The sequence below is a fragment of the Odocoileus virginianus genome, chromosome 27, assembly GCF_023699985.2.
Source record: "Odocoileus virginianus isolate 20LAN1187 ecotype Illinois chromosome 27, Ovbor_1.2, whole genome shotgun sequence".
Lineage (NCBI taxonomy): Eukaryota > Metazoa > Chordata > Mammalia > Artiodactyla > Cervidae > Odocoileus > Odocoileus virginianus.
Window position 1 is genome coordinate 42532637 of NC_069700.1, and position 242528 is coordinate 42775164.

General features: G+C 52.9%; 19 protein-coding genes and 2 long non-coding RNA genes across 42 annotated transcripts; 12 read left to right on the plus strand and 9 right to left on the minus strand.

Moving 5' to 3' along the window:
• Window positions 1–7327: 7327 nt before the first annotated feature.
• NOTCH4 (notch receptor 4) lies at window positions 7328–32282 on the plus strand. 2 transcript variants are annotated; one of them, XM_020909443.2, is made up of 30 exons: window positions 7328–7505; window positions 8293–8374; window positions 8557–8849; window positions 11073–11420; window positions 11518–11640; window positions 11755–11991; window positions 12117–12272; window positions 12967–13161; window positions 14626–14739; window positions 16529–16642; window positions 16731–16853; window positions 17687–17846; window positions 18462–18607; window positions 19002–19154; window positions 19361–19478; window positions 19709–19796; window positions 20129–20282; window positions 21900–22084; window positions 24321–24573; window positions 24820–24932; window positions 26069–26592; window positions 27170–27553; window positions 27652–27827; window positions 28365–28584; window positions 28765–28837; window positions 28941–29079; window positions 29580–29875; window positions 30099–30246; window positions 30763–30860; window positions 31009–32282. In XM_020909443.2, the coding sequence occupies exons 1-30, from the start codon at window positions 7439–7441 to the stop codon at window positions 31696–31698; spliced, it is 5970 nt and encodes a 1989-aa protein (XP_020765102.2). In that variant the 5' UTR covers window positions 7328–7438; the 3' UTR covers window positions 31699–32282. The 2 variants fall into 2 exon arrangements, with proteins under 2 accessions (XP_020765102.2, XP_020765103.2); XM_020909444.2 differs by lacking the exon at window positions 31009–32282 and having other exon boundaries at window positions 30099–30305; window positions 30763–30850.
• A 1101-nt stretch (window positions 32283–33383) lies between these two features.
• On the plus strand, window positions 33384–41495 carry PBX2 (PBX homeobox 2). 4 transcript variants are annotated; one of them, XM_070456739.1, is made up of 12 exons: window positions 33384–33790; window positions 33998–34106; window positions 34313–34512; window positions 36538–36584; window positions 37525–37598; window positions 37839–38086; window positions 38187–38377; window positions 38566–38701; window positions 38811–38964; window positions 39354–39442; window positions 39564–39650; window positions 39788–41495. In XM_070456739.1, the coding sequence occupies exons 1-12, from the start codon at window positions 33749–33751 to the stop codon at window positions 39878–39880; spliced, it is 1470 nt and encodes a 489-aa protein (XP_070312840.1). In that variant the 5' UTR covers window positions 33384–33748; the 3' UTR covers window positions 39881–41495. The 4 variants fall into 4 exon arrangements, with proteins under 4 accessions (XP_070312840.1, XP_020765104.2, XP_070312841.1 ...); XM_020909445.2 differs by lacking the exons at window positions 33384–33790; window positions 33998–34106; window positions 34313–34512 and adding an exon at window positions 34897–35083; XM_070456740.1 differs by lacking the exons at window positions 33384–33790; window positions 33998–34106; window positions 34313–34512 and adding an exon at window positions 34897–35083 and having other exon boundaries at window positions 36541–36584.
• Window positions 41496–41583: 88 nt separating this feature from the next.
• On the plus strand, window positions 41584–45140 carry AGER (advanced glycosylation end-product specific receptor). Of its 5 annotated transcripts, none has more exons than XM_020909446.2 (11): window positions 41584–42053; window positions 42228–42334; window positions 42467–42659; window positions 42840–42904; window positions 43224–43311; window positions 43407–43640; window positions 43732–43862; window positions 44080–44221; window positions 44473–44499; window positions 44623–44752; window positions 44875–45140. In XM_020909446.2, exons 1-11 carry the CDS (start codon window positions 42002–42004, stop codon window positions 44972–44974), a joined length of 1269 nt encoding a protein of 422 aa, XP_020765105.2. In that variant the 5' UTR covers window positions 41584–42001; the 3' UTR covers window positions 44975–45140. The 5 variants fall into 5 exon arrangements, with proteins under 5 accessions (XP_020765105.2, XP_020765106.2, XP_020765108.2 ...); XM_020909447.2 differs by having other exon boundaries at window positions 43407–43622; XM_020909449.2 differs by having other exon boundaries at window positions 43407–43601.
• A 117-nt stretch (window positions 45141–45257) lies between these two features.
• On the minus strand, window positions 45258–47978 carry RNF5 (ring finger protein 5). Of its 3 annotated transcripts, none has more exons than XM_020909452.2 (6): window positions 47712–47978; window positions 46506–46524; window positions 46299–46411; window positions 46142–46196; window positions 45948–46065; window positions 45258–45854 (listed from the first exon to the last, which is right to left on the minus strand). In XM_020909452.2, exons 1-6 carry the CDS (start codon window positions 47855–47857, stop codon window positions 45757–45759), a joined length of 549 nt encoding a protein of 182 aa, XP_020765111.1. In that variant the 5' UTR covers window positions 47858–47978; the 3' UTR covers window positions 45258–45756. The 3 variants fall into 3 exon arrangements, with proteins under 3 accessions (XP_020765111.1, XP_020765112.1, XP_070312848.1); XM_020909453.2 differs by lacking the exon at window positions 47712–47978 and adding an exon at window positions 47432–47619; XM_070456747.1 differs by lacking the exons at window positions 46506–46524; window positions 47712–47978 and adding an exon at window positions 47432–47517.
• A 478-nt stretch (window positions 47979–48456) lies between these two features.
• Window positions 48457–57524, plus strand: AGPAT1 (1-acylglycerol-3-phosphate O-acyltransferase 1). 3 transcript variants are annotated; one of them, XM_070456746.1, is made up of 7 exons: window positions 48457–48544; window positions 54310–54518; window positions 54750–54883; window positions 55180–55355; window positions 55505–55600; window positions 55730–55802; window positions 56285–57524. In XM_070456746.1, the coding sequence occupies exons 2-7, from the start codon at window positions 54319–54321 to the stop codon at window positions 56467–56469; spliced, it is 864 nt and encodes a 287-aa protein (XP_070312847.1). In that variant the 5' UTR covers window positions 48457–48544; window positions 54310–54318; the 3' UTR covers window positions 56470–57524. The 3 variants fall into 3 exon arrangements, with proteins under 3 accessions (XP_070312847.1, XP_070312846.1, XP_070312845.1); XM_070456745.1 differs by lacking the exon at window positions 48457–48544 and adding an exon at window positions 50051–50320 and having other exon boundaries at window positions 54273–54518; XM_070456744.1 differs by lacking the exon at window positions 48457–48544 and adding an exon at window positions 50051–50320.
• Window positions 57456–60310, minus strand: EGFL8 (EGF like domain multiple 8). The gene is made up of 9 exons (XM_070456743.1): window positions 60124–60310; window positions 59486–59612; window positions 59180–59302; window positions 58956–59068; window positions 58760–58855; window positions 58507–58677; window positions 58347–58426; window positions 58111–58264; window positions 57456–57822 (listed from the first exon to the last, which is right to left on the minus strand). The coding sequence occupies exons 2-9, from the start codon at window positions 59584–59586 to the stop codon at window positions 57779–57781; spliced, it is 882 nt and encodes a 293-aa protein (XP_070312844.1). The 5' UTR covers window positions 59587–59612; window positions 60124–60310; the 3' UTR covers window positions 57456–57778.
• Window positions 58851–65029, plus strand: LOC139031472 (uncharacterized). The gene is made up of 2 exons (XR_011483972.1): window positions 58851–58966; window positions 64357–65029. It is a non-coding gene; the product is annotated as an uncharacterized lncRNA (long non-coding RNA).
• Window positions 61137–70039, minus strand: PPT2 (palmitoyl-protein thioesterase 2). 2 transcript variants are annotated; one of them, XM_070456742.1, is made up of 9 exons: window positions 69889–70039; window positions 67890–68086; window positions 67487–67640; window positions 66944–67039; window positions 66747–66854; window positions 65902–65985; window positions 65698–65782; window positions 62121–62175; window positions 61137–61952 (listed from the first exon to the last, which is right to left on the minus strand). In XM_070456742.1, the coding sequence occupies exons 1-9, from the start codon at window positions 70037–70039 to the stop codon at window positions 61809–61811; spliced, it is 1074 nt and encodes a 357-aa protein (XP_070312843.1). In that variant the 3' UTR covers window positions 61137–61808. The 2 variants fall into 2 exon arrangements, with proteins under 2 accessions (XP_070312843.1, XP_020765097.2); XM_020909438.2 differs by lacking the exon at window positions 69889–70039 and adding an exon at window positions 69028–69427.
• PRRT1 (proline rich transmembrane protein 1) lies at window positions 70032–74200 on the plus strand. The gene is made up of 5 exons (XM_020909440.2): window positions 70032–70120; window positions 70822–70964; window positions 71865–72400; window positions 72749–72934; window positions 73110–74200. Exons 2-5 carry the CDS (start codon window positions 70946–70948, stop codon window positions 73284–73286), a joined length of 918 nt encoding a protein of 305 aa, XP_020765099.1. The 5' UTR covers window positions 70032–70120; window positions 70822–70945; the 3' UTR covers window positions 73287–74200.
• Window positions 74201–86474: 12274 nt separating this feature from the next.
• LOC139031473 (uncharacterized) lies at window positions 86475–86824 on the plus strand. Its single transcript, XR_011483973.1, has 2 exons — window positions 86475–86664; window positions 86780–86824. It is a non-coding gene; the product is annotated as an uncharacterized lncRNA (long non-coding RNA).
• Window positions 86825–87102: 278 nt separating this feature from the next.
• FKBPL (FKBP prolyl isomerase like) lies at window positions 87103–88474 on the plus strand. The gene is made up of 2 exons (XM_020909436.2): window positions 87103–87628; window positions 87836–88474. The coding sequence occupies exons 1-2, from the start codon at window positions 87266–87268 to the stop codon at window positions 88301–88303; spliced, it is 831 nt and encodes a 276-aa protein (XP_020765095.1). The 5' UTR covers window positions 87103–87265; the 3' UTR covers window positions 88304–88474.
• Window positions 88475–88812: 338 nt separating this feature from the next.
• ATF6B (activating transcription factor 6 beta) lies at window positions 88813–98689 on the plus strand. 3 transcript variants are annotated; one of them, XM_020909433.2, is made up of 18 exons: window positions 88813–88938; window positions 89311–89390; window positions 89534–89612; window positions 89852–89958; window positions 90487–90622; window positions 93427–93512; window positions 93653–93788; window positions 93875–94006; window positions 94165–94298; window positions 94934–95119; window positions 95210–95301; window positions 95745–95924; window positions 96302–96409; window positions 96590–96671; window positions 96843–96913; window positions 97116–97227; window positions 97367–97451; window positions 97987–98689. In XM_020909433.2, exons 1-18 carry the CDS (start codon window positions 88857–88859, stop codon window positions 98235–98237), a joined length of 2139 nt encoding a protein of 712 aa, XP_020765092.1. In that variant the 5' UTR covers window positions 88813–88856; the 3' UTR covers window positions 98238–98689. The 3 variants fall into 3 exon arrangements, with proteins under 3 accessions (XP_020765092.1, XP_020765093.1, XP_070312850.1); XM_020909434.2 differs by having other exon boundaries at window positions 89867–89958; XM_070456749.1 differs by lacking the exons at window positions 88813–88938; window positions 89311–89390; window positions 89534–89612; window positions 89852–89958; window positions 90487–90622 and adding an exon at window positions 91980–93123.
• Window positions 98690–104436: 5747 nt separating this feature from the next.
• On the plus strand, window positions 104437–160684 carry TNXB (tenascin XB). The gene is given in 45 exon segments (XM_070456750.1): window positions 104437–104618; window positions 112794–113204; window positions 113584–115422; window positions 115925–116040; window positions 120963–121119; window positions 121312–121575; window positions 122353–123090; window positions 124190–124558; window positions 125673–125966; window positions 127954–128244; window positions 128624–128929; window positions 130464–130823; window positions 131182–131556; window positions 135240–135545; window positions 136560–136859; window positions 138124–138411; window positions 138680–138988; window positions 139529–139849; window positions 139975–140319; window positions 140680–141030; window positions 141413–141787; window positions 143758–144054; window positions 145597–145929; window positions 146290–146640; window positions 147023–147370; window positions 149203–149532; window positions 151310–151633; window positions 152016–152363; window positions 152977–153264; window positions 153618–153896; window positions 155136–155423; window positions 156446–156769; window positions 157087–157163; window positions 157165–157423; window positions 157683–157805; window positions 157917–158054; window positions 158268–158387; window positions 158493–158636; window positions 158727–158857; window positions 158981–159113; window positions 159207–159358; window positions 159451–159547; window positions 159639–159800; window positions 159884–160047; window positions 160393–160684. Coding segments are annotated over 44 exon segments (13416 nt in total). The 5' UTR covers window positions 104437–104618; window positions 112794–112804; the 3' UTR covers window positions 160495–160684.
• Window positions 160199–163821, minus strand: CYP21A2 (cytochrome P450 family 21 subfamily A member 2). The gene is given in 11 exon segments (XM_070456752.1): window positions 160199–160999; window positions 161100–161203; window positions 161284–161462; window positions 161999–162199; window positions 162365–162451; window positions 162554–162655; window positions 162768–162863; window positions 163075–163229; window positions 163337–163426; window positions 163524–163661; window positions 163664–163821. Coding segments are annotated over 11 exon segments (1488 nt in total). The 5' UTR covers window positions 163725–163821; the 3' UTR covers window positions 160199–160724.
• A 3303-nt stretch (window positions 163822–167124) lies between these two features.
• C4A (complement C4A (Chido/Rodgers blood group)) lies at window positions 167125–181518 on the minus strand. Of its 2 annotated transcripts, XM_070456751.1 has the most exons (41): window positions 181397–181517; window positions 181072–181270; window positions 180679–180880; window positions 180417–180487; window positions 180245–180333; window positions 179954–180036; window positions 179683–179779; window positions 179438–179543; window positions 179192–179324; window positions 178391–178506; window positions 178105–178281; window positions 177797–177979; window positions 177486–177671; window positions 177161–177319; window positions 176776–176902; window positions 176526–176600; window positions 175834–176031; window positions 175628–175739; window positions 175466–175536; window positions 175061–175200; window positions 174740–174949; window positions 174449–174500; window positions 174259–174348; window positions 173903–174112; window positions 173651–173726; window positions 173334–173490; window positions 173120–173233; window positions 172857–173028; window positions 172411–172643; window positions 172169–172336; window positions 171745–171804; window positions 170790–170883; window positions 170526–170712; window positions 170298–170388; window positions 170083–170157; window positions 168596–168698; window positions 168391–168480; window positions 168212–168310; window positions 167953–168036; window positions 167538–167670; window positions 167125–167397 (listed from the first exon to the last, which is right to left on the minus strand). In XM_070456751.1, the coding sequence occupies exons 1-41, from the start codon at window positions 181459–181461 to the stop codon at window positions 167256–167258; spliced, it is 5229 nt and encodes a 1742-aa protein (XP_070312852.1). In that variant the 5' UTR covers window positions 181462–181517; the 3' UTR covers window positions 167125–167255. The 2 variants fall into 2 exon arrangements, 1 of the variants encoding a protein (XP_070312852.1); XR_011483974.1 differs by lacking the exons at window positions 167125–167397; window positions 167538–167670; window positions 167953–168036; ... (1 more) ...; window positions 168391–168480; window positions 168596–168698 and having other exon boundaries at window positions 170079–170157; window positions 170240–170388; window positions 181397–181518.
• Window positions 181519–182353: 835 nt separating this feature from the next.
• Window positions 182354–190934, minus strand: STK19 (serine/threonine kinase 19). 2 transcript variants are annotated; one of them, XM_020897280.2, is made up of 7 exons: window positions 190714–190934; window positions 190423–190559; window positions 185097–185192; window positions 184672–184811; window positions 183243–183340; window positions 182984–183131; window positions 182354–182788 (listed from the first exon to the last, which is right to left on the minus strand). In XM_020897280.2, exons 1-7 carry the CDS (start codon window positions 190811–190813, stop codon window positions 182743–182745), a joined length of 765 nt encoding a protein of 254 aa, XP_020752939.1. In that variant the 5' UTR covers window positions 190814–190934; the 3' UTR covers window positions 182354–182742. The 2 variants fall into 2 exon arrangements, with proteins under 2 accessions (XP_020752939.1, XP_070312860.1); XM_070456759.1 differs by lacking the exon at window positions 185097–185192 and having other exon boundaries at window positions 190714–190899.
• A 147-nt stretch (window positions 190935–191081) lies between these two features.
• On the plus strand, window positions 191082–193398 carry DXO (decapping exoribonuclease). Of its 3 annotated transcripts, none has more exons than XM_020897277.2 (7): window positions 191082–191330; window positions 191522–191922; window positions 192085–192320; window positions 192410–192629; window positions 192751–192886; window positions 193016–193110; window positions 193174–193398. In XM_020897277.2, exons 2-7 carry the CDS (start codon window positions 191567–191569, stop codon window positions 193241–193243), a joined length of 1113 nt encoding a protein of 370 aa, XP_020752936.2. In that variant the 5' UTR covers window positions 191082–191330; window positions 191522–191566; the 3' UTR covers window positions 193244–193398. The 3 variants fall into 3 exon arrangements, with proteins under 3 accessions (XP_020752936.2, XP_020752934.2, XP_020752935.2); XM_020897275.2 differs by having other exon boundaries at window positions 191083–191330; window positions 193193–193398; XM_020897276.2 differs by having other exon boundaries at window positions 191083–191330; window positions 191561–191922; window positions 193193–193398.
• Window positions 193399–193461: 63 nt separating this feature from the next.
• Window positions 193462–203616, minus strand: SKIC2 (SKI2 subunit of superkiller complex). The gene is made up of 28 exons (XM_070456760.1): window positions 203477–203616; window positions 203296–203399; window positions 202464–202573; window positions 202247–202364; window positions 202040–202154; window positions 201862–201936; window positions 201519–201572; window positions 201226–201416; window positions 200930–201058; window positions 200591–200736; window positions 200066–200212; window positions 199834–199918; window positions 199537–199643; window positions 199055–199201; window positions 198883–198979; window positions 198486–198698; window positions 198298–198408; window positions 196705–196935; window positions 196205–196342; window positions 195930–196067; window positions 195695–195784; window positions 195224–195371; window positions 195016–195142; window positions 194676–194886; window positions 194413–194523; window positions 194120–194338; window positions 193800–193940; window positions 193462–193704 (listed from the first exon to the last, which is right to left on the minus strand). Exons 1-28 carry the CDS (start codon window positions 203496–203498, stop codon window positions 193504–193506), a joined length of 3726 nt encoding a protein of 1241 aa, XP_070312861.1. The 5' UTR covers window positions 203499–203616; the 3' UTR covers window positions 193462–193503.
• Window positions 203617–203680: 64 nt separating this feature from the next.
• Window positions 203681–209464, plus strand: NELFE (negative elongation factor complex member E). Its single transcript, XM_020897279.2, has 11 exons — window positions 203681–203779; window positions 204217–204299; window positions 205641–205710; window positions 205803–205948; window positions 206426–206500; window positions 206622–206659; window positions 206849–207168; window positions 207293–207437; window positions 207588–207642; window positions 207894–207996; window positions 209294–209464. Exons 2-11 carry the CDS (start codon window positions 204225–204227, stop codon window positions 209389–209391), a joined length of 1125 nt encoding a protein of 374 aa, XP_020752938.1. The 5' UTR covers window positions 203681–203779; window positions 204217–204224; the 3' UTR covers window positions 209392–209464.
• Window positions 209465–209608: 144 nt separating this feature from the next.
• On the minus strand, window positions 209609–215631 carry CFB (complement factor B). Its single transcript, XM_020897274.2, has 18 exons — window positions 215452–215631; window positions 215122–215355; window positions 214503–214688; window positions 214184–214357; window positions 213866–213967; window positions 213624–213760; window positions 213205–213343; window positions 212750–212881; window positions 212376–212477; window positions 212146–212283; window positions 211587–211684; window positions 211331–211448; window positions 210971–211124; window positions 210790–210866; window positions 210473–210582; window positions 210246–210378; window positions 210121–210170; window positions 209609–209809 (listed from the first exon to the last, which is right to left on the minus strand). The coding sequence occupies exons 1-18, from the start codon at window positions 215513–215515 to the stop codon at window positions 209663–209665; spliced, it is 2295 nt and encodes a 764-aa protein (XP_020752933.1). The 5' UTR covers window positions 215516–215631; the 3' UTR covers window positions 209609–209662.
• Window positions 215632–216043: 412 nt separating this feature from the next.
• Window positions 216044–227759, minus strand: C2 (complement C2). Of its 3 annotated transcripts, XM_020897271.2 has the most exons (18): window positions 227475–227749; window positions 227105–227314; window positions 226338–226523; window positions 224433–224606; window positions 224254–224352; window positions 223942–224075; window positions 222736–222874; window positions 221990–222130; window positions 221103–221192; window positions 218259–218399; window positions 218040–218134; window positions 217837–217948; window positions 217554–217719; window positions 217366–217442; window positions 217140–217231; window positions 216834–216960; window positions 216626–216675; window positions 216044–216488 (listed from the first exon to the last, which is right to left on the minus strand). In XM_020897271.2, exons 1-18 carry the CDS (start codon window positions 227518–227520, stop codon window positions 216318–216320), a joined length of 2250 nt encoding a protein of 749 aa, XP_020752930.1. In that variant the 5' UTR covers window positions 227521–227749; the 3' UTR covers window positions 216044–216317. The 3 variants fall into 3 exon arrangements, with proteins under 3 accessions (XP_020752930.1, XP_020752929.1, XP_070312857.1); XM_020897270.2 differs by having other exon boundaries at window positions 217366–217719; window positions 227475–227759; XM_070456756.1 differs by lacking the exon at window positions 216626–216675 and having other exon boundaries at window positions 216351–216488; window positions 227475–227754.
• Window positions 227760–242528: the final 14769 nt, after the last annotated feature.

The window sequence follows — 242528 nt, forward strand, 5'->3', positions numbered from 1 at the left end:
TGATGCCATTCAACCATCTCATCCTCTGTCATCCACTTCTCCTCCTGCCGTCAATCTTTCCCAACATCAGGGTCTTTTCAAATGAGTCAATTCTTCACATCAGGTGGCCAAAATATTGGAGTTTCAGCTTCAACACCAGTCCTTCCAATGAACACTCAGGACTGATCTCCTTTAGGATGGACTGGTTGGATCTCCTTGATGTCCAAGTGACTTTCAAAAGTCTTCTCCAACACCACAGTTCAAAAGCATCAATTCTTCGATGTTCAGCTTTCTGTATAGTCCAACTCTCACATCCATACACAACTACTGGAAAAACCATAGCCTTGACTAGTCAGACGTTTGTTGGCAAACTAATGTCTCTGCTTTTTAATATGCTGTCTAGGTTTGTCATAACTTTCCTTCCAAGTAGTAAGCATCTTTTAATTTCTTAGCTAAGCCAAGAAATTACATGTTTAGTTTTATTTAAAAAAAAGAACTCTGCCAAGCTATTTTCACAAATAATTTTTAGTATAAATAAAACATTGCATGAAACCTACTTATTCTAAAAAACTATTTATTGTTTATCTGAAGTTCAAATTTAATTGAGCACCCTGTGTTGCTATTTGCTAAGTCAACATCCCTACTCCCAGGTGATGTCAATGGTCCTAGTTTGAAAACTACATTTTCAGTAGTTGGGCTCTAATCTGGTTCTTTTTCATAATTATGAAAAATTTTGAACATAAAATAGGTAAAAACAATATAATGAACTCTTCATACCCATATTCTAGAATTTTCAACTTTGTCTCTTTTACCTCATCCATCCCTTTATTTTCCCTCAACTATTTTGAAGCAAATCCTGGTCATTTTGTCATTTTACCCCCACAAATTTCAGTGTGTTATTCTAAAAAATAGTAACATTTTCTGAAATAAATTCAATCACAGAATCACAGTATTAACAATACTCCTGTGTTCATTGAAAAAAACTGCCTTTTCCCCATTGCACTTTCTTGCCTAAAGAAAGCATAGATTTATTGATCACCAAAGTGTGGGTTTATATCCTGACTCTCTATCCCCTTCCATTGACCTATGTATCTGTTTTGTGCCAGTACCTTCATGTTTACACTTGATCTTGGCCAAAAGTCCGAAAAGCTCCAAATCATTGCAGATGGTGACAGCAGCCATGAAATTAAAAGACACTTGCTCCTTGGAAGAAAAGCTATGACCAACCTAAACAACATATTAAAGCATTAATGCATAGATTTACTTTGTTGACAAAGGTCTGTCTAGTCAAAGCTATGGTTTTTCCAATAATCATATATGGATGTGAAAGTTGGACCGTAAAGAAATCTGAGCCCCAAAGAATTGATATTTTTGAACTGTGGTATTGGAGAAGACTCTTGAGAGTCCCTTGGACTGCAAGGATATCAAACCAGTCAATCCTAAAGGAAATTAGTCCTCAATATTCACTGGAAGGACTGATGCTGAAGCTGAAGCTCCAGCACTTTGGCCACCTGATGCAAAGAACTGACTCCTTGGAAAAGACCCTGACGCTGGGTAAGATTGAAGGCAGGAGGAGAAGGGGATGACAGAGGATGAGATGGTTGGATGGCATCACCAACTCAATGGACATGAGTTTGAGCAAGCTGTGGGATTTGGTGATGGACAGGGAAGCCTGGCATGCTGCAGTCCATGGGGTCACAAAGAGTCAGACATGATTGAGTGACTGAACTGAACCAACCATTATGTTTCGATTACTGTAGTTTTGTAGTATAGTTTGAAATCAGGAAGTGTGAGACCTCCAGCTTGTTCTTCCTTCTCAAGATTGTTTTAAATGTTCAAGACCCTTTATGTTTCCACACAAATTTCATAGTTACTTGATCTAGTTCTGAGAAAAATGCCATTGGTATTTTGATAGGGATTGCATTGAATCTGTGGGTTGCCTTGAGTCGTATGATCATTTTAACAGATAATTCTTTAGAGATGCACATGTAGAGGATGAACTTGTGGACACAGTGAGGGAAAGAAAGGATGGGATGTGTTGAGAGAGTAGCATTGAAATATGTACACTGCCATGTGTAAAATAGATAGCTAGCGGGAAGCTGCTGCATAACACAGGGAGTCAGCTCTGTGTTCTGTGATGACTTAGAGAGGTGGGATGGGGAAGGAGGGGTGGGAGGGAGGATCAGGAAGAAGGGTATATATGTATATTTATGGCTGACTCATGTTGTTGTACAGCAGAAACGAACACAACATTGTAAAGCAATTACATTCCATTTTTTTTATTTTAAAAGAGACAAAAAAAAGAAAACAAAACAAAAATGCAATATTAATCCTTCTAATCCATGAGCACAATGTATCTTTCCAGTTGTTTGTGTTACCTTCAACTTCTTTCATCAACCTTATGGTTTTCCACGTACAGGTCTTTGACCTCCTTAGGAAGGTTTATTCCCCTGTTGGGAGCTGAGACAGAGACAGAGGAGTGGTTAGGTAGCTTGTTAGGTTCAACCTGGGACCGAAGCCAGGCCCTCAGCAGTGAAAGTTCAGAGTTCTAACCACTGGACCACCATGGAATTCCCTGCCCATTTTTAAACTTTCATTATTGAGTCATAAGAGTTTCTTTACATATTCCAGATACAAGTCCTTTATCTGAATTGTTGCTCGGTCTCTAAGTTGTGTCTGACTCTTTGTGACCCCATGGACTGAACCACACCAGGCTCCTCTGTCCTCCATTATCTCCCAGAGTTTGCTTAAATTCATATCCATTGAGTCAGTGATGCTATCTGATATATGATGTTAAATATTTGCTCCCATTCTGTTGCTTGTCTTTTCACTTTCTCAAGGTGCCATTTGGAAAACAAAAGTATTTAATTTTGATGAAGATCAATATGTTAGTATTTTATTTTGTTGCATGTACATTTGGTGTCACATGTAAAAACATCATTGTCTAACCCAAGATCTTAGGCACAGATAAGCAAGAAGTGGGTTGTACACCTTCCTGACATTGTCCTTAAACTTAGCTTCTGCCCACCACACTATAGGTTCCCCTTCTACCTAACCACTCTTTCTCTGACTCTGTTACCATTTCCTCTTCTTTCTCTCAAGTTCCAGCTTAATGCTCCAGGCTACTTTCCACAAAAAGTGTGAGGTCAAGAAGATGGCAAAAATGGAGAGTTTAGCTCTTTCCACTCAGGTCTTCTCCAGTTTGCATGAGAAGCTTGGTGTCTTCTTATTTTCCTTTCCTCTCTCGTGATCAAAATCTACTCCCCAGTCCAAGTCAGCAACCCAGACAGTGCAAAAGCAGGAACTTTTCATACTAGATTTCTTCTGCTTGAGGTCTCTACACCCACAGCTGTCTCCTCAACCAAGAAAAGTGACGGGAAAACGAAAATGATATGCATAGAACAACGGAACAGAATCAAGAACAGGCAACTCATGAAAGAAGAGCCATGAACAGCCATTAAACAGATGAAAATAATGTTAACCCTACCACAAAATGCAACTTGAAACAACAATAAAGGACTTCCTTGACAGCACAGTGGTTAGGACTCAGCACTTTCACTGCCATGGCCCAAGTTCAATCCCTGGTCGGGGAACTAAGATTCTGCAAGCTCTGTGACATGGCCAAAACAAACAAACAATTTGTTTTCCTTTTTTTTATTGACTTATAATTGATGTACAATATTATATAAATTGTCTTCCCTGGTGGCTCCAAAGGTAAAGAATCTGCCTGCGACGCAGGAGACCCAGGTTCAGGGTCTACAATATAGTGATTCACAATTTTTAAATATTATATTCTATTTAGAGCTATTATAAAATACTAGCTCTATTTCCTGTGTTGTACAATATATCCTTATAGCTTATTTTATACATAATAGTTTGTACAATGAGATATTATTTGATCTATCAAGGTGGCATGGATTCTGACTCCCAGGGTTGGTGAAAGTAAGGACATATGCAGACATTACTGCCAAGAGTATGAAGTCCTAGGATTTCCCTGGTAGCCTAGTGGTTAGGACTGCTGTGGCCTGGGTGGGTTCAATCCCTGATTGGGGAACTGAGATCCCACAAGCCATGTGGGGTACCCCCCCAAAAAAATAAAGACAGTATAAAGTCCTGTACTGCTTTCTGAAGAATGACCCTTAAATACGAAAAACTTTAAAAATAAGTCTACTTACATATGAGTAGATATATATATAAGTGGAATATAAGCAATCTAGAACTTACTAACATTGTTTTGTTTCACTGAAGCTTTTTATGGCTATTCTCTATTTACAATCAGACAGAGAAAGATCCCCTTTAAAATCTAAGTTCAAAATGGGAAAAGATTTTTTAAATATACAAAAGAAATAATAGTACTGGTGGTGCACATCTATCATGTACATAGTCATGAAAGGCTAGTTTTAGAAAGATGTAACTAGTGCTGGACACTATTTAACTTCAGTGAGTGTTTAAAATACGTCATATTGAAAAAGGAAGGGGACTTACAACTAAGTATATGTCCTAATTCTTCTCAAAGCCAAAATATATTTTTAAAAGTCTATCCTTTGACCCTTCGACTCAGTAGTTCCTCTTCTAAGAATTTAGCCTAAGGAAATATTTAGGCAACCTTTCAAAGACATGTGTTCAGGAACGTGTATTGCAGCATGGTTTCTCGTAGTCTTAAGACTGAGAGCCACATAAATGCCCTACAATAGGAAACTGGTTTCAGTGAACCAGGGCTCCCAAACAGTGAAACACTAGGCAACCGTTAAGAATGATGCTGGCTCATGTGTCCCCTGGTGTGATGCACTCACTGAGGACACACCATCACTTCTGCGGGATTCCTAGTCAAAAATGCATAAACTGAAGAAATACTAGACAGACCAAAAGTTAGGAACAGTCTGCAAAATAACTGATCTATATTCTTCAAAAGTATCAATATAATAAAAGACAAAGTCTAAGGAACTATATTGTTAATGTTAGTTTTGTTGCATCACTCGGTTGTGTCCCACTCTGCGACCCCATGGACTATAGCCCACCAGGCTCCTCTGTCCATGGGATTTCCCAGGCAAGAATACTGGAGTGGGTTGCCATTTCCTTCTCCAGGGGATCTTCCCAACCCAGTGAATTTACATACAAAACAGAAATAGGTCCACAGACATAGAAAACATATTTATAGTTTCCAAAGGGGAGAGCGGGGAGGGATTAATTAGGAGTTTGGGATTAACACATACACACAACTAAATAAAAATAGATAACCAACAAGGACCTATTGTGTAGTATAAAGAACTATGCTCCTACTTTGTAATAATCTATAAGGGAATAATAATCTATAAGGGAACAGAATATATATATATATATATACCTGAATCTTTGGCCTGAAACTTTGGCCACCTAATGCGAAGAACTGACTCACTGGAAAAGATCCTGATGCTGGGAAAGATTGAAGGCAGGAGGAGAAGGGGATGACAGAGGATGAGATGGTTGGATTGCATCACTGACTCGATGGACATGAGTTTGAATAAGCTCTGGGAGTTGAAGGACAGGGAAGCCTGGCATGCTGCAGTCATGCTGGTAGCAAAAAGTTGGACAGACTGAGTGACTGAACTGAACAGAAGCCTTAATCACTTTGCTACACATGAAATTGATACAACATTGTAAATCAACTATATTTAATAAAAAGAAAGAGAAACTGTATCCTTTTATCCTATTAAAACAAAGGAGACTGAAAAGACAAGACAAATAAATGCAGTACTTGATCTTAGATTAGATCCTGGACTAAGAAAAAATAAACTTTATAAAGGACATTATGGGGCAACTGGCAAATTTTGCACATGGACTATAGATTAGATAATAGTAGTATATCAATTTAAGTTTCCTGCTTTTGATAGCTGTACCGTGGTTTTGTAAAAGAAGGTTCTTGCTCTTAAGAAAGTCACACCAATGTGTTTATGCGGAAAGGGATATATTATTCACAGTGAAAGTGTTAGTTGCTCAGTCATATCTGACTCTGTGACCCCATGGACTCTAGCCCGTCAGGCTCCTCTGTCCATGGAATTCTCCAGGCAAGAATACTGGAGTGGGTTGTCATTCCCTTCTCCAGGGAATCTTCCCAAGATAGGGATCAAACTCAGGTCACCTGCATTGCAGGACGACCCTTTAATAAGTCTGATCCACCAGGAAAGCCCATATTATGTGTGACTTACTCTCAAATGCTTCAGAAAAAAACACTAACATGTATTTAGAGAAATAACAATAAGTGTGGTCAAATTATATCAATTGGTGAGTCTGAGTGAAGAATATCTTGGGATAATTTGTGGTATTTTTGCCTCTCTTCTGTGAGTTTTAAATTACTTCAAAATAAAGAGTTTAAAAAAATAGAAACTTAAAAAAAAGAGAGAGAGAGAATGATGCTGGCAAAGTACACTCATTGGCAAGGAAAGGTACTCAGGGTGTGCCAGTCTGGGCCGTGGGGCCTTAACGCTGGAGCTATGCACAGCTACTGATGACACCTCTGGTCACCCTGGACTCTCAGTTCCCTGAGCTACTAGAGGAACTGGGTGTGTGGCTGAACCCAAAGCCATCCTGGGTTGACTCAAGAAAGCTGGCTGAGTCAGGGCCCTAAATTCTCCTTTGTGATTTTATTTATTCCAATTTTTAATTCAATGACCGGCATTCCTTGCATCCCAGGGACATCTGGGTGGAGGGAGGGAGACGTGGAGGTAGAAGAATTCACCCAAATGCAGTGCTTGCTATGGATAATCCAGACTGCAAAATTTAGCAGAGCCAATGTTCATTTATCATCGATGATGATCTTACATGTTCCCCTCCAAAAGAAGCCCAAGATGTCCCCCCAAACCCGCCCAGCATCTTACCCATCCCACAGAAGGAGAAAACGAAGTTCCCAGCAAGGACCGAGGTCCTGTGGGTTCTGTCTGCCAAGAATTAGTGGTTTCAGTTTATGGAGAGGTGTGGATTCTCCGAGAAGCATCTGTACTGACTGCCTGAAACAATATCCTCTCCTCAGAAGGGGAAAGAAGATCGCTTATCACCCCACACCTCTGTTTCCAGGTCCTGACCTTCCCCCAGGGCACGGGGCAGTCACTGTGAAGTTCCCATCGATAGAGAGGGAAGAGTCCACACTAACAACAGAAGGGCTACGGCTGCTTCAGGGGCCCCCGCCCACCCAGCTCCCCCTTCTCTCACTTGCCCTCCGGCCACACTGTCCTTCTTCCTCACCACCTCCCCAGGGGTGGTCAGGGAAAGAAAGCCCCTCCCTCATCCCCCTCAATGTTCCTCCACTCCCCCCCCTCACCATCACTAGGGTGTCCAGGACATTGTGTGACTCAGGAAACAGCTCAGACGTAAGGTTCGCAGCAGGCCGAGGAGGAGGAAGAAGGGGCCGTGGGAGCAGAGGAGGTGTTGTTGCCTCAGCGAGGGGCTCTGAGGGTCCTGCTGGAGGGGGCAGGGGGGATCTGGAATGCAGCCCCCTTCCCCGCTGCTGCCGCTGCTGCTGCTGCTGTGTCAGCCAATCGTCAAGACCAGAGGTGAGGCTCGGGGGTGGCGAGAGGCCAGGCGACGTACCCTCCTTAGGAGGAGGTCCAGTGGGTGGGGGACAGAGGGCCAAGGTCCTCGCTTTGAGGCAACACTGGATGGAGAAGATTCTTGCCCCCAAAATGGGACAGTCGGCAGGGAGACCCAACTCTGCTCCTGCAGCTACACAGACCAAGGCTGTGGGCCTCGTGCCAGGAGTGGTGACCGCAGGGGGATGGGTGAGAGGGTGCCCACCCCCAGGGAGAACCAAGTAGGCCCTGGAACTAGGGGACACCACGCTCTTGCAGTCACGTTTAGGAAGAAGAGAGGAAACAGGGTGACCACCTGCTAGGGGGAGAGATGAAAGGGAACAGGAGATGGAGACATGGGAAAGTCAAGGGCTTACCAAGCCCCTTTCCCGGTCCAGCTATCCCCACCCCTGGTGGCTCAATGCTGGGCCCTTCCGGGAGGAAATCCCTTTAGTGTTTCAGCCATTCACCTCCCAGGAGTCCCCTCAGCCCCCCCCCTCCTGATCCCTGTTGTCTTGCTTCCGAGGGATGGGGCCTGAAGCTGGACTTGGGAGGCCAGAGAATAAACAGGAAAGGAAGGGTGGGGATTAGTAACCGAGAGACCTGGGATCTGGGGGGCTGGGGTGTGAGTGCCACGCGGGGACTGGAACAGGGATGTAAAGGCGATGGTTGTGTGAAGCACCCTCGTGGGCTGCTGCAGGCTGGTCCCTCCCAAGCATCCAGAGGAGCGTGATGCTCCATGCTCCCATCTCACCCTCATCTTCATCCCTAGGGCTGCAGTGCGGGAGTTTCCCAGAACCCTGTGCCAACGGAGGCACCTGCCTGAGCCTATCCCAGGGGCAAGGGACCTGCAAGTGAGTGCACCTCGTGGGAGTGGGAGACGAGGAAGGGGAACAAGGGAAGGGATGGGGAGAATGGGAAGATAGGAGAAAGGAAGGAGGCGAAGCAGATGAAGAGAAACAAATGAAGGCAAAGGAGGGAGGGAAGCAGCAGCAGAGGGTCAGGATGTAAACTCTCCTCTCTCCACCCCTCCCAGGTGTGCCCCTGGCTTCCTGGGTGAGACATGCCAGTTTCCTGACCCCTGCCAGGATGCCCAGCCCTGCCAGAACGGAGGCAGCTGCCACGCCTTTCTTCCCACCCTTCCCAGCTCCCCCAGCACCACCTCTCCCATGGCCCCCAGCTTCTACTGCACCTGCCCCTCTGGCTTCACTGGCGATAGGTGCCAGGCCCAGATCAAGGACCCCTGTTTCTCCTTCTGTTCCAAAATGGGCCGCTGCCACCTCCAGGCCTCGGGCCGCCCACAATGCTCCTGCATGCCGGGATGGACGGGTAAGTGCTGATGGGAGAGGGAGGAACAGACAGGCAGGGGCTGTGGCTGGGCTGCGGGATAGAGAGAGGGAACTGGGGCCCAAGAGACTGTGAGCCTTTGGAGGATGGAGGCCGTGAGAATCAACCAGCCAATTCTTGGTGATCCGTTTACCCAAAACTGACATTCACCAGCAGGACTGTAATGACTGCTAAAACATTGAGCTATTTCCAAGCCAGCTGGTAAAGAGCTACTGCTATAGCCCCCTTAGCACAGCACTCTAACCACTTTCCCAGCCCCCTCAACCTCCCCTGACCCAGTAGCTAGATGGTTAATGCCTAGCACATCAGGGGACCTCCAGGACTCTGCATTCTTTTTTTTTAATTAATTTATTTATTTTAATTGGAGAATAATTACTTTACAATATCATGATGGTTTTTGCCATACATCAGTGTGAACCAGCCAGAGGTATACATGTGGCCCGCCCCCCATCCTGAGCCCTCCCCCAACCTCCCTCCCCACCCCGTCCCTCTGGGTTGTCCCAGAGTATGGGCTTTGGGTGTCCTGCTTCATGCGTTGAACTTGCACTGGTCATCTATATTACATACGGTAATGTAGTGCTTCAGTGCTATTCTCTTAAGTCATCCCACCCTCATCTCCCGCTGAGTCCAGAAGTCTGTTCTTTACTTCTGTCTCCTTTGCTTCCCTGCACGTTAGTACTGTCTTTCTGAGACTCTGCGTTCTGAGCACCTGAGTGGCTCCTTTTCTGAGTGGTGGAGCCCACACTATCATTGGGGAAGACTGCAGTGGTGGGAGGTGTGATGGGGATGGGAGGATCTGACCCAGAGAGAGGAATGGGTGCCCATCCTAGGAGGAGGTCTGCAGTCCTGGGGCACAAGGGCAGGGCGTATGGTGGGCAGGTGTGCTACCCTGTCAGAGGTGCCAGGACAGAGCTGCGAGGACCTGGAGAGAAAGGCTCCATGGCACCTAAGCAGGATGGAGAGGACTGGACCAGGAAGCAAAGCCCACGTGGCCAGGAAGTGCTTGGATGCGGATGCCTCCAGGAGGGGTGGACTAGAGGCAAGTCTTCTCAGACTTGAGTAGGCACAGCAGTCATCTTTGACTGATTGGTGGGTGGATGGATAGATGGATGGATGGATGGATGGATGGATGGATGGATGGATTGTGTGTGCTCAGTCATGTCTGACTTCTTTGCGACCCTGGAAGGCCTTAAAAATGCTAGTGCCCCCATCCCAGAAAGCCTGCTCTAGTGGGTCTGGAGCAGACCCAGGGAATGGAGATTCTTAAACTAACCAGGAGATTCTGAGGAAACTGGGCCTGCAACTGGGTGTTAAGAGACCAGCATATATGACAACATGAAGGATGGGCAGTGGCGGCTTGCCAGGCCTTGTGCTTCAGAGAAGGGGCTCTGGGAAGCTCCCTCCACAGGCCCATCACCAGCTCTGCCACTGACTAGACATGACCTTGCATACAATATTTAAGCTGTCTGGATCCTCAGTTGTCAGCCAAAGTCCACACTTCATAAGGCTGTTGTGGAGAAGAAAGGGGGCGATACTCAGAAAGTGCTTACTTAGTTCAATACCAGCAGCCACTACCACCATTCCTACTAGTGCACGTGGCTGTGGAATCTCTTTACCATGATCCATTACAACCACTTAAAGATCAGGGAATCGGAATGAGAGAGGCGAGATGACTGCCCAAGGGCACACAGCTGGCTGGCTAATCTTCAGGGGATCCATGCTTTCTACTTCCCCACCACATGCTCATTCACGTCCAACTCTCATTCATGTCCATGACTACTCATTCATGTCCAACTCTGCGACCCCATGGACTGTAGCCCACCAGGCTCCTCTGTCCACGGGATTTCCCAGGCAAGAGTACTGGAGGGAGTTGCCATTTCCTTCTTCATGGGATCTTCTCCACCCAGGTCACCACTAAAGGGACACTGAGTCCCAAATTTTCCCAAGCAGGTTTGATTTGCAATACTCCCACCAACAGCTACATGTTCAGTTTTCAGTAGGAAAAAAAGGTGGTCACTCCAGAGACAACCCTCCCAAAAATGATAAAACTGAGGATGATGCGCCAGGACAGGGAGAGGATGGGAAGGGAAGGAAATATGGAGATCAGACATAGAGATAACCCACAGTGAGAGCGGGTCATTCTGGAGGAGCTGGAATGTGTGCAGTGTTGGAAATGGCCCCCTCACCCTCCGTCCTCTACCTCAGGTGAGCAGTGCCAGCTTCGAGACTTCTGCTCAGCCAACCCCTGTGTCAATGGAGGGATGTGTCTGGCCACCTACCCCCAGATCCAGTGCCGCTGCCCACCCGGCTTCGAGGGCCACGCCTGCGAACACGACGTCAACGAGTGTTACCTGGACCCAGGACCCTGCCCCAAGGGCACCACCTGCCATAACACCTTGGGGTCTTTCCAGTGTCTCTGCCCCGCTGGGCAGGAGGGTCCACGCTGCGGACTCCGGCCGGGACCCTGCGCCCCCGGGGGCTGTCTCAACGGGGGCACCTGTCAACTGGTTCCAGGGAGAGACTCCACCTTCCACCTGTGCCTGTGTTCCCCAGGTGTGTCCTCACAGGGGTCTTCCCAAGGCCCCTCTCTGGGCATGGAGGTGGTGTCCCGTGGGCCCCCTTCTCTCAGCTCATTGCACAACCCTGTCAGGCTTCACAGGCCCAAGCTGTGAGGTGAATCCAGATGACTGTGTCAGGCACCAGTGTCAGAACGGGGGCACCTGCCAGGATGGGCTGGACACCTACACCTGCCTCTGCCCAGAGGCCTGGACAGGTGAGTCATCTAAGCCAGGTTGCTGGCACCGGTAGCCCAGATGGTCATCCCCCATTCTCCAATCCTCACAGGGCCTCCAGCTGCAGCACCTGTCCCCTTCTCACTCCCCTACAGGCTGGGATTGCTCTGAAGATGTGGATGAATGTGAGGTTCAGGGTCCCCCTCGCTGCAGAAATGGGGGCACCTGCCAGAACTCACCTGGCGACTTCCACTGTGTGTGTGTGAGCGGCTGGGGAGGAGCCGGCTGTGAGGAGAACCTGGACGACTGTGTGGCCGCCACCTGTGCCCCCGGATCCACCTGCATTGACCGCGTGGGCTCCTTCTCCTGCCTCTGCCCGCCTGGGCGCACAGGTGTGACACAGAGGGTTCAGGGATCCGGGAGGTGGGAGGTGGAGATGCTAGGTGACCCAAGCACCAGGAGAGCGCCTGGGAGCTTCAAGCAGCCTCTGAGCGCCTCGCCCCACCCCGCCCTCCAGGCCTCCTGTGCCACATGGAGGACATGTGTCTGAGTCAGCCATGCCACGAGGAAGCCCAGTGCAGCACCAACCCCCTGAGCGGCTCCACACTCTGCGTGTGTCAGCCGGGCTACACAGGGCCCACCTGCCACCAGGACCTGGACGAGTGTCAGATGGGTGAGGCACCCCCCTCATCAGACCCTCTCTAAGCCCCCACACAGCCTCTGCACTGAAGAGGGAAATAGGCAAACTAGTCTTTTGTTGTTTTTGTTGTTGTTTGCAAACTGTTTTTCAAACTAAAAATCCTCTTGGGAATTCCCTGGTGGTCTGATGGTTAGGATGCACGATTTCACTGCCAAGGGCTCGGGTTCAATCCCTGGTCAGGGAACTAAGATCCCACAGGCTGCACAGTGGCCAAATAAATAAATGAACATCTCTTTTTTCCTGAATGTGTCCTTATTTGACATCTCTTTTTTACCCAGTCTTTTCACCAATACTGAACCCTCCAGACCCCATTTAGTCATTCTCCAGTTTTTTTTCAGATTCTTTTTTTTTAATGTGGGCCATTTTTGTAGTCTTTATTGAATTTGTTACAATATTGCTTTTGCTTTATATTTTGGTTTTTTGGTGCCAGGCATGTGGGATCTTAGCTTCCTGACCAGGGAGTGAACCCACAACCCCTTGCCTGGGAGGTGAAGTCTTAAGCACCGGGCCACAGGGAAGTCCCACTCCTCCACTGTAGGGTCACAACCCCTTTCTCCACTTTGATCTCATTTGCCACAGACAGGCCCCCCACACCTTCCCCGCTACTCAGGCCTCCTTGTCCTTCCACCCTGAGCCCAGTGGACTCCCAGGTCTTCTCTCCTCCCAGCTCAGCAAGGCCCCAGTCCCTGTGAACATGGTGGCTCCTGCCTCAACACACCCGGCTCCTTCGAGTGCCTCTGTCCGCCGGGCTACACGGGCTCCCGCTGCGAGGCCGATCACAACGAGTGCCTGTCGCAGCCCTGCCACCGGGGCGGCACCTGCCTGGACCTGCTCGCCACCTTCCAGTGCCTCTGCCCACCAGGTACCAGCTGAACGGGGCCTTGGGGGGAGGAGCCAGGGGACTGGTGCTGAAGCCACTGGATGTGACCCCTCCAGAGCATAGTTAGCCTGAGGCCCGTTGGGGTCAGATAGCAAAGAAGGCTTCTCCTTGTCTCCTCACCCCCCAGATGTAAACTCTAAGAAACCAGTGCCCACCCCCCCAGGAAAAGAGCTTCCACAGATGGTAGTGAGCTTGCACACTGCTCAACTCTGTGTTCATTTCATGGTCACCGTGGCATGCACAACCTGATCCACTGTATGCAGAGGCCCATCAAGGGAGAGAAAAGCAGCAGTTAATAAACTTTTCATGCTGCAGCCTCTGCTTACATCAACCCAGAATGTTCCACCTACTTAGGGAAACTCACCCCTGTAGAGACCAAGAGCAAACTTTTAAATTCCAAAGGGTCTGTGTGCTTGAATCTGGCTCAGTGGGAAAGGAATACTGCAAAGCAGCACCTACTTGTAAGTTAGAGTTAAGGGGAGAAACATCTCCCAGGAAGACGGTGATGGAACCAAAAGCAGGGAGCTGAATGAAACTAGAAAAACAATAGCTTACTTCTGCCTGAGCATCTTGTGGGCATTACATAATCTTTACAGTATCCCTCTGAGGTCAGCATTGCTACTATGCCCTTCTATAAATGAAGAAACTGAAGCATGCAGGGGTTAAGTGACTTGTTCAAGGTTGCCCAGCTAGTAAATGGTAGAGTCAGGATTCAAACCCGGAGCTGTGACAGTTTCGCCCACTACACCACACAGCCTTCCTAAGCTGAGAAGTGTCCAAGGAAAAGTGCTGAGAACACTATCCAGTAATCCAAGGGACAAAGTTGTAGATACTAAGGAGCTTCAGAGGCAGGTTCCCCAGGCAAAAAGAGGGAGGCAGCTGAGGTCCAGAGGCTGATCTGCGTCAGTTCAGGGTGAGAGAGCGGAGACCAGGAGGAGCCTGGAGAAACAGGACAAGCATGGGAATGACACAGATTCCCAAACGCCCTTCAAATCCCCACCTTGGGGATCCCTGGTCTCCCTGGCATGGAGGCCTGCCCAGGTAGCATGGAAGGAGTGGATTACCTCCAAGCAGATGCTCATTTGTCACACTGGTGCCTAAAGAACCTCCAGGCTGCTCAGCCGTCCTGGGTGAGCCCTGCCTTCTGTCCACTGAGGAATGGCCCCAAAAGGCACTTCCCTGGAGCCCTCCCAGAGATCCCAGCAGGTGCCCTGCTCCCTGAGCTTTCACGCTTGAAGGAGGCAGAGCCACTGTCCAGCAGAGCAGCAGGGCCTCGGTTCACCTCTCCAACCTACGTGCAGCGGCCCCCTAGGAGGGGCCCCTAGGGAGGGCTGCTATGGAGGAGCACCTGGCAGATCAAGGACAGGGCTGGCTCTGGAACCCGGCCTTTGGGGCAGAAAGAGGGAGGCAGCTGAAGCAAGGCTGACCTCACCTGCATGTCCTCAGGCTTAGAAGGGCGGCTCTGTGAGGTGGAGATAGACGAGTGCGCCTCGGCCCCCTGCTTGAACCAGGCTGACTGCCACGACCTGCTCAATGGCTTCCAGTGCATCTGCCAGCCGGGTGAGTGCAGATTCCGCTCCACGGTTCAGGCCTGGCAGTCGCCGGTGGCCTCTCGAAGATCTCTCAGGCCTGGCCGAGGAGTGCCCCATCTCCAACTCCCCTGCTCTCCAAACTGTCTTCTCTTACATCCTCCAAATCTTCCCCTGCTCACTCGCCCATCCTCATCTCTGTCCTGCCAAGTCACCCAAATGACCCTCCCCTCCAGCCCTCCTTCAGAGCCCTACCCTCCCCCTGCCTGCTCGGGGTCCCTGCTGGTCTTGGTGCTGATAGCCATGGATGCAGGCAGACCTTCTTTCTCCAGTTTCACGGGACATCCCTCTGTTCCCAGCTATGATAATAACGGGTGTTTATTGAATATTTACTCCAAGCCAGGCACTTGGTTATGTACTTTCAGGCATTATCTCATTTAATCCTTTCAGTAGTACCATGATGTAGGTTATATAGTCATTCTCCTTTTGTTGCTGCTGCTACTGCTAAGCTGCTTCAGTCGTGTCTGACTCTGTGCCACCCCATAGACGGCAGCCCACCAGGCTCCCCCGTCCCTGGGAGTCTCCAGGCAAGAACACTGGAGTAGGTTGCATTTCCTTCTCCAATGCATGAAAATGAAAAGTGAAAGTGAAGTCGCTCAGTCGTGTCTGACTCCTAGCAGCCCTGTGGCCTTCAGCCCACCAGGCTCCTCCGTCCATGGGATTTTCCAGGCAAGAGTACCAGAGTGGGTTGCCACATTTCCCTTTCACAGGGGAAGAAAAGTGAAAAGTGAAAGTGAAGGTCGCTCTGTCATTCCAACCCTTTGTGACCCCATGGACTATGGAATTCTCCAGGCCAGAATACTGGAGTGGGTAGCCTTTCCCTTCTCCAGGTGATCTTCCCAACCCAGGGATCGAACCCAGGTCTCCCACACTGCAGGCAGATTCTTTACCAGCTGAGCCACAAAGGTAGCCCACAGAGGAAGAACAGAGAGCCTAGAGAGGTTGGGTAGCTTACCCAAAGTCACATGGCTGACAGTGGCTGAGTGTCACTTTTATGCATCACCCTCCTGTCATCTCCACCTGCTCCAAGTGTCTTTTCTGGAAGTTCCTCAGGTTCACTTTTCCTAGCAAGGGGAAAGGCCAGGACTTGTGTTTATTCTTTTGATAAAGTGTATTTCCAGCATTAGTACACATGTCCAGTTATGCCTTACTTATACGAAGGTTAAAGTTACCGAGTTATGCTCTGTTATGTCCCGAAATTCAAATCACTATTAGAGAAGCCCCCATATTGGTGCCTTTGTCACATAATGACACATTTATACAAAACCTCAAAACCCAAACCCTTTGAAACAAGATTCTCTCCCTTACAATTTGTAACCATGTTACAAATGTTACAAATGTAACAAATGTTACAAATTCTATATTTGTAAAGAGGAAGCTAGGTTTCTCCAGTGACTCAGTGGTAAAGAATTCACCTGCAATGCAGGAGATGTGGAGACACGGATTCCCATCCCTAGATTGGGAAGATCCCCTGGATGAGGGAATGGCTATCCACTCCAATAATCTTGCCCAAAACTCCTATGGACAGAGGAGCCCAGCAGGCTGTAATCCATGGGTTCACAAAGAAGTCAGACTGGACTAAGCAACTAAACAAAGAGAAGGCTAAATACCAGTGTTAACTCTTAATTTCTTGTTTGAATCCATGGAATCATGCCTTTGAATCTTAAACATTTGTAGCAAATTCCCTCAAAAGTCTAGAGAAAGTAAAAAAGAAAAAAAGACCTTGGTCATCTCTCCCCACTCACTCCCCACCCCACCAGGTTTCACTGGCCCCCGGTGTGAGGAGGACATCAACGAATGCCAAAGCTCTCCCTGTGCCAATGGTGGGGAGTGCCAGGACCAGCCTGGATCCTTCCATTGCAAGTGTCCCCCAGGTAAACTGGGGCTCAAAAACACTGAGGGTGACAGTGGGGACAGGGGCAGACTTCCATGAAGGGCCCTGATTCCCCTGTTGTGCCATAGGCTTTGAAGGCCCGCGCTGTCAGGAGGAGGTGGACGAGTGTCTGAGTGGCCCATGCCCCACTGGAGCCAGCTGCCTTGACCTCCCAGGAGCTTTCCTTTGCATCTGCCCCTCTGGCTTCACAGGTCAGCAGGGGAGAGGTTGGAAAGAACTGGAGGGATATTTGAGCACAACTGGGAGTCATTGATGAGTGTCTGAGGATTGGGATGTGAGAACAGAATGAGAATGGAATCCCTGGAAGTTGTGCAGTGCAAAACCTACACAACCATACAGGAGCTGAGGGTGTTACTGTAGGACTCACATCTGGCTCAACATGAATGATATGACTGGAGATCGGGAGCAGAGGAGGAGATTCAAAGGCAAACCATTCATTTGCTTATTTAGCAAACATTTATTAAGTGCCTACTATGCCAGACACAAGACACAAAGTTGAGTTTGCTATCCTTGAGTGGCTTTAAATCTACTGCAGAAAGACCAGAAGGTCTCTTGTTAATTATGGCCCAGAGACGTGCTCTGAGAGAGGAATGGATAGGATCCTGTAGGAACACAAAGAATTGGCCAACCCAGACTAGAGATGAGAAAGGATGGCTGAACAGAGTTGTAAAGACTCAGTAGGAGTTTGTCGAGACAGAATGCCAGGCAGTGTGTTTTAGCCACAGATAACAGCATGTGCAAAGGCAATGGGCGGGGGGGAGGGGAGAAAAACACCCCACTTAAGGAAATGTAGGACATCCAGAACTTGGGGTACCAGGGGCAAAGGTGAGAAATGCAGCACTTCTAGAAAGGTCATGTCATGCAGGACCCCACGATCATTCTGAAGAAGTTGGTATCCTGAGGCATCAGGGAGCCCCTGGAGGACAGGGTACTGGGGAGTGAGCAAGTCATGCATAAGAAGTGGCCTCCAACCTCATCAAGGACAAAGACGGACTTTGTTTTCTGACTCATCTCCCCACTGTAGGCCAGCTCTGTGAAATTCCCCTGTGTGCCCCCAACCTGTGCCAGCCCAAACACAAGTGTCAGGATCAGGAGGAGAGTGCCCAGTGCCTCTGCCCCGATGGAAACCCAGGCTGTGTCCCCACAGAGGACAACTGCACCTGCCACCATGGGCACTGCCAGAGGTAACATCTTCAGGGCCCTCCCCATTTACAGTCTCCTCTGGGTCCTCCTCAGCTAGAGCAGGAGAGGACAGCCAGTGAGGTGCAAGTCTGTAGGAAATGATCAACAGGGAATAGGAAGGAGAGGACAAAGTTCTGAGATCACAACCAGTGGGAGGGCTTGACTGGTGAGTGTTATCCAATGAGGAGAGAGTTCATAAATAAAGAGGGAAACAAGAATTGGGAGGATCAAGGCAGAAAGAAGTGTATTAAATCCCAGGACCCATTCATCTCATCATTCATTCGGTAAATATTTATTGAGTGTCTGTTACATGTGGATACTTTTCCAGGCACTGGGAAAACAATACAAAACAAGAGACCAAGTATTCATATCTAACCTCATGGAGATTTTGTTTTAATGTGGAGAAACAGACAATAAACAAGTTATAGAAGGAATAAATAAATAGATAGATAAATCTAGTTGGAGAAAATTAGTGGGCTTTGTCAGGCAAAAGGGGGGCAATGCTGAGAGCAAAGCCCCTGAGAAAAGGGCCAGAGTCTCAGGACCAGAGAGAGGTCATAGGGGTCTGACCAATGGGGAAGAGAGAAGAGAACCCCCACCTTTCTTTCTATGACCAGATCTTCATGTGTGTGTGATGGGGGTTGGACAGGACCGGAGTGTGATACAGATCTGGGGGGCTGTGTCTCCACCCCCTGTGCCCATGGAGGGACCTGCCACCCCCAGCCCTTTGGCTACAACTGCACCTGCCCCACAGGTTACACAGGTAAGGTGCTCCCTAAACTGTGTATACCCTGGGCTGACCACCATCTAAATCAAGGGCAAGGCCAGTGGAGACATGTGTTAAAAGGGCTGTGGGTCTCAGTCACCAGCAAGAAGAACAGGGACTTCCCTGATGGTCCAGTAGTTAAGACTCTGCGCTTCCACTGCAGGGGGCATGGGTTTGATCCCTGGTCCTGGAACTAAGATTCCACATGCATGCTGCAGGTGCAGCCAAAAAAAACAAAAAGGAATTGGGCATGGGCTACAGTGCAGGAGGTGGCGAGAAAAGAAAAAAGGTTGGGTGGGGGAGAACAGTGGGGCTGGGGGTGAGGAAGGGAAGGAAAGGGAAGAAGAGAAAAGGAAGATTCGCTTTCTCAGACCCCACTCACTTCCCTCAGGGCCCACCTGCAGTGAGGAGGTGACAGCCTGTCACTCGGGGCCCTGTCTCAATGGTGGTTCCTGTAGCCCCAGCCCCGGGGGCTACTCCTGCGCCTGCCCCCTGAGCCACACTGGGCTCCGCTGCCAGACCAGCATCGACCACTGTGCCTCTGGTGAGTTCCCACCACGTCCTGGGGCTAGGCCACAGAAGGATGCAGAAGGGGGCCAGGGTACGCTGGTAAAAAATTAACTGGACACAGGGAGCCATTGTTTGGGTGGGGAAGTTGGCAGGGTAGGGGGGCGGTGCCCTGTGTGTGACTGAGGTCACAGGCCAGGTTACAGGCAAGGAACCCAACCCCTCACAGCCTCCTCTCTCCAGCACCGTGCCTCAATGGGGGCACCTGTGTGAACAGGCTGGGCACCTCCTCCTGCCTCTGCGCCCCAGGCTTCCAGGGCCCACGCTGCGAGGGAAGGGCCCATCCCAGCTGCGCAGACAGGTGAGCAGGGCACACAGACCCCTGGGAGAAGGGAGGGATCCCCTGCCAGCCTGCCGCTCCGTCTCCTCCGGGGCTCCACACTGCCTCTCCCCCCATGCCCTGCAGCCTTCCACTCTGCCTTCCCTCCAGCTTTCCCACTTCCCCAGCGGTTGCCTCCTCGCACATCACACACTCCCACCCCTTATTTCCCTGACCCTCCTCCTCCTATGCCCTCTCTCCTTCTTATCCAGCCCCTGTAGGAACAAGGCAACGTGCCAAGACAGCCCGCAGGGCCCCCGCTGCCTCTGTCCCCCCGGCTACACAGGAGGCAGCTGTCAGGTGAGGGGCTGGGAGTCAGGAGTGCAGAGAAAGGAGGGGGCAGGAGAGCTCCAGTGAGAGGGCCTTGGGCATTGACAGGGGGCAGCAGGGAAGCTTAGGAGAGATGAAAGGAGGTTTGGGAGCCTAGGACTAGAGCTCGAGACCTGTATGGTTCACTGAAAAGATTTTTGATCCCAGCAACTCTTCTGGGATGCACGTATCCAAGGAAACCAGGGAGGGTGACCTGGTCCCAGACCATTCAGGAGAGAGTTTTCAGGGGAAGGGATTTTGAGGAGCTGGCAGAGGACCATCTCTGGGCTCCTTCCTGCCTCACGCTCCCTCCTAACCTTCAGACGCTGATGGACTTATGCGCCCAGAAGCCCTGCCCACAAAATTCCCACTGCCTCCAGGCTGGGCCCTCCTTCCAGTGCCTATGCCTCCAGGGATGGACTGGGCCTCTCTGCAACCTGCCACTGTCCTCCTGCCAGAAGACTGCTCTGAGCCAAGGTACCAACCCAAGACCAGCTAGGGAGCAGAGGAAGAGCAAAAGCATCTCCTCCTCTAACCCACCCCTAAAGACATCCACACACAACAGTTGGCCAACCAATCGACTAAAAGTCAAAGCAACACACACCAACCAGTTATTGAAGTTGCAGCTCAACACCGAGGACAGCCTAACACAACTCAACTCCAAGAACCACGTTCAACACAACTCAAGCAACACTACGCAGCCCAGACAATCAGATTCCAGTTTAACACAAGCACCAGGGACATAACCCAGTGATCCAGGGTGGAACAACTCAACACTGTCATTACCATCATAACTCAGAGTGAACCACACTTAACCGACCACACGCAACACACTTCACCATGACCCCCTCACTTGGATGTTATGATAACTCCCTGGTAAAAGAATACCTTCTTTGCTCAAATAAGTTTTTTTTTAATTATTTATTTTATCTTTGGTTGCGCTGGGTCTTTGTTGCTGCTCACGAGCTTTCTCTAGTTGCAGAGAGCAGGGACTACTCTCTAATTGTGTTGCATGGGGCTTCCCATTGCGGTGGCTTCTCTTGTTGTGAAGCACGGACTCCAGGCGTACAGGCCTCTGTAGTTGCCGTATGTGGGCTCAGTAGTTATGGCCCGAGGGCCTAGCTATTCCTAGGCATGTGGGATCTTCCCAGACCAGGGATGGAACCCGTGTCCTCTGCGTTGGCAGAAGGATTCTTATCCATTGTACCACCAGGGAAGTCCTCAAATAAGTTTTGATATGAGAACTCAGGGGAGAGACCATTGTGGAGACGGTTGATGGGAATCACAGTGAGCAAACATCGGAGAATGGCAAAACCCAAGGATTGGAGTTAGACTGTTAAGCCAAGTGCCTCCACCTGAAGTTTCTCTTGAGTCCTTTCTTGCTTGAGACTTGTTTAAGGCCAAGAATACAGTTGCTTATAATGCTCTGATAAATCAAAGAGGAAGTATTTCTCTCCATTCTGACAAAATATGCAGGAGAAGGAACTTAATTTTTTTTTAATTGGAGTATAGTTGATTTACAACGTTGTATTAGTTTCAAGTGTACAGCAAAGTGAATCTAAAAAAGAAAGAGTCTTTTTTAGCTTCTTTTCTCATATAGACCATTATGGAGTGCTGAGTAGAGTTCTCTATGCTACACAGTAGGTCTTTATTAGTTTCTATTTTATATATAGAAGTGTATATATGTCAATCCCAATCTCCCAATTTATCCCTCTCCCCCTCCTTAACCCTGGTAATCTTTTAGTTTATCTAGTAGTAATCTCGTAGTTTATCTTCTACATCTGTAAATCTATTTCTGTTTGGGAGATAAGTTCATTTGTATCATTTTTTTTTTAATTTCACATATAGGCAACATCATAAGGTATTCGTCTTTCTCTGTCTGACTTACTCACTTAGCGCGACAATCTCTAAGCCCATCCATGTTGGGAACTTGTTTAATCTCTTCAGCTTCAGGAGCCTACTGATTCCTCAGGCTCCAGGTGGCCTCCCCCCACCCTAGAGGTTTTAGTGGCCCCTCCAGGGACCTCTCTGCTCAGTGTCTGGGGCCCCTGCGCATCCTCCCAACCCACTTAGCTTTATTGTCTCTCTTGCCAGGCACAGAAGTCTCTTCCCTGTGCCAGAATGGAGGCATCTGCATTGACAGCGGCCCCTCCCATTTCTGCCACTGTCCCCCTGGATTCCAAGGCAGTACATGCCAGGACCAGGTGAACACCTGTGAGTCCAGGCCCTGCCAGCATGGGGCCACCTGCGTGGCCCAACCCAATGGTTATCTCTGCCAGGTGAGAAGGTCTAGAAGAGGCGGGGGGCGGGGAGACAAAGTTGGGCTGGTTATGGAAAACAGCAGTCACAGGGCAGAAAGGACAGGGAGAAAGCATTTTCATTTACCCCTTACGTCCAACCAACCACCAAGTCAAGCTGTTTTGCCTCCTAAATATTTCTTAGCTCTGTCCTTGCCCCTTCACCCTCAACCCACTGCCTTAGTCCAGGCCTTTGTCGCATTCCACCTGAACACCTGCATCAGCCCCCTAACAATTAATATCATCACTGCCTCCAGACTTGTTCTCCTAATGGTTCACCCTCTATTCCACCACTAGGGTGCTCTGTTGGAAACATTAAGCTGGTCTGTCACTCTCCTACTTAAAACGTTTCAGTGGGGACGTCCCTCCCAGTGGCTCAGCCAATAAAGAATCTGCCTGCAGTGCAAGAGGCGAAGGTTTGATGCCCTGGTTGGGAAAATCCCCTGGAGATGGGGACGGCAACCCACTCCAGTATTCTTGCCTGGAGAATTCCATGGACAGAGGAGACTGGCGGGCTACAGTCCATAGGGTCACAAAGAGTCAGACACAACTGAGCAACTAACACGTTCACTTTCACTTTCACCAGTGGTTAAGACATGTTTCCAATGCAGGGAGCACGGGTTCGATCCCTGGTTGGGGAACTAAGATGCCACATGTCATGCAGCATGGCCAAAAAACACAAAAACCCTTCAGTGACTGCCCACCTCTTTCACAATGACATCCCAAGCCAGCGTGACCCAGCCCTGCCTCCCTTTCAGGCCTCATCTCTCTTCACCCTCCCCCCTGCTCAACCCTGATCCAGCAACACAAAACTGCAGCTGGCTTCTCCACCCAGACTGGCCACTGGATGGTGCCCAGGAGGCACCTGCCTCAGGGAAATGTCCCTGACTTCTCTCCAGACAGAGTTAGGGCCTCTCCTTGGTGGTTCAGGTCACTGAGCAGGACAGGAAGGCACAGTTGGGTTTCAATTCCAAGCAACCTGATCCGTGTACTCACACGGAATAGAAGGCACGATCCCATAACTACCCTCTTTCTTTACATTCTCAATTTTAAACTTTTTATTACAGGCATTTTCAAACATACACGAAAGCAGTGTAACTGATGAGAAGTGAACCCTGTGCACCCATTACTCAGTTCTATTTCCTCTTTCAAGAAACTCCTTCCTCCAGAAGTTTTCAAATCTGCCACCTCCCTCGTCTGCTTTTTCCAGCCCTCTGGCCATTCCTCAGACGCTCTCTGAATCGTTTTTTCTCCATCTTTCTGATACTTCCTGGCACTCCATTCTTGCATACTCTCCTTCCTCCTGCAAGAACTCAGCACGTGGTACAGACCTCACAATGACCCTTTTCTCACCAGCAGGATATGAAACAATCAGAAAATGGTTAAGGTCATAAGTTACTGAGTCATAGACATGTGCTGAATCCCAGCTCTGCCACCTACCAGCTGTGTGGCTTGTGCAAGTCACTTATCTTTCACAGAATCAGTTTCCTTTTCTGCGAAGTGAGAATCAAATGAGATGACCCATAGAGAGGGTAGTCAGGAGAGTTCTAGAGGTTATGTGTATAAATCACACAATCAGTGCTAGCTGTCTCTTCTCTGGTTGACTGAGAATTTCATGGAAGCAGGGAAGCAATTCTAATTTTCTTTGTATTCCTAGAGCCTGAAAAGATGCCTGGGCACAAAGTAGGCAATTCAACAAATGCTTGAAAGTGAAAGTGTTAGTCACTCGATTGTGTCTGACTCTGCAATCTCAAGGTCTGTCCATGAATTCTCCAGGCCAGAATACAGGAGTGGGTTGCCATTCTCTTCTCCAGGGAATCTTCCCGACCCAGGGATTGAACTCCTGTCTCCTGCATTGCAGGCAAATTCTTTACCATCTGAGCTAATAAATGCTTATAAATTAATAAAGCATGAGAGAACCCAGTGGGTGTGTGGTTGGAAGAGGAAGGTTTTTATCAAAAATGGAATTATATCTAGTGGTAATAAATTATAGAGATAGGGACTTGGAAGGGGACAAGGTCCATATTACTGAACAATAGTGTCTCATGCAGAGTTGAGGTGAAAGGGTTAGGCTACACGTGGCAGTGATGGAGGGTGAGCTGAGTGATGCCTTGAGTTGGAAGGTTGGGTGCTAGGCAGACTATCTTGTGCTGGGTCCCCTGGAGTGCCAGGAGGGGCTCCCTTGCTGGTTCCCTGTCTGACCTTCTTTACCTACCAGTGTGCACCCGGCTACAGTGGACAGAACTGCTCAAAGGAACTGGACGCGTGTCAATCCCAGCCCTGTCACAACCAGGGGACCTGCACCCCCAAACCCGGAGGTTTCCACTGTGCCTGCCCGCCGGGCTTTGTGGGGCTGCGCTGTGAGGGGGACGTGGACGAGTGTCTGGACCGGCCCTGTCACCCCACAGGCACTGCAGCCTGCCACTCTCTGGCCAATGCCTTCTACTGCCAGTGTCTGCCTGGACACACAGGTGAGGCCTGAGATAGGGGCGTGCGCATCTCTAGCCATAGCTGAATTGACCATGGAAACCCAGACAAGCCCCACCCACGAGGCAGCCTAGTCATCTGGCCCATTCCCTTGCCTCTAGACCCCGCCCTAGAGAATATGCACCACCATCCCTGTGCCTGTGCAGCTAGTGCTGGGCCGACTGCCCAGGAATGAGCTGGGAAGGAGGCAGCGACTGAAGTGGTCATGTTTAATCCCACCCCCACCGCAGGCCAGTGGTGTGAAGTGGAGCTAGACCCCTGCCAGAGCCAGCCCTGTGCCCACGGGGGGTCATGTGAGGCCACAGCAGGGCCACCCCCAGGATTCACCTGCCACTGCCCCCAGGTGAGTGACCACAGGCTGCTTCCTCTGTTGCCCCCAAAGCTAACACAAGAGAAACCCTGAGCCAGGAAACCAGGGGAGTGCCCAAGAGGGAATTATCAGAAAAAGCCATCTCAGGTCCACAGGGGGACATGGCCCTCGGAAGCAGTGGTGGGGAAAGGCAGAATCAGGTGGAAGCTTCAATGGAAATTTCAGCAGTCATAGACATTGCCTGTGGGAAGGTCCGCAAGGCTGGCTGGGTGACCGTGAATAAGTTTTTAACTCAGTGTGTGTATTTGTTTATAGACCTCAGGTGCATGAAACTGGGTTCATCTTTTTTTATGTATATATTTATTTTTGGCTGCCCTGGGTCTTCATTGCTGTGCACCGGCTTTCCCTAGTTGCAGACAGCAGGGGCTTCTCAATGTGGTGGCTTCTATTGTTGCCGAGCACAGGCTCTAGGCACATAGGCTTCAGTAGTTGAGGCTTACAGGCTTCAGGGAGCAGTCTTGGTAGTTGTGGCACACAGGCTTAGTTTCCCCCATGGCATGTGGGATCTTCCCAGACCAGGGATCGAACCTGTGTCCCCTGCATTGGCAGGAAGATTGTTAACCACTGGACCCCAGGGAAAGTGAAAGTGAAAGTCATTCAGTCGTGTCTGACTCTTTGCAACCCCATAGACAATACATACAGTCCATGGAATTCTCCAGGCCAGAATACTGGAGTGGGTAGCCTTTCCCTTTTCCAGGAAATCTTCCCAACCCAGGGATCAAATCCAGGTCTCCCTCATTGTGGGCAGATTCTTTACCAGCTGAGGCACAAGGGAAGCCCAAGAATACAGGAGTGGGTAGCCTAGCCCTTTTCCAGCAGATTTTCCTGACTCAGGAATCGAACCGGGGTCTGCAGCATTGCAGGCGGATTCTTTACCAACTGAGCTATGAGAGAAGCCCTAGGTTAATTTTAAACACTAGTTCATGGTACAGTAAAAGACAAATTAACATTAGTTTATGCATAGCCTTCCTTTTTTCTTTAGCAGACAACACCAGTGAACTTAATCCAAAAATTACATTTTCCCCTTTACTAGTGTTACAAATTAACACTTTTTTCCCTTTATAACTGTTTTCCCCTTTATTATTGTTACAAATTACATTTTTCCACAGGGATTTGAAGGCCCCACCTGCAGCCACAGAGCCCCCTCCTGCGGTCTCCATCACTGCCACCATGGTGGCCTGTGTCTGCCCTCCCCCAAGCCTGGACTCCCACCCCGCTGTGCCTGCCTCAATGGTTATGAGGGTCCTGATTGCCTGACCCCACCAGCTCCTTCAGGTTGTGGCCCGCCTTCTCCATGCCTACACAATGGCAGCTGCTCAGAGACCCCCGGGCTGGGGGCCCCAGGCTTTCGCTGTTCCTGCCCTGCCAGCTCTCCAGGGCCCCGGTGTCAGAGGCCCGGAGTCAAGGGATGCGAGGGCAGAAGTGGAGATGGGGCCTGTGATGCTGGCTGCAGTGGCCCAGGAGGAAACTGGGATGGGGGGGACTGCTCCCTGGGGGTCCCAGACCCCTGGAAGGGATGCCCCTCCCATTCCCGGTGCTGGCTTCTCTTCCGGGATGGGCAGTGCCACCCACAGTGTGACTCTGAAGAGTGTTTGTTTGATGGCTACGACTGTGAGACTCCTCCAGCCTGCACGTGAGCCTGAAACTGATCTGGGATGATGGGTGGGGGATGGGGGGGAGGCAGGATGAAGGCAGAAGGAAGGACACAGAAAAGTCTGAGTTACAGTGTGACCACAGCCTCATGCTCTGGGGAGCTTCCACTCTAATAACCATTGCTAAATAGGGATAGAAGACACTAGACTCCAACCCAAGCGAATGAGGCAACATGAATATTTAATGTGGGGACCAAGAAAGAGGGCACTGCCTGTCTGGGCTACCCTCTGAGTGTCATGGGAACCCTGGCCTCAAGCCAGGCAACTCCTGTTGCCATGGAGTATCTCCCCTAGCAACCAACATCCCTGAGGGAAAAGGGCTCCCTTTTAGGGAGCCAGGAGTTGGGGAGGGTAGAGACAGGGCAGTGTTAGGAAACAAAGGTCAGTAGACATTAGGGTGTCTGGACTAGCTACCGTCCAGGGAGTAAACCCACTACTCCAGAACTGCCCCCACTAAGCAAACAGAGCCCTAGAGGCTGTAGAGTATCAGGAATCCTTTCTGGGATGAGGGAGTCAGGTTTCTTTAGGGTCCTGAGCCCCCATCTCCTCACCCCACAGTCCAGCCTATGACCAGTACTGCCGCGATCACTTCCACAATGGACACTGCGAGAAGGGCTGCAACACAGCAGAATGCGGCTGGGACGGGGGTGACTGCAGGCCGGAAGATGGGAATTCAGAGTGGGGGCCCTCCCTGGCCTTGTTGGTGGTGCTGAGCCCCTCAACCCTGGACCAGCAGCTGCTCGCCCTGGCGCGGGTGCTGTCCCTGACTCTGAGGGTAGGGCTTTGGGTGAGGAAGGACAGCGAAGGCAGGGACATGGTATACCCCTATCCCGGAGCCCAAGCGGAAGAGGAGCTAGGAGGAACCCCAGACCCCTCTCAGCAGGAGAGAGCAGCCCCCCAAACACAGCCTACAGGCAAGGAGACAGACTCCCTGAGCACTGGGTAAGAACGCTAGGGGGAATGGGCGGGGGAGGAAAGACCTTAGTTCTTTAACTGGCAGAGGGGAGCCAGGGACCAACCCAGGGGTCTCTTCCCCACAGGTTTGTGGTGGTGATGGGTGTGGACTTGTCCCGCTGTGGCCCCGAGCACCCTGCATCCCGCTGCCCCTGGGACCCTGGGCTCCTACTCCGCTTCCTTGCTGCGATGGCTGCAGTGGGGGCCCTGGAACCCCTACTGCCAGGACCCCTGCTGGCTGCCCACCCTCGTGCAGGCACTGGTAGGTGATCCCGTCATTTCCCCAATTTTGCTCCCAGGCCAGCTTCCAATGCCAGCAACCAGCAATGAAGTCAAATGAAACAGAAGCACTGAGACCCCAGATGTTGTTTATGGAGACTTACCCTTGTTAACCTTCTTCTCTAAGTAGATCTCCTCACAACCCATTTGCTCTTCAATCTCCATCTCCTTGAGTCTTTTATCCTAAACTCTATCACAGACCATCCACAAACGTTGGGTTCTGGCCTATTCTCTCTAATAAGCCAAGAGTTATCCAATCATCCGCAAATCAAACAGTTCATAGCATTATGAAAGAATAACAACTCTTATATGCCACTTACTATGTGCCAGGCCTTGCTCTAAGCATTTTACAGTATTATTTAAACCTCCCAACAAACCCTATGAGGCAAGTACTATTATTATTCCTATTTTACAGTTGAGGAAACTGAGGCAAAAGTAGGCATCTGCACTTGCTCAAAGGTCTCACCAGAGTACCCCACCTCACCAGGCGTGGTCTTTTTTTCTGTGTCTCTTCCACCAGAGCCCTCCGCCAACCAGCTTCCCTGGCCTGTACTGTGCTCCCCAGTGGTCGGGGTCCTTCTCCTGGCCCTCGGGGCTCTTCTCGTCCTCCAGCTCATCCGTCGCAAGCGCCGAGAGCATGGGGCTCTCTGGCTGCCCCCCGGGTTCACTCGCAGGCCCCGGACTCAGCCAGTTTCCCGCCGTCGTCGACCCCCCCTGGGCGAAGACAGCATCGGCCTCAAGTGAGAGTGAGAAATAACTGGGGCTCAGGGAGGGGACTCTTTTCCGTGGAGATACTGGTGATCAAAAGCAATAAGAGATGCTATTGCAGAAGCTGAAGACACAGGATGGGGAGAGAAGTGGGAAGGCTGCTGGAAATCTCAGGGGCCCTGAAGGTGCTCTCCCCACCCTCCCCCTTCCAGGGCACTGAAAGCAGAGGCAGAAATGGATGAGGATGGTGTTGTGATGTGCTCAGTCCCCAAGGAAGGAGAGGAGGTAGGCCAGGTGAAAGCCCTGGGCCAGGAATGGTCCTAAAGTGAAGGAGGGGTTGAAGGGACAAGTCACCCTGCCTTCACTGACCCTTGTTCTGATCCCCAAGGCTGAAGAAATGGCCTCACCCCCCAAGTGCCAGCTCTGGTCTCTGAGCAGTGACTGCCAAGAGCTCCCCCAGGCAGCCATGCTGACTCCTCCCCAGGATTCTGAGATGGATGTCCCTGACGTGGACACACAGGGACCTGGTATGTGAGTCAACCTAGACCAAGAAAATGAAAAGTCCCTTTGACCCCTTTCAGAATCACAAAGTCCTTTGATATCTGAACTGGATTAACTAATACTAGAGTAAGTGCTTCAGAACAGTCCAAGTGTGGTCCCAGGACAGAAACAGCAGCATCACCACGGAAATTGTTAGAAATATTAATTCTCAGGCTCCACTCCAGAGCTTCTGACTCAAATTCAAAATACCAGGGAATCTGTGTTTTAACAAGCCCTGTAGGTGAGTCTGAACCAAGACTCAAGTTTGAGAATCACTGCTCTAAAATGTTAAAGTATTAAGGCCCGACACTTCCTTTTACAGAGAAGGAAACTGACGCCCAGAGCAAAACAGAAAGTCATTGAGACAAGCCACACAAAATCAAGACCCCAAGCTGGGCTTCTTGACACTTCATGCTGTGATTCTCCCCGAGCCTCCATGTTCTCCCACTTCCCCAGTTGTCCCCCATTTCTCACGTCTCATCCACAGATGGGGTGACACCCCTGATGTCAGCAGTCTGCTGTGGGGGCGTGGAGTCCAGGACCTACCAGGAGACATGGCTGGGAAGTCCTGAGCCCTGGGAACCTCTGCTGGAGGGAGGAGCCTGTCCCCAGGTTCACACTGTGGGCACCGGGGAGACCCCCCTGCACCTGGCTGCTCGATTCTCCCGGCCAACCGCTGCCCGCCGCCTCCTAGAGGCTGGAGCCAACCCCAACCAGCCAGACCGGGCAGGGCGCACCCCGCTTCACACGGCTGTGGCTGCTGACGCTAGGGAGGTTTGCCAGGTCAGTGCACACTGGGGTTGCTTCAGGACTCGCAAACTTGCAAGTGAGGCTGGGCAAAAGCCTTCTCCAGGGTTTGGCAAAGAGGAAGGTGATGATTGGGGACTGATAAGAGAAACAAGAACAGAAGAGTGAATATGGATTGGGAGGTGGGTTAGCAGTGCTAGGGGCCTTAGCTAGCAGTCCAGATATACCAGCGGTCACTGGTCCTCTCTGGCCCCTCCAGCTCTTACTCCGCAGCAGACAGACTGCAGTGGATGCGCGGACAGAGGATGGAACCACAGCCCTGATGCTGGCCGCCAGGCTGGCTGTTGAAGACCTGGTTGAGGAACTGATTGCAGCCCAAGCAGATGTGGGGGCCAGAGACAAATGGGGTATGGATCTGGAGAAGCTGATGTTGTGCTATAGAGAAGCTGAGCAAATGGGGTATGAGGTAAGATCTAAAAAATACGGGGGACAGCAGAGGAACCAGCCGCAAGCTGGGGCATTCCCTCCCACCCTGCTTGCTGTCAAGGTGGTAAATCTACAGGAGGCAGCACATGAGTCCGCCCTCAGCATCCTCAAACACACACACACATGCTGTCCTTGCCCACCAGGAACCAGAATGGAGGAAGAGTATCTGTGAAAATGGAGAGGGGGTCTCGTGGGAGGGATGCGGTCTGCCGGTCCCATAGACCCCAGAACAATGCCCCATTGTCCCTCCCGCGCGCCGGTGACGTCACCAGGGGCAACGCTTCCTGCAGGTCGACGGTCACCCGGGCAACGCTTCCGCCTCGGAGGGACCCGGCGGGCGGAACAGCCCTTCCCCCAAGACCAGAACCCGTGGGAAACAGGAACCCAGGCGTCTGGCCCCCAGCCTCGCGGTAACTACCTCTCACGTGCTCCCCTAGGAAAAACAGCGCTGCACTGGGCCGCCGCCGTGAACAACGCCCGGGCCGCCCGCTCCCTTCTCCAGGCCGGAGCCGATAAAGACGCACAGGATGGCAGGGTTAGATGGGGGCCCTAACAATAAACTGGGAGCGGGAGAGGTGAACAGCGAAAACCCTGAAGAGGCGGGGCAGCGGTCAAGTAGGAGAGCCAGTCCTACGGGCGTGGCCTTCCCTGACCTCGCCCTTGGCTGTTTTCCTCCCGCGCAGGAGCAGACGCCGCTGTTCCTGGCGGCCCGAGAAGGGGCGATGGAGGTAGCTCAGCTGCTGCTGGGGCTGGGAGCCGCCCGAGGGCTACGGGACCAGGCCGGGCTAACACCAGGAGACGTCGCCCGCCAGCGAAATCACTGGGATCTGCTGACGCTGTTGGAAGGGGCGGGGCCATCGGAGGCGCGTCACAAACCCACGCCCGGCCGCGCGGCAGGCGCCTTCCCGCGAGCGAGGACCGCGTCCGGAAGCGTGCCGCCGCGTGGGGGCGGGGCTGCGCCGCGCTGCCGGACACTGTCAGCGGGAGCCCGTCCGCAAGCCCGGACTTTGTCCGTAGACTTGGCCACGCACGGGGGCGGGGCCTACTCGTACTGCCGAAGCCTATCGAAAGGAACAGGAGAAGGTCCGCCCCTCCGCGGCCGTAGGTTCTCGGCAGGCATGCGCGGGCCTCGGCCCAACCCTGCAATAGTGCGAGGAAGATCCGGGGTCACGGCCGGGAGCGGGGGCGTGGCCGCAGCTGTTGACTGGCCCTGCGATTGGGTGGCCCTTGGAGCCTGCGGCCCCGCCTCCAACACACCAGTCCCGCCTCCTTGCCTAACACCGTCCCCTGAGCGGGGATCCCCTCAAGTTGCCTGGGGTCCCCCAGCCCACCAAGTGATACCCTTAAATGCAGGAGGCGAGGGTCAAAAATAAAAGGCCACACTTCAGGGAGGGATTCTAAAAGTGGGTACTCATTAAATAAGAAGTCTGGAAGGCCTCTAGATTTTAAGATCCTTGTGCCTCGAAAGTGAGGGATCAAGAGTGTAGTGTCCCTCACAAAACGATGTACATCACATCGTCTTCCACGTGGGGAAACTGCAGCCCCGGAAAGAGGGTTCAGGGTGCAGGGATGAAGCACCCTGATGAGATGGCCAGCCTGTCTCAGAAAAGAAGGATGAGGGGTTACAGGAAGTACCCTTGAACCAAGAACTGCAGACTGACAGAATGTGAGATGTTCTTTTCTGTATATTGTTCCCAAAGGGAGCCTCTATCGCCTGAAATCCCCAATACCCGCAAACGGCTGACAGATATTTATTGAGTGCCTACGGTGTGCCAGGCACTGTGTAGGCATTAAAGACAGGGCCAAGGGTTACTCCAACTGATGATTCCTTGCTTTCTCCCCCACCACACCACTCCCCCAAACAAACTACTGCAGGGATGAAGTGCCACTCTTCTAGCCACCACTATCTCTAAGAACCCCAAATCTGTCACCCTATAATAAAAATGATTTGAAGTGTTACAGTCTTTTGGAAGGGTTGGGGAAGGGAAAAAATATGAAATTGACTGCCTCATGTTTTCAGAATTTTGTGCCCTAGGTTCAACATGTGGATGGAAGCTTTGAGTATAGTTTTAAGAGCAAAAATAAGACAGGGTCCTATGTTAGTTTAAGGAATCATCTAAAGTCTCTAGTAATCCAGTGAGAAACCACACACACTAAACCATGCATACCCTTCATCGCTCTTTGAAGGGCATTTTGTTATAGCCATTTAGATCTGATTCCTGAGGCCTCAAATAGAGGGAGATGGAGAGAGCATCAAACTTTTAACTACCATTCAGCAATATGGTTATGCCTCTTTCATGGTGATGGACCTGAAACACGCAGGCATGAAGCATTTTGAAAACAATAACTACCATTTATTGAGCATTCACTACAGGACAAATGCTTTATCACATTTGATCCTCATATCAATGGTATAAATGGTAAAACACACACACACACACACACACACACACGAAACTCCTTTTTACTCTGAGAATCTGAGGCAGAGAGATTGTATTTGCCCAAGATTGCAAGGCATTAAGCGGCAGAACCTGATCTCATCATTGTATTTCATGCTCTAAGTCACTCAGCTAACGTGACAGGTTGCCATTAAGAGGTCCCAAATGTCTCTGTCCTGTTTCCCACTTTGGTGCCAGCCAGTCTGAGCAGCATTGATCAAAGCTCAAGTCAGGTTGCGGTCCTCTCCCTTTCCCATTTCATGATGAGAGGAAAGCTTTCCCTTTGTGTCTTACATTTCATGCATATTTTGTGCCCTGAATAGACTGTAAGCACCTATGGGGCAATGGTAACTACTCAACCCGTATTTGTTAAACACAGTGCTAGGGATATATGTATGTTTGAGGGCCTGACATCCTTGAATCTGTCTTCCTACTGGAAACATGCCCCTCCCCATCCCAATAAGTCAGGGAAGCTGGGAAGAAGGTCGTGGGTCCTTCTTAGAGAAGGCACCTGGGGCCGGGGGGGGGGGGTTGGGGGGGGATTCTGAAGAGTGAAACCACTTCCTTTGTAGCTAGTTCCTGTGTTGACAGAACTGAAGGGGAGGAGGGGGTGGAGGGAACACAGCTGGGGTTTAGGGGGCTACTGAGGCTCTGGAGATGAAAAAGCCAAAAATCCTTTCCCATTCTGAACCCCCACCACTACTGCAGCTGGAGAAGCTTTTCCCAGTCTCTCTGCTCCCCTGGGGCGAGAGAGGTCAAGCCAGCAGTTTGGGTGGGAAAAGAGAACTGGAGGAAGTTGACAGGGATGGGCGGGGCCCGTGGGGGGGGCTGACCAGGAACCCAGCTTCCTGCTCAGTACCCAGGCATCCAGCCCCCGGCTCGCCCCCACCCCTTTCCGCCCCTACTCCCCTCAGGAACTCAGGGTTCCGGCCCTCCTCCCAAATCCCAGCTACCCCCTCCCCCATTGGTTTCTCCCCTCCAGGGTATGGAGGCTGAGAGACCCCAGGAAGAAGAGGATGGTGAGCAGGTGAGCTCGGCACCGGGTTGGGGAGGCTGACACTGGGAGAGAGAGAGGTGAGAGGACCTGGGGCAGAGACTGAGTAACGGTGGACTCAGGGAACTTGGACGGGTTTGGGCACACTGAGGCAGGAACAGAGACACAGAGAGGAAATGGGCTGCTGGCCTAGCCCTCTGCCCACCCCACCCCCACTTGACTGGAACGGATGTCTCTCAGTATCAGAGCCCCCATCAGGATGAGCATGGCTGGCCCCCCGCGAGCTCCAGCACTCGACCTTGGAGGTCTGCCCCTCCGTCCCCTCCTCCTCCAGGGATTCGCCATACAGGTACCCCCAACCCCTCTCTGGGGAGCTCCCTGACCTGGTACCCACTTCTTTCCTGATCCTATTACCAAGGCCCATTCCATCAGGGGCTCTCTCCCCACCTCCTCCAACTCCCCATCACACCCTGGTAGCCCTGACACCCCCAACACACACACACCCACCACTCCTGCCAACCTTTCTGGGTCTGAGCCCTCGCCTCCTCTCCACAGCCCTGGGGCCCCGCTCGGCCTCCCTGCTCTCCCTGCAGACCGAGCTCCTTCTGGACCTGGTGGCGGAGGCCCAGTCCCGCCGCCTAGAGGAGCAGAGAGCCACCTTCCATCCTCCCAAGAACCCCCCAAGCCTAGGTCGAGCCCTGCCCCGGCCTCTTGAGGACAGAGAACAGCTCTACAGCACTATCCTCAGTCACCAGGTGAGACAACCCGCCCCCCTCCCCCCAGAAGGCAAGACCCAGGCTTCTTGGTTCTGGCCCCTTTTCTCTCTTGGGTCCTACCCCTCCTTCTCCCCAGGCATCTGCCCCCTCACCAGGTCCTACTCTCCCTATCCCCCATCACTGGTGTCCTCTATGCCCCTCACACCAGCCCTGGCTCCTTTCAAGGCCTGCTCCTCTTAAAACCTCACCATCAACTTCCTCTTACTCCACTCCTCCAGTGCCAGCGGATGGAAGCCCAGCGGTCAGAGCCTCCCCTACCCCCAGGGGGGCAGGAGCTCCTGGAGTTGCTGCTGAGAGTTCAGGGTGGGGGTCGAATGGAGGAGCAAAGGTCCCGGCCCCCCGCACACACCTGCTGAGACTTGAGCCCCCACCAGCCCCTCTGCATTCCTGGGGCTCAAAAGCTGGGCAGCCCCACTGCATGCCCTCACCCCTGCCAGGGAGGGGCACCAGAGACTGGAAGACCCAGCAGAAATCTCAATATTCATCACCCTCATCCACCTAACCTGGGAAGTGGAGCGGGTGAAAGTCTGAAAGCCTGAAAATAGCCAAGGTAGGATGGATAATAACTCCCTCCATAATCAAGTGTGTTATGAGACTATGAGAGGATCCCAGCCTCAGTGGGACACCTCACCCTCTCTTCTGATCTCAGGGAGTGCCTGAGAGTCTCCATCCTGAGCTGTGGGGACACCCCTAGTAGTCAAGCTACCAGGTGGGATCTCGGGGCTCTGTCCTCCATCTCCCCAAAGAACAGCAAATCTCCCAAGGTTTTGACCTGAGAATTCCACCCTCCTTCCCAATAAGGAGAAAGGAAGAGAGGGCACAGCAAAGACATAAAGACCATTCTCACATCTCCATCACCGGCACCCCCTAGCCCCGGGACTGAGGGGCCTACAGGCTGTGAAAGGACATTTAGCCCTGCCCACCCTCCCTCCCCGCTGCTGTTCTGAACTGTCTGATGTTTGGTTATATGAATAAATGTGATTCCCCTCTGGACTGAAGACTGGTGTCTGGGGTGGCCGGGTGGAGGGTAGGAAGGTGAGGCCGGAGGCTGCCCGCTCTCCCCAGTCTGGCCAGAGGCCAGCTCCCCTCCCTGGCTGGTTAATTACTGGCTCATTAAGCAGCGGCTGGAGACCTCCCTAATTATCCCCCCCAGCCCCCCTCTCCAGGTTTTAATTAAGTAGAACAGGGAGGGGAGTCATTAGGATAAGAAATATGAACTAAGCTGTCTTTGAACCCAGGCATTCCAGCCGCCAGGGTCCTCATCAGCTTGATCCCAGATTCAGAACCCGGGTGGAAGGACCCCCAGCCTCCAACACACCCCCGGTTCAAGGCCACAGAAGTCCAGACCCTGGGCCCTTCCCTCATTTTCCCCACGGGCTAGTCTCCTCCCTCGTCCCCTCCTCCACTCGGTCTCAGTTCCTCTGTTTCTGTGCGTCTCTCTCCGCCCCCAGCTCCTCCCTGTTCCTCCTCCCTTCTCCCCTCCTCTTCCTCCCCGGCTCCCCTCCCCCAGCCTCCCTCCCTCGCTCCCCCCCTCCTCCCTCCTCCCTCCTCCCTCTCTCTCTCTCTCACACACACCCCCGCTTGGGCCTCCTCTCTCTCTCCGGCTCCATTTTCTCCGCCGCCGGGGGCCGGGGTCTCCTGTGGGGGGCCCATACGGTACCCCAGGTCTCCCTTCAGGGCCGGGGTGAACCCCCGGGAGAGCCGGGAGCCGGGGAGACGGGCGGGGGTTGGGGCGGAGGGAGCAGCGGCCCCAGCGAGTTTGGGGGGGGAGTAACCAGGCGGGGGGGAGGGGCGGAGCAGGGAGGGGGCCTCAGGGCCCCCCCCCCAACTATGGACGAGCGGCTGCTGGGGCCGCCCCCTCCAGGCGGGGGCCGGGGGGGCCTTGGATTGGTGGCTGGGGAACCTGGGGGCCCTGGCGAACCTCCCGGTGGCGGAGACCCCGGTGGGGGTAGCGGGGGGGTCCCGGGAGGCCGAGGGAAGCAAGACATCGGGGACATTCTGCAGCAGATAATGACCATCACCGACCAGAGCCTGGACGAGGCCCAGGCCAAGTGAGTGCCCCCAACCCGGGACCCCACACAGACCCAGCAGAAGCCCGGTTCACAAGCTCTGAACCTTCTGGGAGCCCCCAACTCAGGACCCTCCCCAGGATACTACAGCTCTCTTCTTACTCCTGGGAGCCCCAAGATAAGTGATCCCTCTCAGACCTCCCTTCACCCCCAGTCCCTGAAACCTTCGCAAAGGGGAACCCTAAGTGGTCTCACCTCCCCACCTCTCCCTAACCACCCCACACTCCCCTGGAACATCCTTCCATCTCCAGAGACCCCTTCTGACTCCCAGACTAAAAACCTGCTGTGCTGTCTGCTCCCCTAACTCTCCAGCCCACCCTCTTCCTAGGGCTCTCCAGACCCCTCCCCAGGGCTCCGACCATTTCTCTCCACCCAGGGCCCAGCCTCCCAGGTCCTCAGGCACCCTTTGCCCCTGCTCAGTTGATACTATGAGCCCTGCTCAGTCCCAGGACCCTTCACACATCTCTATACTGAACTCCCCACTTCAGCTCAGCACCCCTCACCCCCTCGGGCACCTGAAGCTCTGATCTCCTCCTCCTTCTCCTCGGCCTCTGCCTGTCTTCCTCTGAAATCTACCTAGTCACTCTTATTTCTGCAGTCATTCCCACATGCTCTTCTGTACCTTTCTAGACCATCTCCCACAGTCCCCACCTGGCCATGGTGCCTTCAGCTCGTGGCACCTTCCCTCCTTCCAGCCAAAGCCAGGTAGCTTCCCCTTATCTCCACATGGAAGCTGAACTCTTCCTAAGAACCCCCCAGACTTCATTCGGCCCCCAGCCTTGCTTTTTCTTGCCACAGATTTACCCACCACCTCCCTATTCCCACGCTCCCCTCTCTTACCCTCCTGGATGTGTCGTCCTGTGGTTGTTTTTCCCCCTTGGCAGTTCCATAGCCTCTCAACTTTTCTCTCCCGTTCCCCAAGGAAACACGCCCTAAACTGCCACCGCATGAAGCCTGCTCTCTTTAGCGTCCTGTGTGAAATCAAGGAGAAAACTGGTATGTGAGTTCCCTCCTCCAATTCCTCAACTCTGGGGACAGAACCCTGTTCCCTGGAGAACTTAGGCTAAGAGTTTTGACAGCTTGGGGCCCTGAGGAAAGTGTGGGTTAGGAGGATTGCTAAGGGGGGCTTGGGTGGGAACCCACACCTGGAGACTTGGGTCTCCAGGTGGCCCCAGGAGGGCTGAGAGCTGGGGTGTGGGGTCCCTGGGTCCCTAAGTCCACTCGCCTGCATGCTAGGCCTCAGCATTCGAAGCTCCCAAGAGGAGGAGCCTGTGGATCCACAGCTGATGCGCTTGGACAACATGCTTCTGGCAGAGGGTGTGGCTGGGCCTGAGAAAGGGGGTGGCTCAGCGGCTGCAGCTGCCGCCGCTGCAGCCTCCGGGGGTGGAGTGTCCCCTGACAACTCCATCGAACACTCGGACTATCGCAGCAAACTTGCCCAGATCCGCCACATTTACCACTCGGAGCTGGAGAAATATGAGCAGGTGAGGAGAAGAAGCTGGAGTGGGTGGAGGGAGAGGCTCTTAAGGGGGATGCCCAGGGCCAAAGGGCTCCTGCTCACCAAGCCTCGGGCCCCCGCTGCAGGCGTGTAACGAGTTCACAACCCACGTCATGAACCTGCTGAGGGAGCAGAGCCGCACGCGGCCCGTGGCACCCAAGGAGATGGAGCGCATGGTGAGCATCATCCACCGGAAGTTCAGCGCCATCCAGATGCAACTCAAGCAGAGCACCTGCGAGGCCGTTATGATCCTACGTTCCCGCTTCCTGGATGCCAGGTGGGGCCCAGGGCCCCCAACCGGCCCCCAGCACCCAGCTCCTTCCCATTCTTCTCCGAGCCTCGGGGCCACCGTGTTGCATAGCACAACACTCTGCTCCGTGACACTGGTACCCTCTGAAATGAATCAACAGGATGGCCCGGCCAGGACACCAACACCCTCCTCACCAACCCCTCTCTCCTCTATAGACGGAAACGCCGTAACTTCAGCAAACAGGCCACGGAGGTTCTGAATGAGTATTTCTACTCCCACCTGAGTAACCCATACCCTAGTGAGGAGGCTAAGGAGGAGCTCGCCAAGAAGTGTGGAATCACTGTCTCTCAGGTACTGGGGAGGCTCGGGGAGGCGTTTGGAGGGCACAAAACTCTAACTAAGGTGTTCACAGAGGGACAGGTTTCCCACCTGACCCTGCTTTCTGCCCACCACCCCGCAGGTCTCCAACTGGTTTGGCAACAAGCGGATTCGCTATAAGAAAAACATTGGAAAGTTCCAAGAGGAGGCAAACATCTATGCCGTCAAGACCGCCGTGTCGGTCACCCAGGGAGGCCACAGCCGCACCAGCTCCCCGACACCCCCTTCCTCCGCAGGTGGATCCTGCTGCCATCCTGGCTGGCTCTTCTGCACGCTCCCTGCTTTTGTTCCCACTTCTTGTTTAGGCAGGATCAGAGCAGAAAGAGGGGGCCTTCTGGGGTGAGAGGGACCAAGCTGGTCAGATGGGTGGGGATGTCGGGGGGGCGAGGACACTCCAGTGAAGTTACTTCTGCCTTTCTTCCAGCAAATGGCCAGGGGAAACTCAGAAACAGCCTACTCCTTCTGAGTGTTGCCATATTGTTTTGTGGAAAATTTGGGTATGGTGGCATATCTCCACCAAGCTAGTCCAGGGCACTTTCTGAAAACTGAGAACTATGGGGAGTCTCCCATCTGCCATCACAGGCTCTGTTACACTCTTCCTTACTTCCCCCTCTGCTCCCTCAAGGCTCTGGCGGCTCTTTCAATCTCTCAGGATCCGGTGACATGTTTCTGGGGATGCCCGGGCTCAACGGAGATTCCTACTCTGCCTCCCAGGTCAGGTGGTCCATCGCGCCTTGAGTAGGGCTTTTTCAAACTCAGTTTCCCTACTTTTGGATCTGAAAGTCTTTTCTTCCCAGGTTTCTCACTGTGTCCTATCCTCCTCTGTTGCCTGCAGGTGGAATCACTCCGACACTCAATGGGGCCAGGGGGCTACGGGGATAACCTCGGGGGAGGCCAGATATACAGCCCTCGGGAAATGAGGGTGAGTAAGCACCTGAAGCCCCTCTCCTCACCTCTCACTGGGATGGGGGTGAGGGGGGCGTTTTCCCCGGCAGCGCTGGCACCTGTGCTGGGTTTCTCGAAACCCTACCCCAGCTGTCTGTCTCTTTTCTTCCCCAGGCAAATGGCGGCTGGCAGGAGGCTGTCACCCCGTCCTCAGTAACGTCCCCGACAGAGGGACCAGGGAGCGTTCATTCGGACACTTCCAACTGATCTTGCCCCTCAGGGCCAACAGGGGTGGGGGCTCACAAGGCAACTCTTGAAGAGGATACAGGCATCCGAGGACAAAACCCAGACACAGGAGAAGCACAAGACAAGAGAAGGGCAGACGGGGCCATCCCCTCCCCGGCCAGATTCTGTCAGTGCTGGGGGTGCCGACGACATGGCAGGGAAGATGGGGTCCCCTCAGGGGAGAGTGGGGTCTGTCTACCCCTTTTTTCTTTCTTTTTTTCTCCCCCTTTCTCTCTCACAGAAACACACACACCCTGTTTTTCAGATCTTTCCTCTCCTTTCTCTCTCATAAACACACCGACAACTATTCTGTTTCTCTCTCTCTGTCTCTCTGTGGGCTCCCCCACTCTCCCTCCCCAACCCCACTTATCTGCTCTGGGATCTGTGGAGACGCCAGCCCTGCCCAACCAGAGATGCCAAAAATGGGGACATGACTTCTGGACAGAGGACATGGGCCACGCCCCCTGTGCCCCCCCACCTCCTGCCCCTCCAGACGGCTTTTATTACCTCATACGCAGCTCATCTTAAACCAATAGAATCGCTCGGTGGACGAGAGTGTCTGACTCAGATATCTACCTCGGAGGGAGTTTCTGCTACTTTAGGGAATTGTTGACTGGGCTTTGGGGTTGAATTTTTTTTTTTTTTAAGGAAAGAAAAAATTAACCCTGGGTTCCATCTGTAGTTTTTTTAATTCTTATTTTGGGGGGTTTTGTTGGTGGTGGTGGTGGTGGTTCTTAATTTTTAATTTAGTTTGGGGAAGTAGATGTTTTTATAAATAATTTTTTTTTTTTTAAGTTTCTTCCTTTCCCATATTAGGGGTAATAGCCAAAGGGGTCATGATAAGAGAAAGGGGAACAAATAGGCCTGCCTGGCTACAGTCCTATCCATCAGGAAGTAACATTTAGCAGAGCATCAAGCCTGCTCTCCCCCACACACACACCCAATCACTTAGGTGTTCTCCTTTGCTTATAAAGTCACTTAGGTGTCCTTTGCTCTTGTGGGCAGCTTTCTGCTGCATTTAGCGTGGAGGTAGCCGGGCTTGCTCTGTCAGCCTATCCCCCCTCTTCCTACATCCCTTAGGCAGGGCTGGACTCAGTAATTTTGAGCAAATGACACATCTAAAATCCTTTTTTTATTAAACTGCTATTTACAGATTGGAGGAGGAAGAATGGGGAGGGGGTTATTGCCAAATATGTTAAATATAGGTTGGGGTGTTTGTGTGTGTTATTGCCCTCAGTTTCCCCAGATATGAGGTATCTTTTTTTCTCAGTCCAAAATCAAGAGGGTTGGGGGAGAGAGGAAGGAGGCTGCAAACAGCCAGGTATGAGGGAAGGTAAAATCACCATCCCCAACCCTCGGCCGTGAACCCTACCATCTGAACCCCTCAAACATCCTCAGGCGTTTATAAGACTGTCACAGTGGGGAACCCCTCCCCTCAAAAGATCCAGGCAGGATTCCGGGGGGTAGGTTGGGAGTGTGATGGGTGGGGGCGGGAGGCATGGGCTGGGGGCAGTTCTCTCCTCACTTGTAAACTTGTAGTTTCACAGAAAAAAAAACAACCACAGTTTTAAATAAAGAAATTTCTTTTTTTCCTGGGTTTAGTTGAGAATTCTTTTCAAAAACATGAGAAACCCCAGAAAAAATTTTTTTTCTTTCTCAGAAAACCCTAAATAGCTGCTCCCTGCTCCCCGCCCCACCCAGGTCTTCCAGTTTTTCCCTCACCACCCAGGCCCCAGGTTTCACCCCTGCCTCCTGGGAAACAGCCAGGCCTGAACCCTGTTGCCTCGCAACCTTGCTTAGTCATCCAGTAGCCTTCAGTGGACTGGTGGAATAGGTTTGGGGTCCTGAGGGGTGAGAGACCCTAGAAGATGCACTCCCCACCCCCATGGATGTGGCTGTGCCCAGAGGCTGGCAGTGCCCTGGGGTGGGGTGACAATTTTTTCTCCTAGTACCTGAAGGACTCTTGAATTTGAATTCCTAGCATTCCCTGTGACGGGACAGGACGGGGGAGATGGGGGCAGGGGAGAGGGTACAAGCCCCACCTAGGGTGGTGTCCCCAGCAGCAAGGGGCAGACAGAGCCAGGAGCCTGAGAAGGAAGCAGGATGGCAGCAGGGGCAGCGGTCAGAGCCTGGATGCTAGTCCTCTGCCTGTGGGGTGAGCCACTCCCCCACCACCAACCCTCCCTGCAGAAGGCACCCCGCCCCGTCCCCAAATCTCCCCGCCAGCTTTCCAGGAACCTGTTTACCGCTTTCCAGTCTCCCTCATCCTCCCTGTTCTAGTCTTATTAGCTCCCATCTCCCTGCCCTCCATCGTGGTGCTGTCTCCCAGGGGCAGTCACAGGGGACCAAAACATCACAGCCCGGATCGGGAAGCCACTGGTGCTGAACTGCAAGGGAGCCCCCAAGAAACCACCCCAGCAGCTGGAATGGAAACTGGTAAGTGGGGCTCCTGTGTCTCCACTTCTGGGTACACTAGTGAGATTCGTGTCCCCTCCCGCCCACCTCCCTTCTTCATCAGTCCTTTCCCAAAGGGCCTGCACTGTTGAGGCCCCTCTCCTTTGCCCCCAGAACACAGGCCGGACAGAAGCTTGGAAGGTCCTGTCTCCCCAGGGAGACCCCTGGGATAGCGTGGCTCGGGTCCTCCCCAACGGCTCCCTCCTCCTGCCGGCTGTTGGGATCCAGGATGAGGGGACTTTCCGGTGCCGGGCAACGAGCCGGAGCGGAAAGGAGACCAAGTCTAACTACCGAGTCCGAGTCTATCGTAAGGGTTCCCAGGACCTCTTCACCACCCACCTCTCATCTAAGGAAAAGCCTTCGACCCCAGCCCTTGACTCCTTGGCCCTGGCCTGGGAGAACTTGACTTCAGCTGCCCCCATTCCCACACCCAGGGTGTGAGAATCTTCAAAGCTGTGACCTCTGATAGGAATTTTCCCTCCTTCAGAGATTCCTGGGAAGCCAGAAATTGTTGATCCTGCCTCTGAACTTATGGCTGGTGTCCCCAATAAGGTAGAGGATGAAAAGGGGAGATGTGGAAAGGGGTCCTGAGGATGGGAGGGGAGTGTAGCTCTGTGTGTGTGTGTGTGTGTGTGTGTGTGACTCAGTTGTGTCTGACTCTTTGCAACCCCATGGACTGTAGCCCGCCAGGCTCCTCTATCCATGGGATACTCTGGGCAAGAATACTGGAGTGGCTTGCCAGTTCCTTTTCCAGGGGATCTTCCTGACCTAGGAATCGAACCCGGGTCTCACACATTGCAGGCAGATTCTTTACCCTCTGAGCCACTGGATTCTCTTATTTCCAGAGATGATGAAGTTGATTTTTCCCCAGGTGGGGACATGTGTGTCCGAGGGGGGCTACCCTGCAGGGACTCTTAGCTGGCACTTGGATGGGAAAACTCTGACTCCTGATGGCAAAGGTGAGTCCCAGAGTCTCCCCTCCCAGCTGCCTTCTTTCTGAGCCCTCTCCCACACCCACCCTGGAATGTCTCAACTTGTCTTCCCCCAACCACAGGAGTGTCCGTGAAGGAAGAGACCAAGAGACACCCGGAAACAGGGCTTTTCACACTCCATTCGGAGCTGATGGTGACCCCAACTCGGGGAGGAGCTCTCCACCCCACCTTCTCCTGTAGCTTCACCCCTGGCCTTCCCCGGCGCCGAGCCCTGCACACGGCCCCCATCCAGCTCAGGGTCTGGAGTGAGCACCGAGGTGGGGAGGGCCCCAGCGTGGGTGAGCACATGTCGGAATGTATGACCCTCAGGAAGGGGAGGGTTCAGCCCGTGGCCACTGGGACCACACACAGGTAGGACTCTCAACCCCATCGCCTTCCCACCCCCAGACACTGTGCCACTGGAGGAAGTCCAGTTGGTGGTAGAGCCAGAAGGGGGAGCAGTAGCTCTTGGTGGGACCGTGACCTTGACCTGTGAAGCCCCTGCCCAGCCCCCACCTCAAATCCACTGGATCAAGGATGTGAGTGACCCGAGAGGGGGCTGGCAGGTAGCAAGATACATAATTGGCAATTCCGAAGGCAGGGGGTGGGAGCCTGGAGCTCTTTCTCTTCCACAATCATGGAGAGAGAGGCAGGCCAGGAGGTACGAGGGTATCTGAGGCTGTGGAGGCGAGGACAGAAGTATGGGATGTGTGGACAAGCGGTTTAATAGTCTCCTGTCCCTCCTTCCCCCACCAGGGCAGGCCCCTGCCCCTTCCCCCTGGCCCCGTGCTGCTCCTCCCAGAGGTAGGGCCGGAGGACCAGGGAACCTACAGTTGTGTGGCCACCCATCCCAGCCATGGGCCCCAGGAGAGCGGTGCAGTCAGCATCAGCCTCATCGGTGAGACCTCCCTGAGTTCCAGGCCAACCCTGAGGCTGGCTGAGGGACAGTGCAGGCCCCAGTTCCCCACCCTACACTAGCACTGTCCCCAAGAGCCACCCCACCCCGCCCTCAATGCAGCCACACCCAGGTCTCCTCTGCCCGACACAACCCAAGAGAACAGCCTGGCCCTTTAAGGGACTAGGGTCTGGGGTTCCCACTAAATAACTGTCTTCCAAACTGAAGCCTTCCCTTCTGACATTATTTTCCAGAAACAGGCAAGGAGGGGACGACTGCAGGTGAGGGGGTTGGATAAAGTCAAAGAGAAGCAGATGGGCCTCAACAGGACTGAGGGGCTGGTCCGCCAGAAAGGAACTGTGAGTGGTGGGGCCGTGCCCTCAGTTGTCCCCATCTCCATACAGGCTCTGTGGAAGGGCCGGGGCTGGAAACCCTAGCCCTGTCCCTGGGGATCCTGGGAGGCCTGGGGACAGTCGCCCTCCTCATCGGGGTCATCATGTGGCATCGAAGGCGGCAACGCAGAGGACAGGAGAGGTGAGTGGAGGAAACCAGACACCTCAGACTGAGAACTGCCAGGCAGGAAGCAGGGGTGTGGGGGTAAGAAATGATGGCATGCTGGAAACCGTGTGCAGATTCTCCCCAATCCTCCTCCCCAGGAAGGTCCCGGAAAACCAGGAGGAGGAAGAGGAGGAGCGAGCGGAACTGAACCAGCCAGAGGAGCCCGAGGCAGCAGAGAGCAGCACAGGAGGGCCTTGAGGAGCCCACGACCACACCCCATCCATCAGCCCCCTTTTCTTTTCCCACACTCTGTTCTGGCCCCAGACCAGTTCTCCCCTGTATAATCTTTAGCCCACCTCCCCCAAACTTTCTTCCACAACCAGAGCCTCCCACAAAAAGTGATGAGTAAACACCTGCCACATTTGCTGTTGTGTGCTGTGTGATGCCCTCTCCCCCATGCTTCCCCGCACCACACCAACATCTGCTCAAGTTGAGGAGAAGATGCTCCTGTCTTGAAAGGAAGGAGGGACGGACACAGGTAGGCAGAGCGAATACATCTCACCATGTTTATTGAATTTATCATAAAGGAGGTAGTGAGGGGAGGGAAGCACTTGAGAGTCAGGACCCACATTAGACACTGGGGAGAGAAAAATTAAATTAAATCAAGGGGATCATGGGGGAAGAGTCAGAGGGAGCCTTGCCCACCTTTCAACATCAAATCAAGAAATATGGGGGAAAGCAAAGGATCGGGAGAGAGGAGAGACAGACACTGTCTTTAGTCCATCCTCCTCTCCCAGAGCTGGGAGTTAGGATGCTACTGAGGGAGCAGTTCAGAGCACAGGTTCTCCCATCCTATGCAAAGATGTTACTCCTCCACACATCCTCGTGGAAAGTGACCAGGGTTGGCCTTAGCCAACAGAAATGAAGGGCCGGGGGGGGGGGGGGGGGGGGGGGGGGGTGTCCAGGAGTAAGGAAGGGTCAGCAGGGACCCCCAATACTGATTCTCCTCTGGCTGATGGTAGGCAGGAAGGAGACACAGCTCAAATACTGAGCAGCCAGAAAAAGAAGAAGATGGCGAGAAACAGGAAGAGGGAGTCCTGCCAGCTGGAGGCCGGGTGACCCTGTCCCAGATCCACACCTGTGGGAGAGAAGAGAGCTGTGAAAGAAGCATCCATTCATAGGCCAGGGGATTCAGAGGACTTGCTGGTAGCAGTTGAGGGCAGACTCTTACCTGTACCCCGACGGAACGGTTCATGGGTATTGAAGACGGTGGTGAAAAAGCCAAAGGGAAAAGCACCAACACCAAATGAGAAGTGAAAGCCCCCAGTATCGCCAAATGGCTGGAATCCCTAGGGAGGCGGAGAAGGTCAGTGGGGAACTGGGCAAGTCTTTGGCAAGGCAGAACACAAATCAGACAAGACTCACCCCTCTGCTCTCAGGAGCGGGTCGCTGGCCCTGGGGGCGGGGTGGGGTTTTCAATCTGAGCAAGAGGAAAGGGACTATCAATATTCCCTCCTCTTCTACACCCCACTCCCCCGACAGAAGTTTCCACTTTCCCTCAGTACCACCTCCCCTCTCTTACCTGGGATCCTGGGGCTTCTGGCTCCCTCGCCCATAGAGGGGGACAACATTTTCTCTGCTGATCCCAGCTTTGCACACTGGGCACTCTTGCCTCTCTGGCCGTGTCTCCAGCCACTGGGGGAAAAAAATGTGGTTTCCAGTACACAGAAGGATTCTTCCAGCTCCTCAGACCTCCCCATCTCCCTCTTCATCTCCTCTGAGTACGCACCTGATGAAGACAGGGCCAACTGCAAGGGGGAAAAGAAAGGTCAAACCAGTTGAAACCAAACACAAAAGCGATACCTACCCAACCTCAAGAGTCCCACCTTGCTGTTACCAGGTATTACCTGCTGTTTCTTTTCATATTTTCCACAACTCCTACCATGCCAGCCAATTTGGCCATCCTGCTTCTCTAACCTTCCAAAGCTACATCCATTCTCAACAGGCTCAACCCTCACCTCTCTCCTCTCCCCCCCGCCGCCGCCCCCCCCACCCCATACATATACAAATCCTCACCCCTCCCTTCTCTGCTTTTCAAGTTAATTTCCAGTTTTCTTCAACCAACCTTTTCCAGGCTCCTTTCAGCCCGTCTCATCCTTGCCCCCATCACTCCCCAACCAAACCCCCTTTAGACCAGCACCTTCTCCCACTATTCCTTTTCCTATCTCCTATGCTCAATAAAGACCTTACTTCCACACTTCCTTAATCTTTGGAGGCTGCTCCTCCACAGTGCTCTTGTCCCCAGGTTTCTCATACCACCCCTTGATACAGCTCATCTGAATGTGATCCCACGTTCTCTAGATCTCCCCTAAACTTGCAGTCTAATCAGTTCCCAACTGTACAGCTAAGACCCTTCAAGTTCCAGAGGTAAGGTGGCTCGGGTCTCACCTGCACACATGTGCGGTGCCCACCTCCTGCGCCCCATTTCTTCTTAACACACTAGTTGGCGCCTAGTTCCTATGACTTTCCACGGGTCTCCTCTATACAGAAGTGACCCTCTAACCCACACATACCCAAAAAGACGCAAGAAGCCCCCTCAGGCCTCACCTACGAAAATGTGCCCTCCGATTACCCGTATGACTGTGGCACCCCCCACCCAAACCTCCTCAGTATAGATGTGAGCCCCACTTCTTTTTGCCCCTCTCAGATTCTCACCAGTACAGGTGGCCACACACACTGACCACAGCTTCCCGAGCAGTCTCCAAACATATATTACATTCGAAGGTCGCGCCCGCCCCGCCCCGCTCGCGGTTTGGCCCTTCGGTGCCCCCGTCCTCCTCCTCCGCTGCTGCCATGGCCGGTACTCTTTCGCCCCCCGCGTACCCCTTAGTCCCCTGAAACACACATACAAACGCCCAGCGAAACGAGAAACCTCCTCCGGCCCACGGTCTTTGGGCAGGCGTCAAGGTTTTCTAATCACTATTGGCCTGAATACCTGCCAATCATACAGAATCGGAAGGAATGATTGGTCCAAAATGAGGGGGAGGAAAGAGGATTACGCGGCTCCGCCCTTGCACAATGACTATTGGCCGACACAGTCACAGTTAGTCTGCAATGCCACGGGATTGGTAACAACTCCATACGTCCTGTCGACCAGCTAGGGCGGGCTTTATTCGTCTGAGTAACTGCCAGTCATAACCAAAGGCCAGAAGCAATTGGCTCAAGACTGCTTAGACCTCGCCCACTACAAGCCCCAGTCTTTCTTTTACTTCCTCTTTCAGAGACCGTTCGGATTCCTATTGGACTTTGGAGCGTTTGGCTCCGAAGCAACTGATTGGCTAGAGCTCGACGGAAAATGGTAGCTAGGTAAACTGCGCGTGCGCAACAGGCGGAGGGACGAGGTGGGTCAATCCTATGAGGATTGAGCCTTCTCTGGTCCCACCCCTTCACCTCTATACTGTCGCCATGGTGACTGCTCTACAATTGGCGGGGTTTGGGGTTCAAAGGCCTCGGCTCAGCCTCATCCGGGTCCTCCGACTGCGGTCTCTCTCGACTGATTGGACCTCTTTTTTCGCCCCTGATTGGCCGAGATCGGGAAAGACAGCGAAGAGCTCGCAAAAGAGGACAAATACTAGGGTCGCAGGGTTCAAAATGGCTCCGGGCTCCTTCGGTGACGTAGAGAGCAGAACTTGGGTCCGCCCCTCCCTCTTAGTGAAGAAGGGAGCAGGACTAGGATTAGCCCGACGTTTGGATGGTGCGAACATCGATCTGCAGCGCTGGTGTTAACCCATCTCCCTCGGCTGGACGACTCAGCCCGCCCCTCTTTAGGTGATTTACAGAGCAGAACTGAACTAAGGCCCATCCCCTTTTTAACGTGGCACATAGTAGAACGGGTTGACCTCGACTCCGTTTTACATCTTAAAAGCAGAAAAGGCCTAGCCCCCTCCCTTTGTGAGTGGGTGCAAAAAAGGCAAGGCCCGCCCCCTTTTAGTCGACCCGCCCCTTCTTTCTCCTGTGCCCAGCGGAACTGGGGTCTTCCTCCTGGGCTAGACCCTTCGGGCTTAGGCAGGCTGCTTCAGAGCTTGGGCCTTTCGCACAAGTTTGGGCCTCTTCTACAGTCAGTGGCCCTCACTGTAGCCCAAGGAGCAGAACTAGGTAACAGTCCTGCCATTACCAGTGTTCTTTACATCCTGTTCAGGGGCATGGAAACTTTCAGGGCAAAGGTAACTTGGGGCTGGAGGCCAGACACAAGTTGAGGGTTCTTCAACAACATCCTGATAAAAGGCCTCACGTGACTCAAGTGAGGAAAGATGAGAAATTAGGAGTCGCCTATGGCAGAAAAGGTTAAGGTTCAGGCGACGACGTGTAGAGGTTTAGGGAAAAGGTCATTGAGAGGGAGAAGAGGAGACCAATAGGAGTGGAGAGTGATGGGATGATTCTGACGAGGGGATGATGGGAGTATGGTGGAGAGAGAGCTAGGCACATGACTACAAAATTAAGGAGGCATGCTCATCCCAGAGGAATCTGCATTCTTCCTCACTTTTTCAAGAAATTAAGCCTAATTTCCATTGGAAGAAAAGCATACATCTTTTCTATGTTGCAGAGATGGGTAGTCAAAGCGTGGGTGAGTAAAGAGACTGATACGAAGGAAGAAAGTAGAAAAAGTACTGAGGTTAAGGTACAGCCTAGAAGGACAAGGGCCTGAGAGTGTTCCTTCTCCCCAAAGACCAGGATGGGGGGCGGGCAGTGGAGGAGGGAGCTGGACTGCTAGGAGATAGTGGCAGGGACAAAGGGCAGAGATCAGATGAGGGTTGGAAGGTGAGGTGGGGTGACATCTCGTCTCCATCGAGCCCTGGAGAGAAAAAGAAGAGAGGTGAAGAATCCAGGGCATATAGTAGGTGCTTGATAAATACTTGAACTTGAATAGGGAACAGGAGGGGGGACCTGGAGAAGGGTTGGAGTCGGAGGGAATAAGCAGCAGGTGTGGGAGTTGAGGAGAAAAAAAAGAAGCCAATTGACAATATGAGGAGAACTGATGGAGAATGAGAAGGAATACAGCAGCAAGGGACACACAACCCATGTGTGCCGAAAGGAAGTTGGAAGAAAAAACATGCAGCTGGAGCCAGAGAAGGCCAGAGAGATCTGCCAGAGAGACCTAAGCAGAGCCCCGCTGAGCCCTCGTGGGGCGGAGCTAGCCAGAAACTGAAAGATGTGGGGAGGAGATAACAGGGTCCCCGGGAGGCGATTGGCAAAACTGGGCGCCCATCACCGCCCCCTACTTCCTGGCCAGCCCCGGAAATCAGCGGGCGTGGGGAGGGGTGGCGGGGGATAGCGGCAGCAGCAGCAGCCCCAGCCCTCAGAGAGACAGCAGGAAGGGAGGGAGGGAGGGAGCTAAGGGGACAACCCCCCACCATTCCTACCGCTATGGGCCCAGCCTCCCACTCTCACCTCCCCTCCTTCGGCCGGGGCTAGGACACCCCCAAATCCTGTCGCCCCCTTGGCACCGACACCCCGACTGAGGCAGAGACACAGCCACCCGCCACCACCGCTGCGGCAGCCTGGCTGGGGAGGGGGCCAGCCCCCCAGGCCCCCCACCCCACTGAGGTGGGGGCAGGAAAGGGATGGGAGGAGGAGGGAGGAGGGTGCTAAAAGGGACGTGGAGGAGGGGATGGGGGAGAGATTGGGTCTGGGAGGGCGGGCTTGGGGAGAGGGTTGATGGGAAAAGGATAAGGGCCGATGGGGAGAGGGTTGCTGGGGAAAGGAGAGGGGGCCTGAGAGGGAGGAAGAATGGAAGAGACACAAGAGGGAGGAGAGAGGCACACCCTGTGAATTTGAGATGGGGGTGTGGACAGGGAATCTTGGAGAGGAAATTCCCATCACCTTCCCAGTTCCTTTTTATGCCCTTTGGCCCCACATAACTCTTAGGGGGTTGTGGCAGTCAGAAGGCAGTTTACTGCCCTCCTTTCCCCAGCAGAATTGGCTTCCTAGGAATGCCCTCAGACACCTGTGTTTCTGTGTAGGCACAGGACCTCTTGTTTCTCAGTGGCCTAAGGTACTGTGTTCGACCCTTACTGACATACAGATTCCTCGTAGGGGGCCATGTTTTCTACACTGAGTGGGTGTGCCTTTGACATGTTTAATGGCTTCTATGCCGGTAGTGTGCCCAGTGCTATCCACAGGCTGTGGAGAAACGATGTGTTATTTTCCGTCAGAATTGCCTGTTCTTGTATCTTATGTCCATGTCTCATAGGCAGTCTTGACATGTTCATGTCTGCGTGTTCTCATCTATTGCCTCTATTGTGTGGTTTCGTGTTTCTTGCCCATGTTATGTATTTGCACGTTTACTTTCACATGTAGACATCATACCTTACTTTGTTCAGGCCCACAGGTGCTGTGTTTAGTCCCACTCTATGCAGGTGTCTTCGTGTGTGGGATCTCAGGGCTTAACTGACTAGCGCACACTCGGTTGTGATCGGATTGGCCTGTTGACTGCCTGTGTTTTCTTAGTCCGGGTTCACACCACCCACGCGCATGGCCCTTCGCATGATGTGCTGATGTGACATGTCCACAACTCGTGTGCTCCTGGTTAGACATGTATTTCATAATTTGGGGGCTAGTATAGTTTGTGAGCCATATGCTCATTAACTCCCTTGGCACTCCATTGTGCTTATGAATCCTCAGACATTTCCTGTTCTGCAGAGGAAAGGAACATCACATGTTAGAGAAGAAGATAACTGGGCCTCCATGCTGCTGAAGAACCACCCCCATATACCTTCCCTTGCTGACCCCCTGGCCTGTGTCTCTTCATACACGTTATCTCTGGTGCCTGTGCACAGTCTGTCCATGAAGCTCAGTGCATAGCACAGGGTTAGCCCTGCCAAGCACATTAACTGTTCCCTACTCTTTGCACTGTTGGCACGCATTTGATGACACCGGCATGTTTCCCCTGTGGCGTGTTAATCCCCATTCTGTATGTTTCTCTTTGTGTGAAACAGTGTGTTCCATCTTGTCGCGATTGTTGTTCTGCCGTCACAGTGACCCTGTCTTGTGTGTGTGCATCCAGAGTAGGTTACTGTTAGGCCTGTGTGTTCATTGCCTTCTTGGTGCCTTTTCTTTTCCTAGTTAATAGTCCTCAAGAGGGTAGCTATCTGATTCATGTTCAGAAGTGTTGTCCCATTAATTACAGCTAGGTGGGTATGTACACATCCTTATAACCTGTCCAGCAAATGTTTATTGAGCATCTTCTCTGCTTCATTCTGTCCTGGGCATTGGGAATAAGACAGTTCCTTCCATCAGGCTGCCTGCAGGCTAGGGAGGGAAACACAGTTGACCTCAGGCAGCTACATGCTGTTTAGTGTTGAGGTTAGTGGTTCTCAGACTTAACGTGCACATCAGATTCACCTAGATGGCTTGTTAAAACACTGGTTGATGGGCCCAACGCCCAAAAGTCCTGTTTCAGAAGATCTGGGGTGAGAGCCAAGGATTTGTATTTCTACACTTTGAGGACCAGTGATCAAGATAAAGTATAATGAAAACACGAGCCTGGAGGAGTTCAGGAAGAACTCCAAAAAGTAACACCAAACTGGATGAGGCAAGTGAAGAGGTGGAGGAGCATCCCCGCCAAAGGGAACAGCCTGTCATGACCTAGAAGCATGAAAGATCATGGTGTGTCTGAGGAACTGCAGTTAATCGGTGTACTGAAGCGAAAAAGATTCTTGTAGGGATGTGGCCAAAGATGTAAGCAGATGTCAGCCTGTCCAGAAGGGACTTTGGGCAAAAGATATGCTCAGATTGGTGTCGTGGAAACATCCTGTGGTTGCCGTGTGGAAGATAGATTGAAGGGGATGAGTTAGGAGCCTGTGGCACATAGTCTAGGGGAGAAACGCTGGTTCCAGCTTGTGGGGAAAGTAGGATGAAGCCACACTGAGAGCCTGCTGTCCTAGAGCTGGCACAGTCCTGTTTCCCCTATCACCTGTTACCTTCACCCTTGGCAGTGGACTTACCGTGGAGCACAGTCCTTCTGTCGTGGAAGGGAGTGCCTCTGGCCTTGATATGAGTGATAGATATTTACCTGAACGCCGTTTTTGTGAATTGTGACCCTGCCCCCAACAGTGGGTCGGGGTGGAGGAAGGAGGAAGAGCCTAGAGAACAGATTCTGCATGCTTGCGCTTCTTCCTCCTGAGCTCCTTCCTCTCCCAGGCAGGTGGTATGATGACCCTTTTACTCTTTCGCGCTCCTCCTCTCACTTGGTGAGGCCTCGCACACTGCCTGCCGGACCACTGTGCCTCTAGTGTTGCTGGAAGGTGGGGGGGAGGGGATTTGTTTGCCTGTCTGTAGAGGCAGGGTTAGTGGACATAGGTATGTCCATGGGTTGATCTGGGAACAGGGAGCCTGCCTGGGTGGAGAGGGGTTTTACTGGGTATGCATTTTGCCATGCCTTTATCTGTCATGATTATAAATTTGCATGTGTGCATGAACAGGTCGGTCTTTGTCTGACTGTGTGTCCGGGTTTGCATTAGTGACAGCCTTTATTCTTGCCAGGCAGCCCTTGAGAATGTCTGCGTTTTGTCACGTACATGGTATCTCCTGTGTGCTATGTGTACACTTGTGTACAGATATTTATACAGACAACAGCATAACCAGTGACTAGGAGCACAAGCTGCTTAGGTTTAAGCTAGGAAGTACCTGTTGGGGTCATAGCACCTCAAGTAAGTTTTTTAACCTCTCTGGGTCTATTTCCTTTCAAATGTGAATTGTGTGTTTTCATATTTAAGGACTTAACATAGTATATGGGCTTGAACCCACCTTCCAGTTCAGGAGACGTAAGAGACTTAGGTTTGATCCTTGTGTTGAGAAGATCCCCTGGAGGGGAGGGCATGGCAACCCACTCCAGTATTCTTGCTTGGAGAATCCCATAGACAGAGGAGCCTGGCGGGCCATAGTCCATAGGGTCACAAAGAGTCGGAAACAACTGAAGTAGCTTAGCAGCAATGGCAATGTAGTATATAGACCAGCCCTGTCCAACAGAACTATAATGTAAGCCACGTGTGTAATTTTTAATTCTCTCTTAGCTACATAAAAAAGGTAAAAGCAGGATGAAATTAATCTTAGTATACTGAACCCAGTATGTCCAAAAGGTTATAATTTCAGAATGTAATCAATATAAAAGGTTACTAATGGGATATTTTACATTGTGTTTTTATTCAACATCTTTGAAATCTGACATGTATTTGATACCTCTCAGTATCTCAGTGTAGAACAGGGCACATTTCAAGTGCTTAGTAGCCATATGTGGCTGGTGGCTACCATATTGAACAGCAGAGAGATAGACCATTATAAGAGCCTTACCAGCTACAAGCGTTAGCTATTATTAATGTCCCTGTATTGTTGTGTGTCTGTGAGCTGTGGATGTCCATGTCGTGTGTCTCTTGTGTGAATATATCTGGTGCCTTCAGGGACGGGTGGGAGGGCGGCCCTGAGCTCCCATCACCACAGGCCGCCCCCAACCCAGCCCTCCCCGGGTGCACCTTGCCGCCCCGCCCCCCCCCCCCTCCAGGAACCAGGCCCACTGCCCTTCGCCCCGCCCCCTGCAGGTGACCAGAATGGAGCTGTGGCCAGGGGCGGGGACTCTGCTGCTGCTGCTTTTCCTGCTGCTGCTCCTCCTGCTGCCCACTCTGTGGTTCTGCAGCCCCAGTGCCAAGTACTTCTTCAAGATGGCCTTCTACAACGGCTGGATCCTCTTCCTGGCTGTGCTCGCCATCCCTGTGTGTGCCGTGCGAGGACGCAACGTCGAGAACATGAAGTGAGGGCCCAGGGGCTTGGGGTGATGGAGGGAACTTCAGGGTCAGAAGCGCACAGTGGATGGGGAGGGCACTGAGTGTGCAGGAGCCACTGAGCCAGCCCAGGGACGAGGAAGGGGAGAAGACTGCCAAGGTGCCCAGGAAGATGGTAGGGTAGCGGGGAGCTGAGCCCTGCTGGTGGATGTATGTCAGCGGGTCCCGCTGGAACCCCTTGCCGTATGGGACCCCCGCAGGATCTTGCGCCTGATGCTACTCCACATCAAATACCTGTACGGGATCCGAGTGGAGGTACGAGGGGCCCACCACTTCCCTCCTTCACAGCCCTACGTCGTCGTCTCCAACCACCAGAGCTCCCTCGACCTGCTTGGTGAGCAGCCTCTCCTAGCCATACTGGGAACCGTCCCTGGGATCACCTCCCCTAGGGGTCCTACCCCCTCCCTCCTCTGGGACATTGTCCCCTTGCTCCCTCCACAGGCCTTGTTCCTGGGGCTAGAGCTGCCCTCAGAAGCAGGGTGATACACCTTCAGTCACCCTTTCTTTCTGGGGCTCCCCCTGCCGTCCCCCCGTCTACCCCTTCCTTTATCTCTGGTCCCTGGCGGCGTGGCTGAGGTGGGCCCACTTCCTGTGATGCTGATCCTCACCCTGCCCCCACCCCTGCCCCAGGAATGATGGAGGTGCTGCCAGGCCGCTGTGTGCCCATTGCCAAGCGGGAGCTGCTGTGGGCCGGCTCTGCCGGGCTGGCCTGCTGGCTGGCGGGAGTCATCTTCATTGACCGGAAGCGCACTGGGGATGCCATCAGTGTCATGTCTGAGGTCGCCCAGACCCTGCTTACACAGGACGTGAGTCACCCTGGGGAAATGGGGCTTAGAGGGTAGAACAGCTGTAAACTGATGTGCAAGGTCCACAGGCCTCAGAAATCCCACAACAGCATCATAATCATTTTCTGACCTCTCCATGTATGTCTTCCTTGACCCCATTTTTCCCCCAGGTACGGGTCTGGGTTTTTCCCGAGGGCACAAGAAACCACAACGGTTCCATGCTGCCCTTCAAACGTGGCGCCTTCCACCTCGCAGTGCAGGCCCAGGTGATTCCTACTTCCCCTTCTCCGGACCCGCAGTCCCCCACATCCCTTCCTGTCCTGGCAGAGGCTCGTCATGGGGGCCTCAGAAGGGAGCTCTGGGCTGAGCGCTTCTCCCCCACCCCCCACCTTCAGGTTCCCATCGTGCCCATCGTCATGTCCTCCTACCAAGACTTCTACTGCAAGAAGGAGCGCCGCTTCACTTCGGGTGAGGGCTCTGCGCAGATCTGGGGTTGGGGGTGGCAGGAAGGGCCATGAGAGAGGCTAGAGGAACATCCCCACGAGGCAGGAACTTCAGTCAGTGTCAGAAGGATGAGATGTCCACCCGATCGTGTAATGTGACCCCACATCAGCTGATAAGTGTTTATGAAGCAGCGCTGTGCCCTGCTAGGTGGTAACACTCCGTCCTTCCAGTAAGGGCCATTACTATCTAGCAGGGAAGATAAGCCTGTGTGTGCAAAGTTAGAGCATCCGGCGGTAAACACTAGACAGTGAGGACTGGCAGGGCATTAAGGTGTCTGGACTGGGGTTGGGGAAGGCCTCAGAGAGCGCGTGGCAGTTGCCCACGGCAGAGGGAAGGGAACTGAAAGGTGGAGGATGGGAGTAAGCAGCAGGAGAGCTCAGAGAGCAGGCTCCAGCGGTGGGCAGAGTCCCAGCAGACGGCCCTGATGGTGCTCATCCCCCTCCCAGGGCGATGTCAGGTCCGGGTGCTGCCCCCAGTGCCCACAGAAGGGCTGACACCAGATGACGTCCCAGCTCTGGCCGACAGAGTCCGGCACTCCATGCTCACTGTTTTCCGGGAAATCTCCACTGATGGCAGGGGTGGTGGTGACTGTCTGAAGAAGCCCGGAGGGGTGGGCGAGGCCCGGCTCTGAGCTCCCTTCCCATCTTCCCTCCCCACCCCCCGCCCCCCACCTTCTCCACACCTCCCAGCCCACCGGCCTGAAGCTGGGCCAAGCTCCTTATTTCCCCTCCCCACTTGTTCTCCTCTTTGGAATCTTCAACTTCTGAAGTGAATGTGGTCACAGCACCGCTCCCTGCCCCCGTCCCAGCCCTCCTCCCCACAGACTCCATTGCCTCGGTGCAGTCTCCACTCTGACCCCTGCCTCCTGTGCCATCTCGTCTGTGGGACAGTTGCCTCTCCCTCATCCTCAGTGGTTCAGCCTACACAAGGGTAGGAACACTCCATTCTGTCCCCAGTGGACCCTCTTCCTCTGTGGTCTTCTCTCCCACTCCACCTCACGTTGGCCAGTGGACTCATCCGTTCTGTGGAACAATTCCTCACTCCCACGTCCACGGACACAGTGGACTCATCCCTTGGTGAGGACATTCCTCACGCTGTGGCTGGAAGCTGATGCGTGGAATACTTCTCCCAGGCTCACCCTGGGAACATTCCTCAGCACCTTCTCCCTTCTTTCCATGGAGCCTCCTGTCAGTGGAGGCTGGACTCTTCTCACCCAGAGGTCTCATCCCTGCCCTAGCCCAGGTGCCCGGGCTTGAGCACACTCTTGGATGCCACATGTCCACTTCCACCCATCCCCTGGGTACAGTTGTTCAGTGGTCCTGGCCCTCCAGCGCCCTGCAGCCCTCCTGTACCATCCTAGCCGGGCACGAGGGGAAGCAGCATCTAACAGGTGCTGTACTCACTTCCCCCCCGGGAGCTGGGGAAAGGACCTGAACCCTGGCTGGAGGGGATGGGGAGGGCTTTTAATTTATTTCTCTTTTCTTTTGAGGCTTCCCTTCTCTGAGCCAGTTTTCATTTCCTCCCTATGGCAGTAGCCACTCCCTGCCTCCCACCCCAGACCTGTGCCCCAAAAACCGGGGAGGTGGGCTGGGAGCAAAAGGAGAGGGTGGGACCCAGTTTTGCGTGGTTGATTTTTATTAATTATCTGGATAACAGCAAGAAACCAAGAATAAAGATTGAGCGAGATCTGGGCACGTTCTGGCTGTTTTTGTTAAGGACTTAAGAAAGCAGTTCTCACCCAGGCATCGGCCCTAGCCGGAGGATTCAGGGGCGGCAGCCGCCTTCCTCCATTCTTTAGCTTCGCACGGTTTCCATTGTCCATGGCTCCTCAGTGGCAAATAGCCTTATCTGCAGCTCCCTAGCCAGCCAATCCCAGAGGATTAGTGAGTCCAGTTTCTGTATAAATTAGAGGGCAGGGACTCTGCAGAGGCTCCTTATCTTCACCCTTTGAGGCCTGGGCCCAGGCTGTTGTCCTCACAGGAGCCTGGTTAATGACAAGGAGACAGGCAGATACATCGACTGTGTACCTCTGGGATGCCTAGAGCAGGCCCTGGACGCTGAACAGATTGACAGCCTCTCTCAACAATAAGTGGAACCGCCACTGAGCTGGAGCACGGGGTACCAGAAGGAGGGGGTGGTGAAGTGCAGAAATCTGGGAAGGTATGGAGTGGGTGGGTGCAGAGGAAGGGATTTTGGATAAGAGAAAACTTGTGTTGGGAAAAGGTGTCTTGGGGAGATGGGGGTCCCCACCGAGAGGCCCATGGGGACTCACAGGTTCCCAGTCGCTCCTCCAGCAGCAGCACCTGGTCACTGAGAGACTCGATCCTATCGCCCCGGCCCCACAGCTCCGCCACCTGTTGGGGCTGCAGCTCTTCCGGGGGCACGGGCAGCACTGCTCGTACCCAGGCCCCAGCCTGACCGGCCCACTAGAAAGGAAGAGATACCGCAGCGGGGCAGGGAGGGGGACTGTCAGCTCTGCAAGTGTGGCCTCCCGGCATCTGCACTCACCTGCTCCAGCCTCTCCAGGCGCCCTCGCAGCTCGCGAATCTCCCGCTTCAGGGCACGCTCATCAGGTCCAGCCTCACGAACTGGGACCAAGGAGAGCAAGGGACCCAAGTCACTGCTGCCCCGGCCCTGCCTCTACTTGCCCCTGCTCCCACCCACTCACCGGCCACGTTGAGGATGCTGGCACTGGTCGCGGGCTCTGGGGCCCCCTCCGCGCAAGTGCGCCCATCAGGGCCCAGCACCAGGCCGGGCGGGCAGCCACAGGTGAAACTGCCCGCGGTGTTGAGGCAGCGATGCGAGCAGAGAGTGACGCTGGTCCTGCATTCATCCACGTCTAATTACCGGAAAGAGGAGGGGGCTGACGGGGGGCGGGGCGGGGATGGGCGCCACCCCCGAGGGAGGGCGAGCCGACTCACCCACGTGACAGTGCTTCCCACCCCAGCCTGGGGCGCACTCGCACTGGTCCGGCCGAACGCAGACGCCTCCGTTCTGGCAGGGCTTGGCGCAGATGGCTGAAGGTGCAGGAAGTGAGGTTCAGAACCCAGCAGAAGGCCTGGCTCTCCGCCCAGCGGGGCGCACCTCCCCCCAAGGCCCGGGAAGCCCTAGCCTCACCTTCATCACAGGTGAGTGCCCCAGGATGCCGCTTCTTCCAGCCCTGGCAGCACACGGCGTGGGTCTGGCGCACCTCCCTCCGCACCTCCCTCCAGGCCACGCGGTACGTGGTCCTGGAACACAGCGCCGGGCTCTGGGCATTGGCCTATGTACGGGTCCTGGTCCTAGCTTTGGGGGTTTCCTCTTGAGAGACCCCGGGGTCCCGGCGGGGGACCCATCCTCACCTGTAGGTGCTGCAGACACGCCTTCCAGAGCACAGGGTCAGATAGGGCTTATATACAGGTTGGCTGTAGGACTCATTGTAACGGAGTGGGACCACCAGGGTCTGCTTAGAGCAGACCCCCTGACTGCACCCATGTGGGAGAAAGTGAGACACTGAGTGGGCCAGGCCCTGGGGAGCCAGAGCCCCACTTCCCTTCAGGCTCCACTGAGGCCCCACCCTCCCTAAACATGACAGCCTCATCCCCCTCCTCAACTTGGTTTTGCCCCCTGCGAAGCCCCACCCCTGGCCCTGCCCCTTCTGTTGTCACCTCTCTTTGAGGGCTCCACCCTTGGCCCCCTCGCCTGTCATCAGTAGCAGGAGGAACCAGAGTCCGCCTAAGACAGTGTACTGCTCAGCCCTGGACCCCATGATTCTCCTTGACTTCAGACTGCCAGCTGCAGGCAAGAAGAGGTTAATAGAGGCCCTTCCCCTCTCCTAGTAACTTCTCCAGCTCCAGCGCTCCCAAGTACAGTCTGCTGGTACCCTGTAAGCCAGGCAGGACATTCATTTGCACACTTGCACTAGCCACCAGGATTGTAGCACCTGCACATATATTTAACACCCACCATCCTTTAGCACATCATGGTCCATGCAGCACCATACACGCTCACAGCCTGACACACTCCCTCCACCTCCCCTCAGGCCCCTCCTATCTCTGATGTGCCCTCTTCCATCCTAATCTTCTTACCTTCAAAATCTCAGATATCCACCATTACACCCCTTTACACCGTGTACACAACCCACGCACCTGGAGACCCCACCCTAAACACACTCCTACTAGCCTCACACCCCCACCACCACAGACACCCTGGACCCACTCCCCTTACTCAAACAACACCTCCAACTCACACTCACTCTAAGACTCTTAGTGACCCCACTCTTTCCCCATTGACATTCTCTCCCCACCTGTCTTTGCCTTTCTCCGGGAGACTTCAGGCCAAGCAGCCTCAGCAGCAGCCTCTCAGACTAGTGGGCGGGCTGCAAAGGGGAGGAGGGGCTGGGCCAGACAGAGCCCTCCCATCCCTGCCCCCTCCCATAAGCCTCCTCCCATAGCTGGAGCTTGGTCAATTCAGTGGGGTCCAAATCCCCACTGACCTTCACCCCCACCCCCTGCAGCCAAGTAAAGAGCCCCCTAGAAGTTTCTTCTCAACCCTGAGGCCCCTTATTTGGAACTCCCCCAAGTCAACAGAGGCTACTGGCTTTGAAACACCTGGCCTTTGCCCTCCGCCCTTCAACCCAACACAGATGGGAAGAACTGAGGGGCAGGGAGAGGCAGAGCTGGCAGAGAAGAAAGTAGGGTTAGGTCATGGGAGAAAAGGCAAGATCAGCTGAGGAAAGAAAGAAGGGCGAGATACCACAAAGGTGGGGGAGGTTGGGGAGGCTGTCCAGGGCACTGAGGGAAAAATTGCCCCCATTTCTTGGTGACATTTGTTAGCGCCTGGGGGGCGGAGAAGGGGCAGAATTGAGTCAGCCACCGCCCCCCGTGCCAGAGCAGACAGGGCCTTATTGTCTCTACCAAGATTCCTTCTTTCAAGGAAGAGGAGGCTCATTGTCCAGCCCCTCACCCAGCTCTGGCCTACAAAGGTCGAAAAGGGGCACAACAAATGCCCACCCTGACCCTGAGTCCCCTCGTCTAGCCTGGGGGTGGCTGGTGCATTCCACCCATGAGGCTGGGGCCCAAACCATTAGGGCCCTGGGCTCAGCCCCGCAATCGCAGGCTGGAACAGGAAGAGAATTGTCTTCAGCAGGAAAGAACCCGCAGAGAATCAGGAACCCGCACAGAATGGGCATTGAGAGAGCGGAAACACCAAGGGGGTCCCACCCCAGACCAGGCATCCGGGCACCCAGGCCCCAGGCTCTCCATCCCCACCCTCCTGGGGGAGCCAGGCCCCCCTCACCTGGAAATGAGGCAAGCCACACTGAGTAAATGGAACTTTATTTTCATAAATACAGGGGTAGTAACACACCCATTCAAGGGTAGCTAAAAGAGGGGCTGGAGCCTCAAAGAAACTAGGCTCCCAGAGGGCACCCCAATACTGAACATAGGGACTGGGGGATCCCCAAACCTGAGATGGGCCTCACAGGCCACAGATATTCCCCAACACTGACACTTCAAGAACAGAACTGTCCCCATAGTGGAGCCTCAGAACCCCACTCTCACAGGTGGTCCTTCCTGAGGGGTTGGGAGGGCTCACAACAGGGGAGTTCAGAGGAAAAGGGAACGTAGGAAAAACAGAAGCTAAAAATGTCCTGAGTGGCTTGGAAGGAGACCCTGTGGTGGGCAGGGGCTGGGTTCTCCTCCTGTAGAGCCAGAGACAGAGGAGCAGCAGCAATAGGAGCAGCCACAAGTTAATCTTGTTTCCCACTTCCCAGCCTTGGCCTTGGCCTTGGGGGGCATGGGAGAGCATGGAGCAACCCCCAAAAGGGAGGACACGAGATGGAGGAGACCAGGATGTGTCATTCACAGAGGAGGGGTCCTGGAGCCCTGGCTGGTGGGGCAGTGTGGGACCAGTGAGGTGGTCACAGGCACACCAGGGCCTGACATCCAAGGCTCCACTTAGTCTCTGGGTGGGGAGTTCCTGAGGGGTCCCTCAGGAGAGCCAAGGTTCAATGCAGGTCTCATAAAGGGTACGGTTGGAGTGCCAGGCCGTGTGGGAGATGCCAGCCATTGGACACCTCACTATGGCCCCCCGGGCCAGGAGAGTCTTCAACCCAAAAGAGTCCCGCAGATAAACCTTCAAGGTGGGTCAAGGGGCAAGGAAGAAAGACACAGGGAGAGACAAGGTAAGTTCCCGCGGGCGACCCAGACCCCCTCCCCACAGGGTAGACCCTTCAGCTTCCATGTCAGTGGCAGAGAGAACCACAGTGTGTGCAGAAAGGGAAAGTAATTCCAGGGGACTCACCAGTTGCTTCTCCATCTCTAAGACTGTCTCATTTGCATCATAGAAACCAAAGAAGCTGCAAAGAGATTTGGGGCATAAGAGGGAGGTTATCAGAGTGGGAGAAAATCAAGGGCGGGTAGGGACCTTCAGGAACTCATGGCCTGTTGGGGACACAAGCAGCAAGGGAGACACTCAAAATATTTAACTGGGTGTCATGTACCTCAGGCTTCCCAGGTGGCGCTAGTGATAAAGAACCTGCCTGCCAATGCAGGAAACATAAGAGATGTGGGTTCAATCCCTGGGTCGGGAAGATCCCTTGGAGGAGGTATGGCAACCCACTCCAGTATTCTTGCCTGGAGAATCCCATGGATAGAGGAGCCTGGAGGGCTCCATAGGGTCCATAGTCCATGAGGTCGAAAAGAGTTGGACACGACTAAGCAACTTAGCACACACACATCATGTACCTCAGGAGGTAATGGATTGAGGATACAGTATCGCTTCTGCACAATTCCCATCAAAAATGCATAAGCTGAATCTAATCATGAGGAAATAAGCAACAAACCCAAACTGACGGCCATTCTATAAGATAGCTGGCTTGTTATGTTTCAACAAATATCAATGTCAGACTTCCTAGTGGTCCAGTTGTTAAGACTCTGCACTCCCAATGCAGGGGCATGGGTTCAATCCCTGGTGGGGCAGTTCCGCGTGCCGGGGTCAAAAAAAAAATCAGTGTCACAGACTTACTCCAAGGAATTATTCCAGATTAAACAAAACTAAAGAGACATGAGAACCAAATGCAACATGCGATCCTGAGTTGAATCTTCCACTGGATCTTTTTCCTATCTGGAAGATTTTAGGAAAATTTGAATAAGATCTACAGAGAATTTTATCAGTGTTAATTTCCTGATTTTGATAATCATATTGTAGATACATAAAACAATGTCCTATATGTAGAAAATAGACACTGACATACTGAAGTCTTAAGGGTTCATATATACACATACTCCACATACATATATATGGATATACAGAGGGAGAGACAGAGGACACTAATATAAACTTGGTAAAATGTTTACATTTGGGAAATCTAGGTGAAGAATATACAAGATTGCTTTGTACGACTCTGGTAATTTCTTGAGTATGAAATTATTTCCAAAGAAAAAGTTTTTTAAAATTTTTTAAATTAGGAATATTTAACTGTCATGGGCACTGAGTGAACACAGGCCAAGAATAACTGAACAAAGGCTAACAGTACTAAGTCCACTGGGCTATGGGAGCAAAGAGGAGAGGTTACTACCCTAGTTTTAGAGGGTCAACAGCGATTAACCTGGACTAGGGAAAGCTGTCCCAGGCAAATGGAACAACAAGAGCAACACAGAGGTATGGCACAGCTGGGTACATTGGGGTGCTGGGTTGGGGGCCTGGAGGCCACGCTGAGGGACTAGATTTCTTAAGCTGTAGGAAAGCAGTAGGGGCACAAAGACCTGGATTGGAACTCCAGCTCTGCCACACACTCCCCACTGTGTGTGGTTGATCATGTTGCTGATTTCCTTTGTCCTATACAAGAATACCTCCTTTGTAGAGAGGAAATAAAACATTGTAGTTAAGTCAGACAGCCTGACTTCACCACTTACTAACTCTATGAATGTAGGCAAGTTATTTAATCTCTTTGTACTTAAGTTTCCTTACAAGCCAAAAGAGGATAATAGTAATTATCCTATAGAGTTGTTGTGAGGATTAAATGAGCTTTATTTGCAAAGTACTTAGAGCTACTTCTTATCTTCATAGGGTTGTAGTAGGTGTGAAATGAGATAAAAATAAATCCCACCTTTAACTACTATAAGGCATGTTACTCCTTCATTTATAACCTTCCAATGTGTTCCCATCTCACTAAGAATTAAAAAAAGAAAAAAAAAAATCAAGGGTCATGGTTGCCGGGGCCAGGGAGTAGCAGGGATAAGGAAGTTACCATTCTTTAAAGGGTTATGGGGTTTCAGTTTGGCAAGAAAAAACTGTAGATAGATGGTGGTAAGCTTACACAAGAATCTGAATGAACTTGAAGCCACCAAACTTACCCTTAAAAAGGGTAACTTTTATGTTGCATATATTTTAGAAAAAGTGACATTACTTTGCCCCACAAAGGCTTTCTGTATCTGGCCCCCTTCTACCTCTTTCACCTCTTTCACCTTCACCCCAGCTTACTACCCTCTAGCCGCATGGACCTCCTTATTCCTCAGGCCTGCCCGTGTCTTTGCAGGTGCTAGCTACTCCTCTTCCCTAGAAGAACAAACCTAGACATTCCAAGCATATTAAAAAGCAGAGACATCACTTTGCCCACAAAGGTCCATACAGTCAAAGCTATGGTTTTTCCAGTAGTCACGTATGGATGTGAGAGTTGGACCATAAAAAAGCTGAGCACCGAAGAATTGATGCTTTTGAACTGTGGTGTTGGAGAAGACTCTTGAGAGTCCCTTGGACTGCAAGGAGATCAAGGAAATCAACCTTGAATATTCATTGGAAGGACTGATGATAAAGCTGAAGCTCCAATACTTTGGCCACCTGATGCAAAGAGCCAGCTCACTGGGAAAGACCCTGATGCTGGGAAAGATTGAGGACAAAAGGGAAAGGGAGCAGCAGAGGATGAAACAGATAGCATTACTGACTCAGTAGACATGAATTCAAGCAAACTCCAGGAGACAGTGGAGGACAGAGGAGCCTGGCATGCTGCACTCCTTGGGGTTGCAAAAAGTCGGACACAACTCAGTCTCTGCTCAAATGGCAGCTCTTCCAGAAGGACTTCTCTGGCCACTATCTAAAATAGGCCCCAGCCATCCTCTAATCCTTTCCCTGCCTTATTTTATCACTGTCTGATATATATATTTACATTTATTATCTGTCTCCCCTACTAGAATGTGAGCTACATAATAGCATAGACTTCTCTTTCATTTACTGCTGCATTCCAAGGGTCCAGAACAGTGCCTGGGCACACAGTGCTTGATGAGTATTTGTTAAATGACTAAAGTAGATCAGGTGACATTTCAGATCACTCATGATGATCAGAGGCAGACACATAGTGCAATGAAGCCATGGGTTTTCCTGAGGAATAGGATAGAGGGGACAAGGTTTGAGCAATTACCTTTTACTTCCAGGTAAGTGAAAGAGCTGGTAGGAAATGTGATTACATGGTGTGGAACTATAGACATGTGTTGTAGCGATTTGTCAATTTCCTGGTTTCACTATTGTGCTGTCGTTACATAGGATGCAGGCATTGGGGGAAACTGGGCAAAAGATACACAGGACTTCTCTAAACTATCTTTGCAACATCCTAAGAATCTGTAAATAGTTCAGAGTTCAAAGTTTTCACAAAGCGGGGCTGATAGGGATGGAAAGGAAGCAGAGTCAGCAAGGCTTAGTGACTGGCTAGATATAAGAGGTTGGGACATGACTCCCAGGTTTTGATCTTGGGTGACAAGATGGATGGAGGGTGGGGGGATTAACTGAACAGTGGAAGAAGCAGGCCAGTTTTAGAAATGAGATAAAGACTGGCTGGGATTGGGGTGTCCTTAGCCAACCTTCAGGCCACACAGTCCCTTATTACCTGGACTGCCAAGGAGTAATGACACCATCATCAGGGCCCCCAATCAGCACCAGGCGGCCCAAACGCAGAAAGTTCTTCCGCCAAGCTACAGGGTGGGAATAAGAGAGCCTGAGTTAGTCACAGGGGTCAGGCCAGGTTGGAAAGGGGAATATAGGAGGTCAGAGAAGCAGAAAATGGGACCAAGGTAGGAGCCTGGGGTCTTACCAGTGGCATTGGGATGGTCTCTTTCCCCATTGATCAGGGCCAGGAAGCTGCTGGCATTGAGGTACAAGTCATCATGGTGGGGGTCTGGGTACAAACAGCAGTTAGATGTCAGAGAAGCAGAGAGAAGAGGCAAGACCAGATGCTGAAAGACCAATCAGAAGGCTACAGTAATAGACAAGGTGCACAGTAATATGATAGTAGCAGTAATAATTGTAAACATGATAGCAAACACCTTTTTCTAGCACCTGCTATGAGCCAGATACTGTTCAAAGCACATGACATTCATTATTTAATCCTCATAAACACAATACAGGTACGTACTATATCTTTATTTTATAGATGAGGAAAACTGAGTCGCAGAAAGGTTGAGTAACTTGCCCAAAGTCATGCAGCAGGACTAGGCTTCAAACCCAAGTAGTCTGGACCCAGCATCCATGATCTTATAAACTATAACCAGGTGTTTGCAAACTATGACTCATTAGCCAAATCCAGCTCACTGTTTCTATAAATAAAATTTTATTGCAACACAGACACATTCATTTACATATGGTATATGGCTGCTTTCACATGACTATGGCAGAATTGAGTGGTTGTGACAGAGACTATATGCCTGCAAAACCAAAAAAAAAAAAATTTACTGTCTGGCCCTTTAAAGATAAAGTTTGCCAACCCCTGCAGCAAGCTGTATTCTCTAAGGCAACAAAGTGAAACACATAAAGCAGTTTGAACAATAAATGTAAGTTATCATCATCATTGCTGTTAGTTATGGTAGAGGTGGGAGCAGCAGGCCCTACCGTCCAGGATGCCCTTAGCATGGAGGCCCCCGTTTGGCATGTCCTACTCACCGTGCCAGTAGTTGCAGATGGAGAATTCCTGGCCCCACGGGCTGTAGCAGATCCGGTAGAGGTTAGACCTCATGGAGGTGGGGAACAGCCACTTCAAATAGTTTGTGTCTGGCAAGAGAACAGCAGTGCCAAGTGGCCCCGAGCTTTTTGCCCTCAAGACTCAGGGCCCCCCTGCGGAGCCCTGAGTGCCCACTCACCTCCATACTGTCCCATCTGTGGAGAGGAGAGAGAGATGAAAGAATCCACGTTGTGTTCATCCATCACAGACAGCAGTGCCCGGCACACCAGGCCCCCTGCAGGCAAAACACCACATTGGGCAGGACTTAGGGACAGCCAGGCCAACAGTCCCACCTCAACTCTGCACCCCCACACACACACTATGTACCTCAAGGAAGCTGAGACCCTGAGAAGGCACACGCCCTGTGTCAAAACACCCCACATCAGGTAAGTGACAGAGGCAGAATTCGATTCTGGGTCTTCCGACGAACCCTAGGGTGCTTTTTACTGTCCCCCACCCCCATCCCTTATGTCCAAGAGCCATGGATGACAGGGAAGGAAAGAGGCAACAGTGCAGGGAACGGCCTTCCCACTCAGGACACTCACACAGATAAGACCCAGGTGCTGAGGGAAGTCAGAAAAGGAGGCAATGCGGTTCAAAAAGGAACACTAGGCAGCGTCCCTCAGATAAGGATCAAGCCTCAGAGGGGGCTTAGAGGCGGGGAAGGGGGGAGGGTGCCTACCTTGGGAGTAGCAGATGAGGTGCACCCCTTGAAGAGCCTTTGCCATGATGGGGGCCACAGCCTCTCGGAACCCTTGCACCTGTTCCCACAGGGGTCGCAAACTCTCTCTCCCATCGAAGAGATCGAGCACTGTCACCGCAGTCCCAGGGTGTGTCTGTGGGAAGGGGGTAATGCCGCAGCTGGGATGGACTATAAAGACCCCCCTCCACGCCGCCCCCCCAGCCGGCGCCCACATGCCTATTGTGTCCTCCCAGAACCAGGGATCTCTCGTCCCCCAACTTTCCCCACGCCAGCACCAGCTCTGCGAGAAACTGGGCAGGCCCAGCGTCCAGTTCCCCATTCTCCTTCCCCAGCCTCTGTAGCCGCCACCAACGCCCCACAACCGGGGCGTCCCCGGCCAGACCTCATTGATGTATTCCAGCAGGTGGCGGAAGCTGTACGAACTGTCAAAGAGCCCGTGCACCACGATGACCGGCTTGTAGGCAGCCCGATGGGGCGCGGGGGCGGCGGGCGGCAGCGGCAGCAGCAGCAGGAATGGCAACAGGAGCAGGAACTCCGCCGAAGGGAGCCGCCGCCCCGGGAGCCCCAGCATGCTCCTGCCTGAGAAGGGGACGATGAGGGCCTGTGAGAGAGATGACAACACCCCCTCCCTTCGGAACAGACGCCGGCGATCAAGCCTCCCCCGTCCGTTCCCACACCAGGTCCTTGTCACAAAACATCCTACTTTTACTCCAGTCCTCTCCACAAACACACACCCCCACGACGCTGCAGACGCACTGACGCGCAACCAAGCCCCGCCCCCAACGCAGCGGGGACTCGGTCCCGAGGCCAGGAGCTTCCTAATGGATCAAACCAGCCATGCAAGACTGAAGATTTGCAAGAAGGACCCCAGAGCCGCAGCGCAGGACCCTGGGAGAATGCAAACTCCCACCTGGCCTGGGTCCGCGAGCCCCGCTACGCCTGCTGTTTACTTCTCCCCAGCTTGGAACCCACGTGGGGGAGGGCAAGGGTGTGAGGAGAAAGCGCGCAGGGGAATGACGGACGGGAGAGGGGAGGCTGCTCAGGGTCGTATTTAGCCGTCACGTCCGGGGCTTTCCCTAGCAACCGTGCCAGCGTCCCCCGCAACGCTGGCGGGAGACTGGAGGGGCAGTGGAATAATCCATTGCGCCCTAAGAGCCGGGGGGGCGGCCTGGGTGGGGGGACGGGGGGGAGGGAATAGGGGGAGTGATCCATTTACATCAGCGGGGAGAGGAAGAAGCCGCAAATGTGTCCTGGGAATTGAGAGAAGGCCTCTTCAGGCCCTGCGGCAGCCGCGACCTAAGGGTCCCATTTCCCGGCCTTGATTTGCCCTACTTCCCAATGCAGGCGTCCGGCTCCGCAACGGAACACGGAGTTCTCTTTCCCCAGGGAGGCGCGCTGGAGGAATAGACCCGGGAAAGGCAGTCCTTGGTATTTTGTCCGCCGACTGAGGGCTGAAGGTAGCCCAGGCGGACCCTGCTCCTAACCCCTTCCCTCCCGCCCGTGCCAGGCCTGAGTCTTACAACTCTTCATCCTGAAGTGCTTGTAGTGCCCTTGTCTCCAGAGACGCGGAGAGTCCTCGAGGCCCCTCGAGGTAAAAGTGCGGCTTGGCCCACTTTCTTCTGCCCTTCTCTAGGACGGAGCCCATCTACGACCCACCCCCCATGGGGCGGAGAGCCCCTTGGGCAGCGCTGACTCACGCTCCGCCTAGTTTCTGACGAGTCTCAGTACCTGAGCGACCCCACACCCCCGCCCTGAACCTGGAGCTCCTTGTGGGCGGCTCCTTACTCAGACCTTCCCACCGGGGCTGGACTTCTAACTCCAGGCGTCTCCCACCTCTCTCCCTGTGATCCCTACCGGTACCCAGGTGCCCGTGTTAGGGCTTTTACTGAGCATTTAAAGACGTTTGCCTTGATTTAAAAAAATAAAAATAAAAATTTCGCAGCTTATCTGAATTCCTCTATGTTCAGGTCTTTGACAGTCTTAAGTCTCTCCCAATAAAACCAACTTGCGCCCCGAATTGTGTACAGGACGGTGTGGCGGAAGGGGGTTAGGGGCTCACGCGAACACCTCAGAAGCCAGAATGAGAGGTGTGGGGCCGTGATCTAGATCACTGGGGCCTGGGACTGACCCTGACGAGCGCCGCTATTACAGCTCGGTAGTCTCCGCCTGCAGTCGGAAGGAGAAGGATACATCGCCCAGAGAGCGACTGCCTCAAGAAGGGGCTGGGAAGCACTGGTCTAAAGGGGGAGGGTGGTATCTCGGCTCTGCTTTTGCAAATAGCCCAATTCTGGTTAAATCTCGGCTGACTGCTGATTTTCACCGCCCCTCCCCTTGTACAAACTCCCAAGATGCAATAAGCAAAATAAAAAGACTGCAATTACCGCTGGGCCCCCGGGTCGACTCAGGCGATGGCGCTGCGTCTTGGCGGGGGTGGTGGGTGGGTGGGATTTCAGGAATGGATCTGAACACTGCGGGCCCTGGAAACTCTTTAAGAAGCCCAGGAAGCAAAGCGGGGGAAGGGGGGCCAAGCATGTACTGCCAAACTGAGATGCCAGCAATGAGCAGTTGATTCGTTCTCTCCTCCCAACGCGCTACAGCTCCTACATACCGAAGGTAAGAGGTAACTAAGTATCCCCCAAGCTTCCTCTTCGTCCTACCCCAGCCCCCCAACACACCACAAGCCCTACTACCTCCCAACGGCTATAGACTGGGGCCTCTCACTTTACCTCCGGATTCCTCCCAGGCCAGGGCGGCAGGTCGAGATCATAACCCTGGGAACTTTTCCATCGCTGCTCTCAACTGCACACGGTTCTCTCTTTTGTTGTTGTTTTTATGGTTCTCTCTCACACAGGCATCTCTGGCACAGATAGGGAAACTAGAGCCAAGGATTTGGGAGAAGATCCCAAGATCTTACAGAGACTCTGAGGGAGGCTGAGTGTTGGGGGGAGGCCTGACTGGGGTGAAGAAGATCCAAAGGGAACTGGGGTACTGAATCCACTGAGCACCTGCTCGCTTCCTCCCACAGTATAATCACTACAGCCAGTCTTGAAGGGGAAGACTCCAGAGGGTTCTTTCTCCCTCCTTCCTTCCCTCAGTACCACCCGCCTTGCCCGGTCTTGCTTGCCTCCCAGTTTCCATGACAACTCCAAAGGAACCCAAACTGGGGGCTTGAATGCCGGGGTTAGAGGAGGCGAGACATAGTCCAAAAGCGGAGAGAGACCAAGTGGGGGTATCTCTGAAGGGTTCCCCCTCCCTCGCCTCGGTCCCTTTAAGCTCCCCCCTCTCAGCTTTCCCTCCGCCCCCCGCCGCCACAGTCTTCATCTCTCCATCTCTGCGCTGCTGCCGGCTGCGCAATCTGCGCACCCAGACTCCGGTGCTAGCCAGGGACCCCGACTCCGGACTCCGGCTGCACGGATCTTGTCCCAGGGAGAGCGAAGCATGTCGTCCGAAAAGTCAGGTAGAAAACAACAACAAAGCCCCTCACCCTCTCCACTGCCTCCTGACTACCCCCCCCCCCTTACCCCTCCCTAGCGGGTGGTTCTGTTTCATTCCCCTTCTATCCAGCTCTCCACATCCCTCCCCCCAAGCCCCTTCCTCTTTCTATATCCTTCCCTTCTCTTCCTTTCCTCTGGCCAGTCTCAGGCTCGGTCCCTTGCCAACAACATGGGTGGGGGGCAGGTTAAGAGGGTGAGGGAAGTACAAGACTGGCTTAGCATCAGCCAGGTACTGCATGGATAGCATCATTGGGAGTGACAGATGGACAGATAACGCTGGCTCGCATGGAAACATCCAGTGGGGAAATATGGAGAGATGATCAAATGGGGATTGCCAGGGGAGTAAAACCCAGAGGACCCTTCTTAATCTGCCCTAAAAGAGGTTCGGAGAGTCCAAGGGAGACTAGGGGACCCCCTCCTTACTGAAGGAATGGCAGAGTGGAACATGTTATCCTACATGTGTTTATACAACTGTTGGACTGAGCACATGTTCACACAAGTGTTGCATGTCTACCCATGTGCATATGCAGGACTAGCTCAGACAGGCAAACCCCAAAGCAGCCATAAGCCAAGAGGGATAGGAGTTTGGGTCTGCAGGTTAAAGCTGTGTGCCCATTGCTGAAGCAGTGAGAGGAGTAGAAGAGAGCCATGACCTCAAAACTAGATTAAAGGAGGGGGGACGGGCTATTGGCCTAGATACCACCCATCTCCTGCCCCAAGAATGAGAGATGGCTTCTCACTCATCTCCTCTCTGTCTCTCCCATTATCTTTCTCCATCCCTGACCCTCTGTGTCTCCCCCTCTCCCTCATCTCATCTGTCTATCTTCTCTCCCCATGCTGGCTCCTCTGCTTACCGCCCCCAGGCCTCCCGGACTCAGTCCCTCACACCTCTCCACCGCCCTACAATGCCCCCCAGCCCCCCGCGGAACCGCCTGCCCCGCCCCCACAGACAGCCCCTTCCTCGCACCATCACCACCACCACCACTACCACCAGTCCGGCACGGCCACCCTCCCGCGCTTAGGGGCAGGGGGCCTGGCTTCTGGGGCCGCCGCTCAGCGCGGTCCCTCGTCCTCCGCCACCTTGCCAAGGCCCCCACACCATGCCCCTCCTGGCCCGGCCGCTGGGGCGCCCCCACCCGGCTGCGCTACCTTGCCCCGCATGCCACCCGACCCTTACCTGCAGGAGACTCGCTTCGAGGGCCCACTGCCCCCACCGCCGCCCGCCGCCGCCGCCCCGCCCCCGCCGGCGCCCTCTCATACTGCCCAGGCCCCGGGCTTTGTGGTGCCCACGCACACGGGAGCTGTAGGCACGCTGCCGCTGGGGGGCTACGTAGCCCCAGGTTACCCTTTACAGCTGCAGCCTTGCACTGCCTACGTGCCGGTCTACCCGGTGGGCACGGTGAGTACAGGGCTGACGGGACTGGAAGGAGGGGGCTGGGGGAAGGATGGAACAGGACATGGAATTGGAGGCCCACTGGGGACTGCTGGGAAAGAGGAACAGAACCAGGGCACCAGGCGGCGATCTGGGGGCAAGGGAGAGGAGAGACTAGAGAAAGATCTGGGAATGGGGTGGGTGGTCTGTTGGAGTCAAAGATCAAGATCTGGCAGGGGAAACAGCCTTGAAGTCCAGAGGAGGTTTAAAAGAGGGAAACAACCTTCTTTCTCTGCCAGAGGTGGAAAGCTGGTGGGCTCAGAGAGGGTAAGAGTGATAGACATCCCCTCCCCACAACCTTCTTTCCTTCCACAGCCCTATGCAGGCGCGACCCCGGGGGGAACAGGAGTAACCTCCACGCTCCCCCCGCCACCCCAGGGCCCAGGGCTGGCCCTGCTGGAGCCAAGGCGCCCGCCCCACGACTACATGCCCATCGCGGTGCTGACCACCATCTGCTGCTTCTGGCCTACAGGCATCATTGCCATCTTCAAGGCAGTGCAGGTGTGTGGGGGGTGAGGGTGGGGGAGGGGACGGAGGCGGAGGATGGAGAGGAGGACTCAAGAGGTTCTTCTTATTCCTAGGGAGTGCTGGACGTTTGCGGAATCATCTTAGATGGAGGCTGAGGCGTGCGGCCGAGGTATCGGCTCTCTGATCTTCTCTCCCTCCCCCTCCGCAGGTGCGCACGGCCTTGGCCCGCGGAGACATGGTGTCAGCTGAGATCGCTTCACGCGAGGCCCGGAACTTCTCCTTTATCTCCCTGGCGGTGGGCATTGCAGCCATGGTGCTCTGTACCATCCTAACCGTAGTCATCATCATTGCAGCGCAGCACCACGAGAACTACTGGGATCCGTAAGGACGTCCACGGCCCGGCCCCCACCCTATGCCCCTCGACGTCCCAAGCACGTTTTGCCGTCAAGCCGGGGATCCACAGTGGGCGCCCCGCACACCCGCTTCTGGGGCTACTGGACTTGGTTACATCCTAAACTAGGCCTCCACGGAAACTCTCGCCTTGCGAGCACGCTCGGAATCCAGTTCCTCAGGAACCTCGCCAAAACCCACACTAATAGGGACGCCACTTCCCGGCCAGGCCCTCAGTCGCTCCAGGCCCCCACCTCCTCTAAATACAGCACCCCTAGCCGAAGTCCCTTGGTCACGCCTCCCCAGCCTGAAAACTGGTCCCTAAAGCCCCGCCTCCTCTATAGGTTCCGCCCCGGCTCTGATAAAACCCCGCCTCCAGGTCGGCAGGCTCCGCCTTCTTTTCTTCCCTGCGGGGTGATTCAGTCCGGTGATTGGTTTGTGGCGCCAGGCCTCGCCCCGATAGTTGTCAATATACTTGTCACTCCACACCTTCTCCCTGCGTGAGAGCCGAGCCCCAGGTTAGCCATAACCCCCACCCTCACTTCCAGTTCTGTCTCTCCTCCACTCCATCCCCGTCTATTTTCATGCTAATCCCAGGACCTCTATAACTTTTGGGGTTCTTTCTTTATTTATTTTTTTGAAATGAGGTTTAGGAGGTTACCGGTTTCGGAACCTTCGGAACCTGGGATGAAGATTACGTCCCCGTTCTCTGTAAATACTCCCTTCCTCCTATCCCAACTGGGCAAGCGGGCAGAAAGAACCGAGGGTATAAACCTTCCAATATCTGGAGGGAGCCAGCCCAATCCCCGTTCCTCAGTAGTCCTCACCTTGTTCTGATCTGTGTGTGAGTGTGTGTGTGAATTTCTGAAAGACAAAATTAAATAGATTAAGTGGATTTATCACCCTCAATCCCGAAGACTAGCAAAGACCCGGCTCCTTTGGTTTCGCCTTTCACTTCTTATCTCCCCTTCTGGGGACGTGGGGGAGGGGAGGACAAAAACTGACAGAGACAATAGTGAGTGGAGACAGATTCCGGCACACCACAAAGATGGGAAAGGAAGGCCCCCCTGGGAATCCTATTGGCGAAGACCTGAGGATCCATTCTTAGTGGACGTTTCTTTACCCAGCACACCTTTTCCGTTCCCTACCAGACTGGACCTAAGACTTTGGAGAAGGAGGATTTACGAGCAGATCCAGGGATCTATCCCCAGAATTCCAGGAAGGCAGGAAGAAAGTAGGCAGAGTATTCTGAAAAAGTTGGCTAAGGATAGGATGGCCTGGGGTAGGGAAACATGCCCAGCTGCCCACAGCTGTTCCTGCTCACAAGCTGGAGGGTGGCAGGCAACTCCGGTTAGAGCCCTACTTGGTGTGTTGTACCAGTGTAGGCAAGGCAAAGGGAGCGCAGAGCTGCTGTGACAAAAATACCATCACTGGGTGGCTTATAAAGAACAGAACTTTCCTGGAAGTCTGAGATCAGGTGCCAGGACGGTCAGGTATAGGCCCTCTTCTGAGTTGTAGATCTCTAAATGTACACCGATCCCTGTCTCCTCACTGTATCCTCACTTGGCAGAAAGGGCTAGGGAGCTCTGTGGGATTTCTTTATTGCCTTATTTATTTGGCCAAGGGACTTGTGGGATCCTATTTCACCCCTGTTCAGCAATTGAACCACACCCCTTGCTTTGGAAGCATGGAGCCTTAACCACTGGATCACCAGGGAAGTCCTTGTAGGGTCCCTTTTACAAGGGTACTAATCCCATTCATGAGGGTGCTACTCTCAGGACCTAAGTGCGTCCCAAAGGCCTCACCTCCCAATACCATTGTATTGCACATTAGAATTTCAACATATGTTTTGGGGCAGGGAACACAAATATTCTGACTAAAGCAGAGTGCCAGGGAGAAAGTCAACAGCCTCACACATCCACCTGGGCTAGTTGCCCTCAACCAGGAGACCTCTTGGGGAGGGGGAGGTGCCACAAACAGTGGACTTGGTATCTTCAGCTGTGCGCCTGCAGGACAGGGTCCTATCCTGAATTCCATGCCGGTGGGATGCTGGTGAGACATCCCAGATGGTGAGATGCTGGTTGAGACATCATCTCCGACAGCCCGTGTAAACCCTGAAACTCACAAAGTTTATAATCTAAAAGGGAAGCCATGCACTGTGATAGGAGACATGAGAGGAGGATTGGGATCGTGGGTTCTCCTTTGGACGGTTCAGGTTTACTGTGCCCTCCTTACCCGACTTCATGAAAAAAGAACTTGCATTTGCAGTTCGCACTTCCTCACTACCTACTCACCACCTCCAACCCCACCCTCTCCTCTCTCACCTCCGTTCAATAGGGTGCATTGTTGTCAGAAATGTCTAACCTTCATATCCACTGCTTCTTAACCCTTTGGAATATGCTTCCAATCCAAACTTTACTGAAATGTTTTTTTCAAATAGTATTCAATGACCCGAAGTTACCAGGAGCCAAAACCCATGGTATTTTCACAGTACACTGCCTCTCTGAACTCTTCCATGTTTGTCCCTTCACCCTGGATTCCCCACTTTCCCAGGTTCAGGGATATATTACCTCCTCCCCCTCTACCTACACACAAACATCACTTCATCCTTCCTCCTCTCTCCCCGCCTTTTTTTTTTTTCTCCTGTGCTTTAAGCATCTATATATGGACTTTTTTTCCCCTTCTCTGAGAATTTCCCTTGAAAAATCTCATCCACTCCACACTCAGACCTCATTTATAACCAAATGCTTCTTTGCTACAGACAAATTTGTTTCCTCAAAATTTATCTATTGAACCCTAGTCCCCAGTGTGATAGCGTGGCATTTGGGAGATGATTAGGTTTTGAGGGTAGACCCTCATGGATGGGATTAGTGCTCTTATAAAAGAGACCCCAGAGGGACTTCCCTGGTGGTCCAGTGGTTAAGTTACCACACTTCCAAGGCAGGGGATATGGGTTTGATCCCTGGCCTGGGAACTAAGATCCCACATGTCCCGTGGCATGGTCAAAAGATTTAAAAAAAAATTTTTTTTTAGTTAATAAAAGATCCCCAGAGAGTTCCCTTACCATTCCACCATGTGAGGACATAGCTAGAAGGTACTCTGTGAACCAAAAGAAGCTCTCACTAGACACTAAATCTGCCAGCACGTTGCTCTTGGAATTTCCAGCCTCCAGGACTTGAGAAATTGACTTCTGCTGTTTATAAGATAGCCAGTTTATGGTATTCTGTTAACAGTCCATGTTGAGTAGAACACTCTCCAAACTCTGTATGTATAAGCATTCCTCTGGTGTCTGTGGAACATGTGGACTATGTCTGAAAGTCGCTCAGTCCCACTCTTTGGGACCTGGAATTCTCCAGGCAACAATGCTAGAGTGGGTTGCCATTTCCTTCTCCAGGGGAGCTTCCCAACCCAGGGGTCGAACCTAGGTCTCCTGCATGACAGGCGGATTCTTTAGAGTCTGAGTTACCAGGGAAGCAATGCAGCCATCCTCTAAACTCAGCTGGTTCCAAACCAAACAGATAAAATGCCACTGAAAACCAGCTGTCTCCCTCTGTAGACAGCACCAATTCCCCAGTGCCCTTCCTTATTTGAAAACTTGATGCCTCTTCCACCTCCTTCCTGCCTTTACTTGTGGTGAGCTGTTAAGCCCAGTCAGTTCTGCCATCATGATGTCTTTTGAATCTGTAATTTTCCCCACTTCTTGCTGGAAAAATGACCTCATCTAGGATCATTACGACAGTTCCCCTAATAGGTCTCCCTCTTTGCTACCTCTTCCTACTCCAGGTCTCCCTTGACACTGTTGTCGGGTTATCCTCCCTAAACACGCTTTTTACAAACTCTTAACATGCTCCTCAAAAGCCCTTCAAGATTCCCTCTTGCTTACTCAACTGTTCACAAAATTTTAATCTGGCCTTTGACCTCTCCCATAATTTGAAATCATCCAGCTTTCTGTGGAACCAAACTGTATTTTTCATCATGCCCACCTCCAGATCTTTATTTACCCAGCTGTCCTCAAATCTAGGAGCTCTTTCTCTAATATTTGCCTGTTACAAACCAAATTGTTTGCTGCTTGCCATGTGTTTCAGACCACATCTAAGCTTAAGCTCATGATATTTTCCCTCTTTTCACATCTGCTTCTCCACTTGGCCAAAATGTACCAATCCTTCAAAGCTCAGATCAATTCACTCCTTCACTGCAGCAAGAAGGAATCTCTCGGGACTTCCCTGATGGTCCCGTGGTTAAGAATCCACTTGCCAATGCAGGGGATACAGGTTCAACCCCAGGTCTGGGAAGATTCCATATGCCACAGAGCATGCCCCATGACTACTGAACCTGCATGCTACAACTACTGCAGCTGGTGTGCCGAGAGCCTGTGCTCAGCGACAAGAGAAGCCACCTCAATGAGAAGCCTGTGCACTGCAGTGAAGGGTAGCCCTGCTCACTGCAACTAGAGAAATCCCTCAAGCAGCAACAAGGATCCAGCCCAACCAAAAATAAATAATTTTTTAAAAACTGAGTATAAGTTGCCTTAAAAAAAATAATAAAGCAGTGGGTTTCTAAACACAGCTCCAGGCATTCCTTGAAGTCATGATTCTTGCCTCTGGCAATACATTATAGTCATCTGGGGAGCATTTAAAAAGCCCAAAGCCCAGGTAACATTCTAAACCAATTAAATCACCATCTCTTGGGTCTCAGGCATCAATATTTTTAAAGACATCCCCAGGCGATTCCAAATCTAACTCTGTCTGCACCATACCTGCACCTAAGTGCTGAATATGTCTGGGGAAAAATGCACAGTCATACCAGGTAGTCTCACTTCCTTTGAGTCTTCAGGGTGGCCTGCAAGCCTGCATTTTCCCACATTTCCCGAATCTGAGATCACAGTTTCACAAAATGAAGACCTTCTTTCCTATCTCAGTGAGAAAATAGAAACTCTCAGAAGAGAACCCCCTCTGGTCCCTGCTCCAAATCTACCAGGCCACATGCATCTCTGTTGAATTCAGTGACTTCCCCTCGTTACTGCAGAGAAGCTGACCTGTTCCCCAGTCCCCACCCTATGTGGGCACTAAGATCCCAGCCTTCTCACCTACACAGAAATGGAACTCTTGAAATGATCCCCTATCTCTCTCACATAATCAGTTTTCCCCTCATTACTGAAACATTCCATCACCATACAAACATGATATAATTATATAGCTCATCTTTGAGAAGAAGGGAAAAATAAATTCTTTTGCTACTAACCTATGTAGTAAAAGCACAAAATTCAGAATAGTGGTTAGCCCATGACAAGAGGAGAATTCTTTTTTTTTTTTTAATTGAAATGTAGTTGATTTACAATGTTGTGTAATTTCTGCTGTGCAGCAAAGTGATTCAGTTACACATATATGTGTGCTTAGTTGCTCAGTCATGTCTGACTCTTTGCAACCCCACGGACTGGGACCTGCCAGGCTCCTCTGTCCATGGGGATTCTCCAGGCAAGAATGCTGGAGTGGGTTGCCATGCCCTCCTCCCAACCCAGGGATCAAACTCAGGTCTCTCACATTGCAGGAGGATTCTTTACCATCTGAGCTACCAGAGAATCCCTACACACACACACAGACACACACATATTATTCTTAATATTCTTTTCCATTATGGTTTGTCATAAAATACTGAATACAGTTCCCTATGCTATACAGTAGGACCTTGTTTATCTATTCTATATATAATAGTTTGCAGCTGCTAATCCCAAATTCCCACTCCATCCCTCTCCCACCCACCCATCCCAGCCAGGAGAATTCTGATTGGAGAGAGATACATAGGGAGCTTCAACAATAGCCAGAAGATTTTAGTCCTTAAGCTGGAATTTAATTACTTTAGAATATGTATGTGCCATGGTTGAGGAAGTCTGGTCTAGAACCATTAGCAACATTTGACACAGTTGATCACTTCCTCCTTGAAGTGCTTTCTTCACTTTGAACACTCTTTCTGGATCCAGCTTAAGAAATTATACACTAGCTCCTTATTTGCTACTTCTTAGCCTTCATCCACTCTTTCAAACTCCTAAAAAATAGAGGGCTCAGGCCTCTGCCCTTGGCCCTCTGCTCTACCTTAATCCAAACTCCTGTGCTGCTGCTGTTCCTTGGCTAGCCCTTTAATTGGATTTTCTGCCTTTATTTTTGACTTACATAGTCCTTCCTGCATGCTGAAACCAGAGTGATCTTTAAATTACCAGATCACTCACCTTGCTCAAACCCTCTGATGGCTCCCAGTCATACTCAGAACAAAACCTTTCCCTTGGCCTACCTGACCTGGCTTCTCCCCGCCTCTCTGATTTCATCCCCTCCTACTCTTTTCCTCACTTACTCTGATTCATCCACTCTGGCCCCATTATTCTTCTAGCAGCTATGATTTAATATAAAAATATAATTCCTTCTTGCCTCAGGGCCTCTGCATTTGTGTCTTTCTCACCCTTCAGATTTCTGCCTGCCTGCTGACTGACATCATGTATATCTTTGAACAAATATCGTCTTTACAAGGAGGCTTTCTCTCATCATTTGATTAAAAACAGCACCATCTAGATTTCCCTGATGATCCAGTGGTTAAGATGCCTCACTGACACTGCAAGAGATGCAGTTTCGATCCCTGGTCAGGGACTGAATAAGTAGCTCATGGAGTTGTGTGAGAAGAAATGAGGTAATACACAAAAGACATGTAGAGCAATATCTGGTAATATTGTGGTCATAATGCATGGTCACACATTGGTACACAGCATCTTTCATAATTTAACATTTTATTATGGAAAAGGCTGCCCTTCGCTGCCTCATCTTGCCTGAAAACCCTACCTATAAGGGAATCACAAGCCAAATAGCTTGGAAGCAGAGAAGAGAGAGGAACTATTTTGACATAAATCCCAGCAGAACTAAAAAACCAAAGCTAAACAGAAGGGAAAATTTATTTAGCCTTTGGAAAACTAGAATTTTTGTCTCTTATTCTGATGATAAATGACAGAGAATAAGTGCAGCATATGGTTCCATGTGATGAGTATGGAATGCAGGGGAATGTGAGGGGTGTAAAAACTTCCAGGCAGCTTGATGCCTGGTGACAGTATAAAGAGATGCTGAAATTGACAAGCTGGAGATGAATAACACGGATGTAAAGCAGCTTTCCTTTCATCTCCTATCTTGTGCGGCTTCCTCCACCTGCAGTAAATCAGTCTCTGAATGTCCAAATTATGGCCATCTTCCCCGGTGGCTTGGACGGTAAAGAATTTGCCTGTAGTGCAGGAGACCTGGGTTCGATCCCTGGGTCAGAAATATTCTATGGAGAAGGGAATGGCAATCCACTGCAGTATTCTTGCCCAGTGAATTCCATGGGCAGAGGAGCCTAGTGGGCTACAGTCCATGCAGTCGCAAAGAGTTGGATACGACTAACACTTTCCAAGGCTCAACCCTTTGAAGTCCTTTCCAGATCACCTCCAGTTGTAAATAACTTCCTTGCCACTTGTCACTTTTTGCCTTTCATCTGGAGCTTTTGTCAACTATAACTCTTTATACTTGTTAGATGGGGAGTTCTGTATTTACCTCCATGGCTCACTGACTGACTAATCCTGAGTACTCAGTAAAGATTACTGAATAAATAAAAGAACTGTTACCCCAAAACTGGGTTCATCTCTTGGTGGGTGTTGATCCAAAAGCCACAACCAAGCCAAGGACTGGTAGGACGAAGTATTTACTACTTATAGCAGGTAAGGAGAATGCTGGGGATCTTTCCCAAAGTTGTGTCTTCTTGAACAGCAAAACCGAGGCAGTTTTCAGGTAAGGGTACATGCACACTCGTCAAGGGACTTGGGCATAGTATGCATATTCTTTTCTTTTTAAAAAATTTATTTCTTAATTTATTTTTGGCTGGGTTGGATCTTCATTGCTGTGTGGGCTTTTCTTTAGTTGTGGCAAGTGGCAGCTACTCTCTAGTTACAGTGCACAGGCTTCTCATTGCAGTGGTTTCCCTTGTTGCGGAGCACAGGCTCTAGGGCACATGGACTTCAGTAGTTGCGGCTCCTGAGCTCCAGAGCACAGGCTTGGTAATTGTGGCACATGGCTTACTTGCTCTGAAGCATGTGAGATCTTCCCAGATCAGGGATCAAACTTGTGTTTCCTGCATTGGCAGGCAGATTCTTTTCCACCGAGCCATCAGGGAAGCCCTGTTATTCATACTCTTGAAGGGGCTTGAACAGAGGAGAATTCAGTACAGAATTGGGGCAAAGGTCAACAGAGTTCAAGCTTTAGTTGACTGAAGTCATGAGGGTCAGAAGCATCAGCATCCTTCAGGTACTTGTTGATCTGGCTGTGATCAACATGTGAGGGATGTTGAATTCTGCAAAGCAGCTCAAGAAAGTGCTTCTGGCTAATTCATATCATTGAAACAGAACTGGAAGTCTTTATTTTTTTTATTTTTTATTTATTTATTTTTTTGGAAGTCTTTATGATTGATTTATTCTTTGCTATTGTTACTTCTCTTGCCTGGTAATGAGGTAGGCTCATGATGGGTTCCTGGGCTGGTGTCTGTCAAGTGGAGTAAAATTCAAGCTTTGTTCTCACCCAGACACTCCGAGGACAAAACTGGTGGCAAAAGCTGAGCTCTGCTAAAGAGATAAAGTGCCCACTCTTGAGGTCAAGGAAGACTTCCCTGTCTGCACATGCGCAGGAAGGCTTCTTGGGAGTTGAAAAGGGAGGAGGCCTCATCCCATAATAAGTGTGGAAATGACCCACAGACCTCTGTGGTGGGAGCTATCTTAGCAAAGAGCTGTACATGCATCTTGATAAGTGTCCAAGGACCAGTCAGGTGTGAGGAAAGAGACAAGACAATTGGTCAAATGTAAACAAACAGCCAGAAAGACTATCCTATATAAGTAATTAACTCACCTCTTTCCTGCATGCTCCTCACTCAGGACCCCTGCATTCCTCCTTGAGTATGTATTTCTGCCTTGCTTCAGTCTTAAATAAACAGACTGCTTCCCTCTGTGTGATCTCCCAGTGTTGTGCTGTCTCTCTAACTTTGTATCTGTTTTTATAGTTTTTGCCTCCTTGAAACATTCTTGCTTTCAAAAGGGGATAAAGAGCCAGGGTCACTTTGCTTCTAATCTCTAGCCTGTGCTGGTCTGGTGGCTAGGGTTCTTTCTCATCTAGATTCAGTTCAGTTCAGTTCAGTTCAGTCGCTCAGTCGTGTCCGACTCTTTGCGACCCCATGAATCACAGCAAGCCAGGCCTCCCTGTCCATCACCAACCCCCGGAGCTTACTCAAACTCATGCCCACCAAGTCGGTGATGCCATCAAGCCATCTCATCCTCTGTCGCCCCCTTCACCTCCTGCCCCCAATCCCTCCCAGCATCAGGGTCTTTTCCAATGAGTCAACTCTTTGCATGAGGTGGCCAAAGTACAGATTACCCAGGTTCAATTCCTGGGCAGAGAATTAAGATCTGTCTTTAGGACCACTCACTGCTGCCTCTCTGAGATCATTAACAGTCATTGTTCTCGTAAGATCATTATTACTAAGACTTGTTCAAGGGCAAGCATTATGGCCAGGCTTAGATCACAAAATGTCTTGGGCCTAAAGTGGCTTCTCTTATGTTAAAAAACTGTTATCTGATTCTTTTCTTCCGGGGACCATCCCTACTCTATCTGCTTACAGAATGGAACTTCACCTATTAGAGGGCTCTGTGTGTTAAGACAACATGTAACAACAATCAGTTCACAAATTACCTTGCACCAGCTCCTGAACCTCTCTCTCTTTGCATTCTCCCATCAGACCAGGTCTTTATTTATTTATTGACTGCAGCAGAGCAGCATGTGGAATCTTATTTTCCCAGGGATTGAACCTGTGCCCCTTGCACAGGGGGAGTCTTAACCACTGCACCATCAGGGAATTCCCAGGATTAAATCTCTAATGAAGGCAAAACAATGCCTTTATGGGGTCAGGCAAGGAGAGCAGTAGAATAAGGCCAGATCTTCTGAGATCCAATGATCTCTAGACAGGCCTGGGGATATAATCCTCCAGGCTTGTTTCTCTTCTCTTTTTTCATTACTTAGTGACTATCTCCAGAGAACTGAGCCCTAGAATATAGGATGCAAGGGTAGGGAAACTGAGAGAGAGCAAGTAGTGTGTCCGTCAACATTCATGTTGTAACGCTTTAGGGGGACAGCCAATACTATTTCCCATTTCTGAGTCTTCACATCTTGACCCCTTCCTAGGCCTGTGCTTCCCAAGCTGAGAACAGGGGTGATTTACACATCCATGAATGTCTTTTCTGGGGACTTTTGAGTCCTCTTATAAAACTTAAATTTTGCATTTTCATTTTAATGGGTCATCTTTTTAAAAATAAAAATATTTTCTTCCTGGGTGATTTTGATTACTATCTTTAGTGGTCTGGGCCCTTTGTTAGTGTATTTGCTTGTTTTTGACATTTTTTTTTTTTCTTTTTGGTGAAGCTCTTAGTTCCCTCACCAGGAAATGAACCCATGACCCCTGCACTGAGAGCTTGGAGTCTTAACCACTGAACCATTAGGGAAGTCCCTTATGTTTGTTTTTTACATATAGTCACAATGATGACAAGGGACCACCCAAAGAGACAAAGTTAAACTTTTAATTCAGTGTTTCTCAGTATGTGGTCTATTGTTGTGTTCTCAGAGGTTCAGTTCTAACTCATTCTTTAGATGGTAACAAAAATGTCTCATCCTTGGGACTGCCTAGCAGTAAGGGTAGTTAAGACTCTGCACTTCCAATGCAGAGGTATGAGCTCAGTTCCTGGTTGGGGAACTAGGATCCCAAAATACTCTGAGGCTCAACCAAAAGGAAAAAAGTCTCATCCTCAAGGGATATTCCCTCACCCCTCATTCACTCTCAAAGCATCTCTCACTTCTTCATACAACTTATTCTCCATGCCCCAACTGTAAGCTCCATGAGAATAGGGACTGTCTGTCTCATTCATTTATGTATCCCCAGTTCCTAGCATCCTGTCTAGAACATAGGAGGTGCTCAATAAATATTTATTGAATGAATGAATGGAGGAGATGAAACACAAAAAGAAATAGAGGCACTTTATTCAGCTCACAGAGGGACAGTCTGACCCAGTCCACCTGTCAATGGCTGCAGAAATTAAAACATTCCCTCCTATTTTAAAGAAAAATGGCCTTTTTACTTTACTTCCTCATCTCCTCTCCCTCTCTGTTCTATAAAACAAACTGGCATCTAGACCCCGATAAGATGGTTATTTTGAAACATTAGTCTGCCATCTTCTTGGTCTGCTACTTTCCAAATAAGGTTGCTTTCCTTGCCTCAAAAAAAAAGGGAAAGAAATAGAGATAAGGCCCATGTCTTGTGGAATCTGTTGGAACTGAAACATATACACACAAAACAGTAAGAGACCATTACAAAGCTATACATTTGTAGCAGAGTAGTTTTTTTTAATTTAGAGAAGCTAATCTCTGAAGGGTCATTGGAGTGGACCTCAAAATTAAGGCACACATAATACAAATTAGCAAACTTTGTCCAGGGATCAGAATGTAATCAAATCCTCTGTGACTCATTCTAGACTTTCTGTCTTTCCTAGAAATCCCTGAAATGGAACAGGGAGGGAGAAAAGGTAGATCAGCTTTCAAAAGAACCGTAAGGATTCCAAGAATCAGAGTATTTAGCCTTAGTTGAAGTGGACTAAGGTTACACTAGCACAGAACCTAGTAATAAAGCTTGAAGGGAAAAAAGGTCTAATTTAGTGATCTGAGACTCAACACAAAATGAATGGAGAGGGCTGTTTTGACACAAGTCTGTGGCTAATGATGACATTACTTCCCCTCCTGGCTGTCCTGGCATAGTCCTTTAGTCTGGGACACAATTGTGAACTAACAATTGCAAACTGAAGAGGGAGCCAAAGTGAAAACTAAGAGTGGAATTCTCCTTCCCTGAAGAGCTGTCATAGCCTGCCTATGCAGGGAGCTGGATGAGCAAGCCTGAATCATAAATAGGGACCTACATGTTTTATTAGGAAGAGGAGGACCGGTTTTTCCACTGATATGCCCAGTGGATCAGGTTATACTAGTTATACATGTAAAACACTGGAGTAGGAAATGGCAATCCACTCCAGTATTTTTGCCTGTAAAGTTCCATGGACAGAGGAGCCGGGCTGGCTGCAGTCCATGGGGTCACAAAAGAGTCGGACATGACTGAGGATGTATGCATAAACAAAATACTTGAACAAACTAAAAGGACACAGACTAAAAGGTCAAAAGAACAGGATGAGGTTATTCTGCTGCTGCTAAGTCACTTCAGTCGTGTCCGACTCTGTGCAACCTCATAGACAGCAGCCCATCAGGCTCCCCCGTCCCTGGGATTCTCCAGGCAAGAACACTGGAGTGGGTTGCCATTTCCTTCTCCAATGCATGAAAGTGAAAAGTGAAAGTGAAGTCGCTCAGTCGTGTCTGACTCCCAGCGACCCCATGGATTGCAGCCTACCAGGCTCCTCCATCCATGGGATTTTCCAGGCAAGAGTACTAGAGTGGGGTGACATTGCTTCTCCGGAGGTTGTTCTAGCATCACACTATTCAAAGTGTGTGGTCCATGGGACCACCAGCAGCAACATCCAAGAGCTTGTTAGAAATGCAGAGTAGCAGGTCCCACCTTAGACTTCCTAAGTCAGAACATGCATTTAACAAGTTCCCCAGATAATGTGTAGGGTCATCAAAGTTTGAAAAGCACTGTCTATAAGATTCCTTGAGGGAGAAGAGCTCAAAAGGCATTGATGAACATGAGGCAAAGGTAAGGCAAGCCTCAGCTAGATGGAACCCCAGTCCCCTGCAGAGGAAGCTCAGCATCCTAATCATTGGACTGTTAGGGAATTCCCCCAGGGTTTATTGTGAAGGACCTTGGACAGAACGGGCCACTCTGACCGGGTGTCCCAAATGTAGTGAAAGTCACTCAGTCCTGTCTGATCCTTTGTGACCCCCGTGGACTGTAACATGCCAGGCTCCTCTGTCCATGGAATTTTCCAGGCAAGCATACTGGAGTGAGTTTCCATTTTCTTCTCTAGGGGATCTTCATGACCCAGGGATTGAACCCTGGTCTCCTGCATTGCAGGCAGATTCTTCACTGTCTGAGCCAAATGTAGGGGTAAGTATTAATAGAATAGCACACGTGGGTTTCAGGTGGCCAGATAAAAGGACTGGTCACAGCCGCGATCAGTCACCCCAGCTCCATCATTCCTCATTATATCCTCTTTGGGCCCAATCTCCCATTCCAGACCTTCTCCAGACTCTGACGCAGCCGTACCTCGCCTAGCTCGGTACGATTTGGCCTAGTCCGGTCGCAAAGGCCTGAAGCTTCTCACTTGCTGAGGTGTGGCGGTGAGTCAGTGGGGGAAATGATGTAACGTCCAAAAGGCGGGCTTAATCAGACTTATCCCTCCTCCCGATTGGCTGCCAGGAATTTGACTAGATTCTCTTGTCTCTCGGGCTCCAGGGTTAGCTGTCAGTGTCTCTGTCCAGCTGTCCCCTGGCTCCCCTTTCCATCTTCTCCACCTGGGGAAAGACTCCAAGGACAGTACTCAGTAGCACTTGGCTTCGGAAGAAGAGGTGATTTGAATGGTCTGGCTATTGCCATCAGGCAAGGCGCTTCGGCCCCCCCCCCCCCCCCCAGGTATTTTTTGACTCGATCGGGTTTCCGTAGTTGCGAATGGCTACCCAAGCCGCAGGGAATTGTGGAACTTGTAGTTCCGAGTTAGTTCGGGGTTAGAGGGGAAACTGGACCCGACAGAGATTCGGGAAGGGGCGGGGGGGTGGGGGGGAAGAGGACTTTGAGGACCGCGGTTCGGGGTCCCAAAAGGACGGAAAAGGAGTCTAAATAAAATGTCTGCCAATAGCATTGCTTTGATTTTTTTAAATCAGGTGCTGACCTGGACTCGGTCCATCCCTTTCTATCCAAAACTGTTTTGGAAGGGGCCACCAAATGGATACACCACCAGTCAATTCAATGGGAGAGAAGGACAGCTGTCAACCGCAACAACAAGGGGAAAAGAACCTTAAATTACCTACTCAGATTAGGCAGCATCCGCGAGACTCTCCTACGGAAATCCTTGAACTGAGAGTGAGCCCAGATCCAGCTAGCCAAATTCTAGAGAATCCTCAGCAAACTGAAAAACTGGCCGCTGAACTTGAAAGAGACTCTGCTAAGTCTCATGGATCAGCCAGTGCGATGTCAGAGCCCCTTCAAGCTTCTGATCTCTGGTACTGTCCTGATGGCAGCTTTGTCAAGAAGATCGTAGTCCGTGGCCACGGCTTGGACAAACCCAAGCTGGGCTCCCGCTGCAGGGTACAAGCTTCTGGATTTCCTTTGGGGTTAGGGCTGCCAGAGGGCTGGACAGAGCTAACTGTGGGGTTAGGCCCATGGAGGGAGGAAACTTGGGGGGAGATCATAGAGAAATGCTTGGAGTCCATGTGTCAAGGCGAGGAGGCAGAGCTTCAGCTTCCTGGGCGCTCTGGACTTTCTGTCAGGCTCACACTGGCCTCCTTCACTCAGGGTCGAGACTCCTGGGAGCTGGAGGACACCGAGAAGGAGGCCTTGGCCAGAGAAGAACGTGCAAGGGGCACAGAATTATTTCGAGCGGGGAATCCGGAAGGAGCTGCCCGATGCTATGCACGGGCTCTTCGGCTGCTGCTGACCTTACCCCCACCTGGCCCTCCGGAACGAACTGTCCTTCACGCCAACCTGGCTGCCTGTCAGTTGCTGCTAGGGCAGCCCCAATTGGCGGCCCAAAGTTGTGACCGGGTGCTGGAGCGGGAGCCTGGCCACATAAAGGCGTTGTACCGAAGGGGCGTTGCCCAGGCTGCTCTTGGAAACCTGGAAAAAGCAATGACTGACCTCAAGAAGGTGTTGGCCGTAGACCCCAAAAACCGGGCAGCCCAGGAGGAGCTGGGAAAGGTGATCATTCAGGGGAAGAAACAGGATGCAGGGCTGGCTCAAGGACTGCGCAAGATGTTTGGCTGATTAAAAGTTAAACCTTAAAGAGACAGGAACCTGTAAAGTGTGGTCTATGCTGTGAGATTTGGTGGGGATCAAGGGGGAGTTGCACCATATCCCACTCCAAGCTTCTGCCTTCCTAAGGGAGGTAGCTGTGGTCTCAGCGTCCCTTTTTACCATTAAAAAGCTATATAATCACGTGTGCTATGTTTTGGGGGGGCTTGTCCATCTCCGAAGATGAATCGATGAGCTAAACTTCTAAATTTAGGAATGGCTGGGGCAGAGGGCGGAACTCCAAAGCCTGAAAGCCACACTTTCTAGGGGCTTTCAGTTTGTTTGGCGCATGCGCAAACCTGACAGTCCAGTACTGTGGAAGCGTTAGCGTCCTGCTGCGCTCCCATTGGCCCAGCCTGTACACCGTCGCTTCTATTGACGCATGTGCTCAGTACCCAGGCCTCTTACTGGTCGGTAGGGCTTCCGGGACGCCCCTTCCCTTTTTTTTAAGAGTCAATTGATTCGTTGATGATGGGGAAGAGGCGGGCCTTGGGGACCGTCTCATGGTTGGGGGGCGGGGGGAAAGATGGCGGAGCTGATGCTCCTCAGCGAGATTGCGGACCCGACACGCTTTTTCACCGACAACTTGCTGAGCTCTGAGGACTGGGGTGCGCGGAGTGAGGCGCCTCGGGGAAGGGATAGGGCTGTGGCCTGCCGTGCCCCTGAGGCACGTTGGAGGAAGCGGGGGCTCGAAGAGGAAGACGGCAAATACAGAATCGATCGTCTAAAGAAGGGCGGAACAGGGGGGCTAGTTGAGCTTTGGAGGATGCGGGAGTCGGGGAAAACCTCCGCTCCCGCGGAAATGTGGAATTGTTCTGGGATTGGGGGAGGAGGGACTGAAGTTCTTTAGCTATATCACTTTTCAAGTGGGCGGGCGGTGGGTCTGGCCGAGCTGAGCCAATGAGGGATGGGGCGAGGGCTCTGTGAGGATCTGAAGTTTGCGCTACCGAACGATCCCCGACCCTCCGCACCTCTTGCAGACAGCACTTTGTACGCCGGTTTGGATGAAGTGGCTGAGGAGCAGACGCAGCTCTTCCGTTGTCCTGAGCAGGATGTCCCGGTATCGCTCCCCGAGCCTTGTCTCTCACCGTTGGTGGGTGGGAGTGGTCCCAGAACCGGGACTCATTCCCAAGCCAGCGCTCAGCTGGAAGCACCCCTTCATCCTCACACTTCTGCCTTCTAATACCCGGCCTCCTTGTTCAGTTTGGCAGCAGCTCCCTGGACTTGGGGATGGACGTCAGCCCTCCTGAACCCCCCTGGGACTCTCTTCCTATCTTCCCAGGTAAGATACCCTTTGTGATTCCCTCATCCTTTCAGAAACCCCCATCTTTCCACTGTTTCCCAGAAACTGTGCAGTTCCTCTTATCCTCAAGCTTCCTCCACCTGAGTGCCTGTGTACTCTTCTCCTCCTTTGACCCCTGAAATGTGCTCCTTCTCCTTTGCCCAGTGAGGGATTTTTACCGCATGTCCTCGGGCGCTTTTTGGGCTCTTGTCAGACTCCGCTTCGTGGTTATTTTCTAGCCCCTTTTCCTCCAGATCTCCAGGTGAAGTCTGAGCCATCCTCCCCCTGCTCTTCCTCCTCCCTCAGCTCTGAATCATCGCATCTTTCCACAGAGCCCTCCAGCCAGGTGAGACAGTCATCTTCTTCCTACTCTCTGTGGCAGGGACTCGTTCCCTTGCCTTCATCTACTGATGCTAAGGGAATGATTTGTGGGCTGCAGGTCTTGGGGTGGAGGGGGAGGTTCTTTTCTACCTTTGCCATTTCTTTATATCTTCATTTTTTTACATTTCCACTCCATTGTCTAGAGTCAAAGATGGAATTTTTTAATATATAGAGAAATGTGGCGGCCATTGCAGGGTAGGGGGACAGGGAAGAAGAGAGTTGTTAACTGCTGAGAATTGTGGAACTGTTCTTGTCCCGGTTGTCCACTGCAATATTTGAAATCATGAGACTTTATCCACCTTCCTAGGAATAAAATAGAGAACAAGGGGCCAGACACAGCTTAGCAAGATGCTGACTACCATTCAAATGAGAATGTCAAGTAACTGGTGGTTTGTAAGCTCTAAGGCTTCTGTTCTGGCTTTTACTCTCAACACGTCCTTTTTGTTTTCTTTCTTGTTTCTGTCCCCCCTGCTTCACCCTCACTCTTACCCAGGCCCCTGGTGTAGGGGAGATGCTGGTTGTGAAATCAGAGTCCTTGGCACCCCCACTCTGCCTCCTGGGAGATGATCCAACATCCCCATTTGAAACCATCCAGATCAATGTCAGCCCCACCTCTGATGATCCTTCAGGTAGTAATAGCCTGCATCATCCCCAGGCTTTACCAAGATAGAGAGCGTGTGTGTGTGTGAGTGTGTGAGTGAAGAGGGAGTGCAGTCAGCAGGACAAGGAGAAGGTGGGGAGGGGAGATGGCCGATAACCAGGAGGGAGGCCAGGAGCAGGAGGGAGGATTTCAGGAAATCACAGTAAGAGCAGCACTGAAGAGATGGGAATAATTTTTCTTTCTTTTCTTGTTTCTGTTACTTTTCATATTTAAAAACTTGCAGAAAGTTTAGGGCATATTTATGTATGTGACTTTCCCTCCAAAGGTTTTATTATAAAAAAATAATTTTCAAGCATACAGAAAAGTTGGAATACCACATACCTGCTCCTGCATTCTACAAGTAACATTATTTGTGCTGTTTTTAGGCATGTTACTGAGTTTATTACTCTTGCATGTTTATTCAGCAAGATTTATTGAGCACCTACTCCATGCCAGATACTGGACAGGGTGCTGGAGCTGCAAAGATGAAGTCTTACCACCTCACTGACTCAAGGATCCCATACTATGGTGGGGGAGAAAGACAAAGTATGGTAATTCTAGGGTAGAGATTATCACAGGGTGCCATGAAAGCTCATAAGAGGGGGCATCTCACCCATTTGGGGATAGATCAAGAATGTACTCATGGAGGAGGGGTTTCCTGAGCTGAGTTTTGAAAGATAGATTGAAATTAGCCAGAAGAAGACTGTAGGGACTAGTGTGTTTATAAGGAACCTGCATCTCTTTTGAGTGGATGTAAGGAGTGGGAGTAGGGAAGGGCCAGGAGATTCAGAGGCTTTCAAGGCCAGGTAAGAATCCTGCTTAGGGACTCTTAGCTTTTTTCCTGTGGGCAGTTCTGGGCCTTTGAAGAGTCAGACAGGAGAACAGTGTGATTAGGAAGATGACTCTGGTGGCAAAGTAGACACTGGACTGCAGAAACTCAGGACCAGAGGCAAAAGAAGGACCAAGAAAGAGGTCCATGCAGTTAGTCAGGTAAGACACTCAGATGCTGAGAAGAGGGCAAATTTGAGAAAGAGTGAATTAGAATGAATGAGTGCAGTGACCTCCTGGGCACTGAAGATGAGTAGGGGTGAAAGAACGTGCCTGGGTTTCTGATGAAGGCAGCCACCCTGTGGGTGAGGGTACCAATCACTGGATAGTGACTGCAGGAGCAGGAGCCTCCTGGCAGGGAGCATAATGAATTCAGTGTGGGACTTGTTGATTGTTGCTTTCAAGGTGACTTCAGGATTTCTTAGCACTACCTCCCCTTGGTTGAAGTTCAGCCAGAAGCTTGAAGACAAGAGAGCCACTCATGTTTTCCTCCTGGGCCTCAGAGCAGGGCAGGGGAGGGTGGGGAGGGATTTGGACGGACAAACAGCTCATATCCAGCATATGATTAAGTATTACAAAGAGGAGAAACAAAATAGGATTGAAAAGTCTATACCAGTGAAAAGATTGTTGATGATTTTGCAAAGGATAGTGTTCTTGGAGTCAGATTCTCCCCTAATATAAAGGTATTTTTTGAGGGCCTGTACTTTACCTGGGCTTCCCAGGTAGCACTAGTGGTAAAGAACCTGCATGCCAAATGCAGGAGACATAAGAGATGTGGGTTCAATCCTTGGGTCAGGAAGATCCCCTGGAGGAGGGCATGGCCACCCACTCCAGTATTCTTGCCTAGAGAATCCCATGGACAGAGGAGCCTGGAGGGCTATAATCCATGGGGTCACAAAGAGTCTGACATGACTGAAATGACTTATCACGCAGGCACCCATGCACTTTACCCATTCCTTTGATAGACATGAAGCACAAGACCTAGTCCTTGCTCTTGGAGAATCTCATGAGGGTTAATGCATGGTTAAATAGCTCAGAGAGTGGTCACCTCTGTGGAGAGGTTCTGGATGGCTGGTGGACAAGGACAGAAAGGAGATTAACTCCTCACTGAATTTCCCTTTGTTCCTTTGGGATCTTATATGACTGTATTACCTATTGAAATAGACTTGAGATTTTAAAATAGCAATACTGGTAATCATATAATTAAGTATCAAAATCCAAGCTATGAACCAGAGGTAGTAGTGGACCATTGACCTTGGGGCTGAATCTGGCCTTCAGCTAGGTTTACTTCCATGGGGCAATCAACAAGTCTTACCGATAGATTTAACAGAGGTTGTGAAGGCTCAGAGGTGACCGAGCTTTGAAGGCTGATGGTAGGAAGGCGATCTGTAGAAAGGGACAAACAGCCCTGTGTTAAGGCCAGTTGAATTTGGGTGAATGGAGGGGCATGAGAATGGAAGTGACCAGCAGGCAGCTTGGGAGTCAGAATCCGGGCGCAGGGGAGCAGTCAAGGGTAGAGATGCAGGCCGGGCAGTTGTCAGCATGACGATGCATGATTGTGTTGGGCCAGGATGAAGTGGAAATCCAGCCAGACAGGAATTTGGGCCCATGAGAATGCAACAGAATCCCCCTGTGTGGGCCTCCACCATGTGAATGAACAAGGTGTGTGAGGAAGAAAGGGACAGCTGATGCGCACGGACAGCCTTGAGGGAACGGCAGTGGTGGAAACAGCTGAGAGGGGCCAGGGAAGGAGAAGGGAGTCCTTTCTGAGGAAAAAGTTTGGAGGAGAGGCAGTAGGTTAGCAGCTCCAGTCCCCCTCCTCTGGATTCCCCTCCTGAGCCAGAAATAGTTTTACTTCCAGGTACAAGGGGAAGTAACTGTGTCTCCCATTTCCACGTCTTAGCTCTCTTCTCCTTCAGTGTTTATCTGACACCCAGCTCTCTGTCTCATCCTGCCATCCCGCAGATGTTCAGATTAAGATAGAGCCTGTCTCTCCATCTTCCTCCATCAACTCGGAGGCTCCCCTGCTCTCTGCGGAGTCCCCTGGCCAGGTGAGCATGCACTCTGCTCCTCCCTCCAGCACACGGGTGAGTTCTTCCTGACTCTCAGAGGTGTGAGGGCTTTCTCTTCTTCGGCTCCTCCTCCTCAGCACTCTTCCTGATTCACATGTCTTCTGGAATGCCCCATGTAGGCTTTCATAGGAGAGGAGGTCCTGGAAGTGAAGACAGAGTCCCCATCCCCTCAGGGGTGTCTCCTGCGGGATGTCCCCGGCCCCCCTCCTGGAGCTGTCCAGATCAGCATGGGCCTGTCCTCTGATGGCTCCTCAGGTAACGAGTCTCCTGACACCTAAGGTCCCTGGCCAGAGGCCTGTTGTCCTGACATCCCTTCCTTCTTTCCTTTCACCTTCCTTCAGGCAAAGCCCTGCCCACCCGGAAGCCACCACTGCAGCCCAAACCTGTGGTGATAACCACTGTCCCAATGCCACCAAGAGCCGTGCCTCCCAGCACCACTGTCCTCTTGCAGCCCCTTGTCCAGCCACCCCCAGGTACTGAAGGAGAGGAGGAGGCAGCCTGGGCTGACCTCCTCAGGGAGCTCACAGACATCCGGCGTCCTGACCTTTGGGTGCTCAGGTGTGGGTGTGGACAGGAGGAAACCACCTGACTTCTAGCTCTCAGACCTCCCTCTCCTGTCCACTTGCCCCAGTGTCCCCAGTTGTCCTCATCCAAGGTGCTATTCGAGTCCAGCCTGAGGGACCGACCCCTCCTACTCCACGGCCCGAGAGGAAGAGCATTGTTCCAGCCCCTATGCCTGGGAACTCCTGCCCACCTGAGGTGGATGTAAGTTATTTACTGGGGAGAGGAGGAGGAAGGCTTAGTAATGGGGAGGGGAGAGAACTGTGGAGTGAGAAGGGAGCAAAACAGTGAGCAGGCAGGCCCATAACATGATCCTCAAGGTCAGAGTGGATCCCTTTTATCAACCCTGTGTAGTTTTAGGATCCTCAGGTTTGCTGCCCCTGCAGATGGAGAAGTGGGAGTGCTCTTAGTAAATCAAAGCCAGAGGAGTCATCCTGTGTTATAAAAGAGGGAGGCGGCTTCCTTGGGGAAAGCCAGGTAAACTGTTCTTTAACTATAGCAAGCTTAAACTTTGGGTCCTAAAAAAGGAGAATTGCAAAGAAGGGAGACCACTCATCAAGGAAAAGAACTGAGGTTCTACCAAGAACCTGGATGGGGAAGTTCCTCCTACAGTCTGACTTCTCGCAGCTCTGAGGCACAGGAGTAGGAAGTGGAGAGAAAGGCCCCTTCCCTGGAATGTTTTAGCAGAGAGGAAGAACCCCTCTCTGGCTCTGCAGATAGAGGTTAAGAAGGCAGGAGAGTGGCCCACGTGAATTTCAAGTAGTCAGTCCCTGGGGTGGGGGGCATGCTTCCCCTTCCCCACCCTGCTTTCACTCTCCCGCTGACCCTCCGGTGCCCAGGCCAAGCTGCTGAAGCGGCAGCAGCGGATGATCAAGAACCGCGAGTCGGCCTGCCAGTCCCGCAGGAAGAAGAAAGAGTACCTGCAGGGGCTGGAAGCCCGGCTGCAGGCAGTGCTGGCCGACAACCAGCAGCTCCGACGGGAGAATGCTGCCCTCCGCCGGCGGCTGGAGGCCCTGCTGACTGAGGTGAGACCCGGGAGGCCTGGGGAGACCAGTGGGAATGTGGGCTCCCTGGGATGACTCACCCTCTCCTGCCTCTGTCTCTCTGTATCTTAGAACAGCGAGCTCAAGTTAGGGTCTGGAAACAGGAAGGTGGTCTGCATCATGGTCTTCCTTCTCTTCATCGCTTTCAACTTTGGGCCTGTGAGGTGAGACCTTCCTTGTCTGCCCAGAACTTTCTGGGTGGAGCCCGCCTGTCGGCCGCTTGATTGCCTCTTCGGCACAGTCCCTTTGATTACTTGCACACAGACAGCTCTGGTGTCCTTGGCACTGATAGTGTAGCCAGCTAGTCCCTAGTCCCTTTATGTTCCATTGTTTCTGTCATAAATGGTACGTCCCAGAGGAGATGGTTGTGAGAACATTGATAAACATAGTGACTATATTAAATGCTTACTGAGTTCTGGGCCCTCGGTTAAGCACTCTCCTTTTCTAGTGTTTTCTGGCTCTGTTCTTAATCCGTCTTGCAGATGAAGAGAGTCAGTCTTGTAGCACAAATTGGAACCAGGCAGGCTATCTGCAGAGCCCTCCCTCTTACCCAGGCCCTCAGTCAAACTGGAATTCTTCCTTGTGCTCCATCCTTTTCTGTCCACAGCATCAGTGAGCCTCCTCCAGCTTCCATCTCTCCTCGGATGAGCAGAGGGGAGTCTCGACCCAGAAGACACTTGCTGGAGTTCTCGGCACAAGAGCCAGTTCATGGAGCCGAGCCCCCCCAGCATCCCTTCCAGGACCCCGAGGAGCCCCAGCCCAGCCCCACGGGCCGCCCAAGTTTCAGGTGAGAAGAGGGCCCTCTCTCTTTTAAGGGTGGTGAGTGTGTCTTCTCCCCTAAAGTTACCTTTCCTTTTTGCGGGAGAGCTAGGTTTCCCAGTTGAATCCGCCTGCCCAGTGCAGGAGACTCAAGAGACATGCATTTGATCCCTGGGTTGGGAAAGATCCCCTGGAGAAGGAAATGGCAACCCACTCCAATATTCTTGCCTGGAAAACTCCATGGACAGAGGAGCCTGGAGGGCTACAGCCAATGGATTCACACAGGGTCAGACATGACTGAGCACGCACACAGCAACAGAGTTGTTCTCATGCCAGCGTGGCCTTTCCTGTTGACGGGGCAGCATTGGGCACCCTGGGTCATGCCCCCTCTCTGCCTCACTCCAGGAACCTGACAGCCTTCCCTGGGGACACCAGGGAGCTGCTGCTGAGAGACCTGGACCAGCTCTTCCTCTCCTCGGATTGCCGGCACTTCAACCGAACCGAGTCCCTGAGGTGGGGGGGTTCATGACTGGGGCGTCCTCCCTGTGTCCCGAGGCCCCTCCCCGATGGTGTGACTGATCTTGTGTGCTGAAGCGCCAGCTCCCCGTGCCCTCCTCTTCCCTCCGATGTGTGGGGCAGAAGTGTGGGCGTCTTGGCCCGGCATGGAGGTGTCCCCCTCCTCTGCTTCCCCAGGCTTGCCGACGAGCTGAGTGGCTGGGTCCAGCGCCACCAGAGAGGCCGGCGGAAGACACCCCAGAGAGCCCAGGAGAAACAGGTAAGAGCGGGTGGGGCCGGTTCAGGGAAGGCCACTTGAAAACAAGGGCTAAACATCCTAGGGATTGTGAGTGGTTTGGGGTGGTGTGAGGTGGTGTCAGTTTGTAGGGGCCGTCTGTCTCTTCCCTTTTCCCTTCATCCTCTTCAAATCCTTAGATACTTCTCCTTCCAGAAGTCTCAGCTGCGGAAGAAGTCACCTCCAGTTAAAGCAGTCCCCACCCAACCCCCTGGGCCCCCAGAAAGGTGAGTCTTGAAGAGGATACTTACTTATTAAGCGAGGTTCCATTCTAAAAGAGCCATGTGTCATGTGTATGTCATCATTGCCCCCAGGGCATTATGCTTCCCACATCCCCTGGGGGTCTCCTGTCTCCCTCTCACCCTCTTCCCTAGTGGGAACTGGTCCCTGGGCTTGGTTCCTCGCCAATCCCATTTTCCTACCTGTCAGGGATTCCATGGGCCAGCTGCAGCTGTATCGCCAACCAGACCGTTCGCAGCCTGAGTTCCTGGATGCAATTGACCGACGGGAAGACACATTTTATGTTGTCTCCTTCCGAAGGGTGAGTTTCTCCTGCGGGCCCCATCCCCTCACCCTGGGTTCCCCAGCAGTCTCTCTGCAGTTCAAGGCTGTAGAGCAGGGCCAGGGAGCCTGTCAGCACCTTTTCCTCCACCCTCCCGGCCTGGCCTCTCTATCCCCAGGACCACTTGCTGCTTCCAGCCATCAGCCACAACAAGACCTCCCGGCCCAAGATGTCCCTGGTGATGCCTGCCATGGCCCCCAATGGTAATTCTTTCCCTGCCCAGTGTGGGGATGGGTCCTGAAATTGAGAAACTGGGGATGGGTCCTGAAATTGAGAAATAAGGAAGTTCCCATGGGGAGATCCAGCATGCAGAGTTGAGGGGGGAAATGACAGGAGCAGGGATTCCAGAGTGATGCTAGATACATGGGTGAGAGGAAGCCAGAAATGGTTGAAGAAAAACAAAGTGCAGGAGACTGATGGGAGGAAGATGAGACGTGGGTCCTCCCTAGGTGAAGGTGCTTAGGGCTGTGGGCCAGGGTGGGCGGGGAGGGCTGGGAAGCTGCCAGAGTCTTACTCCCTTTTTTTCTCTTGATGTCCTCTTCTCTGCAACCTTACGTTCATCACCGTTATCCACCCCCACCCCCCACCCCCACCACTTCTTTCTTCTCCCTGCACCAACTCCATCCCTACCTTCTCATTTAACACCCCCTGGATCTGCCTTCCCATCACTGCCTGTTCCTCCCTGTCCACCTTTGCGCCTTCCCCTTCTCCTCTCCCTTAACTCTCCCCTTCTCACAGAGACCCTGTCAGGCCGGGGCCCCCCTGGGGACTATGAGGAGATGATGCAGATCGAGTGTGAGGTCATGGATACCAGAGTGATTCACATCAAGACCTCCACAGTGCCCCCCTCACTCCGAAAACAGCCGTCCTCAACCCCGGGCAATGCCACAGGTGGCCCCTTGCCAGCTTCTGCAGCAGCCAGCCAGGCCCACCAGGCCGCCCATCAGCCCTCTACCTCAATCATCTCTGACCTCTATGACTCACACTGACTTAGAACGGGGGGGTAGGGGTGGGAGCAACCAAGTGGGACTGTTTTGAATTTTCCTGATCCCTGGGCTTGCGGCAATTTGTAAAGGGAAGACAGGGTGTGGGGGTTAAGCACTTATTTGGAGGTGGGTGGAAGTTTTCCACTCTTCTCACCCCTTTTTTGGAATATAGAACTCCTCTCATTTCTATGAACGTCCCCCAGTCCCTGCTTCTTTCCTTGAGGGTGCTGAATGAGGTTAAGTTTTGGGGTGAGTGGGCCCCGATACACTCTTTATTCTTGTGTTTCTGTTTGGGGGGTGGAGGTGGGAATTTAGTCCCCAGGCGGGACAAGGGAAGTTTTTACATTTTGAAGCTAGTTCCTGGGAGTCGAGGATGCACGGCGGAGGGAGGTCAAGTGGATGTATGGGCATATCTTCTTTTTTATTATTAAATAAACAACTTGGAGGGAGTTGAAGGTATGGTGCCTGCCTTCCTGGCTTGTGATGGGTCATATGGGGGAACGTGGCTGCTCTAGGGCCAGTGTGTCGGAGAGCTGAGCACTGAGGACACGGCTGGCTCTGGGGTGGAGTGGGTGTGCGATCACAGACCTCACGTCATCCCCTTCTCCCCAGCCCTGCAACACGCAAGGGTTGTGTCTGGTGTCTGTGGGGGAGCGGGGGAGGGATGTCCCATGCTGTGACAGGCTGAAGAGTGCAGATTCTGGAATGTGTCTGAGTAAACAGGAAGAACAGGGGGCCCCACGCCCTTCAGGGTGAACGGGCGGGCGGCCTCCCTGGGTCCCCTGCATTCTAGCAGGTTCTTCCCCCTAGCTTTCCAGGAGGAGCAGCTTGAAAAACAATGGAGCTGGGGCCAGGGGCTGTGAGCCCAGAAAGGAGGAGCCACAGTGGAGAAGGAGGCAGTGTTTGGAGGGAAGAGGGGCGCTGAGAAGCATCTCCTTAGCCCCAAACTGGAGGAAACTGAGACTTGGTCCAGTTGAAAGAAAAGGACAGTTGTGGGGCCAGCAGGAAAGGCTGTGCTTTCTAATTAGGAGGAAGGAGAACAGGACAACAGATGAGGGCCCAAGTCTCCCTCAACCTGGGGGGTTCCCCTCAGGGGCTCCTGTCCAGCAGCACCTTGGACCCGGCCCTGCGGGAGTGTCCTGGGTCAGCGGGAGGGCGTGGGCTGGGCCTGGGCTTCACGCCCAGATGACTGGACAGGGGCCACCCGGGCCACAAGCCCAGGCCTGAAAGCGGGGGAAGAACCTCACGTGTTCAGCCAGGCTCCCTTGCTTCCCATTACTGTGTTTGGGGTGAAAACAGACCAAGTAACTATGGCAACCTGGAACCTAGGGCCCCCAGGAACTAGGCCTTTCCTCCCTCCAGAGGGCAGCCCTGGCTCGTTTACCATCACTCCTGTCCCAGGGTCCCCGGAGCCCTTCCCAGCCTGATTCAGACAGTGCGTGCAAGGAGAACAAGGATTCTGCGGGCAGAGCACCTGAATTGGAGTTCCTGTTTTGCCTTTTATTAGTGGGTATCTTGGGCTTCCCTGGTGGCTCAGATGGTAAAGAATACACCTGCAGTGCAGGAGACCGGGGTTCAATTCCTGGGTCTGGAAGATCTCCTGGAGAAGGGATGGCAACCCACTCCAGTATTCTTGCTGGGTAAATCCCGTAGACAGAGGAACCTGGTGGGCTACAGCCCATGTGGTCGCAGAGTCAGACGCGACTAAGTGACTCACACTTTGGTAGGTTACTTGAACACACTGAGCCTTAGTTGGCCTACCTGTAAAATGGGGTGTTCCTGCCTGCTCCTCGGGTTGATGTGGGGAGGAAAGATGATGTGCAGGATGCCTGGTCCACAGTGGACACACCTTTCTCTTCTCACCTCCTCCTTTCACCATTCACCTGGTCCATTTCGCCTCGATTCCACTTTTATCCCATCTGGGTCCATCACTGTTTCAATTGTCCCATCGCCTTTTCTCTTTCCTGACGCCAGCTCAGGAAAGTGCTTCTCAGAAGGGGGCTCGGATGAGGCATGCAACTCCTCTGGCTGGTTGGCAGGGGACAGCTGGCACTGTGGTGTGAGCCAGGACTCACTGTCTTGGCAAGGGCCTGGGTGGTGGGAAGGAAGGCTCTGGAGAGGTGTGGAGAGTGGGTGTGCCATGGGGGGTGAAGGTCAGTCTGCTGCCTCCCCCCAGGCCCATGCTGATCTCGAGCTGCGGCCCCATTGAAGGCCACCTCCTTGTGCTGTCACTCCTGCGCATCCTGTTGACCCCTTCCCAGCTCAGACCCTCTGTATCTTTCTGTTCTGCTACTTTCCTTCCTCAGAATCACCTTTCATCCACTGTCTTTCCCTCTTCTCTTTTCTCTAGACTTGTTTCCTGCCTTCCTTTGCCCTCTACCCACCCCCAAGTTATCACCTTCTCATTCACACTCTTTATCCTTTGTTCATCTGCTAGTTTCTCGAGGTTTTTGTACTTTTCCCTTCCTCCCCCTGCACTTCACAGTTTGCTCCCTTCTGGGTCTTCTCCTCTCCCCGGCTGCTTCCACTCCTTTGTCCACATTCCTTGTCCCCTTCCATAACTTCCTCTCTTCTCCCCCGCTCCAGCCCTCTCCTCCTCCTTCCGCCCCCCTCCCCCCCTTCTCCCTTCACCTCCCCACTCCAGTCCTCGGTCCTCTCCCAGCTGTGGGGCCAGGACTGGAGAGCCTCACACTGTTGCCTCATCGTTCTGCTATGGCTTCTGGATGCAGCACATCTGGATTCCGGGGCCCAGATGTGTGGTTGCTACAGCGACTCCGGTCCCTCTGGTAAATACGGGCGCCCACCCGCCCTAGAGCAGAGAACAAAATAATTGTGTGACTTTCTTTTGTCACGAGATAGAAATGTCCTCCCTCCTCCCTTTTCCCCACACCCATGTCTCCAGGCAAAGGAAGTTTTAAGGGTCCAAACTCTTCCTCCTGTGGCTCTCTCGCCCTGTTTTTCAGCCCAGCCTCTTACTTTTCTCCCATCTTTCATCTCAGGATCAGTTTTCTTTCTGCACGTTCCTCATCACCTCCCACCTCGGGCCCCCCTCCCCCCCACACAGTCTCAGTAATGAAGTGTTGACCCCCTGACTTACACTTGGCAGTTTCTTCCCACTGAATCTACATCATAAGTGGATGCAGAAAGAAGTTTCAGAAATCTAGAGCACCCACCCTTCCCCAACAAGTCCTGCCTGAAGTCCTTCATTTGTTTCTGCCCTAAGTCTTCGATCTTTCTAGGGCTCTTCTTGGGGAAGGGGGAGGCATACAGGCTTTGGAATCTGAAAACCTGGCCTGAGGCCCACCTTCACCACCACTAGCAAAGTCACCCGGCCAACTCCGTTAATGTCTACGAGCCCCCGTTTCCTCAGCATAAAATGGGATTAACAAAGTGCTGCGGTGTAGGAAAGGGCTTTGTAAACGGAAGCCCGGCACAACTGTTTTCTATCTTCCCCTCTCTGGGACTGCTTCTTTGGATCACAGCCCCTGGCCTCTTCTCTCCCTCTCTATCCTTCAGGCCCTTGCCCTCAATTGCCCTTACTCTTGTCTTCTCGGCTTCTCCTTTCCTTCCTTGCTATATACCTTTTATCTCTAATCCTCCTGAGGGTAGGGCAGGAACTTGGAGGTTCATTCAAGGATGGAGGCCCAGAGCTGAAGACACCCAGAGTGAGGATTTGGAGAACGGACAGAGCACACAAACAGTTCTCAAGAAGACCCCAGCCTTTATGTCCACCACCTGGGACACCTTGGTGAAGGCGACCCCACTCTGACCACTGGACTCCCTGCCTTCACTCTGAGGCTCCCTGCCAGACACTCTTGCCACTTCTGTCTCTCACAGACCTTTGGCAACTCAGTGTTGACAGGCATTTATGAAGCACCTGCTTTATGCAAGGCCCAGTGCTTTTCTGATAAAAGGCAAACATATGTATATAAGACACAAGCTCCTCCAGGAGCCTGAAATCCAGGGTGTGGATCACATTTTAGATAATGATTATCTCAGAAGCTGAAATTGTATCTGTCAGGCCTCCAGCGGCTTCGGCTTCTTTGACTGCCTTGTGAGCTTGTGAATGTCTGGAATCTCGCACCCTTTTCTGACTCCAGCATCCTGTCTCCCCTGAGAAGTCGACTTCCAAAACACCCCAAGGCCATCATTTCAGTCCTTCTTTCTCTCCAGGCTCTTCTGGCCACTCTCTAGGCCAAGTATACCTATGGTGACCATGCTTCCACCACGCTTCCATACTTTGGTCCCGTGGTTAAGGCACCACGCTTCCACTACAGGGGGTGCAAGTTTGATCCCTGGTGGGGGAATTAGGATCCCACATGCCTAGTTGTGCAGCTGAAAAATAAATGAATAAAATAAAACCAACATATGGGGTATAGGACCCAAAAAAAAGGGAGGGGAGGTGGGATATGACCATTAGAATTACTAGAATCTGGCAGGATCAGAGAAAATTTGGTCTCTGAAGTCTGCTCTCTCCAGGTAATGCTATTTTAGACCCTCTGCCCTTTCACGTGCTTTCCCCCAAGGCCTGCGTGGAGAGCTGAGGGAAACTGTTACCTATTTCATGCTCTGGGGGCTTCGGGCCAAGGCAGAGGAAGGAAGCTGAACCCAGCTCTATCCAAGATGCTGACTTCATCTTTCCTATCAAAGCCGGGGCGGGGGGGAGTGGGGGGGAAAACAGCCACACGCACACACAGACACATGGGGACACCCATGCGAGCACCCACGTGAGCCTTCACCCTCAGCCACCAGGAGCTCGCGGGGCATTCCGCAGAGCCACATGCTGGGCCAGTGCGCCCTGCCCAGAAACACCACACCGGAGACCCTGGGCACCTGCGGACGCCTCTGCCCCAACCATGCACAGGGTCAGACACGGGCTCCCGCGCTCCCCATCACCCACGCTGTCACTCGGCCAAGCGTCTCCTCCATGGTGAGGACTGTAGTTGGGTGGAAAGAACTTTATCAGCATGAAACCTCCCTCAGCCTGGATATTTCTTATCCGGCAAAAGTCTCTTCTTCAGCCCAGCATCAGTAGCAAAGCACATGGGGAAATGAAACTAGAGAAACAGCCCGGCAGCCTAATGAGGGTATCTGCCACTCTACCCTCTGGCCAGTCTTCCTATCTCTACCCAAGACTGAAGTGACCTCTTCCTCCAGCCCACAACTCCCTCCCTACCCCTGCTTCTCCGCTGCAGCACAGAATTAGTCCCCTTCCTCTTTCCAGAACATCAGCACACCATGTGTCCCCCACCCTCATGTCTGCCCCTGGCTCTCGCTCTTTCTCTATCCACAAACCTTCCTCCTAACTCTCGGGCTTCCCTTCTCTGTCTCCTGTGAACCCCACCTTCTTTCCCAAGGCTTCTGTGTCTTGGTGTTCAGACCACGCCCTTGTCCAGCCAGTGCCGAAGCCTCATCTGCCATTTCTCTAGGAAGCTGCTGAGGTGAGAGAATGAAAAGGGGGCACTGATCCCTGAGCTGAGAACCAGGGATTGACCAGTACAGGCGGGGAGAGGCAGCACAGAGACAGGGCGAGAAAAGGACACAGTGCAGGTGGGAGCAGTGGGGCCAGGCAGGGGCTGAGGGGGGACAAGGAGGCTCCTCGTTGAGAGCAGTCTAGACTGGGGAGGGAGGTTTCCTCCTGCCACCCACCCTCTCTGCTGCAGTCCCCTGCCAGGAGATAAATGGTAGGGGGATGAAGGAGTGGGTGCTGGGCAACAGACAGATGGGGCAAGACCCCAGCTGGAGGGATGTGGCAGCTGGGAAGAGGTGGGGGAGGTCCCCAGGAGAGAGAGGGGCTGGCCGTGGGAAGGGGTGCTGGAAGAGGGGGAAACAGGCCAGAGAGCAGGAGCAACAGGTGGAGAAATGGTGGGGAAAAGGATACATGACATGAGGGATAGAGGTGTCAAACTGGACACAAATTAGGGTGAGGAGGAAGAATAAAAATGGGATAAGGAAAGGATGGGGGAGGTTGGATGAGGGCTGGAGGGGTGAGATGAGGGTATGGTGGGACTTAGTGATCCCAGACAGGGAGGGGGGTGGGATGACGGCGGGAGGAGAAGGGGGGTGACATATGATGACGTTGGGAGGGCCTGGCAGGGGCGGGTGGGTGGGAGGACCTGCCCTATCTCCGCTCCCCTCCCTGACCTCATGCCGGCCCTCCCCTTCTCCTCCCCTGGCTGGCTGCAATATCCCTCCTCCTCACTGTCGCTGCCCAGACCGACAGTCGGGTCTCGGCTCACTGAGCCCCTGCTGCAGGGAACTGAGCACGGGGATACCCAGGAGCTCAGCGCTGCCAAGGGGCGCCCACCCACCCTGCCCTGAGAACCCCCTTCCCAAGTCCGGAACAGAGCAGGTGCAGACACACTGAAGCTGCTGGTTACCCAGGTAAGGAAGTAACCTCGTCTCTGGGAGACAGAGGAAAGAGCCGGGAGAGGCGGGGACCTCTATCCCCAAACCCCAGATGAAGGTTGGCAGGAGAGCCTCCCAGGAGAACAGGGACTTTCTCTGGGGGCAGAGGAAATAAGACCATGCACAGGACCGGACTCCCCGTGGAGGGTGTGTCTGTGAGAAAGTCAGTGCAGGTGTGTGTGAGTTGGGCACGGAGGATGGATGCTGGGGTTTGGACAGGACCAGGGGCGGCATCAAGGTGGAGGTGGTTATCGGTGTGGTGCTGGGGCTGGGAGAAGCCAGAGGCCAGGATGAGCTGGTGGCCGGTTGAACTTCAGGAGGGAAGTGCTGCTGGAACCCCAAGTGATCTGGCTGGAGCGGCTGAGCCAGAACTCCAGGAACGTGCCCGAGGGAACTTCTTTGAGCATTCAGATGGGGACACCCCAGGTGGCAGCAGGTGGATGGCAAGGCTCAGGAGGGAGTTCTGGGGGTCTCGAGCCTTTAGGAAATGCAGCAATGGAGCAGAGTTAGGACTCCCAGGTCCGGGAAGGGCACGGAGTCTGTGGAGAGACTCCTAAAACTTATTCTTGGCAGAGAGCTTTGCACCCATGACTCACGGTTCAGCGGGGCTGGGATGACCGCGCGATGCCTCCAGGGGGGCACTGGGGCTCCGTCTTCACTCCATCCCCCTTCCAGGCTCTCCTGCTTCTGTCCGTCTGAACCTCCCCCCTACACGTGACACACCCTGGGTGGGACGGGCGGGACCCTTATCTCGCCTGGAAAGAATTTAATGGCTTGGAAACAACTGGAAATGGAACTGAGAGAACTACTGGGAAGCAAGTCGGAAACACGGAAACACCGCAGCTGCTGCCTGTCCGCTTCCAATCCCCGCCCACTTCCCAGATCCTCAGCCCCGCTCCTCTCTTTCCCTGGCCTTGCCTCCAGACCCCCCGGGGACCCAGCACCTCAACTTCTCAACTTTCTCTCCCTTGAGTTCTGGTCACTCAGTGCTCCTCCCCAGGACTCTTTGCCACGGGGGGTCCGGAAATCCTTTCTTTTAATTTTCCCACGTCTCTGGCGCATGAACTTCCCAGAATAAGGGGTGTCTTAGATCCTCCAACTGCCCCATCTCCCGGTACCTCCTTGCCACCTGCTTCTAACCCAGTGGCTGCAGCCTGCCCTCACCTCCCTCCTTGTCCTCGCAGCCCTAGAATCCTTCTACCTTCACTCTTGTTGTGGCATGAGGGAGGGAGAGAGGCATGGGGGTGGGGCCAAAACCCCCACCTCTGGAGCATCCCTGCAGGAGGCCAGCCCCTCTCCCCAGCTCCTGGGACCTACAGTCCCTGATGAGCGAAGTGTCAAAGTTGGCCACCACATGAATACCCTGCACGCTGAGTCACCGCTTGGGACGGTGCCCCAGCCCTGCCAGCCCTCCGACTATGGGAAGGGTGCCAAGAGGGGGAGGCCCGTGCTCCCCTCCTTCCCCGCTGCGCGCAGGCACCCCCGATGCCGAGGACGGGCGATGAGAGGGAAACATAAGGGACACCCAAGTTTCCTGCTTTCCTGGTGCTGAGAGAAGAGCACGATTCTTCCAAGAAATGGGAATGGGGAGCAGGGCCGGCGGTGGAGACTGGGGGTGGGGGGGAGGGGCGCTTGGGAGGGAGGCTCTGGGGGTGTGGCCTGTGCGGGCCTCTCCTCTCAGACAAGCTTCTTTCCTTCCTGCTGCAGAGACCCTCCCCCTGCCCCCACCAAGTGGGGAGAGGTGCAGGATTCGATTTTTGAGGGAGGGGGACTGGCAGCTCCCCCAAACCCCCAGGGGTGTGGAGCACCCTGTAACCTCTGCCCCCTCTGGAGAAGGGTCTCCTGTGTGGTTCCCCTCACTCCAACTAAGTTCTTTGACTCACACAGCTGCCCTCTGAGCCAATGAGAAATCAACTTTTTCAGACATCACTCAATGACTGGATGTGGAGGAAATGTGAAGAGGAGTTTGTGTGTGTATGCCTTTGTTGTTGTTGTTTAGTACTTAAGTCGTGTCTCTTTTGTGACCCCATGGACTGCAGCCTGCCAGGCTCCCCTCCATCAGATTTCCCAGGCAAGAATACTGGAGTGGCTTACCATTTCCTACTCCAGGGGCTCTTCCCAACCTAGGCAGGGATCGAACCCAAGTCTCCTGCATTGGCAGGTGGGTTCTTTACTGCTGGGAAACCCCTGCACATACTCAAGTGTGTGTGCCTGCAAAGATGCAAGCTTCTTTGGATGAATATATGTATAGTTCCCAGGTGGTGCTAGAGGTAAAAAACCCACCTGCCAGTGTAAGAGATGTAAGAGACACGGGTTCAATCCCTGTGTTGGGAAGATCCCCTGGAGGACAGCATGGCAACCTACTCCAGTATTCTTGCCTGGAGAATCCCAAGGACAGAGGAGTCTGGCGGGCTACAGTCCATAGGGTTGCAAAGAGTGACATGACTGAAGCGACTTAGGACGGACAGATACAAGAAGTGTGTTCATCTTTGTGTTTGTGGATAAGCACATGAGTACAGTTGTATGTGTATGTGTATTTGTGTGTGTGTGCACCTGGTGATGTGTCAACCTTAGACACAGGCCACAGAATTTGAAGGTAAGTCAGAGCACAGCTCACACCCAGGGCTACACCCCAAGCTGAGAGAAGGGCTGAGGGAAGGGCAGCTCTCTGCTTGCCAGGCTCTCTGCTGGGCTTTGTGGGGTAGGGTGCCTCTCAGTGTGGAAACGCTCTGCTCCCGTTGCCCGCTCCTCTTCCACCTCATGGGATGGTGGTGGAGTGTGATGGCTGGTAGCCCTGGAAACTCCTTTTTCTCAGACTCAGAGGAGAATTTTAAGCATAGGAAGCCAGGAAATGTGTGTGTGTTGTGGGAGGCACTGGTCACAGCCCCTAACCCTCCTCCTCAGTCAGCATTTCCACCACTCACCCTGCTCTCCTTCCCTCTCCAGCCTCTCTGGTCTGGAAGAACTGGGCGCCTGCTAACACCGCTCCTTAACCCTTCGCCTGAACCCTCCACGCACCTCTGTTACCGAGGCCCCCTCTCCTGGTTCCCCCCATCACCCCACTACCTTTCTTCTCTAATCCTCGTCTCCCTGTGCCCCCCAGTTCTTGCCTCAGTGGATTCTACAAACACAGCTGGGTGACCAGCACTCAGATCAAGAAACAGGATGTTCTTAGCACCCCAGAATTTCCCCACCATGCCCCTTCTGGTCCCCATTCCCCTAAGAGTGCCACATTTCTGACTTGCAACTCTACTGATTGACAGTTAACATGGTCTAGACTCAAAGGTCACATAAACAGAATGTTTCAGCTTATTCTTTTTTGTGTCTGACTTCTTTTTCTCCACCCTATATGAGCAAGACCCATTCCTGTTATTGCATATAGTTACACTTCGCTCTCATTGCTTTATTTTATTCCACTGTGTGAACAAACCACGTGTTATTTAATCCATTCTACTCATGTGAGACATTTGGGTGGTTCCCAGTCTGAGGCTATTATGAGAAGTACTGTTGTGGTGGGTAGATCCCTCGGAGTGGAGCTGCCATGTCATAGAGTTTGCACACAGCCCTAGTGGATTTGGTCAGTTGTGGCAAATGGTTTTCCAATGGGCTTGTACCACGTGGCCCTGCCAGGATCTACACCTGGCCTGGTCCCCGGTCAACAGCTGCCCCAGCTGCTGTTTCTAACCAACTTTCAGTTCCAGACACTGTCCGTGGTCCTACCCCTGACCTTGGTCCTGTCCTTGGTTCCAGCCCTGTGCTAGTTCTGGGCTTAACTTGAACTATGTAAATTGACTAAATATTTATATAGTCAATAAATATATTTTGATCACTTACTATGTACCAGATGTAAGGATATAGCAGCCAAAACAAAACAAAACCAGGTGATATGTCTGCCTCCATTGACCTTACAGTCTAGTGGGCAAGGTTGAGTGTGGGCAAGAAAGTAATAAAATAATCCCATGAATAAATATGTGAGTATAAATTATTATAAATGTTGCAAATGGGAGTTACATGATCCTGTAATATCACATGATAGGGGAGCTGACCTGGACAGGAAAGCTCCTGAGGAAGAGATGTGGGGTTGAGACCCAAATGATGAGGAAGCCAAGAGAAAAGGGAAGAACATTCCATACAGGGAACCACAGATACAAAGGTCTGGGGCTGGGAAGAATGTGGAGGACATAAGACCGAGGGGACTGGAATGGAGAGAGGGAGGGAAGTCTTACGTGGGATGAGGTGGGAGAGGTCAGCAGGGGCCAGATGATGCAGGACTGTCTGTCAGTATCTGAAAACTATTCAGAGGGGAGTCACTGAAAAGTTTTTTGGGGGGAGAGGGGCATTCTATTTGCCTTTGCAAGATTTTTAAGAAGCAAGAATAGAAACAGAGGGACCGGCTAGGAGGCAATCACAGTTGTTAAGGTAGATAGTAGCTTGGACTATAATGATGCTTAGAGGGAGAAACATAAGCAAATTAAAGAGATATTTACAATAAAACATGGGTTGATATGATGGAATATGGTGGTGTTGAATGAGTTGTTGGGTTTCTGGCTTGTGAAACTGAGTAACAATGGGACCATGAGCTGCGGTAGGGAACACAGAAGGGATGGGGTACCGGAGGGATGAATGTTGAGTTCTGCTCTAGATGTGTTGAATCTGAGGTGCCCAAGAGGAGATACTAAATAGGATAGCTATATTGCTTGGAGTTAAGAGGAGATAGTTTATACTTTGGGATATAGTTTGGAAGTTAAAGTCTGGGATCTGGATGAAGGTACCTGAGTGAATGACTACCCCACGTAGGTCACAGCTCTGGCTACACACTGCAATCCCCTAGGGAGCTGTTAAAAATACTAAAGAAAGTCTGGTGCTTCAGTCCCTCTAGCCACATTTTAAGTGTTAAAGAGCCAGTGATCTCTCCTATCTACCTTATCGCCAGCACAGATATAGAATGCTCTAAAATGGAAGATATGGTCATCAGTGTCCAGTGATTTTGAGAAATCAAGGTGAAGACAAACGACTTTTAGATTTTGTAACACAGATCATTGGGAGACCTTAAGGAGGGCTATTTGGTGGACTGAAAAAAGGTGAAGTCAGATGGGAGCTGGTTGAGACATGCATGGGATATGTGAGATAGGAACAAGTCCAGATAAATCTTTTGACAACTATGGCCATGAAGTAGAGAAGACAAATATGTGGTGGCTGGAGGGAGTGTGAGGTTGGGGAATTTTTTTTAAGTATATTTTTGTATTTTAAGTATATTTTATGCATATAGTGAAATGCACATAAGTGCATAGCTCAATTAATTTTTTATTATACATACCTTTGTTTAACCACCCAGTTAAAGGTGCAAAATATTTCTAGTAATTCTATCCTGTCTTCTATTAGTTCTGTTTATTTTTCAACTTCATATCCATAGCATCATTTACAATGTTCTTTTTTTGTGTGCCTTGTTTCTTTTGCTTAGCATTATGTGTGTCAAATTTTGTCCGTGTTGCTGTGTGTAACAAGAAGGTTTATATTTTTGGTGGGGCGGGGGGAGTTTGTTTGTTTGATTTTTGGCTACACTGCCCAGCTTGCAGATCTTCCCCTACCAGGGACTGAACCCAGGGCCTGGCAGTGAAAGCACTGAGTCCTGAGCGCTGGATCACCCACCAAGTCCAAGGAGGGTGTTTTTTCATTGCTGGAGAGTATCCCATTGTATGACTATGCCCCAATATGTTTATCCATTCTACTATTAATGGACACTTGAGGTGCTTCCAGTTCAGGCTCATATGAAAAAAATCCCATGAACATTCTTGTACCCGTCTTTTAGAGGATACATGCAGTCATGTCTTTTGGAGGATACGTGCCGTCGTTTCTGTTGGGTATTTACCAAGAAGTGTAATTGCCAAGTTATAGGCTGTATGCCTTAGTAGCAACTGCCTATCAGTTTTCCAAAGTGGCTGCACTAATTTCTGCCCCTACTTGCAATAAATGAGAGTTCCAGTAGCCTCACATTCTTGCCAATATTGAGCATCAACAGCCCTGTTAGTTTTAGCCATTCTGATGGATATTTGATGGCATCCTCTTGTGGTTTTAATTTTCATTTCCCTGATTACTGGTTTTGTTCTACACATGCATTTGTTTATTTTTCATGTATTTATCGGCCCTTTGGATATATTCTTTACTAGAGAGACTTTTTTTTTTTTTTTGCAAATTAGAAAAAAAAACTGGTTGCCTGCCTTTTGTTTGTTTTTGTTTTGAAGGAATTCTTTAGATTTTAATCCTCTCTCTCACTCTCAAGCACTGTCTCCCAATTTCTCCACCATATATAATACATATATATATATATTCTGACATTTCTCAAGTATTTTCTCCCATTCTGTGGCTTGCCTTCTTTTTCTCTTAATTGCATCTTTTTTATAATTTTATTTATTTATCTTTGGCGGCCCTGGGTCTTCACTGCTGTGTGGGCTTTTCTCTGGTTGCAGCGAGTGGGGGCTACTCTCCAGTTGTGGCATGTGGATTTCTCATTTCGGTAGCTTCTCTTGTCATAGAACACAGGCTCCAGGGCACAGGTTCAGTAGTTGTGGTGCAGGGGCTTAGCTGCTCTGAGGCATGTGGGATCTTCCTGGACCAGGGATCGAAGTCTTGTCTCCTGCACTGGCAGGTGGATTCTTTACTACTGAGCCACCGGGGAATCCCTTAGTGGTGTCCTTTGATGACCAGAAGTCATCAATTTAATGTGGTCCAATGTATCAATATCTTTTTTGTGGTTTAGTTTTGTGTGAAATTTTTTATGGTAAATTTTGTGGTTAGGTTTTAAGAAATCTTTGTTTATTTCATGGTCATAAAGATTTTCTCCTATAGTTTTTTCCTCTAAGATATTTTGTGAAAGGTATTGCTTTATCTTTCACGATTAGATCTATATACTCATTCCAAATTAATTTCTGTATGTGGACGTAGGGTAGAGATATATTTTTTCCCCATGTGGATCTTCAGCTGACCCAGGACCATTTATCACAATTTATTCTCCTTTTAATTGTAGGGCCCTCTTTTTCATTAATCAGGTGACCACATAAGTGTGGGTCTGTTTCTGTTCTGTTCTCTATGCTTTCACCTTCATAATAAATTTTGATATTTGGTAATATAAGTCCTGAGGAAGAGGATTTAAAGAAAAAAAAAAGAAAACAGGAGTTTTTTGAGCTTATATGGAAAGATGATGGGAGGTTGAGAGTGAGGGGCTAAATGAAAGAAAGAGAGGATAATCTACACCTTAAGGTTTCTAAAAAGATACTAGAAGCTGGGATCCAGTTGTTTATGGAAGGATTAGTCTTTTCTATTCATCTACTGACCCATTCAACAAAAATGTGTTGGATAGGGAATTCCCTGGTTGTTCAGTGTTAGGACTCTGCACTTTGACTGCTGAGGGCCTGGGTTCAACCCCTGATCAGGGAACTAAAATCCCATAAGCTGTGCAGAATGGCCACCAAAACAAACAAACAAACAAACAAAAACCACCAAAAACCATGTTGTATAGTGCCCATCCCATGTGCCAGGCACAGGCATGCAGCAATACCAAGACAGATGAAGTCCCTGTTCTTATGGAATTCGCATTCTGGTAGTGGGGAAAAGATAATAATCAAGTAGCCACACAAACAGATAGTTCAGGCAGCAATAAATGGCATGAAGAATATAAGCAGGACACTGCGATGAAGTGTGATGAAAGACTGGTCCAATCGGGCAACAAGGAAGACCTCTGGGAGTCGATGACATGTGAGTTAAGATTTGAAAAGGAAGGAGCCAACCTCTAAGAGCTGAGTGAAAAGCATCCCAGACAGAGAAAACATATAGTGCAAAGGCCCTTAGGTTAATGTAAGCTTATAGTGTCTGTGGAACAAACAAAAAAGACCAGTGTGGATGGAACAGTAAAAAAATAAATAAAATAAGGAGTGGGAGAGCAGGGTGACCAAATGATATCAGAAAGCAAGGTAGAGACAGATCTGCCCAGGGAGGGTCTATGGTAGGATTGAGCTGAATGTGGATTTTTGCAAACACGTGAGTTGGGTAGATGAGCTGTGGGTGGTGGGACTGTGGGTGTGTGTGTTGGGGAAGGGGACATTCATCTTGTCTGCTCTGTGAAGCTGCTCTCATATGTGCCCTCTCTCCCCACAGCCTCCGGAAAGATGCCCACCCAATGTTCCCTAACCTCCAACCTGGCCCTTCTGATGCTGCTGGGCACTGTCACAGCAGGCCCTTTCTCTCCACGGTCCAATGTGACACTTCCAGCCCCACGGCCCCCTCCCCAGCCGGGGGGCCGTACAGTGCAGCCAGAAGGGGGAGGCCCTTCTTCTCGGCTCTACGAGCACACCGTGGAAGGAGGGGAGAAGCAGGTGGTGTTCACCCACCGCATTAACCTGCCCCCTTCAGCTGGCTGTGGCTGTCCCCCAGGCACTGAGCCCCCTGTCCCTGCTTCAGAGGTGCAGGCCTTGAGGGTCCGACTGGAGATCCTGGAGGAGCTGGTGAAGGGGCTCAAGGAACAGTGCATTGGGGGCTGTTGTCCTCCAGCTGCCCAGGCTGGCACAGGTGAGCCGATGATCACAGGAAGGAGCACAGAAAAGAAGGGAAGTGGATTAGGGTTGGGTGGGCATCACTGGAGAACCTTGGTGTGAATTAGGAAAGGCATCCCGCCTCCCCTTTGCAAGTGGTGAGTGCAGCCCAGGGCACGACTTTGAGAGGAGCCATGTGACTAGATGTCAGCCCTCCCCAGTGAATGTTAGGGCCCTGGGTGATAAGTTACAGCTGGAAACTAAAATGGCCTTAGGAAAAAAATAAATAAATAAAAAATAAAATGGCCTTAGGAAATGAGGCTTCCCTGATGGGGAAGCTGACTCAGAGCAGCACTACACATGCTCAGCCTCTCCTCCCTAGTGAGACTGAGACCCAGCTCTCGCTCCTACTCCAGGCCAGACCGACATTCGAAGCCTCTGCAGTCTCCATGGTGTGTTTGACCTGAGCCGCTGTGCCTGCTCCTGCGAGCCAGGCTGGGGTGGGCCCACCTGCTCGGACCCCGCAAGTGCCGAGGGACCCCCCTCCTCGCCACCCTCCGCCCCCGGTTCCTGCCCGGACGACTGCAATGATCAGGGTCGCTGCGTCCGTGGTCGCTGCGTGTGCTTCCCTGGCTACACCGGGCCCAGTTGTAGCTGGCCCTCCTGCCCGGGGGACTGCCACGGCCGCGGACGCTGCGTGCAGGGCGTGTGCGTGTGCCGCGCGGGCTTCTCCGGGGACGACTGCAGTGTGCGCTCCTGCCCTCGCGGCTGCAGCCAGAGGGGACGCTGCGAGGACGGGCGCTGCGTGTGCAATCCAGGCTACAGTGGCGAGGACTGTGGGGTGAGGAGCTGCCCCCGAGACTGCAGCCAGAGAGGACGCTGCGAGAATGGGCGCTGCGTGTGCAACCCCGGTTACACTGGCGACGACTGTGGGGTAAGGAGCTGTCCCCGAGGCTGCAGCCAGAAGGGGCGCTGCGAGGATGGGCGCTGCGTCTGTGACCCGGGCTACGCTGGCGACGACTGCGGCTCGCGGACCTGCCCGTGGGACTGTGGAGAGGGCGGACGCTGTGTGGACGGCCGCTGCGTGTGCTGGCCCGGGTACGCGGGCGAGGACTGCAGCACGCGGACCTGTCCCCGCGACTGTCGGGGCCGAGGGCGTTGCGAGGATGGCGAATGCATCTGCGACCCGGGCTACAGCGGGGACGACTGCGGCGTGCGCAGCTGCCCAGGCGACTGCAACCAAAGGGGCCGCTGCGAGGACGGCCGCTGCGTATGCTGGCCTGGGTACTCGGGGCCCGACTGCGGAGCGCGTGCCTGCCCGCGCGACTGTCGGGGCCGCGGGCGCTGCGAGAACGGCGTATGCGTGTGCCACGCGGGCTACAGTGGCGAGGACTGCGGCGTGCGCAGCTGTCCCGGGGACTGTCGCGGCCGGGGCCGTTGCGAGAGTGGCCGCTGCGTGTGTTGGCCCGGGTACACAGGCCGGGACTGCGGTACGCGCGCCTGCCCTGGCGACTGTCGCGGGCGCGGGCGCTGCGTAGACGGCCGCTGCGTGTGCAACCCGGGCTTCGCAGGAGAGGACTGCGGGAACCGTCGGTGTCCCGGGGACTGTCGCGGTCGCGGCCGCTGCGAAGATGGCGTGTGCTCGTGCGACGTGGGCTACGAGGGCGAAGACTGCGGCACGCGCAGCTGCCCCAGGGGTTGCCAAGGCCGCGGCCAATGCCTGGAGGGGCGCTGCGTGTGCGACGACGGCTACGAGGGTGAGGACTGCGGCGTAAGACGGTGCCCGCGCGACTGCAACCAGCGCGGCGTGTGCCAGGACGGTGTGTGCACCTGTTGGGAGGGCTTCGCGGGCGAGGACTGTGGCCTCCGTGTCTGCCCCGCCAACTGTAACCGGCGCGGTCGCTGCGAGAACGGGCGCTGCGTGTGCGACTCAGGCTACACAGGCCCCTCCTGCGCCACCCGCACCTGCCCGGCCGACTGCCGGGGCCATGGTCGCTGTGTGCAGGGCATGTGCGTGTGCCACCTGGGCTACAGCGGCGAGGACTGTGGGCAGGAAGAGCCTCCTGCCAGCGCCTGCCCCGGGGGCTGCGGGCCGCGGGAACTGTGCCGCGCAGGCCAGTGCGTCTGCGTCGAGGGCTTCCGGGGCCCCGACTGCGCCATCCAGACGTGCCCCGGGGACTGCCGTGGCCGGGGAGAGTGTCGTGAGGGCAGCTGTGTCTGCCAAGACGGCTATGCAGGGGAGGACTGCGGGGAAGGTGAGCGGACAGCCTGCCTCAGTGTGCTGGGTCCTGGGCTGGAAAACCGGAGCCCCATGAGAAAACCTGAGTCTGAGGCATAGGAGCCCCGCAACTTGGAGGCAGGATGATGGAGGTGGTCATATATTGGGGCAGCTGGTGGGGCAATCAGAGAAGCCAGAGGGCCAGGGTCCACCAGGGCTGCAGAACCAGGGTGTGGTGGGGGGGCATGCCTGCAGGTAGGACCTGCTGTAAGATCTCTGATGAGCAGATCCGGGGGCCCTCTTCAGTTATTTTTCGGGAGATTTTGGTTCCTGGAGATAGAGGGCAGTGAAGGAAACCCAAGGCCTGTTCAGGCCACTGCTGGCTTTTCCTCGCCACCCCTCTCTCCCCTCAGAGAGGAGTGGGAACTTGGTTGATTCTCTTAATATGATCCTGAGTAGGAAGAGTTTGTGAGAGTGGGGGTAGGGGTGGGAAGCTGCCTTGGGCTAAGCAGCTTCTCATATCCCACTCTCCTGGGCAGAGGTGCCGGCCATTGAGGGCATGAGGATGCACCTGCTGGAGGAGACGACGGTTCGGACAGAGTGGACCCGGGCTCCTGGCAATGTGGATGCCTACGAAATCCAGTTCATCCCAACGGTGAGAGCAAAGCTCCAAGAAGGGGCTGAGTGAGTGGGGCTGGCAGTGGGGGTGCTCACCTCAAAAGGAGTTCCAGGTAATCAGTGGTTGAGTCCAGGTAGCTGATTCCGGAAGCTGTGCTAAAGACCTTTGCATTCTGCCTACATTGGGTGCAGAAGGCCTTTGCATCATTGGCCCACTGCTGCTGGAACTCCTCTGGTGACCTTGAGCTCAGTACTTCCTAAGGCTGCCTGCTGACTCCATTTTTGCTCATCACTGAAGTCACTTCTTTCTGTTGTTGCTGAATCCAAAGTTGCCCCATTCATACATCCATTCAGTGGCCCCAGCTGGACCTTCACCAGCATTGGAATGTGTTTTTTCCTTTCCCTCCACCTTACACCATGGACTTTTAGATATTTGGAGACATTAGCCATCATGTTGGGCCTGCTTGGTGGCTCAGTGGTAAAGAAAATGCCTGCCAATGCAGGAGTTACGGGTTTCATCTCTGGGTCAGGAAGATCCCTTGGAGAAGGGCATGGCAACCCATTCCACAATTCTTGCCTGGAAAATTCCATGGGCAGAAGAGCCTGGTGGGCTACAGTCCATGAGGTCACAAAGAGTTGTACACCACTGAAGCAAATGAACACGCCATCACATCACCATTCATTCCCTCCAGGCCAAACCCACTGGTTTTTTCTCCCCATTTCTTTGAGGCTTTGTTCTCTGAATCCTTCACTTCTTGGTTTTCTTCCTCTGATGCCTCCTGCTTTTTGCATGTGCCTCTTCCCTCCAATTACAGGGGCAGAAAGGAGTCCAGTCACTCACCTGGCTAACTCTGGATACCCTGCTACTTTTCTCAGAGTTGACATATATGAACTTGCAGTCACACAAACTATTAGTTATTTTGATCACATTTGATTTTTAAAGTAACTTTTTATTACAAAAGTCATATAGAGACTAGAAAATATAAACAAGGAAAAAAGGAAGAAGGAAGGAAAAAAGAAGACATTCAACTACATACCCCCTTTTAAGCCTAAATATAAGCCTTTGCATTTGGCTCTGTTCTGTGTTATCATTTTTTGGTTTGGGCCAAGCTGTCTAGGCTGTTGCAATAATTTGAGTCTGTGAATTAGTTCCCTAGCCTCCATGTCATCAGTGCATTGCAAAGCCTCCTTTCTCTATCTCCTTCCAACTCACTCTTAAAATATTTGGGGGCACCCTAAGGACAAAGTTTGTGGCCTCTCATTAGAGATCTCCCTTTATGCAGATTGGGTTTTTATGATGTGTTTGGTCTCCTCGCTGCAAATCATCTGACATTTCTCCCATTCAAATATGTTTTCCTGCATCATTCCACAAATGCCATAGGTAGGTAGGCCATGTTACCCTAATCTCTACCCAGTCAGGACTCTGGAAAAATAAATAAGTTCCAGGGCTTAAACTTAGGAAGCCTCTAGGACAGAAGAGATAGCTCTGAGGTGCTGGCTGTCATCCCCACCCCAACTGGCCTAGTCATTCTAAGTCTCCTTATCAATATTATCACCTCAAACCCAGGCCCCTATCATGTTTTATCTCTCCTTGCCCTCTGGTAGAAGCAGAGGCAGAAATCCCTTCTTTGCTTCACAACCAAGGGAGCCTGGATTTCTTTATTCCATTTACATTTTTTTTTTCAGTTATAAAAATAATGTAATCACAAGACAAGAATTTGGCGACTAGGGAAAAAAACAAATAATTCTTGGCTGTTTCATACTGAAACAAGTACTGTTAACATTTTAAAGTGTTTCTCCCACTCTCTTCTGCGTGTATATTATTTACATAGTTCCAATCTTGAGAGGGTAGGACTTTTAACAGGAATTTTCCTAAGAAACTTTAGGGAAAGAATTGAAATAAACAACTGAGCTAGAAGGAGCTTAAAGGGCAACAGCATCTCCTGCTCTTAGTAAAGATGACCTCATCCTTGGTGTTCTCTAGAGGCGAAGTCTCCCAGGAGGAGCCCTGGGCTTTCTCCCTCTTTGTGGGGCCAGGAGGGATCGAGCAAGCCTATGTCCAGCTTGGCCACGATCTCAGCTCATCTGCTTTGCGCTGGGTATGGGCCTCCGTGACATTCTAGTTTGTCCCTGAGCCTGGGTGTGGAAAATGCTCCCGTAAAATTGGTCCCCAGACACCTCCCTTGGACTCCACATCAGCCTGTGCCGCTGGCCCTCTGACTATGTTTTCTATGCTTTTTTGTGGCTGGCCCCTGGGAATGTGCCTCTTGCCTTTGGCCAGCACTCTCTATCCATTTCTGTTGGCACAGAGTGCATTCAGTAGCTGGCTATCCCTCTGGCCACTGCCATCTTCCTAGAAGCCTCTCTCTCTACCTTATCCTCTCCCCTTTTCCAGAAACACTTTTCTCTCAGAGCTCAAACTCTGCTATTCCTGGCCAAGGGACACACCTAGTTATTGGAATGATTTTCAGAACACAGAAGAGGAACATTCCTCTTTTCCCTGCATACGTGGCATGGCTACACTCAGTGGTTCTCAAAGTGTGCTCCCTGGACCTGCAGCATTAGCACCAGCTGGAGCATTAGCCATGCAAACTGTCAGACTCTGCCCCCCAATCTGCTGAATGAGAAGCTCTAGGGGAAGAGCCCAGTAACCTGCATCAGAACATACCCCCGGGTGATTCTAATGCACCCCAAGTCCAAGGACCACTGCTCTTTTGTCCAAGGAATGATGCTATTTTGCAAAAGGCAAGGTCTTCTATGAATGTGAGACAAAGCTTGAAGAAACTGAGGGAGGTAAACCCCCAAACAGAAAGACATGCAGGTGTTTCCGGTTTAGATGTATTCCACAGGCTGGAAACTGGGGCTATGTCACATTTTCATTGGGACCTTGCAGCCTCAGAAAAGTTTGTGTTCGATTCTGGTCTGAAAAGGAGGATGAGGGTGAGGTGAGCTTCAGGGGCCAGCCAAGGTGGAGCCCTTCACCTGGGGCCATGAGGTTAATATTGAGAATAGAGTTAGAAACTTGCCAAGGACAGCAGTGAAGCAGCCAAACCATCATGAAGGGGCCAAATCAGCTGCCAGCCTCTGGTTAGAGAGCCAGCCTCAGACCAGCCAGATGGTGCTGAGAGATGTGGGTTAGACTGGCAGTAAGACTTCTCAGGGGACTGTTCCCAGATGGATCTCAAAGTGTCTAAAAGGTTCATGTAGGTGACCTGAAGGGAGAAGGTGAACTCTGGGACAGGCTTATCTCCCAGGAAGGACCAGACATCATCAGGAAGCACTCAAGGGGGGTGTGTGTGTGTGTGTGTGTGTGTGTGTGTGTGTGTGTGTGTGTTGGTGATGATAGGTTGGGGGACTAAGGGGAGAGAGAGAGAGAAGGTTTGGGGAAGAATAAAGCCCTCATAGGTCTTGAGTAGATGCCCATCCAAGGCCTCCCAGGCTGGGGTATTCTAGGGCAGTGAGTAAGAGAGGGATGAAGATCCTGCATGCCCAGAAAACCTTTTCAGCCAAGAAAACTCTAACAAAGCTTCACTTCATCCTCAACCCAGAAGTCTCTACGTGGCCTTTCATCTGGTTTTATACTTTGGTATTTACTGTGTTGATTTCCTCGCAGTTCTCTTGGTTTAGGAGAGTACCTTTTGAAATTTCCAATCCTACTTGGCTGAATGAAGGTGTCCCCATCACAGCCAACATAGCAAAGCAGAACAGAGCGTCCTTATTAGCTGTTCTAGCTAGACGGCCCAGCGAAATGCTGCGCTGTTCCCAGATGTCCATTCCTTCCATTTCCCCAGAGGCTGACACTCCAGGAGACCCTGCCTGGAGCAGGGGCTGGCAGAATTTCTGTGGGGTTCCTGCAAATAATCATAACTTTACATGTGTACTTGAAGGGGGTTTGTTCTTTCACAGGCATGGACTACACATAGAGATTTGGGTTAAGGATCTAATAAAACGTAAAGCGTGGCCACACATTTAGCTACTAGAGCATGAGCTCTCTGAGGACAGGGATCATATCTCTTATTTTTGTGTCTTCAGGGCCCAGAATGATGCCAGGTACAAATTCAGGAAACATATTTGTGGAACTTTGAGCAGGTGGGCCTTGTTTTTGAAGGGCCTACAACCCTGCTGAAAAGACAAGGAAAGTACCTAAAAGGAAATGTCACGATGTGGGTCACACCCAAGTTACACGGCCAGGGGCAGGTGTCTAGGGGAAGGCTTAGGCTGGGGCAGCTGCCTCAAAGAGGAAGTGAGACTTGTCCCTGATCTGCTTCACCTGTTATGACAGGAACAGGTTTATGAGAAGCCTCCTCATGCCCAGAGGGTCAGGATTGCCAGGGAAAAGCCAGAGAGAGAGTCCTGGCATGTGTCAGGTAGAATTCTGGCAGACAGCTGATGAACAGGCTCAAAAGGTAGTGCCCAGGGACTTCCCTGGTCTTCTTCCAGTGATTAAGAATCTGCCTTCCAATGCAGGGGACTTGGGTTCAATCTCTGGTCAGGGAACTAAGATCCCACATGCCTCAAGGCTAGGTCCTCATTCTACAACTAAGAGCCAAAGCAGTCAAATAAGTAAATAAATATTTTTTTTAAAGGTAGTCCCCATAAGAGGGGACTCTGAGGTCACACTGCCTGGGTTTAAATCCCTGCCTCCTTGGGCAAGCCACTTAATCCTTTTGTACATCAGTTTCCTCATCTGTCCAATGGGAATAACCTGACCTACCTCATTAGATTCTTAAGAGAATTAAGTGAGTTTACATATGTAAATTGCCTTGAACGGGAGCTGGCATGGAGTAGGTGTTTTAGATGTGTTTGCTGATACCACCCATGCTCCCCAGCTGTATAGGGCCAAGATCTACACAATCTCATGCTGACTCTGCCTAGACCTTGGAGAAAGAAGGGATCAGGGGCATTGAGCAGCAGGGGTGAGTGGCAGCCCTGATCCACCCAGTACTTTCTCTCTTGCAGACAGAGGGGGCGAGCCCCCCATTCACAGCACGGGTGCCCAGCTCTGCCTCAGCCTATGACCAGAGAGGATTAGCCCCTGGTCAGGAGTACCAGGTCACTGTCCGTGCCCTTCGAGGGACTAGCTGGGGCCCTCCTGCCTCCAAGACCATCACCACCAGTGAGAGCTGGGGCTGTTGTGGGGGGATGGGGACGGTCATGGGTGGAGAATGGATTTGAGAAGGAGGGGCTGGGATATGCCCTCTAAGAGGGCAGAGGGGAGGGACTGGCTGGGGGCAAGGCTCTTAGCAGGACAGCTGGTGACCGAAGAACCAGACTCACACCTAATGCCTCCTCTCTCTGACCTGGCTAGTGATTGACGGTCCCCAGGACCTCCGCGTGGTGGCTGTGACACCAACCACCCTGGAGCTCAACTGGCTGCGCCCCCAGGCTGAAGTGGACCGGTTTGTGGTGTCCTACGTCAGTGCTGGCAACCAGAGGGTGCGGCTGGAAGTGCCCTCTGAGGCAGACGGGACGCTGCTGACCGGCCTGATGCCAGGTGTAGAATACGTGGTGACCGTCACTGCTGAGCGGGGCCGGGCAGTAAGCTACCCAGCTTCCATCAGAGCCAACACAGGTATGGCTGGCCACGGGCTGGGGAAGTTTCTCAGCCCAGGAGCCACTTCCTTGGGAAGCCGTGTGTCCGGCTCATGGGCTCTTCCGAATGCACAGCACGGGGTGTGTGGCAGTCCCAAAGCACCTGCTGCTGGCCCTGCTCTGTACCAGGGGCTCTGACGAGATGGAGTTCTCAGGTGCTTGGAGTCCTGTAGGAAGGCGGTGGGTTGGAGTTTGGGAAGAGCAGCCTCATGGAGAGAAGCAGTATATAGAAGATGCTGCCGGGCCCAACCAGATAGGGGTGGTTCTGATCTGAACTTGGGCACAGGGACCCCCCTGTGCTCCATCTCAGTGGTCAGGTCTCCTGGGACTGGAGCTGGGGAGATTAGAGATCAAGCCGCCTGTTGACTTTAGAATCGGGGTTTGGGGGAGTTAGGTCTCAGCAGTAATTTTCCACTAACCCCCCAAGTCTCTTAACAGATGCCTGGATCTTTCTTTCCCTTTCCTGTGACAGAGGGACGCCCACCTCGCTGTCGCTCGCGTTCTCTCCTCCCACGCCCCTTTCTCTCCTTCAGACGCAGGGCCCCACCCGCTCGTTTCTTCTTTCTAGGGCACCAACAGTGGCGGGCTTGGAGGGCGAAGCGGGAGGGCGTCCTGGGGCACTAACTTCTCTCGGTTCTCTTTGCAGGTGGGGTGGGAGGGACGCGGGCGGGGCTGCCGTGGGGGGAGTGCAGGGGCTGGTGGTGGGGGTTGCTGCCACTGACCGGCTCTCTCCTCCCCCTTTTTCCGCCCCCGGCAGCACCAGGCCACTACAGTTACCCGGAGGCGCACCCCCCAGCCCCGCCCCCCAAGCCCCGGCCCCGGCCGGCCCCAGCCCCGCGGCCCCCGCGGCCCGCGCGCCCGGCGCCGCCTCCTCGGCCCTCGAGGCCTGCGGAGCAGGGGGAGGCGGAGTCTCCGCCGCGGCCGAGCCCGCCCCAGCCCCCTCGGCGGGCGTGGGGCAACCTGACGGCCGAGCTGGGCCGCTTCCGCGGCACAGTGCAGGACCTGGAGCGTCACCTGCGGGCTCAAGGCTACCCACTGCGAGCCAACCAGACCTACACGTCGGTGGCGCACCACATCCACGAATACTTGCAGCGGCGTCGCTCCCCTGCACCCCCGCCCGGTCGCCCCCACCCCACCGCCAGCCCCGACTCGGGCACCTGGAAGCGGGACTCCAACCAGGGCATCTACGGCCTCTCCCCCGAAGGCGTCGACCGGGTGGCGGCGCCCCGCCACCCCAAGCCCGAGGTGCTGGGCACTTCCGCCGACGGAGCGCTCCTCGTGTCGCTCGACGGGCTCCGCGGCCACTTCGAACGCGTGGTGCTGCGCTGGCGGCCGCAGCCGCCCGCGGAGGGGCCCGCTGGGGAGCTGACCGTGCCGGGCACCGGGCGCACCGTCAGTCTGCCCGATCTCAAGCCCGGCACCACCTACCACGTGGAGGTCCACGGGGTGCGGGCAGGGCAGACCTCCAAGTCCTACGCCTTCATCACCACCACAGGTAGCGTGGGTGGGGCCGCGCGACCCCCCACCCCCTGCCCAGTCTCACCTGCCGTCGGAGTCTCTGAGCGCCTCCCACTGCCTCACTGCTCAGGCGGCCGCTCCGCCACCTGTGCCCTTCTGCCTTGCAGCCCTTCCTGGTTCTGGCTCCGGGGCATCCCCACACCTTCTTGTGTCCCTGGAAACCCCCACACCCTCAGGATCCTGGTGGATACCCGAGACCAAGGAGACCTGGTCTTTGGAATTGTCTGATTTTCACTTGGGTTCTTAGGACACTTCTGCCAGGAATCCTGTTCTAGGCAATAGAAGGGTCATTTGATGGGAGGGACAGTGTCCTCAAAGATTCTCTGGAGCAATTTGGGTGGGGTAGGGAGTGAAACCAGTGGTTTCCCACTGTGACTCACTGTGGTGAGGGTAACTGACAGCTGTGGTCAGTGGTTACTATTTTCCATACTTTGGCCCTAACCTCAAAGGGCCGCATCGGAACTGCTTGGGGGTGGCCTTGAAACCGTTAGGCAGCATGGGTAGGTGAGAGGTGAAGCCACTGCTTCTTGGGCTGCCTTTCCAGACCTCCTGGCTCAGTTCACGCTTGTCTCTCCCACAGGAACGGAGTCCTGGCTCGGGGAGGGGGCGCCCTGTGGCTGTCAGGGGGAGGGGTTATGGACCTCTTCTTCCCCCATAGGGCCCAGATGTCACCGGAGCTGGATGTCCACTCCTGTCTCTCTCCTGACTGCCCACTGTCTCTTGAGTCTGCCTTCCTTAACACCACCGTCTTCTCCTTTCTTCCAGGCTTCTCACTGCAGCACTAATGGAAGCCAGGACCACCACCCAGTGGGGAGGGTCTCCTGTGGGGAGGGAGCTAGGAACCTTGTGGGAGGAGGGATGGCAGACTTAGTTCTTCTGTTTATGACCTGCAGGCTCGTCTGTGCAGGGCTATAATGGATGTTTGGGACATTGAGGTGACCCAGGGGGTGATCCAGGAGCGACCAAGGGGAAGTCTGAAGACTCTCAGAGGCCAGAGAGCAGAACCTGGGGACTTCGGTCTCCTTTCTGGCTCTCATACGCGACTCTCCTGTTTTTCTTGCCCTGCCTCTCCCCAGGGTCCTCCCCCTCAGGCCTCTTGGGGGCCACTGATGAGCCTCCTCCCTCAGGCCCTTCAACGACTCAAGGGGTTCAGGCCCCGGTCCTGCAGCAGCGCCCCCAGGAGCTGGCCGAGTTGAGGGTGCTGGGCAAAGACAAGACAGGGCGCCTCCGAGTGGCCTGGACCGCCCAGCCTGACACCTTTACCCACTTCCAGCTGCGCCTACGGGTGCCCGAAGGGCCAGGGGCCCATGAGGAGCTGCTGCCAGGGGATGTCCGTCAGGCTCTGGTGCCCTCACCCCCTGCTGAATCCCCCTATGAGCTGTCACTTCGTGGGATCCCTCCCAGCGGCGAGCCCTCTGCCCCTCTCATCTACCAAGGCATTATGGGTACATCCTGGACTCTGCTCAAGTCCAGTGTCCTGAGGCTCAGGGAGGGGCTGGGCCATTAGGACTTCAGGGGTGGGGTGGAGACTGAAGGACGGGGCTGGTGTTTGGGTCGAGCCACTAGAAGAAACAAGGAGAGAAAAGGAGTTGAGGGCTCAGAGGCAAGAGGGATAGGGAAGGTCTTAGCCCAACGAAAGGGTGGATCGCAAGGGGAGTCCTTCCAGATAAATAGGTGAGAGGAGAAAAGTCAAAGCATGGGACAAAGATTCAGGGAGAGAGACTGTCAGCCCCTATCTCTCCATTTGCAGCTTTCTTTGTGTAGAAGTGTCCTGCCCCCGCTTCCTGGTCACTCCTCTGCCCTCTCCGCCCCCTGTGTCTCTCAGGGTGGGTGTGGGAAGGCCTCTGGCCCCTAGGATACTGATCCCCTCCTTTTCCCTTCTCTCAAGCCCCTGCCATCCCCTCACTGAACAAACTAGGACACCTTGTCCCCCCGCCCTGCAAGCCTGGTCTGCAGTGCCCCATGGTCCCATCAGCCAGTTCCCGCTAGGGGTGGAGTTTCCCTGGGGAGGGTGCTCCACGGCCATCGGGATTCAGAGATGGATGAGGTTTGTGGAACCCGGCAGGAGCCTGGGGCTCCTGGCATTCACAGTTTCTCCTGGTCCCCCTTTATGGGACTCGGGTAGCCAGCTCTCCCTGCAACTCCAGATCAACCTCACCGCTGGGGAGAGGGTGGTGAGGGAGAGAGACGTTCTGGTGGACTAAGGCATCTCCAGGCTGCTCTGAAGCAGCGAGGGTTCAGAACTCTCAGGAAGAACCTCGGGGGACACGAAACTCCCTCAGAGTGTTGGTGTGTAGAGGGCCTGGGACCTTTGTGAGTGGGGAGGAAGTTATCATAGGGAAGAGTGGAAGCTCTTGCTCCAGAGTAGACAATGGGGAGAAATGCCCCCCTTCTTAGAAAGGCTGGTCCCAGAGAACTGAGGGCAGGGAATGCAGGCATCAAGGGAGGGAGGCATCCAGCATGAAGGGAGCCAGGGGGCAGAGGAGAGGGACGAAGAGCAGGGACAAGACAGTGCTTGAGCCCACGTGCTTTGTTTTTGCACCCCCCCCCCAACTCCAGACAAGGATGGGGAGAAACCTGGGAAGCCCTTGGCCCCACCTCGCCTGGGCAAGCTGACAGTGACGGACGTGACCTCCGACTCCCTGCTTCTGCACTGGACAGTCCCTGAGGGCGAGTTCGATTCCTTCGTGATCCAGTACAAAGACAGGGACAGGCCCCAGGTGGTGCCTATAGAGGGGCCCCAGCGCACAGCCCTCATCTCCAACCTGGACGTCGGCCGCAAGTACAAATTTGTCCTGTACGGGCTCGTGGGCAAGAAGAGGCACGGCCCCCTGGTGGCTGAAGCCAAGATCTGTGAGTGACAAGGGTCATCCAGGACCCTGCCCCTACCCTCTGCGCGGTCCCGATGAAGGCCTCCCCAGTGCTTTGGGAACTCCCGGAAGTCTTCCTGGAGGCGGTGGTGCCTGAGCTGAATCCTAAAGGGAAAATTGTGGTGGGTCAGGCAGGGAGATTGAGGAGGGCAGTGCCAACAGAGGGAGCTGTGAAGAGTGAGGCAGGAGTGAGAGTGGCCCTGCAAGAGAATCAAAGTCTGTCCTCTGGATAGCAGGGCAGGGCACCTGGGGGCTGAGGACACTGATCTCACTGATCTCCAGTGTCTGAGTGAGTCACTTAGGCCTCATCTGAGGACCCTAGGGGGCCTCTGAAGGGCTTTAAGTGAGAGAGTGACCTGATTCAATATTTATCTTACAAATAGCTCTGAAGCTGCTGCAGAGGACAGCTGGAGAAGTGAGTTAGGAACCAGCAAGGGAGGATGCTGTCCTGGCGGGGATGGTGGCAGTGAGGCTGGGGATGGGTGGGGTGAAGAAGAGCGAGGAGGCCCAGGCACCCCACGCTTCTGGATCCGGCAGTCCTGTTCCTTGAGGCAAGGAACAGCGGATGTGAGGAACGGTGCAACAGTGCAGCAACACTTAGTCAAACGTCTTTTGAGCGTTTAAGTGTCAGATGTGTTCAAGATGTTCTAAGTGAATGATCACACTTAATCCTCACAAGCAGCCCTGAGGCATGCTCATTTCACAGATGAGAAGGGCAGCACAGAGTGGGCAAGGCCACTCAGGCAGAAAGTGAGGGGGCCATGGCGCTCTCCCACTGCCCTCCTGGGACCGGAGAGCAGAGAAAAGGCCTGAGGACGGAGCATGGGTGTCTCAGTGGCCATAAGCCAGGGTGGGGAGGCAGAGAGAAGGGACATGGCCCCTGGGACCCTGGAGGTGGCCATCACTCATGGCACGAACAGAGGATCGAGCGCCTGCAGGGCAGCCTGAGGGGTGAACTGGGGAGAGGAATGCCAAAATGAAGGGCGCGGTCAGACATGTCAGATTCCGTAAGAGTGACTCAGGGTTGCGGAGTGTCCACAGGACTTAGCTATGGCGAGGTCACCACTGACCCTGGTGGGAGCTGCTGGTGGAGGGCAGGGCTGGGTTGGGAGGGCAATGAAGGTGAGGACATGAGTACAAGCATCTCTCTCTGGAATCTGGGCTGGAGTGGAGACCGAAGAGGGAGGGTGGAGGCTGGAGAGCGATGCAGCCGAGTGGAAGAGTTTGCGTAAATCCTGAGGGCACAGCTGATGGAGTGAGAGTGGGAGCGGATGAAGTGGGGCCCAGAGCACAGTTGTGGGGGGCTTTCCCACATGAAAATGCTCCAAGGACCATGCGTCCCTCTCTTGGAGAGGAAATCAGCTCATCATTAGGTCTGGAAGCAGTGGAGGCTGTCCTGGAAGACTTCCCTGGCTGTGGAGATGTGGAAGGGGCTCACTGCGCTTCCTTCTCTCTGAAGCCCCTCTCCAGGCTGCGGAATAAGTGAAGGCCACACTAGTCCGTACGGCGGGCCTTCCTGGTGACTCAGCGGTAAAGAATCTCCCTGCCAGTGCAGGAGGTTCAGGTTCGATGCCTGGGTTGGGAAGATCCCCTGGAGGAGGGCATGGCAAACCACTCCAGTATTCTTGCCTGGAGAATTCCATGGACAGAGGAGCCTGGCGGGCTACAGTCCATGGAGTGGCAAAGAGTCAGACACGACTTAGCAACTAAACAACAACAGTTAAGACAGTGCTTTCATGCCACGTCAAATAAACCACATGTTCTTTTAGGTGGGCATAGCCGCTTGCCAGGGTGCACAGCTTGGCAAGCAGAGTGCTGGCTGGATTTCAGTCCCTCAGTGCTGCCTTCACCATGCACCTTTGTGCAGTGAACAGCCTGCACAGCCTCACACAGCATTCCCAGGGAGGAGATGAATTTCTTCTTCTCTTTTGACCCGTGTCCCTCCCTTCTCTCCCACCTCCTCTTCCTAGTGCCTCAGACTGATCCCAGCCCAGTGACTCCGCCCCGCCTGGGGAAGCTGTGGGTGACTGATCCCACCCCAGACTCACTGCACCTCTCCTGGACTGTCCCTGAGGGCCAGTTTGACTCCTTCGTGGTCCAGTATAGGGACAAGGACGGACGGCCCCAGGTGGTGCCCGTGGAAGGGCCCGAGCGCTCGGTCATTATCTCCCCGCTGGACCCTGACCACAAGTACAGATTCACTCTGTTTGGGATTGCCAACAAGAAACGGCACGGCCCCCTCACGGCCGATGGCACCACCGGTGAGTGGCAGCCTCCTAAGCCCCCAGCTTTACAGAGGGGCTGACCCCTAAGGCTGACCCCTCCCAGCCTTCCACATGCCTGCCCTCAGCCAGGAGCTGGCTGGGGCCTCCCAGCGAGATGGCTGATGCGGAATCCTGACCCCGCTTTTGGGCTCAGGGCCAGCCAGCCTCCCCCGCACTGCTGGGCCCCTTTCATCCTGTTCAGCTGCTCCCCGAGGCCCAGAAGGTGTGTCATACTCTGGCTGTGCCAGGCTTCTTAGAGTTCAGCGCTCATGCTAATCGAGTAGAGACCCCCACAGTTGTGACAAGCCTTCCAAACCCCAGGCCCCAACCCTGGGGTTCTGCCAGTTCAGCCCCGCCTGGGCCTTCTTATTTACAGCCCCAGAGAAGAAAGAGGAGCCCCGCCATGCAGAGCCCCCAGAGCAGCCCCTGCTGGGGGAGCTGACAGTGACTGGCACCACTGCAGACTCCCTGCGCCTCTCCTGGACAGTGGCCCAGGGCTCTTTCGACTCCTTCGTGGTCCAGTACAAGGATGCCCAGGGGCGGCCCCAAGCAGTACCCGTCAGGGGTGATGAGAATGAGGTCGCCATCCCCCGCCTGGAGCCCAATCGGAAGTATAAGATGAACCTCTATGGGCTTCATGGCAGGCAGCGCGTGGGGCCTGTGTCCGTGGTGGCCACCACAGGTGAGTCAGGCCTCCTCACCCACCAACCCCTAGCCCTCTGAGTGGGACCTGGCCTTGGCGCCTCTCTGCACCTTCTCTTCCTTGGCTCCATTCTGCCAAAGCCTCCGCCGTCTGAAGGCTTCCCTTATCTCAGGATTTCACATCCAGCCGCCAGCCCCTGACATCTTTCTTGGCCCTGCTTCTCCAGCTCCAAGGACAGGCCCCTTTTCCACCATTCTGAGAACTGAGAATCATCCGTCCCGCTGGGCTATCCTCCCACTTCGTGTCCTCAGCCACGGTGTTATTTCCTCATGGCCTTTGCTGGCCTTCTTCTCCTGGCTGAGGCTGTGGTCTCTTCTGAGCTTCTATTACCTGCTGCCCACACCCTCCCTCCACCGATGCCCTGTTCAGAACTGGCAAATCCAAGGCACATGAGCTCCACATTTCCCCAGCCCCCTGAACTCGCTGAGTCCCAGACAGCTTGGAGCAGGGCAAAGGGCTCGCTTTCAGCCCCCAGCCCTACATTCCTCCTAGGGCCCAGCCTCCCCCATCCAGCACATTTCCCTGACTGTGTAGCATTGTGGTTGGGAGTATGGGCCCTAGAGCCAGCTGCCTGGATATTAATCCTAGCTTTGGGATCTTGTGCAACTTAATGAGTCTCTCTGGGCCTCAGCTTTCTCACTTGTCAAATGGGGATAACAAGGGTACACAGCTTCACAGAGCTATTAGAATTAAATGGGTTAATACACTTAGTGCCTAGCACGTCAAAACTGCTATTGAAGAGTAGGCCATCATTTCTCCCTGACTCTCTCCCTTCCCAGTATCCTTTTCTTCTCCCCACCTTTCCACCTTCCCCTTCCTTGTCTGGGTTATCATTCTTGCTTGCTGCTTCCTCAATCTTCTGTGCCCAAAGTGGTCCCCCATGGGCCGGGGAGTGGGTCACAGAAGGGCTGGCTTCCCTTGTGCCAGTCTCCCCACCTCACGGAGCCTCAGCAGAGACCTGGCTACTGCGGACGGTGGGTGGATACCCTTGTGACTGTGATTCTTCCCCCAGCCAGCCCCATTCCCATACCCTTTCCCCTACTCGTGTCTGAAGTGGAGGAAGAGACAGGGCTGCCCGGGGAGGTCTTAGCCAGAGCACACCCCATTTTCTGTCCTGGTCAGTGGGGTTCGGGGAGCTGGGCAACCCCGGGGAGGGGCAGCAACTGACAGGGAGAAGTGCAAGTGGGACAAGTCCTTGCTGCCCCCTCACTTTCCTGTGGTCAGCACACTCCATGAACACAGTATGGAAGAATTCCTCAGTTTTCTCTCATCCTGCCTCACCTCCTTTCTCAGACATGAGAGCCCAGCCAGTGCAATTGGCCAGCAGTACACGGTGGGGTTTAGGGGCCTGTCTCAGCGCTTTCTCCTTCAATGAGTCACTGAATGGCTAATACAAAGGCTACAGGAACTCCTAAGCCAACAGCTTGAAGAGTATACTTGCCAAATGTACTTTTTGTCATGATTAATGTCACCACCAAAGCATGTCACCTGAGAGCCTAATCTCTTCTCTCAGTCCCTCAGGAAGTCCTGGATGAGACCCCCAGCGCCACAGAGAGGGAGGAGACCCCCAGCCCCACAGAACCCAGCACAGAGGCCCCAGAGCCACCCAAGAAGCCCCTCCTGGGGGAGCTGACGGTGACAGAATCCTCCCTGGACTCGCTGAGCCTCTCCTGGACTGTCCCCCAGGGCCACTTTGACTCCTTCACCGTCCAGTACAGAGACGGGGACGGGCAACCCAGGGTGATGAGGGTGCCAGGGGATGAGGATGGGGTCACCATCTCGGGCCTGGAGCCAGACCACAAGTACAAGATGAACTTATATGGCTTCCATGACCGCCAGCGTGTGGGCCCCGTCTCTGTCATCGGGGTGACCAGTGAGTAGACTGTGGAAGCCCCAGGATGGGACCTAGTGGGGAGATCACCCCTTCAGGTGATGGGGGAGTGGGGTGTGGGAGGTTTCTCTCCATGAGGCTTAGCCATGGTGACCTTTGTGGGTCTTCCTGGGCAGAGAAGGGCCTCCGTGAGCTGTGCTGGTGGCAGCCCCGGTCCCCACAGCTGATGCCGGGGGCTCCGGGCATGTCTGTGAGGTGTGGACTGAGCAGGACCACCAGCCTCCTTACGCTTCTCTGAACTGACCTCAGGGCCCCCAGTGGGGACCGTGGCTTGGGAGGAGACCCAAGGACATCTCCTGGGGACCCTGCCTCACCCACTCTGTGTGTTCCTCCTTCTCAGCTGCAGAGGAAGAGACCCCTAGCCCTACAGAGATGGGGGAGACCCCCAGCCCCACAGAGATGGAGGAGACCCCCAGCCCCACGGAACCCAGCACAGAGGCCCCGGAGCCCCCCAAGGAGCCCCTCCTGGGGGAGCTGACAGTGACAGGATCCTCCCCGGACTCGCTGAGCCTCTCCTGGACCGTCCCCCAGGGCCACTTCGACTCCTTCACCGTCCAGTACAAGGGCAGGGACGGGCCCCAGGTGGTGCGTGTCGGGGGCGAGGAGACCGAGGTGACCGTTGGGGGCCTGGAGCCGGGACGCAAGTACAAGATGAACCTGTACGGCCTGCACGGAGGGCGGCGCATGGGCCCCGTGTCCACCATGGGCGTGACCGGTGAGTTAGTGTGGGGCCTTTGTTTGCTTCCCTCCCCTCAGTGGCCCCGAGGCTCCCTGTGGCGTCTCCCTTCCTTGCTGCGATGGAACCCCCTGCTTGGGGACGACCTAGAAAGAACAGTTCACTGCGGACTGGGCTACAACCAGCTGCACCACCTTGAGCGAGTTTTCAACTTACTGTGTTTGTTTTCTCAGCCGTAAAATGGGGTTAATAATGCCCACCTCACAGAACTGTTGTGAGATTAAGTGAATTAGTGCAGGCCTGGCTCAGAGTAAACATGCTGGCAGTGTTGGCCACTGCGATGATTATATCTGGCCTTACCCTGGGGTCTGCTCTGTTCCCTTTGGCTGGTTCGGCTTCTTAGAATGTGCATGAGACATTGGCCTCTTCACCAGGGAAGCTGGAAACTTCTTTTATGACTCATCCGGTGAGTGATTACAGCAAAGAAGACTGTCCCTTCCACCCAGGTACAGGGCCCCTCAGCCACCACAGAGGACCCGCCTGGGCACCCACTCTGCAGAGCCCCAGGGCCAGGCCCAGGCCCCAGACAGGCTTCTGTGACCCTCCTGCTGGTCTGCCCAGCTTGGCCCCAGGGACAGGGCGTCTCTTTTTTCCTTTGTTCACTGAAACAAAGACACAGATTTTTCAAAAGCAACTTTTATTCTAAAGGGAAAGATTTTTAAAAGCAGAGAAACATGTTTCCGGAACATGGTTTCTGTATTTCTCAAAGGAGCTTGGTTGGCTTAGTGTCCAGAGTCTTTCACCCCTGATTTCCTTTCTTTCTTCAGTCAGCACAGAGAGTGGGGAGAGGGGCAAGCCTCAGTGGGTTACTGTCCTGTGGGCCTGAAGTAGAAAGGTGGAGGCTTGTGTTAGGCCTAGGACATACAGCCAAGGTTTCTCCTGGGGTCACCTTAGGTCCATTTGTCTGGGGCAGCCACGCTGGTCCCTGGGCACGTGCGTGCATGCAAGTTGCTTCAGTTGTGTCTGTCCCTATGGACTGTAGCCTGCCAGGCTCTTCTATCCATGGGATTGTCCAGGCAAGAATATTGGAGTGGGTTGCCATGCCCTCCTCCAGGGGATCTTCTCCACCCAGGGATCGAACCCACGTCTCTTATGTCACCTGCATTGGCAGGCAGGTTCTTTACCACTAGCTCCACTTGGGAAGTCCAGTTCCCAGGTAAGGATGGACTATGTCGGGCCCTGACTGGGGCAGTGCAGTAGAGGACAGTTGACTCTTGGAATCGAAGAAACTGCATTCCATTCTTAGCTTCTCAGTTTTAAGCTGTGTGATGGAGCTCATTATCCAAGCAGGAAGGCGATGGGCAGCTGGAGCCTGCTGAGCTGACCGAGGGACTATGCCTGGCACACAGCACATGCTGAGCCGTTGCTAGGAGAAGAACTAACGTGCAGCTTTAGAAACATTGCTTAATTGGGAAAGGATTTTACCAAATGCAGCATGGGGACTGCAGTACTCACGGGTAGTTATCATTCCACCTTCCCCAGTTGAGCCAAAGCACCAGCATAAGGCTTGATGGTGAGGACAGTTTCTCTCTCATGGAAAGAAGTGCAGAGAGGGCGAAAACAAGCAGGAAATGGAAGCTACAAGAACAACAGAGTTGGAAGGCAAATTAAATGGAACACAATACCTGGCCTGGTTCCTGAATCTGGGAGAAGCTCAGTACATGGTGGTCACTCCCTCCCTCCTTCAGCTGCCTCCATCCCTGCCCTTCCCACTCAGACTTACTTCTGTCCTTCTGAGGCCTCACCACCAGCCCATTTTTACTTTAATTTTTAAAAAAATTTTTTTGGTCAAGCTGATGGCTTATAGGATTTCAGGACCAGGGATTGAACCCATTCCCCCTACAGTGGAAGCATCAAGTGCTAACCAAGAACCACCAGGGGATTCTCATGCCAGCCCCACCTCCCCGTTTTAAGTCTATTTACTTACTTTTAACTGTTCTGGGTCTTCATTGCTTCACAGGCTTTTCTCTGGTTGTGGTGAGTGAGCGCAGCTCTCTAGCTGTGGTGCGGGGGCTTCCTATTGCAGTGGCTTCTCTTGTTGAGGAGCACGGGCTCGAGACATGCTTTCTTCTGGAGCTGTGGCTCGAGGGCTTAGTGGCTGTGTCTCCTGGGCTCTAGACACAGGCTCCATGTTCCTGGATCAGGGGTCGGACCCGCGTCTCCAGCACTGGCAGGTGGATTCTTTACCACTGAGCCACCAGGGAAGCCCCCCAGCCCATTTTGAAAGCAGGTTTTATGAGTACAGAGCCTAATCTTATCCTCCCACAGGAACCTGAGAAACAGGATCTTGGGAACCCACCCACCTAGCCACCCCTCTGCTACTTGCCTCTTGGGACCACTTTCCAGGCTGGTCCTAATAAGCAGTGCCTCCCAGACTCAGCTCGCTCTGGGGCAGTGGGGACTAGCGGGTCCTTAGCTCAGCCTCTCCCAGATGTGCATACCACTCATTAATTTAACAAACATTGTAGAGCACCCACTGGGTGCCAGTGTTGGGGACACAGCAGTGAACAAGGCAAGGCTCCTTCCGGGAGCTCACATTCTATCAGAGGAGACAGGCACCAAATTGCACAAATGTGTCTGTAGGGCTGTGTGTGAGACAGTGACAAGAGCTGGGGAGAAAAGCAAAGCCCGGTAGGCGAGATGGTGAGTGGGTGGGAAGCGGGCTGGAAAGGGACTCACTGAAGAAGGACCTGCCGGAGGGAGAGGACAAGTCATGCAGGCCTCTGGGGAAGAGCTTCCGGGCAGAGGGAATGTCTGAGGACCAGCGAGGACTGTTTTGGAATGAGGAGGGTGGTGTGAGAGGTAAACATGTGGGGCCTCGGAGGGAGGTCATTGTAAGGACTTGGCTTTTTGCCCTGAGTGAGATGGAAACCATGGCGGGAACAGGCTCTGACTAATGTGCTAACAGTGGGGAACACAGTGAAGAGGGGAGGAGGAGAGGGATTTAGGAGAAATGTGCTATAATCCAGTAAGACCCATGTGCTTAGAGGAGGTGATTGGTAGTCGCTCAGTTGTGTCCGACTCTTTGCAACCCCATGGGCTGTATCCTGCCAGGTTCCTCTGTCCATGGAATTCTCCAAGCAAAAACACTGGAGTAGGTTGCCATTTCCTTTTCCAAATTAGAGGGGGTGGTGGTGGACTTAAGGAGTAGGGCAGTCAGCTTCTGAAGGCAGTGTCGACAGGACTTACTCGCAGGCCGGCCGTGGGGTGGAGGAGAGGACTCAGGGATGACTCTGACAGTGAAGCGGAGGTTTTGATGAGGTGGGAAGGCTGTGGAGGGAACAGGAGTTGTGGGGGAAAGCCCCTGAACTTGGCTTTGGACTGGAATTTGGGATCAGTTAGGCACCCAAGGAAGATGGTGAGCACACACCCAAGTCTGGGGGTCAGCTGGGAGGTCTGACTGGAGGACTTGGAGCCAGAGATGGGCAGATGGACCTTCAGCCACTTTCCCAGGGTCTCGGTGGTGACTGACACCCCTCCCCACCAAGCACAGCCCCAGATTCTGGCAGGCACTTAGTGAAGGCTTGTCGGCCAGACAGATGTTGCCAATCAGTGTAGTCTTACATCAGAACCACCCCCTGGGCACCACCACAACAACACAGATAATTACTACCAAGGGGAAGAGGGGCTTTTCCTGACAGCCTCCCCCATTTCTGTCTCAGCTCCACAAGCAGAAGAGACTCCTCCGGCCACCGAGCCCCCCAAGGAACCACACCTCGGGGAGCTGACAGTGACAGATGTGACCCCCAACTCTGTGGGCCTCACATGGACAGTCCCTGAGGGTCAGTTTGACTCTTTTGTGGTCCAGTACAAGGACAGGGACGGGCAGCCCCACGTGATCCCTGTGGCCGCAGACCAGCGAGAGGCCACTGTCTCCGGGCTGGAGCCTGAGCGCAAATACAGGATGAACGTGTATGGGCTACATGGTGGGCAGCGCGTGGGCCCCCTCTCCGTGGTGGCCCTGACCGGTGAGTGAGGGTGGGTCAAGGCAGTCCCCATCCCTGGTCACCCAGGGCCACCCCCCATCCCCAGCCTCTCGCTCAGATCCTCCCCAGTCACAGGCATGTGGTCTGTTCCCTGACCCCAGAGATCCTCTTGTGAGCTGGAACCTTCCCTGTCTTCCAGTCTCTATCTCTGCTCTGCCTCCTCCCCCAGGCAGGCTTGTCTTCCTCCCCTCCGACCAGGTTCAGCCAGACGCTATCTCTCTGATCATCCACAGCTGTTTCCTCCCCTCTCTTCACAACCCCGCTGTGACTTGGACAGGCTACCACCTCCCCCTGCTGCCCTTTTTCACTGGGGTTAAACAACACACATCCCTCGAATCTTTTCTCAGAGGCCCTCGGCCCCCCTGGCCTGGGCTGTGTTCCCTTCTGGCCAACCCAGAGTCTTCCTTCCTCAGGGATATGGCCCTTGCTCTCCGCTCCCGGCGTCTCCTGCCCCTCACGCCTTCTGGGGACAGGCCACCACCGTTTCTGTGCTGTGGTGTCTATGAAACCAGTGAACCCCTTTCAGAGCAATGTTTTAAAATCTATAAAGTAAAATGCATAGGGCTTACTATAACATATCGATTTTATTGATAGCCAATTATCAAAGGTGTTTTAAAACTCGAATTTATGAATTAGTAATATAGGAACTTCACTATTAGTCCATTAAATAGCAAGAACCTTGTGGCATGTTTAATAACCTATTTAGAAGCAGTGATGAGTGTAAAGAGTGTTTTGAAGTTTCTGCAGTAATTCTAAGCTGATGTGACAGCATCTGTGATTCCTGTTGGTGACAGTCATGAGCACTGCTAGTACCACTGTGTTGGTTTCCTATATGCATCATTGAAGGAAATGCTAGAGGCTGGTGAAAATAGAGATGTAACTGCTCCCTATCTCAGTTCAATACCCCCTGGAGGCCCTCAGAGCCCAGGAGCCCTGCAAGGGGGAAGTTTTCCTGCCGGAGATCTCAGCCATGTTCTCTGTCTTCCTGGATCCTAGCTCCCGTCCCCCCAGCCCCAGTCACAGAGCCTCCCGTGGAGCCACGCCTGGGGGAGCTGACGGTGATGGATGTGACCCCGGACTCTGTGGGCCTCTCCTGGACCGTCCCCAAGGGTGGATTCGACTCCTTCTTGGTCCAGTACAAGGACAGGGATGGGCAGCCCCAGGTGGTGCCTGTGGCCGCCGACCAGCGTGAGGTCACTGTCCCCGGCCTGGAGTCCAGTAGGAGATACAAATTCCTGCTCTTTGGGATCCAAGATGGGAAACGCCGTGGCCCAGTCTCTGTGGAGGCAAAGACAGGTAAGAGGGACCCCCACGAAGCTGAGGTCCCAGCCCCGCTGTCCTTCTTCCCGCTGCCTGAACGCCTCTCCTTTCCACCTGGTCTCCCTTTCATCCACCTCTTCCTTTTTATTTGAAAAGCCCTGCTACCTTCTCCCTTCCCAGTCAGATAGGAACCAAGAAAATGAAGTGGGTTCCTGGATCAGTTCCCCCGGCTGACTTTCACCTCTTCTCATAATTCCTACTTCTGTTCAATGGGGGAGGCTCCTCCAGGACCCTTCCTGGAAGGTGGAAGCACGAGACACAGCAGGACTGGGAAACAAGGGCGGGAGGCCAGAGCTGTTCCACATCCAAGTCTCAGCCTTGTGTAGCCATCACCTCCCGAGAGAGAGCTTCCACTGACCCTCACCCTTTTTCCCACCCTGCAGGCCCAGGCACGCTGGGTCCCGTATCTGCCTCTCCAGAGGGACCGCTTTCCTCCCCTGCCCTCTTCCTGGAGCCTCAGAAATGAGGACCAGAAGAGCCCAAGACTGGCTGCCCAGTCTGGCCCAGTCAGGCCCAGCCCATCTATGCCCCTTTCCTGGATTTTGATCCAGGCCCTCCCCTGCCCCTGGGGGTTCCCAGTTGCCAGAGAACTCTCACAATAACAATGCCGTCAGCTTCCTTGCTGTCCAGAAAGGCAGAAGGCCAGCTCCTTCTCAGGCCCCGGGATGGCTTCTTGGGCAGACACCAGATCCTTCTCCTGTCTGAGCATCCTTCTTCTCCTTGTACCCCTCCTCACACAAAAGCAGTCCCAACTCCTCCACCAGGTCCTATGAGGGTCACCGTCATCATAATATCCTACCTCCCCACCGGCTGTCTGCCCCCAGGGACCTGTACCCACTCTGATGTCCCCAGGACCCTTGGGTTTTCCCAGAGAACAGTCAAATCACAAGCAATGGATTCCTTGGTCAAAGAAAATAAGCAGATGAAGCCTGTGATAAGCCGCACCCTGCCAAGGAAATGGTCCCTATCAGATGGCTAGAGTCTGGATAACAAGTGTAATAAGATAAATAGGAAGCTAGGGAATCGCTTTTCCCAGGACAGAAGGCTGCTCCCTGCGCTGGTTAATGGACAGAGGCATGGCCAGATAAGGATGCTGGTGGGCATGTGATGGTGATGGAAATATCTGGGGGAAGCATTGATCATTTGGGCAGTTCTAGATTTTTCCAACTCCAGAGGGAAGCAGTCAAGGAGTCATTTTGGAAAAAAAAAAATAAACACAAGAAACTTTCCTCTCTGTCAGTTGGCCGAGGTGACGCCAGCCCAGGAGCCCCACCCCGCCTCGGGGAGCTGTGGGTGACAGACCCCACCCCAGACTCACTGCGCCTCTCCTGGACGGTCCCCGAGGGCCACTTCGACTCCTTTGTGGTCCAGTTCAAGGACAGGGATGGGCCCCGCGTGGTGTCCGTGGAGGGCCATGAGCACTCAGTCACCATCAGCCCTCTGGACTCTGGCCGCAAGTACAGATTCCTTGTCTACGGCCTCCTGGGCAAGAGGCGCCATGGCCCCCTCACCGCCGAGGGCACCACAGGTGAGGGCAGCCCCTGCAGGGGGTGTCCCTGGTCTGGGGGGGCCCTTGGGGAAGGTTGCTCTGGTCACTTGTGGTGGCTGTCATCATGGTTGTTGTTTGGGTCTGGTTGTCTGTCTGGAATCCAGCCCATCTCCTTGCACAAGCCCAAAGACCCAGTCCTGCAGGGCGCAGCCGCAGCTCAGTCCCATCTTTAGACCTCTCAGTCCTTCCCTTCAGGGTCACCCAGCCTTCCAGAAACAACCATTTCCTCTCTGTGTTTCCATCTCAGAGACCCGCAGAGCAGTGGACGAGGCTGGAACAAAGCGTCCCTCCAAACCACGTCTGGGGGAAGAGCTGCAGGTGACCGGTGTGACATCAGACTCCGTGGGCCTCTCGTGGATGGTTCCTGAGGGCCACTTCGACTCCTTTGTGATCCAGTACAGGGACAGAGACGGGCAACCCCAGGTGGTGCCCGTGGAGGGCAGCCGCAGGGAGGTCAGTGTCTCGGGCCTGGACCCTGCCCGCAGGTACAAGCTGCTGCTCTACGGGTTGTCCAGGGACAAGCGAATGGGTCCCATCTCTGCCATCGCTGTGACCGGTGAGTGCAGCCAGGGGAATTCGCTGTCCCTCCTTCCCACCTGGCTCTCCTGGTCTGAAGGAGTCAGGATTTCTGAGCTTCCTGTACCCCTTCTTTTGGGGGAAGAGGTCAGCTTCATATAGGCATAATTTACATACAATAAAATTCACCCACTTTAAGAGCATAATTCAGTGAGTTTGGGAAGATGTCTAATTCATGACCATTACTACAGCAAAGATAGAAAACAATGACTCTAGACGTTTCCCCATGCTCCTTGACTGTCAGTTTCCCTGATCCCAGCTTCTGGCAACCACTAATTGCTTTCTGTCATTATAGTTTTGCCTTTTTAAGAAGTGTTTTGTTTAACAGACTCATACAGTACATAGTTTTTTGTGTGTTTTTCCTGCACTTAGCATGATGCTTTTGAAGTTGATCCCTGGGTATCAGTAGTTGGTCCTTTTTATTACTGATCTCTTGTCCTCACCTCCTTCCCTCCATCCATCCTCTTGGAGAGTCTTGGTGCAGCGACAGACCACTCACCCCTCTCTACCTGTCTCTCAGAACCAGCCCCTAGGGAAGAAATCGAAGCTGAGCCTGAAACCTTCAGTCATACAGCATCTGAGCCCCATCTGGGGGAGGTGACTCTGGAGGAGGCCACCCCACACAGCCTGCATCTCTCGTGGACAGCAACTGAGGGAGAATTTGACTCCTTCGAGGTCCAATACACAGATGAGGATGGGCAACGCCAAGAAGTTAATGTAGGGGGCGACCAGCGTGACATCACCATCTCTGACCTGGAATCCGGCCACAGATACCTGGTGAGCCTGTACGGTTTCCACAACGGGCAACGTGTTGGTCCTGCCCACATCGAGGCCATGACAGGTGAGCAAAAGAACTCTGCCCACTCAGCTTCCTTCCAGGGGGCCATGAGGGCGCAGAGGAGGGCCGAGTCCCCGCGGACCCTGTGCCCCTCTCTCAGGTCCTTTTCTCTCCATGTCTGTGTTCAGCCCCAAGAGAGGAGGATGATGAACCTTCAGAATCTCCCTCTACCCCCCAAACCCCATCCACCGTGGCCCCCGAGCCTCCCATCAAGCCCCGCCTGGGGGAGCTGGAGGTGACAGATGCCACGCCTGACTCCCTGAGCCTCTCCTGGACCATCCCCGAGGGCCAGTTCGACCACTTCCTGATCCAGTACAAGAACGGGGATGGGCAGTCCAAGGTGGTGAGGGTCCCTGGGGACGAGGACAAGGTCACCATCTCGGGCCTGGAGCCAGACCACAAGTACAAGATGAACCTGTATGGCTTCCATGACCGCCAGCGTGTGGGCCCCATCTCTGTCATCGGGGTGACCAGTGAGTAGACTGTGGAAGCCCCAGGATGGGACCTAGTGGGGAGATCACCCCCTCAGGTGATGGGGGAGTGGGGTGTGGGAGGTCCCTCTCCTCGAGTCTGAGCCATGGTTACCTTTGTGTGTCCTCCTGGGCAGAGAAGAGCCTCTGTGAGCCAAGCTGGTGGCAGCCCTGGTCCCCACAGCTGGCCCCAGGGGCTCTAGGCATGTCTGTGAGGTGTGGACCGAGCAGGACCACCCAGCCCCAAGGACCAGTTCCTCCGAACTGACTTCAGGGCCTGGAGTCAAAGCCAAAGCTTGGGAGGAGACCCAACGACATCTCCTGGGGACCCTGCCTCACGCTCTGTGTGTCCCTTCTTCTCAGCTGCAGAGGAAGAGACCCCCAGCCCCACAGAGATGGAGGAGACCCCCAGCCCCACGGAACCCAGCACAGAGGCCCCGGAGCCCCCCGAGGAGCCCCTCCTAGGGGAGCTGACAGTGACAGGATCCTCCCCAGACTCGCTGAGCCTCTCCTGGACCGTCCCCCAGGGCCACTTCGACTCCTTCACGGTCCAGTACAAGAACGGGGACGGGCAGCCCAAGGTGGTGAGGGTGCCCGGGGACGAGGACGAGGTCACCGTCTCGGGCTTGGAGCCAGACCACAAGTACAAGATGAACCTGTACGGCTTCCACGACCGCCAGCGTGTGGGCCCCGTCTCTGTCATCGGGGTGACCAGTGAGTGGGTGGTGGAAGCCTCAGGGTGGGACCTAGTGGGAGATCACCCCCTCAGGTGATGGGGAGTGGGGTGCGGGAGGCCCCTCTCCTCCAGGCTGAGCCATGATGCCCTATGTGCCTCCCCTGGGCTCCCTGAGGACTAGAGTGTCCTCCTGGGCAGAGAAGGGCCTCTGTGAGCCATGCTGGTGGTGGTCCTGGTTCCCACAGCTGACACCAGGGACTCCAGGCATGTCTGTGAGGTGTGGACTGAGCAGGACCACCAGCCTCCTTAGGCTCCTCTGAACTGACCTCAGGGTCCCCAGTGGGGACCATGGCTCGGGAGGAGACCCAAGAACGTCTCCCAGGGACCCTGCCTCACTCTCTGTGTGTCCTTTCTTCTCAGCTGCAGAGGAAGAGACCCCCAGCCCCACAGAGATGGAGGAGACCCCCAGCCCCACAGAGATGGAGGAGACCCCCAGCCCCACAGAACCCAGCACAGAGGCCCCGGAGCCCCCCGAGGAGCCCCTTCTTGGGGAGTTGACAGTGACAGGATCCTCCCCAGACTCGCTGAGCCTCTCCTGGACCGTCCCCCAGGGCCACTTCGACTCCTTCACCGTCCAGTACAAGGGCAGGGACGGGCCCCAGGTGGTGCGTGTCGGGGGCGAGGAGACCGAGGTGACCGTTGGGGACCTGGAGCCCGGACGCAAGTACAAGATGAACCTGTACGGTGTGCACGGGGGGCAGCGCATGGGCCCCGTGTCCACCGTGGGCGTGACCGGTGAGTGAGAGCGGGGCTTGGGATGAGGTTTCAGGAAAGGTCTCATTGTAGAGCCTCTCGAGTGTCTTCCACTGAAGACCCTAAAACCCCCAAATCTCTACTTCATTCATTATCCATTCAGCACTTCAGGACAAGTGTGATCTAGGAGCAGAAAGAGGGAGTCCCAGGGAAATGCTTGCCCTTGAGAGGCTGTTGGGGACTGAGGCCTCCAAGCCAGTCATACATGACCTGTCTGTGGCTCTCTGCTTTGCGTAGAAACTCTGAAAAGAACACTTTCGGGGTGTTGGGACAAATGCAATGAAATATTAAATCTCAACAAGTATTTATTATATAAAATTTCAGACATATATCCAAAGGGAAAGAATAGCATAATGAATTCCTATGTGTCAATCACCCTGCTTCAACCAAAAGCACGTCTTGGACAGTCTAGCTCATCCAGAGCCCACTCACCTCCCACCATCCTCAACTCGAATATTATCTTTCTTCTTCTTTTTTTTTAATGTATTTTATTCTTGGCAGTGATGGGTCTTCATTGCTACACACAGGTTTTGTCTAGTTGTGGCGAGCGGGGGCTACTCTATGTTGCGGTACACAGGCTTCTCATTGCAGCGGCTTCTCTTGTTGCAGAGCTCAGGCTCTAGGTGATGGGGGATTCAGCAGTTACCACTGGAGGGCTCTAGAGCACAGGCTCAGTAACTGTGGCACAAGGAGTTAGTTGCTCTGTGGCATGTGGAATCTTCCCGGAGCAGGGATCAAACCCATGTCCCCTGTGTTGGCAGGCAGATTCTTAACCACTAGGAAGTCCTAGAATGTTTTCTTTATTAACAGCTTTATTGAGGTATACCTTACATACCATAAAATTCACCTGTTTTAAGCATACAGCTTATCAATCTTAGTGTATTCACAGAACTGTACAACCATCATCACTATCTATTAATAATTTTAGAACTTTTCCACCACATTGAGATGAAATCTGGTGTCCAGACCCATTTTCATGCCCATTTCTGATCCCCACAAATCTACTTTCTGTCTCTGTAGATTTGCCTTTTCTGGACACATCATATAACTGGGATCATGCAATACCTGCTTCTTTCATGTCTGACTTCTTTTACCACATTTTAGCATGTTTTTGAGGTTGATCTGTGTTGTAGCATGTAGCAGTACTTCATTCCTTTATAGTCAAATAACATTCCATTGTATGGATACACTGCTGTAATATTTAAAAATGTATTCTGTACACTCTTTACTTCATCATTACATATTTAAGTGTACTGCTCTTTTCAAAAAGACCATTTAAAAGTAACCATGACACAGTGATTGTGCCTTTAAAAACCAGATATTCGGGTATTACAAGTTTCCTGATTCCCTGGTGGCTCAGACGGTAAAGAATCCGCCAGCAATGCGTAAGACCTAGGTTCGATCCCTGGGTTAGGAAGATCCCCTGGAGGAGGGCATGGCAACCTACTCCAGTATTGTTGCCTGGAGAATCCACATGGACAGAGGAGCCTGGCAGACTACATTACAGTCCATGGGGTCACAAAGAGTTGGACATGACTGAGCGACTAAGCACACAGCCTCCTGATAGTGTCCTAATTGTCCTTTTGCAATTTTTTGTTGGAATCAGATCCAATTAAAAAAGATAGGCTGCAATTGGGAGAACTGGGATTTTAAATAGGGTAGGCAGGAAAGGCCCTAAAGAGAAGTTGACATTTGAATGAAGACTTAAAGGAAGTGTGAACATGAGCCATGCTGACATCTGGGGAAAGAACATTCAGGCATCGAGGCGAGAGGCCACTTGGCACATTGGATGGACCATAAGGAGGCCACAAAGAGATTGTGATGGCATAGGCACAGCTGGGTCTGAAGTTAGGCCCCCAGAGCTGGCCCACCTTCTGGCCTGAACCCAGGAGAGCAGGGCCTCAGCAGTTCCTTCCTGCAGCAGGAACAATTCTGTTTGCCTCTCTCCCCAGCCCCGGAAGAGGAGCCCCCTGCTAGCCCTCCTTTGAAGCCACAGCTGGGGGAGCTGACTGTGACAGATGCCACTCCCGACTCTCTGAGCCTCTCCTGGACTGTCCCCGAGGGCCAGTTTGACCACTTCCTAGTCCAATACAAGAACGGGGACGGGCAGCCCAAGGCGGTAAGGGTGTCCGGGGACGAGGATCGGGTCACCATCTCGGGCCTGGAGCCAGACCACAAGTACAAGATGAACCTGTACGGCTTCCACGACCACCAGCGCGTGGGCCCCATCTCCACTGTCGGTTTAACTGGTGAGTGTGCAGCAGGACACTGACCCCGAGCTGGGCTCAGTTTCCCTTTAATTGCCAGTACTCATGTTTTTCTCCCATTGTTCTTGAACCTGAGCCTCCTAAGCTCCTGGGAGTGGTTCTGTGCCTGTCTTCACTCCAAGCCTTAGTGTCACTTTAGCTGTCTCACCCTTTACACTTTTTGAGTCCTTGAAGAGGGAGGATGCCAAGGAAATAATAGACTCAAGCAGACCTGGGGCTGGCCTTATTCTCGGCCCCTTAGAGCTGTGTGACCTCAAGAGAGTCACTCAACCTCTCTGTGCCTCCCTTTCGGCATTCGTGCAGAAAGAATAGCCATACCTGTCTGGCAGGGTGGGCGTGGCTTGGCTCACCCACAGTGTTTGGTAACTACTGGCGGCTCCTTTTGAGGAAGAAAATTAGTTACTGAAAACCCTTGGGTGAATTCTCATAATTATTATTGATTTCACTGGGTAAAATTGTATTTGATACTGATAGCCATGGATTCTATGTCAACACGGAACCCTGCTATCATGGATACTGTTACTTCAGTAGTTAACATTAATCATGGTGGCTTAGTTGCTAAGTTGTGTCTGACTTTTGCAATCCCATGGACTGGAGCCCACCAGGCTCCTCTGTCCATGGGATTCTCCAGGCGGGAATACTGGAGTGGGTTGCCATTTCCTTCTCCAGAGGAAGATTCCTGACCTAGGAATCGAACCCAGTTCTCCTGCATTGCAGGCAGATTCTTTACTGACTGAACTATGAGGGAAGCCCTAATATTAGTCATATGTGCAGCTAAACAAGATATTTTCTCTTCATTAAATACTCCTCATCTTGGCTGTTGGTTGCTTTTGTTAAGTTCCTTTATAGCTATTACCTGCGACATGCTTAAAACCTGGTTCCCAAACACAATGGAGATATGAAATACGATGATTTTATAATTCAGCTATTAAGCCAGAATAAAATTCTATGCAGAACAGGAAAGACAAAAGAAATCTGTGGGTGTGATGGGTCTTCCCTGCCATAAACTGGCAAGAGAATTAATACAAGGTCCTCAAGCAACCCAACTGCAAAGATGATCTGATTTCCTGTGGTCTCATCTCTGCTGTCAACTGTGGAATCTAAATTAGATTCTCAAATGCTCAGAAAGGCCTTCTAAACCAGAGGAGGTATTAAAGGAAAATACTTAGGAACCTGAGCACAGGCACCTCCTGACGCGACGTGACTGTTAGACATGGTGCTGTTACAAAGCATGAGTCCTGGCCCACTAAGTGAATTCGCTCAGCAGCTCCTGCAGTTTCCATGCTGCACATGCTGAGGTCAGCGGTATCCCACCGTACCATCTTGACAACTCCACAGTGTGTGCCCTGCCCCTGGAAGCTGAACATTTAAACGAGGGAAATGAAGTCTTAACCCTGGGGCACTGGCATCCCAGCTTCAGGGCCAGAGTATATCTGGGAGTATATCTGGGAGAAATCTCAGAATCCATCCAGTTAGGGAGGAGCTCAGGAAACATGTCACCATCCTCTTTGTCTCCTGATCCAGCCTCAGAAAAAGACCAAGAAATGACCCCAGCCCCAACAGACCTGCCCATTGCAGCTCCTGAGCCTCCCATCAAGCCCCGCCTGGGGGAACTGGCAGTGACAGATGCCACCCCCGACTCCCTGAGCCTCTCCTGGACCGTCCCTGAGGGCCAGTTCGATCACTTCTTGATCCAGTACAAGAACGGGGATGGGCAGCCCAAGGCGGTGAGGGTGCCTGGGGACGAGGACAGGGTCACCATCTCAGGCCTGGAGCCAGACCACAAGTACAAGATGAACCTGTATGGCTTCCACGACCGCCAGCGTGTGGGCCCCATCTCTGTCATCGGGGTGACCAGTGAGTAGACTGTGGAAGCCCCAGGATGGGACCTAGTGGGGAGATCACCCCCTCAGGTGATGGGGGAGTGGGGTGTGGGAGGTCCCTCTCCTCGAGTCTGAGCCATGGTTACCTTTGTGTGTCCTCCTGGGCAGAGAAGGGCCTCTGTGAGCCAAGCTGGTGGCAGCCCTGGTCCCCACAGCTGGCCCCAGGGGCTCTAGGCATGTCTGTGAGGTGTGGACCAAGCAGGACCACCCAGCCCCAAGGACCAGTTCCTCCGAACTGACTTCAGGGCCTGGAGTCAAAGCCAAAGCTTGGGAGGAGACCCAACGACATCTCCTGGGGACCCTGCCTCACCCTCTGTGTGTCCCTTCTTCTCAGCTGCAGAGGAAGAGACCCCCAGCCCCACAGAGATGGAGGAGACCCCCAGCCCCACGGAACCCAGCACAGAGGCCCCGGAGCCCCCCGAGGAGCCCCTCCTAGGGGAGCTGACAGTGACAGGATCCTCCCCAGACTCGCTGAGCCTCTCCTGGACCGTCCCCCAGGGCCACTTCGACTCCTTCACCGTCCAGTACAAGAACGGGGACGGGCAGCCTCAGGTGGTGAGGGTGCCAGGGCATGACAGTGGGGTCACCGTCTCGGGCTTGGAGCCAGATCACAAGTACAAGATGAACCTGTACGGCTTCCACGACCGCCAGCGTGTGGGCCCCGTCTCTGTCATCGGGGTGACCAGTGAGTGGATGGTGGAAGCCTCAGGGTGGGACCTAGTGGGAGATCACCCCCTCAGGTGATGGGGAGTGGGGTGCGGGAGGCCCCTCTCCTCCAGGCTGAGCCATGATGCCCTATGTGCCTCCCCTGGGCTCCCTGAGGACTAGAGTGTCCTCCTGGGCAGAGAAGGGCCTCTGTGAGCCATGCTGGTGGTGGTCCTGGTTCCCACAGCTGACACCAGGGGCTCCAGGCATGTCTGTGAGGTGTGGACTGAGCAGGACCACCAGCCTCCTTAGGCTCCTCTGAACTGACCTCAGGGTCCCCAGTGGGGACCATGGCTCGGGAGGAGACCCAAGGACATCTCCCAGGGACCCTGCCTCACCCTCTGTGTGTTCCTCCTTCTCAGCTGCAGAGGAAGAGACCCCCAGCCCCACAGAGATGGAGGAGACCCCCAGCCCCACGGAACCCAGCACAGAGGCCCCGGAGCCCCCCGAGGAGCCCCTCCTGGGGGAGCTGACAGTGACAGGATCCTCTCCAGACTCACTGAGCCTCTCCTGGACCGTCCCCCAGGGCCACTTCGACTCCTTCACCGTCCAGTACAAGGGCAGGGACGGGCCCCAGGTGGTGCGTGTCAGGGGCGAGGAGACCGAGGTGACCATTGGGGGCCTGGAGCCGGGACGCAAGTACAAGATGAACCTGTATGGCCTGCATGGGGGGCGGCGCGTGGGCCCCGTGTCCACTGTGGGCGTGACCGGTGAGTGAGGGTGGGGCTCACGGGTCTCCGGGGTGGAAATACCTTTTCCTCATGGGTGACCTGGTTGACTGTTCTGTTGTTTCACCAGACCTTGAACCCCTTTTATGACCTTCCTCCATGGCCCTGGGCCGTGACCCGAGTGTAGTGGTCTGGCCTTTGTCCACCCACAGCCTCATTGTCCACAGTAGTAGCATGACCTCTGATGATCAGTCACTGCCTGCCTCGAAGGGTGATATATGTCAGGCTCAGACCAAGCTTGACTTTGATAGAATTTTCTTTTCTTTCCATCTTAATCACAAATCACAGCATTCTTTTTCATAACAAGAAAAAAAATGAAAGAAACAACCCAACATCCAATCACACTGAGATGATTAAGTAATTAGACAACAATCTGTGAAATGACCTATTATGGCATCATTGAAATGTTTAAACATAAGACAATTATTTTATACTTTACAATGAAATAAGAGTTTACAATGTTTGTAAGGAGGCTAATCAAAACCACTTGAAAATAACTTGCATAGTAAGACAACTGGAAGGAAACACATCCCACGGGATGCATGACTTGTGGGACACAATAGAATATTTTGTACTTATTTTTTCCCACTTTGTTCTGTTCTGTGTCATTTACATTTTCTTAAGTGACAAGAAGCTTTTCTTTTATAATCAGGAAAATTTTTTTCAATACATCGTCTCCTCTTTTGTATCCCTTCCATCTTTTCCGCTTATCATTCTTGCAATTTATTTCATTGATGATTATGAAAAAGTTACAATTTCTAGTCTCTAAGAAATAAGGGAAAAAAATCCCCAAGGTGAATTAAATTCCCCACTTGTAGTCAGGGTGGCTTTTCTAAGTCACTGTCAGTCGTGACAGTATGTCACCAGGGTCCCTCTGCACGTGGGAGAACCCAGCTCCTGAAAGCCAATCTTTTTGGGGGTGAGGCAACTGTCTGTGTGAGGTTCACTCTTCCCTCCTGAAGACACTTCGGACTGAGAGCCCCCTCTCATGCAAATCACAAGCATGTGCAAAAAGCACAGAGTGACCCATGTCCCTACTCCACATCCACTGCTGGACTACTAATTCTTACAATCCAGGGTTTCTTTTTAAGTCTGTATTTTTCTCTGAAAAGCATATAGCAACATGATGGAAAGTTTGGAAAACAGGGGAAAAAAATCTCTCATCGGACCACTTTCTGACCCAAGAACCACCATTCATAACAATGTGTGTAACACCCTCTCTTTCTGTGTTTTCCATGCCCGCATGTTTTCAGGTTGCAGAGGGTTCATGTAATTCTTGGCTCTTAACTTTTTTTGTACCTAAGTTACACTGAGAGCATTTATCCTGTGGCTACACAACCGTCATTAATCATCATTTTAATGGCCATTTGATGCTTCATGGTGAAAGTGCCATAACAAAATTAATCTTCTTCTGTGGTTCCTTTGGAGTCCTGACACATCTTGCTGTCATGAATAATCCCAAAATGAACTCCGGTGATACAACTTTTCCTGCTTTTTAATAATTTTCTTAGGATAGCTGCCCAGAAATGAGATTATTGGTTCAAAGGAAATGAGCAGTATTTTGGCTCCCAACATGCATGTCCGAATTGCCTTCTGAAGGTTCATGGTGCCCGCCAGCCAGTATGTGACGGGGTCGGGCGTGTCTCAGTCTCCCCTGCGTGGAGTCACCGAATGCTGCATCCAGAGGTTGCATGAGCCTCCAGGCCTGCAGCTTGAGGGGTGTTTCGCTGGATGCCCCCAGTTGTCTCTGCTTATATCAGCAGACGTCAAAGCAAGTCGCCATCTAAGCCTCTGCCCCCAATCTCTTTTCTCAGACCCTCAGGAGGTTGTGGAAGAGACCCCCAGCCCCATGGAGCCCAGCACAGAGGCCCCAGAACCCCCCGAGGAGCCCCTCCTGGGGGAGCTGACAGTGACAGGATCCTCCCCGGACTCGCTGAGCCTCTCCTGGACCGTCCCCCAGGGCCACTTTGATTCCTTCACAGTCCAGTACAAGGGTAGGGACGGGCCCCAGGTGGTGCATGTCGGGGGCAAGGAGACCGAGGTGACCGCTGGGGGCCTGGAGCCTGGACACAAGTACAAGATCAACCTGTACGGCCTGCACGGGGGGCGGCGTGTGGGCCCCGTGTCCACCGTGGGCATGACCGGTGAGTGAGTGCGGGGTGTGACCGATGCATGAGGTGGGAAGCGTGGGGTGCAGGATGGGGAGGACGGGTCCTGGAAGAGTTTCTCTTTATTCCCATCTTAATGAAAACATAAATATTCTCAGCAGCACATCTCTTCCAGAACGTCAGATGGTCGGGGCTTCTTGTTAAAAGGCAGATTCAGGTTTAGCAGGTTTGGCCTGGGGCTGGACACACTGGATTTCTAAAGTCCTTCCTGATGCTGATGCTGCTGGTCCAGGGACCACACTCTGCTAAAACTCCTCACAAAGCAACTGGACACTTCCTTAGATTCTACAGACAGAATCGTGCTTGCATGCCTGAGGTCCTCATAGGAGCTCAGCCGAGCTCGGCCTCTCCGTAGTTGACTGGAGGCTGTGGAGGAAGGCAGGAGTGTGCTCAGAGTTTAGTGTCTGGACTGAAACGCCCCCTAGCCTCACGGTTTGGGTGTTAACAGACTTGTGACACCAGTGGTTCAAGAAAGATGTGGGTGGCCTGAGCCAAGCACTGAGGAAGTTCACTGAGATAAACCTTGAACGTGGCAGAGAAACCAGTTCTTATCCCACGGGGCTCACAGACAGGCTGTGGACCAGCAAAGGGGGATGTGTAGGTGACGGGAAGCCCCACGGCCAGGCCAAAACTGGGCAGTGAGGCCAACACCAGCCTGCCTGCCCACGGGTGTCCACAGGTTCCCACGGGACAGCTGAGACTTGACGACCGGCAGGCATTATCTTGGTAACACTTACAGACAGGATGAAGGGTCTCAGTCGGTACTAGGAACATCATGGCACAAGAGAGGATTTTGTATGAAATTCTTGGGGTGGGAGAGATAGTCTTGAGATGGGGATAGAGAGGTTGGGACTGCTCAGGGAGCCAGGAATTTCTCTCCCAGAATAGAGACAACTGCTGCTCAGTTTTATGCTGAGACTGAGACCCTCGGATGTGCTTTTAAAGGCTCGTTCTGGCTCCCTGTGAAGAACAGGTGGAGGAGGGAGGCAGAGATTCATAGGGAGGTGGTAACCCAGGTGACAGGTAAGGGCGTCCCAGACAAGGGTGGCGGGGCTGCAGGTGTGGGGAGTGAGAAGATGCAGGAGGAACTCCAGAGAGAGAGTCTCCAGAGAGATGCTCTGAGTCTTACAGCAGTTGGTGCATGCGTGCTAAGTCGCTTCAGTCGTGGCTGACTCTGTGACCCCATGGATTGTAGCCAGGCTTTTCTGTCCATGGGATTCTCCAGGCAAGAATATGGGGGTGGGTTGCCATACCTCCTCCAGGGGATCTTCCTGACCCAGGGATTGAACCTACATCTCTTAGTCTCCTGCTTTGGCAGACGGGTTCTTTACCACTAGCACCACCCAGGAGGACAGCAGATGGCAACAGGAATGGATCCAAGAAGACTCCGGGTTTCTGATTAGAGAAGGGGGATGGGGCTTCTTCTGAGATGCTTGGGGGCCAAGACATGAGCCAAAAGGAGTTCAGATGCCGTGAGACCGCAGTGGAGGGAGGCCCAGAGCACAGTGGCCATGTGGGCCCGTGTGTGAGGAAGGGTGCTGGTAGGTAGGGGTGAGAGCAGGGTGGATGAGGCTAAGGTGCCAGGAAGGCCAACATTCAAGGGACCAGAAAGAAAGAGTTAAGAGAAAGAGGAGTTAGAGCTCCTGTGGACAGACATGTCCTGTACCTTATTATTTTATTTTTGTAATACATCCCTTTGTACGCTGAACTGAGGACTGAGGAGACCTCACCTATCCTGTATGTCTCTGTGCAGCTCTGGACTACGACTCCATGACCACCCAAACCCCATCCACCGCGGTCCCCGAGCCTCCCACCAAGCCCCGCCTGGGGGAGCTGACTGTGACAGATGCCACCCCCGACTCCCTTAGCCTCTCCTGGACCATCCCCGAGGGCCAGTTCGACCACTTCCTGATCCAGTACAAGAATGGGGACGGGCAGCCCAAGGTGGTGAGGGTGCCCGGGGACGAGGACGAGGTCACCGTCTCGGGCTTGGAGCCAGACCACAAGTACAAGATGAACCTGTACGGCTTCCACGACCGCCAGCGTGTGGGCCCCGTCTCTGTCATCGGGGTGACCAGTGAGTGTGTGGTGGAAGCCTCAGGGTGGGACCTAGTGGGAGATCACCCCCTCAGGTGATGGGGAGTGGGGTGCGGGAGGCCCCTCTCCTCCAGGCTGAGCCATGATGCCCTATGTGCCTCCCCTGGGCTCCCTGAGGACTAGAGTGTCCTCCTGGGCAGAGAAGGGCCTCTGTGAGCCATGCTGGTGGCGACCCAGGTCCCCACAGCTGACACCAGAGACTCCAGGCATGTCTGTGAGGTGTGGACTGAGCAGGACCACCAGCCTCCTTAGGCTCCTCTGAACTGACCTCAGGGTCCCCAGTGGGGACCATGGCTCGGGAGGAGACCCAAGGATGTCTCCCAGGGACCCTGCCTCACCCTCTGTGTGTTCCTCCTTCTCAGCTGCAGAGGAAGAGACCCCCAGCCCCACAGAGATGGAGGAGACCCCCAGCCCCACGGAACCCAGCACAGAGGCCCCGGAGCCCCCCGAGGAGCCCCTCCTGGGGGAGCTGACAGTGACAGGATCCTCTCCAGACTCACTGAGCCTCTCCTGGACCGTCCCCCAGGGCCACTTCGACTCCTTCACCGTCCAGTACAAGGGCAGGGACGGGCCCCAGGTGGTGCGTGTCGGGGGTGAGGAGACCGAGGTGACCATTGGGGGCCTGGAGCCAGGACACAAGTACAAGATGAACCTGTACGGCCTGCATGGGAGGCGGCGCGTGGGCCCCGTGTCCACCGTGGGCGTGACTGGTGAGTAGTAGAATAAGCCCTGAGCCATAGGTTTCCCTCTGTTTCCCTCTTGTTTCCCTCTTTGGGATATCAGCACTTCTCACAAATGGAGCCTATTCTCTTTCCTCACGTGGTGCTGAGGATCCCACTCCATGCTCGAAGTGCATGAGGACTGACGGACGGTGTGCTCAGGGTCAGCTCGGCAGGTAGCCTCTGCCCCATACGTTTCAGCTTTCTTCCTTCCTTCATGATCTGGACCCTCAGACTTGCTCAGATGTTCATGTGTGACTTCCTCAGCCTCCCTGACCGAGCATTTTAGCAGCTTGGAGCACAGATGGAGAACCAGGTTCTCTAGGTTGAATCCTGCTCTGAAGGTACTCATTTTGCAAATGTTTCTTAACCTCTCTGCACCATGGATGCCCACGCAACAAGGGTGCTAAGGATAAAAGCACCTACTTCAGCGGCTGTGTGAAGATTAAATGCACTATTTGCAAACTGCCTATAGCAGTGCCTGGGACACATGTAGCAGTTAAGAAGAGTTTGCTACAAATGATCATTTCACAGCCAGGGAGCAGCCCCCCTACTCTGGCCCAGGGTCCTGTCATTGACCACAGCCTTCTCTGCTCCGTTCCAGCCTCCCTGACTACAGAGCCCCCCCTGGCACCCCGCCTGGGGGAGCTGGTGGTGGCAGCCGTGACCTCGGACACAGCGCGCCTCTCATGGACAGTGGAGCAGGGGCCCTTCGATTCCTTCCTGGTCCAGTACAAGGATGTGCAGGGGCAGCCCCAGACAGTGCCTGTGGGTGGAGACCTCCGAGAGGTCACAGTTTCAAGTCTGGCCCCCGGCCGCAAGTACAAGTTCCTGCTGTTCGGACTCCGGGATGAGAAACGACATGGCCCAGTCTCTGCAGACGCAAAGACTCGTGAGTGAGGGCTGGAGGCCGCCTTTGCCACCTGACCATCATCCACTCCCTTGTGGAATTTCATGTTTCCGTGCTCCACACCCCAGACCCCAGTTTATTTGGCGGGTTCAGTGAAATCCAAGTCCTGAGTACCTGGTTACCGTCTCATTCCTATCCTACTCCTCCAATATCCCCAGGAACACTTGTTCTCTTCCCTGGCCCCTCTTTAATCCCTACTCCTCTGCCTCCCCTCCTCCTGACCTGTGACCTTGTCATCCCCTCCCAGCACCCAGAGCCAGTACCTAGACCCTAGCACCCTGAGGAGGCTGCCTGTTTCATTTCTGTCACATTCCATGCACCTCTCTCTTGTCCAGTCCCAGACACAAAACCTGCTCCCCGCCTGGGGGAGCTGACGGTGATGGATGTGACCCCGGACTCTGTGGGCCTCTCCTGGACCGTCCCTGAGGGTGAATTCGACTCCTTCGTGGTCCAGTACAAGGACAGGGACGGGCAGCCCCGCGTGGTGCCTGTGGCCACTGACCAGCGTGAGGTCACCATCCCCGGCCTGGAGCCCAATAGGAAATACAAGTTCCTGCTCTATGGGCTGGTAGGCAGGAAACGACTGGGCCCCATCTCCGCTGAAGGCAGCACAGGTGAGCCCCGGGTCCCCCGCCCACAGCCTTTTCCAGAGCTGTCTTTCATCTGAGCCCCCAGAGCTGGCCCCGGGGATTTCGACATGGCAATCATAACACCAAAAGCAAATATTTATTGAGTCCCTACTGAATGCCAGGCACTGTTCTAAACATTTATTTCCTTCAATCTCTTATTGGCAATATAATAAAAAGAACTCAGACTTTGGAGCCAAGCAGACCTGTGTTCAACTTCTGACTGCCTGCTATGTGGGCTTGAACAGGCCACTTCTTTCCCTTGAGCCTCAGTTTCCAGACCTGCATTATGGTTATGAATAATAACTAATGGGGCTCAATAAATGTTCACATCCTCCTCCCTCCATTCCAGTTCTATGGCAAGAAGTGGAAAATATGGGAGGGTTTGGCTGCAGAAAGACCATGGAAAAATCTGGTGTCTTGTGACCATGACTCAGCCCCTTGAGGAAGGGGTGGAGGTGGGTCACTGACCCTTACCCCACCTCTAGGACCATGAGTCACCCTGGCCAGACAAGGATGGGGCACATGGCCAGCTGAGGACTGGGGGGTCTCAGACTCCATAATTATCTTCCCCAAACCCTCACTGTGGAGACTGGATACAGGCTTCTCCAACCCTCATCAGTCAGCACCCACGCTCACCTAGACAAGTCCCTTTTGTGCTCTGCTCTGCCCGTCATCCTCTCAGCTCTGCCCCTGGCTTCTCCCCCTGCCCCACCCATCCACCTTGGTCTAGTGGAGTTAGTGCTGACTGGAAGCAGGTGGCAAGGAGAGCCCAGGCTGATGGCAAGGCAGGGGGAGGTCATGGCCAGCGATGGGAGCCCAGGAGCTTGGCTGGCTGCCCGGGCCAGCTCTGACTGTTTGGGGATGTCTCCCTGACAACCCAGACATCCTCTGGGCACCTTTCTCAGCTCTGGCCACATTCCAGGCTCTGGGGGTCAGGGGTGAGAGGAAACTAAGGCCCTTCCTGCAACCCCAGCCTGCCCTCTCTCATGAGGTGATCTTTCCCGCATTTACTGCGCCCTCATCACAGAGAGGAGGCAGTGGGGGCCAGAAGTTTGGGCAGTGGCCCCCCAGAGGCAAAAACTGGGCTCCTTTGGAAGGGCGGGGCTGGGACAGCCTGTCTCCCCAGGTGGGGGGAGGACCCTCCCTCCTCCCAGAAGTTGCCAGGGCTGAGATAAAGGCAGCTCTTAATTAAGGGTTTCTCCCCTACCCCCACTCTCCCCACAGCCCCCCTGGAGAAGGAACGGCAGCCCCCACCCCGCCTGGGGGAGCTGACAGTGACGGATGAGACCCCAAACTCCCTGCACCTCTCATGGACGGTGGCCCAGGGCCCCTTTGACTCCTTCGTGGTCCAGTACAGGGGCACAGACGGGCAGCCCCAGATGGTGCCTGTGGCTGCAGACCAGAGGGAGGTCACCGTAGAGGGCCTGGAGCCTGGCAGGAAATACAAGTTTCTGCTCTATGGGCTCCTTAGAGGACAGCGCCTGGGCCCCGCCTCTGTCCTGGGAATGACAGGTGAGCAGGAGGCCATGCTGCTTGGTCCCTGCAAACCGGCCTGAATGCATGTCCTCAGGCCTTTCGTCATGCAGGCGTGGTCAAGGTGAAGGCGCAAGGGGGCCCTGCCCAGGGCTCAGAAGGAAGAGCCTCAGAACAGTGATAGAGGGGTCCGTCAAAAGCAGAGCCAAAACAAGCAGAAAGACAAAGCCCTGGCAAGGGTCCCTAACCTCCCGCCTCCCCGCCCCTCCCCCCCTACCCAGCCCCACAGCTGCCAGCTGCTCCCTATCACCCTACTGGATCTTCTCTTACCTCCCAGCAGGCAGCGGCCTTGCCCGGATAAGGCAAACCCCCTCCAGTGGATGAGTCAGGAGCATTTTCTCAAATGGAAAATTACTGGAAAACAAGGCAGGCAAGGAGCATAGAAAGCAATAGGAGTGACTGCACTGATGGAGTTCCCCTTCCAGACTTCCTAATATCGCCCCCTCCCCTCCAACCCCACATCAGCCTGGCTGATGGGATTCGCTTTTCAAATTCTCCTGCCTGTTCGATCCTCAGGTCTTCACAGAAGGGAGGCCCATGTGCCCTGAGCTCAGAGAGGGACTGAGTGAGTCCTGCCTCATGCCAAGGCTCAGGCCGCCCTGGGGGGTTAGGGAGGGAGCAGGGCCCATGCAGACATCTAGAGTGGGGCACGCTGAGACCTCGAGACAGAGAAGGAGAAAACAAGTGAGGGATTCAGGCAGCATGGGAGCCCCACAGAGAGGTCATGGGGCTGCCAGGCTGGCGCTCAGAGAGGCCTGGGTGGTGGTGGCGGGGGAGTCAGGGTCTCAGCAGGGATGCAGCACATTCAAGAGAAGGAAGATGCTAGGAGAGCCTACGTCCCTGTCTTCTCTCCACTTGGCTGCTGTGGCCAGGATGGAAAAGGCACCCCCCCTCAACCTGAGCCCTGACACCCTCCCTCTCTGGAAGGTCAGATGCAGTGGGAGGGCCCCTCTGCACCCCCCACCCCACACTCAGCTTCTCCCTGGGCTTCTCCCACACAGCCCCAGAAGAGGACACACCAGCGCCCTGGAGCCCAGCCACAGAGGCCCCCAAGCTCCCTGAAGGGCCCCGCCTAGGGGTGCTGGCGGTGAGGGACGTGTCCCCGGACTCCCTGCGCCTCTCCTGGAGTGTGGTCCGGGGCCCCTTCGACTCCTTCGTGGTCCAGTATCAGGACACAGATGGGCAGCCCCAGGCCTTGCTCGTGGGGGGCGACCAGAACAAGGTCCTCGTGTCTGGCCTGGAGCCCAGCACCTCCTACAAGTTCTTCCTCTATGGCCTCCATGAAGGGAAGCGCCTGGGGCCCATCTCAGCTGACGGCACCACAGGTACCGCCCAGAGAGGGACTGGCGTCCTGGTCTTGGCTGCCTCTAGTCTGGGACTGGGAAGGCGAAAGGGGATGCCCAGAAGTGGTGCCCACGGGGAAAGAACGTGAGGGGGCACCATGGAGGGAGGAAGGGGCGCTCCGGCAGGCCTTGGCCCGACAAGCATGTTGTCATCATGGGTCTGACCTGTCATTATGGGTGGCAGCCCCTCACTAGCCCCTTTTTATAGAAAGGAAATGAGGGCCAGGAAGGGACCTGCCGCAGGGCACCTAGCTGGTGTGCTTCTGTCTGCAAACCCTTCTCTCCCACACACTCTGCAGGGCCAGTTCCTGCAGGTCAGACCCCCGGAGAGCCGGGGCCCCGGCTGTCCCACCTGTCGGTGACTGATGTGACCACCGAGTTCACTGCGGCTCAACTGGGAGGCCCCACCCGAGGCCTTTGACTCCTTCCTGCTCCGCTTCGGAGTCCCATCTCCAAGCACCCTGGAACCGCAGCTACGTCCCCTGCTGCAGCGGGAGCTGACAGTGCCAGGGACACGGCGCTCGGCCGTGCTGCGGGACCTGCATCCAGGGACCCTGTATACCCTTACATTGTACGGGCTGCGTGGGCCCCACAAGGCCGACAGCATCCAGGGCACAGCCCGGACCCTCAGCCCAGGTGAGGTTCCATCCTGGGCACAGAGGTGCCCTGCCCCAAAGTGGGGGTCCTATACTTTGTAGGGTGGGACCTAGTGCCACAGGCAGAGCGGAAGTTGGTGAGTGGTAGAGAGCCTGGAATCTGCAGAGCAGCTTCCATTACCAGGTCCAGAGGAAAGGGGTGTGGTGGCGAGCATGTCTGGAGTCTGTGGGACCCCAGGAGAAGGAGCCTCCCCACCCCGTGCCCTCATCATCATTCCTTTGCACATCCCTCCCATCAGTTCTGGAGAGCCCCCGTGACCTCCAATTCAGTGAAATCAGGGAGACCTCAGCCAGGGTCAGCTGGACACCCCCAACGTCCAGGGTGGACGGCTTCAAAGTTTCCTACCAACTGGCAGATGGAGGTAATACCCTTCGGCCTGTGTCTTTGCTCTTTTCCACCTGCACCCTGCCCGCCCCGTTGTTGCTCCTTGCCTCCCCGGCCGCCCCCCTGCCAGCCCACTGTGTGTTTCCAGGGGAGCCACAGAGTGTGCAGGTGGATGGCCGGACCCAGAAACTCGAGGGGCTGATCCCAGGCGCTCAGTACGAGGTGACTGTGGTCTCCGTCCGTGGCTTTGAGGAGAGTGAGCCTCTCACAGGCTTCCTGACCACAGGTGAGCAGGACTGGGACCCCGGGCAGGAAGTAGGGGGAGAAAATAGGGCACCGGTAGGAGCTGAGAGTGAATGGGGAAGGGGAGGGGAACGGGGGGTGTTGGAGGCTCCAATGGCAGACAAAAGGTGCAGCGGAGTTTGGGAAGCTGACGGGTGGGGAACACAGATGGGACCAGCTCTGAGCACCGCCGCCCCCCGCTCCGCCCTTCTCCCAGTTCCTGATGGCCCCACCCAGCTGCGGGCACTGAACCTGACTGATGAATCCGCCCTGCTGCACTGGAAGCCCCCTCAGACCCCGGTGGATACCTATGACGTCAAGGTCACAGCCCCAGGGGGTGAGTGAGGCTGGTTGAGGCCTCTGGGGGGCACTCACTCAGGGAGGGGGAATGGAGGGCAGGCTGGGCTCCAGCAGGGCAGCCCTGATACCTGCCCCCTCCCAGCCCCTTCCCTCCAGGCCTCAGCCCCTGGCAGTGCCATGGACTACCCCCTGCAGGGCCTGGTGACCCACACCAACTACACGGCAACCTTGCGTGGCCTTCGGGGCCCCAACTTCACCTCCCCAGCCAGCATCACCTTCACCACAGGTGTGGTCCATGAGGAGCATGGGAAGGGGGGGAAGGAGCAAGAGAGCCAGGAAGGGCCTCATCTTCACCTTCTCTTCCTCCTGCTCTCAGGGTTGGAGGCGCCCCAGGACTTGGAGGCCAAGGAAGTGACCCCCCGTACAGCCCTGCTCACTTGGACGGCACCAGAAGTCTCCCCAACTGGTTACCTGCTCAGCTTCAACACCCCAGGGGGACAGACCCAGGTGCCCCAAGCCCTACTCCTCAGGCCAGCTCCCTCCCTGGGTTTCAGTCCAGAGAGGCTGCCTCTGCTTCTGGGGGTGGGCACCACCTCCCTCTCCCCTGACGGCCTGTTGTCTGTTCTGTAGGAGATCCTGCTCCCAGGAGGGGTCACCTCTCACCAGCTCCGCGGCCTCTTTCCCTCCACCCCCTACAGCACATGGCTCCGGGCCATGTGGGGCGACAGCTTCACTCCCCCCGTGTCCACCTCCTTCATCACTGGTACTCGGGCCCTGGGACCTGAGACTCAGGGATGACTGGGTAGCAGGGGTCTAGGATCTGAATAAAGAACTGGCCCCTCACTCCTCTCCCCAGGTGGACTGCGGATCCCCTTTCCCCGGGACTGTGGGGAGGAGATGCAGAATGGGGTCAGCACATCAAGGACCACCACCATCTTCCTCAATGGCAACCGCGAGCGACCCCTGAACGTGTTTTGTGACATGGAGACCGATGGGGGTGGCTGGCTGGTGGGTGGCGTTCAGAAGCCCGCGGGGTCTGTACCAGGAGGGGTTGCCAGGCCAGAAGTCACAGGCTGACGGTACCTCCACCTACCTCCCAGGTATTCCAGCGCCGCATGGATGGAAAAACGGACTTCTGGAGGGACTGGGAGGACTACGCCCATGGTTTTGGGAACATCTCTGGGGAGTTCTGGCTGGGTGAGTGCCTCACAGGGATTGAGGGACCCGGGAAGGGCTTGGGGCCCTGTGGACTCACACTCCCCCATGAGCACAAACTCCCCACCCACAGGCAATGAGGCCCTGCACAGCCTGACCAAAGCCGGCGACTACTCCTTGCGCGTGGATCTGCGGGCTGGGGACGAGGCCGTGTTTGCCCAGTACGACTCCTTCCAAGTAGACTCGGCCGATGAGTACTACCGCCTCCACCTGGAAGGCTACCATGGCACAGCAGGTGAGGGCTCAGCCTGGGGGGCAGGCAGGGAGAGCCGGGAGAGAAGAGAAAAGGACCTCACTGCTCCTTCCACGCCCTGCCAGGGGACTCCATGAGCTATCACAGCGGCAGTGTCTTCTCTGCCCGGGACCGAGACCCCAACAACTTGCTCATCTCCTGTGCTGTCTCTTACCGAGGGGCCTGGTGGTACAGGAACTGCCACTATGCCAACCTCAACGGGCTCTATGGGAGCACAGTGGACCACCAGGTGAGAGGTCTGGGGGGCCACACCAAGCTGGGGGTGCTTGGGGCTCCACCTGCCTGGGTGTCTGTGACACACACTGTGATAAGTTATTGAATGGCTTAGCGCTTCAGGGCCCTTGCCTGTGAAATGGAACAATAATGCCAATCTCACCAGGTTATCTTGAGGAGGAGATGATTTATTGGATGTAAAGGGATGGGTCAGGATTCTGCTTCAGTCTTTTGCAGTTGAGGGTTTAAGAAGGAAAAGGGGAGACACAATGGCTGATTTCTGGAAACATCTCCCCAGAGGGGAGAGCAGGTGAGAGCTGGATATCAGACACTGACTCTCTCCCAACAACCCCCTTCCCAGGGAGTGAGCTGGTACTACTGGAAGGGCTTCGATTTCTCCGTGCCCTTCACGGAAATGAAGCTGAGACCGAGAAGCTACCAGCCCCCAGGCAGGGGAGGCTGAGCCGTCGCTCACCCCTCCAGCGCCCCACCATGACTGCCGAGCACTGAGGGGTTGCGCCGAGAGAAGAGCCAGGGGCCACCTTGACCATCCAGCCACCAGCGGAAGCCTTCTCCACCCGCGATCTCACAGCACCATGTTTACAGGGGGGAGGGCAGGGGTTTGTATGGGAGCAACAAAAGGAGACACCGAGGCACGGGACTGGCCGAGTCCTCCCCCCCACTCCTCCCCCATCACTGGGCACTGGTGCTCTCCCAGGCCCCGGCCTCCACCCCCCGGGGCTGCAGCCGCACCTGGAAAGGCTGGACCTTGAGGATGACACCGCAGTAGGGATCCGGCTGCAGCGACGGCAGGGCGCCCACGGACGGTGGCAGCAGCGTGAAGGCCTGCAGCAGTCGCAGGAGCACCACGAAGAGCTCCAGGCGCGCCAGCGACTCGCCCAGGCACACGCGCGCCCCGCAGCCAAACGCCAGCGCGCTGGGGTTCGCACCCGGCTCCAGGAAGCGGTCTGCGGACGGAAGGACCGATCCGGGGGACTCAGGGCCCGCCGGCTGCTGACCCCAGCTGCACCGCCACCCGCCACCGCGGGCACCCGCCCCAGCACACACCCGGCCGAAACTCGTGCGGCTGCTCCCAGACGGTCTCGTCCAGGTGGGCACCTTGGAGGTTGGGGATAACGACCATGCCCTCAGGGATGTCGTAGCCGAAGATGCTGAGGATTAGGGTTAAGTTAGAGGCCCGCCGAGGCCCCGCTGGTGCCTTGGCCGTTCATCCCTAGGCCTCCGGAGTCACCTGCTAGGCCGCGTGGTGCGGTGAGGCAAGGCCATGGGCACGACCGGCCGCAGGCGCAGAACCTCCGCGATGGTGGCGTTGAGCAGAGGCAACCGAGCACGGTCCTTGTAAGTGATTCGGGAGCAGGAGGCTCCGGGGCCCAGCTCACGATCCAACTCCTCCTGAAGGCGGCGCTGAATCTGGGAAATGGAGCCCCAATCCTGTCACTGGCCAGCCCCCAGCTGCCAACCTCCACCGTGTGTGTGTGTGTGTGTGTGTGTGTGTGTGTGTGTGTGTGTCTGTGTCTGTGTGTGTTGTGTGTGTCTGTGTCTGTGTGTGTCTGTGTGTTGAGTCACTCAGTCGTGTCCAACTCTTTGCAAGCCCATGGACTATAACCCTCCAGACTCCTCTGCCCATGGAATTCTCCAGGCAAGAGTACTAGAGTGGGTTGCCATTCCCTTCTTCAGGGCAGCTTCCCTACCCAGGGGTGGAACCTGAGTCTCCTGCATTGCAGGGAGATTCTTTACCATCTGAGCACTAGGGAAGCACAAACTTCCACCACTCCCTGGAGGAACTCACATGAAACTTTGTGCCAAGTAGGAGAACCCATGCCAACCCCACTGACCCACCCCAGTCCTACCCCCACAACACAGCCTGCATTGCCATCAGTGAGATAGGTTCCCGCCACCCTGGCCAGGCTGCCAGGAAGGATTCCTAGCCTGCCTCCAGGGCATACCTCAGGGTGGTGAAGCAGGAACACCACAGCCCAGGAGAGGGCGATCGCCGTGGTTTCAGTGCCCCCAATGAAAAGGTCCACCACAGACATGTGCACGTGTCCTTCCAGGAGCTGTCCTGGGCCCTCTTCTACTCTTTGGCTCCCTACCCCCTGGAGCATGTAGTCCATCATATCCTTCCACTGGCCAGCCACCATGCTCTCCTGGGGAGGGGAGGAGGAGCCGGCCTGAGTGCCTGGCTTGGGGAGCGTGTTGAGAGGGTGCCGACAGGTCCAGGACTGCGGGGATGGCCCAGAAGCTGCCTGGCTCTGGGCAGCAGCGTCACCGCTGCCGGCTGAGGAGGAGCCCGGTCCACACACGTTTCCCACCTTGTGGCGCCTCAGCTGCTTCTCCACCATGTGGTCCCTGTTCTCTATGGCCTGCTTCAGCCTCCAGAGCCAAGGGTTGGGGAAGAACTGGGGCAGAGAGTAAGAAGGTGTAGCTGCTGGCAAGGAAGCCTGTTCCCCATCCCCACCCTTTCTCCCAGGACCAGGTGTGTCGGGGCTGCGCCTCCTCACCCTGAGAAAAGGAACCAGGTCCAAAATCCGGATGGACCAGTGGTCCCAGCTCTTCATCAAGTCCTGAACACAGTCGTGAAAGGCATTTACTAAGGTGTCCTCCTGCCAGAGAAGGAGGAAATCCTTTCAGTGCAGAACCAGGAGAGGATCAGGGAGGGGTTGCAGGGGGCAGGGGGAGGGGGGCAGGCATATGTGAGGGCAAGAGAGTCTTGACCTTATCTCCAAAAGTGAGGTAACAGATGATGCTGCAGGTGAGGAGAGAGAATTCCTTCTGGATGGTCACGGGGGCACCAGCTTGGACTTTCATGCGCTGAAGAGAAAGAGCATGAACTAAATAGAGACCTGGGATGACCCTGGTATTTAAGAGGCTAAGATTCTTGCTCCCAGTGCAGGGGGCCCAGGTTTGATCCCTGGTCAGGGAACTAGATGCCACATGCTTCAGGTAATATAAGTGAAAAAACTAGAGGGGCTTCCAGGAGGGGTGAAGCTGACCTGGGCTTACTGTGGGAGTCCAGGCTCACCTCGCAGAACTCCTGGGTCAACTGCTCCACCCAGGGCTCCATGGAGCTGCGGATACCCAGCAGCAAGGCTGAGCGAGTGAGTTTCTTGTGAGCCTTCCAGAGCAGAGAATAGTCCCCCAGAGAGATGTCCTGGCAGCGCTGAGACACCAGCTTGTCTGCGAGTAGGGGTTGGGGGTGGGAGGGTCGACTTGACCAAGGAAGACACAGGCCTGACCTCCCCTGCCTCCCAAAGCCCTGCTTCTCCCCTCAAGCAACCCCTTACAGGATGGTATCTGGGGTCTGCCGGCAAAATCCACCCACTTCCTGATCATAGCCTCCTCGATGGTCCTCTTGGAGTTCAGCACCACCACCTCTGGAAGGGGGAGTGGTAGGAAAAGCAGGAAGTCAGCAGGAAAGGACACCCCCAACCCTCCTCACTGTTGTGGGTCAGGAAGGAAGCAGACCCTCACCTTGCAGCCCAAGGCGAAGCCTGTAGACAGGCCCGAGTTTCTGAGTCAGGCTCAGCAGATGGATGGGGAGGTTGGGCTGCAGCAGGTGCAGGAAGCCGGGGACCAGCGGTGGGAGGAGGAGGTTTCTGAGCTTCCACGGCCCCACAGTGGGTGAGCGCCAGCTAGCAGGGTGAGCAGCAGCAGCAGCCCTGCGAGGACCATGGCTGGAGACCCAGGCAGAGGCCCCGGCCCCGCCACTTATAGCTCTCCACACCTCCAGCCATCTGGCTACTTGGGCTGTTCTGAAGCCTCCCTCGACTCCTTGCCTCAGGTCCTTGCCCACTGTCCCGCCCACAAAACAGTACATTCCTGCAATGGCGTCCATCCTCTTGGCCTTCGAAAATCCAATATCAAAGAGCAGGCCTTTTCCCATTCATCTATCAAGAGGAAAGGAAAGGAAACACAACCCTGACCTTCTTTAACAGCCAGAATCAGCTTTCTGTCAACCGTTCAGGAAAACATATCCATAAGGCCTCTCCCACCCCCACACCACACCCATCGCCACCTTGGACCAGCTTCCTGCCACAGGGTTTGTCTGAGAGAAGAATGACAACCCATGCCTAATGTGCCCTCCCAGATGGCCTTTAAAGCACGAAATGAGATGAAAGTGATGTGGTTTTTCCTTTTAACTTACAGATAGGGGAACCACATGTCCTAGTTTGCATGTGTTATCCCAGGTTATACCTATAGTCCGAGGACCATCAGTAATAGTGCCTCTTTTTATGCTCAAAAGTTGAAGAATTAAATGTTTCCCCAGTTTAGAGCTCTTACCCTGTACCTGACGCTCTTTGCTTGCAAGGAAAAGAGACCCACTTGAGCTAGTTTGAGCCAAAAGTAAGAATTATTATACAAATACAGGGATATCTCACAGAATCCAAGAGCAGGCATGTAGCAGGGACCTTCTTGGCCTTGGAAAGCCAGGGATTGTGAACTAGAGCCCAGAGACATGGCTGCTTCCTCACGCTTCTTTCCTCCTCTCATTTGTTTATTATTCCTGGCTGCACTGGGCCTGGATTGCCATACCTGGGCTTTCTCTAGTTGTGGCGAGCAGAGGGTACTCTCTAGCTGTGATACTCGGGCTTCTCATTGCAGTGGCTTCTGTTGTTGTGAAGTGCAGGCTCTAGGCACGTGGGCTTCAGTAGTTGAGGCTCGTGGGCTCGAGAACTCGGGCTCAGTCGTTGGGTCCCACAGGCCTGGTTGCTTCACAGCATGTGTGATCTTCCCAGACCAGGGATCCAACCCGTTTCTTCATTGGCAGGTGGATTCTTAACCACTGGACCACCAGGGAAGTCCCCTCCTTCTCTGTCTGCAGTCCTCTCCTCCCACTGCAGTCAAGCTGCTTGCGCTCCCGGGTGCAGGCGGCAGAGGACTGCTTTCGGGGTTAGACTCCACAGAATATGGGTCTAGCCCCAGGACAAGAGGGCTTTAATGGCGTGGTCAAACATGCCCCACATCGATTCCAAAGTCCTCAGGAAGGAACTTGATAGCCACAGCTGGGATCAGGGGCCCAGCCCTCTTCAGGGAGATGTTGCCATGAGGGCTGGGGTCCCAGTGGACTAAGTAGGGCTATCAGGGGCCAGTGTTATGGGTGAGGGGGCAGTTGAAGGACTCATAGGAGAGGTCATGCTAAAGAGGGGCGGCAGGACTCGGTGGGAGGCTGGGGCACCTAGGAGGTGGGGTGAGAGCTTAGAGCTGACCTGAGTTCACACATCCCCCAATACTCCATTCTTTCTCTGCCAGAAGACCTTAGAGCTTTAACCAGAGCATGACTCTGCCACCAGAGAGCCTGGGTCAATATCCCAGCTGTGGTGCCAACTAGCCTAAAGAGTTCACTGCTCGGGGTCCTGATAGGAGAGGCTCAGCTCAGCCTAACCCAGGCCCAGGACTGGGAGGGAGAAAACATGGGATTTCTGGGGTTGGGCAGGAACAGCCAGCTCATTCCTCATGTTTATCTCAGGCCCTACATTCTGTCTTGCCACAACTATATCTGAATGTTTGACTCTTATACGTGGCTTTATGCCACCACCATGCTGACCAGATTTCGGGAGAGATCTGACAGGCAATGACCAGGCCATGTAGACAATAGCCCTAAGAAGCCTCTGAAATGCTGAAGAAGATCAGAATGCTTTTGTAAAAAAATATTAACTTATTTGGTTACACATGGTCTTAGTTGCAGCATTGGGAAAATTAGATCTGCAGTTGCAACATGCGGGATTTTTTTTTTTTTTTTTTTAAGTTGAGGCTCTTATCTGTGGTATGTGGAAACTAGTTCCCTTGGCAGGGATCGAACCTGGGCCCCTTGCATTGGTAGCACAGAGTCATAGCCTGTTGGGCCACCAAGGAATTCCCAGGTTAGAACTACTCAAAGATTCATGGAATAGGAGGGGACTCTGTTCAAACAGAGAGTGACCTGGCCTGCTGGCCTGCTTGTGAACACCGCTTCATAACTGACACCATGTACCTTGCCATGTCATCTCTTCCACACCACTCCAAATCCTAATTCCAGACATGATAAATGATATACAGTGCCCCCAAAAGTGCTCCATTCTGCCCCCAGCCTCAGGGCTTTTTATGTTGTTTCTTCTGCTTCAAATACCCTCATCTACTCCTACTCCCTTCGCTTGACTAATCAGCCTGCAGACTCCAACTTAGAGGTCACCTCATCCAGGAAGCCACCCCTGCCCACTTCTCAAAAGCCCTCAACTGGTCAGAGGCCCAACAGAACCGTGCAGCTCCCTGACCTCACACCATTCACAAAAGATGGGGATCTGGAACAGGGCATGGCCTGGAATGAGAGGTCCACAATTCCTTTTGAATGACTGAATGGCAGGCTGCTGAGTTAGCTCAGTTTCCCTCAGAAATGACCTCAGCACATTCCTCTAGATGAATTTCTAGGTAAGCCCTGAAGACCCAAGAGGTGCTACCATAATGGGGGAGAGCTAGGCGGGCAGGTGGGGAGGGTTGACCCTGGGGAACAGCAGTTCCCTCAGAGTATTAAGAAACACCAAAGTTGGCCTTTCAATCTGTTTGAAATCAGTATCTAGATGAAGGCATCATCAGACCTGAGGATTGCACAATTCTGGGAAAGTTACGTAATGCTGCTGATAAAGGGATCCAGTGTCAAACGGGCTTTCAACAGAGCAGGTCTCGGTCAGAAGCAAGACCCCAGAAGTGGCAGGTGCACGAGCACAGTGGGGGACATGCGGCTGGGGAGCTGCTCACGAAGCAGAAGGGCTGAGGTGCCTGGTGTACAGTGCCCGCCTGAGGCCCCAGTGACAGGCTGCCAGGCACAGGGAGTGCCCTTCAGGCAGAGTGAAAGGGAGGTCTCAGTGTGGACACGGGATCCTCTGAGCGCAGGGTCAGCTGCCCACCATGGTCACGATGTGGCACCAGGCTCCCAAGGGGTCGCCTGGGGGAGGAGGAGATTCAGGCAGAGCCGGACGCTGCAAGGGTCACCCAGGCTCTGGGAGCCTTAGATGATGCCAACCCTGGCCTGGGCCCCCCAGAACCTGGAGCAGGTGGTGGGGACGCTGGTCTCAGTCCTGGAGATACACACGGACACTTTGGGGCCAAAGGCCTTTATTGAGTCCCTGGTTTTGCCTAGGGCTCTGGTCAGGGCACAGGGCATGGCAGGAGTCCAGGCACCACCTTTCCGCAGCTCCGGCTCCTCCTGGGGAAGCTGGGAGCGCGCCCTCACACCTGGCAGCCCTGCGTACCATACTCCTCGAGGAAGCTGTTGAGCTGGGCACAGGGTGTCCGATGGCGGGTGCTCTGGCACATGCGCTTGGAGGGCATCTCCTCGATCCAGCTGTTTGAGTCCAGCAGGTACTGGGGGCTGCGGGCAAAGGGGCAGTCAGCAGGGGTCAGCGGAGGGTCAGGAGCAGACCCTGAGGCACCTGGATTCTGAGGGCACAAGGGACCGTTTCCCTAGAGAGGCGTGGGCAGAGCAGGAGACCGAGGGGTCCCAAAACTCACTCTCCCTTGAGGTCGTAAGTGGCCCCGTCCAGACCCATGATCAGATATTCTTTCCCAGGTTCCAACTGAAGGCGGCAAGAGGCTCGGACCAGGAAGTTTCTGGTCTGATCAGCGGTGGCCTTGGCATCCTTGGCTGAGGGGAGAAGGTCCACAGAGTCATCAGAGGGGAAGAGGAGGGGGAGGACAGCAGGGGGCCAGGGCGTCTTCGCCAAGCCTCCATTTGACCCTCACCACTCCCAGCGGGCAGGTGGGACTGCATTCCTGTCTGTGGACAAGCCCAGGGCTTCGAAGAGGCTGAGGGGCTTTGAGCTCAGACTGGCTGCAGTTTCACTCTTCCAGGCGCCAAGGCCCCAAAGCCAGACCTCAGCTCCCCAGTATGGCCCCCAGCCCTGCCCACTTATCGTCCCCCTCTTACTGAAATGCAGGACTTGGGTGATATGGGTCTCAAAGAGGCGGAAAGCAGCCCTGCTGTCTTCTCGGAGAACCTTAACCTGGAAGGCTGTGGGGGGTTTAAGAGAAGGGAGGGAAGGTTAGTTATCCCAAGGCTAAGAGGACGGGAGGTCAGTGCAGAGTGACAAGGCTGTCCGTGGGCCTGAGAGGTGCAGGCGCAACCTAAGAGACCTTGAGGGTGGGTGGGTCAGGGTCAGGGCCAGGGCCCGGGCAGGAAGACTGACCGTAGTCCACTCGGGGAGAGTAGCAGGCGAATTTCATCCGGTAACCCTCCACATCCTGCTGCCCACGCTCCAGGGCCCGGCGCTGTCGAGGGCACTTCCCTGAAGTCAGGGGCCCAGGTGAGGCCGCGTAGGCCCCAGCCAAGCCTCTTCCACCCCTGATCCCCAGTCCGGTGTCTCACCCTCAGCACACTGGCAGACATCCGCAGAGCACAACGTGGACAAGAGTTTGCTCTTACGTGGTGCCCCATAAAACACAGAACATTTGTGCTCTGGAAAAAGCAGAGAGGGGCATTCATTAGGGCACTGGCCTGTCTCTGCCTCCCCAGTCCATGGACCCCCAGGACTCGCTTGCCACCCCTCACTGCCACCTAACCGACGCCTCACCAGGGTTGTAGTAGTCATACAGGACGGCGCTGGCTGGTTGTACCAGCCCCACGGGCACCTCCTGCACCGCTCCGAAGCCCACGCACTCCCGGGAGGTGGGGACCTGCCATGGGGGAGGCGGGGAGAGGGAGTCAGGGACCCACCTCTGGGCCCTGCAGACCGCTATGATGGATTTGCTTGGCCTGTTTGGTTCCGGTCGATCTTATCTTCACTGTCCTTCACCATTTGTTATCTTCCAGCCTCGGGATTTCTAAAAACTGCTCCCCAAGGTCTCTGCTGACTTCACTGCTCACATGGTGACCTCACCCATCTCCGGGGCCCTGAGCGGCTTCACAGAGTCCCACTTCATGGACACATCTTCACAAAACTCTCCCTACCCTCAGGGCTAGCTTCCAGACCACCCCTGATTCTGACCTGGTCATTTCTGAGCTTCCCGCTTGTCCCTCCCAGAGGCACAGACCCCAGCGCAGTCCCTTCCCCTTCTCTGTGCTCTCCTGGGGCGGGCTCACCACTCCCCAGACTCTGCAGGTGCGTGGTTCCTGAACCAAATGTTCAGCCTTATTCTTGTACTGGGATTTTTACAGGATGTATTAAACTCTCCCAGTTCCCTCTGCCTGCCCTCCAAACCTAATCACCCTCTCCGTAGCCTCACTGGTACAAATAAGGCCTCATTTATCTCCTAGGTACCAGCAACTGCTAGCCCTCTGCCACCCTCTCTGACCCCGTCACTCATGTAGGCTTTGATTCCTCTCCATGGCCACACTGCTCCAGTCCAGCTTGGTATCCCACGTAAGTTTCCTTCCTAAGCTGCACGGTGAGCTCCCTAACTTGACATCTTCCTCATTTTCCACTGTGTTCAACTAGACTCATCTGCCTGGTCTCCAGCCAACAGGGTCTGTCCCCTCTGCACACACTGGGCAGGGAGGGCCTTCCCGACCCACAAACACATGGTGAATGGTATCACAGTATTAACATGCCTTTTTCACATTTCCCTCCAAAGGTTACAATAAATGTTCAAAAAAATTTTGGAGGGCCATCAGAGAGTGGATAACTGCGTATTAGTCAAATAAGGCCAAGGGGGGGGGTGCGAAAAAACTCATCTAGGTCCGCCATCATTTTAAAAAAAAGACAAAACACACTTGAATATCATAAACAAACAAACCAAAAAAGGGGGGACTTCAACAACAAAAAAGCAGTCCCTCACGACGAATAAATTCAAATTTAAGAAAGGCGCTCTCTCAAGCCCTCCCCGGCTGACTGGCCCTGGACCCCAACACACAGAAGGGGCTCAGCCCCACCTCCCTGCAGGCAGCGGGGAACCTCCCTGGCCAAGGCTCTGACCTCTCCTGTCCTGTCTCCCTGCTCACACCACAAGTTCTCTCCCAGAGCAGTAGCTGCTGATACACCTGCCTCCAGGGAAACCCCCTAACACGAGCTCAGGAAACCCAGCGCCAGCTCGGCGCCCCTCTGTCACCCTCCTTGCTCACCGAGTCAAAGTACAGCAGGACGTGGGGACCCTCGGTCTCAAAGTGGCTCACATAACGGTCAGAGAGGGAGGTCAGCTGTGGGGAACGGGAGCCGGGAGTCACACGGAGGAAGCCCCCTGCCGCCCTGCACATCACAGGGCTGAGCAACTGGGGTTACCGTGGGGATGGGGCCGGGCTCCTGGGGCACAAGCAGCCCTCTGGGTGGCTGGTCACACCTTCTCCAGGTCAGCCCGCAGGGCGTGGAATCCACTCAGGAGGGTGATGTCTGCAATGGCCATGCCCGACAGCCCCACCTTGCCAGTCCGCCTGTGGAGACACGTGCCTGTTGTCTGGGTCCCCCCCACGCCTGGTGCCAGGCTGTAGACACCCGGCCCCAACCTCAGCCCTGCGTCCCTCTCCCAGCCCAGCAGCACCCACATGCCCAGGGCCACCCCAGGGCTCACCAGATGCACACAGAGTACTGCACCCTGGATTCCTGTTCCTCAGCTGCCTTGGGGGCCTCCCTCCTACGGCGGTTCCTCCGACCGTCAAATAGCTGCAGGGGTGTCACGGGCCGGGAGTGGGCCTTGGGGTCATCCCCCGCTGGAGAGTCCTCATACTCGTATTCCTGGTAGTCCTCCTCAGCCTCCACTGCGAGGGGACAGCACTGTGGCTCAGACCTGGCACCACCCACTCAGAGACCCACAGCCTGTGACCCCAACACTCACTCGTGTACTCGACGTGGCCCACGACTGTCACTTCAACCTGAAGATCTTGGCAGGTCGTGTTTGTCATGTCCATGACATTGTAGCTGCGAAGAACCTGGCTCATAAAGGGGCAGGAAGGGGACATGGGGACACTTAGGGCCACAGACCTCTCTCCAGAGCCACATGGAAAGGCTCTGTATCCCTTAGCTGTTGGTTTAAGAGCTTTGAGGCTTTCTGCCCTTTTCCATTCTGCCCCTGGACCCATCCAGAAATATAAATGGAACTAAGTGTTGGGTGAGAGAGAGAGAGGGGAGCAGGGTCCTGGCATGGGGGCAAGCATTGTTCAGAAGCACCAAAGAGGCTTTAATGGAAAATTCAGGAAAGCCTGCTGGCCCAGGCTTGAAGGAGGAAAAGGAGTTTGTCATATGGGACAAGATCCTGAAGGCCATTCAAAGCTAGGGGATGTGTCTACATGAGAGGATTTGTCCAGCTGGGGAGGTGGGCGGGGCTGAAATGAAAGCAGAGGAGGAGTTACTGGGGAGGTGGGCGTGGCTGAGAAGAAACAGAAGTCTCCCAGGTCACAAGCAGAGGCTTAGCCTGGTGGAGGCCACTAAGATGGCCCCCAGAGTGGTAGCTGCGCTCCTGCAGGGATGGACTCTGTCAGCCAGACAAGAGACACAGAAGGAAGAGAAGGTTTGGGGCACAACCACGGCAGAGATGCTCAGAGCTCAGGGAAGACACTAGGCTTGAGGCACCAAGTGTTTGAGCATCAGCACTGAGGGGCTGAAGGGGATGACAGGTGCCTAGTGAGGGAGGAGAGCAGAGTGAGGGGCACGTGTCCAGGACAGAGCACAGGGAACTGCAGCCAGGGGGTCTCCTCCTCCTTCCCAGACCATGAGCTCTGCCTGCAGGTCTCCCACTCAACACCCCCGCTTCACCCTGATCGCCCTGGCCGCCCAGTGCCACCAGCGCTCACCTTCAACGTTCCTTTGCTGTTTCCTCCCACCTCCACGTTAATCTTGCTTCCCAGGGAAAACTGTCACAAGCAGAAAAGGGAAAGAGATGTCAGGAGGGCACACTGTTGCTTCAACTTACCTCCTCCACCAAAATAACTCCACCTCCTCTCCCCACCTGACTTTTCAACACTTTCTACATTCACCCGCATTCTCTCTCCACCATCTCCTAAACCCTCTGTAGATTCTGCATGAATCATTTTCAGATCAGATAAAAGAAGCTCAGAGATTGTGACTTGCTACAGGTCACAGAGCCAGTAAGTCTTCCCACAGAGTTATCAGAAAGAGGGGCCGTGGGGATTCAGCAGGGGTGGCAGAGGAAGATAGCTTCTGGCTGGCTGAGGGAGGCCCAGGTGTCCTGGTCACCCAGGTGAGGGCATGGTTCACCTGCAGCTCCTCCTCCAGCCTGTGAACTTGGTGATTAGTCAGCTGTAACACGTGGGACTTGAGCCCACTGCGGCCCAAGGAGCTGAGGGTCACGTTGAGCCCCTTCTCCTCGGTGGTGTGGGATGCGATCCAGTATGCAGACAGGGCATCTAGAGCCATAACAGTGTCCTGGGGAAAATGGGCCAGGCCTCAGGTACTCGGTCTCAGGACCAGCCACCCTAGAAGCCCAGGACAGCCCCTACCTGGGTGCTGCGGTATCCCCCTTGGAAGCTGCCCTGGCGGCTCAGCCAGGATGCAGCCTGGTCAGCCAATTCAGCCTTGCCCTCCCATAGCAGCAGGTGTAACAGGCCATAGGCCGTGGTTTCAATAGACATGGCTGGAACCTGGGGAATGGGGTCTGCTGGGCTGCGAGGAGCCAGAGTGGGTGACAGGACGTTGCTTGGAGAAGTGGTGACTGAGCCCCAGTACAGCTTATCTGGAGTGAAAGGAGACCCACAGGTGAACGGGGGAGGATCTTAGTCATCTGGCCCTTTGACGCTGCCCCTTTAGTCTCTCCTGATTTCCCAGTCACCCCTGCCTCTGCTCTGATTCCCTCCGAGGGCCTCCATTCGTTCCGTTTCTCCCTTTGGACACACTCAGGGGTCTCAAGCTCTCCCAAGCCCCAGGTTCACTGCCAGGACCCCCTCACCACCAATGTCCTGGGCCATGGCCATGAGGTTGTTGTGGGCAACACTCCGCAGGTCCTCGGGGGCCTCAGTCAGCGACAGGGTGTAGGCCGTGATGGCGGAGGCATGGGAGCCCAGGAGCCCAGAAGTTACTTTCGCCCCCAAGAAGGTGTTTGCTCTTGAGATGGAATTTTCCTGGAAGAAAGTGTGTGTGGTCAGGATATCTGTAGACTGGGCTCCTGAGGATAAAGGGGATCAGCAAATGGCTAACACGAGAGTGCCTTACCACTCTCCTCAACTGCTCTGAATTCTTGTCTGGGAAGACTGCCAGCCCGTGGTGAAGGGCGATGACCACGAAGGCTGTGAGCGCCACAGTCTCATCGCTTCCCACTAAGCCTCCCTGGTTGAAGTGGGGAGAAAAGGAAGCACCAACCACAAGTGTGGAGGGGCAGGGCAACTCATCCCTCCTGTGCCCTTGGCCCAGCCTCCCAGTTCCATACCTGCATCTCCCTGTGGATAACAGGACAGGGGTCGTGGAATGAGCCATCATCCCGTTGCTGCGACAGCAGCCACATGGCCGTCTCCTGCAGCTTTTCTGGAGAGCCGCCTACCTGATCCTGGGCCAAGCTCAGTATCTTCAGCACAAAGGCCGTGAGCCTAGAGGGGAGGAAGGCATGGCTTGGGATAGCCACTGGTCCCTATAAGGGGGAGGGCCCCACTCCTGGTGGCTCCTAGCTATTTGCCCTGCCATAATAGCTGGCTCTGCCCTCACCAGCCCTGGCCCCTCCCACACACCCAGGACCCTCCCCAAACTCACCAGGTGCTACTGTCCCGATGTAACCAAGCCCCATAGGAACCATCTCTTTTTCGAAACTCCTGGATCCGCATGTAGCCTTGGAGAGGAGAGGCAACTGAGGTCACACCGACTCCCCCACTGCTGTGGCCAGGCCACTCTCACATTTCCACTGGGGACCACATCTCTTTTCCCTGTTCTGGCCACCTGGGCCACCCAGCTTCCATTAACTGCCCTCTCCTGGCCCCCACTCCTGCTTGCCGCTGCACTCAGAACCTTTCTGGATGAGATCCACGGCGCGGTCCTTGGTCTCAGGGGGCAGCATGCTCCACTGCTCGGTCTTGTCCAGGTAGCGGGAAGCAGCCAGTGTTGGAGCCAACAGGGTCATGGTTTGTTCCCCGCAGCCTTGGGGAAGCCTCAGGAGGGAGGCCACGCCTCCTGGTGACAAGGCCCCCTCAGAGCCCAAAGCTTCCAGCGGATCCGAGGCTATGAGGAGGGACAGGATGGAGGGTCAGAGTGCAGATCTGGGGGCCAGGGTCAGAGGGTCATGGAGTCTCGGGATCAAACAGAAGTGCCCAGGTTTCACATGAAACCAAGGTGGGCACCGGAGAGGGCCTGGAGGACACTCCCACCTGTGACTCTGACGACACTCTTGAAATCTCCTTCAGGGATAATATTGGGATCAGAGTTGCCAGGAATTTCCAAGGTCCGGCCTCGGGGGTCTGGGAAGTTGAGGGGAGTCAGCGGTCTGTCCTGCTGTCCACACCCTCTGCCCCCCACAACCCCCCAGGACACTGATGTCTGTGAGTGGAGGTCACTCACCCAGGGGGTTGAGTTCATAGACCATCTCCTCCCTGTGAATGGCCCCTTCTCTCTGTGGAGAGGAAACGTAGCTGTGAGAGACCACACAGGCTACAGCCTGGCCCTCCCAGTGTATACTCCTCAGGACCCGGAGTTGGAACTTCAGGAACACAGTCGGGCCAGAATTGTGGAAGATGCAAATGGACCAAAGTGCTGAGTTTGGGGGTGGCCTCAGGCCTCATGCAGAGAGAGGGTCAGAGTAGGGGGTGATTCTGGGAGCTGGGGACCTAGATTCAGGGGGGTTCCATTCACCTCGACATGTAGAATCTTAGATATTGCGTCCCCCACAGGGAAATCTAAGGATCCTCGAGCCACCACCTTCAGGGACACGGCAGCAGCTGCAATGGGCACCACAGAGAAGCCAACGGGCCGGGCAGAACCTGCGGGCACCTGCACCTGCTGGGCGAGCCCTCCGCCCCCGGCCAGGCACAGCCCCTCCACTGGGGACACGTGGACGCTCACCTGGGGGCAGGAAGACAGGGAGGGCCAGAGTCCCAGCCCAGTTAGGCTCCCCACCCCTCACCTGCCCCAATCCCCTCCACCACCATACGCTCAGCCCCCAAGGGGCCTCACGGTCAGATCTCTATCCAGGTAGTTGTAGAGGACTGGTCGCAGCTCGAGCTGCTCAAAGCGGCGGACAGAGTGCGGCAGGCGGAGGTGCATGTGGAATTCACGGAACACTCGGAGTCTGGCCGGGGTGGCCACACACAAGCCTGATGGAGAGTGGGCACATATGAGAGGCCTGGGGGCATCACACCCAGGGGATCCCAGCAGTGAGGGGCAGGGGCTGCCCCTGGTCCCCCCACTTCCCACCCATCCCTGCCAGCTGCTCTCTGGCTTTCGGCCCCATGCTCGACATGCAGACATCTCCAGGTCTCTGCCCCTCCTTCCTGTACCAAGAGCAAAGGACCAAGCAGGGAGCCTCCGTCCAGGGAGCATGGAACAGGGAGGCCAAGGGCCCCAGCAGGGTGACCGCACCTGTGCGTTTGGACAGGCTCACGCCATGGATCTCCCACGTGGTCAGAGAATCGGGGAGCAGCAGTCGCAATCTGCGGTGGGAAAGGTGAGAAGCTGGGTCACACGCTGGGCAGGCCCCAGACACAGCCCAGAGACAAGGCCAGGCCCCACGCGCGCCCTCACTGGGATGAGCGGTCCACTTCTTCCACTTTCCAAAGCCAGTTCTCGGGGAAGAAGCTGCGCACGGGGATGTCATCCTCTTCGATCAGATCCTCCTCCCGCAGGAGCTCCATGGCTGCGGGGAGGACACCATGGAGGTCAGTGATGGGAAGGCCGTCCTGACCCTCCAAGGGCCCCGGCCAGTCCCCCAGCCCCACCCAGCCCCTCACCTCGGGCCAGGCCCACCTGGCCCCTGGTCCGGGCCTTCTTGCGCAGGCTCTCAGCAAACTGGCAGCAGGACAGGAAGGGCTCGCGGCAGGCCAGCGGCTGTACCCGGTCCGCCCGCTGCTCACAGGTGCGCACCATGGGCAGCCGCGTCAGCCCATCCAGGCAGCAGCGCTTGGCTACGGGGGAAGTGTACTGGCCCACTGCAGGACCAGGTGAGGGTGAGCGTGAGGCACACCTCATCCCCTGGCCCGACCTCTAGATGTACCAGGACTCACCCTGAGAGACCAGGAACTTGAGGATGGTGAAAACGGAGCACCTGCCCCCCGCCCTTGGTCTCACCCCAGAACTATGGTGTCTGGATTTCTAGCCCGGACACCATATCCTGGCTCACTCAAGATCAGAGGAAGTCAACAGGCAGACCTGCATCCTGACCCTTGGGCCCAAAGTGAGAACTTCATGTGTCTTAGTCACTTAGGCATGTCCAACTCTTTTTGACCCATGGCCTGTAGCCCACCAGTCTCCTCTGTCCACGGAATTCTCCAGGCAAGAATACTGGAGCTGGTAGCTATCCCCTTCTTCAGGGGATCTTTCCAACCCAGGGATCGAACCCGGGTCTCATGCATTGCAGGCAGATTCTTTACCATCTGAGCCACCAGGGATGCCCTAGAGAATTTCATGGGCACCCTCAACTCACGCTTCTCATTAATTGCCTTTTGGAAGTTCACGTTTCTCTTTTTCCGAGGCTTTGACTCCTTCGGACAGCTCAGACCTGGTAGAGAGCAGGACTGCAGTCAGCCAGAGGGTGCAGGGCCTCCCATTCCCCTCTGAGTCTCCCCCTTCCCAGCCCAGCCCTTCCCACCTCTCCTCTTCCTGTCTTTCCCCCTCAGGCCCCTCCTTCTTCCTTATCCTCCCACCACCCACTCCCCTTCCTCCTCTGTCCTCACTCTTTCTGATTTCAGTCCGATGGTCACCATCAGAAAAGGCCAGACCGGCTGCCTTGAACACTTGAGGGGCACTGTCTCCACCGCCAGGACCACAGCCAAGGTCATAGCTGTTCATAGCTTCGAAGACCTGGCGAGAAAAGGAGAGATGCTGCAGAGGCAAGAGAGAATGTGGCCACGATCGCATACTCAGCTGCAGGTGAGAGGGCAGGGTCCAAACAAGTACGAGAGAGACACAGAGAGTGGAAACAGAGGCCACCAGGGCCACGGCTCGAGGGAGGATTGGGAGCAGTCCAGCTGAGTGAGTTCTAGTGGCTGGCATGGGCTTCGGGCAGCAGGAGGATGAGCCTCGGAGGGAAGGGAGGATCAGAGAGAGGACTTGACCAACCTTGACCATGTCGAGGGGTTTGTGGGACTTGCCACCCACAGCATACAGTGCCGTGTCCACAGCTCCCAGGGCCACCAGGGCTCGAGACTCTGTTTGCAGGGTGAGTTTTACAGTGTCCCCAGGACGATACGCCTTGGAACTGTCCACGTTCAGCTCCAGCTGGCAGAGGTGGCAGGTGGGGGGGCAGTTAGGGTGGGGAGAATTCTTTCAGTCTTATGCATCCTCAGTGCACCCCAAACTAAATCACCCCATTTGCAGTCATCCAGTCTTCTCTCTTAATCCTCCCAGCACACGCACACACACCATCTCCTCCGATGCCAGTTACCTTCCCCTCACAGGTTCCAGCCTGGACGTCCACTCGCAGGGAGTTGGCCACTGGGACACCCCCATGATAGTAGAAGGCCACGAGGTGGAAGGAGGGCACCAGGTGATGGTCCACAAACACGGAGATGGAGGTCAGGTGTCTCCTGGGCTCTCGATGGACAGACACGATCTGGCCCCGGGACAGGATCTGGGGGAGAGCAGGGTGCTCCTCACTGCCCATCCTCAGCCCTGAGACCACCACCCACCCTGAGGGCTCCTTCCTGCTTGAGACCCTCCCACCCCTGTCCTCCCCTGTAGCCCAGTCATGCGCACCATGTAGTAGAAGTGTGAGAAGCTCCCACTGATGCCCACGGCCTGCAGGTTTAGGTTAAGGGTCTCTCCAACTTTAAGAGGTCGAGGATTCTGCCACTCAATGGACAGAAACCCAGAGCTTCTGGACAGGGGGGCTTTCACGGTGAGACGGCCTACAGCAGGGTGTGGGGAGCCTGCAGACACCTGAAGAGAGGTCAGGGGTCGCAGGGTCAATGGAAAGGGCCCAGGCACCCAGCTTCCCCCCTCCACCTGCCAGCCTGGGAAGCTTCTCTCCCAGCCCACCCACTCCCGTGAGAGTGGGGTCCTACTGAGAGCTGCACTTCTGAGATGGTTGGAGGAACACCAATGGAAACAATGACTTGGCCGCTCCCATCTGTGTTCCGTTCAAAGTCCTCGTTTTTAGAAGTCGATCCAGAAAACAACTTAGCAGACACTTTGACGGGGATGCCAGAGGCTGGGGAGCCTGACATGTCACGGACCCGGGCCTAGGTAAACAGGGAGGGGCAGAGGGAAGAGTTCAGTCAGTGGGATGCTGTGCCCTCCTGTCCTCCACTCCCTGCCCCCACTGCTCATCCTCCCCCTTCCAGAAGAAACCTGCAGCAGGAAGGGGACCCCAGGTATAAGCTGCTGCTTGGTTTTGCTTAGATCCAAGGAGAAGGGAGATGACACGAAACGCCAGGACATGAGCTCTGCCTCCTCCAACTCTCCTCCTGCAAGATACAGGGTGGAGAGAGGTGGACATGGAGACATGGGAAGAGAGGAAAAGGTGGGCTGGGCGCGGGGAGAGGGAGCTCTAGTGTTTCCCACCCATAAGGCTGAACACTTCAGGGCACAAACTGCCTTCTGTTCATCTCTAGGTTTCCTGAGGCCAACACAGGACATTTCACACAGATGGTATATAACACACAGCTCTGGTGATAGATATGTGGATGATGGATAGATGGATGGATTCGTGGATGGATTGATAAATGGATGGAAGAAGGGGTTGGGTGGCTGGAAGGCTGGATGGATGGATGGATGGATGGATGAATGGATGGATGAAGGGATGGAGGGACAGAGGAAGAGATGGATGGATGGGTGGATGCTAGATGGATGAGTGATTAGATGGATGGATTGGTGGATGGATGCAGGGATGGGTGGATTGATGGAAGGATGCGCAGATGGATGGAGGGATGGGTGGGTGATTGGGTAAAAAATAATACATTGAGATGATGGAAGGACCCCTTCCCCAGAAAAAGCCCAGAAATGGAGCTGTAGAGACACAGTCTTCTGGATCTTTCCTGACTTTGTGTCACAGCTGAGGGGAAGCAGGGTGGTGTTGGTGCTAGAGAACAGAGGGTCAGCTCGGAGGTCAGAGGTGAGGGTCCAGGGTTAAAATCAGGGAAAGCCACTCACCTGGAGACTCAATAACAGCTGCCGCGACATAGAGGCGCAGCCCTGGGAGGTCATTAATGCTAATATGAAGCTTCTCTAGCACACCCTGAAACTCAGCCTTTTGGAGGGAAATTTGGCACTGGCCATCCACCAGCTGGGGCAAAGAAGAAGACAGGACAGAGGATGAGACTCGAGTCTCCCACCTCACCTCCTCATGCTGCCTCAACTCTCCTCACCCACCTCACGCACCTCAACCCTCCTTCCTACCTTGGTCTGACTCTCCAGGCCCCGCAGGAAAGTCTTTTCACCGTCCTCACCCAGGAGCCCAAAGCGCACATATGCCACCCCCTGCACTGGCTTCCCGTAGATGTACCTGCCACCAAGGAGAGATTCAGAAGAGGGGCTGAGGGCCAGGGCGAGGGAGGGAAGTGGGGTTCCATTGCACGTTCACACTGCATGGGGCGTCCTGGCACCAGGCCCAGTGTGAGGGACCATGAGCAAGGGGGAGTTACCTGGCCTGGATGATCACTTGGATGTCACTAAGAAAGCCAGGCGTTGTCAGGATGTATGGGTTTTCAGGAATGATCTTCACCTCAAAGTTGGGAAGAACTGACCCAGGGCAAAGGGAGATCAGACTCTCATGATAGGACCCTTAAGATATTTCCCTCCCCTCGGGGCTGTGGTAGCCGCGTCTCCCTTCCCTGGCCCTGCACCCCCACCTCTGCTCCACCCCTTCCTCCTAGCAGAAAAGGGGTGCTTGTCCCTCCCATCTCCAGCTCTCACCATATTTCTTCACCTCAAACTGGGTGCTGCTATTGGAATCCAGGCTGTCTGAGAATCGGGCTGAGATTTTCCATGTTCCTGGCCTGAGGATGGACAAGGGAGAGACTCAGCCCACTCATGCAAGAGGTCCACCGACAGCCAGAGACCCAGCTCCCTAGGAAGAGACTATGGGGTTATCCAGGGGCTGAGGGAGCTCAGGACTGGACCATGTGCAGTATGTAGTTGGCCAGCTTGGGAAAGTGGGAGTTAGAGAAGTGTCGTTGGGGGCAGTCCCTGGGAGGAAATACTCACTCTGAGATGTCTGGGATCAAAAAGTTGTCCTGGAATATGGAGGAGGGAGCAACCACTTCCCTTTTCTGCACGCGGAAGCCTTGAGAGTTCTGCAATGGGAGTGAAGCAGTCACGGTCAGAAGCCAGTTCAGCAGCCCTGGCCCATTAGGAAGGTCAGAGGTCGGGGGCTCACCTCCACCGTAACCGTGAGGATGTCAGTGGCCGGGCGCATCTTCTGATCCAGAGCAAAGACTCGGTAGCGAACTGGAAATATAGGATGAGGAGGTCAGCAGAAGCCACGAGAGGGTGAGCCCTGGACCCCTGACCCCCTCCCAGAAAGCAAAGGGAAGGAGAACAAATGTTTGCAAAGCAGCCTTCCTGTGAGGGGCTTCAGGTTACCTCACTCAAGTGACTGGGAAGGCATGAAAGGTGGAGGCCCTCGCACCGAGACTCACCCCGCTGGCCAGGGTTATAAACGGGCTGGTCAGTCTGCAGAAAGAGGTGCCCACGGCGAGAGGAGAGCAGCAGGTTGACACCCTGCATGTCTGTCTGTTTGGACAGAGAGTCCCTTAGCCATGATGACTGCACCATCAGCTGGACCTCGGGGGCTCCGCGGAGGAGATGGAGGCGACAGATCCTGGCCCGTTCCTGCGGAATCTGTGAGGAGAGGGACAGGGAGTGGGTCAGAGACAGAGCAGAAGGGAAAAGACAGACTAAAAGACAAAGTACCACAGGGGTGGGAGGGAGGAAGGGAGCAGGGGGATGAAAAGACAAAGATGTTTCCAAGAAGACAGAGGAGAACAGAAGGGGAGGCCCTGGTCGGCAACAGGAGGGAGTGGGACTGTTACCGGGAGGTTGAGGAGTTTGAAGTCTCTGTCTGAGCTGAGGCTGAAATCCACCTTCGGGGAGCAGAGCTCATTAACGTGGGATGGGTTCCTCAGGAACACGGATCCTCTCACCACCTGTCCTGAAGGAGCATCCTGGAGTTTCACGGCCACAGACAGGGGGACCCCTATGCGAACCACAGAAGGAGAAAACAGGAGCAACCTGGGAAGAACAGGTGCGAGTCAGCAGCCAGCCTCCACCCCTCCCCCCAAATCAGGACCCTCTGAGCCCACTCTCCCCTCGCCAGCCCTGGCCCTGTTCAAGCTGTCCGCATCCTGCCTCCAGGACCTGGGCTTCTGCAGAGACAAGGCGAAGAAGCCAGATGCCCAGATCAGACCCCAGAGGAGCCTCATGGCTGGAGGACCCGAGGGGTTCAGACCCTCCTGCCTGCCTGCTCCTTTCTGGTTAATGCAGGGCTTGGAGCAGAGTTTTGACTCTGGACCTTGCTCCTCCCCTGGCCCAGATAAGCCGGGAAACCACGTGACAACCAAGAACTGCAACTGGCCCCAGACCCAGAACTGGGACGGGGGCTTCCCAGAAGCCTCAATCTCTTGAGGGAATCTGAGGAAATCATGGCCTGGAGAGAGACTGAGTCCTTCCCTGTTAACCTCTCTCATTCCAATGCCCCGCTACCAGCACTACTGGTTGGGTCTGGGTGCCTGTGTGTATATAGCATGGACACACATACATCTGCCCAGGAGGGTCCCACGTGGCTCAGCAAATGGTTCAGACACATGGCTCCTTCGTTGGTCCCAGAAAACAAGATACTAAGAAAACTGTCTCTTACTGCCCGTGTATGCATGCTCAGTTGCTCCAGTCATGTCCAACTCTGTGACATGAGGTCTGTAGCCCACCAGGCTCCTCTGTCTATGGAATTTTCCCAGGAAGAATACAATATTGGAGTCAGTTGCCACTTCCTCCTCTAGGGGATCTTCCTGACCCAGTCTCCTCAACAGGCAGATGGATTCCTTACCACTGAGCCACCTGGGAAACCTGTCTCTTACAATAACCCCCACAAAACCTGAACTACATCAGCTTGTTGCTTTTTGTAGGCTCTAACAGAAATTCTGTTGTTTGGGAGATCAGAAACATCCTCACCCTCCCTCAGGGGATACTGACCTTAGTGTCGCTTGTTCCTACCTGATCAAAAAGGCAAAGCTCAGATCCCACTTTGGCTTTACTTCTGCCCCTAAACGAGGTGCCCAAACTCACATGTCTCATGAAACAAAAGACATCCAGAAAACATCACAGGCAAGAGTATTTTATTTGTCAGTTTCAATCAAAATAAGGAGAAGAACTCTGCAACTTCCACAGCTTCCTTAGAGACCCCTCCTTCCTACCCCAGACAGAATAGTGGCAGAACCTTGCTGCATGAAAGACAGCAGCCATGGCCTTGGCAAGGTTTCTGGCTCCTCTTCCGTGAAAGGGCAGAGAAGCACTGCCCAAACCCCTCCACTGGGACACAGCCCAGGTAAACAGTGGCAGTCACATCTGACCCGCAGCACAGCAGCAAGCCCAGCACTCATCCTGGCTCCCAAGCCTTCCCAAGGTGACCCTGCCTCATCCAGGGTGGGCAGCCCTCCTGGGCCCCTCAATCCCCACCCTGGGGAGGTGTACAATGACGAGCAGAGTCTTCAGGTCTCTGGCAGGCGGAGGAGGGTTCCAGAAGTGGTGGAGACACTGTGCAAGAAAAAGAGAAGGCTGGAGCCAGGTTCCTGAGTTCCAGAGAACTCAGAACTTGGGTGGATATGTTCCCGCGTTCCAGAAGACAGGAGAGGGGCTGGGCTTTGCTTATGAAGGAAGCACAAAGAGGGAGGAAATCCAACCTGAGGTCATTGCTCTGTCATCTTCCAGAGGCTAGGGCGCAAGACTCACCAGTCCACCAGCTGGGCCCCAATGAGGTCGTGCACGTGGTAGGCGAGGCCAAGTCGCACCGAGGCAGGTGCCCGCCGGCCCAGGAGCTCTGAAAGGAGTAGTTCCCGGTACTTGGCCTTCCGGACCATGCTGAGGACAGCCTGGCGCCCTGGGGGAGAGGTGGCATGGGAGAGGGGAAAGGTGAGTAAGGTCTAGAGGCCTGAGGAGGCACCAGAAAGTGTTCTTGAGGGGTTGCGGGCCTGAGCTGCAGAGAGTGTACCTTTAACAAAATATTTGATGAACCTCCCAGCTCCAGGCACGGCTAGCCACCAACTCCCAGCATCTCGGACAGTGAGAACCCCGGCTTTGACCAGCTGCCTAAGAGAGTGGAGATGAACTAAGAACTCTTTCCCCTCCCTGCCCACTAATGTTGGACACTAACTCTCCAGAGGCCTGGGCACCTAGGCCATGGGACTGGACCACAGGAGTCCAGCCTGGGGCAGCTCCCTGCTCAGACCATGCTGCTCCATGCCCTATGACCTTGCTTGCCATTCTCCCACCTGACTGCCCTCCGTCCACCCTATCTTTTTCTGTTACATTGTGGCTCAGATGGTAAAGAATCTGCCTGCAATGCAGGAGACTCAGGTTCAGTCCTTGGGTCAGGATGATCCCCTGGAGAAGGGAATGGCTTATTCTTGCCTGGAAAATTCCATGCCTGGAGGACCTGGCAGGCTACAGTCCATGGGGTCACAGAGTCAGACATGACTGCTATTATTGCATGTTCACTAAAACTGCTCCTCCTCTCTGAAGCCCCCTTGACCACTGTCAGTCCCACCACCAGGGGAGACACAGAGGCCTTTCTCCAGAGCTCCTGCCATTACCTACACATAGCTCACCACTGCTGTTTGTTGTTTAGTTGCTAAGCCATGTCCAACTCCATGGCGACCTCACAGACTGCAGCCAGCCAGGCTCCTCTGTCCATGGGATTCTCCAGGCAAGAATCCTAGAGTGGGTTGCCATTTCCTTCTCCAGGGGATCTTCCCAACCCAGGGACTGAACTTGCATCTCCTGCATTGGCAGGCAATTTTTCACCAATGAGCCACCAGGGAAGCTTAGCCTACCAGGCTCCTCCCTCCATGGGATTCTCCAGGCAAGAATACTGGAGGGGGTTGCCATTTCCTTCTCCAGGGGATCTTCCCGACCCAGGGAACGAACCCAGGTCTCCGGCATCGCAGGCAGATGCTTTAACCTCTGAGCCACCAAGGAAGTCCCATACCTCACCACAGCTCTTCCCAAATCTTACCGAAGTTTATCCAATGCGTTCAGGTATATCACAGGTTACAAAGTAGGGATCCTGAGTCAGACCCACCCTCCTGAAATAATACTTCACTTTAGCCCTTGCCTAGCTGTTGTTCTTTTGAATGTGAATGCTGATTCCCACCAGGCATTTATGGCTCCTGCCAGGCCTCTATATTTGATTAGCCACCCATATCTCCTGAATTTTAGTCCAGGGCTGTTTCCAAGGCCTCAGATAAGACAGGCCTCTCCTCCTGGGGAAGAAGCACAAACTTAGGTCATTTTATTAAAAAAAAAGATTCTGCCTTTTTAACAAGTTCCCCAAAAGAAAGAGGACAAGGCCGATGGGACTGGAGGGAGGGGCGGGGGGGAGGGGTCAGATGCCTGATTCTGTTGGTTCCCCCAGGTCTCACGTGATCTCTGGGTCCCTGAAGCCAAAGGTCTGTGTCATTTGGTCTTGCTGGAAGCTAAGGTCACCACAAGCTGGAAGCACGGAAGCCAGAAACTTCTGTACTGCGGCAGCATGTGGGCGGCCATCACAAGCCTTGAGGACCTGGAACCAGAGATGAGAGACATGGTCTGGCCCCACCTCCACCAACCTCCGTCCCCAGGATGACATTTCTCTTCCTATGTTTTGCCTGCTGCTCAGGTCCTTCTACCTCTCATACTTTTCCTCCTCTTCTTCCTCTCTCCCATATTAATATTTTATCAGATATTGCCCTGTGCCCTGTCTGTGAGATGTGAGTTGGGGGGTTCGTCTCTTTTCTTTTTATTCCCACTCCCTAGTCTTCCTGCACCCCTGCCCTGGCCCCCATGACCCACACACAGTCACACTCACTCTGGTCCTGTAGTCCTCGGTGAACATGATTCCTTGGGCGTCCAAGTCGAAGCCTAGCTGGACAATCCTGATCTCCCCCTGTTCTTGCAGTGCCTTCTGCCTCCATAGACATGAGAGTGAAAAGAGGGTGTCAGGGGAAGATGCTCTGCTATACCCTGGACACGCTGGGCAGGGACATTCTGTGTCCAAGTTTTGGGGACTTCTTTAAGTAAAGGAAAAACTATGGGGAGAGAATTAGGTGAATCACCAAATAGTCTTTTCCAATTAGTCTTTCATCCACCCACCTCATGAGTTATCTGTTAAACAGTCAACACAGGGGGCTTCCCTGGTGGTCCAGTGGCTAAGACTCCATGCTCCCAGTGCAAGGGACCCCGGTTCAATCCCTGATTGGAGACCTAGATCCCACATGCCACAACTAAGAGTTTGCATACAGCAAGTTAAGGATCCCACATGCTGCAACTAAGACTCAAGATAGCCAAATAAATAATAAATATTTGTAAATGTCTGCTGAATAAAAAAAAAATACATTAAAAAAATTATGACATATTTTCTAAGACCAATCATAGGCAGACACTAAGATAAAGCAGTGATTAATGGGCTCTGCCCTCAAGGAATTAACAGTTGACTGATTTGGGGTGGGGAAAGTGGAGAAGAATATGGGATAAAATGTTTCAAACAAATAAAAATAAACCAGAACTTCTGTTTCCAGGAATATAGCAAGACCAACTCACTCACTGAAAATTAGGTAAAATGCTGCATAAAATGTTATTTTAAAAGTTGTTTAAGCAATTAAAGTGCTCATAAGATAATAAGGAATTATCAGACTAATATAGGAAAACAAAATTCAAAACAAACAGACAATAGAAACAAACCTAAAAAGATATGTTACAGTAAACTTATAAAAAATAGACTATTTTTTTTAAGTATGCTTATAATGCTGAAATAAATAAAAGCTAGAATGGAAAATTTCAGCAGGAAATTATGAAAACTGACATAATGGATTTGAAAGACATTCATGTAATAGAAATTCCAGCACTCAAAAATAAAGCAGGTGCAGTTAAGAAATCAACGGATGGATTCAGTAGATTCAGTTCAGTCGCTCAGTCGTGTCCGACTCTTTGAGACCCCATGGACTGCAACACACCAGGCCTCCCTGTCCATCACCAATGAAGCACAAGACGGAATCAAGATTGCCAGGAGAAATATCAATAACCTCAGATATGCATATGACACCACCCTTATGGCAGAAAGTGAAGAAGAACTAAAGAGCCTCTTGATGAAAGTGAAAGAGGAGAGTGAAAAAGTTAGCTTAAAGCTCAATATTCAGAAAACTAAGATCATGGCATCTGGTCCCATCACTCCATGGCAAATAGATGGAGAAACAGTGGCAACAGTGGCAGACTTTATTTTGGGGGGCTCCAAAATCACTGCAGATGGTGACTGCAGCCATGAAATTAAAAGACGCTTACTCCTTGGAAGGAAAGTTATGACCAACCTAAACAGCATATTAAAAAGCAGAGACATTACTTTGCCAACAAAGTTTCGTCTAGTCAAGGCTATGGTTTTTCCAGTAGTCATGTATAGATGTGAGAGTTGGACTGTAAAGAAAGCTGAGCCCGAAGAATTGATGCTTTTGAACTGTGGTGTTGGAGCAGACTCTTGAAAGTCCCTTGGACTGCAAGGAGATCCAACCAGTCCATTCTAAAGGACATCAGTCCTGGGTGTTCATTGGAAGGATTGATGTTGAAGTTGAAACTGCAATAGTCTAGCCACCTGATGCGAAGAGCTGACTCATTTGAAAAGACCCTAATGCTGGGAAAGATTGAGGGCAGGAGGAGAAGGGGATGACAGAGGATGAGATGGTTGGATGGCATCACCGACTCAATGGACATGAGTTTGAGTAAACAGAGGGAGTCAGTAGGTTAAGGCACAACTAAATAAAAAGCTACTAATCTACAAAACAGATTAAAAAAATAAAACTAACCAGAACATAATAAAGACAATCAAAAAGATTAAAAATGAAGACAAGAGGCTAAAAGACTTAAAGGATTCAAACAGAAGGCCCAATATGGGTTTAACTGGAGTCCCAGAAGAAAAGAAAAGAGATAATAAGGTGTGGGAAGTATCTGAAGAACCAATAACAGCCACAATCACAAAAGTACATTAATCCAAGTCACATAAACTCATAGAACAGACAAAATAGCAATCAGTGAGGAAATAAAAGAGTTCAATAATAACTTTAGTTACTAAGAAATTAGTAACTGAATAATACATATTTTTTTCAAATATACATACATGAATATTTCATAAAACTGACTATGTAGCACAAAACATGTCTCAATAAGCTTCCAAATGACTGAAATCATATTGTGCATGATCTCTGGCCATAATAATATCATTTATGCCAGAAATCATTAACAAGGTAACTAGAAAATGTTTAGGAAGTAGACATACATTTCTAATCAACCCAGTAAGAGTAAGTCAAAGGAAAAAAATCACAAAAGAAACTAGAAGATATTTTGAAATAAATGATAATGGAAATATATACCCAAACTTGACAGATGATGTACATAGGGGCAGACTACAGCCTAACTTGCATCTATTAGAAAAGAATAGAGGATGAAAATCAATGGAGGAAAATAAATGAAAAAAAAAAAGAAAGAAAGAAAATCAATGGAGGAAAAAAAGTAAAATAAGCATAACAGTAGAGAGGAAACATGAATGAAATGGAAAACATGCATGCAAGAAAGAGCAACAGAGCTAAATGTTAATTCTTTGAAAGATTACTAAAATTGATAAACCTTGGTGAGACTGACCAAGACAGAAAGGGGGAAAGAGGAACCTAGAAAAAGCACAGATAACCAATATAAGGAACAACAACAAAAAAAAGGATCATCACTATAGATTCTACAGAAAATAAAGTGAGATTACAAACTTTGTCAATAAGTGTGAAATTTTAGATGAAATTGACAAATTCTTAAAACAATACAATTTCTTCCACTAGACTGGACAAAGTGGGATATATTCACAAAATAGAAATCTATGAAAATGAATTTTAAACCTGTGTGTGCGTGCACATTCTCAGTCACTCAGTCACGTCCAACTCTTCGAAACCCCGTGGACTGTAGCCACGAGGCTCCTCTGACCATGGAATTTTCCAGGCAAGAATACTGGAGTAGGTTGCCATTTCCTACTCCAGGGGATCTTCCCAATCCAGGGATCCAATCTGCGTCTCTTGGGTCTCCTGCACAGGCAGGAGATTCCTTACCACTGGGCCACCTGGGAAGCCCCCATGAATCTCAAAAATAATCATCTAACAAAACAAGATGTAAGTAAATACATATGGTATGATTTTATTTATATCAAATTGAAAAGTAGGTAGCTAAGCTATGTTATTTATGGATAAACACATAGATGGTATAAAAGAAATTAAGGGAACAATTATCAAACCAGTCAGGTATGTTGCTTCTCAGGGACATAAGGCATTTTGACTGTATGTGGGCTGTTGGCTGTGTTCTGCAGTCTGACTTGGGTGATGGTTAAGTGGGTCTTTGCTTTATAAACATTCTTTAAATTATATGTGTTTATATTTTCTTTTGTGCAATTTTTAAAGTTTTCCTAAAATTTAGGCTAACTCCAGTAGGTTAAAAACAACAAATACTCTATAAGGAGTGGTTCTGACTTGCTTCCTTAAGAGACTTGAGCTAGTCTCCATCTTCCTTTTCTTCCCTTTTTTCTTCCTAACAGGTTGCCAACTGCTAAATCCAATTGGCTATTATTTAACTTGACCACATCACAGACCACTGTCTTGAATCATAGGTTCTAATACTGCCAACTACTCCACCCTCTTGAAAATTGCTACTTTCTCAATATACTCCTTCCTGGGTTCCTCCCAACTCTGTCAATTCTTTTTAACAACTTTTTCACAGACTCCTCCTTCTCCTCCCCCATCCCCACCATATCAGTGGATCTCAATTTTTTTTTGCCACACCTTGAGTTAAGCAGGATCTTAGTTGCCTGACCAGGGATTTAACCTGTACTCCCCACCACAGCAATGGAAATGTCTTAACCACTGGACTCCCAGGAAGTCATTGGACTTCAAATTTTAGCACACATTATGAATCACTTGAGGAAGTAGCTTTAAAATGTAGATTTGCAGTTCCTACTCCAAGAAATCTTAATTCATTCTCACTTAGAGATTCCCAGGAACCTGTAGTTTTGAAGAAGCAGTCCAGGTAATCTAGTAGAACTCAGGACATACTTTGAGAAACACGGCCTTAAATGTTGGTATCTCCTAGCACTGGGGATTTGGCTCTATTATCTGTCACTGCAAACCTGGGGTCCTTAACCTTTGGCTCAGAGGATCTGTGAAACAACCCCCTTCCTCCTCAAATTGTACATACACTTTTATATATATATATATATGTATGTATATGTATATACACACACACACACAGTGGCATATATGCATTTTTTTCTGGAGAGCCATGGCTTTCATTATCTTCTAAAGTTTGTAAAAAGGTTAAAAACCACTCCTCTCCTCCCTCTTACTACCAATTTCACCCACATCCACAGACTGAACCACTACTCACATCTCAATGGCTTCCAGTGCTGTATCAGTGGCCCAGAATTTTCTCCAAACCCTCATCCAACTGTCTGCTGCACATTTGCCTCCGGATGCTCCACAAACACCTCCAACTCAACTTGTACAAAATAAACACATCATCTGCCCCCAACCATTCAATGTTCTTCTACTCAATTCACTCCATCAACCACTCAGGCGTCCAGAAAATCCGAGAGCTATCCTGAAGTCCTTCCTCTTTCCCGCTCCACATCCCTCACCCATCCTCTCCCTCCTTACTACAATGCCCTAATTTAGGCCTTCACCAGTTCTCAGGGGCAGTATCTTCCTAATTGATCTCCTCAACTCATGACACTGCCTCCAATCCGTGCAACACACCACTCCCTCTCTTGTTTTAACATTCTCTACCAGCTCACTGCCTTCTCTGTAAAATGGAAACGACGCTGGTGTGCAAGGCCTGCCCTAATCTGACGTCTGCTTGCATTCCCATCTCGAACCACGCCCGGTGACTCAGTTTCCCCAAAAGCTTCGCTCTTCCACCTTCATCATTCGGCATGCTATTCCCTGACGGTCTGTAGCATTCTCCTCGGCACCGCAGTGCCTGGCACAATGCCCGGCCAGGAAAGACCCAGCGCTTGCTGAATGGCTGAACAGATGGTGGACCTAGTGAGTTATGGGGAGAACCTCGGAAGTGCCCGCGAGGCACGAAAGAGCCTTCCCGTTGGTCGCTCTGACGCTCCTCACCAGCTGCCGGTCGGCCACGGTTCGGTCCGGGACGAGGCTGTACACCTGGCTCCTCAGCGCGATGGGGGGTAGCGCATCCTCAAACAGGACTCGCGGGAACAGCCGCACTATTTCTGCGACTGCCGCTCGCGCAGATCCTGGGCGAAGAGACCGAGTCACTGCGACGTGAACCGAGGCGGGGGAAGCGGGGGTACCACACTGGGGCGCTGTTGTCTCAACATACAGGGTTACCAGAGGCGAGGCTGCTGCCAGCTGGGGTCTTTAGCCTCGCCCCGGGGTTGCCATGGTTACCTGACTCGCCCCGCAAAGGATCTGCCTCTACATCCCCTAGTTCCCGCCGCCTCTTCAACCCAAAGTTCTCCGGGACCAGGCGATGCCTCTTCCGGCTCATATCCCGGGATCTTTGGGCGGCGGGGAAGAGGTAGAAAGCTGTTGAGGAACGGGACCACGAAAATAGTCTTCCGGCACAGGGCAGTGACGTACGACCCTGGGCGTCCCTCCTCGGAAACCAATCAACCCGATCATTCGTAGCTGAAGTGCTGACGAAAGAAGCGTTGACTTGTCATCCCTCCGCCCCTTGCTGGGAGGGGCGGTGCCAATGCCAACACCAGCGCCATCCTCATTGGCCGAGACCCCACGTCCGCTGCTGATTGGCTTCCTCTGAGAGCGCTCACGTCCGGGGACGCCTGGGCGCTGCGGAGGGGAGCGGGTGGCCACGCTGGGATCTCCCTCCGGGCGTAAAGCGCACAGCCCCCTCCCGCCACCTAGGGGGATAGGCCGCCTCTGTCGCTGAGTGATTGCGTCATCGAGAGCGGAGACAACTGCCCTCATATCTCTTTGACATATGATGTACCTGCCATGACGTCATAGCGCTGAGAAGGTAGAAGTCGAGGTTGGCAGGATTTGAGGTAACCAGATCCTTGACCTGAGCCCAAGCATCCTTCCTAACCTCTCTGGTTTGGAGCTACTGGGGTTGGGAGTATATAGGTCAAGGGAAAAGGTGGCATGCGCACCTGGTGGGGTTCAGTTTGAGGACACGGGGCTTGCATGTTTCAAGGCCAGACTCGCTTAGTCCTGACTCGAAGTCCCTCTTTTCCAGCCCTTCTTTTAAAGGGGGAACTTCCTTGTCCCCTCTCAGGACCTCATGGAGTCCAGAGGGACCAAGAGAGAAGCTGGAAAGATAGAGGTCGCTGAGCCTCGGAACAAGCTCCCCCGCCCAGCACCCTCCCTGCCCACAGACCCCGCTCTCTACTCTGGGCCCTTTCCTTTCTACCGGCGCCCTTCCGAATTGGGCTGCTTCTCCCTGGATGCACAGCGCCAGTACCATGGAGATGCTCGCGCTTTGCGGTACTACAGCCCACCTCCCACCAATGGTCAAAGCCCCAACTTTGACCTCAGAGACGGATACCCTGATCGATACCAGCCCCGGGACGAAGAGGTCCAAGAGAGGTTGGACCACCTGCTACGCTGGCTCCTGGCGCACCGAGGCCAGCTAGAGGGGTGAGCAAAGCATAGCACACGGTAGCCCTAGAGGCCTGCACTCACCCTCTAAAATTGGGAGAGCCAAAGCTGGAGTGAGTCCTTATCTTACCCTATGCTTTAGGGAAGCCATCTGCACTAATGCAGGTATCAGATCTTCAGCCCCTAAATCCTCCTTCTCAGGGGTCCAGGCTGGCTGGCAGGGGCCATAGTGACGTGGCGGGGGCACCTGACAAAACTGCTGACGACACCATATGAGCGGCAGGAAGGCTGGCAGCTGGCAGCCTCCCGGTTCCAGGGGACGCTTTACTTGAGTGAGGTAGAGACGCCGACTGCTCGGGTTCAGAGGCTTACCCGGCCACCGCTTCTCCGGGAGCTTATGTACATGGGGTACAAATTTGAGCAGTACATGTGTGCAGGTGAGAGTTGCCCTGATTCTGGGGCCCCCTCCCCTATCCCCAGAGATTGAGAGACTCCAGCCCTTGCTGCTGTTTCTCTCCTTGTGCAGATAAACCCGGAGTCTCCCCAGATCCCTCTGGGGAGGTTAACACCAACGTGGCCTTCTGCTCTGTGCTACGCAGCCGCCTGGGAAACCACCCTCTTCTCTTCTCCGGGGAGGTGGACTGCACAGACCCCCAGGCCCCATCCACACAGCCCCCCACCTGCTATGTGGAGCTCAAGACCTCCAAGGAGATGCACAGCCCTGGCCAATGGAAGAGCTTCTACAGGTTCAAGACGGGGGTGGACAGGATGAGAACCTTGGATGAAAAGCTTGGCAAGAGACTTGGGGAAGGAAGAGGTTGGAGGGTGGAGGAGGGGTCCCACTGACCCCCTTGCCTTTCCTGACAGACACAAGCTCCTGAAATGGTGGGCCCAGTCGTTCCTGCCAGGCGTCCCAAATGTTGTTGCTGGCTTCCGTAACCCGGAGGGTTTTGTCTGTTCCCTGAAGACCTTTCCTACCATGGAGATGTTTGAATATGTCAGGGTAAGGCAGTGAGTTCCCACCTGCATCCCGCTACCCCAACATCACAGGTCCATTGTCCAGGGACCTGCAGCCCACCTTCCCCTTCAACCCTCACCGCTGGTCTTCTGCCTCCTCCTGGGCTTTCTCCAGAATGACCGTGACGGCTGGAATCCCTCCGTGTGCATGAACTTCTGTGCCGCCTTCCTTAGTTTTGCCCAGAACACAGTGGTTCATGATGACCCCAGGTGAGGCATTCAGTTCTGCCCCTCCCCTCTGGGGCCCAGAAGCTCATCCAGCCCTCAATTCAGAACTCTATCTGCCCCCCAGGCTTGTCTACCTCTTCTCCTGGGAGCCCGGTGGCCCTGTCACAGTGTCTGAACACCGAGACGCACCCCACGCCTTCCTGCCTCCATGGTACGTGGAAGCTGTGACCCAGGACCTCCCGTCACCCCCCAAGACACCCTCCCCCAAGGACTGATGCTTCACAGGGGCTGGTCCTATTTCTGTGTGCACAGATAAAGGTGTATTTCCAAGTGGCTCTCCCTGCTGTGTCTTTTGAGCTGAGTCATCCCTGCCCAACACTTCAGGTTCACACAGAGGGTTTGCAGTTTTATTGTTACAATATAGCCAGGGGCCAGTCACTGGGTGTAGAGGCTGGCAGCAAAGACAATGTCCCTCCGTAACAGGGTGGCTGCTGTCTCCATCTTGGCACCTAGCACAGGTTCACCCACCAGGCGGGCCGCTCCCCGAAGTGAGCGACACATCTCAGCCAGGCGTTGGATGCAGCGGACCACCAGGCCCTCAGGGGTCCCTGAGAGCCCTGCCAACTCAGAGAAGGGCTGTGGGAGAAGCAGGGTGGGGACTGAATACGGTGGGCCGGGACAGCCTCTCCCCAGCTGGCTGTCCACAAAGGCCCCAAACCCCAGCTACTCACCATGCCCCGGGCCCACTCGTACACAACCTCAACCAGCCCAAAATTCAGCTCCCCCACAAATTCCTCCACGGTCTGGTTCAAGCCACAGGCCGCCTGGACCTCACCAATCCGCTTGGCCACAGTCCGGACCCGTTCCACTCCCTGCAGACAGAGAGGAGAGGCTCTAAGCCCTGCCTTCCTGCTCCAGGAAGAAGGCCGGGATGAAAGAAGAAAACATTCCAGCTCTTAGGGACACTCAGGGGGCACCTGGGGAACACGTGGGGATGGACTGGGAATGCCACGGCTGAGGAAGGGAGGGGTCCTGGCCGTCATCCCCATACCTGTTTGAGGGTGCTGGGGAGCTGATCGCCAGGGTCCCCAGGGCTCTGGCAGACCAGGCCGGAGAGCAGGGCAGCGATCTCCTCAGGCCGCAGGGCGCTCAGTGCATTGTCGAACATCAGCTCGGTGAGGAGCAGCTCGTGGCTGCTCATGGCGCAAGCCACCCGCCCAGCCAGCTTCACGGTGCCCGCCTCGTCCACATACCCCAGGGTTCGGAGCACCTGCAAGGATAGTGGGTGTTGGGAGCCGGCAGACGGCTTCCCCGCCAGACCCCCAGCCCAGCCCAGCCCCCCACCTCTACTCGCTGATGGTACTCAGGGAGCAGCAGCAGCGACTGGTCAGACAGCAGGAAGCGCAGCCGCTCCATCTCTTTCTGGATCTGCATTCGCTCCCGCAGCTTCAGGTACTGCAAGGAGGCAAGGGCAGGGACTCCTGAGCCTCCTCCCTGACCTCAGCAGGGGAGCTGAGGACCAGGGCTGGGACAGGGGCGGCCAGTCTGCAGGGGATGAGAGGGAAAGCCGTCCCTCCCAGCAGGGAAGCTCACATCGAGGGACCCACCTGGGCAGGGAAACGGGGACTGTGCACACACTGAGCCCCCCGGATCAGCTCCTCCAGCTTCCGGGCCCGGAGCCCCCCCTCGACCACAGACACATCCTTGAGCTGCAGGTCATTGACAGGGTCGAGGGTGGGGGGTCCTGTGGGGTGCGCCTGAGCCAGTCGTAGCAATTCCTGGACAGCAGTGGTCACGGCCGCAGAGGGCGGATCCTTCCTGAGGATGGAGCTGGCCTTAGACCTGAGGCAGAGGCTTCTCTTCCTGCAGAGCCCCTCTCGGGCTGGGGGAGCCTCCCCAACCACACCTCCCACCACCCCCACATGGTCCCTCCCCAGCATCTCTGACTTGAATTTTGGTTGCTGCCGCTTGCTGAAGTCCTCCACGATCTTGTCCCCATTCAGCCGGAGCATCTTGGTGGTGATGGCGGCCACATCTCCTGGCTGGAGCTTGGCCACAGTGTGGTCACAGGGCCCTGAGAAAAGGGGAGAGCAGGGTCAGACCGGACACCTCAGCTGAGCTGTTGGCAAGAGCCCGAGCATCCGTCCACTCTCACCTTCAGGCAGGAACAGCTTGAATCCCACGAGGTCTTCTGGGTAGGGCACGTCTGGGGAGGCTGGCCCCCTCTCCCGTGGGTCCTCAGACACGGTCTTGTCACACAAGACCAGGGCTGTGAATACCCTGCTGGTGGAGTTGGAAGAGACCTAGGAGAGGTGGGGAGGCCAGGCCAGGCCAGGGTGAGGAGCGGACATCCAAGAAGAGACCAGATCCCCCACTTCAGGCAGGGAGCATGGGGCGGCCATACAGACTGGTAACCAAGTCAAGCAATCGGAGCAGACTTCGGGGGCAGGGCTTGGGGGGAGGATGAGGAGATGAGCATGAAGTGGTAGGGATGGGAAGGAAAGGAGGGCTCGAGGGAAAAATGAGGGCACTGCCGAGTACAACTGGCTCCTCGCCAAGTGGGGAAGATGGAGATGGAGCTGGCTGCTCCCTCTGGCCTTGGAGTCCGGATTCCCATCGCCCTCACCTGAAGGATCACACCCAGTGCGTTGTGATGCTCCTGATTCTTCACAACCACCACCCTTCCCGCTGAGAGAGATTTCAGCCCATTCAGACTCTATGATGTGGTGCTGAAGAATAGGGATGAGAAGGGGATAAGAAGTGTCACAGAGATGCTGGGACGAGGTTCAGGTGTACCCAGAACGTCCCAGGTTCTTCCTCCCCGTCCCATCACTTGGCCCCCAACACTCACAGGTGCTCACCTGGATCTGGCTCCGGGTCTCAGTCAGTTCCTCCCCCCAGCTGTAATACTCAGGCAGGTCGACAAGCTGGCCAGTCACCTCGGGCTCTTCCAAAGCCCCCAACTTCTTGGTCAGTTCAGCCAGAGCCTGTTCGTGGGCCTGGGAGAAGCCAGGGTGGGTGTGAACCCAGGCCGGCTCTCTCCACTTTCACCCACTGGCTTCCAGAGGCCCACCTCGTCCTAGCCTGGCTTCCCTTGTCCCATATCCTACAGGGCAACCTGGGCACACCTCCTCACCTTGCTGTCCTTTCGGGATGGAAACTCTGAGAAGCTCCTCTTCATCATGTCCTCCACCCTGAGAGCATCCACCCGCAGCAGGTTGAGGATCATGGTGTACGTGAGGCGGAACTGGGACTGCAGCTGGGACGGCTTCCCCTGGGCCAGGCCAGAGATGCCAGTGAGGCTCGGGGGGGTGGGGAGGAGACCCGCTGCTGAGCTGCTCTACACCAAGCAGCTGTAGTCCCAGCCCCGCAACCTCAGGGCCCTAGACAAACTGCCTGCTCACCTCTGCAAAACAAGGGAGCGAGACTAAATAAACAGACTCTCCAAGGTCCCACCTAGCTCCATATCCACAGTGAAAAAAGACTAGAGAAGACGAGATCCAGCCTCATCCTCGGATTGGCTTGCGCCTCCCCTGGCTTCTCCCAGACCAAAGGAAAGGAAAGAGAGAGGGGAGGAGGGTGGGCACAGAGGATGCAGCAGGTGCCCAGAGCTGGCCTCGAGGTGCCCTGGCTCACCATCATCATGCGGTGCAGGTCTGCCATCTCGGGCACGCGGCCCTTGCAGAGCAGGATGACCGTGCCTGTGGGGTCCAGGCCCCTCCGGCCCGCCCGGCCCGCCATCTGCACATACTCCCCAGGAAGTAGGTCCCGGAAGGTGGAGCCATCGTGCTTGCGCATGGAGTCAAATACCACTGTCCGGGCCGGCATATTTACACCCATGGCGAAGGTCTCCGTGGCAAACAAGACCTGGGATGGGGAGGGGAAGAGAGGATCAGCTAAGGGGCTAAACACAGCTATGGCCCAGCCCTAGCCGAGCCCACCTCACTTTGTAGCCAAGGCTAAGGCACCAGGCATAGTCCCAGACGTTTAACTCATGAGACCTCATCTGACTCTCAAGGCAGATCTACAGAGTAGGTACTGTTGTTTTATTTACTTAGCTACCTACTTCTTTCCTTTCACCCCCACAGCCCACTCCTGTCTCGCCTCTGTCACTCTTTAATGTGTATCTTTTCACATGAATGTGTTTTATAAAATGTGTGTGTGTGTAATACATGTTGCAGGAAAAGTGACACATGTATCACTTTTAAGTGATACAGAAGTATCTCGTTTTCTTTTCTTACATGTAGTATTTTCAACATCCATCTGTGTTCCTGTGATTATATCTAATCCATTGCTTCCAACCTGCCACAAGACACCTTGTGGGGTGCATGGCATACACCTGCCTTACCTGCTCTCCCAGTGAAAGGGCCCCTGGTACCACCAACACCCTGCCACAAGACAACAGCCCACAGAGGAAGAGCAGATGTGTTCCCTCATTGACCAGGGTGAGAATTTCATTGTGATTTGCACTCAGGAGCGGAATTTAGGGACAAAGAGTAGGCATAGACTTGTTTTGCCTCAAGTGCACCAGGTACACCAGACTGGCCACACCTGTACAAGGGTTCCTGTAATCCTGTAATCTCCTACATCTTGGGTAACACTTGGCATTGCCTACTTTCCTAAATTTTACCAGTTTTAATTTCTGTAAAGTCCTCTCAAGTCCTATCTTGTATTTCAGTTTGCATTTTTCTGATAACTAATGACCTCCATAAGCTTGCTAGCTTTTTAGTTTTCTGTTCTGAATACTGCCTGTTCATACCTTGTGTGTGTGTGTGCTAAGTCACTTCAGTCATGTCTGACTATAGCCCTCCAGGTTCCTCAGTTCATGGGATTCTCCAAATAAGAATACTGGAGTGGGTTGCCATGCCCCCCTCCAGGGTATCTTCCCAACCCAGGGATCAAACCCATGTCTCTTGTGGCTCCTGCATTGCACACAGATTCTTTACCACTGAGCCACTGGGGAAGCCCCTGTTCATACTTTATGTACCTCCATTTCAAAATGTGAAACTTACAGTTCAGGGAGATTAAGTAATTTGCCCAGGGTAACACAGCGAGTTAACAGTGGACCTGGGATTTCCACCCAGGCAGCCTGGATCCAGAGCCCGGGATTTCCACCCAGGCAGCCTGGATCCAGAGCCCAAGTTCTCAGCCGCTGCACTGTCCTGCCCACCCCCTGCCCAAGCAGGTGACGAATGCTTTGGGGAGTCCCTCTCCCACCAGCATGAGCACCTTGACCAGGCCGCGGCTGAAGAGCATCTCCACAATCTCCTTGAGGATGGGCAGGATGCCGCTGTGGTGCACACCCAGGCCGCGGTGCAGGAGCTCTGACATGTGCAGGACCTATGGGGGCCAAGGCCCAGGGTCAGGGATGGGGCGGTGAACACCCAGTCCGCACCCTCTTGAGTCCCCCTCCCCACCTGGGGCAGCTGGCGGTCAGAGCCGCGGAGACGGGCAAGGCAGCGCTGCAGGAAGAGGTGAATCTCACTCTTCTCTGAACTCGTCGTCAGGTCCAGGGAGGTGAGGCCAGAGGCCTGCTCGTCACAGCGGCCCCGGGAGAAGGTGAACACCACCACGGGCAGCTGCGCACGGGTGCGGAGGGAGGCCAAGAGGGACAGGTACACACCGCGGTCCTGCGGAGGTGGGGAGAAGGGAGTGGAGATGGACTCCCTGAACCAATGGGGACCAAAGTGGGGAGATGTGAAGCAGAGTCAAATCGGGCAGTGCTCAAAGCTCCATTCCAAACCCTGGGAGGACGAGGGAAGAAAGGACTCAGGAGAAAGAAGGAGTGGCAGTACAAAGCCGGCCAGTTCTCACCTGGGCAGGCCCCCCCTGATGCGTGGGCTGCTTGGCCCCAAAGGTCTGGGCATGTTTGCTCATCCGCTCCTTCTTGGCCTCCACAGCTGCATAGTACCTGGGGCAGGGAAAGGCGACCATCAGTCACCCCCGGTTGGGCCCAGCCCTGACTCTCCCCATATCCCAGGCTTACCCCTTTGTGTGGAAGGCGCCACGGGAGTCCAGCAACAGGAAGAGCTCCCCCTGGGTCTTGGGGCTGTTCCCCGTGAAGAGATAGTGCTCCAGGGGCACTGGGCGAGCGACGGTGCTGATCACATAGATCTGGCGACGCTTCAGCCGCCTGAGCAGGCGGTGGGGGGATGACAGAAGATCAGGGCTGGGAGCGCGGGAAGGAACCCACGTGCCTGCCATCTTCCCCGCCCTGGCCTCACCCTGGTTTTCTGGGAGCCGGACTGGAAGGCTGTCCCCATCACCCCGTCTCTCAACACGCAAAGTGATCTCAGCCCAGGTGGGATCCCACAACCTCCCAGGCTGGACGTGTTCCCCAGCCGCATCCCTTTCTCCTCCCCACCCCTAAGGCCTGACCACTCCCTCACTGGGACAGTCTATACCCCGACCCCAGCAGAGGAATGCTACGGCCCCCTTCACTCAAGCACCCTGGAACACATGCCTTACCCAATCCAGTCAGCAAACTCAAGGGCGTTGGGGACAGTAGCACTCAGGAGGATGATGGACACGTGGTCAGGCAGCATGATGAGTACCTCCTCCCACACAACCCCGCGCTGCATACAGGGAGGGAGGACAAGTCACCAGCAGCTTGGAGGGGGCTGCCCTTCTGCCCAGGGAAGTGGCACAAGGCTCCATAAGAAGGGACAAAGAAGGAAGTGAAGTTCCTAGGGTGTGTGGAACAGCGGAGCTGCTGAACCTACCCCACAGGAGAGGACTGCCAGGACCTGGGGACCGTCCCCTTACCTCAGCATCATTGATATAGTGAACCTCATCAAAGATGACCCACTCCAGGTCCCGGATGACATCCGAGCCACTGTACAGCATGGAGCTGGAGGAGAAAGGCCCCAGGCTGACTCCCCACAGGCTGACTCCCCAGCGGCTCCTACCTGCACCCTCACCTCAGCCAGAGTGCTCTCCAAAGCAGCCTCACCTTCCTGACCAAAAACCCACCCCATGCTGAGTGCCCGCCTCTCACCGAAGGATCTCCGTTGTCATAATGAGGCAAGAGGCTTCTGGGTGCAGCTGCACGTCCCCAGTGAGCAGCCCCACGTCCCCAAATGTGTTTCGGAAGTCCCGGAACTTCTGGTTGCTCAGAGCCTTGATGGGCGAAGTATAGATGGTGCTGGGAGGAGGACATGAAGTCAGCCAGGCCCTCCACACAGGCTCCTTGTCAGCACCTCCTCTCCTACCCTGACCCTTCCCAGAGGCACACCACAGAGATCAGGCGCCCCCCCCACCCGCCTTCTTCACCCAAACTTCCCTCATGTTCCCCTTCATGGAATTACTCTGGAAAAATCCTGTCCCCCAATCCCTCCCCCAACTAATGCCGCTTGTTTTTCTCTCCCCACATCTTCTTGTTTCCCTCCGAAACCCTGCCTCAGTTTCTCCCCCGAGCCTCTCATCTAAAGGATGAGGCAGGGAGGTGGAGAAGAGAAGAGACTTAGAAAGGATGCAGGAGAGAACAGGGCTGGTGAAGGGGAGGCTGGGGAGGGGCCTATACCGCGTCATGTGTTTCTGGGCAAGCGCGATGGCGTATTCAGCCACAACCGTCTTCCCCGCGGATGTGTGAGCCGCGACAAAGACTGAGTCGTGCCGCTCCAAGTGCAGGATGGCCTGTTTCTGAAACACATCTGGCTCAAACGCCCACTGTGGGAGAGAGAAACAGATGAGGGTGCAGAAGGGACAGGGGTCTTCCTGCCTCCACCTCATGGGGCCTCCCGGGCAGGGGAAGAAGGCCAAGACCTCCGTCCACTGAAGGCACCTGGCCTCCGGTGGGGAGAGGAGACAAGGGCGTGGGCTGGAGGAGGTGGGGGAGCGCCTGAGGCCTGGGCCACGCTACCTGGAAGGCTGGCTGGGGAATGAGGCGGTAGAAATCACCAACAGGGGAGGTGACATCCACAGGAATGGCCCACTGCTCCTGAGGTGGGGGCTTGGGAGGTTCTGGAGGGGCTACAGCTGTAGACGCTTCCTGGAGAAGGAGAGGGGTATAGGGCCAATAAACATACAGCCAGAAAGCTCTCTGTTACCACCCCTCCCAGAGGATGCTCCAGTCTTCCCCGGGGAACCAACCAGGCCAGCCCACCCTGTCTGGGACAAGGCCCTTCTTTCCTGCCTCAACCGCCCAGAACCACCAACCTTCAACACTAGGTCCTCTAAGCTGCTTGCTCGGGCCAGAGGAACGCTGCCAGGAGAGGCTGAAACAGTGTCCTGTCTGGGACCGCCAGGCTCTCCCACTGCCTCACTCTCATCCTCATCGCCCCCACCCAAATCCAAGGGCTCCAGCAGACGGCTGAGACTAAGCAACCCGGCAGCTGGAGCTGGGTGATCTAGGAGCAAGGCAAAAATGGAGCCCTGGTCATTATCCACCTGCATTCTGAAGAAGAAGGGTACCGTTTCCCCTATGGCCCCATCTCAAAACTAAAACTCACCCTTTGGTGCAAAGTCCACGCCTTTCTTGAAGCCAGGTGGAATAGTAAGGAGGTCTGGAGGATGGGGACAGAGAGAATCAGGGCTCTCGCACACTGCTGTACCAAGTCATATGTTACATTAACCTGTAGGATGTTGTTCACATCATACACGCTATAGTTGTAGTTTTTTGTGACAGTCTTCCAACAGATGACAGTAAAGGTTGTTATGGAAGAGGTACCCTTTCCTAATCTGCTCAAGGAAACGGAAGAGCTAGCAAGGACCCAGTGACAGGACTTGGCCCCTCCTCCTCAGGCCCCAGGCTCAGAGCCCTACCTCCCACAGTCCCTCCTGGCACCACCTCACCTTTCTCAAAGTCTATTTCCTCCTCAGCCTCCTCTCGGGTGCTCAGATCTGTTATAGTGGGCTCATCCATTCCACCTGGGGAGAGGTTGGACAAATAGGATTCATGGGGTGGGAGTGACACGAGAGGGGTGGAGACTAAGGGCTCCCTCCCCTACCATCCCATTTCCACAAGCATCACCTGGCCAGAAAGGGTACTGTGTTGGATTCCCCCACAGGGACTGGGAGATGGGCGCTGGTGGCCGGCGAAGAGACAAGGAGGTTGTGGATGACAGGTTTGTATTCTCTAGCAGGACCTGAGGCAAGAGAATAGAGCGCCAGTGAGGCTGAGCTTGCCTCTGACCCCACCTTCTCCCAATTCTGCTTCTGGTGGCCCACGACCACTTACCTCCTTGTAGCCTAGTATCTGGCCTGTGGTTGGGTGTCTTTGGGCCTGTAGGTCGGAGGGGACTGGGGCCCCCAGTGTGGCCAGGAGAGACCAAGGATCCATCTTCCTCTGCCATTTCCTGGACAGAAGCAAAGTAATGTTCAGGTCTTCTTTCTCCTCTGTCCCAGCTTCCTTCAGGGACCCACCTGCCAAGCCTAGGCCCTTCTAGACCCCTCACCGGGCTGAGTGCTCCACACCATGCAGAGGCAGCCAGGCTGGAGATGACAGAAACAACCGCTCTGCTTCCTGCTGCAGATCTGGGGCACAGGGAGGGAGGCCGTGGGGAAGCTGGAACAAAAGCACAAGGGCAGAGAGTAAGACACAAAAGAGAAGGTGACGCGACTTGTATTTAGATCTGATATGGGAGACGTCCAAGACTAGGACAATCAGGCTGAAGCACTATTTTCCAAAGGCTGTTCTGTTTTACAGAACAAACAATCTGCAATTGAATTACCTAGGATTCTGATTAATAATACAGATTTTGGATTTCTGAATCTATGGACCTAAGAACTAGTATTTTTGAAAAGCTCCCCCACCAATTGTTTGTGTGTGTGCACACTCAGTTGTGTTCAACCCCATGGATTGTGGCCCACCAGGCTCCTCTGTCCATGGGATTTCCACTAATCATGAGGCACACTGATATTTGAGAATCTCTAGTTTTAGGAAAAGGGGGTCCCAGGCCTAAGGATGAAGAGCCAAGTGTTCAAAGGTTAGCATCTCAGTCACTAAGTGCCCTAGTGCTTGGAGACAGAACAGGACTCCCGAGAGAAAACAGCAGTTTGAAAGAGCAGTTCTCAGAACTAAGGTTTCCCCGGGACTCCCTGCTCTGTCTTCTTATGGGCTCTGACCCACTGCAGGTCCACTGGATTGGAGTCAGTCCAGCACCAGTTTAGGCTCGGATGACAAGTGTCCAGAGACAGGACAGCCGAGTCAGCTTATATCCTACTGGGAGGAGGATGAAGGAGGTTTTAAGCTCAACGGGGTCAAGGTTAGGGTGAAACAGCACTCACGGTGCTCTCTGGAGCCCCAGGCACATTCAGCAGCTCCCAGCGCCCCGTGCATCCCAGCTCTACGGCCCGAAGGGGCAAGTCCAGTGGATCTGGGGGAGGTAGCACTACGGAGGAAAGGTCACAGGTCAGGGGTTAAGGGTGATTCGCTGTCTCCTCTGTCTTTCCAGCCCCTCCCCCTCACCGAGTCGCTCCGTCTCCATCATCCTGGAGCCACGGCAGCTGCCGGGCAGCCGGGAAACGTAAGGAGGAGCCGGAATCGGCGGAAGTAGGAGCGACTTCCGGCACAACCGGGCCTGGGGGCGGGGATAAGAGCTACTTAGGGGCCGAACCAAACTGGTGGGCGGCCGGGCGGAAGTGTGTGCGGCGCGGGCCGCCTTGGTTACCGCGTTCTCCGCCCCTCGCTACGTCATCGCTCTGAGCCCGGGATCCGCTGCCCGCGCGGGCGCCGCCCGAGATCGTGGGGCCCCGGTTGCCGCCCCCTCAGGTAAGGCCTTCTCCTCAGCCTTCGCCCCTCTTTTTCCGAGCTCCTTCTGTCTTCTTGCCCCTTTCGTTGCTCTGAGAGCGCTGCGCGCGTTCCACTGCTTCCTCTGCTTTTCGGACCCCGCTATTCCATACTAACTCCAGCGAGATAGGGGGGGTCTGGTGCCATCGTCTTGGCGACGGAGGGGGTATTTATCTCTTCCTGGGCCACATGGTGCCCCAAGGCGCTGGTATCCGTGATTCCTGAAGACAGAAGGGAATGCTGGTTGATCCCGACGAGCTGGGGTTTGGACGGCAGCCTGGTTTAAGCAAGGGGTAGGGAAAGGCAAAAGATAGGAGTAGGCAGGCCTGAAGGGGTGGGATCGGGATCAGTGTGGACGGCGTGTGAACTCTGGGCGGTGACAGTGGAGAAAGATGTCTTGGGCCCTGCCCCCGAACCAGGAGCCACCATGTTGGTGATACCCCCCGGACTGAGCGAGGAGGAGGAGGCTCTGCAGAAGAAATTCAACAAACTCAAGAAAAAGGTGAGGGAGTGTGTGTGGGCATGGCCCAAACTTTCAAAGACTCTACACTGAGAACACCTGGGGTGAGTGTGAGGGGATGCGGGGTGGGGACTCCTCTAGCTAATACCTGGAGGCTTACCATCTCTCTGTGTAACTTCAGAAATGGACTTTCCCAAGTGTGTACTTTCTTTTCTCTCTTTTCTATGTGGTCTGCCATGGAGTTGTCTTCCTTTTCCATGGCTTTTAGTACCACCTAAGAACTGGTGATCCCAAGCTTGGTTTTTCCAATGCCATCTAGTGTCTTACTGATAATTTTCACATATCCAAAACTGAAGCTGTCCTCTTGTCTGTACTAAATTTGGTCTTCCAAAAAGGACTGTCTGCATTCACTTCTTTGATTTGTTTGAGATGAATATCTCATCACTTGCACAATTTGTGTAGCCAAACGTTTGCCAAGTCTTCATTTTTCTTTTAAAGTAATTTCTTCTGTTTTCTTTTCCTATGTATTCCCTAGATCTGGTCTTTGCTGATGCTCACTTTGACTGTTGTAACGGTCTCTCAACAAGATTCTTCTCTTGGACAGACTTTCACTCCTGTTAAAACGATGCATTGAAAATACTAAACACTGCCCTTCTTTTTTCAAAACACAATGGTTTCGCATTGCCTATAAAAAGCTTTAATCTGACCTTTCTTCCTATAGAACTATCCCTTGGTCCCAAAACACACATTCTCAAAACCTTCTTATGTCTGCATCTCTGCCACCCTGTTTTCTTTGTCTAAAATGCCTTTTCCTCTCAGCCTGCATTATGTAGATCCTACTCAGGACCCGGTTTAATAACCATTTGCATCAGAAAAATCTTACTTGCTTTCAGCTCCAGTCTGCACTTATGATCAGTCTTGACAGTTCAATCAGGTCATCATCTTTCTCAGCCTGTGAGCTCAGGAGGAGGATCTGTGTCTCTTTCTTTTGCAAATCTCTGTTTCAGAGCATTGGTGTGTTCTTATTAAACATGTAGGAGTGGTTGGACGAAGCCCCTAAGAAGGCACGGAGGCTTATACTAAACTGCAGTGTGTATCCGGGGGCCATGGTCTGTGTTTTGAGTTCCTTGTTTTCAACTTGAAAAATATGAGACTCTGCAAAGCCTCTGGATACTATGGTTTAGAGTAGGTATGGCTGGTGTATGTGATCTGAGGGACTATATGTGAGAGGCAGGTCAGCTGCAGTATACCTCCCCAGGGCCACCGTTTGCATTATTTTCTCTCAGAAAGGTAGACCCGGAGTGATGTGCCCAAGGGCCTTGGGAGAAGACCTGGCCAGGGATTGGCCCTCATCAATCCCTCTCTTCTCACTCTTGTTCCCAGAAAAAGGCATTGCTGGCTCTGAAGAAGCAAAGTAGCAGCAGCACAGCCAGCCAAGGCGGTGTCAAACGCTGTGAGTGACAGGGGAGGCGGGGATAGGCTAAAAGTAAGCACACCAGCTGACCTCTGGCCAACATAATAAACCTCTTTCCCTTGCCACTTCAGCACTGTCAGAGCAGCCTGTGGTGGACACGGCCACAGCAACAGAGCAGGCAAAGCAGCTGGTGAAGTCAGGAGCCATCAGTGCCATCAAGGCCGAGACCAAGAACTCAGGCTTCAAGCGTTCTCGGACCCTAGAGGGGAAGTTAAAGGTGAGCACAGGCAGAAAGGTTGTTCACGGGATCCTCCACGTCAGAGGGCATCCTTCCAAGTTGGAATGAAGGTAGGTGTAGGGGGAAGGTAATGCCAGTTCAGTCATGGACAAGTTGCAGTGCCATTCTGAGCTTCAGGTTTCTTATCTATAAAATGAAGAAACTAGACGCCTCCCAGATTCTCCTCTGTTTTATGTATTCTGTGACTCTAATCCATCATGTAATAGATCTGTTGGATTGTGTTCTCTAAGGAGTTGAAAAGGCTGAAAAAGTCATTAGGTTCAAGATGTTTTTAGTAAACTAAATGCTTCAAGTGTGTATTAAGTCTTTTATGTAAAATAACACATAGTCAAGTAAGAAACAACAAAAAAAAAAAGGCCAGGGGAGCCAAGAGGAGGGTGAGGGAAGAGGAGCCCCCCACCCCCGATAGGCAGCCTCCTGCTCCCCCACTGAGGTAGGTCTTTCCCACTTTCCCAGGACCCTGAGAAGGGGCCGGTTCCCACTTTCCAACCGTTCCAGAGGAGCGTATCTGCTGACGACGACCTGCAGGAGGTAATGGTTTCCAGTTTTCTGTCTCTGAGGAATGGGGGATTGAGAAAAATGAGAAACACACATATTGGAGGCCATATGCCAGCCACTCAGACTTGTCTTAACTGTTCTTGGTCTCTTTCAGTCGTCCAGACGTCCACAAAGGAAATCTCTGTATGAGAGGTTAGAGAAAGATAGGTCGGGATCCCAGTTGGCGGGGTTTGGGGGGCACGAGAGGCTTGCCTGGGTCCTCAGGAGGTTTGGGAATGAAGTGGGAAGAGCTGGGGCTGCAGAGGGGGTGTTGAGTCTGTGTGGGATCCGGGAAGATGGGGTAAAGGCCCCCTTCAATCCTCATTGTCTGCTGCTCCCCAGCTTCGTGTCTTCCAGTGATCGGCTTCGGGAACTGGGGCCGGATGGGGAAGAGGCAGAGGGCCCAGGAGCTGGTGATGGCCCACCTCGAAGCTTTGACTGGGGCTACGAAGAACATGGTGGTGCCCGTTCCTCAGCCTCCCCTCCCCGAAGCCGCAGCCGGGACCGCAGTCGTGAGCGGAACCGAGACAGAGACCGAGATCGGGATCGAGAGCGAGAGCGGGACAGGGACCGAGACCGTGATCGAGAGCGGGACAGGGACCGAGAGCGGGACAGGGACCGAGACCGGGACCGGGAGCGAGACCGAGAGGGCCCTTTCCGCAGTGAGTGATCTTGGCTAGTGGGAAGTGACTTCAGATACGGTGTAGGTGGGTCCTACTAAAGTGTACTCTACAGTGGAGGATAAGCTAAGCTTACGTCTCATGACTGGATTCTGATGTTCCATAGGATCAGACTCGTTCCCTGAACGCCGGGCCCCTCGGAAGGGAAACACTCTCTATGTGTATGGAGAAGACATGACACCCACCCTCCTCCGTGGGGCCTTCTCTCCCTTTGGAAACATCATTGACCTCTCCATGGACCCACCCAGAAAGTAAGGACAACAGTGGGTTGTCCTAGGAGGACCTGGGGTGTGAGACCTGAGGGAGGAAGCTGGCCTGTCTCCACAGCCTGTAACACTGGGTTTGCCTGGGTCCTGAGGAGCCCGTAGGCCCTCTACTGACCCTGTGTTTTCTCATCCCAGCTGTGCCTTCGTCACCTATGAAAAGATGGAGTCAGCAGATCAGGCCGTTGCTGAGGTTGGGACTTCCCAGATCTGTTCTTCCCATCCCTCCTGCTATCCTCATATTTTCTCTCTAAAATACTGGGAGCCAGGAGGAAATCATTTCCTCTTGACAAAGAAAGTGTTTCCCTATTATTCATGCAGGAAACCTTATATTCTCAAGTCCCTACTTACTCTATTCTTAGGATGACAGCTTCTGGAAATCCTCCTTTGGTTTGTCTATAATGTTTGCCCCCATCCTCTGCCTACTCCCCTCTTCTGCCCCAGCTCAACGGGACCCAAGTGGAGTCTGTACAGCTCAAAGTCAGCATTGCCCGAAAACAGCCCATGCTGGATGCCGCCACGGGCAAGTCTGTCTGGGGCTCCCTGGGTAAGAAGGGGATTCTTCCTTTCTCATCCTGTTGCCCACAGCTCACCCCATGTTGTTCTCCTGCCTGTCCCTGGGTCCCCTAGAGGGGCTAGAGATCTGGTTTTGTGTGGAAACTGTGGGGATTAGGAGAATCCTTAGGCCTTCTATCAGTTAGAAGCAGGAGGAGAGAAAAGTATTAGAAACCATTTTCAAAGTGTTGATTGGAACAAGGAAGAAAGTGGGAGTGAGTCAGGTTGGTAAAGAAGGTAAGCACCTCATGTGGCCTTATTCATTTTGAGATGGAGTATAGTTGGTTTTATAAAATAGGCCTTTGAAGTTAGGAATCAGAAACAGGTGTTTGGTAAGGACTGAAAATGTAGACTGGAGTCACCTGTATCATAGGGCCGCTGCAAAACAACACGATAATGTTGCAGGGGAGACTGAATGCAGAAGAGAAATGAGCCAGGACTGGACTTGAGGAATAAATAGTCAGGAAATATGGGAGGAAGCTGGGCTGTGCTCCTTATGCCCCATATGGCCCCAGCCCTCCTGATATGTTAGGCTGAAGTTGAGGGTGCAACATAGGAGACAAAGGAGAGGTCAGAGGTCTGGGAACAGGACGTGAAGGTCCTGGGTCATTGCAACCGAAGGATACAGGCTTTGAGAAGGAGGAAGTGATCCACGGCATCAAGATGAAAGCTCTAAGAGGATGGGGGCTTGCATGGGGGATTCCCTCTAGCCCCAGAGTGGCAGGAATGAAATCCTTGGGAATGAAGTATAGGGAGGAAAGGGGAAGGGACAACTCCAGGGAGAATACTGAGGGCCAGAGTTACACTGGAATGAATTCTCCTGATGGAATGAATAACCTGTTTCACCCGAAGTAGATTTTCATGTAAAGGAGTAGGCACGAGGGAGTTTGGAGCAAGAGTATCCCATTATACTAAAGAAGGAACCAGGAAGGACCAGCATGTTAACAGGGCTATAGAGATTTTCTCATTTTTGGTGTACTGACTGGAAGTAGGGGGTTAACATTATTCACATGTGTCAAGAATAACATTTGGGTTATTTCTGAGGACAAAACACTCATTACAGTGTTTGCGTGTGCCATGATAACGGCACACTCTTTACTGGGGCCATGGATTGGTAGCCACAGGCCTAAGGGGGCTAAAGGTAGAGAAGCCATCCTGGCCACCAGAGGGCAGCATGGAAACTGGGCATCTGAAGGCCAGAGGCTAGAGTTGAGGTGGTCACACTCTGGGCCTCAGGTCTTCTCAGTGCTCTCCCTCAGACCTTAACGAAACTTTTCCTCCCTCCCCAGCTGTCCAGAATAGCCCTAAGGGCTGCCACCGGGACAAGAGGACTCAGATTGTCTACAGCGACGATGTCTACAAGGAAAACCTTGTGGACGGCTTCTAGGGAATGGAGCTGGATTCCGTGTGCCTCATCTGCCCCAATGCTGATCTCAGTAAAACACTGAGGTGGAAGGTCACCCATCTCCCTCAGCCTCTGGTTTTTCAGCACTTGGGATTGGGGTTGAGCCTTTAAAAACGGCTATTAGATGTGATCTCAGTTGTAACCACATGACTAGTGCACGCTCCCCACTCCTTTACCCCAAAAGGATCTTGAACACAGGTGTTGTCGCAGCTGTTTTAATTTGGTCTCATGCCCCTTTCCAGCAGGAAACCCCTTATAGAAAACCCAGATCCTCATCTTGGAGTTTTTCCTTGAGCCAGGGCAGCACATGGTAGAGGTTGATGTGAAAGTCTCGAGCATAACCAGGTACTTGCTGTGGCCGCTTGCAAACGTCCACAACGCCCCAGCTGATCACGCCAACCTGGAGAGAGCGAGGGGTTGTCAGGAATCATTTGGTAGAACTCCTTAATCCCAGGAAGCACAGTTACTGCCAGTTGCATCTGAACTGACCTGACCTGGGAAGACTAGACTAGGGACCCGGTTCAGTCCTGTCCCCTGGCACACAGACCAGACACATGGCCCTGAATTGGTCAGTTCAAGGAAGAGTCTGAAGGTGAGGCAGGCTCTGCCCCACCCCCTACCTCTTTTCAGCCACATGCAGTGAGCTTTCCTGTTTTGGGGCCCATGCTGACCACTCAGCATCTCCCCAGAGATAGGAAAGGGAAGACTCACTTGAATGAAGCGACTCTTCTTGTGAATAATCAGGGGGCCACCAGAATCACCTGCAGGGAAGATGATGCTGTAAGCAAAGACTCTTAGGCCTCAGAACTCACATCACACCCAGAGAGCCTTCTCACCTTTGCAAGTGTTGGGGTCAGCGTAGGGAGACACACCTCCAGTGCAGAGGAACCTGGGGGTGACTACCTCAGAGACATCCTTGACTTTGTCATAACCTGGGGCGTGCAGAGCATCTCTCTCACAGCTGGCTTTCTGTAGGTGAGATGGGGATGTGTGGAGGGGAGGAGGGTGAGGAACAAAGCTTGCTTAGGAAGAATTGGGGACTTCAAGATCCCACATTCCTCACCTTGTCCCCATTCTTGATGTAGACTGCCTTCCGAGTCAGGGTCTTCTTAGAATCCTTAGACTCAGACACAAACAGAGCTTCGATGTCCTTTGCAGGGAGCAGCTCTTGCACTTTACAGATGGATAGACTGGGTCATTTCAGCACTCTCCCTCCCCTCCCCGCCTCATGCTTTGTCATCAAGTGGCCCTCCACCCCTTCCCATGAGCTGGCGGCTGGGCAGGGCATCACCTGCTCTCCCTGTGGTCCCCCTCACCACCCCCCCCCCCTTGTCTCAGAGCCTCACCCTTAACAAGCTGCTCTCCCTGAACATGTCTTACTCTGTTGCCTGCACGTGGTTGACCTTGGAAGCCTCAAGGCTTGAATCGATCCCTCAGTGCAGGGGAGACAAATGGGCCTGTTGAGGAGAGATGGAGAAATTCAAGGATCGTGAACCCTGGGCCTGCTCCAGTCCTGGTTCTGCCTCTCCCGGCCTTTTCTCTCAGAATCCACATGGCTCACCTGATAGTCTCCTCATACTTGAGCTTCTTCTTGAGCTTGATGAGGGCCACGTCATAGTCATAAAACTCAGGAATGCCTTTTGCTTTTTTTGCATTGAGGTCATAATTTGGATGAAATAGGACTTCTTCTATCTCCCGCTCCTGCCTCTTTGATCCTGAAGTAGGAGAGGGGGTCCTTCTAGACTATCGGTGTCTGTGTAGGCAGCCTCCTGCCTGCATGTCATCCCTAACCTAAATCCCCATCCCTAACTGATAGCATGCACAGGAAGGGCTGTTATGACAGGTGAAAAGTGTGGGCCCTGGAAGCAGTGTTGCCCAGAGGGCGCCACAGAAGCTCAGAATTGATGGTTTGCATTCTTACCCACGCTGACCTTGATTGAGTGTTTCTCATCATCCACAGTGAAACAGTGTGCAGCTGTCAGCACAAAGTACTCAGACACAATAGCACCCATACAGCTCTCATGTCCCTTCGAAGGGCGCTGGGAACAGCAGCAGAGGGAAAGCTCAGCTTTCACAAATGTCACAATCTGATTAAGAGTGCCTTGCCCTTCCCCCAACCTTCATTTCACCCTGACCTCCCTTCCCCTAAGTCCCCACCACCAGGACACTGCACTTACAATGACTGAGATCTTGGCCTGCCATGGTTGCTTGTGGTAGGGAGTACCTGTCTTGTGCTCCCAAACCATGCCACAGAGACCCAGTGTCCGACTTTCATCTGGCAAGAAAGGAGATTGTGCTAAAAGCTGGGACAGTTCATTTCCAAATGGCAGCTGTCTGCGGGAGGGACGCCAATGTGTCTGTGGGGAGCAGATGCCCAAAAGAGGGAAGGGAAGGCAAGGAACCACTGGAATCATGGGACTAAGCTCAGAGACCTGGGCATGTTCAGGCCCAACTCCTGCTAACTTGTCATTTCTTCACCTCTGTTGGCCCCAGCTTCCATATCTGTAAAAGGAGGGACTTGAGAAAGGTCTCTGCATCATTTCAGAACTTGTGATTCTGAGATCAGGGGGTGGAAAGTACCAGGAAGCAAGAATAGTGACCTGGAGGTAGAGGAGGTGAGAAAGGGCTTCCAGACTGCCAGGGCTTTAGGAGGAGTGGAAGAATGAGTGACCTTGAGGGGTCTGGGGAGGGCTGAGTTTCCTGACCATCTCCTTATAGCCTTCCATAGTTTCCTACCAAGCATTTGGATGAAAACATCCTCCAGGCTTTCCAAGTCCTGGAGTCTGAACACGTGTTTCTCTTTATCCTTCTTGGAAGCCAAAGCATTGATGTTCTCTTGGTTCACTAGAGGTCCAACCCCGAACACATAGATGTCTGAGACAGAAAAAACAGAGTGAGGGTCTTGGCCCTGGCGCAGGAAAGAAGCTAATAAAGTGGGGTGCTGGGTCCTAGGCAATAAAACTCACCCAGATAATCCTCCCTTGGTTTTTTGCGATTTCTACCAATGTCCAGCAAGTACCGAATATCATGAATGACAGTGACTGGATCCCCACCCATGTTGTGCAAACCTGCAGGAGAGATGGACTGTGAGGGTGGGAGACATGAAGGAAGAGGGTCCAGGAAGATAAAGAGGCTGGAAGGAGTGACATACAGGGCTGAGTGAGCAGGTTGGAGAGGAGATCATGAGTGAGAGATCACGGAGTGGAAGGTCCCTCCTTGTAAAGGCACAGGGAAGAGCAGCACACCATCCCCCAGCCACAAGTCCAGTGTTATGTGTGGACTCAGGACCACTAGCTGGTTTGAGAGGGTGGGGAAACAGAGGCAGAAACGCCCCTCTTACCGTCAGTCATGATGATAATGACATGGCGCGTGTGGTTCCAGGTCTCTCTGAGTTGGTTTACTTCCCTGCTCATCATGTTGTACACTTCCAGGAGAGCCCTCTTGGTGTTAGTCCCTGCCTTCAACTTGTGATCTGTGAACAGGGAAGATGTCATCACCTCGCCTGATCTCCCAAGCCGCCCTTGACCCCAGAGGCCTGGCTGCAACTGGGATCCCACATCTGTCAACTTGAGTTGTCACCCCACTGTCCTCCCTCTGACAACAAAGTGACCCTCTCAGTTCCAAAGGGTTCCCACCAAACCCCATTTTCCAGTGACCATGCTGTCCAACCGTGGACTAAAAAGTAGTCCTCCCTGCCCCACCACGTGGTCTTACTACACCCTCCCCACAACACTCCTGAAGCTTCAGACCTCTCTGACCCCAAAGTGAACCTCCCACCCTTCCCTGACTTCTGACCTTCGTAGTTGATTTGGTTGAGCTGCTCTGTGACCCAGTCTGCTTCGCTGCTCTTTGGGTCAGACACTCTGACCAAAACTTTGGGTTCTGTGGCATATGTCACTAGACCATATTTTGGCTTCACCCCATAGCTTGCCACCTGTGGGCGAGGGGAGCAATAGGTCACAGCATCAAAAGTAGAATATATGGTTGGGAGAATTCAGCAGCTTAGCTGAGACAGATAGGAAAGTCCTTAGTAAGAGATTCAAAGACTGACTCATCACCCTGGGGTCATGGAGGAGTCCAGGTTAAAGGACTGGTAAAAGGAAAGGAGGACACAATAGCACCTGGAGATTTTCTGGGACCCTGTGGCTCTGAGTGGCTGGGAGTATCTGGGAACTAGTCTTGGCAGGGCAGTGAGGTCCTTTCAGGGTTCCCACCTTCTCGATGAAAGCTCTGAGACAATTCTTGGCCCCTGTGAAGTTGTTGGCCCCCACACTGTCTGATCCATCCAATACCAGGTAGATGTTCATGGAGCCCGAGGGGTCCAGGATAATCTTTCTCTTCTGTTGTTCCCCTGGATGCCACCAAAGAGGCTCAGGCTCCACAACAAATAGGTCTCCTGCCCCTTCTCCACCCCACACCCAACCCCCTGCCCCGCCTCCCCTCTCTGCCTTCAAACCTGGGCTATGTCCATCCTCGGCATCAACTCCTTCTATGGTCTCTGTCAGGGAAGACAGGAAGGCTTCGGCCACCTCTGCAGGAGTGTCGTACATAAAGGAGTCTGGGAGAGGTCAGAGAGCAGGTCAAATGTCTGGGAGGTCAGGGACACTGACAGGAGATGGTGGGCTTCTGGGGCGGGAAGGGCTCAGAAGTTCTTTGGGGAGATTTAGAAGGGAGGAAGGAGCTGGGTGGCGGCAGCGGGAGAAGGCATTGCGCTCCGAGGGGACGTGCGGATGGGAGAGCAGGGTCTGACTTGAGGGTACAGATCAAGGGTCACCTTGGCAGGAAGGCTCTGTTCCACTCCAAGAACCACCTTCCTGGCATGTTCGCTGCTGGGAACCACGCAGAGTGAGCCCCCGGTTGCAGTAGTAGGTGACACGGTCTTCAAGGCGGTACTGGCTGCCCACCTTTCTTGAGCCAAGAGGGATGCCCGGGTTGGGGCAGTACCCCGCTGCAAAAGTGTGAGACACACACTGGTGAGGGCCAAAGCCTGGGGCGCAAAGGGCAAGGCAGAGCATCGAGCTGCGGCACTGGTTCCTCAAGCTGAGGATGGTCAGGGAGAAGGAGCTGTTGTGGACTGGGGGGACGGTTCTCACCTCCATCATCACAGACAGCCGTTTCCCCATCCCACCGACCATTCCCTTGGCAGGTGCGATTGGCAGAGCCCCGAAGAGTGTAGCCATCATAGCAGCGGAAAGAGATCTCATCGCTCAAATTGTAGTAGGCAGCCCGGGGCCAGTACTCCCCATTCTCAAAATCCTGTGGTCTGGGACAGCGAATTGCTTTGAGGGTAAGGGGGTGGAGACCAAGAAGAAGTTACTGGAAGGGAAGGGCTACCCTTTAGGATAAGCCTTCTGGTCTCAGGGACCCTGTCACTGAGAAATATCACTTCTCAGCCCCAAAGGATAGCTACTACCCTCGACCCCTGGAGGTACCTCCACCCATACCGAGTCCTGATGCTCCCCCCTCCCCATTTCTAAGTGTTCTTTGAACTGCTGGGGCTGCCTGACACAGGGTAAATGCTTAGTAAAGTCTAGCTCCCCTTCCTTCTCTCTCCATCCCACCTCCAGCCCTCACTCAGCACTGACCCGTGCTCAGCCCAACTTGTCAGCCTGCCTGGTCTCCACTCAAGCCTAGACTTATCCAAGTCTGAACCTTGGCTGCCACCTGCTCCGTCCCTCAGCCGGCCCATGCCCATCCTCCCTGCCCTCCAACCTTTGCATTCGGCCCTCTTGACAATCTTTCTGTCTTGAGTCTGCAGGGTGCTCCAGGACCCTGTGGATCTGCAAGTGCGTATCTGCGTGGGGTATGGGTAGAAGCCAGAAGGACACAAGTACTCCAGCACCTGGCCCGCCTTAAGAAGCCGGAAGGAGCCACCTTTGATCTCTACTCCCTCCAGAGGGCAGAGGCTTTGGGGCCCAGCCTCAGGCAGTGGCGTCATGTCCACACCTAAACAGAAAAGTTGGTGAGGCCCAGCCTCACAAGGCTGAGGATGGATCGTGGGGGGAGCAGGAGTGGAGGGAGGAGAGCTGTGATCTCACTTACCTCCACACAAGAGGCCCAGGATCAAGGGTACCAGGCAGAGTCGGGGGTTGCGACCAATCCCCATGTTGACCCGGAGCTGGGGGCAGAAGGGCCTCTCCTGGCTTCTGCTGCAAGTCCGCTTGGCTTGATGGCCAAACTGAAACTTTAGACCTGAGCCTGGTCACACTCCCTTCCCCTGCCCCCCACAACCTCCAGCCTTTTATGCAATCCTGTTCTGGCACCTGCTGTTCACCCCACCCTCCCTACCCACATCACTTTCCGGAATGTCCAACCGGGGAGGGCCCCACTGAGCTGCCAATCAAGGAAACAGAAACTGCAAAAATTCCACCTTTGGCTCCCCAAGGTCCAGGACTCTGCCAGTCAACACCTCCTCTCCGCCCCTTGTCCTGCCCAACAAGCCCAGACCTCCCCTTGAGGACTAGATATAAGGCCCACACTGCCCCCTCCACCCCTGCTGACTCTGTTACCGAGCAGAGTTCAGCCGCTGTTTGTCCAGCAAGGTCTCTGACCTGCCTTCTTGGTGGTTCCTGGAATCATTCTGGCCTTTCTCTCCCCTCCCAGGCCAGCCCCTAGGCAGAGGCACAGACAGATGTGGGAATCATTGGTTTTTATTAATTTCATAACTAGGTAATTTCCTGTGTAAGTGGAAGGAGAGTGAGCCAAGTACAGCGGAGGGAGGGGTCAGCGCTGGCAGGAGCGCCGGGGATTCCCTAGCGCGGATGCGCCGCTGCTCCGGGATCCTGGAGGCGGGGATGTGTTCAGAGCAAGGAGTGCGGATGAGTCTTGGAGGCTGAGGGTGGGCGTTCAGAGGTAGACTGGAGAGACGGCAGGTCCTGGCAGGTCAGCAGAGGGCTCGGTGGCCAAGGTTAGAGGGGCACAAAGTTCAGGATGCCCTCCAGATGCTGCCTGAGCCAGGGCTGCAGGCGGAAGAGGTTGATGTGGAAATCTCGCGGAACCTTGCCACGGGTCGCAGGTTTGCGGGAGTTCTTACTGGAGCTGCCACAGGGGTTGTAGAGACCCCAGCTCACCAGGCCCACCTAGAAGAGGAAAAGGTTGGAGTGGGGGGCTTCCCCTGTCCCAGCCCCAACCTCTTTAGGTCCTTCAAAGGCCTGCCTCATCCCCCAACAAGGCGGAGATCCCGTGACTCCAGTCCTGTGAACTTCTCCTTTCTCACCTGAAAAAACCTGAGTCTCCGCTCAAGGAAAACTGCTCCCCCGGATTCTCCTACCAGAAAGGAGGGACAGAGACTGTCATCCTGCCGACCATCACCGCTGCATCGGGGCATGCATGCTGGCCACAAGGGACACAGGTGGCCTTCCCCTGGGGAATCCGGACTCCAGGGTGGGGATTGTGGGTGGAAAGTGGGTGGAGGAGGGGCTCACCCTTGCAGGGACTGTCATCCCCCTGGGTCCCACTGCATAGGAATTGGTCTGTCACCACCTCTCTGACATCTGTCAGGTTGGGGAACGTGGTTTTGTCTTCAGAGACGACCCTGACACAGTTTGTCCACTGCAGGAGGGGCGGAAGAGGACAGAAGGATGGAGTGAGCAAGCCCAGGGGACCCTAGCAGGGCAGCTAGGCCCAGGAGGAGGGATGACTTGGGGTCAGAGGGAGAAAGCAGCCAGAGCTAGGGGAGGCAGAGAGAAATCCCATCCCTCCCAACAGCATCCAGAACCTGAGACCCTCACCTCTGACCCTGTCTTGAGGTTAACGTTCAGCTTATCCCCATTCAAAGCCACAAAATGAGCAGGAATGCTCACTTGGTTCAGAAGCTCCATCTCTGCAGTCAAGGACAAGGATGTCAGTGCTGGTCCCTTTACCCAGCATCCTGACTTGGGGACTGCAGCACAGCCCATGATATCATCCCCGAAACCCTGGTGCCAGTCCCTCCCGCACCCTGAGTCCAGCACTCACCGTGGTCTCGGCAGGTACTGCCTGGGAGTCTCCGCAGAGCCAGGTTGGCCCCCACTGTGCAGGGGAGGCAGATGGGCCTGAGGAGAAGGACCAGGGTCACAGAGGCCCATCCTTGGTGTCCCCTCATCCAGGGCTCCCCAGGACACTCTCCCCTGTAGAGGGTGCCCTCCCATCCCAGACTCTGGCACCTGGCATGGCTGGACATCTTCACTTTCTGGGTCAGCTTTAGCAGAGCGATGTCATCGCCATAGAACTCCGGGATTCCCTGATTCTTCTTGGAAAAGACATTGAACCCCGGGGAGATCACTGCCTTCTCAATTTGGAATTCTTTGCCCCCCTGAAAGTTGGGATCCCCTGGAAACAAAGTAGCAGATTAGGCTGGACCAGGGCTCCTGAAGGGGCCACAGGCTGGGAATAAGAGATGGGAGCTCTGCCCAGGGAATCGGGAATCTGGTGCAGGCCCTTCCTTACCCACACTGACCCTCCACAGTGTGCTGTCCTCGGCATTGCGGAAGCAGTGAGCGGCTGTCAGGACCCACTGGTCAGAGATGAGGGCCCCCCGGCAGGTCTCCTGGCTCCTGGGCTGCAGGGGGACAGGTGATCTCAGGGACTGCTATGTCTCTGGCTCATGGCTGCACCTCTGGGATCCAAGCCCCACCCCTCCTTCCAGGTACCTTAAAGGTAACGTGCCAGGGTGTCCTCTCCTGGGCAGAGGCATTGGCAGACATGTTCCCCACCCCACAGATGGGGTCTGTGAGCTGAGAGACATCTGTGGGTGTGAAGAGCAGATGGTGAAGGAGGCCGGTGAGGGGCGCTGTGAGTAGGTGCCATGCCGGGACCCTCAGCTGGCTCCACACTGGCCACCCCCTCCAGAGAGGGTGAAGCGCACTCACCCAGCATGTGCTCGAAGACCTGGCTCAGCGCCTGCACATCCTTCAGAATAAAGGCGTGCCTCTCGCCATCCTTCTTGGACCCCAGGTTATTCAGCTCTTTCCAATCCACATCTAGGCTGCCCACGCCAATGGCATAGATGTCTGAGGGGGAGGGAATTAGCAGAATCTCACAGTGAGCTGCTATCCCGCAGTACAGGAGGCTGTAGTTGGGAACTCGCTGTGTCCCATGAAGCCCTACATGAGTGGGATCCCCTCCCCGCCCCTTCACTACATATCTGATCTCATTTCCCACCACTTCTCCCCTTCAGTCTCTTCCAGTCACACAGCATCCTTTAATTTCCTGAAATACACTCCCACCTCAGGGCCTTTGCATGAGCTTTGTCCCTGCCTGGTTCACTCCTACCCCCAGGCTTCCCACATGCCTCACTCTCTTACATTTCTAAGCTTTGATTCAAATGTCCCCATCGCAGGAGGCCTGCTCTGGCCTCCTTGTATAAAACTGCAATGACCCAGACATCTCTGTTTCTTTTCTGCTTCATTTTATACCTCAGTGCATGTCACCCTCTACTGTGCCACATGGCTTCCTTATTTATTTTGTGTAATGCCTGGAGTGGGTAGAATTGTGTCTTCTTGAAAGGTATGTTCAGGTCCTAACCCCCAGGGTCTGTGAATATGCTCATATATATTTGGAAATCGTGTCCTCGCGGATAAAATCAGTTAAAGTGAGGTCTCGCTGGATGGGGAAAGGGAGGGAGTGACGAATCTGACGCCTTTACAAGAATAAGGGAATCCGAACACCAACACAGAGAACCATGTGATGTCACATGAGATACCTTCAGGGAAGACAGTGATGTGAAGAGAGGCAGAGATTGGATAATCCTACCCCAAGCTAAGAAATGCCTGGGGCCACCTGAAGTTGGACAAGGTAAGGAAGGGTTCTTGGAGGTTCCGGTGGGAGCACGACCCTGTTGATACCTTGATTTTGGACTTCCTACTTCCTGAGCATGAGAGAATGCATCTCTGTTGTTTCAAGCCACCCAAATTTGTACCATTTGTTGCCACAGCCCTAAGAAACTAATCTATCGCCCCCTTCCAGAATGATAGCCCCAAGAAACAGGCATTTTCTTCTGTTTGTTTACAGCTGTATTGTTAGAGTGGTGCTTGGCCCAAAAGAGGCTCTCGGTGAGGACTTTTAAATGAATAAATGAATGAAAAAGAACTCATGATGTAGCATGGAGGCACAGCTTCAAATCTGTTCATCCTCTACAAAATGCCAGCTCTGGGAGAAAGACTTGAAGCCACCTCTTCCCATTGGAGAACCTGGATCCACATGACCATTCACACCAACCTCTGAGCCAGTGTGGGTGCCAGTCAGAACTGCCCCGGGGTGGCCACCGAGTCTAGCCTTCTCCCACCCTTTATACTCCTCATAGTCCTTTTATGCAGTTAAAGTGGAAGCTGGACGATTATCACATCCCATGTGTTTTCATTGAAGAATTGATGCTTTTGAACTGTGGTGTTGGAGAAGACTCTTGAGAGTCCCTTGGACTGCAAGGAGATCAAACTAGTCAATCCTAAAGGAAATCAGTCCTAAATATTCATTGTAAGGACTGAACCTGAAGCTCCAATACTTTGGCTGCCTGATTCAAAGAGCCGACTCTTTGGAAAAGACCCTGATGCTGGGAAAGATTGAGGGTAGAAGGAGAAGGGGACAACAGAGGATGAGATAATTGGATAGCATCACCAACTCAATGGACATGAGTTTGAGCAAACTCCAGGAGATGGTGAAGGACAGGGAAGCCTGGCGTGCTGCAGTCCACAGTGTCACAAAGAGTCGGACACAACTGAGCAACTGAACAACAATAGCAATGTGTTTTATCTATTTCCCTGAGGTTCCTGCCTCTTTTTAAGAAGGTGTTTTCAAGCATTTAACTCTGGCCCAGTGATGCTAAGTAGTTACGGAGTGAAGTTTGGATTTTGCCTTCCTTAGACAAGGGTTTTCCCAAAGAAATCTGCTTACCCTCAAGGAGCAGGTGGAATGGGTGGCATGAGCAGAAAAGAGAGAACCCAAGGGGAAAGTAAAACTTGGGACCTCCAAACCAACTGCTACCCCTTATCTGGAGCACTTCTCTTTGAAGTTCTTTTCTGGTCAAAGGTCAGTGCAATTTTTGTTTAGTCTGAATTAGAGGAACTGTTCTTTTAGAGACTGCAACTGCCAACGCCTTAGTTAACTGCACTGCTAATGGAAAAAAGGCCAGAGACAGTCCCTACAAGGATTCCAGACCTTTTCTTCCCGGAGAGGTTCGTGGAACAAAAGCTGATGAATGAAAATGACGTCAACGATGATGATGGTGGTGGTGGTGGTCACCACCACTGCACACGTGAGTTTCTCTGTACCAAGTAATGTTTGAGCATTTGCCCTTACTGGCCTGTGAGGTAGGTCCTTGTCCTATATCCTCCTTACAAGTAAAGAAACGACCCACGGTCACAGCCAACCAAAGATGAACCCAAGGTTAAAACAACAAACTCAAGGTTTGTAGTTTGACTACAAACTCTTCAATGTGATCCTTGGCTGACTGCATACAGAACAACACAGCCTGGGGTCTCAATAGAAATACAGCCAAGGACTTCCCTGGCGGTCGAGTGGTTAAGACTCTGCGCTTCTACTGCAGGGGGTATAGGTTTGATCCCTGGTCAAGATACTAAGATCCCTCATGCTGTGTGCAGTGCAGCCAAAAAAATGAAATGCAGAGAAAAATAGCCAAGTTGCTGAAACTCCTGGCTGTGGTCCTTGGGTTCTCTGCAGAGAGCACAGATTGTGGCAGGGCAGGGGCAGAGGCTCACCCAGATAATCTTTCCTCTTCTGGTTGATGTTCAAGACCTCTTTGATATTGTCAACAGCCACCTTGGGAGAGCCGCCCATGTTGGACTTTCCTGGATCAAGGAGGAAAAAGAATTGTTCATTAAGATGGATGCATCACGATCCCCTCAGCCCTGGAGAAGTGGGGAGGCATTCATCCTGGGAACCTCAACACTTACACTCCCTATTGGAGTTTCAAGATACATTATTCACGGAAATTCTTTAGCACTGGGTCAGGGGCATCTTAATACTTTATCTCATTTGATTCTCGTGAAGCCCCTGTAAGTGTGGGTCTCCTCATGTTATAGATAGGAAATCTGATTTCTAGAGGAGCTGTGTGATTTGGACAAAATCAAGATAAATGGCAGAGCCCTGATCCACTACCCAATCTGCCTTTCATCCATGGACCTCAACATCACTGCTGCAGAGCCACACCTCCCACCCAACTCCCTCTAGGTGACCTCCCAGGTGGTAACAACTAATACATAATCATAAAGCACTCTTACACAAAGTACTTATTGCTCTTCATAAAAATTGTGTAAGGGGACTTCCCTGGAGGATGAACAGTTAAGACTCTGCACTTCCACTGCCAGGGGTTCAGGTTTGATCCCTAGTTGGATAATTAAGATCCACATGCCATGCAGTGCAGCCAAAAAACAAATAAACAAACTATATACAGAAAAGAGGGCAGCTTCCATTATCAATAATTGTCATGGTTGTCATTACCATCATCATCAGCACTGTTTCTACTTTAGAAATAAGAAACCAAGGCCTGACATGGCAGAGGGAGAACCAGAAGGCAGGTCTTCTGACCCCACATTGCTGCTCCTTCCACGGTGGCAGGCTTACTCACAGAGACAACAATACCTACCGTCTGTCAGAAGGATGATGGCATGTCGGATTTCCCGCCAGGCCACTGGGTTCATATGGAGCCGATTCATTTGGTTATTCATCATTATATAGACACCATGGAGGGCCTCGTAGATGTTGGTCCCAGTTCCATTTTCATGGTCTGGAATATGTGAAGATGAAAAGCTGTCTTAGAAACCTTCCACCTACCACCTGGGAGAAGGGAATCACTCTATTTTCCCCAAACACTGGAAATGCAATTATCAACTGATTTGATAAAGACCGACCTTTGATATTCAGTTAGAGATTTGGCATCATTGCCCGTTCAAACATTTCAAACCTTTCCCTTTAGAAATGCTCATTGCATAACAGCACTAAAGTTCATCCTAAAATCCCAGAATTTGAAGATGGGGTTTCCAAAAAAAGTGGATTGTTTCAACCAGCTGCTACCTACCACCCAGGTAGTTTCATAATGACATGAGGAGACTATGAAAACCAGACCATGTGGTTCAGGGAGGATCTGAAGACCTGCATGATGCTTTTGGACACATAGCACATGTGAACAAGCCAGGTGTTGGTAGGAGCTGCAACTCCCCAACCATGAACCTGACTGGGAAGCCACCCCAATCTAAGGAACATTAGGCCCAGAACCCTGGGACCTGAATGCCACCAAGAGGCCTCTCTCTCGAACTTGTCCAGAGTCTCTGCAGGCACAGAGAGCTCATCCCCTACTCCCACTCCCATCACCTTCATTTGATGGCATCATACCTTTATAGTTGATATTTCTCAGACTGTTCTCCACTTCAGTCACATCCCGGGATCTGTCATCCAAGACCGACATGATGATTTTGGGCTTTGATGCAAAAGTGATGATGGCAACACTAACCTTGATCTCAAAGCTGAAGATCTGTGAAGGGCAAATGAGAGGGTGAAGGGCCCCCAGACCAAAAAGAAGATGGTAAGAGAGCCAGCAATGGGCCCTGGAGGAGATAGAGAGCCTAGACAGAGATCGACAAAGGCAAGGCCCATGGAGAATTCCTTCCTGGGAGGTGGCTGCTTAAGGAAGCCAGGAAACTGACAATTGTTGGCCCTCTCCTCTGTTTGACAGGTTCACTCTGCATTTAATCCTCATATCAATGATGTGAGGGGTCGTGATGGTCCCTATTATATAGATGAGGATGCTGAGACTTGTTACCTTGCCCCTGATCACACCACTGGTGAAAGATGAAGAATTCAAACCTATCGGCCCTTGCCTGTAGCATTTTACAGCCTCATGGCTTAGTGGCTTACTTAATTTTATATCTGAAGAGAGAAACTAAGGAACACAAAAGCTGCCTTCTTTCCAATGGCGCAGGGAGGGAAAATACATATCTACAAAAACTATTGTGAAAAGCATAATTCCCAAGCAAAGTCCTGGCAAGAAATGTAAACCAGTGGTTTCCAAACTCTTCTGTTCATGCATTCTGTAAGCAGAAACATTCTGAGCACATACCTCAATATAGGTATATGTATTTATAAAGTATACTCATAAAGTGTATCACTGCTCAAATATATTGTACACATTTTAAAATGTATAGAAAAGATTGAAATTTTAAAAGGAAACTATTAAGTTCTTCATTTCAGTTAAATTACGGTTATTCCACATGATTACTAGTACTTTTCTGCCACACACACCCCACAGACTGTTTTGGGTACCCCTTTGTGAAGACCACTGTTCTAGAATTCCTGAAAGGTGGCATCTCAGCCTCGTTCATCTTTGTGATCTCCCAGGAGCCAGAATAGTGCTTGACAGTAGGTACCCCAACGGTGTTTGTCGAATGAAAAATAGTATCCTCTAAATTCATGATCCATGGCATGTGTATAATCTGGGAAGACTTCTTGGAGGAAGTGGGCTGTGAATGGGATTCTGAGAAGGGAAGGAGACAGAGACAGTGCAGGAAGGCAGCCGATATCCGCAGGCTCCTATTTCCTGACCCTGTCCACCATGCGGGAGGCGCTGTCCTTGAAGATTTCAAAGTCATCTTTGGACACACTCTGAGAGGCGTCCAGGAGCAGGTAGAGGTTCAGATGACCGGAACGCTGGATTTGTATTTTGCGACCCAAGTTTTCTGGGAGAAATGTGGAAGGGGGGAGATTCAGACCTCCACCGCCCACCTGCTCTCTAGCCAAGGCGGTCAGACCCCTCTGCCTCTCTTATAGTCAGCTCAGCCCGGGTGACCCCACCGTAGGCTCCTGCCCCGCCCCCAATCTTGCCCCGCCCCTGCCACGCCCACCTCAAGCACTCACCTGTCTTCTGCTGGATGGGATTGGTGGTTGCAAGTAAGTGGGAGAAGGAGGTGCCCAGGGCGGGGGCCACATCCTCAGGAAAGTCGTAGGAGTAGGGCTCTGCGGGGAGAGTCGATGGGGTCAGCTGGGTCCGGGGGTGGGGGCCCAGCAGTGTCCGAAGGGTCAGAGCTGCTACTCACGGCGGCAGATGGCCTCCGTCCCACTCCAGACCCCGTCGTCCTGGCACTCGCGCTCCGCAGACCCTGTCAGCACCAGATTCGAGGAGCAGCGGTATCTGACCTTGTCCCCAAGGCCGAAGCGAGAGCCGGTCCTCACTGCACCCACGGAAATGCCCGGGTTGGGGCAGTGGCTGGCTGCGAGGAACAAAGATGGAGGTGAGCAGGGACTCGCCTCCTCAGCCTCCGGACTCCGGACCCGGCTCGCCCACCCTCTCCTTCTAGGCTCTTCCTCCTCTGGAAACCCTCAGAGCCTCTGCGGGTCCCTTGGCCTCTCCCTTGGGAGACATCATACCTGTGCTTCCCAGGGGTGCCGATGGAAAAACCTGAAGTAGGGAAAAGGTTTAGAACTCTGTGGCCTCAGTGGCCACCTAAAACATCCCAATCCCAACCCAGGGTCTCTGCTAGTACCAGACCAGAACCTCAGGGAAGATGGAGGCTGAAGAGCCCACCCCTCCACAGAGAACATTTGCAAACAATGAGACATCACTGCACACCCACCAGAACTGTTAAAACTAAAAAGATGGGCAATTCCAGGTGTCAGAGGACAACCAGAGCTGATGATCTATCGAGAAACTTTTTGCAGCCTCTACTAAAAGAAAACAGATGCCAACCTGTGACCCAGTAACTCCACTCCCAAATAATATACTCCAGAGAGATAAGTGTCTAGTGCACCCAAAGTCATATATAAGCGTATTCATAGAGCTTTACTCACAATAACCAAAACCTGGAAATAGCCAAATGCTCACCAACAGGAGATAAACTGTAGTATGTAATGGAACTACACAGCATAAAAAAATAACAAATTGCTGGTACACAGGGAAACATCGATAAATCTCCCAGGCAGAATGTTGAATAAAGGAAACCAGATGCAAAAGAGCACAGTCTGTCTGATTCCACTTGTTTGAGGTGTAAGAAGAAGCTAAACGAATCTATGGAGATACTAGTCAGGAGAAGGTTACCTTGTGGAAGGGGACAGCAGGGAGCCTCCTGAGATGGTGGACACTCAGTTTTGGTGAATACTTAAAATCTGTACACTTTAGATAGATTAAACCTCAATTTTCAAGTGAATTATATTTATGTTTGAATAAATGGCTGTTGTCAAAGAATCAAGGCTGTGACTAGAAAGCCAGCAGCTGGGCTCCAGGTGAGGGTATGGTCCTACCGCCTCGTGAACTGAGTCCTTTGTATTATGTATTTAGAACTGTGACCTAGAAACCTCCTAAAACCTACAGGCAAATGTAGCTCCAGGGAATCCCAGGAACCCCACTTTTGTCAAGCAGAGCCCCCCTCCCCAGTCTTTCACAAGGGCAGTAATGACCATGACATAAGTATATGTGGTGCTTACAGATTCCAGGAGCTGTTCCAGAGGCAACCCATTCGATCCACACGGCAACCCCCTGCAGTCAGTCCTCTCACCGTCTCCATTTTACAGATGTGAAAACTGAGGCACAGAGAGGTTAAATAACCTCCCCAAAGGCCGTCAAAATCAAAGCTGGGCTTGGAACTCAGATTGTCTCCAGAGGCAAGGCAGCTGAGCACAACACTTGATTTCCTTTCATCACATCCTCTCTGCAACAGCCCAGGGGGACCAGGTACCAGCCTGGCTTGGAGGCATTGGGAAAAGCTGGACAGAGCATTTACAGCCTTATTGCTGGACCCAAAGCTTAGCACCGACTTCCTTGAGCCAGAAGCCTAACAGGCTGGAGATATGTAACTATAGACCTCAATTGACCAAATTCTAGGAATATGATTTTGGCAACAGAAACACCTGGTCCCTGACCCCACACATGCTCCCTGGGCACATATCTGGCTCCAGGGCTCCCAGGAGACCCCTGCCCCCATGCAGCCATGGGTCAGGGCACTCACCGCCATTGTCACACACGGCCGTCTCGCCATCCCACATGCCATTGGGGCGACACTGTCGCACAGCTGAGCCCCGCAGGGTGAAGCCATCCTCACACTCGAAGCTCAGGTTGCCGCCCACCGGGTGGGACCCCAGCCGTGGGGTGTACACACCATTCTCAAAGGAAACAGGGGCTGGACAGCGAACAGCTGGAGGGAGAGAAGGGGATGATAATACAAGGATGGAGGGATGACACCTGGACTGCCCACCAAAGTGGGTGATATTCAGCTTGGAGGCATGGCAAGAGCCAGTTGCTTGTCAAAATATTAGGTGGATGCCTGTGAAATTGCTACTTTTGACAATTGGTTGAATATTAGCAATTTCACATAGTTCAATCTAATAGATTTAAAAACAGTCACTTCTCTCAGCCCCGTGAGAACTATGACCACCCCAGTCCCTCCCATGGTGTTCTCCGATGTCCCAGGAGTGGGTAACTAGAGGGGTGACACATGGCAAAACCGAGGACGCCTGGACCATTCAGCATCCATTCTGAATGGTCAGTACCGTGTGGCAGATTGTCAAGACCTCTAAACATCATCCTTGGCTTTAGTACCCCACAATCTCCATCATAGTCTGCCTACAATGCCTTGCTGTGGGCAGTAGACATTTCCTTGCTATTTTGAAAAGCCCTGTGGAAAAGGAGTTTTGCCACCCCGTTGAGTCACATTAAGCCCCACACTGAGCAAACTAAATAGGAGTCCCCGAGGTGGCCACTGGCAGGGAGCCTCACGTTTACAGATCGCCTTTGTCGACCGAGTGGATCTTGGAATTTGCCACTGTCCATTGCTCTTGCACAGCCTTGTCACCACCGGGTACGGGTAGCGGCCCAGGGGGCAAGAGTAGGTGAGGATACTCCCAGGGCTCCAGCCGTTGCTGAGGGTGAAACTGCCCCCAGAGATATTCACGTTCTTGGGGCAGGAAAGCGTGGCTGTAGCCAAACCTGCGGGCATGGGGATACGACTCAGAAATGCAGCAGAGAAGGAAAGCACAGATGAGAAAAGGAAAGCAGAAGAGATTGTCCGTTTCACACGTGGAAACTCAATCTGGTGGCACCAGCCCGGCCCCACAGGACCCCAGCATCCCCTCTCCCCTGCTCCTACCTGGGTACAGGGGCAGCAAGTAAAGGACGGCCATCAGTGGGTCCATGGTGTCTACCTCAGGGGCAGGGACAGGCAGAGAACCGGGAGAGGGAAAAGGTCATCTGACTTCCCGAAAACCAGAGCTGGCTCAGCAGCTGCTTCATCTGCTGCCAGAGACAGAACACTAGGGAGTGGCAAGGGGGAATGTTCCCTTGTTAGGAGGAAAAAAAAAAACCCATAAACAGGGATTGGGGGCTGAGCTGAGGGGGTGAAAGTTTTGCCCTGTCTCCCTAGTCTCCACACATCCCTAGAGTCAGCTCATCTGCACCACAGGCTTTTGCCCACTGCTCCCCCACCGCCTCTGCTTCTCAGACACACGTGCCCACACACTCTTACATGAATAGTCTAAAGCACACAAACCAACTGAGATTGCAAAACATTTTATTTAAGTAAAGTTTCGGTTTTCTTTTGGGTTTTCCCAAGTGGATGTTACAAATACTTCCTCAGAGCCTAGGTTAGTATTGTCTTCTTCAACATAAGCCCCCAAGGGATTAAACTAATTGTCTTAAAAATTCTTGATGCCTAGGAGGATACACCATCTTTTTCTTCCCTTAGGAATAAAAATGAAATCAACACTTAGAGACAAGAAAAAGGTTGAGAACATTTTTAAGGAAAGTCCAGTAGATAAAAATTCCCCAAGGTTTTAAAATAAATAAATCTGGGTTGATTATTCAAAGAAGTGAAAATATTTTTGATTTGGAATGTGCCTTTAAATTGCAATGTGCAAGGGACTTCCCTGGTAGTTCAGTGGTTGAGAATCTGCCTTCCAGTGCAGGGGGACTCGGGTTCTATCTCTGGAAGAGAAACTAAGATCACACATGCCACAGGGCAACTAAGCTTGCCACCACAACTACTGAGCCCGCACGCCTCAGTGGAGACTCGATGCAGCCAAAAAATAAATAAAATTAAAAGCAAAAGAAAAAGATATTAAATTACCAGCCATACAGAAAAATAAAAATTTTTAATTAAAATGTGCATTTTGTATGAAATGCAGGAAGCAAAGAAATTCTGAGCTACTGCGTTAGCCTCCCCATCCCACAAAAGTCTTTAATATTCATCAAACAATGTGTACGGGCTAAGTAGCTTCAGTCGTGTGCAACACTTTGGAACCCCAGGGATCAAACTCGCATCTCTTAAGTCTCCTGCATTGGCAGGCAGGTTCTCTACCACTGGCATCACCTGTTTAATGACATAATGAATGTCTTCAGAAATGAGAACACTACATTTAATATCACTTGGCTTACAAGGAGTAATTCCCTTACAGAGAAGAGGTGTGTAACATTTCATTGCAAATTTCAAGTCATTGACATGCCTCCTCTCCTCTAAAACATCTTCAAACTCATCCCACTTTTTGAGCTCCTTTGAGTAGAGGAATGCAACAGTACTGGGACTGGTGGAGCTGACGGAGAAACAGAGTTGAATGAACTGGAAGAATGTGGGGTGTAAGTAAATAAGATTAGTCAAAGATTAAGATGAAACATCTCTGAAGTGATCATTTAAGTTTATGAAAACTCTTTTGATTTACAAATAACTTCTCAGAAATACACGTACACAAGTGAGCATACACAAAATCAGTTCCTTGGGCAGAATTGACTGAATGCAGGAAGATTGTGACACCCCTGGTGTTGCAGTCCCAAAACTGTTGCTGTGACTGAGCTGCAGGTGCTTCCTCTGTACCCAGTACCTGCTCTCCTTCCTTCTACAGTAAGAGATGTTTAGCAGGACACACAGTCACCCAGCTAAAGACTACATTTCCCAACTTCCCTTGCAGCTAGTGTCCAGGTGACAAGATTCTGGCAATAGAATGTGAGTACAACTGATGCCCTAACTTCCAAGTAAAAGGCGAGTATTCTCCCCTTGCCAACCCCCATTCCCATGGGCAAGAATATCAACCTGATATTCAAGAGCAATACCCTGGGGATAATAGAGTCAACAGACAGAGGAGCCTGGGTCTCTGACACTGTGTTGATGTTATACCAGTCCTGCTGACCTGCTCAGAATTTTACGAGAGAAAAAACTACCTTCAGAGTCATAAGTATTAGAGATGTTCTGGCTATGTCTCCTTTCTATCATGTAGTAGGATTGAACTTCCCCATCCACTTCCTTTGACCAGTGAAACGTGACTGTAAATGACATATACCACTTCTAGATTCCCTGGTGGCCCAGATGTTAAAGAATCTGCCTGCAATGCAGGAAACCTAGGTTCGATCCCTGGGTCAGGAAGATCCCCTAGACAAGGGAATGGCTACCCACTCTACTATTCTTGCCTGGAGAATCCCATGGACAGAGGAGCCTGGCAGGCTATGGTCCATAGGGTCATACAGAGTCAGACATGACTGAGCAGCTAACACTCCACTTCACTTCTAAATGGAAGCTTTATAAGCCCATGCAATCTTCCCTGTGCTCTTCCCCTCTTCATGGCAGTGTTTGAGATGGTGGCTGCTCTATCAGCCTGGACCCCTGGGTAACACCCAGAGCAGAACCCTATCACCTTGGCAGATAGGCAATGTGAGCAAAAAAATAAATGCTTGTTGTTTTAACCCACTGCATTACCACTGCAATAGGGGAAAAGATACCACCCCTAATTGAGGGGCTTAAAGAAATGATTTCTTGTTTCTCGTGATTCTGCAGATTGGCCACGTGGTTCTGGCCTGGGCTCACCCTCACAACTGCAGTCAGCTGAGGGCTGAGTTCAGTGGGTAACAGCAGGACCCGTGGTCTATCACCAATAGCCCCTCACAGCATGGCAGTCTCAGAACAGCATTCCAAGAGATCCAGAGCACACATTGTGAGGTCTCTTGAGATCTACCCTCAGAAGTCAGGTGACGTCACTTCCACCACATCCCATTAGTCACAGCAGATCACGAGGTTATCCCAGGTTTACAAGTGGGGGAAACTTCACCTCTTGACGCGAGGAGTGGCAGTTACCTTGCAAAGAGGCATGCACACCAGAATGAGAGAGATTTGCGGCCATATTTTGCAAACCACTGTGGCAATGAAGATTAGGGGGTTGTTTATTACCAGGACATCATGAATCCTCACTCTGAACACTTAAACCACTGAGTTATGGGTGCCTTTTAAAGCTGCTGCTATGGACTGAATTAGAACCCCTCCCCAAAAAATGTGTATGTTTAACACCTTACCCACAATGTGACTATATTTGGAGATGACATGGCCTGTAAAGAGGTTATTTGTGTTAAATGAGGTCATAAGGATGGGGCCCTGACCCAATAGGCTTAAGTCCTTTAAGAGACACCAGAGAACTTTTTCTCCCTCCGTCCTTCTCCTCTCCCTTCCTCCTTTTCTTCTCTCTCGCTCTCCATACACATATATCCCTCCTGCCCTCATGCAAAGGACTGCCTGCAAGCCAGGAAGAGAGCTGTTACCAGAAACTGACCAAGGTGGCACTTTGATCTCCGGAACCGTGAGAAGATAAGTTTCTGTTTAAGTCACCCAGTCTGTGGGGTTTTTTTGTTTGTTTATTTTATGGCAGCCCAAGCAGAAAAATATTGATACATCCGCCTAGCTCGTATGTAATAGCTGTCTTGAAAAGAAAGGGCCTTTCTTTCATGAGTTTCTCTCAGTATTTGTTGAGTTAAATAAACTCTGCAGAGTGTATCAGAATCCACTCTCCTTTCTTTCATAAGTCGTAAAACTCACAAGTTTTTCACTGGACCCATGGAGTATGCTTTTGAGAAAGGAGTGTGCTCCGCAATTTTTCTTTCCCACTTCCCACCCTCTGGAATACAGGCAGACTAGTAGAAACCTGAGCAGCCACCCTAGACCACAAGGTGGAAGTCATGTTGATAATGAGGAAGGAACAAAGCTCCAGAAATCTTGCTCCCCAGTCCTCTAGGGGTACTCATAACAGCCCCAGAACTCATGCTCAGACCATTTAAGCCAGTGTTATTCTAGCTTTTGTTTCTGCAGCAAAACCTTTACCTAACCAATATTCTTAGCCAGAAATCAAGATGGGAGCCAAAGGCAACACCCAGGGACATGTGTTTATCAGGGCAATATCTAAACTGCTGTAGTAAAGACAACCCAAAATATAGTGACTTAAATAAGATAAAAGTTTACTTCTCTCTCAAATAAGAGCCTCAGTGTAAGCAGACAAGGCTGATACGGAAAGGGTGGCCCTGGCTGGCAGGACAGCGTTGCTCATCAGCATCATTCAGAACCCCATGCTCCTTCCATCTCGTGGCTCTGCCATAACCACTGATAACTGTTCTTGTCTGTGTGCTTGAAACAGATTTCTATCAAGTCTGCATTCCAGCTCTAAAGAAGTGCATGAAAGAAGTAGGGGGCAACTAACAACATGAAAATTCACCCAACTCTTCCACTCATAGTCTATTGGCCAAAACTTGGTTAAATGGGAGGCTGGGAAATGTGGCTTCTGGTTTGTCTATCATGAGCTCAGCTAAAACTCTGATACTATATAAGCTGAGAATGGATTTGGGAAAACAACAAGCAATATGCAAGAGGAGGTCAACTTTGATGAGAAACTATCTGAGAGAGCATCACACTGCATGGTGACAAATCAAGGTAAACAAAGAAAAAATGGGTCACCAGAGTTGACTTGTTAGTCCAGTTCCCTTTGGGCCCGAGTCCAGTGCGGAAGGGCCATGAACTGAGATACTATGGAGCTGTAGACACCAAATCTTTATTACCCTCTCTAGGCTTCTAAGTAGCTTTTCAGTAGACCACATTAGATGAAAGTCGTTTGTCTATTAATTTCACCATTAAAAACCTGGCAAGAAACTTCCATGGAAATTCAGTGTTTAAGACTCCACGCTTCCACTGCAGGGGGCATGGGTTTGATCTCTGGTTTGGGGAACAAAGATCCCATATGCTGCACATTATGGTCAAAAGATAATAAAAATTATTTTTTAAAAAACATATTGGCAGATCTTGTGTCTGGTGAAGTGCTTTAAAAAAAAAAGATTTTAAAAAATGCCTCACAAATGCAACTTATATGTTCACTCCAGATGATAGAAAGGAGGTGCATGTGTGCTAAGTCGCTTCAGTCATGTCTGACTCTGTACAACCCTGTGGACCACAGCCTGCCAGGCTCCTCTGTCCATGGGATTCTCCAGGCGAGAATATTGGAGTGGGTTGCCATGTCCTTCCCCAGGGGATCTTCCCAATCCAGGGATCGAACCCGAATCTCTTACATCTCCTACATTTGCAGGCAGGTCCTTTACCGCTAGCTCCACCTGGGAAGCCCAGAAAAGAGGTAAATAATGCCTAAAATGACAGACCTTCCATTCCTATCAGCTTCTTCTGTCTTGTCCACATTTCTTCTCATCAATCCAAGGTTTCTAATATCTACTTCCAGGAGATATTAGTCTGGTTCCAAAGACTAGAAAGCAACATCCATATTCTGCAACTCATTTGCAATTCACATATTAGAAAAAGGAAATGATGGCCTCTTAGGATGCCTTACTAGTCCCATGGGGAGCTCAGAACCTCACAACTGAAACTTTCCTAGAAAAAGTGGCTGAGCTACTGTAGTATCCTCTCCGCTTGGCCACCGTCTACTCCTCTTCCAGTCCTGACACTTAGACGTGGACTTGATATTCCAGAATCAGCCACCCTCAGACTTCCATGACAACTGCAGAGCTGAGTCCTACTTCCAGATCAACCCCTCATTTGGGAAAAGAGGCTGGCCTATCCTGGTTTGAAGCCTGCTGTGTGATTTCAGCTCAGAATTCAGTATTACTCAACTCCCCTGGTGGTCTAGTAATTAAGATTCCTCACTTCCACTGCAGAGGGCATGTGGTTCAGACCCTGGTCAGGGAACTAAGATCCCACATGCTTTGGGGAGCAGAGAAAACAAAACAAGCAAAACCCATGAGTCACTTTGTGTTTGTAACGGCTCCATCATTGCCCCTCTCACATCCCTTGGGTCTCACTAGTAGGTCGTGCTAATGACAGCAAGATCTCTATTTCTTTGTCTGAGGGTTCCTCGGGTGTCCTGTCCCATCTGTGCATAGAAAACTGGAATCACCAAAGAATTAAAGCCCCCTGAAAGTAGTGCCCAGGCTGTGACTGTATGGGATGGGGATCTACACATCCCAGCCTGCTCACCCCCGCCATGGGATAAATGATATTCAGCAACTCCAGGGTTCCTAATCCCCACTTGCCAACAATTTGAAATCACTAGATAGATAACACATTCTGCCTTGGCTTCTTTCCTTCCCTTTCCTACCTCCCTACTCCCCAGCCCGTGTTTCCTGGAACCACCTCTCTAATTCACTCTCTACACTTGAATCCTTGTCTGGGGCTGCTTTTGAGAGAAGAAGATAAATTAACAGGAAACTGCTATGTGCCACATACTATTCTAAATCCTTTGTAAGTAGGAGCTCACTTAATCTTCACAACAAGCCTAAGTCACAGGTTTTATCATTATCCTCTTTACCACTTTACAAATGAGGAAACTGAGGCACAGAAATGTTAAATGAGGGACTTCCCTCTCGGTCCAGTTGTTAAGACACCAAGCTTCCACTCAGGAGCACGGGTTCGATCCCCGATTGGGAACTAAAATCCCACATGCCATGTGGTGCGGCCAAAAAATAGGAAAAAAATAAAAGGTTAAATGATCTGCCCCAGATTTGCCGGGGTACTAAATGGTAGCTTCCCTGGTGGCTCAGACAGTAAAGAATCTGCCTGCAATGTGGGAGACCCAGGTTCGATCCCTGGGTTGGGAAGATCCCCTGGAGAAGGGAATGGCTACCCACTCCAGCATTCTTGCCTGGAGAATCCCATGGACAGAGACTGGCGGGCTACAGTCCATGGGGTCACAAGAGTCAGATACGACTGAGTGGTAAGCGCTTTCTAACACTTTCACTAAGTGGTAGAACTGGATTCAAAACAAGATAGTACCCTGAATCTACTCTCACAGCCCCTGTGCTTTAGAGCTTCTTCCTAACATCTTCTGAGCTGCCCAAACCTCCCTCAAGTCCCAGTTCCATCCCCACCCCCTTGCCCTGTGTCTTCCCCAGACCTCTCTCCCTTAAGCGCTTGCCTCTTGCTACCCTCTCTCTTGAAACACATCCATCCTTCTCTAACCCCTCATCCTCAAGGGAGCTCTCTCAGTCTTCCAAATTCCTACAAGGCCCGTCCACAGGCTGTACTGTCTTCTAGTTATGTGCGTGATTGTCTCATGCTTCCCAGAGGAAAGGTCCCAGGAGCTGTTGAAACAATGAGCTCCACAAGTGAGGTCAAGACTGATGGATCCACCCCAGACTCCAGATTACACACAGCAGAACCTTCTCCCTAGCCATAGCCTCACTCCAAATTTTTTTTTATATATTTATTTATTTGGCCACAACAGGTTGGCTCTCAGGATAAAGGACCCAGTTCCCTGACCAGGGATTGAACCTGGGTCCCCTGCATTGGGAACATGAGTCTTAGCCACTGGACCACCAGGGAAGTCCCTCCAGGTTCCTTTGGATTGGCAACAAAATTGTTTTTGGCTTCTATTCCTTCCATTTCTTTGTTTTTATATATACATTTATTTATTATTTTTCTGCAGTGGATCTTAATTTCTGACTGCTTTCTCTAATTGCAGCGAGTGGAACTATTCTTTGTTGCGGCTCCCAGGCTCCGTAGTCCAGTGCACAGGCTTAGTTGCCCCAGGGCATGTGCAATCTTCTCGGACCAGGGATCTAACCCTTGTTCCCTGCATTGGCCGACAGATTCTTAACTCCTGAACCACCAGGGAAGTCCCTTTCTATTTCTTGTTTAACAAAAATATTTACTTTGGGTCAGACCCCACCCCCTTCCTCTAGCACACACTAGTGTTAGAGCACTAGATACACAACCGCACCTGACCTAGCGTGCACCAACCTACTTACTTTGAACCAATTGCCCAACTGTGACCTTGAGAACCCTTTTACAGAAATCATCCTCAGAGCCTGAGAGAAGGGTAATGCTAGGTCCCTGGCCCCTCCCCCATCCCCAGGATCCTCCAGACCCCTGCACCCAGAGGCTACCCTACCAGTTCAGACTCTAGGTCCGGACACTGAACCTCCTCTTCTCACCCATCCATTGCACAAGCAATTCCTGAGAATTAAGCAAGGGTGGAACACAGACCTCCCAAGAAACAAACAGCCTGTCCCTGAGCTCTCTAAGGGGCCACATCAGCCTCTGGGAACAGCCTGGCCTGGGCTCTGCCAGGGTGCCTTATCTCCCACATTACAGCGCCTACCTCACCGTTGTCCCTCCCACCCCTCTGGGGCCTCCCAGTCTTGGGGGGCCGGTGTGCGTGTCACTCTCCCCGCTTTCACTTCTTGCCACCTTTGGGGAGGCCGCCCTGCATAACCCAGGTGAGAAGTTGATGATTATGGCCCGTGTACTCAGGGATCATCTAGAAAAATGCAAGGCAGGGGTGGGATGGCCTCTGGCTGCGACCTCCCTGGCTCCTCTCTCATCACCTCCACCCTGGTCCCCTGTCTGGACTGAGCTTTGGTGGGAGGCGAGAACTAACTGCAGTTCCTCTGCCAGTGTTAGTCACTCAGTGGTGTGACTCTTTGTGACCCCATGAACTGTAGCCTGCCAGACTCTTCTGTCCAAGGGATCTCCAGGCAAAAGTACTGGAGTGGATAACCATTCCCTCTACCAGAGGATCTTCCCAACTCAGGGATCGAAACTGGGTCTTCTGCATTGTAGGCAAATTCCTTACTATCTGAGCCACTGGGGAAGCCCAGTTACTCTGCCCTTTCCTTCAAAATGCCTCTCTAATGTTTTCCTCTATTTCCCAGGGGTGCAGGGAGCCATCCACCTCTTCTGGATACCAGGTCCCTCCTACCAAAGGGGCAGCCCGGGGGTTCAAAGATGGTCAGCCTCCTGCCCCCAACCCCCAGTGCTGCCAAGGGATAGGGAGAGAACTTTCCAGTGTAAAAAGACAAGCCTTGCTTTCCTGCCAGACATAGATGAAAGGTCATACCCCATCAGAGCTCCTCGTGCCCCCCACCGTTGGCCCCTGTCCCAGGATGGGGAAAGGAAGTCAGTCTTTGACTGAAGACAGCCTGGAATCTCAGGTTCAGCTTGAAAAAATTATTAGCTGTTTCATAACCTTACTCACCATATTGCATCACCTATCACACCCTGCCCTTAAGGATACCTCTAAAAATTAAATTAGGACTGACAAAATGAGAGGATCCTTTCCCCTACAGGTGTAGAAGGGTAAGGTACAAAGACATCCACTGGAGCATTCACTGTGACCAAGCGGAAAAGTTTGAGATTGACCCATGTCCCTAGACATGCAGTATGCAGTGGTTTGGAAAATGGAAACTCTGCTGCCTCTGAAAGCTTGAGATTTGTCTGTACCTGCAAAGTGGGATGTATCAAGACGTTACATGTAATGTAACACATACGTTTTAACTCAATAGACATTCAGAACTGTGTGTCTGGGATGCCACCATTTATGCAAAAAGGAGGAAACATAGAATGCAACCATATTTGCATTTTATTTTATATGTGTGAAATTTCTCTGGAAAGGTTGACAGGAAAGCTGCCTCTGGGGAGAATTGGTGGGGGCTGGAAAATGGGGTGTGGGAAAAGGAAAGAGGTGTTTTTGCTTTTTTCTTTTTGCCGCACCTAGCAGCTCGTGGGATCTTAGTACCCCAACCAGGAATTGAACCCTAGGCCCCGGCAGTGAAAGTGCCAAGTCTAACCACTGAACCATCAGGGAATTTCCAGAGATTTACTGTTCATTAAATCCTCTTTATTATTCTCTGAGCTTTTTATTGACTATGAATGGTTCCTATTCAAATTGATGGAGGAAAACACAAAGAGCCCAGGAGTAAGCTCAGGACCTGGGCAGGAGGTCTCTGAGGGAGTTGGCACCTTCTTTGTGTCTCCAATCTGTCTCCAACAGAAGCCCTGTAAAAGCTTTTTACAGGAAAAAGCAGCTTGAATGTCTGCCTACATGGAACCATACAGCAAAAGAAGCACCTGCTGGGCTACTAACAGGAGATCCGGATGCAATCTCTTTCTTTAGACATTTCAAGCTTTATTTTGTAAAAGTTCAAACATATGCAAAAGTAGAGAAAGTAGTATAATGAACCTCCGTGTGCCTATCACCCAGCTTCAACAATCATCAATCCACAGACAATCCTGGTTCATCTCTGTATACCCTCCCACTCCTTCCAGGATTTTTAAAATATAATTTATTTAGTTATTTATTTTATTTATTTTTGGCTGCACCGGGGTCTTCATTGCTTTGCATGGGCTTTCCCTAGTTGTGGCAAGCAGGAACTACTCTTCGCTGCAGTGCGTTGTCTTCTCACGGTGCGGGCTTCTCTTGTTGCAGAGCATGCGCTCTCTGCACCTGGGCTTCAGTGGTTGCGGTGCACAGCCTTAGTTGCTTTGCAGCATGTGGAATCTTCCTAGACCAGAGATCAAACCCAGGTCCCCTGCATTGGCAGGCAGACTCTTATCCATTCAGCCACCAGGGAAGGCCTGGGATTATTTTTAAACAAATCCAAGCCATCATATTACAGTTGATACAGGCCAACTGTATGCATCAGTATGTACCTACCTAAGATAAGGACTCTTTATCATAACACAATTATGTATTGTATCATAATTGAATCATAATACAATTATGTATTATGTATATTACATAATACAATACTCTTTGAATCATAATATAACTCTCACATTTTTAATATCAGCCATATCAAATCTATTTTTTAACTTTTTATTATGGTAAAATACACATAACATAAAATTTACCATCTTAACCAATTTTAAGTGTACAGCTCAGTTTTATTAAATACATTCATAAAGTTGTGGCATACGCAATCAAAAGAAGTGGGGGCAGAGTTGGAAAGGAGCAGAGGTTTTATATATTATTGAAGGTAAGCTGGTATAAATTCAAATTCGTGTATTATATCTTTAGGATATTAAAAGTAATCCCCATGGTAACCACAAAGAAAATAAAGTATATCAATAGAATATATACAAAAGGAAATGAGAATTTAAACATTTCACTATGAAAAACCAACTAAATAAAATGAAGACAGTAATGCCGGAAATGAGGGACACAAAGTCAGAAGGCCTATAGAAAAGAAATTTAAAAATGGGGACTTCCCTGGTGGTCCAGGGGCTATGACTCTGTAGTCCCAATGCAGGGAGCCGGGTTCAATCCCTGGCCTGGAAACTAGATCCCAGGTGCAGCATCTAAAAAAAAGAGCCTGCATGTCGCAACTAAAATCTGATGCAGCCTAAATAAATAAATACTTTTAAAATGGCCTTTACAAAGAAAACAAAAAAGCAAAAATAAATGTAAAAAAAAGAAAGAGCAAAATGGTAGGAGTACCCCTCATGGTATAATTGTGGTTTTGTTTTTTTAACTGAAATATAGTTGACATACAATACAGTGTTAGTTTCAAGTGTACCACATACAAATAATGATTAATATTTGCATACATTATGAAATGATCACCACAATAAGTCTAGTAGCCATCTGTCCCCAGGCAAAGTTATTAAATGCTATTAACCATATTCCTTATGCTGTACATTATATCCGTATGGTGATATTGTTTTAAAATCCTTTTAATGTTAGGTGTGCAAACAGCAGTATTTACAGATGAATTGATATGATGTCTGGCATTTGCTTTAAAAATCGCTAGTGGGATGGGGAAACCAGATAAAGCAAGGCTGGCAAGCTGTTGAAAATTGTTGAAGCCAAATGATCTGTACATGGGAGTTCTGTATATTATTCTCCCTACTTTAGGTATGTTTGAAAATTTCCATAACAAAAAGTTAAAAATAAACTAACTTTAAACCCTCTATGACTAATAAGTGACTATGATTAAACAAAGAAATTAGAAGACCGGACAAGACACCAAGACCCTGGCACTGAATAAGCATTGCCAAAAATATTTAATGAATGGCTGATAAACATAACTCAGGGAACATACATATTGAATCATCTTGTGAATTTCACCTACCACTGAAACTAATAAATGAGCCATGCACACACTAGTTTTTGGTGAGTTCTACTAACATGAGTCAGTTCCCCGGGGACCATTCTGTAGGCATCTTTAAATCTCATTTCTGAGTTTATAATGCCCTTTAGAAAATGACCATAGAAAAGTAAAACCAAAAAAAAAAAAGTAAACCCACCCTGTCAGAGCCACCTCTTGTCGTTCCCCAGATGACATGCTCCTGTCTTTCTAAAAATTACCACAAACCCTACCTCATAAGGCTGCTGTACTACACAAGGGTAAAACATGTTAAATTAGGACCTAGCACAGTAAGTGGCAGGAAGCACTCTTTCAATCTACATCAGGCTCCTGTAACAGCCACTTCCGGAGCCTAGCCTCTCCTCACCCACCTGTTCTCCGCAGTGGCTGAGGTGGGCAGCTCTTTGCAGCTCAGTCCCCCCAATCTGGGCCTCCTCTGTAGCATCGATGCCCAAAGGGCATTCACAGGTGGGAAAGGCAGGGAAGCTAAGCCCCAGAGTCAACCTGCAATCAGCTGAAGAATGGAAATTGGAGGACAGAAGTTCCAGCCTCCATGTCCCTCAGGCGGACAATTTCCGGAGACATTCTCTTTCTCTCCTCAGAATGTTCCAGTGGAATGGAATCCTGTCACTCTCCTAAGCTGGTTTTTCCTCCTTCACAATCTCCGCCTCCCTCACGTCTACTTTCTGGAATCACCTAAATTGACGGCCTCTACCTCTGTCTCAGGCTCTGATTTCAGGAAACTCAAACTAGGACAGTCCCTTTCCCGTCCTCCTCTCCTACTTCCCTTGTTCTTCCTTCATAGGCTCCCCACCAACACCCCAGTCACCCCTGGACTGTAACATTAACACAGAGAATCCATCGATTTACTGGTCTCTCCACATTGCTGCAGCACAAACTGCTCAAGGGCAGGGGACCCTGGGACACACTTGGGATGCCTCTGTGTCCCTGGGGAGAGAGACGTGTCCGCCAATTAACACTGTGCTCAGCCATGGTAGTCACTGAGGCTATGCACCAATCTTGCCATTTTCTGCCTTCCAGGCACACAGGAGATGAAGCTCTCAGTGCTCTTGAAAATAGGCATAACCACAGAGCTTGCTTTCAACAGCAGGCGTGAACACAAGGTGTTGTTTCCTCCTGGCAGAAGCAGCCCTCACTGCCAATTCAACCTGACGCCCTGCAGCGCCCTCTTCTGACAGAGCCTCTTTTAATCTGGACGCTGAGCAACTGTGACGATCAGAGCCACCCACTACTCCACTGACCCAGTTAGGTAGCGTTAGTGAGGGCTTCCCTGGTGGCTCAGAGGTTAAAGCGTCTGCCTGCAATGCAGGAGACCCGGGCTAGATCCCTGAGTGATCCCTGGCAACCCACTCCGGTATTCTTGCCTGGAGAATCCCATGGAGGGAGGAGCCTGGTAGCCCGGTGTTACTTGGCCTTTCTGACTGACACAAACTGAGACAGAATGCACATGAAGTTCACAGAGACCCTGAGGGAGGTATCAGATGTCTCCAGAGAGGTTCAGGAAAGCTCCATAGGGGAACTGGAGAGAGGCCTCAAAACATTGGTGCTCTGATTCTGTATCATTTCAATGCCTTTGAAGTGAAGTCAAGTGAAGTCGCTCAGTCGTGTCCGACTCTTTGCGACCCCATGGACTGTAGCCTACCAGGATCCTCAGTCCATGGGATTTTCCAGACTTTAGACCATGATATTTTTGCAACTTGTTTTATGTCCCTGGACATGTTCCAGTGTCTCTTTGTTTATAGTCTATGGGAACTTGAATAGAATTTGTATCCTACTGTTGTAAGAAAATTGGATAAATCTTATGTTGAATTTGTTCATGGTGCTTTTCAGATCTACTATATCTTTTACTTTTCTGTATATTCATTCTACTAATTTTTGCATGTTTAATGTTGAAACTGAAACTAAAAGTCTTCATTTATCTACTTAAATAATTGTAATATATAGTGGTACGAGTTCGGAAAGATTCTCTGCAAAAGGGTATGGCTACCCACTCCAGTACTCTTGCCTGGAGAATCCCATGGACAGAGAAGCCCAGGGGGCTACAGTCCATGGGGTCACAGAGAGTTGGATACTACTGGGTGACTAACACTAACTAACCTATGTGTAACTTTGTTCTGTATTTTCCAAGTCTCCTGAAAATATGTTATCATACTTTGCTAATTTAAAACAGAGAAAAGAAAGAAGAAAAGGAAAAAGATGAGTGTTCTTAAAAGAGAGAGACCACTCCAGGCAAAGCAATCCATGGGAGCCGAGGCTTGGATTCTGGAGACCTAGAGTCCAGAGAAGTGGGGAAGGGGAGGCAGGAGGAATGCTGAAGAGAGAATCCAAGGCCCCTCTGATGACTCCCTGGGCCCTCCAAACATCTCGGTTGCTTCAGTCTCAACACTTATCTCAGTGTGTTGTGATTTCCTGTTTATTATCTACAGTCTTCTCGAGGGTAGGAAATGTGTCTCTTTTTAAAAAAAAAAAAATAACATTTTATTATTTGATTTAAGGGCTTCCCAGGTGGTGGCTCAGATAGTACGGAATCTGCCTGCAATGCAGGAGACCCGAGTTTGATCCTTGGGTCAGGAAGATCCCCTGGAGAAGGGAATGGCAACCCACTCCAGTATTCCTGCCTGGAGCATTCCATGGACAAAGGAGCCTGGTGGGCTACAGTCCTTGGGGTCGCAAAGAGTCACTGAGGACTTTATTTTACTTCTTCCCTGGTGGCTCGGACAACAAAGAATCTGCCTGCCATGTGGGAGACCTGTGTGTGATCCCTGGGTTGGGAAGAGCCCCTGGAGGAGGGCATGGCAACCCACTCCAGTATTCTTGCCTGGAGAATCCCACGAACAGAGGAGTATGGTAGGCTACAATCCATAGGGTCACAAAGAGTCGGACACGACTGAGTGACTAAGCATAGCACTTTACTTACTTTACTTTTTACTTTACTTTACCTTATCTTACCTTATTTTACTTTACTTTATAGGTGGCACTAGTGGTAAAGAATCCACCTGCACGTGCAGGAGACACA

Excerpts from the sequence above, each read along its gene's own strand:
- CFB (XM_020897274.2), bottom strand. The coding sequence starts at position 215,515 with ATGGGGATTGGTCGCAACCCCCGACTCTGCCTGGTACCCTTGATCCTG. Across the intron at positions 214,358-214,502 it reads GGCTGTCTGTGATGATGGAG|CGGGGTACTGCCCCAACCCG; the intron begins GTGAGAACCGTC and ends ACACTTTTGCAG. Across the intron at positions 210,583-210,789 it reads AACCACGTGCAGGCAACAGA|TGCAAGAGCTGCTCCCTGCA; the intron begins GTAAGACATGTT and ends CCATCTGTAAAG.
- FKBPL (XM_020909436.2), top strand. The coding sequence starts at position 87,266 with ATGGATACACCACCAGTCAATTCAATGGGAGAGAAGGACAGCTGTCAA. Across the intron at positions 87,629-87,835 it reads AGCTGGGCTCCCGCTGCAGG|GGTCGAGACTCCTGGGAGCT; the intron begins GTACAAGCTTCT and ends TCCTTCACTCAG.
- AGPAT1 (XM_070456746.1), top strand. The coding sequence starts at position 54,319 with ATGGAGCTGTGGCCAGGGGCGGGGACTCTGCTGCTGCTGCTTTTCCTG. Across the intron at positions 54,884-55,179 it reads GAGCTCCCTCGACCTGCTTG|GAATGATGGAGGTGCTGCCA; the intron begins GTGAGCAGCCTC and ends CCCCTGCCCCAG. Across the intron at positions 55,601-55,729 it reads ACCTCGCAGTGCAGGCCCAG|GTTCCCATCGTGCCCATCGT; the intron begins GTGATTCCTACT and ends CCCCACCTTCAG.
- DXO (XM_020897275.2), top strand. The coding sequence starts at position 191,567 with ATGGAGTCCAGAGGGACCAAGAGAGAAGCTGGAAAGATAGAGGTCGCT. Across the intron at positions 191,923-192,084 it reads CACCGAGGCCAGCTAGAGGG|GGGTCCAGGCTGGCTGGCAG; the intron begins GTGAGCAAAGCA and ends CCTCCTTCTCAG. Across the intron at positions 192,321-192,409 it reads TGAGCAGTACATGTGTGCAG|ATAAACCCGGAGTCTCCCCA; the intron begins GTGAGAGTTGCC and ends CTCCTTGTGCAG.
- STK19 (XM_020897280.2), bottom strand. The coding sequence starts at position 190,813 with ATGAGCCGGAAGAGGCATCGCCTGGTCCCGGAGAACTTTGGGTTGAAG. Across the intron at positions 183,341-184,671 it reads TTCAGGGACCCAGAGATCAC|GCAGCTGGTCAAAGCCGGGG; the intron begins GTGAGACCTGGG and ends CCACTCTCTTAG. Across the intron at positions 182,789-182,983 it reads GGGGCCCAGCTGGTGGACTG|TGTCTCCACCACTTCTGGAA; the intron begins GTGAGTCTTGCG and ends TTTCTTGCACAG.
- C4A (XM_070456751.1), bottom strand. The coding sequence starts at position 181,461 with ATGAGGCTCCTCTGGGGTCTGATCTGGGCATCTGGCTTCTTCGCCTTG. Across the intron at positions 175,201-175,465 it reads GAGCCTGTCCAAACGCACAG|GCTTGTGTGTGGCCACCCCG; the intron begins GTGCGGTCACCC and ends ACTCTCCATCAG. Across the intron at positions 174,349-174,448 it reads CTATGAACTCAACCCCCTGG|ACCCCCGAGGCCGGACCTTG; the intron begins GTGAGTGACCTC and ends TCAACTTCCCAG.
- PPT2 (XM_070456742.1), bottom strand. The coding sequence starts at position 70,039 with ATGCTTGGCCCCCCTTCCCCCGCTTTGCTTCCTGGGCTTCTTAAAGAG. Across the intron at positions 67,641-67,889 it reads TGCTGGAATACATCAATGAG|ACACACCCTGGGACTGCGGT; the intron begins GTCTGGCCGGGG and ends CCCTTCCCACAG. Across the intron at positions 65,783-65,901 it reads AGACCATCCCAATGCCACTG|CTTGGCGGAAGAACTTTCTG; the intron begins GTAAGACCCCAG and ends CCCACCCTGTAG.
- SKIC2 (XM_070456760.1), bottom strand. The coding sequence starts at position 203,498 with ATGATGGAGACGGAGCGACTCG. Across the intron at positions 201,059-201,225 it reads TAGAGGACCTAGTGTTGAAG|GAAGCGTCTACAGCTGTAGC; the intron begins GTTGGTGGTTCT and ends CTCCTTCTCCAG. Across the intron at positions 194,339-194,412 it reads AGTACCATCAGCGAGTAGAG|GTGCTCCGAACCCTGGGGTA; the intron begins GTGGGGGGCTGG and ends CTATCCTTGCAG.
- NOTCH4 (XM_020909443.2), top strand. The coding sequence starts at position 7,439 with ATGCAGCCCCCTTCCCCGCTGCTGCCGCTGCTGCTGCTGCTGTGTCAG. Across the intron at positions 17,847-18,461 it reads CACCATGGGCACTGCCAGAG|ATCTTCATGTGTGTGTGATG; the intron begins GTAACATCTTCA and ends TTCTATGACCAG. Across the intron at positions 27,554-27,651 it reads ACAGACTCCCTGAGCACTGG|GTTTGTGGTGGTGATGGGTG; the intron begins GTAAGAACGCTA and ends TCTTCCCCACAG.
- AGER (XM_020909446.2), top strand. The coding sequence starts at position 42,002 with ATGGCAGCAGGGGCAGCGGTCAGAGCCTGGATGCTAGTCCTCTGCCTG. Across the intron at positions 43,863-44,079 it reads AAATCCACTGGATCAAGGAT|GGCAGGCCCCTGCCCCTTCC; the intron begins GTGAGTGACCCG and ends TTCCCCCACCAG. Across the intron at positions 44,222-44,472 it reads AGTCAGCATCAGCCTCATCG|AAACAGGCAAGGAGGGGACG; the intron begins GTGAGACCTCCC and ends ATTATTTTCCAG.
- NELFE (XM_020897279.2), top strand. The coding sequence starts at position 204,225 with ATGTTGGTGATACCCCCCGGACTGAGCGAGGAGGAGGAGGCTCTGCAG. Across the intron at positions 207,643-207,893 it reads CAGATCAGGCCGTTGCTGAG|CTCAACGGGACCCAAGTGGA; the intron begins GTTGGGACTTCC and ends CTTCTGCCCCAG. Across the intron at positions 207,997-209,293 it reads GTCTGTCTGGGGCTCCCTGG|CTGTCCAGAATAGCCCTAAG; the intron begins GTAAGAAGGGGA and ends CTCCCTCCCCAG.
- RNF5 (XM_020909452.2), bottom strand. The coding sequence starts at position 47,857 with ATGGAGTTGTTACCAATCCCGTGGCATTGCAGACTAACTGTGACTGTG. Across the intron at positions 46,066-46,141 it reads CCGCTCCTGAGAGCAGAGGG|GGATTCCAGCCATTTGGCGA; the intron begins GTGAGTCTTGTC and ends CCGCCTCCCTAG. Across the intron at positions 45,855-45,947 it reads ACCGTTCCGTCGGGGTACAG|GTGTGGATCTGGGACAGGGT; the intron begins GTAAGAGTCTGC and ends TCTCTCCCACAG.
- C2 (XM_020897270.2), bottom strand. The coding sequence starts at position 227,520 with ATGGACCCACTGATGGCCGTCCTTTACTTGCTGCCCCTGTACCCAG. Across the intron at positions 218,400-221,102 it reads GAAGAGGAAAGATTATCTGG|ACATCTATGCCATTGGCGTG; the intron begins GTGAGCCTCTGC and ends CCTCCCCCTCAG. Across the intron at positions 217,720-217,836 it reads ACTGTGGAGGGTCAGTGTGG|GGGATCCCAACTTTCAGGGG; the intron begins GTAAGGAAGGGC and ends CTTTGTTTCCAG.
- EGFL8 (XM_070456743.1), bottom strand. The coding sequence starts at position 59,586 with ATGGGGTCCAGGGCTGAGCAGTACACTGTCTTAGGCGGACTCTGGTTC. Across the intron at positions 59,069-59,179 it reads CGTGTCTGCAGCACCTACAG|GACCACGTACCGCGTGGCCT; the intron begins GTGAGGATGGGT and ends GCTGTGTTCCAG. Across the intron at positions 57,823-58,110 it reads GGAGGAGCGACTGGGAACCT|GCTCCTGTGAGGACAACAGC; the intron begins GTGAGTCCCCAT and ends GTCATTAACCAG.
- ATF6B (XM_020909433.2), top strand. The coding sequence starts at position 88,857 with ATGGCGGAGCTGATGCTCCTCAGCGAGATTGCGGACCCGACACGCTTT. Across the intron at positions 89,391-89,533 it reads GTCCTGAGCAGGATGTCCCG|TTTGGCAGCAGCTCCCTGGA; the intron begins GTATCGCTCCCC and ends CTCCTTGTTCAG. Across the intron at positions 94,007-94,164 it reads CCTTGTCCAGCCACCCCCAG|TGTCCCCAGTTGTCCTCATC; the intron begins GTACTGAAGGAG and ends CACTTGCCCCAG.
- PBX2 (XM_070456739.1), top strand. The coding sequence starts at position 33,749 with ATGGAGGCTGAGAGACCCCAGGAAGAAGAGGATGGTGAGCAG. Across the intron at positions 34,513-36,537 it reads GCACTATCCTCAGTCACCAG|CAGATAATGACCATCACCGA; the intron begins GTGAGACAACCC and ends GACATTCTGCAG. Across the intron at positions 36,585-37,524 it reads CTGGACGAGGCCCAGGCCAA|GAAACACGCCCTAAACTGCC; the intron begins GTGAGTGCCCCC and ends CCGTTCCCCAAG.
- PRRT1 (XM_020909440.2), top strand. Across the intron at positions 72,401-72,748 it reads CGGTCTACCCGGTGGGCACG|CCCTATGCAGGCGCGACCCC; the intron begins GTGAGTACAGGG and ends TTCCTTCCACAG. Across the intron at positions 72,935-73,109 it reads CCATCTTCAAGGCAGTGCAG|GTGCGCACGGCCTTGGCCCG; the intron begins GTGTGTGGGGGG and ends CCCCCTCCGCAG.